We start from the raw sequence: 238,378 nt of genomic DNA on the forward strand, positions 1-238,378 counted from the left end.
TTTCTTTCTCGGGTTCTTCCAGGCTAGTAACACTACTGTCAGCCATCACAGGGCCCTTAGCTCTCCTGCTCCAGCTGATTATGGTTGGCCCCTGCATCATTAATGCCTTAACCAGGTACATAAATTCCCACGTAGGACTGATGGTAAGTAAGTCCCGATATGAACAGGTACCCACCACAGAGTCAAGGATTTGACTTAGGGTTTAACTCAACAGGGGAATGTGATGGCTAACTTTATGTTTAAAAGTTTAAAATCTCGGGCTGGAGAGATGGCGCAGAGGTTAAGAGCACTGGCTGCTCTTCCAGAGGTCCCGAGTTCAATTCCCAGCAACCACATGGTGCCTCACAACCATCTATAATGAGATCTGATGCTCTCTTCTGGTGTGCAGACATACATACAAACAGAACACTGTATACATACATAAATAAATAAATCTTAAAAAAAAAACCCTACAGTTTGTTTTTAAAAAAAAAAGTTTAAAATCTATGTGCTTAAGAGAACTAAAAAGCACCTGGGCATGGCATACACCTTTAATCTCAGCATTCCAGAGACAGGCTAGCCTGGTCTACAAAGTGAGTTCCAGGACAGCCAAGACTACACAGAGAAAGCTTGTCTCAAAAAACCAGAGAGAGAGAGATGGGAGAAGGGAGAGGGGAGAGAACAAGAACTTAAAGCAAAATTAGACTTCCAAATGTTAAGGGCTGTTAAGGGTTAATTTTTTAATTGTTTTATTTATTTATTTATTTATTTTTTACTGCTTGTGGTGGTTTGAAAGATGCAGGGTTTTCACAGAACCATGGAGGATATATATATATATCATGGGGGACCCTAGGATGACTGTGGCTTATAATAAGTTTTGGTTTTACTCACTGAGTAAGCCTCAATGAAACATTTCATTATTAAGATAAGAATTTATAGCCGGGTGGTGGCGGCGGCGGCGGCGGCCGGCGGCGGCGGCGGCGGCGGCGGCGGCGGCGGCGGCGGCGGCGGCGGCGGCGCACGCCTTTAATCCCAGCACTTGGGAGGCAGAGCCAGGCGGATCTCTGTTAGTTCGAGGCCAGCCTGGGCTACCAAGTGAGTTCCAGGAAAGACACAAAGCTACACAGAGAAACCCTGTCTCGATAACCAAAAAAAAAAAAAAAAAAATTAGAAAAAAAAAAGGGTTGGAGAGATGGGGCAGTGGTTAAGGGCACTGGCTACTCTTCCAAAAAGTCCTGTAGTTCAATTCCCAGCAACCACATGGTGGCTTACAGCCATCTGTAATGAGATCTGGTGCCCTCTTCTGGCCTGCAGACAGAACACTGTATACATAATAAATAAATAAATAAATAAATAAATAAATAAATAAATAAATAAATCTTAAAAAAAAGATAAGAATTTATACTGTATCAAGCTGATAATAGAAAAATAAATTAATTTAAAAAAATAAAATAAAAATAAAAGAAAATTTTGAACTATTAAAAAAAAAAGAAAGAAAGATGTAGGGTTTGGAGTTTGCCCAGTTGGTTTTCAGGCTTGCTTTGGTTCAGTGTTTCCTCGCTATGCTCCCTTCCCTGCATTCTGGAATGATAATGTATGTCCCACGCCATCATATTTTGGAAGTATGTGATCTGCTTTTTAATTTTGTTTTTTACAGGGGAAAACTGCCATGAGTCTCAGAAGAGACTTTGGACTTTGAAACAGTTGAGACTGTTATAGACTATGGGGACTTTCGAAGTTGGACTAAATACATTTTTTGCATTATGATATGGCTACCATAGCCTTTGGAGACCAGGAGTGGAATGTGGTGGTTTGGAAGAAAATGGCCCCCAAAGGGAGTGGCACTACTAGGAGGTGTGGCCTTAGGTGTGTCACTGTGGGGTGGGCTTTGAGGTCTCTGGCTCAGGTTCCCCTCAATGTCACAGTCAGTTCACTTCCTGTTGCCTGCAAGATGTTGGACTCTCAGCTGCTCCTGCATCACCACATCTGCCTGTATGATGCCAAGTTCCCCATCATGATGATAATGGAATGAACTTCTGAAACTGTAAGCGAGCCCCCTCAATTATATGTTTTCCTTCGTAAGAGTTCGTGGTCATGGTGTCTCTTTACAGCAGAACACTGACTAAGACGGGGCTGAGTCTGCTTTGGTCAACAAGCTTGTTTTGTACAAGAGGACTTTCTGCTTGGAGAACAAATTATAACTTTGTGTTCTTTGTCTTTATAAACCCCTGACTGAGGTGGCTGGGCTGCAATCGAGAATCCTGAATCCTGGATGTAGAATACCTGATGCCAATATCTGAGTAAAAGCCTCTTCTCTGTTAAAATTTATTAATGCTCAGACTGGGGAATCTCAGAATGACCCCAGGCCCACGACAACCAAGTCATCTCTGGGACCCATAGACCCCCCAAATCCAAGCAGCAGCCCAGGCATGATGGTGTACACTTTTAATTCCAGCACTTGGAATACAGAAGTAGGTGGGTGTTCCAGGCCACCCAGGCTACATAATGAGACCCTGTCTTTTGTTTTTCTCGAGACAGGGTTTATCTATGTAACAGCCCTGGCTGTCCTGGAACTCCCTCTGTAGGCCAGACTGGCCTCAAACTCACAGAGATCCACCTGCCTCTGCTTCCTGAGTGCTGGGATTAAAGGCATGTGCCACCATGACTGTCTTAAAAAAAAAATCCAAGCAGATGTCAACTCTGCCTATGATAGGCAACAGACAACAACCTTGTAGTTTAACATCATGTACACAAGTTATCTGAAATTATTACACTGCTATAAATGTATTTGGATTCTACTATAATGTTGATGTATTTGTATTTATATGTTGCGTTGTCTCGTGATACTAAAGAAAGGCTTTCCTATGGTAAAACAAGATTCTATCCTAAAGTAAAGGATTTTCCCAAAATAGAAAATCTGAAAGGTGAAGACAACAGGGATGTTAAAATGGTGTAAAATGGTTTGTAAAGTGGCTGGAGAGATGGCTCTGTGGCTAAGAGGGCATACTGCTTTTGCAGAAAACTGGTTTCCACCTCTAGCTAGACTCATATCTGGCAGCTCACAAACACCTGTAACTAATTCCAGGCACTAGCAAGTAACTCAGGCATCACACAGTACAAGCAGTCACACAGTAAGAAAAGAAAAGAAATCTTTTTAAAAGCAACTAGTTGGTTAGATTCCATCTAAATGCAACTTTATGTTTTCTCACTGGACTGAAGACATCACATCCTAGACAGCCACCGACTTAGTAGTACTGGGAAAAATTCTATTAAAAAGAATTATTCCTATTTATGGCATTTCTACTAAATTACATAGTCACCATAAAACTTATTTCAGTGACTATTTATATCTACTTATAAAGTTTGGTCTATTGTACTGTTTTCATTGTGCCTAGTCTCTACACCGACAGTCAAACAAACGGCACTAATTGTCAAAACTGAAGGCTGGAAGGCTGGAAGGCTGGAGAGATGGCTCAGCAGTTAAGAGAATTGGTTACTCTCTAGCATCCACTTGGCAGGTCACAAGTGTCTGTAACTCCAGTTCTAAAGGATCCAATTTCCTCTTCTGGACTCCCTGGGCACCAAGCACCCATGTGGTGCACAGGCATTCAGGCCAAACACCCATACATATAAAACTGTCCTTAACCAGACACTCCCATTAGTTCTAAAATTACTACTTACCTCTTAATTTTATTTCTTTGAGGCAGGGTCTCTCTACATAACTTTGGCAGTCCTGGAACCAGGCTGACCTTAAACTGACAGATCCACCTGCCTCTGCCTTCTGAGTGCTGGGATTAAAGGCATAAACCACCACACCTGGCCTACCTCTTGTATGGAGAGCCTCAATGGTCTCTCTCTATATAGGTATCAGTTTATTAAGGGGTTCTGTGGGGGAAAACAGACTCACTGATACAAAATGAAGCAACACGGTTCCCTCTCTGTCTTCCAGGGAAAGATAGGGAAAGCTCCAGACCAGGGCTCCAAACCGTGCACCAGGAAACTTTCCACATCCAAGAGAGAGCTCTTGACCCTCTTCCCCTTCCCTTTAAGAAGTGACCACCTCTATCAGGACAGATATCCCAAGGGCATGGGCGGAGTAAACTCCCACAACAACCTCTTAATTTTTATTTTTTTTAACATAAAAACAGGTTGTATTGTAATTTAAAAGTTCAGGGTTATTTGAAACTGGAAAATATTTTCTCTGTAGAAAATAGTATAAATGGGCTGGAAAGATGGCTCAGAGGTTAAGAGCACTGGCAGCTCTTCCAGAGGTCCTGAGTTCAATTCCCAGTAACCACATGGTGGCTCACACATTCTGTAATTTGATCTGGTGCCCTCTTCTGGTGTGTAGGCAGAATACTGTATATATAATAAATAAATAAATTTTCAAAAAAAGAGAAGATAGTATAAATGATAACATTTTCCAATTGCCAGAGTCTCACTGGGGGTAGGAACTTCCAGATCCAAGCTGGAATGGCTACCCACTACACTGTCATACTGATTTCCACAGTGGTTGTACAAGCTTGCACTCCCACCAACAGTGGAGGAGTGTTCCCTTTGCTCCACATCCTCTCCAACATTGACGGTCATTAGTGTTTTTGATTGTAGCCATTCTGACAGGTGTAAGGTGGTATCTGAGTCGTTTTGATTTGCATTTCTCTGATGATTAAGGATGTTGAGCATTTCTTTAAATGTCTTTCAGCTATTTGTGATTCTTCTTTTGAGAATTCTCTGTTTAGCTCTTTAGCCCATTTTTTAATTGGATTGTTCAGTATTTTGATGTCTAGTTTCTTGAGTTCTTTATATACTTTGAAGATCAGTCCTCTGTCAGATGTGGGGTTGGTAAAGATCTTTTCCCATTCTGTAGGATCTTTTTGTCTTATTGACCGTGTCTTTTGTCCTACAAAAGCTTCTCAGTTTCAAGAGGTCTCATTTATTAGTTGTTGCTTTTGGTGTCTGTGCTACTGCTGTTATATTAAGAGGTCACTGCCTCTATCAGGACAGATAGCCCAAGGGCATGGGTGGAGAGAATTCCCACTACAATCTCTTAATTTTTAAAAGACTTATTTTCTGTGCATTGGGTGATGGGAACTAAACCCAGGTCCTCTGCAAGAGCAGCAAGTGTTCTTGATTGCAGATCTATCTCTCCAATGCCCACAAGAGACTTTTGAACATGGTAACTAAAAATTCAGTTGGTTACAGAACCTTCCCACAGTGAGTGCTCAAGAAACAAAGAACAAAATGAACAAAAACTAAACGCAATATATTTTATTGATTGGAAAAAAGACAACTCATCAAAGACTCACTTCACTCTGGAAGAAAAGGACCCTACCCTGTATTTCTAACTACCTCCTATGCTACAAAGCTTGAGATTAACATTTTATCTATGCGTCTCTTACCTCCGACTTGTGTGAGATGCTTCTGACAACACGTCCACATGGCTTTAAGACTGAGTCATGCTCACCTTTGACCTCACTGATAAATGAGTACCCTAAGTAACTGAGTTTGAAACTCCAGACAAGCCAGGCATGGTCACCCACACCTTTAAAAACAGTACTGGGGAAGCGGAACAGGCCAAGCTCTGAGTTCAAGGCCAGCCTGGTCTACAGAGTGAGACCCTGTTTCAAAGGAAAAAAAACAAACAAAAAACCAAACCTAACTCCTCTGACAAGGTTTCTACAAACTCTCACTTTTTGTATTTCTTCAATGCATTTAAATTTATACATTTTAAAAATTGTCTAGGAGATCCTAGATGATAAAAAGGCAATCTTGGTTTTAGTAAAGCTGCTAATGTCCTCTCATTAATCATTGTTATGGCTGTTGCTCACTCAGACCTTTTCCTGAACCAAGTTTTCATGTTTAAAAGGCTCAAACTTTCTTTTTTCTTTAGAGACAGAGTTTCTCCTTGTAGCCCTGGCTGTCCTGGAACTTGCTATGTAGACCAGGCTGACCTTGAACTCACAGAGATTCTATTGTTTCTGCCTTCTGAGTGAGTGTTATTATTAAAAGCCTGTGCTACCACACCAGGCCAACTTTAATGTGTGTATGTGATGTGTCTGAGTGCAAGACACGTGTGCCACCGAATGCATGTGACAGAGAACTCAGGAGTGGATTCTTCCTACTGTGAGTTCCAGGGACTGAACTATAGTTGTCAGCAAGGATTTTTCCCCTCCAAGCATCTCACTGGTCCAAGATTTCAACTTTAAACAGGTGTCTTCCCAAGGCATGGTTAGTCAAAGGGGCTTCACTTAATTTGCAGGACCAGAGCTTAGTTTTCAGAACCCTTGTGAAAAGGGCTGGGTGGAGCGGCATGTGCTTGTCATTCCACAAGCGGAGGGGCCAGTTCCTGGAGTTCACTGGCCAACAAGCCTAGCTTACTTGGCAAATTCCAGGCCAGGGAGGGAGGGAGGGAGGAAAGGAGGGTGGGTAGTATCTGAGGAATGATGCCCTAAGCTGCCTTTGACTTTCCTATGTGCATGTGTACATGTACTAGCATTGAAAAAGGACTATGGTTTGGATACTTGAGGGAAGAGCTCCTCAGGCTTAGGGCCAGTGGATATAACGGTTCTAGTTCATGAACTATGTCTGTGGGAGGGACCTGGGGCCACCGAGGTGAAGGCAGGAGGGGTGCCAGGTGTTTAAGACCTGCGTGGAGGGGTGGAGGCAGCGCCTTGCCTGTCCTGGTCTCATCTCCCCACCTGTGTGGTACTAAGGGACCACAGAGCTGGTGCTCACAGGGTCCTCACAGGTAAAGCTTCTTCTTCTTCTCTTCCCATGCTGCCACAGCAAACACAGCGGTAATGAGCACCTTCTTCAGAATATTTGCGGTTTGGTCTTGACTAGGGTTTTAGTTCTATGTGTCAGGGTCTCACTAGGTATCCCAGGCTGGCCTCAAACTTTCTATAGTTTCCCAGCCTCAGTCTCTGGAGTGCTGGGATCATTGGCACACATCACGACACTTGGCTTGTTTTCCTTCTGGGGAGGCGGTGCTGAGGACAGCCGCTAGGCAAGCGCTGTCAGGGAGCCAGATACTCACCAAGGTAGCAGACACCTCTTTCAGGGCTTTGGAGGCTGATGTCTGGATGTCTGCACGGTTGTACAAGCTCTGAGGGACTGGGCGAGGATTTCCTTTATGGGAGGGCATAACTTAGGCTGTAAGAGAAGCTACACTTTGGGGCTGTTCCTTCCACAGGAGGTCCCTGAGAAGCTTCAGGCAGACTTGGGGCAGAGGGCTCTATGGCAGGACAGGGTGGACATCTGAGGGGTTCTCCATGAGTGGAAACTGGATAGAAGACAGGTGGCAGGATCTACAGCACCCTGGGGAGACTCGGCCAATGTGGTCCTCAGCACCTGCTTCTTCCCAGGCACCTGCTTCTTCCCAGGCCTGGGTGATGTGCTTTGTCACCCATTTCAGCCTTGGTGTCAACCAAGCATCATTTCTTGTGGACCCCAGAGAGGGTGCTAGAGGATGGAAAAGCGAAGCCAGGCTGACTCTTCACCAGATGGACCAGCAGCGCATCCCATGCAGTTTGGGACACCCAGATCAGATCCACACTTGGCTCATTACTCTGAAATGCTAAGACAAAGGTGGCTGCAGATGTACAAGGGAGCCTGAGCTGTGGCTTCTTTTTTATTTTTGAGACAGGGTTTCTCTGTGTAGCTTTGCGCCTTTCCTGGAACTCACTTGGTAGCCCAGGCTGGCCTCGAACTCACAGAGATCCGCCTGCCTCTGCCTCCCGGGTGCTGGGATTAAAGGCGTGCGCCACCACCGCCTGGCTGAGCTGTGGCTTCTTGCTGGCAGGGTGGAGGAGCCTGGTTCCCAAGGCCCAGGGCTAAGAACATCCCCTGGACCTCTACCTCATCCGTTGCCATCATACTCTGGCCCCAAGACCCACAGGCTACCTCTTCTTCCAGGGAGTCCTTTCCCCCCCACTGTCAGATGGGTAACGTTCCAGTGTCATACCCAGGTTTGTGGGAGTCACACAACAGATCCCAGGGACTCCCGATGAATCCCTGGTGATGGCAGTTCACCCTGTAGTCACAAACAGGTTCTCTCACACCCTGGCCTCCGCCAAAGGGCAGACAGGCATCCATCAGTGCTCCAGGGGTTATGTACAAAGAAGAAAGATCTCACCCACCATGACAGTTCCAGTTCTGACTGTCGCCACCACACGAAGGAAGAACTCTGAACACCTTACCCATCACAACCTCCAAGTTTTATTATCAACAGCTCACGTTCACGTTCCTATGAAGTCCAGCTTGTGAAGAGGGAGGTGGGAGATGCAGGGGCTGGCTGAGCCACTTGCTGAGATGGTCCTGCAGAACCCACAATGCCTGCGGGGCAAGCAGGGTTCTAAGGGATCCCAGGGTCCACACAGTGGGAGTGACAATGCACACAGGGTCCTCATGCATGCAGAACCACAGAGCACACATGGGATCCCCTAACACATTCAGAACTACAGGATCTCCAACTGTCTCCATTTTCTGTCCATGTGGGTTTTTCTTGTGCCTGATTCAGTTTCTAACAACCAGTGCTCCTGCAGGAGCATGTCTATCTACGAGGAACTGGAGCACAATTGTGCTCTGCATTCAGGAAAGGCAAGGCCAGTTGCTATAAAAGCTGCTTCTGCTGTTTGTTCAGGGGAGAGACCATGGCCAAACATGTCAAGTGAGAGGTACACCTCTGCTACTCAGTCAGACACACACGTGTGTGTCCCTGGTGGTGGTGGTGGGACTGAGCATGAGGTGCAGCCACATATGTTACGACACACCTAGGCCTGACTCAGACCTAGTGTTCAACTCTGTCATTCCCCACTGGCACGAAGACAGACCCTGAGCTGAGTATGAGGTCAAGTATGGGTAACACACAGATCAGATGGTCCTGGTTCATGCAGCGTGGCCATGGAAGGTTCCTGTCAATGCTGGCCCTTGAGACACAGTATCCTAGCAGTAGGGGCTAACTCTGTAGTGTGAACTCATGGGTGTTAGTCTCCCAGCGAGAGGTGTCATGGTCCAGCATGCTTCGTTCTGTGAAGGTCACATGGCCATCTGCATCCACAAGGATGATGGTGTTGGTTCTGAAAGAAAGCATCCTTTAGTCCCAGCTCCCCCTTTCAGAGTCACAGCTAGGACCAGACCTGAGGCACACAGGGCAGGCCCATCACACCTAGGGCCTGAGCTGGCTACTCAGCTTTGCCTTAAGTCAGTTAAATAACAGCCTCAACTTTGCTGAGGACATGAGGGGCTCATGAGGGGCATCTGGGCTCCCTGGCCAGCCTCATAATGGGTGAGTCCTGTTACCTCTGCTCTAAAACACCCCAGCTTGGCCTGACTGCTTTTTAACAGCAAGAACCAATTCACTTCATCCCTCACAGGGTCGTAGAGCTGACTACCCACCACCCCACTGGCAGTACCCCAGGTTCCCAGACACCTGGCCGTATTTGGCTCTCCAAGAGTTAGGCTCTCGGAACTACTTGGAACACATGACCTGTTTATCTAGAAAAATCCTTCTTGTGTCCTTCTTCCTCCACTGGCCCAGGCTAAGTCATCCAGCTCACTTTCTTCTTCCTTTTAGTCCCACCCTATGGTGGCTTCTCATGTGTGAGCTCCTGCCCTTCAAGTAGGGCGGGTACACATAGGAAAGACCAGCCCACAGCTGACACGCTAGCATGTAAAGCACAGGCTTTGGAGAATCAGTGCCAGGGCAGCCGTCAGCCAGTATCCGCCAGCAGGAACATTCCAAATGCCCCTCTGGCTCCTTTGAGCAGGTGCAGTAGGCAGGAGTCCCACCTAGGACACAATGACAGCTTCAGGAGGCCAGAGCTCTGACCCACCCGACCCCATGGGCACATAAACTATAGGGCCTGCTCAACCCGCGGCGAAGTCTGGAGAAGACAGATTCTGAAACGCACTCAATCGGGAGGTGCCGGCCACGGCCAGCTGTGCTGTGGGGGCCACCCAGTGGGAAGGGGATATGCCCAGCGGTCCAACCCTGATCACCTGGTGCCATAGGTGGAGCAGCGCACACACACAGCTGCATACTTGCTCAGAATTGGCTGTACATACTCCCGGCCCTGGTCCTCAATGGCTGGGTCTGGCAGCTGTCTAGAAGGACAGAGGGCCAGAGAAGCTGTTAGTCCCCTCACTGCCTGTGTGTAGCCCCTGTATTGAGCCCTGTTTGCCACGCTGGCAGCCTGAGGTTCCCGAGGAGACCTTGGCCTTAAAAGGCTTGTGTATAACTTTCCCACTTGGCTCCTTCCATGTTGTCAGCACCCCACTGTATCACTTGTGACTCCATCACTAAGCCAAGGCATCGAGACGGCACATGCACTCTACTGTCTCTCAGCAGTACCCTGTGGGCACCAGTCCATAGACAAGAGCCTCCTTAAACCCTGAGACTCACCAACCAGCACAATGTGCACCACGACTGTAGTTACCGCTAAGAACAGCCAGAGCCATAATTGGCCTACTCAAATGATTGAGGACCGTGTGGACACATGGCTGAGTGAAACCCAGCACCGCCCCACAAAAGGGCAGCTGATGCCGAGGCTGGAGACTGATGCTATGGTTCTGGGCAGAAAGTGGCCAAGCTTACAGGAGAATGGGAAGATGCATGGGTCTGTGAAAGAACAAATGCCAGGACTTTTGGCTGGGATGGCAAAGGCCCAAGTGCCCAGAGTCTAAGGGTGCTCCATGAAGAGGTCCATGGGCACAGAAGAGAGTGGGGGGGATCTGTTCCTTCCAGGGACAGATGTGTCTACGCCTAACGCTTAGCACCAAGGTGACTGGAGGCAGGACGTAGCAAACAATGTCAAGCTCTAGGCCTGCTCTGACTAGCTTCTGGCTTCTCTGGCTCTTCTCCCTAAGGTCTGCCGAGTAGCTAGAACCTTCTAGAATATCACACTAGCCCTCTTTGTGTAGAGGGAGACCAGACCTCAGAGAACACCAAGTCCACTAGAGCACGGGCCCTTAGCTTCACCGTCTCTCATTATCCAGGGCCCCACTGGAAACCCAGACTGCGTCCCAAGAGGAATAGGTTTGAGTCTTAAGGAAGCAGAGGATAACAGGTCAGGCAGGCTCTCCTGCAGCTGGGAAGCCACCCTGCTCATCTTCTTCGCAGGCCTTCTAGGTAGCCAATTCTGCCTTCCTTCCTGCCCTAGCGCTGTGTGGCTGCCCCAGGGGGACTTGCTCACTTACGCCTCCTCATTGTTGAGTACGTCTAGGAGACGGGAGACCAGGGCGTCCTTCGGGAGGGCCTCGCTCTGCTCCACCACTTCCATGAAGAGTTGTTTGCCAAAGCACAGCTTCCTCCAGGGCGTCTCCAGCAGGGCATTGCTTAGCCCATAGGTTCCTGCAGGAAGAAGGTCAGCCTCGCCAATGTGGAGGCCCCAGGTGGCTGGGGCAGATGGCTTACAGTCAAGCATCCTGACAAGCCACCAGTGGAAGCTGAATCTGACTGGGTCCTGCTGAGGCCCTGGAAGATCACTCTGGCTCTGCTGGAGCCGCCAAGGCCAAGCTGCCAGCTCTAGTGTCACTGATTCTTCTTTCTGAAGTAGCTTGAGACCATTCTATAATGGTGCTAGGTGACCAAGATTGGAGTTGGACCTGACCTCACATCCTATGCAAAAATAACTTAAGGCCAGCAGGATGGCTCAGTGGGTAAAGGCACCTGCCATCAAGCCTGACGACCTGAGTTCAAGCTCGGGATCTACGTGATGGAAGGAGAGAACTACAGCTGCTGACTTGTCCTCTGGCCTCCACATGTGAGCTGAGGAATGGCCATGCAGGCAGGTATACACACACACACACACACACACACACACACACACACACACACACACACACACCCCAAATAAATGTTTGAGGCAAATTTGTTTACATGAGACCCATGTCTCCAAAAAACCAAACCAAACCAAACCAAAAACAAAAACAAAAAACAAAAAAACAGAGCAGCTTTAGGATCAAGTGTGGTGGCATGTATCTATAATTCTAGAGCTCAGGAGGCTGAGGCAGGACCGTGGCAGGTTTGAGGCCAGCCTACATAGCAAGGTTCACGCCAGCCTTGGTTAGAGTAAGATTGTGTCCCAAAGCGAACATGCGCGTGTGCGCGCACACATATACACACACACAAAGTAAATACATTTTAAAAAGAAAAAGCTTCATGATCTTAGATTAAGCAATGATTTATTAGGTAAGACAATAAAAGCATAAGCTACAGCAAGATAATGACACTTCATGTAAATTTAAAGTTATGCATTTCAAAAAAAAGTGCCAAAGAAGTTCAATAAAACAGAAAATGGGAAAGGGTTTTTGTGAGTTAGATATCTGATGAGATTTGTAGATTATGTAGAAAGAACAAAAATTTTAAATGAATAGACCACCCAACATTCAGTCGGCGGCAGTGGGAAGACCAGGAGTTTAATGCCATCCTTGGACATACACTGGGCTGGAGTCTGGCTAGCCTGGGATCATGAGTCCCCACCCCTACCAAACCCCTACCCCCTCACTCCTGCCTAAAAAAGAAAAGAGGTGGCAGGTAATAATGTCAAAGCCAGAGAGCTTTGCCAGGTATGCCAGAGGCCTTGGGCTTGATTCACCAGCACCTCAGGTTGGGGAGGGGGAGACAGAGGGCTGGGGATATAGCTCAGTGGCTCAGAATGTGCTCAGCATGCGTAAGGGCCCGGGTTCCATCCCTAGAACTCTCTCCCCCTAAAGAGAGAGAACAACAAGTCTTGGTGAGTGTTCGGGAAAACAGGAACTTTTATAAACCGCTGGCAGAAATGTAAAATGTGCCAACGCTTTGGCAAACCACGTGGAAGTTCCTCAAAAGGCTCTAAGTGGAGAGAGATGTGCTGGGCCAGTGAGGTGGCTCAGGGCAAAGGCACTTGAAAACATCAGGATAAGTAAGTCAGATTAGAAGCCAGCTTCCTCCACCACATGGTGAAATGTCCAGAATGCATAAACCCCAAGAGACAGGAGGTAAGTAGGAGCGGTTACAGATGGGTCTGGGGTTTTTTGGTGGAAGATAAAAAAATTTTGGAATTACCTGGAGCTTCCTATGTAAACCAGGCTGGCTTTGAACTCATAGAGATCTGCCAGCCTCTGCCTCCTAAGTGCTGGTATTAAAGGTGTACATACCATGCCCAGCTCATCATTTGTTTTTTATTTTATTAATTTACTTGGTTTATTGAGATAGCATCTTACTATGTAACCCTTGCTGGCCTGAAATGCACTGTACAGACCAAGTTATTCTTGAACTCAGATCTGCCTGCCTCTGCCTCCCAAGTGCTGGGATTAAAGATGTGTGCCACCACCGCCCGGCTTCACATTTGATTGTAGATGGAGTCCAGACTGACCTCAAACTATGAGCCTTTTGCCTCAGCTTCCCGAGCACTGGGTTACAGATGTGCACCACTCACAGCTTACATGAAACACCTTTCTTCCACCTGTCATGGAGTCCTGGCTGGCTTTGAACTTATTCTGCATATCAGCTGGCCTTGAAATTATTATCTTTTTGCCTTTACCTCTCCAGTGCTGGGATTATAGGTTTTTGCCACCACAGCTGGCTGTGTGATAGACTTTACGTGCACAGCATGTGAGACTCATCTCAGTAAAGGTTTGGCTTTGGGGGACAGGGCCCCACTCTGTAGCCCAGGCTGGCTTGGCACTCACTGTGTAGTCATAGCTGGATTTGAACTCAGGGCAATTCTCCTGCTTAAAAGTGGAGGGCTGAGGGTTTACTAAGAGTGTGTTCAGTTCTCAACACTAGGAGAAGGGGACACAGATCAAGTAGGGCACTCAGGGATAAATCATGATGTAGATGGAAAGAATTTCTAACATAAAGACCCAGCAGGAAGTAAGCTGCAGTCGGGAGTTTTCAGCTCTGAGAACAGTAGGATTCATGCCCTTGCCCCCAGCTGCTCTCCCAGAGGCCTTTGGGCTGCTGGGCTGGTATGAGGCCGACTTCAGTGGATCTGCAGACCCCAAGAAGCTGAAATGAAGGGACTCTGAGGCAAACAGAGTGCAAGACCTGGCAGGAGATGAACTCACTTGACTCTGCCTGAACTCAGGACTTCAAGGCAGGCATCAACTGGTTCTTGGGAGTGCAAGTGGACCTGTCCTGGGCTTGCACAGGAAGGGGAGGACCACACCACCAAGGACAGGTAGGGCGTCACAGCTAGAGTGTCCCAGCTGGCCGAGAGCCCTGGGTGAGGAATGTGCAGGAGACCAGTGGGGTGACGAGAAGCCACGATCCAGGTTCAGCTCTAGGACCTCACCAGCCCACGGACGGCATCCTGGCCTGGACATGCCCCAGCAAATCAGGGGAGCTCTGGAGCATTTTGGCCCACCTGGGGCTCAAACAGCCCCAGAAAGTCATGAAAAGCTGAAGCCAGCCTTGGTGTGAACTAGTGGGTGTGTGAGTTCTGTTATGAAGCAGGCCAGGGCTACAGACTCCACCATTATCCCTGGAGCTAACAGCACAGGCAGGACAGGGCCACTCAGCTATCCTGGGGTGCTCCCCACTTCCCTTGGGCTCCCCCTGGATCACAACATTTTGGGCCGACCAATGGTCCTCAGTGGGAAGGGGTGACGTGTGTTCTGTAACCTCATTTGGAGACGCAGGCCAGCTGCCTAAGAAAGACTCCATGATTTGAGGGCGCGGAAACTGGGAGTGAAAAGTGTCACACAGAGGTGGGATACGGTACTGCTGAGGACACTGACTCTCTCCAGTGGCTAGTTGGAGGGACCAGAGTCAGTGTCCAAGGCCCACAGACCCAAGACGCTACCAACAAGGATTGTTCACAGGCGTGAGTGAAGGAGAAAGCAGCTGGCCCCAGCTGAGCTCGCCCTGGGCTGGGCTGTACCCATCTGTGCTCTTCCCCCCGGGTCCTGATCAGTCGTGGCACCAGACGTGGGACAAGATACAGACTTCCCTTTGTGTGTGTGTGTGTGTGTGTGTGTGTGTGTGTGTGTGTGTGTTGGGATAAAGGGAGGAGGGAAAGAGGGGGAGAGGGGGAGGGGGGAGAGAGAGAGAGACAGAGACAGAGACAGCTCAGAGTGGAGGCGGGCAACTGGTAGACAAGGTTTCCAAGAAATCGCAGCACTCAAGAAAGGGACAGCAGGCCCAGCTGCAGAAACCTCAGCCTGGGCATAGGTGTAGTGACAGAAGGGACCCAGGAGCTCTGGGGCAGGGGACACGGGCCAAGCATGGGCACTAGGTGTAGGAGGTATGCATATGAGAGGAGCTGAAGTGTGTGCTATGTACGTGTATCATCCAAGGGGCCTGGGGAAGATCCTGGGTGGTGACCCCTGTGAGCTGCTAGCTGAGCTATGGGGGCTGGGCAGGGGTCCAGAGCAGGTCAGCATCTCCCAGTGCAGGAAAAGCCCATGGGAGCATACATGCAGATGTGGGCAGGTGCAGGCCCCAGTCCAGTACAGACTACATAAGACACACAAAAAGCCAAAAGGTAAAGTACCAGGAGAGTAATGCAACCCAGCCTGGGCTCTGAAAAGCACATGGTGTCCCACACAGGAGCAGCCCCCCTGTCGGGACACCAAAGCAGGCTCACCTGGTGTCAAGACAACAGGCTCCGGCTCCCCCCGGTTTCCATAGTAGCAAACGACATCTCCTTTTGTTGTGCTGTGAACGGAAACCAAAAGCCAGAGAAAGTTAATGGGAGCCGCAAGCACCCACTCCCAGCAGTTGCCCGTGGTCCCACGGCCCCGCCTCTAGCCCTGCTAGTGACCGGCACAAGGACAATGGCCCACTTTCGCCCAGCTCGGGGCCCGGAAAACTGGGCCAGAGACACCTGTCCATTCTCACAGGCACACTCTGGGCTCATCACTGCAACCAGCAAGGAAGAAGCAGGACGTACAAGTCCCGCCTGCTTCTCTGAATGTTTCGTGGCACGGACATGGACATGGTGTGGTAACTGCACCCCACCCCCACCCCTTCGGGTGGGTCACAGCTGCCACCACACGGGTAAGTGCTTCTGACAGGTAGCTACTTTAGCATTTCACAACTATTCACAGGCTGTAACTGCTGGAGACGCCCTAGTTCCTCCACTCAGCTGGAACTCAGAAGTGACTGAAATACCTTCCAAATGGACAACCACAGACAGGGTGGCTTTGGTTACTGAGCCGATTCCTCTTGTTCCACATGGACATCAGGCATGACTTGCCCCCAGACCCAGCAGCCCCCAGGCCAGGTTCTCATCCCTTTCTATTCCTCCTCACTCTAGTCCTTGCAACATTTTAAGATGTTTAGCTAATAAATTTTGCTCATTTTGTTTGTGGGAAATTTTTTCTCTCTGATTTTTTTTTTTTTTTTTTGCATAAGGACCCATGGAAATGAGCACCCCTGTCAGGGTGTCCAAGTGTGTGTGGGGTGTCCAGGTGTCTATGACCAAGACAAATCTCTCTCCAATCTAGGCCTTGGTTTCTCTCTCTCTCTCTTTAAAATTCACTGTTAATAGCTTGGTACTGGAATAAAAACCAACATATAGACCAATGGAATCAAATTGAAGACCCTGATACTAATCCATGCACATATGAACACCTGATTTTTGACAAAGAAGCCAAAACTATACAATGGAAAAAAGAAAGTATCTTCAACAAATGGTGCTGGTATAACTGGATGTCAATATGTAAAAGATTACAAATAGATCCTTATCTGTCACCATGCACAAAACTCAAGTCCAAGTGGATCAAAGACTTCAACATAAATCCAATTACACTGAACTTGATAGAAGAGAAAGTAGGAAGCACTCTTGAATGCATTGGCACCGGAGACCATTTCCTAAATATAACACCAATAGCACAGACCCTGAGCACAATAATTAATAAATGGGACCTCTTAAAACTGAGAAGCTTTTGTAGGACAAAAGACATGGTCAATAAGACAAAAAGACATCCTACAGAACGGGAAAAGATCTTCACCAACCCCACATCTGATCTCTAAAGTATATAAAGAACTCAAGAAACTAGACATCAAAATACTGAACAATCCAATTAAAAAATGGGCTAAAGAGCTAAACAGAGAACTCTTAAAAGAAGAATCACAAATGGCTGAAAGACATTTAAAGAAATGCTCAACATTTCTTTAATCATCAGAGAAATGCAAATTGAAACGACTCAGATACCACCTTACACCTGTCAGAATGGCTACGATCAAAAACACCAATGACAGTCAATCTTGGAGAGGATGTGGAGCAAAGGGAACACTCCTCCACTGTTGGTGGGAATGTAAACTTGTACAACCACTGTGGATATCAGTATGGCGGTTTCTCAGAAAATTAGGAATCAAACTACCTCAAGACCCAGCCATACCACTCTTGGGCATATACCCAAGGAATGCTCAATCATACCACAAAGATACATGCTCAACTATGTTCATAGCAGCATTATTCGTAATAGCCAGAACCTGGAAACAACCTAGATGCCCGTCAACTGAAGAATGGATAAAGAAAATGTGGTACATATACACAATGAAGTACTACTCAGCAGAGAAAAACAATGACAGCATGAAATTTACAGGCAAACGGATGGAACTAGAAAAAATCATCCTGAGTGAGGTAACCCAAACCCAGAAGGACAAACATGGTACGTACTCACTCATAAGTGGATTCTAGATATAAAGCAAAGAACAATCAGACTGCAACCCACAGAACCAGGGAGGTTATAGCAGGGAGGACCCTAGGATGACTGTGGCTTATATTAAGTTTTGGTTTTACTCAATTACTGGGCAAGCCTCAATGAAACATTTCACTATGAGGATAAGAATGTATACTGTAGCAAGCTGATAATAGATAAAGAAGATTCACTGTTACTTTTAGTTGTATGTGTGTGGGCACCTGTGGAGGCCAGAGACACAGGGTCCAGGAGCTAGAGCTGCAGGAGCCATTTGACAGATGCTGGGAACTGAACTCCAGTCCTCTGCCAGCGCTGTGTGCACTCCTACCCCCCGAGACAGCTCTCCAGCCTCGGGTCTTGGCTGCTTGTTTTCAGACAAGGCCTCACTAGAGTCCTAGCTGGTCTTCAACTCTTTATGTAGAACAGCAGGCCTTGAACACCCCGAGACCTGCCTGTCTCTGGGTCCCAAGTGCTGGGGGTAAAGGTGTGCAGCACCACGTCCAGCTTAGACCTTGGCTCATCAGTACCCGACTGCTACCCTGACTTGTAGATCAGCCCCTGACTTGTGGGATTGCTCCTTAGCTGAACTCTGACCTTGAAGGGTCTACAGCAAGGAAGGCTACTCAGATCTCCAGAGGCCCAGCTGCAGAAGCCACTGTGTGTCTGGCTAGGGAACAGCGGAAGGTACTGTGCATTGGCCCAGAGAAGAGCAGAGCCACTATGTGTCGGCCCAGAGAAGAGCATGAGCGACTGTGTGTCAGCCCAGAGACGAGCATGAGCGACTGTGTGTCGGCCCAGAGAAGAGCGTGAGTGACTGTGTGTCGGCCCAGAGAAGAGCAGAGCCACTATGTGTCGGCCCAGAGAAGAGCATGAGCGACTGTGTGTCAGCCCAGAGACGAGCATGAGCGACCGTGTGTCGGCCCAGAGAACAGCATGAGCGACCGTGTGTCGGCCCAGAGAACAGCATGAGCGACTGTGTGTCGGCCCAGAGAAGAGCATGAGCGACTGTGTGTCGGCCCAGAGAAGAGCATGAGCGACCGTGTGTCGGCCCAGAGAACAGCATGAGCGACTGTGTATCAGCCCAGAGAAGAGCATGAGCGACTGTGTGTCGGCCCAGAGAACAGCATGAGCGACTGTGTGTCGGCCCAGAGAAGAGCATGAGCGACTGTGTGTCGGCCCAGAGAACAGCATGAGCGACTGTGTGTCGGCCCAGAGAACAGCGGCCTTGTTTCCACCCGTTTGACACAGCTACTGAGCAACCATTCCTGCCTGCACCAGAGCCATGGCTCTGGTCTCGTGGGGCTGGATCAGACACACGTGAACTATTACTGAAAAGGCACACACAGCTCCATGGAGACGAGAGCAAGCATAGGTTTACGGTCCCCAGGACCCCCAAAGTGAGAAAGGAGGATGGCAGCATGCCCTTCCAGCTCCCACTCCAGTCCTTCTTCGTGACCACTGCACCCCACTCAGCTTCCACATCGAGTCAGCCTATCCATGTAGTCCTGGAATGACACGGGACACACCACACACAATGGATGTTGAAGACATACATGCTGGGCCCAGGGCTCACCGATGGACCTGGCCCTGTGGGAGGAGGCAGCTCAGGACAGACATCTGGGTAGAGGATGACAGCAGCTTCCCTCAGGAGGAAACCCCCAGCTAATTGCATTCCCTGACATCAGGGATAAAAGGACGTAAGGATATTTAACTCACTGAAGGGCCAAGCCTATCAAATTTGTGTCCCGATAGCCACATCTCCAATATGAGAACCACCTGGGAGCTCCATCAAGACTGATGCCAGCTGTTATGAAGCATCCCCCCAGGAGGTGATGGCTGCCCAGTGGAGCCGCCCCAAGTGAGAGGCCACTGCCGGCTCCCAGCTGCAGTTCTGTCACTACGGGAGCCAGCAGCCTCACACTGACTCAAGAAGCCCTGACAGGCCGGCCCTCAGATGCTTGCCAAGCACCCCTCAGGTGAAGTCCCGGGAGAGGCCACCAAGTTGACTGGGGCCAGGAGCTGGACACAGAAGTGCTGAAGACCTGGCTGCCAAGGCAGACCCACCTCAGGTCAGCTGCTATGAGGTTAAAGCCATTGTACAGGTGGCCCTCCGTAGAGACTTTCTTCAGGTAGGACAGGCTGTCCATGTCACTGGTCAGAAAGTGAGTCACGAGTTCACCTGTAGGTGGGGCACACACATCAGTAGCTAAGGCAGTAGGCATGAGTCCCGTCCTGGGGAAGACGGAAGTGGGCCTGAGGGAGGACGTAAGAAGAGGGGTCAGCCGGGCGGTGGTGGTGCACGCCTTTAATCCCAGCACTCAGGAGGCAGAGGCAGGCGGATCTCTGTGAGTTCGAGGCCAGCCTGGGCTACACAGCCAGGTCCAGGACAGGCACCAAAACTACACAGAGAATAGAAAGATGAAACTCATAACTGGAGAGATGGCTCGGTGGTTAAGAACCTGAGTTCAATCCAGTACCCACAAGGCATCTTATAACCGTCTATAATGGGATCCAATGTCCTCTTCTGGCATGCAGGCATACATGCAGACAGAGCACTCATATATATAAAATACACAAATAAATAAATCTCTAAAAAATAAACGAAAGGTGAAACTCAACAGGCTGGGGACGATGACGCAGGGCAGGGAGTCATAAGCCTGGAGGATACTTCCTGGCATAATCACGTTGGCAATGCTTGCCATTTCTCTCCTCCAGTTCTTCTTCCCGTCACTGCTGTGTGAAGGGCATGTGAAGGGTCGGGCTCACTAGCAGAAGCCCTGGCAGGGTGCCTGCCTTCCTCACAGCACCAGAGAGATCTGCCCACCTCCATTGCCCTGCCAGGCTTGCCTTCCTAGGCCCCACCCAACCCCACAGATCCCATACCTCTACCACGGGCGTCCGGCTCTTGCCGGGGCTGCAGGTAGTTGGTGAGCGCCCCCAGCTTCCCACGTGTGCTGATGCCAAGCCATGTTCCTCCTGCCTTGCCTTCCTCCATGTCGAGCCCTAGAGCAGATGACAGCATTACCACCAGCCAAGTTCCCGTGACGAGTCCCCTTGGTCCTCTCTGCCCAGTTTATATGAGTGTGTATGTGGAATCTAAATGTGTTATTTGCACACCTGTGTGTCCTGGTACACGTACCTGTGCCCAAGCGGGGGCTACAGGAAGACAACAGATGTTTGCTCTACCACTTTCCACCTTAACCCTTATAACAGCATCTCTCACTAAGTCTGGAACTAGGCGGGGGGCCAGCAAGCCTCGGCGGTCCTGGTTCTGCCCTCTACAGCTCTGGGTTGTAGGCACACAGGCCATGCTGGTGGGTGCTAGGATTTGAACTTAGATCCTCCTGTGAGTACTTTTACCTGAGAAGGCATCTCCCTAACCCTAAAATGTCATTTGCTTGAACAAAAATCAATTATAACAGAAAAAGAAATATAAAATGTAAACGCAGGAAAGAAAACAAAACTCTGTGGTGGGGAGCAGAATCACACACACAGAAAAGCCCACACAACCCCAAGGCAGCCCACTAGAACCAGCACGTAAGTCGGCTGAGAACTAGAGAACGAACATTTACTTGTTCACTTATTTATTGCTTTGTTCCGAGTCAAGGTCTCATGTAGCTCAGGCTGGCCTTGAATTCACTATGTAGCTGAGGCTAGCCTTGAACATCTGATTCCTGCCTCAACCTGCGTGCTGAGATTACAGCATGTACGACCTGTGCCTGGTCCATGCAATGCACACTCGGCAACGCTACCAACCGAGCCTCCTGGCCTCCCTGGCCCTGCTTTGTTTTTGTTAAGTCAGATTCTCACAATACAGCCCAGAAGGCCTTGACTGGGACCTCAGGGTGACACTCCTGCCTCAGATCCAAAAGTTTTGGGATGCCTGGCTTAGAAAATGAAAATTACCATTTAAAATAGTATTGAAAACACTTAGAGCCCTGAATTGTTGGGCTCAAAAGATCAGGTGTGACTACTGTGCTCGGCTCAAAAGAACAGTAACAGAGACTGGCCCTGGCTCCCAGACACACACATCAGTGTGCCACAGAGGCCAGAGCAGAACCAACATGTTCGCACAACTGATTTCAGTAAACAATACTGTAATCACGAGGAGGACAGATCTCAGCCCTTACCTCACATCAGGCACAAAGATTGACTTCAGAGCTGGGGACAGTTATTAACATGCCTGCCTTGCAGGTACAAGGACCTGTTTGATTTCCCGAACCCCGTGAGATCCAGGATGAGGTGGTGTAAGCAGAGAGAGGTTTATCATGGGAGACTGTGATGGGCCAGCCTAGACTAATGAGTGAGCCTCACGCCAAGGAGACTTTGTTTGAAAGGAGGTGGCCTGTGTTCCTGACGTTGTCCTCTGGCCCCATGCACACATGTGCACACACACAGACATGAGCTCATACATACACACAATAAAAGCTAATTTGAGACAAGAGTCAGACTGCCAACTTAAAAATGCTACGGCGGGGCTGGTGAGGTGGCTCAGAGGTTAAGAGCAGTGGCTGCTCTTCCAGAGGTCCTGAGTTCAATTCCCAGCAACCACATGGTGGCTCACAACCATCCATAATGAGATCTAGTGCCCTCTTCTGGCCTGCAGGCAACATGCAGGAGGAATATTGTATATATAATAAATAGATAAATAGATAGATAGATAAATTAATAAATAAATCTTTAAAAAAATGCTATGGCTTGGGGGAGGAGCAGGCTGCCTTCTAAGACAAAGAAGAACAAGCCATAAAAACTACATTTGATAAAAACGAAGTCTTCTGCTTACCAAAAGATATTAAGGAAGTCAGTTGGCAGCCCATTTACCCAATGAAAGGCTCATATCCAGAATGCATAAAGAAACCTACAAATCAACCACTGGAAAACAAATGAGCTTTCACTGTGTGGCCGAGCAACAGAGAACAGACTTACTGTCCCACATAAAACCACCAAAACTAAAACCTATGAAAGCACGGATTTTAAGAAGGATCTGAGCAGGTGTGGTAGTGCCCACCTGTAATCCCTGCTGTGAGAAGGCAGAGGCAGCAAGCTTCAGGCCAGTCAGAAACACACAGCAAGACCCTGTCCCTCCCATCAAAAGCAAAACAAAACAAGAAACAGGCCAGGGATATGGCTCCGTGGTAGAACATTTGCCTGTCTAGCATGTATAGGACTCCAGGGTTGATCCCCAGCACCATGAAAGAACAAACAAAAAGCCAGATGGGCTGGCAAGAAGGATCAGTGGGTAAAGGCCAAGCCTGACGTCTGACCCCCATAATCCACGTGGCGGACTGTGAGAGCGTACACATGTACACATGTATACATGTACACACACACACACACACACACACACACACACACACACACACACACACACACACACACACACAGACAAAGATCTTGAGGACAGAGCTAAAGGTCCAGGGAGACTAAGGTGGCCAGAGTTCATGGAACAAAAGAGCAGAGGCCGGAGCTGTTCCCAGAGATTCACTGACTGTGTGTGACAGGACGAAAGAACCAAACAGAAGGGAACTGAACAGTGCTCACCGAGGGCAGCGAGTGCTGTCTGCTCCCAGAAGTCAGACCGGAAAACCCACTAACTCCTGGGATTCTGGGTTCAGGAGTCAAAAATACTTAGCTCAAATGGGGCTGGCTCCTCCCCCACCTAACAGGCCTTAAAGCAAAGATCAAACTGTTTCCTGACAATTGGCCTGCATTTAGAAAAAGCTTACTGATTTCTACAAACACCAAAAACACCCAGTACAAGCCTTTCTGTGGGGCAAGGGGTGCAGGTAGGAACATGAACACAGATACGAAAACACACATAGATACATACACACAATGGCAATGCTCCAAAGACCAAGCAATGTGGTTCCTTCTCACAGGCTGACCATTTCTTCCAGGACCCCACAGCATGTGAAGACACATGGGACGTACTGGGCGGTCAGTTCTAAAGGATGCCTGATTCTAGGGCTGGCTGAATCCCCAAAGCCACTCATGTCTACTTATGCATTCAGCATCTGCATGTGGAAGCAGCATCATTAAGGGCCTTAGTCGTGGGTGCCGCCTCGCCAAACTCGGGGAACACAGCACACAGCTGCTCACCAGGTGTGAAGAGACACTTACCACTGAGGATCTCACTGTTGTTCCCCCAGAAGTCTGCCAACTTGGATGGTCTGTGGTAGAATTCATCTCTGTTGGCTGCCAAGATGAGCCTGGGAGAGGAAATCAAGGGAAGCCATGTCCTGGGGATTGAAATGCACATGCTCCCCACGGAGCTGCACCTCCAGCCTCTCTGGTCTAACAGTAAATTTTCAGCAGCAGCAGCATGAATAAGAACCGCTCACCCCTTGCCATATATCCACAGGCGCTCTAGGCAGCTCCTGGGAAACTGTGGCAGAGCCCCTGCTCAGGAGACAGGCATGAGGAAGAGGTGTAGGCATGAGGCAGGACAGGAAGGAAACCAAGGAGATGTGAGATCGGAAAGGGCTGAAGTAGCTCACCAACTCAGAGTTGAGAACTCTAGTACAATTAACATTCACCGTTAGGACTGCCTACACAGGGCAGGTACATGAGCTGGCTTAGTGGTTCAGAGCACAGACTGCTCTTCCAGAGGACTGGAGTTTGATTCTCAGAACCCACACCAGGAAGTTCACAATCGCCTGTAACTCCAGCTCCAGGGGATCCCACATCTCTGTTATCTGGGAGCACCTGTACTTACGTGCACATATCCATAAAAAATATAAATAATTTAAAGTAAGAAATATAAATGTTTTTAAAAAGAGACATTAAAAAGAGACAATGTTCTTTTTATATAGATTTTTTTTCCCAAATAAGTGTTAAAATAGCAATGAGCCATGTAAGGCCTGATCATTTATGTCCTTGAGCATGGCCTTGTTACCTTTCCAGATATAAGTCTGAAGTTTGCTGAGAATCTCAAACAAGACTGAAATCTGTTCACAGTACAAGCATCTTCTGTTACCCATGTGACTTTATCTTATCAGCTACTCTCACCCAGCGCCCCTTAGCAGCCACTCTATCCTTGAAGTCCTTACAACCCTCTGAGTTGTGCCTTCAGGAGGTACAGAATCATACACACCTTTGAGACGTGCCTTCACAAGGCACAGTATCCTACACCTTTGCGATGGACCTTCAGAAGGCAACGGAATCATATACTGCAGACACTGAGGCATGTCTGGGGAAGCCCATACCTTTGCCCTGGTAGTAGTACCCAAGGGTCTCTACTAACCTCTGTGCCAAAATCTATGTTAAAAATCTCTTCTCAAGGGGTAAAGCCTGGGTGGCACTCACCAACCTAAGACAGAGCACCTGTGTGGCCTGGGCAGACGTCTCCATGATGGGTAAGGTGACCTGCTGACGTCCCACGAAACCCAAGTCAGAAGCTCATTTTTTAATAAAAGGGGAACCTGCAGGGCCCTGGCCTCCGTTTTGGGTAACTGTTGCCTTGCTTGCGGACCTTGACCTTGATATCCTCCCAATGCTAATTCCCTGCCAGGTTCCACCCTCCTGAATGCTTAAGGGAAGTTCCTTGTCTGTGTATCCTGAATAATGGGCGTTAACAGCTTAGATGCAAGATTGTAAAACATCAGTAGGGAACTTCTGCCCTCCGGGGTCCTCCCATTGTGCTGTAAGCCTGTATTTAAGACCTCCTACCCCATTCAAGAAATGACATTTGACATTTAAAATATATGTAAAATTGAATGAATACTGCGAATGTAATCTATGAATACCACAAATGTGATTAATATCATGAGTGTAACTTAAAAAATAAATAAATTAATTAATAAATTAATAAATTAGCCTGGGCTACCAAGTGAGTCCCAGGAAAGGCGCAAAGCTACACAGAGAAACCCTGTCTCGAAAAATCAAAAAAAAAAAAAAAAAATTAATAAATTAATTAATTAAAAAAATCTCAAGAAACTAGACATCAAAGCACTGAACAGTCCAATTAAAAAATGGGCTAAAGAGCTAAACAGAGAATTCACAAAACAAGAACTACAAATGGCTGAAAGACATTTAAAGAAATGCTCAACATCCTTAATCATCAGAGAAATGCAAATCAAAACTACTCTGAGATACCACCTTACACCTGTTAGAATGGCTAAGATCAAAAACACCAATGACAACCAATGTTGGAGAGGATGTGGAGCAAAGGGAACACTCCTCCACTATTGGTGGGAATGTAAACTTGTACAACCACTGTGGAAATCAGTATGGCGGTTTCTCAGAAAATTAGGAATCGAACTACCTCAAGACCCAGCCATCCCACTCTTGGGCATATACCCAAAGAATGCTGATACATACCATAAAGATACATGCTCAGCTATGTTCATAGCAGCACTATTTGTAATAGCCAGAACCTGGAAACAACCTAGATGCCCATCAACGGAAGAATGGATGAAAAAAATGTGGTACATATACACAATGGAGTACTACTCAGCAGAGAAAAACAATGAAAGCATGAAATTTGCAGGCAAATGGATGGAACTAGAAAAAATCATCCTGAGTGAGGTAACCCAAACCCAGAAAGACAGTTATGGTATGTACTCACTCATTGGTGGATTCTAGATATAAAATGAACAATCAGACCACAACCCATAGAACCATAGAGGCTATATATATAGCATGGAGGTCCCTAGGACGACTGCGGCATATAATAAATTTCAGTTTTACTCAATTATTGAAAAAAAAATAGCCAAATGAATGGAAACACATGAACTATGAACCAAAGGCTGAGGGGCTCCCAGCTGGATCAGGCCCTCTGAATAGGTGAGACAGTTGATTGGCTTGATCAGTTTGGGAGGCATCTAGGCAATGGGAACAAGTCCTGTGCTCATTCCATGAGTTGGCTGTTTGAAACCAGGAACTTATGCAGGGACACTTGGCTTAGTCTGGGAGGAAGGGACTGGACCTCCCTGGACTGAGTCTACCAAGTTGATCACAGTCCTCGGGGGAGGACTTGTCCTGGAGGAGGTGGGAATGGAGGGTGGGCTGGGGGTAAGGGGAGGGCGTGGGAGGGGGGAGAATAGGGGAACCCATGGCTGATATGTAGAACTGAATGGTATTGTAAAATAAAAAATATATATCACACACACACACACAAAAAAAAAAAATCTCTTCTCAATAAACTCTAACTCTGCTTCATGTTGACTCACCCTGAGATTTTTTTCTGTGAAGTCAAGCTAGACATGATGGTACACAACTTTAGTCCCAGCACTAGACAGGCGGAGGCAGATCTCTATGAGTTCTACGCCAGCCAGGGTTATACAATGAAACTTCCATTTACAAAAAAAAATCACAACCACACTTTACTACATTACCTGAGTGGACATCTCTCAGGCTGCTATAGAGGCAGCGTGGAGGCTTGCAGCTGTACCTCTGGGCTTTGCCTGATAGCCACTGACAGGTTTTCATGGCTCAGCTTGAGGAGACAGATCTATAGGTCTTGTGGGACAGTCTCATTCCATGACATACTCCAAGAGGGTCAGGCCAGTAAGGATTCCTCATGGATCACCAGGCACACACAGGGGCCAAGCCAGAGGACAGGCCATTTTCCTCCTTCCACCTATCTGCCCCGCCCACTGCAGACACTCAAGCCGACCTGGAAATGTGCGCTTCCATCAAAAGGAGCTTGAGGACACACTGGACATCAGCAGCTACATCTTGTTTTGGAAAAAGAGTGGAAATGGCCCTTGAGCCCTCTGGGTCTCCTGTGGAAGCCTCACCACTTCCAGACTGCCCTAGTCTGTTGCCCCTAATTCTCACTTACAGCACAGTCACCAAGGTAGGGAGAGGTAGTCACTATCCTTGAGATAGACTGTGGTGGTTTGAAGGAAAATGGCCTCCATAGGCTCACAGAAGTGGCACTATTAGGAGGTGTGGCCTTGTTGGAGGAAGCGTGTCACTGGGGGTGGGCTTTGAAGTTTCAGATGCTGAAGTCATGCCCAGTGGCTCTCTCTTCCTGCTGCCTACAGATTGGGATGTAGAATTCTCCACTAGTACACTATCTCTGCCTGCACGCCGCCATGCTTCCCACCAGGATGATGATGGACTAAACCTCTGAAATGTAAGCCGGCCCGGTTGAGTGCTTTCTTTTTGCCATGGTGTCTCTTCACAGCAACAGAACCCTAAGTAAGATGCAGATACCCACAGAACAATTCTCTGCACCGTCAACAGGCAAGTTCCAACGAGCCCGTGTCTCCCCAATCCGCTCTGCCCCTTCTGGGGTGGAGTTGTCTCCCACCTTGGCAGCAATGCCAGGGTGAGTCCACACAGTGGCTAAGAGGGAAGAAATCATAGCTCCTGAGGCACAGGCTTCAGTGATGACATGGGGACTGGCTGGGAGGCCCCATTCTTCCAGAGATAGGGTCAGCTTCCACCTGGTCCTGCCCTGACAATGAACTGGGGACAGTGGGGCCAGGAAGCCCCTGCTGTGGAGTATTCCTTTACACTGTGTGAATATATGCCACTGTGATTGGTTTAATAAAGAAGCTGACTGGCCAATAGCTGAACAGGATAAGGTTAGGTAGGAGAGCCAGACTAGGAGAATGCAGGGATGAAAAGGGGCTGGGTCTGGAGTTGCCAGCCAGACGTATAGGGAGCGGGACATGAATGTGCCATGCTAATAAAGGTACCACCGCATGGCAGAGCATAAGTAAGGCCTATGGGTTAACTTAAAGTGTAGATGCCAGTTAGTAGCAAGCCTGAGCTATTGGCAGAGCATTTATAAGTAACATTAAGTTTCCCTGTCAGTTATTCAGGAGCTGATGAATGGGACAGAAACTTCAGTCCACAAATGGTGTTCCAACGTGGCACAACTACATCCACATAAAACCTGAGAGAGCTTGGGAAAGAATTCTAAACACACAAAAACGGAGTCAAACACAGCTTCTTGGTAACTGCCTTTTCTCCAATGGACTCTGTTTGCTGGCGGTGACCAGAGGTGTGGTTCCTTTAAGAGAAGCTTCCTGGCTCAGGGCTAGCAGCAAAAACCGAGGGAGGCTCTTTTCAGAGGCCCTGCTACCAAACATTTAAATGGGATTTATGAGCAATGGGTGGTATGATACCAGCCACGCAGACCCCAAACTTCCCAGAGTTGAGGCAGTAAACATGGCTCCCAGAGCTGGCGGTAAACATACCTCTGTCATGAGACTAGACTCTCAGGGAACCGAGGAGGAGGAACCAGCCACCATCATGGACCACTCCATGATCTAAGTTACACAGCAGTTTAAATTTTGCTCATGCAGACAGAAAAGGCTACAGATGCTCAGTGAAGGACAGATTTAGAAAAAAAAAAAGTCTCTAAGTGGGTTATAGTTTGTTTAAAAATATACCTAGGCTTGGGAGAGAAAAGAGAAGGTATAGACATCATAAAAAAGAAACATATAGTTTTAAAATAATAAAGTCTTGCCAGGCAGTGGTAGCACACACCTTTAATCCCAGCACTCGGGAGGCAGAGGCAGGCAGATCTCTGTGAGTCTGAGGTCAGCCTGGTCTAGAGTTTCAGGACAGGCTCCAAAGCTACACAGAGAAAAAAAAAAACAAACAAATCAGGTTTGATCAAGGAAGACCCCCCTGAAATCCTGACTACAGACATAAAGAAACCTAGAACTACAAGATACATAATGTATATTTTACCTGCTTAAACACATAACCAAAAAAACCATCCTAGGCTGATTTATGTACAATGTACAGTCTATACTTGTGTTAATGCAGATACATATGTTACCTTTAGAAGTTTATGTATTTTCAGAGCAGGGGGACCAGACAGGGATGGTCCAGGTGATCTAGTATCCAGAGCAGCTTCTAGACTGCTGACTGAGTGATCCAGCCTCACAGAATACTACAGCCAAGACTTAACAATTATCCTAAATTTTCCCAAATTCCCTCAAAGATTACCAGTACCCCCAACCAACAGGAAGTAGTCTAGAGAACTATGCCCACATTCCTAAAAAATGGGTTATGGATGTTTATTATCATTTAAGGCAGGTTGGTTACAAGTTGTTATTGTGATAGTTAAAAAAAAAAAGCTAAACAAAAGAGTTAAATTCAAAGATCTCTTTCTAAAGGAAAAAAGGAGGATATGATATAAAAATGATAGGATAAAAAGGTAGATTATTGAATCAATTTCAAACTAAAAAAGCAACTACGACTCTTAAATAATTTACAATGATATGGATTTTTGTATGTTGAGGGCATTCTTGCTACACTGCGTATATGTTTCTATTTCTGTTTAAGATTCTTTCTCTCTCTCTCTCTCTTTCTTTCTTGTTTTTTGTGATAGGGTTTTCCTGTGTAGTTTTGGTGCCTGTCCTGGATCTCGCTCTATAGACCACTCTGGCCTTGAACTCACTTAGATCTGCCTGCTCTGCCTTCCAAGTGCTAGGATTAAAAGTGTGTGCCACCACAACCCAGCTGTTTGAGATATTTTTGTATATTGTTATAAATTTGAGGTTATTGTCCTTATACATCTGTTTCTATTTTTGCTTAAGGTATTACCTATACAGCTCGTACCTATACAATGTGAAGTTTTAGTCCTTAAAAGCTATTTAGGATAATAAAAGGCTAACAGTCACCCATACTATTAGACTTAAAGTCATGTTAGTTAGGTTTTCTAGATATACAGAGATATATTTCAGACAGATAGGCAATCTTTAAATACTTCAAAGACCTACAGAACATGGCATTTAAAATGTTTTGATAACTTAGACTCTTTTTTTTTAAAGATTTATTTATTTATCATGTATACAGTACTCTGCCTGCATGTGTCCCTGCAGGCCGGAAGAGGGCACCAGATCTCATTACAGGTGGTTGTGAGCTACCATGTGGTTGCTGGGAATTGAACTCAGGACCTCTGAGAGAGCAGTCGGTGCTCTTAACCACTGAGCCATCTCTCCAGTCCACATAACTTAGACTTTTTATGACAGTAAGACATGTCTGCTCCTGGCAGCACCAGTGTACTCCAGAAAACATGATGGGCATCGAAGAATCTCCATAAGGAGTTTGCTTTCTTTATGGCAAAAACTAGCATTGTGGGCAAACAAACTGCCCTTGCCTCAATTGCTGACAGTTACTGTCCAAACTGGACCAGCAGGATGTAAGAAAGGAGACTGCAGAACTTTGCCAAGACAGGGTAGGACAGTCCTTCAGAATTCCCTGCTTCACAGGAAAGTCTGTCAGATATGCTAGACCTGCAGAGTTGGATGCTCTAACGTTGCAGAGGAACCTAGGGTGACTGTCCAGGTGGCCTGATGTCCCTGTCATTAGGTAACATTTCACCCTTCTGGGGTCTTTGATAGTTATAATTATAGTTTTCCTTAATTATGATAAAAGGTAAATTAGATATAAAACTTTAGACTCACCAAAATAGGATAGGAAATGGAGTATTTTCTCTAATTTTGCCAAATACAAATGAACTGGATATGGTAACTGTAATTCTTACTTGATAACTGTTTTAGTTGTATATAATTTTACTATGTTAAAGTTAAAACCTTCCTTTTTTATTTAGACAAAAAGAGGGAATCCTGTGGAGTATTCCTTTACACTGTGTGAATATATGCCACTGTGATTGGTTTAATAAAGAAGCTGACTGGCCAGTAGCTGAACAGGATAAGGTTAAGTAGGAGAGCCAGACTAGGAGAATGCAGGGATGAAGAGGGGCGGGGTCTGGAGCTGCCAACCAGATGCACAGGGAGCAAGCAGGACCTGAAAGTGCCATGCTAATAAAGTTGGCAGATGGAACAGAAACTTCCACCTAATAGCTCCTACTGGTAGTCTGTGCTCTTAGTAAGCTCTATGCCCAGAACCCAGCAGGGACTGCTGACCCTAGGAACTGATTCTTACATAATTCAAATAAAGGCAATGTGAAACAAATAAATAAAAAGGAAAAGAAAAACAGAAAAGCTGACTAAGCAGAACCCTCTGTCTGAAGATGTCCAACTACTTATTTTTTAAAAATATTTTTTCTTGGGACTAGAGAGATGTCTCAGTGGTTAAGAGCACTGGCCGCTCCTCCAGAGGACCCTGGTTCAATTCCCAGCACCCACATGGCAGCTCAAAACTGTCTGTAATTCCAGTTCCAGGGGATCTGACACCCTCACATAGACATACACGCAGGCAAAAGACAAATGCACATAAAATAAGAAGAAATAAAGCAACAACAACAAAAGATTTTCAAAATTATATAGCCAGGTTGTAGTGGTGCACTCCTTTAACCCAGCACTCAGAAGGCAGAAGCAGGTTGCTCTCGAGTTCAAGGCCAGCCTGGGCTACACAGAGAAACCCTATCTCGAAAAACCAAAAGAAAAAAGTCTTTCTCCTTGAACCTTTTTCCTTTTATTATTCTTGTGGATGAGTGCTTTGCCTGCATGTGTGTCTATGCATTACCCACAGGCAGTCCATGGAGGCAGAGAAGGAACCGGATTCCCTGAAACTGGAGTTACAGGTGGCTGTGAGCTGCCATGTGGGTGCTGGGAATCAAACCTTAACTGCTGAGCCATCTCTCCAGTACCTCAATCGCCTATTTTTAAGCAAGAAATGTGTTGGCCTAATTACTGAAGAACACTAACTGCTGGGTTGTTTATCACAGGTTGAACTGCCGATGGTTGGTGGGGACTTTGTAATTCAGGGATGTGCTAGGGAGATGAGCACCCACATCAAGTCCTAGATGAGAGGAGAGACAACTTCCTCAGCTAACACTTGGAGGGACTGCAGTACCCACGAAGGTTCATCTGTGCTCTGAGCTCAAGTTCCTAGCACCCATGTGAAGGTTGGGTGTCTTTAACTCCAGCCGTGGAGCAAGCTGACAAGCTGGGCTACCCACATCGGCGAGCTCTGGATTCAACTGAGGCTCTGTCTCGATGCATAAGGAAGAGTGTCTGAAGACTTGCAACATGAACCTCCGGCCTCCACATGCATGTGCACGAACGCATGCACACATGTGCACATGCATACCTCCACACAGACGTGCACCCACATACATGCATGAACACCACATGCTCAAGAAAGACATTTTCAGTTAGAATGCGTCATTTTCAGCTTTGTGCATGGGAGTTAAACATTGACAATTCCCCAGTTAATGGAAGGGCATGCTTTTACTGCATTTCCATTTATAAAAAAATGCAAGTTTCTCCAGCTCATGACTCTTTGGGTGAGTGGACAGGGTACACTGACTTACTGTGGTTAATGGTCAATCTTGTCAAAGCTGTTAGGTTGTCTGTAAGAGTATTTCATGTAATCAGTTATAGATCTTGAGATACACACAATTACCAGCCAGAGTAATCGGCATTTATTGCTTCGCTTTTGACCTAGTCCTTCAGGAGGCATTTTGCTGGGTTGAAGTCAGGGCCTGCGTTCAACCCTTAGCTCCAATAATGGCTTGACTGCATTTTATTTCTGCAGTGTTGAGGACGGAAGACAACTCTCTACCACTGAGCTATCTATACATCAAACCCCAAGAATTTCAAGCATCTTTTCCAGTATTTTGTTTTTGTTTTTTGAGACAGGGTTTCTCTGTATAGTTTTGGTGCCTGCCCTGGATCTTGCTTTGTAGACCAGGCTGGCCTCGAACTCACAGAGATCTGCCTGGCTCTGCCTCCCAAGTGCTGGGATTAAGGGAGTGCACCACCACTGCCTGGCTCCAGTACTGTATTTTATGATTCTGACCTGGGAGATTTCTGACCTTTAGGGACGTTTAAACTGCTCTATGGGGACTTTTGTCTTTTGGGATCATGGCAGAAATGTAAAGCACTGCCCAGGCGTCCTCTCAGTGAACAAGCCAGAAGCTAGATGGCTGCAACGGAGGTGACGGCTGCAGCCTGTCACCATCACTGGACATCCCTGGAGCTACCAGAAGCGAACTTCATCCACCAAGCTGGGAAAATATGGTTCGTGTTCATTCACTTGCTCAGGGCTGATTTAGTGAGGTCTGTTAGGCCTCTTCACCTCCATGAGAAACACAGACCAGTGTGCTGTAAGCCGGCAGCGAAGCGTCTTCCTTGGAGATATGAGCATCCAAGTACAGGACAAAGTCCCCCGGGAAAGCTGACTGATCTCGGAGCACCGGCTTCCCCTCTGCCATAGTGGATCACGACAGGCCGGCAGCTCCGGCACCAGCAGTTCATTGTCTTGTAGCTCTGCGGGCTGGGAGTCCAGGATCACAGCATCGGCAGGGATGGTTCCCACCAGGGGCCTGTCTTCCACCTCTCTGTTCACACCGGCATTCTTCTGTCTGTCTTCTCATCTCTTCTCAGGACACCCAGAGTGCTGATTCAGGCCCACTCACGTGGCTTCATTTGACCTCAATCATTTCTTTGAAGGTCTGTCTCTAAAGAGAGTTGTATTCTGATGTACTGCCAGTTAGGATTTCTATTTTTCACTTTTTGGTTTTTTTCTAGACAGAGTCTCAGTCTATAGCTGTGAGAAATTGCTGTCCTGGAATTCAGAGGTCCACCTCTCTCTGGAGTGCTGGGATTAAAGGCCTGAACTGCTACACCTGCTTGGAGTTAGAATTTTAAACATAGGAACTATAATATGCTGTGGTTGTGGACAGCTGTCTAGTTACTTTTCTGTTGCTGTGATAGAACACCATGACCAAGGCAGCTTATAAACGAAAGTGTTTCATTTGGGGCTTACAGTTTCAGAGGGTCAGAGTCCACGATGGCCAAGCAAAGGCATGGTGGCAGGAACAGCGACAGCTCATACTTTTTTTTTATAATTATTTTATGTGCATTGGTGTTTTGCCTGCATGTGTGTTTACTTCTTTTAGACCTTAGGGATGTTTATACGGCTCTTTGGGGACTGTGTCTTTCATGAACATGGCAGAAATCTGAAGCACTGCCAGGGTGTCCTCTCAGTGAGGGTGTCAGATTTTGGAATTACAGACAGTTGTGAGCTGCCATGTGGGTGCTGAGAACTGAACCCAGGTCCTTTGAAAGAACAGCCAGTGCTCTTAACCACTGAACCATCTCTCCACCCACTCCCCCTCCCCCACCCTGCCCCCAGCTCATATCTTGATCCACAAACTAGAGACAGAGTGAGTCACTGGGAATGCTGGGAATGGCCCCAAGTCTTTTGAAACCCCAAATCTCATCCCCTAGTGACACTCCTCCTCCAACAGAGCCACACCTCCTAATCCTTCCCAAAGTGTTCCACCAACTGGGGACCAATTATTAGCCTATGGGAACCATTCTCATTCAAACCCAAGGAGACTTCTCCCACTTCAAAAGCCACCTGTGGCAGTCAATAGTAAGCCCTGGGGACCAAGTCTGGCTTGGTGATCAATCTTTTTTTTCTTTCAGAATTTCATGTTGTCCAGGTTGGCCTTGGACCTCCTGCTTGCATCCCCCAAGTGCTGTGATTAAAAGATGTGAACCACATCTGGTTTCCAACTGAATGAATAAAGGTTGGCCCCCAGGGTCTCAGACTAATTGGATGTGAAGGTGATTTCCAGTGAGGCCCCAGGTGGTGATTGGTAAGTCCCAGAGATTGCCCCCGGAGGCCAGGATTGCTGGAAGGATGAGGTGGGTGGAGCTGGCCACAGGCACAGGCTCTGAGTATTCCCTGCAGGAAGAGGAACAGCTAAACGCCAGCCCCCTAAAGCTGGACAGAGATTTCTGGCCCTATGGATCTGTTAACCTCTGAGCATGGTAGAGAGGAAGCCAGTGAACACATGGTGACCCAGGAAAGGGACGGTGGTGGTGTTGCCTCTTGCTGCCAGTCTGAGTTGTCCGGCCTGAGCCCACTGTGCCTGGGATTCCAGGGGTGTGCTGCACACTCGACTCTCACGGGTCTTTACTTCCTACTTGTACGTGATGTAAACTCGCCGATTTCTTATCCTTCTTTCTTCCCATTTTAATTTTACCTGCAGGTGGTCTTCAAGGAACAAAGTATCAAGTGGGCTCTGGCCAACCCCGGGATTCATGTGCCACTCAAGACTAAGGAACTGTTTGTTGGGCTGGGTCACCCCAGATGGAAACCCAACTTTGCTTTTGCTGGTGCAAGGGAGCTCCATGAACATAAGGGGGGACAGCAGAGGAGCAGGCTGAACCACTGCTCAGCTCAGTACGTGAAGGCTCAGATCCATACTTACTGACTACTTTCTTTTTCATTTTTTCAAGACAAGGTTTCTCTGAGTAGCCTTGGCTGTCCTGGAACTCACTCTGTAGACCAGGCTGGCTTCGAACTCACAGAGATCTGCTTGCCTCTGCCTCCCGAGTGCTGGGATTAAAGGAGTGTGCCACTGCCACCCAGCTTTTTAATTTTAAAGATTGTGTGTTTATGGTGTTCTGCCTACATATATCTGTGCATCACTGGAGTATCTGGTGTAAACCAGATACTGGTTTACACCAGATACTCCAGTGAGGCCAGAAGAGGGCACTGTGTTCCTTGGAATTCACGGTACAGACAGTTGTGAACTGCAAGTGGGTGGTGTCCTCTAGCAGAGCAGCAGGCCATCTCCCCAGCACCTCTACTGTGGATTAATGCGGGAGTGACACCCAGGGCTCTGCTCTGGGCACTGGAGCGGGGCTGTTTCTCCTGTTTGTTGTTGCAGATTCACAGTCTGCTCACTTCTCACCAGCCAGCCCCTAGGTGTACTTCCCATCACCTTCCCTGCGGGATTCCACCTGCAGACTGGACCCTGACTCCCTTAGATCTTCTGCCAGGGGCCACTAGAATTGCCGCCTTCAGCCTGATCCAACTATGCTGCCTGTTCTCTGCAGGAAGAGAAATGCTAACTCCCAGCATTCCTATCGCTGTCCTGAAATGAGGAAACTCAGTCACTGTGACAGGCACGGTGGTGCCTCTGCCATTCTGCATAGTGACTCAGCATGAGAACCTCACTGAAACCACTCAGGTCATTGCTATAATGCATCTTAAAAGTCTGAAAACACTCCAGGAAAATTCGTGAGAGAGGAGTTCTGAAGTCCATTTCTAGCTGTGGGTTAATTCTCTGCCATATTCTCTACATGGACAAATAAACGCTGACATGTCCTGGGGAATGAAGGGGCTCCCTGAGTTCACATGTAGGGAAGAGCAGGGCGGGCGGGCCCCCAGTTCACCCTTCCCTGCCCACTGTCTCCCAAGTCCTTGGCTGGTACTCCAGGTTCCTCACTTTTCAGATTGAGAGCCAAAAACCCACGGATGCTTCCCTCAATCTGCCGCTCTCCAGATCGCTCACCCAAACCAACTCACTGCCATCACCACCCGAATTCTGCAGCAGTGACCCTGATCACAACCCACAGGACTGCACCCCTTCACTCCGCCCTCCCAGCACCCCACGCTAAGCAGCCACTGTCCAGGACAGCCAGGCCAGGCCTGTGCAGGTTGCCTCCAGAGACCAGGCCCACACACCCAGCAGCCTGCCCTCGTCTCTTCCATACATGGCACCCCAGTGGTGAGGAGCAGCCATGTACCCCAGGCCCAGCAGCACGGCAGAGGCGGAAAAAGGGCATTCATTACCTGTATGCATTTTTGGAAACGGGACGAGGATCAAACTTAAAGAAGATGATGCACATGGGTGGCAAGGGAGGCTTTGCTCACACGGTCACAAGGTCTGTGGGAAAAGGAGAACAGTGAGCCATGAACAGCAGTGTCACGGGGCCTTTCAGATGCCTCAGTGGCCCAGAATACACTACCAGGAATGGGATGGACAAGTGAGAACCAGGTCCGGTAACTCCGCCACCACGACACTCCCTGACCCTGGGCACACCACACGGTGTGTGTGTGTGTGTGTGTGTGTGTGTGTGTGTGTGTGTGTGTGTGTGTGCTGGAAGGGACAACAGCAGCAACAGGAACCACACACAAAGCTAGGGTAAGGGACAGCAAATCCACTCCCCTAAAATGGCACTGAGGGAGACACTTCACTTCGGCCCACGGCACCCCAAGGCCGGCCCACTCACCTGAGGTGATCTGTGACACAGAGTCCTGCAGGCCTTTGTCCAGCACACACTCCTACCACCCCAAAGGACCTATTGTTCTACATACCCACATCAGTAGGCAGAAACCTGTGCTGGGCATGTGCACACACACCTGGGTGCTATGTGAGCATGGACCCCATGCCTCAGAGCCTCTGGGGCCCAGAAGGCATTTCCCCATACTTTCTAGTTCTGAGATTAGACCCAATCTAGATGCACCAACTCTGGAAAGAAGACTCAAAGAACCCTGAAATATATACAGGTGCAATGATTTGGTGTCATAGTTCCAGGACACAGCCAATGCATCAGCTGAAATCTGGGACAACCAAGAAACTGTTCCAGCACTGAGGTGGCCGAGCAGTGAGTAGAGGGGCAGTGTGCACAGATGTGAGGCCTAAGTGCAGGAATGTGTGTGTCACTCTGCAGACATGTACATTCTATGTCCACGCGCACCTGTGTATGGTATTTGTGCACAGCGTGACACTGTCTGTGTGAGCACATGTGTGTCCACAGGAGACCACCCCTTTCACAAAGGCACAGACGGAAGATGCCTTGGAGGTCAGGGTAGCTGGGAGGTCGGGTCAGGCTGTGTTCACACCCAGGTTTGGGAAGGGTCAGTGCCGTGGCCTTAGTACTAAGGTGCTAAGCATGGCGTGGCCACTTGAGTTTGGGTACCTCCCTAGGAGGCAGCACACACGTGAGGTGGGTCTGTGGGTCAGGTTCTTGATGGCGCTCTGTGCAGGAGACCAGCACGAGAAACCCAGGCCCGGCCCAGCCTCTATAGGCTAGGGCAGCTATGTCCCAGGTCTCCATGTAGCTACATAGGGCATCATCACTCTAGATGAGGGCCTTCCAAGCCTCTGTGGGCACATCAGGAAAAAGCATGGTCTGGAGACCTGGAGACAGTCTTACTTTTTAGAAATCCTAACAGCTACTACCGCCTTGGAAGAGGCCCCAGCGCCAGGGAAACCAGGGATATCCCTGGGACAGACACTGGAAATTCTAATTCTTGGGCCTATGAAATGGAATTTGTGCTGACTGTGCCTTGGTTGTCTCCACCACGTCAGGCCTGCCACGGTGGTAGAGCCAGCTCAGGCCACAGCCTGCCACGGCTGTTGCTTGCCTGAGTGCCCCGGGGAAGCAGGCAGGCTTCAGAAAGCCTGCCATGGACAATGCCACAATGTGTCCGCCCCCAGACTATCTGGCAAACTGGGGTGACGGCTTAGTGATGAAGAAAACTGGCTGTGGGGCTGGGGAGGTGGCTCAGTGGCTGAGGGCACTGACTGTCCTTCCAGTGTCTCAGTGGCTGAGGGCACCGACTGTCCCTCCAGTGTCTCAGTGGCTGAGAACACTGACTGTCCTTCCAGTGTCTCAGTGGCTGAGGGTACCGACTGTCCTTCCAGAGGACCTGGGCTCAGGCCTCAGCACCCACACGGCAGCTCACAACTTTGTGTAATTCCAGTTCCAGGGGGACCCAATACTCATGGCAAAACACCAATGCATATAAAATAAAAATAAATAATAATAATAATAATAATAATAATAATAATAATAATAATAAAGAAACAAAACTGGCTGTTCTTCCAGAGGACCCAGGTTCAATCCCCAGCACCCATGTGGTGCCTCACAACCATCTGTAACTCTAGTCTCAGAGCATCTATTCTGGCCTCTGTGGGTCCTAGGCACACACATGGAGCATACATGAACATGCAGGCAAAACATTCATACACATAATGTTTTTTTAATTAAAAGGGGGGGTCTCTGAGAAATTGTGTGTACCTAGCATTCCATGAAACAGAGACAGAGTCTCGCTCTGGGGCCAGGGACCCTGAAATTCGGTGACTTTGGCTATCAAGAAAGATTGACATGCATATCACAAACTGGCCATGCTGATTCTAGGAAAACAAAAGCAGTCAGGAAAACAGAAGTAGGGTAGAAAAAGTAACAAGAGAACAAACCAGGGTTCACAGAGTACAAAAAGAACTTTTGTAAAGTTCTCTGAGAAATGATGCTATAGAAACTATAGAGCCAGCAGATGTGTGTGTGTGTGTGTGTGTGTGTGTGTGTGTGTGTCACAGAGAAGTAGCAAATTCACAAGCAGACTGGACACAGCTAATGAGACGGTCCGGCAGTTAGCCAGAGGCAGTGCAAGGAACTGACATCACTCTGGGTCTCAGGAGGCTCATGTTCCTCCTGCCAGCTGCTGTGGATGGGGCTCCCGAACCAACAATACACGCAAAAGCCAGCTCCTGGGCCGCGCACCCGGCTCCTGGGCCGCGCACCCGGCTCCTGGGCCGCGCACCCGGCTCCTGGGCCGCGCACCCGGCTCCTGGGCCGCGCACCCGGCTCCTGGGCCGCGCACCCGGCTCCTGGGCCGCGCACCCGGCTCCTGGGCCGTGCACCCAGCTCCTGGCAGAGCCGCTGGCAGAAGCAGTCCTGGCCACTGTCACCAGACACAGCCAGAGAAGGGGGTTTCTCCAGTTCAGCCGCAGGACCTGCCCTCGTAGCTGGCCCAGGCGGGCGTAGACCAGCCTCCTGGGTGGGAGTGGTGAGGAGGGCCCCACGGTCCACAGGAAGGCCATCGATGTGTCTCCAGGCGGCCTGGAGTCGGAGGTGCTGGCAGAGCCCAGGGCTGCGGCCTCGATGAAGACGCAGTCATTGGGAGAGAAGGACCAGAGGAAAGCCAGCCCCTGGGAGGGGACCATCAGGAACTGCCTTTCTCTCCAATCCCTCACCCCCCACTCAAGCCAGGCCCGCGGCCCATCAGCCCCTCGGCCCTCTCTGGCCAGCAAACCACCCCGCACGCCTTTCCTACTACTGTACCTCTCCCACAGCAGACCCTTCTTTCCCCTGAGCCCAGGTATCTCCCCCAAGAAGCTGCTGGCAAGCAAGCCCCTGTGAGTGCCAGGTGTCTCCAACTTAGCACCGATGGCGTTCTGATGCTCTTTCTGGGCCTGGTGGGGTCCGCAGACATGCTGCTCTCTTAGGCCCCTTCTTGCTCCTGCTGACCTGCAGGGCTGAGAGCAAACCCCGAGTCCACCCCCTAGCCTCCTGATTACCACACTGTGTACAGGAAAGTGGGTATGTAAATGGTCAAAACCACCTCACAGGGTCAACACCCCTGAGCATGCCAGGCACTTCCCATGGTCCCTGGGGCCAGCAGAGCCCATGGGACCGCAGGAGACAACATGTATCTATCACAAGGGTCCTCAAAGGCCGTAAGGCTGTGCATGACGGCCGTGTCTCGGGGAGAGACGAGCCTGGTTTTCCTGGTGACACCTCTACGTCGCCTGGAGCCACCCTGGGCTCATTAGCTAATGAGTTCAGTGGAATTTCTGTCTTTGGCACCCAAAAAAGCCAGAGTGACCAGGGTCATAGAGGATTCTGCAATTGCCTGAGGTCAGATTAGCCCAGTCACCATCGAGAGAGGAGAAAAGGAAAGGAAACTCCGGGAAGATCTGGAGAAACAGCTCAGCAGCGGGGAGCACTGGCCGCTCTTCAAGGGCCCGGGTCATTTCCCTGCGTGCGCACGGTGGCTGCCAACCCTCTGTGACCTCAGTTCCGGGGAATCCGGGGCCTTTTCTGGGCTCCATGGCCACTGCACATATGTGGTACACAGACATACGTGAAGGAAAACACCCACACACATACAATAAAATGGAAAATAAGAACAAAACCTAAAAACCCCCTCTCTGGACACCTGTGGGAACGGGTAAGGAGAGCAGGAAGTCCTGCTGAGCGCAGGAAGCTGCAGTCCTGAGGACGTCTCTGAAAGGCCCGAACAAGTGCCAGGACAGAGCATGCTAACAAGGGCTAGCCCAGGAACTGGGACTCGTGCCACAGGTCCCTGAGGTTAAAGGGTATGGTGGAGTCCAGAGCCGGAACCTCACACCCACTAGTCACTGGGCAGAGGGCTCACACTGTGTCCTTGGCCTGCCTACAACATCTAGCACTCCACTTCCTGGGGTGACCTCCACCAACACAAGTACACAGCTCTGCCCAGGGCTCTCCTGGCAGCCACCGTGTGTGAGGCACAGCAGGCCTGGGTTACCCACACCCTGCACATACCAACTAGTCTGTTTGGAATGTCTTTGGGGAAAAGTGTCCTCACTGACATGAAGCCTGTGTCACTGTGGCTTGTGAGGGTGGCCTTGGGCCATGTGGTTATCAGCTGGATACAAAGTAAGGTCAGCCACATAGACTCACAACCCGCCAAACCCACAAATGAAATCCCTGTGAAACCCTGGGTACCCAAGTTAGCAGGCTGCTGGCAAATCCCGTGTGTGCTGTTCCGCACATCACTGCTGAGAGAACTGAGCAGGGGCACGCAGCTCCACTGAGAACTCGCAATAGGAGCCTCTGTCCCTATTACTGTGGATTTTAATCTGCACCCATGCCCTGTGATAAACTATGAACATGGATACAAGAGCCTTTTGAACTCTGTGTCCTCTCAAATCTCCTGGAGTGAAGGTGGTCTTGGGGTTTCTTCACCAACACCTAAACCGCAGACCTGCAAGAAGTCACCGCACAGTGGCTCAGGGAGGGGGAACCTGGTCTAAGGCCATGTGGTGGCCTCTCCGTCCTGAAGAAACACTCGCTTTCTCACTCCCTACCCCATCTGAGACCTGCTAGTCACTTCACTCCTCCTGAAAGGCCGGACCCTACGCCCATAATAGGCTCCGCTCCATGCAGGCAACTTCCACAGTCAGTCCACTGAGCCTAGTTGTACCTGCCTCTTTGCCCCACCAAGACATCACCCCCCAAGTGTCTACAGGGCCAGAAACTGTTGTTGCAGCCTGTGCTTGATCACGGGCTGTCTAACTGGTCAAATCCAGACTAAACACAGCCACCCTACACAGGAAGGAGAGATTAGATCAAAACAAGACAGAAACCCACTAGGGAAGACATTCAATTCTGTAGCTGCAAGTCTGGCATCCAGGACATGCAGTGTGATGTGGGCTCCGTGGGACTTGGCCAGCCCCGGCTCACAGCCTCCAGGTTCTGCCCTCAGCGGCATTTCACATTCCTGGTGCCCTGACACTCAAGGGTCTTTATCGCAACCTATTCTTCATCCTTTCAGCTTTACACACCAAGCACTCGAGAAATCTCCTCAGGAAATCCAACCCTGCCACACACTGCCTGGCCTAAGATTTTCCTTTAAAAAACGAACAACTCTAGGACAGCGGTTCTCAATCTGTGGGTCGCAACCCCTTTGGGTTGACTGACCCTTTCTTAGGGACTGCATATCAGATATTTATATTATGGTTGGGGGTCATCACAACATGAGGAACTGTATTAAAGGGCTGCAGCATTAGGAAAGTTGAGAACCTTTGGTCTAGGAGCAAGCCTCCATGTCCCTGCAATTCTTGCATCCTGTAAGCCTGTAAAACCATCACCATGTGGACATTGACAAGGTCTGCTACTAGCCTGAGAAACCTAGTCACCAGGTCCCCTGGGACCTTGGCTATCGTAGCTCCCAAATGCTTTCATCGAAAAGCCAACAAAGAGCTGGGTAGTGGTGGCGCAGGCCTTTAATCCCAGCACTCGGGAGGCAGAGTCAGGCGGATCTCTGTGAGTTCGAGGCCAGCCTTGGCTACCAAGTGAGCTCCAGGAAAGGTGCAAAGCTACGCAGAGAAACCCTGTCTTGAAAAACCAAAAGAAAAGCCAACAAGGGCTGGAAAGACGGCTCAGGGCACAAGGGTGTGCACAGCTCTTGTAGAGGATCTGGGCTCAGTTCCCAGGCCCCACATAATGTCTGTACCTCTAGGAGTCTGACTGTCCTCTATATAAGCATCAGGCAGTGCACACAGTGCACATAGTTCACACATGCAAGCAACACACTCGGGTACATAAAGTAACAGCAAGAACCCGGGCGGTGGTGGTGGTGGTGGTGGTGCACACTTTCAATCCCAGCGCTCGGGAGGCAGAGGCAGGCGAATCTCTGTGAGCTCTGGGACAGGCTCCAAAGCTAACATAGAGAAACCCCATCTGGGAAAAAACAAACAAACAAACAAACAGAAAGAACCCCCAAGAACCCCTGCCTTCCCTAAGCAGCCTGTTTCCAGCACAGCACCCTGGCAGCACGCAGCACTCTTCTCTCTCTCTCTCTCTCTCTCTCTCTCTCTCTCTGTGTGTGTGTGTGTGTGTGTGTGTGTGTGTGTGTGGCGCGCTCCAAAACAAACTCATTTTTGGTAGTGGTATAACAAATTTAAATTGAAAATAGACTCTCTGAAAATAGGGAATAAAAACAAAACAGGAAGGCCAGTAAACACTCAGAATTCAAGAGTATGTCCATTGTGCTGGCTAATGTTATGTCAATTTGACACAGACTAGAGTCATCTGAGAGGAGGGATCCCCAACCAGGAAATGCCTCCATAAGACTGGGCTGTAGGCAAGCCTATAGGGCGTTTTCTTAATGTGACCACTGTGGGTGGGGCCATCCCTGGGCTAGTGGTCCTAGGTTCTACAAGAAAGCAGGCTGAGCAAGCTATGGGCAGGACCCCTCCATAGCCTCAGCATCAGCTCCTGTCTCCAGGTTCTTGCCCTGTTGGAGTTCCTGTCCTGACTTCTTGCAAGCCAAATAAACCCTTTCCTTCCAGCTTGCTTTGTTTAGGTGTTTCATCACAATAGTAACCCTAACTAAGACACTCCTAGTCAGAGAAGAGTCACAACTCCCTGAATGCAAAACACTGCACACACACGCAGCATTTTAAAGTCCAACTAGCAACACCTTCCAAGAGCCTTCCACTGTACTTCACCTGAGAGGAAGGACAAGCTCCTTCCCTGAATGTCACGGGGAGAATACAGAACCTAAGAGGTCTGATCCCCACTGCTAGGTCTGGGGCTTTACTGTATACTGCCAAGCACAGGGTTTGACATCCACAGAGCAGCCACACAGATGCCTTAGTCCTGCCTGAACCATCAGTCCAGACACCTGGGCCAGAGGGAAGCCCATTTCCCCAATTCTAATACATCTGCCAAGTCTCCAGCAGGGAGACAGATCCTGATCTACTAGGGAACTTAAGCCTGACATCTCACTCTTTTCAAATGAGTTTTGAGTGTTCTACCCCAGAGCCTTTGATGGGGTGAGGTCCTGTCACCTCCCGAAATGCCCGCAAGGTACCTTTCCTGCCATAGTACTAAGTATGTGGCTTGTTTTTGTTGTCGATTTATTTATTTATTTATTTATTTATTTATTTATTTATTTATTTATTTATTTATTTTTGAGACAGAGTCTCTCTGTGTAGCCCTGGCTGTCCTGGAACTCACTATGTAGACCAGGCTGGCCTTCAACACAGACAGCTACCTGTCTCTGCCTCCCAAGATGCCATTAACAGCTCTGGCCACTCTAGCTTCACATACACTTTTAAATATATCCATGCTCCCCCCACCCCCCACCCCGCCCAACTACATGCTTTTTCCATATCTTTCATTCTTTTTGCTCCTAATTCTCATTACGAACCTGATTGAATTTCCTCCAACAAACTGATTAGTCCATTAGTTTTGAGTTTATTTAGCTTCATTCAACATTTCAGGACACTAACAGGATGTAGACAGATTATTTGCCAGTCTTTGCCACCTGCGTTTCCAGCAGCATCCTGCGCGTTCAGCTACACCAGAAGCGCCCAATGAATGAAACTTAAGACACTCTGGAGCTTCTCTAGCCTACATCTCCAAACTTGTAAATCCACCTTGCAGAACAGTTCCAAAGGCTTAAAAAAAAAACCACATGGTCAGGTTTAGTTGCAAAAACAACCCTACCTTTCCAGCCAGTTTTCCACATTAGTTTCACTGTGACAACATCTGAAAGAAACCACTTGAAGAGGAATGATGATTTTGGCTCATAGTTTCTGACCATCGTGGCAGGGAAGGCATGGTGTAGATGACCATGACTGAGCATGCAAGAGGCCTCGTGTCATGGGGGACCAAGGAGCAGACAGTAGTTTGGACCAGGGCTAGGTATAATCTTCAAAGACCCACCCTGTCCCTAATGACTGCTGTGGAATAAGCCTGCTGTACATTGTGAATATGTATTATTCTCATTGGTTAATAATTTAATAATTGATTGGCTGATAGCCAGGCAAAAAGTATAGGTGGGAAGATCAGACCAAGAATGATGGGAAGGAGCGTGGAGTCAGGGAGATGCCAGCCAGCCTCTGAGCAAGTAGGACGTGTACAAAATGAGGTAACAAGCGATGAGTCACGTAGCAAAACATAAATAGAAATGGGTTAATTTAGGTTATAAGAGCTGGTTAGTAATAAGCCTGAGCTATCATCCGAACATTTATAAGTAATATAAAAGCCTCTCTGTGTTTATTTGAAAGCAGGTGGTTGAGACACAAAAACTCTGCCTACATATGGCGTTCCAACATGGGGCTTAAATTTCCACATAAAACCTGACAAAGTTTTAAAAAGGATTCTAGACACACAAGAACAGAGTCAAGCATGGCTTTTCTCCGGTGGGCTCTGTTTGCTGGTGGTGAACAGAGGCACAGCTCCTTTAAGAGACAACTTCCTGGCTCGGTGCTAATGGCAAAAACAGGCAGCTCTTTAAAGAGGCACGACCACCAAACACATACATGGGGTTTGTGAGCAGCAAGTGGCACGCTACTCAGTGGCGGCATGAACCTAGAAACTTCCCAGAGTTGGGGTGGTAAACACAGCACCCAGAGCTGGCAGTAAATGTACCAGTAAATGAGACTAAGACACAGGGAAGTGAGGGGAGGAGCCAGAGCCAGCACGCCATGATCTAAGTTACACAGCAGGTTTTTTTGTTTTTTTTGCTCATGCAGACAGAAAAGGTTATAGATGTGCAGTAAGGACAGATTCAGACAAAAAGAGCCTCTAAACGGGTCACAGTGTGTTTAAAAACATGTGTAGGCTTGGGAGAGAGAAAACAAAAAGAATATGCACAGTCTTAGATTAAAAAATATAGTTTTAAAATAAAGTCCCTAAAAAAGAAATAGAGTAATGAAAAATATAAGCCATGTAAAAATGGAAAATATACAGAGTCTGGATAACTATATGTTACTCTGTTGTCTTTAAATTCTTTGACTACTAATAATGAACAGATGATAACTGCTAAGAAACATTTGATTATGAAACCTGCTAGATTAAACCAATGCATATATTTTAAAAATATTTTCACTTCAAATTTGAGTCAAAAAATACGTTACTTTGGGAAAGAGTTTTTGCTTTTATTTCCATAGGAAATAAGAGCCTCTGGATTAAGAAAAATTAAGTTTGGTCAAAGAAGACACCCCCCCCTCCGAAAAATCTCCGGTGGGAACAGATGCCCCGGATGATCCAACATTTCAGAGCACCTGTGTTGCAGTTTCCTCTGAGTTCTGCCCCCAGAACTTCAGGGCTATTGGCTGAGATAATCCAGCTTCATAGAATACTACAGTCAGGACTTGACCATAATCCTAAATTTTCTCAGGGTCCCCTAAAGATTACCAGTGCCCCAAGTCAACAGAAAGTAGTCTAGAGAACTATGTCCACATTTCTAAAAATAACTTGTGAATGTTTGTCTTTGTTTAGGGGGGTTGGTTACAAGTTATTGGTAATGGTCAAGAAAAAAGCTGAAAAAAGGAGATTAGATTCAGGGATCTCGTTCTAAAAAGAAAAGGGAGAATATAGAAATACGATAAAAAGGTATATTAATGAATCTTTTAAACAAATAAAAAACCCAGCTACTAGTCTCATTGATATGGATTTTGTACATTGATAAAAATTTGAGGTTATTTTTATTATGTTGTATGTGTGTTTCTACTCTTGTTTGGGATATTGTGCTCAAGTAGCTCATTTAAAAATATAATGTATAGCTTAAAAATACAGGTTAATAATTAGTCATCTATAATAATTACCCATATATATCAAACTTATGGTCATTTCAGTCAGGTTTTCTAGGTATACAGAGATACATTTCAGACAAATAGGTAATCTTCAAATACTTCAAAGACCTACAGAATATGGCATTAAAATGTTTTAATAACCTAAGGCTTTTCATGAAAGTGAGACACATCTGCTCCTGGCACCACCAATTACTTCAAAGAGGATGATGGGCAAAGAAACTTCCTATGGAGTTTGCTTTCTTTCTTTTTAAGAATGGGAACTTTTTATTATTTATTTATTATTCATTTATTTATTTATATGTATACAGTGTTCTTCCTGCATGTATCCCTGCAGGCCAGAAGAGGGCACCAGATCTCATTACAGATGGTTGTGAGCCACCATGTGGGTGCTGGGAATTGAACTCAGGTCCTCTGGAAGAGCAGCCAGTGCTCTTAACCTCTGAGCCATCTCTCCAGCCCGGGAGTTTGCTTTCTTTATGGCAAAAGCTAGCCATGTGGGCAAATAAACTGCCCTTGCCTCAATTGCTGACAGTGACTGTCCACACTGGACCAGCAGGATGCAAGAAACGCTATTGCCGAACTTTGCCAAGACAGGGTAGGACAGTGCTTCAGAATTCCCTTCTTCACAGGAAAGTCTGTCAGATATGTAGGACAGAGATGAGTGCCCCAATGTTACAGAGGAACTTTGGGTGACTGTCCAGGCGGCCAGATGTCCTTGTCATTAGGTAACATTGCATCCTTCTAGGGTCTTTGATAGAGTTGAAGACTAGACAGAGTTTTCCTTAGTTATGATAAAAGGTAAATTAGATACAAAACTTTGAAGTCACAAAGATAAATTCTCTAATTTTGTCAAATACAAATAAACTAGATACCGCCTGGCTCTGCCTCCCGAGTGCTGGGATTAAAGGTGTGTGCCACCACCGCCCGGCTGTAACTGTAATTCTTAATAACTGTTTTGTTATATATAGTTTTACTATGTTAAGGTTAAAACCTTTCTTTTTAATTAGACAAAAAGGAGGAAATGCTTTAGAATAATCCTTCTGTACATTGTGAATATGTATTACTCTCATTGGTTAATAAGACGCTGATTGGCTGATAGCCAGGCAAAAAGTACAGGTGGGGAGATCAAACTGAGAATGATGGGAAGGAGGGCAGAGTCAGGGGGATGCCAGCCAGCCTCTGAGCAAGCCGGACATGTAGAAAATGAGGTAACAAGCTGTGAGCCACATGGCAAAACACAGATTAATAGAAACGGGTTAATTTAGGTTGTAAGAGCTCGTTAGTAATAAGCCTGATCTATTGGCCAAGAATTTATAAGTAGTATAAGCCTCTGTATTTATTTGGGAGCAGGCGACTGGGATAGGAAAACTCTACCTACAAATGACCTACTTTGTTCTTTTGTTTTTAGTTGTTGTTTGAGACAGGGTCTCATCTCTGGCTGTCCTGGAACTCTACAGGTCAGGCTGGTCTCAAACTAACAAAGAACCACTGGCCTTGGCCTCCCATATGCTGAAATTAAAGGTGTGATCCACTGTGCCCACTTTCACCAACTTACCCCTTAAAGGTTCCACAGTTTCCCAAAACTGTGATGCCTGCTGGGGAACAAGGAAACATGAGCCTATAGGAGACAGGTTAGATTTGAACTATAAAAACTGAGTATTATAGGGGCTTGAGAGATGGTTAAGCAGTTAAGAGCACTGGCTGCTCTTCCAGGGGACCCAGGTTCAATTCCCAACACTCACATGATGGCTCACAAACATGTATAAACTGATGCTCTCTTCTGGTGTGCAGACATACATGCAGACCAAAACCGATATACATAAAATACATAAATAAACAGATCTTAAAACTGAGTATTACGAAGCATAAGTCAGTCCCGTACTTTATTGGCATTAGTTTCATTCTTGGAGTATGTACAGAAAATCAGAATGCCTTAGGCAGATACTGGAAGGAAAAGTGGTCAAAGATTCTCCAGTATGTGCAAAGCACACAACTGACACCCCCCACATCGCCCCTGCCTGCATGGGAATTCCTCCCAGACCAGAGTCCTGGTGTATGCTCTGAAGAGAGCCGCCCACTTTCTAGGACATGGGGTTGGGGTGAGGTGGGGGTTGGTCCACACACAATGAATGGATAAACATCATTACTATACAGATCTGTCCATGTCTGAAGACAGCCAAGGTCCATATACACAGACAACACAACAGAGGACGGTCTCAGTGTCCTGTGACAATCAGTGCTGCCAACCCCAAGAGTACCCCAGCTCTTTCTGACCTGTCCTTAGCTGTAGAGCCTCCCTACCTCCAGCTGTATCACCAGAGTCATAGCTGGCTCTGGCAAATAGGTACTGGGCCAGCCCTAACTAGAATGGGTGCTCTGGAGGGCACATGTGGCCACTGCTGGGTGAAGTTTAGGAATAACAGCACCTGGGACCTGGTGATGTCCCTGCCGACCGACCATGCCAGGAAGATGAGGGGGAGGGACGCTAGGACTGAACCTCAGTCACGGCACAGTCACCGCCAGGAAGGAGAACTTTCAGTGCGCCTACACACACTGGTGTTATTGAGCACACCGGGCCCTGCCAGAAGGATGTGCCCGATGTGAAGGGAAGAGTCCAGTCTCCTAAGGCTGCTGGTGGAAGTCTTCCCAGAACCATGGCTCAGATTACCTGGTCCTAACAGCTAGCCAATCCAAAACCAAAAGTGCCCTGCAATTGAGCTTTAGACAGGGTCTCTCCCTGTTACTATGTAGACCAGCCTGGCCTGGAACTCAGAGATCTGCCTGCCTCGGCCTGCCAAGTACTGGGATTAAATGCACGTGTCACCACACTCAGCTGAACTATTCTTGGTACACAGCTGATTGGAAAGGACAGTTTTCCGGCATTCCTGGTCCATTCGCTAATAATGCTTCCAAGAACTGTCCCAGCAGTCACTGTCCACTCCTCCCAGGACTCCGTTCTCCAGCTGAGGCTCCTTACTTTTCGATGGGTGTGGGTATCTACATGCCTGCCTCATGATCTACCATCCCCTTCCTTCAGCTTTGTGGAGATGCCTAGCAAGTCTTATATCACAGCAAACAAAATTTCTTTTTGTTGTTGTTGTTCTTTTTGCTTTTTGAGACAAGGTCTCATGTAGCCCAGGCAGTCCGGTCCCTCAGGACAAAGAACTGTCAGGTGTATGAGGTAACTGTCGAATGTCAGAGCATTCAGGCTTCTGTGGAAAAACCAAAGCCCACACCCAACACTAAGTCCTACCCAGTGTTGCCTCTGCTTTGGCAAGTGGGCTCGGTCCCCTGGTATGGAGCCTGCCTACCTCCCCTGAAAAATCTGAGTCACAAAACTCTTTTGTTCTCCACATTTTGAAGGGAAGATTCTTCCCTTTAAGACACCATTATGGCTGTCTATGGCCATGCTGTATCTCTAGTCTAGAATTGAGAGGTTGTGGTGGTTTGAAAGAAAATGGCCCCAAAGGGAGTGGCACTGTTAGGTGTGGCCTTATTGGAGTAGATGTGACCTTATGGTGGAAGTGTGTCACTGTGGAGGCAGGCTTTGAGGTCTCATACATGTTCAAGCCACACCCAGTGAAACAGACGACTTCCTGTTGCCTGCAAGATGTAGGACTCTCAACTACTTCTCCAGCACCACATCTGCCTGCATGCCGCCATGTCCCAACATGATAACGGACGGAACCTCTGAAACTGTAAACGAGCTACTCCAATTAAATGTTTCCCTTATAAGAGTTTCTGTGGTCATAGTGTCTCTTCACAGCAGTAGAAAACCCTAAGACAGGGGGTATCTCTCCTTCAGGTCCCCATCATGATACACATAGCAGCTATCCTTCCAGGAGAAGCTCTTCTTGGACCTGAGGGTCCACTCTCCCACTAACAAAACTCTTTCGAGGCCTGATCTCATTTCAGGTCCTTCCCATGAACCTGAATTTTAAGTTACAATAGCTTTGAACTCACTATAGATCCAAGGTTGACTTTGAACTCCTCTTCCTTTACCTCAAGTCCTGGAATCACAGGTATATGCCATACTTGGCTAAAATTTCCCATCTTTAGTTTGTATCTCCTATCGTTCTGAATAACTCCTTTCCTATCCCAACGTGAGATCCCCTTTTCTGGCTTTTCTATTGGCCTTGTCTGTCTGTCTGGATGGTGCAAGGCAGGGGCCACAACTGGGCTTCTCAAATGCACAGCCAATCCCTGGGTATCTTACTGAGCCATCCGGCCTGCCCCACTTCATCTGACTTCTGACGCCTTAGTCTGGCAGCATCCCAGGCTTCAATGGTGCTGCAGTTAGCCTTCACCCCAGTTTGGGCTCTCATGTCTGGAGAGGTGGTTTCTTTCCTGGCTATTCACAGACGCTATGGGTTGGATACATCCCAAACTCAGCCTTTCACTCCCATGGGGTGGTGGTGCTGCTGAGAGGTGATAAGACATCTACGAGTTTGGGTCTAGGGGGCTGGAGAGATGGCTCAATGGTTAAGAGCATTGGCTAATCTTCCAGAGGACCCAGGTTCCAGTTCCAGCACCCACATAACAGCTTAAGACAGTATGTAACTAGTTCCAGAGGATCCAATGCCCTCTTCTAGCCTCTGAGAGCACTACACACATGTGGTGGACATGCATACATGTAGGTAAACACCCATACACATATTAAATTAAAAGGGAAAAATAAGTTAGGCCTGGAGAGGGGCCCTTGTGGGGCTTTTGAAAAAGCAGGTTATTACGAGTCTTCTCACACACGTTCCTGTCACGGCCAAATGCCGGGTGATGCAGCATGTGGGGCCCCAGGGCTTATCAGAGTTTACATCACACCTTGGACTTTCAACACCCCAAACTATGAGCTTAAAAAAGATCTGGGGGCTGGAGAGATGTCTCAGCAGGTAAGAGCACTGGCTGCCCTTCCAAAGGACCCCAGTTCAATTCCCAGCACCCACACGGAAGCTCACAGCTGTCTCTAACTCCTGTTCCAGGGAACCCGACATCCTCACACAGACATATATGCAGGCAAACCACCAATGCACATAAAATAAAAATAAATAAATCATTTTAAAACTGTTTTCTTTAGAGTCAGCCTACTTTGTCTTTTCTGCTGTGGCAATGAAAACTAGAATAACCGAGCCTTTACATAGTGGCCATGACAATACACACATAGAGTTCTACCACTTAGGAGACAGACAGGAAGATCACAAGTTCAAGGCCAGTCTGGAGTACAGGGGACCTTATCCCAAAGAAAGTGATCTTCTGGAGCCGAGCTGGGCCATCCAAAGCTGCACTGTAACTGGCATGTCTGGAAGGAAGGAGGGTTCACTGAATAAACACTTGCACCCCCATTCTAACTACGCAAATGGCTAAAGCAAGGCACCCTAGGAACTGGAATTCTCCCAGGAATCTCCAGCTTGTCAGGAGACCTCACAGGAGAGACTAACCTGGCAGGACAGACTGGAGCTGAGACCTTGCTGGACTGCTTAGTGGCACTTCTTACCTTCCCCTTATCTGCACCCTCAGGTTAGGGACCCAGCGGATGGATGGAGGAGTTGGCCAGCCTTTACAGGCTGTCTATCACCCTCCCTAAACTGCTAAGGCATTGGCATGCAGCAGCCTTGAGGTAGGGCGAACACCAGAATTAGTTTCCTAATTATTCCTATTTAGCGCCTTCATCAATCTGCTAAATTCAGAGGTCCTTCTCTAAGACTACAGACACAGAGATGCCAACTCCATCATATTACAGCTTCCCCTGCCAGCATTGTTAAAGGATATGATCACCTGAAACCCATCTCAGAGCACCTGACTGGACAGGCCTTGGGGGTAAGAGTGAGGGACAGGTATGGTACACAATCTCTTTGTCCTTCCTGATGTGGTCACACTGAATAAATCTTTTCTGCTTGCCACTGTTACATTGGGTATTTAATTTTTTTAGGTTTGTTTATGTGTATAAGCGTTTTGTCTGTATGTGTGTCTGTGTACCTTGTGTGTGCCCAGGGGCAGTTGTGAGCTCTCATGTAGGTGCCAGGAACTGAACCTGGGTCCTCTGCAAGAGCACCAAGTGCTTTAACAGGTCAGCTGTCTCTCCAGTCCCTTTATTTGGGTCTTTTAATTGGTTTATTGAGGACAGTGATAGAACTTGGCTTGTTGGGACACAAGCTGTGATTCCAAGTCCAGTAATAGTGCTATCCCTGTTAGCCAGGCCAGATAGTCCGCCAGTACCAAAGCCTCTGAGGTAACACGGTGAGGAGGTCCACAGCATTCAGTAGTTTATGTGTGTGTGGTGCTGGGGATGGAACCTACAGCCTCCATCATGCCCTGGCTTGCTTACAAGTGCTCTAACACATTACACCCGAAGCCCTCAGAGCTGGAAGCCAGCTTATAGCCTTCCAGTGGTGCTGTCCCTGTCCTGGAGCAGCACACAATGGCCAACAGCAACAAGTCCCTGCTCCTAAGGCGGCGGCAGGGAGGCAGCAGCCAGGAGAGCAGGCATCACTCTGGGCCATGGGCTCAGAAGGCAGACAGGAACATCTTGTCTCAGAGACAGCCAGAGGACAGGAAGCAGAGGCCTGGGTGCCAGCAATGGTTTCTCCGTCTGACTGTGAATGGCTAGGCTCCCTGGTAGAAGCCATCAAGTGAGGTACGGAAAACCTGTGCACCTGCAGTTAACATGTTTCAAGACAAGGAAGAAAGCTTGTGCAGCCTGCCCATCCCATGCTGATGCAGGTGGAGAAGAAACAGAAAGAACAGACGCGTCATGGTCCAGAACACAGGGACGCAGGGCACAGCACAGGTGGACTGCCTGACGACAGCATCATTCGGCGGAGCAGTGTGCACCACACGCTTGGGGCCCAGGGGAGAAGGCAAGTGGGGCAGGGGGGCAGGAACCTGGAGATGCAGGAACACACACAGGAACAGGAGGCTCTTTTTTTTTTTCTGACTTTCCAACTGGAGGGCTAACATTTTGAGACAGTCTACCAGAGCTGTCTGAATCAAGGCTTTGGAGAGGTCACGTGATGTCTGCAGTCAGCTGACACACTTAACTAAAGGGAATGAAAATGCACTTTTAGGGCTGCCCAGTCTGCCAGTCGGGGAGGATGGTCAGTGGACAGGTCCCTTAGGCTTCCAGCCCACTCCAGCAGCCACATTGCTGCTGGGCGTGGTAGTCCTGGCGGTGAAGCTGTTCTTTTGGGCAGGTAGAGACAGAGAGACAGGCAGAAACTCCTGATGTGATGGGCTGTGATCTGGGCTCCAGGGAGCTGCCAGCAGAGGAGGTAAACACACATGGAACACTGTGTCACCGTTCCTGAGACCTTGGCTAAGAAATCGTGACGTCTGGAAATTCTCCCAGCAACCAATCCAAAACAGCACCATCTCGGCAGCCAGGGCTCCTTAAGCCAATGGCTGCTCATTCCAGCTATTACACAGCAGCTCACCATGACAATCTCTCTCCTGTGACACCTTCTCCTCAGCCCTCCCCAATGTTCCGAGGACATTAATTCAGCCCCACACCAGGGTGCCACTGTCTCTTCACAGTTCAAAGAAACAGCACAACCCAAACGTGCTGTGGGTATGAGAGAAAGCTGTGGATACAGGGCAGCCTTGCGCTTCAGCCAGTCTGCTCCCACCCCCACAACAGGGACAGGCCTGGCCTTAGTGGCTTCTAATGCCTCATGGTGTATTGAAAAATAAATAAATACAGTATTCTGTTTAGTTTAGTTTTTGAAACAGGAGCCCCGACATGTCTAAAACTCTCCACATAGACCAGGCTGGCCCTAAATTCTTAAGAGATCTGCCCACCTGTTTCCCAGGTACTGGATTAAAGGTGTGTACCACCACACCCAGAAAAAATATGGCATTCTTGCCTTTTTTTTTTTTTTTTCCCCAGGATAAGGGTTTCTCTGTGTAGGCTTGGCTGTTCTGGAACTTTGCTTTGTTAACCAGTCTGGCCTTGAACTCACAGAGATCCACCCGCCTCTGCCTCCCGAGTGCTGGGATTAAAGGTATGTGCCACCATTATGGTATTCTTTAAGAAAACAAAAAAGATTTATTTATTTCATGTATGTGTTTTGTTTACATGTATGTCTGTGTACCGTGTACATGCCTGGTGCCTGCAGAGGTCCAAGGAAAGAGGTCTCAGGTTTCCTGGAACTGCAGTTGTAATTTGCTGTCTGGGTGATAGGAAGAGAAGCCAGGGCCTCTGAAGGAACAAGTGCTCTTACCTGAGCCATCTCCACTCACAACTTCCCCAAAGAGAAGATAAAAGCAAGCACTTAAACAGTGTGCCTGTGGAACACAAATGTCAGCAGTGTGCCGAGGGGGCAGCTGCTGGGAGGTGGTGCTGGTCTTCTAAGTGTGTATTTATCATTTTTGCATTCTCAAAAGGGAACTGAGTACGACACACACACTTGTAATCCTAGCACTTGGGAGGCAGAGACAGGAGGTAACAAATCCAATGCCGATCTAGGCAACACAGCTAGAGCAGGTAAAAGCACTTGCACAGCCTGCTGACCCAAGTCCAGTCTCTAGAATACACAGCACAAGGAGAACCAACTCATAAAGGCTGTCCTCTGTGCACAAGCCTGAGCATCCCTCTCTCTCTCTCCCTCTCTCTCTCTCTCTCTCACACACACACACACACACAAGAAAATAACAAGAAAAAAGTTTCTCAGCACTCTGGAGGCTAAGAAATAAGACAGACATGAGTTCAAGGCCAGCCTGGGCTACAAAGCAAGTTCTAGGCTAGTCAAGACCATACTGCAAGACACTGCCCCAAAGAGCAATGAACAGTGAGAGTTCTGCCTACCTCTGCATCCCAGGGGCGAACTACCACGTCCAGCCTCATTTACAGGTATTTTATGTTAAAATAGCAATGACCCAGGCTCAAGGCATGAAAAAAAATGTATCTGACCTTGAGTATGGCCTTATCTCTTTACCCAGACACCATGAGAGAACTTCAAACAAAACTGTTTACAGTAAGATAGCCTCCCCTGAGGGCACACTTTCACCACATAACCTCGTCAGGTGCCATCAGAAACCATCCAAGTGACAAGACGGAACCTCAAACCTCACTCAATGAGTTGCTTTTGGGGGGGGAGGCGGGGAGGGGTTAGTTTTTCAAGACAGGGTTTCTCTGTGTAACAGTCCTGGCTGTCCTTAGAACTCCTTTTGTAGACCAGGTTGGCCTCACCTGCCTCGACCTCCCCAGTGCTGGGATTAAAGGAGTGGCCACCATGTTCACCGGCCGGCTAAATGACTTACTTTTGAGAAGCCCAACCTCTGGGGTATGTTTCACTTTTTCTGAGCACCTCTTTTGCTCCTAATCTTCATGCTTAAGCCTCTACTGAAATATTTTAACACAATCTCCAACTCTGCTTCATAAACTGGCTAGCCTGGATCCTGATGAGACATGAGTTCGGGGCCTTAGAACTAGAGGAAACCCTAGGCTGCCGAGGGTGACGGCTGGGAACTGTGTCTCTCTGACCTGTGGCCCCCCCCCCCCAATGCTGACACAAAAGTGCAATGGAAATGTGGGATTGGGAGCCATGGTGGGAGCACCCCACATCCCTGCACCAGGAATCCAGGAGGAGCAGAGGCTCTGCTTTATCCGGCAATAGCCACCCTCTCCAGAAGATCACATGACTGGGGGGTGGGGCGGGGGAGCACAGCCTGGAAGCCAAGCACCCTGGGCTGGAGCAGCCTTGTAAACACTTGACTCCTTAGCTAGAGTTTCCTTCACTATGGGCAGTGCTGGACCAATGAATATTGTCTTAAAAAGTTGTCTAAAGGATGCCTTTCACGGTGGCAGCCAGCTGTCCTTTATAGCTGCTGTCACATCTACCTCAGAGGTCGGCTCTGAGCCCAGTAGGGGCAAAACAGCAGTCAGCAGGTCCAGCCAGCAGCCAGTGCTGAGGAAGACGCACTTCACTGGGGGAGGGGCGGGAGGGCTGAGGATCAGGGACTTGTGGAAGGTCATAAGGTTCACTCTAAAGACGCGACCTAGCAGGCAGAGGGAAGCACGGGAGAGACACTGAGGGTAGACGGGTGGGGTCTCCACATCGGAACCTCCTTGCCCACACCTGGGCTGCTAAAGAGCCTAGAGTGGGGCCAGGCCTGGCCTGGATGCAGTCTACACGCAACGCTCTCCAGTTCCGGGCGTGGGTTTACCAGGCCAGCCCAGTACACAGACCAGGCACAGGAATGACCCAGCACTTGCTGCCTACTCTGACACATCGTGAGGCCCGAGGCCTCATAGCAGGCTTCAGGGCGAGAGGGGGCGGCGTGACTAGGCTCCAGAGCGGTCCCTGACGCTGGAGGCTGCAGCCCTCTACCCTGCAACAACCATGCATCTCCCTGTCCCACCAATCTGCTTCTTACACAGCGAGTCTGCTCCTGTCTGCCGTGACCCCCTCCCCGCACCTAGTCCTGACAGGCATAATCAGAAACATCCTTCAGTACCGTGGGGGCTGCTTTCAATGGTCAGAGAAGGTCTGGTCTGTCGGACTAGAGTCCCGAGCCAGGCTACTGAGTTTCCATTTTACGCCTTGGAAAGGCGAAACTGAGTTAGGACGAGAAGGTGCGGGCCGCCTCGCCCTCGACCAACCTGGTCCAGACCGCGTTCCAGGAGCCCGGCGCCCGACCGCGGGTTAGCCCCGCCAGGAGCGCAGCCCGGCCGCCCCAGCCTCCCGCCGCACACTCACCGCCTCCGCAGCCGCCGACTTCCGGGTGCCGCACCCGCGCACCTCTGCCACGAGCCCGGGCCCGCCCGGCCCGCCGCCAGAGCGCTCGCTATTGGGCGCAGCAGCGAAGGGCGGAGCGGCGCACCCAGAGCCGCCGCCTTGTTGGCTGTGCGTGCCGTCGCTCAGAGACTCGGCGCTCCGCCCCCGCAGCTGCGCCAAGACTGGAACTGCGCCAAAGCTGGAGCTGTGTCTGGGCGCTTCATGCTGCCACAGCAACCCCAGCCTGCGGGTTATCTCTGGGAGACGGGAGATAGCCCCTGAACCCCGACGGGTTCAGGCGCCGGAACCGCCGTCCGTAGGCTGTGTTCTGATCTTAGCCTCTAGATCTGCCCTGGATCTGTCCCTTCCCTTTGCCGCCTCCAATTCAGTCCAGACTGTCTGTGTGGCCTCTGACCCCTCATCTATCGCAGTCCTTGCATTAGAAACCACCCAACACAGAACTTGGACTTTTGCTCCACCTCGCCTTCCATAGTCTTTGAGCAGACATGGAGGCTGTCCTGAAGGTCCAGACCTCAAGGATAAGGAGTTGACTACGCTTGAACTATGCTCGGGCGTGGGGCCTTCAGAACAGGACAGAGGCATTCATTCACTGGGGCTTCCTGTGCCCGTTAGCATCAGGTTGTGTCAGGGGCCTGGGCATCAATAAGGTGGAGCAAACAAGTCCCTCCCCAAGGTGAATACTCGAGACAATGACAAGGATGAGAAGCACAATAAGGACAATGGTATTGTACCACAGGCTCTCAAACCAGCGTCTGGATGCCCAGCTCTCACTCAGTTAAGCTATTCAGTTGAAGTAAAATAAAGGGCTAGCAAGATGTGCGTACAGATGCTTGCTGTCCAACCTGGCCACCTGAGTTCCCTCCCTGGGACCCACAAGGTGGAAGGAGAGAACTGAGTCCTCGAAGTTGTCCTCTGACCTCCACATGTACATTGTGGTGCATACACACTAAATAAAATGTAATTTTAATTTTTTTAATGGCAAGTGGCAGTAGCTTGTATGGAAGATCTAGGTGCCACGGTCCCAAACTGCAATGCTGATATTTTGCAGATAACTGGAACTCAGAGAGGCAAAGGCAAAGCTGTAGCCAGACCCAGCCACGGAGGCTGCTCTGCCCATCTCACTGCCTCACCTGTATTCCTCCTCCCCAGAGCCAATGGAAAACACTGCAACCAACATAAGAGGACTCGGCACACCGTGACACATGGCCAGCAGGTGGCAGACCTAGCTAGGCACGTCCATTCCCGGTCCATTCCCCCTCCAGTTTAGCACAATCGCTCCATGCTCCCTCTAGCGACCTCCCACTGAGCAGCCAGACCACTCAGTCTACAGCATTCAGAGGTAGTACTGGAGGTGGGCATGTAGGACATAGGCTTGGGGATAAATGAGTATGGGCTGGGTTATGGGCCAGCAGACACACAATGGCTTGTCGCCAAAGCACCAAGCCTTGGAGTGGGACGCGGGTTGGACAAGCTTTCCCATCACTAACAGAGATGCAGGAACAGGTTGGATGGTGGTTCAAATCCCATCACAGGCAGCAGGTGGCTTGCCCCCCCCCCCATTCAAGTCTGGCTCATTGCCGTCCCACTTCCAACTGCACATCCGTCACCACGTTTGTAGCCACCCTTTCGGGTGCTGACTGGATGATAAGTTCTTCCTGACACATGCTCTCACTCTGTAACTTTCCCAGCGCTGTCCCTCCTAAGCTGACCAGCAGCTGGTTAGACAGGGTGAGGCGGTGGGGACACTGAACTATCGGCCCCTGTGGTCCTCTGCTCCACTTCTGACCCCTGCCTAGGAGGCAGGCTGCAAGATAGCACCCCGAGACCTACCTGAGCCGCTCTACCCACCCTGGTCTTTGCTGTGCATTAAGTAACCAGGCTCTAAAGCAGACAGGTCTCTGGAAGGGGGCATTCCTAGCTTGAGCTAATTTGGGAGGAATGTCTCCCTTTTGCCCTCTTCCAGCAGAGAAAAGACATGTTCAGCCTCTTTGTACCATCAGCAAGTATTCGGGAATAGTGATACAGAACTATGAGGTTTTCAAAAGAAGGGCTCCAGGATGCCTAGGGGCCCATGCCTTTGGAGAATGCCAGGGGACAGCTGGACTTACTAAATCCACTTCGGATGGAGGAGAGAGACTCCCCCACCACATAGCAACTTAGCCAGAATGGCAACTGCAGTGTTGCTCTACATGGAGAGCTGCCTTCTGGGAGGACTCTGTTTTCTTGGGGGTGCTCCCTCTGTCTTCCCAGAGCTGCAACACTATCTCAATGCTAGGATGCCAAATGGTGTTCATTTCAAGTGCCAATACCAATGGAGTAGTAGTAGCAAGGAGCTGTCAGTTTTTATTGCTAGAGAACTGGTGAACCCGGGTGGACCCAGAAGTGAGATCTTCCTCCAGGGATTTTACTTTCTCGTTCTTGCCAAGCAACCATTATTGGGTGAGCATTGCTGGACTCAGCATAAGTGGGTGAATTGTGACTGTCTGGGAAATCCCCCCCCACTGGCCTCCATTAGCACTATCTGTAGGGGCCTTGGAAATACAGACAGTCCAGAAGTTACTAATTTCTGGGTGCATCCAGGGCATGAAAGGCTTATAAGCAAGCACAGGCCAGATTCATCTCTGCACTCTCGTCTCCTGTCTACAGCATCCCTGGTGGTTCCCCTCCACTGCCTTATGTCACACAGAGATGTGGTTGGTGTTCTCTACCTGGCAGGGAAATGTGTTAATCTTTTCAGGCAGCGGATGACGCTCCTTGATGTTTCTCCAAGACTCAAAGCACGGCAGAGGAAATGCCGACACCAGGGTCGGGTGGGGAGAGATAAACACACAATTCCCCTTTCCCAGGAAAGAGCAGCTTCACGGGGAGTACCCAAGGGCTCTGGTTTGACAGAAGAAACAAACCCTAGTTTTACCAGTCTGTTTTTGCCCTCAAAATCACTGCAATCATCCCCACCCCTTGCCAGCCCCGCTAACCTTGTCTGTCCTTGCTGGGGCAATGACCCCATGACCTGGAAGTCTGACCACTGGGTTCACACCCTAGTCTCCTAAAACAAGCAAGAACCTCCCCGGACCTCAATTTTCCATTTGTAAAATGGGAGCAGCAGTCCAACTCTCCTTGTAGGAGAAATGCCATTCTATGCCAATAAAAAGAGATCGACGCTCCGTGTCCGGCAAACAGTAGGCACTGAAGGATACCTGCGAACTGGGGATGGTGATGGAGACAGCGCTGCTGGAATCCGGGAGTGACCGCCGGCCCTGGGAGCTGCTTGCTGCTCAGGGCCTGCTTATCCCGGAAAGTCCTCGGAAGGTGGCCGAGAGGGGGCAGCTCCGAGCCTTCTGTCTGCGCTGCAACCGCAGCATTCAAGGCAGGTGTCAGGGCCTCGGCCTGCTCCGCTAGGGGGCCGATCTTCCGCTAAGACTGACAACACCAGGAGCCCAACGGCAAGCTGCAATCTCTGCACATCCACCCAATCCGTGCGGGTTGCGGGGAGCGTCTCTCTACCAATGGGAAAATTCGCGGTTGGATGGGGCGGGGCGGAGGCCTCGTCGCCGGCCAGGTCCGCTTTGCGCACGGGTCGCGGGAGGGGTGGGAGGGCTAGCCGGCTCGGGGGAGGGGAGGGGGAGGGTTCTCCCCCCCGCACCCGCACGAGTTGTGGCCCCGGGAGCCGCGTCCGCTGCAGAGCGCTGGAGAGGCGGCTCCTCGCGCGCCGGGGGACCGGGGACGCCTGTCTTGGGGGCGGAGGCCGCGCTGCGGAGCCGCCCACGCCGCGCGCCAGGTGAGCTCGGCCGGGTGGGCGGGGTCCGGCTGTGGGCCTGGGGCCTGGGGCTGGACTCTCGCGTCTGGCCCAGGGCTGGGGTGTGTGCTAGGGGAGCGGGCTGGGTATCGAGTCTAGCTTGCGACGCGGACTCCGGTAGGGACGGGGTCCTGGGCTCGGACTCAAGGTCTGGGTGGGGTTCGGAAGCCAGTTCCCCTCTGCGCACCCGCGCCTCGCCCACGCCGGGTCTCCAGAAACCTGGGGGCGCTGGGGGCGGGTCCCTTTGTGCGTGACCTCAGGGCCCTGTCCGACTTGGACAAAGCTCCAGCTTCGTGCTACCCGGCTGAACACGACCCAGCTCCCGCAGCCTTGCCCTCCACGAGCCTCCGCAGCACCTGGCAGCCGGGACCAGGCAGCTATGGAAACTTTACAGGCACCCAGGGGCGGCGAGGCTGGGGAACTTCCTCGGTGAGCGCCGGGTCTTTGCGATGCCAATGGGATGTCCCCGCACCGCGCTGCTCCTAAGGCCTCACAAATGAGAGAAGAGGCGCTGCTGGGAACCCCTTGTCTGGTGTCTCTGCTTGGATCTCCTCCCTAGACACCCCTGCATTCCTCAGTGGGACGACGGTCCTAGACAATCTGCAAGCCTGGAGTTGCTCTGGGCAGGAGGCCTGGGTACCCTGGCTTTTGCTCTTTTAATTTTTTAGTAATTAAATGTTGCATACATGCAACACTTAACTATTTCAGTGTCAGGTATCAGAGTGTCTAGGGTACTAGGGGACTCTTGCTTCTTCCCTGTAGATTCAGACATTTAGAAATGATGGAAAAGAAAGAAATTGTCCCATTTGTATTAACTTTAGGTGCTTCCCTCTCTCATCCATATATCTTTACTTGCAAGTGTTCATTGCAGAGAGTCATTGGTCTGGTTCGAGGCTTCTGGTTTGTGCTACGCTATCGATGCTGGGTCCTTGCTGGGACTCCTCTTGGTCATCCTGCTTTTAGGCTAGACTTTTAACGTGGGCCCACCATCTGAGATGCAGCACACATACCCACTTTCATAAAGCCAGGGGATGAAGCCATGCCCAGGTTGTCTTTGGGAACAACTTTCCTGAGTACAGCTATCTGTGCACCCAGAGCCTCTAACTCCACAATGATCCCCCAGCCCCTCCTACCTCTCCTCTGGTCCAGGATCCAGGCTGTGTCTGGTCCATCCAGAGCAAGTGCTGCCTGCCCTGGGGAGGGTCTCAGAATCTGTGAACCTGGATGGTGATAGACACCAGGACTGTTGGAGTTCATCCCTGTGTTCTTCAGAAGCAGGTGGTCCAGATAGATATTGGCTGTCTGGAAAGGCAAGGACCTACAACTTTGTGTCATCTGAGGTACCTGCTTCATGCGGTCTACATCCACCCTTCATTTGGGGTCCATTAGGGCCCATCACATAAGTGGGCACAAAGTATTTGGCTCTGATGACAGGGGTGCTTCTGAGCACAGCCACGCCAGCGCCCACCTGGCCCCTCCAAGCTGTGCTAACCTCATGACTTCTGCACAGATGCTGGTGACCAAGGCTACCTTGCATGACTTAGGCCCAGTCCTTAGTCTTGCTATGTCCCAGCTGCCAAATCCCTCCTACCCTCAGTCTGTGCTCTCTGGCTCCCTACATTCATTCTAACACACGCACATGCACGCACGCACGCACATACACACACACACACACACACACACACACACACACACACACACACCCCTCCAGGTGGCCTCTTCCTAGTCCCAGGCACCCTTTGCATTTCTTAGCCTCCATAAGAGTAAGGCTGTAGCTTGTCCTTGCTTGTGCAGCACAGGAATTCAGACTGACTTACTTTCACCCCCAGGCTAGCCTGGGGCTCTTCCCCGGATGCCTCGCTGGAAAGCTAGAGCTCCACTTCTTCTGGCCTGACAGTCAGGATGTGGTGCTGGGGAGAAGTCAGAGGTCCTGGGACAAGGCTCCTTGGCATCTAGGAGTGCCTCTTGCTCTCTGAGGGCCACTTAAGGGCCACGTGGTGGTGGGACAGTGAAACCTGGGCCCAGAAGGACACTGGTAGATGGAAATGGTTTTGCAAGAGAGTCCGGACATGAGCTGTGCATCATTGTCCATGGCAGCAGTTGGTTTGTTCTTGTGAGGGGTCTGGAGAATGGTTTTGCTGTGGTGGGTATCTGTCACTGAACAGCATGATCTGCCTGTCCCTGCCTGGTGGCTGCAGGACTCTCTGTCTCTGTGCCCACACTGACCACTGGAAGGGCATGTTCTCTTACATTTTCAATCCTACCTTTGCTCACAGAGCCCAAAGACACCCGTGCAAGGCTGCATCCTGCTCAGACTGTACCACAATCAAGCTCTTAGGCAAGCCATCCCAATCCATGCTGGGCTTATGTGACCCTAAGTCACCTGCTCATCATGCTCAGTCTGGCCTGTCCCCTTGGTGGACTCAGCTTGTACCTGTGGGGACTCTCCACATAGTCGCCTTTGCTTGGCCTGTAACTTCCTGGCCTGGTTTTTAAGCTTGTGCCAGGCTTGTGCCCATCTAAAGCCCTGTGTTTGGGTCAGGGGCACTGTAACACAGCTGCAGACCTTCTCCCGAGTCTGAGCAAGTCTGGGGGCATAGGCAGGTGGTGGCAGTGTCTCTAGAGATTTAGATGGTTTGGCAGAGAAGCCCAGTGTTTGTGCCTGGGAGGCAGGTTATGACGGGGTAGGCTCAGACCATCCTCATTGGAGACATGGAACATGGCAAGTGCCCAGTGAGCCTGTAGACCAGTCCAGCAGGATGTTCAAAGGCTTTCAAGACGGGTATCCCCTATCACGAGTCCATCACTAGGTTCGTGTTTGTTTCTCTGCCCCGTCCAAGCTCTGTCACTTCCTGTCGGCCTCAGGCTGGCCGGCTGTAGTCACTCCATTCTGACCGAACCTGCTGCCCCCTGCCCCTGTGATGAGAGCACTCCTGGAAAGAGACCCGTTCCCCGGTTGACCACGACGACCCTCTCCACCCTTCCCCCACCATGTCTCCCGGAGTCCCGTGTGGCATGGGTCACTTTCTCATAGCCATGCCGTCCCCTGCTGGGTGAGGGGTCTGAGAAGCCCTGGGAGTAGGAAGACGTGAGTTCAGATCCTACCTGGCCAGGACCTGGCTTCCACATTTGTAAAACAGGGAATTATACCTACCCAAGACAGTCAGTGGGAGTCAGACGAGATGTTGTCTCTCCACTCATGTGGCCAAGGCTGTGGTGGTGTGGCCATTCCTGGGGAGAGACTTTCAAAGATCAGGGCTGATAACAGAGTCACATGGTTCTCTGTAAGACAAAATCTAGGTTAACATTTAAGTTAAAAGCAAAGTTGTCCCAGAAATGTCATGCTTAGAGCAAGGGCTCACTTCCCAGCCACAGGCTTTGCCTCTCTCTGCTGGGGGAAGGGGTAGTGGGCAGCTCTATCCAATGGCTCCGCCAGTATCAGCAGGCCCTCCTCCCTCAGCGTGGCCTGGCCCCCCTTGCCTCTGGTGTTGTGTGCAGACCCTCACCCACATATTCCATGATTCCACACTTGACGTTTAACCAGCTCCCCACTTCCTACTGGAAGCCTCTACTGAGTGGCCTGGCAGCCTCCGGCACCACAGCCAGGCCTGAGTATGGCCACCAGAGGGCCTCAGGGGCTGCCAGGGCGGCAAGCCAGGCTCCTGGTCCTCGCTGCCTCCCCATTCTGATGAGCAGCTCAAAGAGAACCCTCTCACTAGGGTCTTGCTGTTCTGTGTAGGGATTCTAGGTTGGATGGAATTCTTCCCCAGACATTTGATAGGCTCTTGTGAGACAGAGAGACCTCTGGGACCCAGTGGATGGAGTCCATGGAGGACGATTGGGCAGAGGCACAGAACAATCTGGAAACAGACCAGAGAGGGAAGAACTCTCGTTACTTACATCATAGTACCCCAGAGATGCCTCCTCCTTTGATCACCCCTCCCTGACTGTCTGAGCCATATAGGTTTTCATTTTTGTGACATAAACACTCTGGCAGTGTCCCTAAGTTGAGAGACACCAAGAGGGAATGTGTCCGTAGACTGTCTACTGAGACAGGACGTGGTGGTTCCTTTGGCCCATGGTGGAGTTGTGTGCTGAGAAAGTACCAGTGCTACCTCACGACACACTCCAGCCTCTACACCGTGAGCACGTCACACTCCAGGGCTAGGTACTGCAACTTGCCACCAGTGTCTTAGGAACTGGGAAGCTGCCTAAGGGAGCAGGTTGGAGCTGGCTTTGTGGAGCCTTGGGAGAGGCAGGTGTCATCCTACAAGGCCGAAGGGGGCGGGCGTGACCCTACAGAGAACAGCAAGACCTTAGTGAGAGAGTTCTCCTTGAGCTGCTCATCAGAATATTCTAGATGCAGCCTTCTGGGAGGAGAAAGAGGGCGCTACCTGTCCACCTCTGTGACCTGTCAGCCTCACCAGGAGGGAAGTTGACCTGATGCAAACTGCAGTCCCACTTGTATGTGGGTACAGGAAAGTGTGTACAATGCGTGGTTGAATCAGGAACACCACAGGGCAACTTTGGAATCAGGGATGCCAGTGTCCTGCTTGGGAGAGAGACTAGGCCAGTATGCCTGCATCCAGAAGGGACTGACTCCAGGGTAGTTTCACATAGTGTCCTCTGGTTTCTCTACAGGAACAGAGGTCACAGGATGGGTGTTAGGACATGCTGAGACCCCCTGAAATAGGTAAGTTGCCTGTGTTGCTCAGGATAGCAGTGTCCTGGTGGGGTTGGTGGGTGTGGTCAGTTGGGGAATGATCTGGGCCCAGGCAATGTGTACTCTTGTTTGCTTAGCTTCACCCTGGGTAGGCACAGTCTGAAGGCTGGACAGGACCAGATGTGGGGGCCTGCCATGCCAACTTGGATTTCCCATTGGCTCAGGTGTACATAGCAGCCACCAGATTGGTGTCTGTCTTGAGGATGAGTCCACAGTGGGACTGACCTACCAGGATGCTGGGTATTGTCAAGAAGGACATGAGCTGGGTCTGATCTCTGTCCCTCTGGGATTGGATACCAGCCATGGTGGCATCTGGTGTCACACAGCCTGGTGGGCCTAGAGCTCACCACAGGTGCTTCTGACTGCCCAGGGAAGAACGGAGCCTCCAGCGGGCCACTGCTGATAAGCCCCAGGTCCTGGCACTGAGGACTTCATCTGCACAGTGCATGCGTCGTGCAGTTCTGTGTGCCTCACCACTGCCACCGTAGGGCAGGAAGGCCGGTGTCAGAGCAAATGACACTGGTCACAGCCTTGCCGGGCAGACTCACTTAGCTAGGGTGCTTACTTGTTTCGGGCTCATCCGTGAATTATAGCTGCCAGCTTCAGTGGCACGGACGTGTGATGCCCAGGAGTGTGGCAGGAGGAAAGGCGTGGTTGTTTCTGTGTCCCCTGGTACCCTGTGACTAGAAGAGACACTTTGATGGCAGTGGACACTGTTGGGCAGGGTGGGTGGTCCTTACGAGGCGTGCCCCCGGCCACTCCCGTTCATCCAGCACAGCCGTCCTTTCCTTCACAGAGTTCTGCTCAGCCGACACCAGTGCCCAGAGCCGAAGCCTGGCCCTGTGGTGTTGTGCCGAGGAGAAGGCGGTAGCCACAGACCCAGGAGCACCAGGCCTTGGGGTGCCTGAGGGTCCTCCATGAAGGGATGCCAGGCACACGGCATGGATAGGCTAGTCTGACTTGTCCTAACCTGTGACCAGTGACCTCGTGCGTGGGAAGCTGTTGCTAGACTGACCGTGTCTGTTGATGTGTGAGAGGACCACTGTCTGGCCGGGCGTGTCCGTGTGCAGTCACTGGGCTACTCAGTGGCTTCTGAGATAAAGCGGCTCAGGCTGTGGCCAGGGCTGACTGGGCCAGAGTGTCCAGGCCTTGGGCCAAGGCGCTTCTTGTAGAACAGGTGACAGTGTCTGGGACAGCAGTGGGGAGAAGGACTGCACTGCACCCCACTTACTCTTTTTCCCTCTCGACGCTGGGGATCCAGCCTAGGATCCTGTGTGGCCCAGGCAAACCCAGACCCTCGTGTCATGGGCCACGCTAACCATTAGGGAGGCCAGCTGGCTGGACCTCAGATGATGCTGAAGCAGCAAAGGCTCATGTCTGGGGCCGCTCGGCGCTCACACCCACTCGTGCCGTGGCACTCGCCTGTCTTCTTTCTCTGCCTCTAGCTCTTCCCCGTCTTCTTTTGCCCCTCCCTCTGCCTCATTCTCTCCTTTCTCTGTCTGTGTTCTGCTGTTTTGATTGATTGTTCATGCCTGCTCTGGGTGTGTTCTGCTGTTTTGATTGATTGTTCATGCCTGCTCTGGGATCAGGCAGGATGGTTGGCATCGCTCCTGCCTTCTCTGCTTTGGTCTGGGCCCATTTCGTAGATTGGCAAGCAATACCCTGGCCCTGGCTTATGGCTCCCTGTTTTGTTACGCCTTAAAGTGTGTCTCTGCATACAGCCAGGAAGGACATGGGGAGGGGCCCGCGGGGCTAAGGTAAAATGGGGCTATGTGTCCCCCCTGCTCACCTTCAGTCACTTAGCACCTGTTCACTGAGCACCATGCCAGGCATTTGAGGAGTTCCCAGCTCTCTTAGAAAATGAACAGGAACAAGAGTGGGGCTGTGAGGTGGGCGTAGTGGGGCTCCCCCAGGACGGGGAGCCGAAACACACACTGTGAGGGAGCGGCACACCTGGATGCAAGGCCTGGGTAACAATGTATCCTTCACACACTAAACCAGCTTTGCCCCTGCTCAGGAATCTGCACCAGCCTGGTCGGCCCCACACCAGGGTTCTCCCAAGGGGTTATATGGCTTTTCCAGCCCTTAGTTCAGTCTTTTTTTTTTTTTTTAAAGATTTATTTATTTATTTGTACAGTGTTCTCCCTACATGTATTCCTGCATGCCATGCCAGAAGAGGGCGCCAGATCTCCTTACAGACGGCTGTGAGCCACCATGTGGGTTCTGGGAATTGAACTCAGGACCTCTGCAAGAGCAACCAGTGCTCCTAACCTCTGAGCCATCTCTCTAGCCTAGTTCAAGTCTTTAAACATTAGTGATACCAAGTCTCTGCTCATCTCTCTGCCTCCTGCACATTTTTTTCTCAGCTTTTACATTTTTGTTTGTGGCAGCTTTTGATGTTCAAAATTTTTCATACTTATAGCAAAACAGTGAATGTTTTCCGTTGTCCTCCCTGACAGGTAGCTTAGATAGATGGCGTCTCTTCCATTAGATGCTGCTGCTTTAGGCTCTTACACAAGATTTAATCCGTCTCGAATTTATTTCGACATAAATGCAAAGTGGATGTTTAACGATTTTTCCTGCTGTATCTGAACTGTTTCTTTCCTAGTGTCTTCTGTCGGTGGAAGGGAAAAGTTACACTCACTGGGCAGAAGAGCCAGGATTAGGAAGGCTGCTTCCCAGGGTGAGGCTCCTCCCTGTGCTCGGGAGGCGCTGGCCCCTGCTGCCTTCTCCAGTTCACAGAACTCAGCTGCCTGATTTGTAGTAGTGGGAGACGTGTTCACCCTCAACAGGTGTGTTACGTGTGGAGGGCGGTTGCTGTGTCTCCAAGTTCTCAGATTGGCTGTCCCTGGTGATAGATACATCCGGTGCTCAGTGCTCTCACCGAAAGACCAAGTATCAGGGGTGCAAAGATGGCTCAGCGGGAAGAGTGCTTGCTACTCAAGTGTGAGGACCTGAGTTCAAATCCTCAGCATGGTTATAAAAAGCCAGGCATGGTCACATGGTTGACCCTGTAACCCCTGGAGGACAGAGACAGGAGCATCCCTGGGTGTTGTTAATCACCAGCCCAGCTCCAGGTGGTGAGAGACCTATCTGAAAAGATAAGGTAGAGAGCAATAGAGCGGCACTCCATGTCCTCAAGCCTCTGTTCGCATATAGGTGCACATAGGTGTGCGTGTGTGTGTGTGTGTGTGTGTGTGTGTGTGTGTGTGTGTGTACACATGCACATATATTGTTTTTGTTTTTTGAGACACAGTCTCACTGTGTAGCCTTAGCTGGCCTCAAATTTTTATATGCTATGTATGCCAGGCTGGCCTCAAATTCATAGAGACCCACCTGTTTCTGCCTCCTGAGTGCTAGGATTAAAGGTGTGCACTGGCTTGCTTGTATATTTTTATAGATACCGACTTATCCTCCGTATGCTCCCTTCCCTGGCATCTCTGTGGGAATCCTGGAGCTGGTACCACTTGAGCAAGCTGTGAGACTCGTGGCACATTTGGAGACTGTTGACTGAACACAAGACCTGGTCCCTGTTGCGGTGGGGCCTATTCCAGAAGCTCCTTACAGGTGCCTGGCCCTAAAATGCCATGTGCTGGTGGTGACTGGTGACATTGCTAGAGCTTCAGGGTCTGTGCCACCCTGCAGTGAGGTGTGCGCCATCCTGATGTCAGCTTGTGGGGATCTGCACAGGGAGGTTCCTTGCCCAGACAGCGTTGTTCTGCTGTGGGTGATCACTGTCCTCCTCCTCAGGGGTGATGGGCTCTGGAGTCCTGGTCATCCCAGGTTAGAGGCACTTCTAGGCTGGGCACTCGAATAACTCTAGTTTGAGTCTCAGCCCTAGGGGTGAGTGTGCTCAGCTGGCCTCACAAGAACCTTGTCCTCATGACTGGAGAACCTAGCACAAGCTGGCCGTCTGCCTTTGCCAGCTGTGATGCTATTCTTGGTTGTCAGCTTGACTACATCTGGAATTAACTAAACCCCCCAAAATTGCTGGGCATACCCTATGAGGGATTTTTTTGCTTAATTTGATCATTTGAAGTGGGAAGATCCACTTTTCTTTTTAAGTTGGTTTCAGTCTATCTTCTATTTTCTTTTTTTTTTTCCCCCAATTCACCTATTTATTTTACATCCCGGCCTCAGCCTCCCCTCTCCAGTCTCTCTCCCCCATTCTCCCCGCCTCATTCCCCCATCCCTTCCTCTTCCATCTCTATCCATGAAGGGGCAGGTCTCCTATGATTATCAATAAAACATGGCATATCAAGTTGCAGTAAGACTAAGCACCTCCCCATGTATTAAGGCTGGGCCAGGCGACCCAGTATGAGGAGTAGGGTTCCAAAAACCAGTAAAAGAGATAGACAGCCCCTGTACCCGCTGTTAGGAGTCCTGTAAGAGGACCAGGCTACACAACTGTAACATATGCAGAGTGCCTAGGTCAGTCTCAGGCAGGCTCCCTGGTTGTCGGTTCAGTGTCTGAGAGCCCCTATGAGCCCAGGTTAGTTGATTGTGTGAATCTTCTCGTGGTGTCCTTGACCCCTCTGGCTCCTACACGCCTTCCTCCCCCTCATCCTCCCCCCTCCTCTTCCGGATTCCCGAACTCCGCCTAATGCTTGGCTGTGAGTCTGCATGTGTCTCCATCAGTTGCTGGATGATGCCTCTGATGGTGGGGCCAGGCACCAATCTGGTCACAGTTCAGGGTGCTTATCCACTGTTGCTAGGAGTCTAAGCTGGGGTCCACCCCATAGACACCTGGGAGATTCCCCTGCACCAGGATTCTGCCTGACCCTGAAATGCCCTCCCCATCAGTCTCCCTCAACACTCTCCTCCTCAGTGACCCCCAACTTGATAACTCATGTTCCCATCCCCACCCGCCCTCAGTCTACTCACAAAATCTGGGAAGATCCACTTCTAATCTGGATCTTTGAGGTTGGAAGATCCATCTTTTTGGTTTTTGGTTTTTTGTGGCTGGAGGTTTTGTTTTTTTTTTTAAGACAGGGTTTTTCTGTAGTTTTGGTGCCTGTCCTGGATCTCACTCTGTAGACCAGGCTGGCCTCGAACTCACAGAGCCTGGGTCTGCTTCTGCAGTATTGGATTAAAGGCGTGTGCCAACACCGCCCAGCGGAAGATACATCTTTAATCCAGATCTATAGAGATGGGAAGATCCACCTCTAATGTGGGCCACACCTTCTGCTGGAAACCTGTAGGACATAGAAGAGGGAAGTGCTCTGTTTTTGCCTGCTTCCTCCCACCCTTGCTAGTAAGTCCATTCCTTTGCTGGCATTAGAACCTTCTTCTTTGGGATCCAGCATATACTGAAGACCAGATGAGACATCCAGCCTCGTGGATTGAACAATTATGGGTTCTTGGATCTTCTGTTCATAGTCAGCCATTGTTGGGTTAGCTCTAAGCCATTCTAATAAATCACACACACTGGTGTGTGTGTGTGTGTGTGTGTGTGTGTGTGTGTGTATCCCATATATAATAAATAAATAGGCGGAGGAGGAAAGTGATTCATTCTCTAAGTTCTGTTACTCTAGAGAACTCTGACTGATACACCAGGTATGATAGTTAGCTTGTTAGCTTATAGCAGTTCTCAACCTGTGGGTCTCAACCCCTTTGGGGGTCACATATCAGATATCTTGCATATCAGATATTTGCATTATGATTCATAACAGTTGCAGAATTACAGTTGTGAAGTAGCAACGAAATAATTTTATGGTTGGGGTCAGCACAGCATGAGGACCTGTACTGAAGGGTCGGCAGCGTTGGGAAGGCTGAGAAACTGCTGCTTTAATTGTTGACGTAACACAACCCGGGATCCCCTGGGACGAGATTGTTAGTGAAGCAAGCATTGTCTACATTTGGTGGGGCTGTGGGATGTCTGTGGAGGGTTGTCTGAATTGATGTGGGAGGACCCAGTTCACCCGGGGGGCCCCATTCTGGCGGCTGGGTGTTCTGAACTGTGAGTAGAGAGCTCCAGCTGGTGAAGCCGGCAAAGGATCACACATTCAGTTCTCTGCTCTCAGTTGTGGATGGACTGTGACAGCTTATCAAGTCCTGCTGCCTTGACCTCCCCACAGTGATGGCCTGTAGCCCGGAATTGTGAGCTAAGAGAAACCCTTTCTTGCCCACATTGCCCATTTTGTGTATGGCCTGTATGTAGACCAGGCAGGCTGGCCTCAAACTCACAGGTCTGCCTGCCTCTGCCTCCCAGATGCTGGGACACCAAGCCAGACCTACATCGCTCTTGCTCTGGGTATTTTATCACAGCAACAGACATGAAACCAGGAGACTTCACCATCCCCTGCTCAGAATGACTCACAGTGGCATGGCATGTGCTTACCATCCAGTCTGTCAAGGCTGGCGGTGCCTTGGCTACAGATGAAGGTTCTGTGCTTGGGCCTCAGCCTCACCAGCTGCCTGGGATAGCTGGTTGGGTACCTCTCCCTACCCTGCATTTATCTAGGCCCAGCCTCAATGTTGTCTGCCTCTGTGTGTTTCCTGCCCCTCACGCCTTTGGGTGTTCACTCCAGCTGCAGCCCTGCCTCCTGGGCGCAGCTGGATGACAGGGCCTTAGATGCCCCCCGGGGCCTGGGTGTCCCTGTCCTAGCCTGACCCTTGGCTGGGGAATCTAGGAGTTACCATCTCAGCTCCCCTGCCCCAATAGGATGTCCCCCAAGTCCTAGGAGCCCAAGTCCTAGGCTGTTCTAGCCATGCTCTGGAGGAGATGCCTGGGTCAGGGCACCGAGGATGAAGGATGTGGGCAGAGTTGGGGTGTTCTGTGGTACCTCTGCATGTTTGCGAGTGGCCTGCTAAGTTTCTTTTCTAATATGCCAAGCTCAGCTTTTTAAAATACTTCCCTCACTGGTGTTCTTCTTAGGTGGTGCATGTACCCTTGCTAAGCTCTGCCAGATAACGAGGCTGCAGAGGTGGCTCCAGCTGAGTCTTCCCTGGGGCCTTTGATTTGTGCCCTAGAGGGAGGTGCTGGGCGCCTCCAGGGCCCCCATTCTCTAGGCCATGAGGAGTCTGGGATGGCACAGGGTGGAGCCCAGCAAGGCCTGCCATTCAGAGAACCACCTCCTCATCAGGCCTGGAGTCGAGGCTACAACCTCATGAGGACACAAATGGTACCCGCCTCCCAAGTCTGGCAGGCCGGGCTGCGCTCTGTGTACCCGCTGGGCCATGAGACAACAGACAAGAGATGCCAGCATCTCCCTTCATGCTCTTAATTTTAAAAAATAGGTCCGTGTCTGCTTGTTTATAGAAAATGTAGAAAAGAAACTATGCTTGTCCCTCCACAGCTAGCACCGTGGTCCTCCACCTTGTGAGTCCCACAGACTGGCACTCGGTCCTCCACCTTGTGAGTCCCACAGACTGGCACACTGTCCTCCACCTTGTGAGTCCTGTCCTCCACCTTGTGAGTCCCACAGACTGGCACTCGGTCCTCCACCTTGTGAGTCCCACAGACTGGCACTCGGTCCTCCACCTTGTGAGTCCCACAGACTGGCACGCTGTCCTCCACCTTGTGAGTCCTGTCCTCCACCTTGTGAGTCCCACAGACTGGCACTCGGTCCTCCACCTTGTGAGTCCCACAGATTGGCACGCGGTCCTCCATCTTGTGAGCTTTCACATCTTGTTTTGTTGCTGTGCTGAGGGTGGGGCCCGGAACCCTGCTCCTTCCGTTTACTTACCCTCTGAGTTTGCTGTGGATTGTGGTCTACTCTTCCATGTCCTTCATTGATGTCTCCCGTTGCCCACCTCCAGGGGGCGTGGCTCCTCTCCATGCAGCCTTGCACTTTCCCTGGATGCTTGGAAACGTTCCCTTTTTCCTGTGGTGTGAACTGCAGCTCTCTGCCAGATCAGGGCTCCTGTGGAAAATGCCTCAAGCACCCAGAGCCACTTTTCTGTTTTAGAACAACTTGGACCTGACCTTGAGCTCCTAGGAGAGCAGGATGTATGTGTATGCTTGCTACAGACTTAATAGTGAGAAAGATCAACACATCCTTGAGGCCTGGAAGACCAGCCCATGACCCTTGACCTCACAAGTCTAGTTCTGTTCTCTCAGAGCTCCCCACCTCTTGGTGTTAGTTTCCAGAACCATCCATCCTCTGGGAAAGGGTCTCCATTACTACCCGCAGCTTCTGTGGGCTGCTGTCAGGCCTGGGAAGCCCCCCGACTGGGTCTGGCTCACCACTGCTTTAGCAAACATTTGCCTCTCGTCCCTTACCCACCACAAGAGTCCCATTACCCTCATGATAAAAGCTCTCCTCCACCCCCCAGTCCACTAGCAGCCTCTCCCATCCACACCCTTCTCAGCTCTGCAGCCCGTGAGACAGCCCGGCCCTCCTAAGTACTTTACACGTGTGGGTCTCTGGCCCCCTGTAGTCCCGAGGCTATCTGCCCCAGGGCCGTTCCTGGGCACACCCAGCCTTCTCCAGCTGTGTGACCTCGCTTCCTCGTGTGGATGGACCGTAGCTCAGCTCTGCTTTATAATCCAGCAGAGGCCAGTGTGCTCTTGTCTCCTCCCCCAGCTTAACCTTTTCAGATGAGGTGGCAAGGGAAAGGAATGTTTAGGATTTTAAACATCTTCCTGACCCAAGCAGAGGTCGCGGAGACACGTAGGGAGCTTCACGTAGCCTCACAGGTGGAGTTTCTAGGTCTTTCTTCAATTCTGTCCTCTCTGGAGCACACCTATTAGACAGGTCTTAGTTCTGGAATGTGAAAGATAGGCACTTATAGGCATGTACTTTTTTTGTTGGTGGCGTTTTGGACAGGATCTTTCTATGTAGCCCTGGCTGGCCTAGAATTTGCTATGTAGACCATGCTGGCCTCAAACTTATTCTCTGAGTACTGGGATTAAAGTCATGCTCTACCAAGTCTGTTCTTAAAGTGTGATGTAGGAGGTTCCCCACACTGTTTCTTTGTTATCTATAGATCGATCGATCAATCTACCTACCTACCTATCATCTGTGTGTGTGTGTGTGTGTGTGTGTCTGTCTGTCTGTCTGTCTGTCTGTCAGGGTTTCTCTGTGTAGCCTTGGCTTCCCTGGAACTCACTTTAGACCAGGCTGGCCTCTACCTTAGAGATCCACCTGTCTCTGAGTGCTCAAATTAAAGGTGTGCACCACCACTGCCTGGTAGATTTATTTATTTTTTATTTTGTGGGTATGGATAGTTTGCCTGCATATGTCTGTGTGCCGTGTGCATTCAGTGTCCACGGAGGCCAGAAGAGGGCATTGGATGCCCTAGGACTGGAGTTCCAGATGTTTATGAACCATCTTGTGGTGAGGAATTGAACCCGGGTCCTCTGGATGAGCAGCCAGTGCTTTTAACCTCTGAGCCATCTCTCCAGCCCTCCCCACTGTTTTGAAATAGCGAACACTGTTTTTAAATTTTTATTTTTGATATCGTCATTTGAGAGAGAGAAAAAGAGAGAGTATGTGTGTGTGCGCGCGCGCGTGTGTGTTTGGATGTGAGAGGCTGTCAGTTTCCACAGTGCAGAGTGTGGAGGTCAGAGAACAGCCTGAGGTGCCAGTCTTTGTCAGCCTTTAGCGGAAGTCTGTTGTGCACTCCAGGATCCGCTTGTTTCTGTCTCCTGTCTCCCCATCGGAGCACTGAGATTACAAACCCACATGACTCGGGCTGGCTTCACCTCATCCACCGGGTTATCTCCTAAACCCAGTTTTGTGATTTCTAACATTATACGAGGGGAGTCTTTTTAAATTATGGTAAAACATTCTTAACCCTCAGTTATACATTTCAACGGTGTTAAGTATATTTGCATTGTTCTGCAGTCAGCTCCGGACTTGTGTTTGCACACCCGGAGCTCTGAGCACTGATGTCCTGCTTCCTCCCTCCCAGCCCCGACCCTCCCTCCCTGCCCTCTTCACTACTCTGGTTGCTCACAGAAGTGGAATTGTTTAGGATTTGTCCTTTGTACCTGTTAGTTCAGTCATCTCGCTGTCTTCAGGATTCATCTGTAGGACTGCAGAGATGGCTCGGAGATTGAGAGTATGTACTGTTCTTGCAGAGGACCCAAGTTCAGTTCCCAGCACCCACGTCTGGTGGCTTACTGCTACGCTAACTCCAGCTCCAGGGGATCTGATGCCTTTCCTGGACTTTGTAAATACCTGCACTCAAATGTGCACATATCCACAAACAACACACGTGTTAAAAAGAAATAAATTAAAAAGAAAATTCATGTGTAGGCAGGCTTGGTGGTTCATCCTTGCAATCCCTGCGTTCAGGAGGCTGAGGCAAGAGGTTGCTGCAAGTCCCAGGCTAGCCTGGGCTACAGAGTAAGACCCTTCTCATTAACAGGAACATGATTCCTATGTATGAGAGTTTCCTTCCTCTTGTTTTATTTTGTAGACAGGTTCTAGATCCGTGGCACATATGCCTGTAGACAGGTTCTAGATCCGTGGCACATATGCCCAACCCTCCTGGAAGCTGAGATTGCAAGCCTGAGCCACCATGCCTGCCTTCCTTCTTTTATAAGGCCAAATGATACTCCGTAGTATTTACGTTTATTCCTCCACCAGTGTATGTTTGAATTGCTTCCTTCCCTTGGCGTTACAAATAATACTTCTGTAAATGTCAGTGAGTATCCAGATGTGTCTTCAAAAGCTGCTTTTAGCCGGGCGGTGGTGGCGTACGCTTGTAATCCCAGCTCTCAGGAGACAGAGACAGGTGGATCTCCATGAGTTCGAGGCCAGCCTGGTCTACAGATTGAGTTCCAGGCTGGCCACGGTGGATACATAGAGAAACCCTGTCTCGAGAAACTTAAAAAAAAAAAAAAAAAGACAAAAGCTGCTTTCAGCCGGGCAGTGGTGACACACACCTTTAATCCCAGCACTTGGGAGGCAGAGCCAGGCAGATCTCTGAGTCCGAGGCCAGCCTGGTCTACAGAGTGAGTTCCAGGACAGGCGCAAAGCTACACAGAGAAACCCTGTCTCGAAAAAACAAAACAAACAAACAAAAAAGCAAGTTGGTTACTCTCCTGTCTCTGTGATGAGACACCATAACCCGTACCTTACAGGAGGAAGAGTTTATTTGTGCTTGCGTTTTGAGGGAGCATCTGTGATGACCAGGAGGCTCAGCAGCAGGAGCAGGAAGCTGAGACTCAATCTCCAACCACATCCAGGAAGCAGAGAGCGACCTGGAAGTGGTGTGAGTCTGGCGTCTCAAAGCCCACCCAGTGATGCACTGCCCCCAACAAGGCCCCAGTACTTCTTATGATGCAGTACCACCAACTGCGTGTGAATTGCTGGAGGCTATGATTCTTTGTTTGTTTGTTTGTTTGTTTTTGGTTTTTTGGTTTTTCAAGGCAGGGTTTCTCTGTGTAGCTTTGGAGCCTGTCCTGGAACTCATTCTGTAGACCAGGCTGGCCCCGAACTCACAGAGATCTGCCTGCCTCTGCCTCCCCAGTGCTGGGATTAAAGGCGTGCGCCACCACTGCCCAGAATATTTTTTTAAGCCTTTTTTATTGGAAGTTTTATACCCACAGTGGCTGCAGCACTAACAGTGCACAGGGTTCTAATTTGTCCATATCTTGACAATACTTTTTTTTTTAATTAAAATGTTTTTTATTCTCCTGTGCCCTTTTGGAAGTAGCTGTACTTAGGGGTGTAAACTGATAGGACGTTGTGGTTTTTCATTTGTATCTCCCTAATGATTGGGAATGTTCAGCATTTTCCATGTGTTTGTTGATCATTTGCTTATCTTCTTTGAAGGTGTACTTACACATTTACATATCCAACTCTTATGCTAATTTTTAAAAATTGGATTATTTGTTTATTAATATTATTTTGAAGTTTCTGCTCAAGAATTTTTGTTACTGTCATATTCTGTATTATCCAAATATCACATATATCATTGACCTTGTCTTTTGACAGATTCTCTCCTTGTTTCTTCAGTTGTTTTTAAGAGATTTTACTTTAAAATTTTTTTAAGATTGATTTATTTTATGTGTATGAGTGTTTTGCCTGCGTGTGTGTCTGTATACCATGCTGTGTCTGGTGCCTGCAGAGACCAAAGAGGATGTTAGAGCTCCTGAGACTAGAGTTCCAGGAGGATGTGAGCCGCCATGTGAGTGCTGAGAACTGAATCTTCTGGATGAGCAGCCAGGGTTGTTAGCCACTGAGCCATCTCTCCAGCATCAAAATTTATTGTTATTTGTTTATTGTTTCTCCTGAGACAGGGTCTCAGTTTGTAGCTGAGGTGGTATTGTGTTCACCAAACTATTGTGCACCCTAATAAACTTATCTGGGGTCAGAGACAGAACATCCACAATATTAAACATAGAGGATAGGCAGTGGTAGCACATGCTTTTAATCCTAGCATTCCAGAGGCAGAAATCCCTCTGGATCTCTGTGAGTTCAAGGCCACATTGGAAACAGCCAGGCATGGTGACACACACCTTTAATCCCAGAAAGCGAGACTTTAATCCCAGGGAGTGAGGCAGAAAGCAGAAAGATATGTAAGGCATGAGGACCAGAAACTAGCAGCATTTGGCTGGTTAAGCATTCAGGCTTCTAGCAGCACAGTTCAGCTGAGATTCATTCTGGATGAGGACTCAGAGGCATCCAGTCTGAGGAAACAGAATCAGCTGAGGAACTGGCGAGGTGAGGTGGCTGTGGCCTATTCTGTCTCTCTGATTTTCCAGCATTCACCCCAATACCTGGCTCAGATTTGATTTAATAATAAGAACTTTTAAGATTCATGCTACATGTAGCCCTGGCTAGCCTCGAACCCCCAGAGGTCCAGCTTCCTCAGTCTTCTGAGTGCTGGGATTGAAAGTGCATCACCGTATCAATGTAAGACTTATTTCCCAGCTACCCAGCCATCTTTCCACCCACAGTTTCTTGGTTGGCTTTTTTGTTGATTTTTGAGGCAGGGTTCGTGTAACCCAGACTGGCCTTGCATGTGGAGTGTGACTGAGGCTGGCCTTGAACTCCTGATTAATTCCCCTTCCACAGCCTCACAAATGCTGCAATTACAGGCATGTGTCATCACGCCTGGCTTAGACAGATGTTTTTAATTGTTTGTTTGGTTGATTGGTTTGTTGCTAGGGATTGAAGCCAGGGCCTTGCATATGCAAAACAAATGTTCTACCCTTGCTTTTACCTGCAGCCCAGTGTTTCAATTCTGAACTCATCATTTTATTATTTTGTTGCCAGTTACTTTGGTATCTTATTTAGAAATGCCAAACCCCAAGTCATGAAGGTTTAAAGTGTCGGGTGTTACTTTTATTTAAGTTTCTGATTCGTTTTGAGGTACTGGACATATATGGTGAGAGATAAGGCTCCAACTTCGTTTCCATATGAGATCTGGTTTCTCCAGCTCTACTTTTGAGGAGACTGTCTTCTCACTGAGTGCTCTTGTTACCCTTGTTGAAAGTCCGTGACTGCATCCATGAGATCTGCTTCCCATGCTCTGTGTTTTGTGCCGTTGAACAGTGTGTGTGTGTCTGTTTTTATGGTTTTGATTCTGTCTTTTTTGCTTGTTTGTTTTTGAAGAAAGGGTTTCTCTGTGTAGCCCTGGCTGTCCTGGAACTCTCTCCGTAGAATAGACTGGCCTTGAACTCACAGAGATCCGCCTGCCCCTTCTTCCTGAATGCTGGGGTTAAAGGTGTGCACCACCGTGCCAAACTTGTAAAAATGTTTTGAAGTTGGCTGAGGGGACTGTAGCTCCATGGCAGAGTGCTTGCCTTGCTTGCATGAGGCCATAGGTTCAATTCCCAGCACTGCCAAAAAAAAAAAAAAAAAAAAAAAAGTTTGAAGTCATAAGTATGAGCCTTCCTGCTGTGGTCCTTTCCAGGACCGTTTGGAGACTTCGGGTTCCTCTGTGGTCCCAGTGAATCTTTTGATACATGTCATTAGATTTTGAGTTGAAATACATTAAATCCTTAGCTGTAGTGTCATCCTAAATACCAGTAAAGTCTTAGAGCTGGCAAGGTGGCCAAGTGGGTAAAGGCTTGCCACCACCAAGCCTGATGACCTGAGATCACCCTGTGGGCCCACATGGTGGCAGGAAAGAATCAGCTCCCCCAAGTTGCCCTCCGACCTCTACACATAGGCCATTTGTGTTTATATCTTTGTAGTTTTCAGTGTACAAATCTTACATTTATTGCTGGTGGTGGTGGTGGTGGTGGTGGTGGTGGTGGTGGTGGTGGTGGTGGTGGTGGTGGTGGTGGTGGTGGTTTTGAGACAGGGTCTCCTTCCCCAGGCTGCTCTGGAACTTGAGGATGACCCTGAACTCCTGATCCTCCTGCCTCCACTTGGAGGGTTGGAATTACAAGCATGTCCCACCATGCCTGATTTGTTTGTTTGTTTTTCCGATACAGGGTTTCTCTGTGTAGTTTTTTTTTCTCTTTTTGGTGCCTGTCCTGGATCTTGCTCTGTAGACCAGTCTGGCCTCGATCTCACAGAGATCCACCTGCCTCTGCCTCCTGAGTGCTGGGACCAAAGATGTGTGCCACCACTGCCTGGCCCACCATGCCTGATTTATGTGGGAATTGAACTCAGGAATATTTGCCTGCTAGGTAAGCATTCTGTTGAACTACATCCCTGGTATCAATCTATTTGTTGTTGTTGTTTTTTTTAATTATTATTTTTAGTGTTATTGTGAATGGCAGATTTTATATGCATTGTGCTAGGGATCAAATCCAGGGTTTTATACATGCTAGTCAAGCATTCTGCTGCTAAATATCATTCCCAGCCCTCAGTGTTTTTGAGATAAGTTTTCACTTTGTTACTCAGGCTAACCTTAAACTCACCACGTAGCCCAGGCTGGATTCACACTTGTCATAATCTCCTTTGGGATTATAGGATGTGTTACCACCTGGTTATAAATGGAATGGATTTTTATCTTTTCTTTTTGGATTCTTTGTTATTAGTGTACAAAAATGCAACTGACTTTTCTATGTTGATTTGTATCTTACGACTTTGCTGATTTCGCTTTAAGTGCTAATGTGTTTCCATGTGTATAAAGTCTTTAGGGATGCTTTTTATTCCCACTATGTAGGTAGTCCTGGCTGTCCTGGAACTCATGTGTGGACCAGGCTGGCCTCAAACTCACAGAGACCTGCTTTCTTCTGCCTCCCAGGTTCTGGGATTAAAGCTGTGTGCCCATTTCTTGCCTAATTGCTTTTGGCTAGGACCTCTGTGTCTTAGTTAGGGTTTCTATTGCTGTGAAGAGACACCAAGACCACAGCAATCCTGTAAAGGAAAACATTTAATTGGGGTGGCGTATAGTTCAGAGGTTTAGTCCATTATCATCATGGCGGGACATGGCAGCACATGGCGGCATGCAGGCAGACATGGAGCTAGAGAAGGAGCTGAGAGTTCTACATCTTGATCGGTAGGCAGTAGGAAGTGACCTGTGTCACTGGGAGTGGCTTGAACACAGGAGACCTCAAAGCTCACCCCCACAGTGACACACTTCCTCCAACAAGGCCACACCTCCTAATGGTGCCGCTCCCTATGAGGGCCATTTTCTTTCAAACCACCACACTCTACTACTGTGCCCCCTTAATTAATTTCCCTTGATTAGTGTATTAATGTGGTATATTGATTTTTGTTATATTAGTATGAAGGATTGAACATACTTTCGTATGTTGAACCATCCTTGAATTCTAGGAGCAAATGCCACATGGTCAGAGATTAAAATCCTTGTTATGTATTGCTGAATGGAGAGTGTTTTGCTTCAGTATTTACTGGTTATGTGGACCTGTGATTTTCTTTTCTTTTAGTGTCTTTGTCTGAATTTACTATTAGAATAGTGCTACCTTATGGAACAATGGGTTTTAGCAGTATGCGCTCCTTTTCATTTTTTGAGAAGAGTTGGAGGGAATTAGTGATAGTTTCTGAGTGTTTAAATGTTAGGTAGAGTTAACCAGTGAAGCTGTCCAGCTCTGGAGTTCCTCTTACTAGGCTTTTGACCACTGGTTGACTGCTTTTTGGTTCCAGGCCTATAGTATTTCTGTATAACAAGACTGTTACCCCAGCCTTGCAGCCTGTGGTTTACTCTAGTTCAGAATATTAAATGGAAAATTCTAGAAAGAATTTGTCTCATGTCATAGCCATTGTGTGACTTATAATCACAAAAAAGGTGAATACAGATACAAGATACCAAGAGATAGATGCTGTTACTTGTTTGTCCGCATTATTTACCAAGTGTGAGAAAACACAAGGTACAATGGAGCCCACTTGGCAGGTGATTGGAGAGAGAGAGAGGTGTACATTACCTCAGGCAAGAGGGAGAGAGAGCAGGGAGTCGGTAGAGCTTGCTTTTATAGGGCATCTCGCGCATGCATGTATGGGCTTACATAGCTACACCATGCGTGCGCATGGATTGCATGATTATGCTGTGTGCAGATTATGTGACCACGCTGTGCATGGAATACATAGGACTTAAGGCCCTGGAATGTCTAAGCATTTTGCCTGAGTGCAGCGCACGCTCAGTCATGTGACTCCAGAAGTGCCTAGCAATAACAGCAGATGCACCACAGTCACATAATTTTTATCATGCTGTCTGGTTGATGTGTTTTATCAGTGATTATTACGCCCATGTTGCACATACTTTTTAAGTGTAACTTTATGATCGGTAGGCATGTATAGGAAAAAGCATAGTGTACATCTTACTACTTCTTGCAGGAATTTTGGAGCTAGCTTTGAACATCTTGAGAGGTAAGATGTCTGTGTAGAAACAGTTGGGAGCTTCTGATGGAGTCCCTGGCTGAACCTGAGCCACTGGGGAGTACGGTGAAATCACCAGGGTCATAAAAAGCTGAAAGGAAGCCGCTCAGGTCCAGCGGAACCACCAGGCAGTGGTTACCTCCTCCCCTTCCCCACAGGAAACTGAAACAGCGGTTGGAGCAGAGGGCTCACAGATGCCGTTCTTTATCCCAGCCCTCCACACATGCAGAGACCAGCTAAGGCAGGAGAACCCCAGGGACCCACCTAACTGCTCACTTAGCGTGAGTCAGCCAGAGACTGACTCGGAGTCCTCAGAGAGAGCCAGCGCAGTGGGTGAGGGCGCTTGACACCGAGCCTGATGACAGGAGCTTGGATCCGTGGTGGAAGGAGAGAACTGACTCCTACAGGTTGTCCTCTGACCCCCAAATGTGCCGTAGCAGACTCCATTCCCATCCACAAATAATGTAGCATAAAAAAAAAATTAAAGCCCTTATCAAAAGGGAGACAGCAAAGGGATCCTCATCCTAGAGGAACTCCCAGTGGGGAATAGGCTTTCAGCAGCTGGAGAAGTGATATGAGAGGTCAGGTTGAACCCAGAAGTCAGACAAGTCAGTTTTCAAGGCCTAAGCCTCCTGCTCGCTCCCTCGGCATCTGTTCCTTCTGTACCCACACCTGGGTCTGTTTACCAGGTGTGGTGGTTTGAACAGGTATGGCCCCCATAGACTCGTGTTTGAATGCTTGGCCCCTAGGGAGTGGCACTGTTAGGAGATGTGGCCTTTTAGAGGAAGTGTGTTGCTGTGGGGGTGGACTCTGAGGTCTTGCATGCTCAAGATGTGCCCAGTCTGATACACAGTCACTTCTGCTCCCTGAAGATGAAGATGTAGAACACTCAGCTCCTTCTCCAGCGTCATGTCTGCCTGCACACCACCATGACAATAATGGACTAAACCTATGAACTGTAAGCTAGCCCCAGTTAAATGTTTTCCTTCATAAGAGTTTCAGTGGTCAGGTAGGGGTGGCTTGTTGTTGGAGGGCTTCTTTCCAGGTTCCACCAAGCCCCGCAGTCCCACAATCCACATATAAAATAATCACTCAGACGCTTATATTACTTATAAACTGTATGGCCGTGGCAGGCTTCTTGCTAACTGTTCTTTTATCTTAAATTAACCCATTTTTATAAATCTATACCTTGCCACGTCGCTTGTGGCTTACCGGCATCTTTACATGCTGCTTGTCCTGGTGGTGGCTGCAGTGTCTCTCCCTCCTTTTTCCTGTTTCCCCAATTCTCCTCTCTCCTTGTCCCGCCTATACTTCCTGCCTGGTCACTGGCCATCGGTGTTTTATTTATATAGAGTGATATCCACAGCAGTGGCTCACACCTTTAATCCCAGCACTTGGGGGACAGAGGTAGGCAAATCTCTGAGTTCAAGGCTAGCCTGGTCTACAGAGTGAGTTCCAGGACAGCCAGGGCCACAAGTGAAACCTTGTCTTGAAAAACAAACAAACAAAAAGAGTTGCTGTGGTCATGCTGTCTCTTCACAGCAGTAGAAACCCTAACTAAGACACCAGGCTAGCTCAGCGTTACTCTGTTACTGTGCTGTGTTGTTTTATCTTTTATTTCCTACTCTTTTTTTTTCTTCTCCCAAAAGCATTGTCTGGCCTGGTCTGTGCAATCTCCATGACTCACCTCCTGAAGTGAGACTGTTCTGCATTATCTGATAGTAAATCTTTAAAAATCTCTTCTTAAGGTTTATTTTTATTTATGCGTGTGCTCACATAGAGGTGAGGAAAGAGCATAGGAGCCCCGAACGCTGGAATCATAGGCAGTGGTGGAACCCCCAGGTCCTCTGCAGGAGCAGCAGCTACCCTGAGCGCTGAGCCATCTCTTCAGCCCAAAAGCCTGTTTTCCTCTCTCTCTTTTCGGCCTCTACTGGAAGTCCTCATCCCCGTTTGCAGCTCCCCCCCTTTACTTTCTGTCACCCCAACACCAGTCCCTGGTCTGCTACCAGGGACCCTTACTCCCCACGGTGATTGTTCCGTCTGTTTTGTAGTTGACCCCTTTTCTGTCCGATAGCTGGTCTACCCCTGCATAGAGTCCTGTTGTTCAGAGAATACGTTACTCTCAGGAGAAGACTGGAGACAGCCTGGCCCTCAGCTGCAGTCCAACGAGAGAAATGGCCCTACAACCTTATCTATCTGGAACATTGCAAAACTGAAAGATTAAAGGTGACCTGAACAATAACAACAGAAATCAACTGTCAGTCTGTCTCCTAATGTTCAAGTTCCAACACAGTATAAATAACATGAAAAGCCAAGGCAGTGTCTCCTCAGAAATGACCAACCCTACATTCCACAGGAATGGCCCCCAGTGAGAGTGACTTAAATGAAATTCCAGACAAAGAATGATTATAAATATGTTCAGAGAGCTGGGCATAGTGACTCACACCTTTAATCCCAGCACCCGGGAGGCAGAGGCAGGCAGATCTCTGTCAGTTTGAGGACAGCCAGGGTTATATAGTGAGACACTGTCTCAAAACCAACTAACCAACAAAAATATGTTCAAAGAATGAGTGTGGACACAAACCCGAGTGAATTCCAAGAGAACACAGATAAGTGATTGAAATAAGGAAGACACACAGGATATGGAAATGGAATTCAGTCAAGCGATAGAAGAAATACTGAAGGAAAACCAAACTGAGATGATTGGATTGAAAAATCAACCAAATCAAACCCTCAGTGAAAGCCTCACCTATTGAGTGGTCCACAGGGAGGACAGAACAGCACGTCTTGGGACATGGGGAATTGGAACCTTCAGTGAAGGACAAAGATAACAAAAAACATACGAATAGAACATTTGAGATCTTTGAGACACCATGAGCAGACCTAATCTACAAATTAGGGAGAGATGAACTCCATGCCAAAGGCATAGAAAATATTTTCAATACATTGAAAGCAGCCAGTGTCCCAAATCTAGGAAAAGAGGCTCATCCAGGAAAAAGAAGTATAGAGCCCCAGACAGACAGGAAGGAAATCCCCCCTATTGTTAAAACACTAATCATACACAATACAGAAAATGTATCAAAAGCTTGAAACACAAAGGCAGACCATCAGAATAATAGCAGATTTCTCAGTAAACCCTTCAACCCCAGAAAAGCCTTTGTGATCCAATTCAAGTTTTGAAAGACCACATCTGGCACCTGACACTACTGTACCCAGCACAACTATCTGGCACCTGACACTGCTGTACCCAGCACAACTATCTGGCACCTGACACTACTGTACCCAGCACAACTATCTCTGCCACCTTACACTACTGTACCCAGCACAACTATCTGGCACCTGACACTGCTGTACCCAGCACAGCTATCTGCCACCTGACACTACTGTACCCAGCACAACTATCTCTGCCACCTGACACTGCTGTACCCAGCACAACTATCTCTGCCACCTGACACTGCTGTACCCAACACAACTATCTCTGCCACCTGACACTGCTGTACCCAGCACAACTATCTCTGCCACCTTACACTACTGTACCCAGCACAGCTATCTCTGCCACCTTACACTACTGTACCCAGCACAACTATCTGGCACCTGACACTGCTGTACCCAGCACAACTCTCTGCCACCTGACACTGCTGTACCCAGTACAACTATCTGCCACCTGACACTGCTGTACCCAGCACAGCTCTCTGCCACCTGACACTGCTGTACCCAGCACAACTATCTCTGCCACCTGACACTACTGTACCCAGCACAACTATCTGCCACCTGACACTGCTGTACCCAGCACAGCTATCTGCCACTTGACACTGCTGTACCCAGTACAACTATCTCTGCCACCTTACACTACTGTACCCAGCACAGCTATCTGGCACCTGACACTGCTGTACCCAGCACAACTATCTACCATAGCTGAGTGAGAGAGAAAAACACTCCAAGGTTTTTTAAGTTGGCTAACGGAATTTATGATCTTGTGATGTGAAGCCAGGTCTGCAGAGGAGACTGGAAGGAATTAGGACTGAAGAGAATGACTAAACACACCCAAGAGCTACAGGGAAGAAATGATGCTAGCACAATAGTTAAACTAAGGTGGATTAGAAAAATGCCGAACACTGAAACATGACAGGATTTAGTACAAACTTAATGGTTCTGAATATTAATGATCTCAACTTCCCAATCAAGTCATATTATCAGATTAGAATAAAAACAAGAGCCATGTCTTTGCTTCCTCCAACCATATATAACAACACCTCATCCTACATACTATATAGTGGTTCGAATGAGAAATGTCCACAATCTGTAAGCCACATTAATAAATCCCGTGTGTGTGTGTGTGTGTGTGTGTGTGTGTGTGTGTGTGTGTGTGTGTGTGTATGCTTTTGTTTTTCGAGACAGGGTTTCTCTGTGTGTAGTCCTGGTTGTCCTGGAATTTGCTTTGTAGACCAGGCTGGCCTCAGAGTCACAGAGACCCTCATCCCTCTGCTTCCCAAGTGCTAGGATTAAAGGTATGTGCCACCATGCCTGGCTGCTTTCTAGTTCTCTTAAGCACAGAGATTTTAAACTTTTAAATATAGAGTTCACCATCAACAAAGGACTAGCCATCACCTTCCCCCCTTGAGTTAAACTCTGAGTGAAATACTTGGGTATAACTTCTTTCTGCCTGCCTCTGCCTTCGGAGTGCTAGGATTAAAGGTGTAGTCACTACTGCCTGGCTCAAATGTATATTTCTATCAATTCTGTTTCTCTATGGAACCCTGACTAATATAAAAATATCAAGTAAAAATAGTCTAAACAATATCCAATAAAAATAGCTTGAACGGAGTTCTCAAAAGAATATGAATGGCCAATAGGTTTTTTTTTTAATGTTCAGTATCAAGGAAATGCAAATTAAAACCTCTTGTCTATTGTCAAGAAAACAAATGACAAGTACTGAGGATGTAAGGAAAAGGGAGCCCTCGTCCACTGTTGGTGTGAGTGTGAACCAGTGCAGACATGATGGAAATCCGTGTGGCGTTTCTCATACATATCAGCTGTACCCACTCCTAGACACCTACCCAAAGGAGTCTGTGTCCACCACAGAGATCTTTGCTCATCCATGTTTATTGCTGCTCTATTCATAATATCAGGGAACTGGAATCAGAATAGATAATGAAAATGTGGTACATACACACATGGAATTTTATTCAGATGCAAAAAGAAACTATGAAATTTGCAGGAAAATGAATAGAACTGGAAAACATATTAAATGAGGTCTTCTAGACTCAGAAAAAATGATGCCTGCATGAAAACCTACTCAAGGTGCTTTGAATTTCAGAGATGCAGGGACAGTTAGGCATATACAAATCCATAAGTATAATATCTCACATAAATAGGAGTGTTTACAGAGCCCAGGAAACTAGAAATGGGCCCATGACACAGGAAACAGGCTGTGGGAGTGATGGCAGGGCACATGTGACATGAATATGGAAGAGGGTCTATTGGGCACAGAACGGCTTAAGCGGAGCCTGCTACAGAGGTGGGGGAGGGGCCTCCAAAACTAAGAATGTATGAAGCAGCCAAGAGGAAGTCTGATTCTTGGTAAACTAATTAATAAATAAAATATTTGAATGAAGGTGCCCTGCATGGGTGGATAAAGTTACTCTCAGAAACTCTAGCTGTTAGATGAAAATCTTAGCTACCTCCTTACACATTGTCGGCCAAGGAAGCCCCTGAGGCACCTGCCACAACAGCTGGATGGTAGATAGTACTGATGAAATAGCACACACTCTGACTGCAGGACATGGAGAAGTGCGGATGAAGATCGGGACCAAGATGGCCAGCCCTCCCCAGTGGCCAGCCCTCGTAGAGCCAGAAGCGTCTCTGCGGACTATTTTGGGGAGAATTGTCATCAGCAGTCCTTGCTGTGATGCTAATCTTGGTCATCAACTTGGCCACAACTGGAATCTACTAAAACCCAAGCAGCTAGTTTGAGGTGGGAAGACCCACCCTAAACTTGGACCCCACCTTCTGGGGACAGCCCACAGAAAGGGCCAGGAAGAAGGAAGCTTTGGTTTTTTGCCTGTTCGCCTAGAAGCATTCCTTTGCTGATATCAGAACATACTCCTTCAGGATCCCAACAGAGACTGAAGACCAGCAGCCCTCTGGGAGTCCTCCAGGACTCTAGCACCAGATTGAGACATCTGAGACGTCCAGTCTTAGGGACTGAACAACTACAGGGTTCTGGGCCTTTGGAGGGACAGCCGCTGCTGGACTACTTTGACCAACAGCTTGTGAGCCACTATAGTAAACGCCATAGATTATTTTCATCCTATCAGTTCTGTTCTTTTCGAGAACCCTAGTAGAGCTGTGGACCCTGAGTGCAACGCTACTGACTGTCCAGACATGGTGTTCCCCCTAGTGCAGCAGTGGCAATCTATTCTGAGGGTAGCCAACCACTTTCTTATTGTTGTTGAGGCCTATTCATGAGGAAATTCATGTCTGGGACTGTGAACCTGGTCAAAAGCCCATGGCTGGGAAGGTCGTTCGTTCATAGGCTCTAGTGTGCAAACCACAGCTGTTTTGCTAAGTGGACATGATTCACCCATCAGATTCCCTTCTAAAGGACTCTTTATGCCCATAGATTAGTGTTGCTGTCAGCTTTGGTCAGAGAAGCTTGTTTTTGCAGGAGACAGTGGTAACTGCAGAGACTCGTAAGTGCTGGGCCATAAGTGGGACATCTACACCTGACTCCTCCAAGGCTTAGGGAGCACCATAGGAGAAGAGATGGGAACACTGTAGTAACTGCAGGGAGGAGGGGGGTGGTGGAGAATGCTCATTCCTGCTCGCTCTTGGGCAGGACAAGGCCATTAGCTCTTGAAGACTGATCAGCTGGGGCTGGAGAGATGGCTTAGTGGTTAAGAGCACTGGCTGCTCTTCTAGAGGTCCTGAGTTCAATTCCCAGCAACCACATGGTGGCTCACAGCCATCTGTAATGAGATCTGGCGCCCTCTTCTGGCCTTCAGGGATACATGCAGACAGAACACTATATACATAATAAATAAATAAATCTTTAAAAAAAAATCAGCTGTAATTATCCATACACAATTTGCACAGGACTAGTGGCCCTGCCAGCACCCTCTCATGGAGAGGGGACCATCATCCCTTCTTCAGGATTTATAGGATAAGTAGGAGGGACTAACTGGGAAAAGGGAGGGGGACCAGGAAGTCAGGAGAAGATGAGAGGGTAGCCAGGGTAAATATGACCAAAACACACAATATACACACAGGAAAATGTCCTTGACACTGATTATGTGTGTTTAATAAAACAGGTTTAAAAATAAAAGACAAAAGGAGTGTAGTTTCCTTGAGTATAGTTTTTACTAGAAAGGCAAGAAAAATGCTTATTTTCCAGTTCTCTTAATTGTCAGTTTTCAGAATAAATTGATGCCTTAGAAATGTACAGTGAAAAAAATATACAGTGGTTGCTGGCTGTGGTGGTACAGGACTTTAATCCCAGCACTCAGGAGGCAGAGGCAGGTGGATCTCTCTGAGTTCAAAGCCAGCCTGGTCTACAGAGGGAGTTCCAGGACAGCCAGGGCTACACAGAGAAACCCTGTCTCAAAATAAATAAATAAATAAAAAATAAAATAAAATAAAATAACCTGCCCCCAAGAAATACACAGTTATCCAGTGTGTTTTGTTTTGCTTATTTCCTGATGTTTTTATATTTTTAATATTACTCTAAGTTGATGGTTTTTTATTAACTCAAAATGACTTACTGAATTATTGTCATCATTTTTAGCTACTCAGTCTTTGAGATATGGTAATTAAAAGTCATCAATCCAAAACCAAACACAGCAGCAAAAAGATGTTGAGGTACCAGGCAGGCAAATGGCTGGTACCTCTGATCTCAGCTTCTCAGAAGACTGAGGTAGAGCGATCATCTGTCTAGGCTCCTTGAGCCCCACACTGGGCTTTGGGCCTTGCCCTGAGGCTTGAGATCTGTTCCCTTCGGTAAACGAGGACTGCTTTGCTTAGGATTCTCTTTCATGATTCAGTCTTGACAGATGGTCTGTTCCTAGGAGTTTGTTCATTTTGCATAGATTATCCAATTTGTTGGTCATAATTTCTAACCAGGCTTTCTTACTGTCTTTTTATTTTATTTTTATTTTTTGAGACAAGATCTCTTTATGTAGTCCTGGTTGTCTTGGAACTCACTCTGTAGACCAGGCTGGCCTTAATTCACAGAGATCCACCTGCCTCTGCCTCCTGCTGAGATTAAAGATGTGTGCTACCTCCCTGGCTCTCTTCAAATAAAGGAAGAATCATGTCAAAACAAACATTTTGATTGCTGTGTTGTTGAGCTGCTTGGCTTGGCCAGATCTTGTTTCATGTTTCTTGGAGTCACACCCAGTCTGTTGGCAGCCCTCAGTCCACAGATTCTGTTCCCGTGATAGTAGCACTGCTCCCAGGAGCAGTCGGATGACGCTGCTGCTATCTTCATGTCTCACAAACTTCTGGGGGATTACCCAGGACTTGTTCGTACAACAAATATGGGTTCCCTCTGGTTATCCTGAACTTACAGGCCTGACGTTTATTTTCCCTTTTAGTTCTTTGTGTCTTTAATTATGTGTATGTGTGTACACATGTGAGTTCAGGTGCCCACAGAGCTCAGTGGTGTCAGATCCCCTGGAGCCGGGAGTACAGGTAGTTGTGAGCCGCCGGATCTGGGTTCTGGGAGTCAGCCTCGGTCTCCAGTCCTTGATTTGGTTCTTAAACACTCCTGTAGAGTCCAGGGCTCTGGGTGACATGTGTTTGCTCTGAAAAGCCTGGCGGAATGGAGGAGAGCATGAGGCTGGAACTAGAAAGCCTCACCTGCTGCTTCCTGAAGGACTTCAGAGCTGGTTTAATGTTTCTGAAGACCTCAGGTATTAGCCAGACACACGGTCCACACCTGCACTCCCAGTTACTCAGGAACTAAGACAGGGGAATCACTTAAGACCAGGAGTTCAAGACCAGCTTGGGCAACATGGTAAGACCCTGACTCTAAACAAACAAAACAAAAGCACCCTCCAAGTGAGAAACAAATAGTTTTGTGCGTTTTAAAAGCCATTTTCCTAACCATAAAAACATCAAGGATTTAAGAAGTGGCTGCCAGGCTGTTAGTATTTGTTGATGAGCAGTGACCAACTTCTCTAGGGCTTAGCACAGTCTGGTGGAAAAGTGATCCAGGCCCACCAAGCCCGGCAGGTCCGCATAGCACGTCAGGAAACCAGAAGAAAGGTGACCTTGATAAAACTTCTAAAATGCCGAGAGACATGTCCATTACTGAAGCTTCTACTGTGGTTGAATCTGGCTTGTTTCCGCCAGACCTCAGCTGAAATTTAATTTTACTTTATAAGATAATAAAGACTGGAGCCGGATGGAGGCTTGAGGGGGTGATTAGGGCTCTGCCCTCGTGAATAGATTAACCTGTTTGTTTAGTTGTTGATAGCTATCTAAGAGTGAATCTGCTATGCCGGCCGGTTGCCCAGGTCTCTTGTTCTCCGTGTTTCTAGCATGTGATGCCCTGGACCGCTTGCAACCCTACCAACAAGGCCACGCTTGGGTGCAGCCTCCTGACCGTAGACCAGAATCATCAGCCCAAATCAACCTCTTTCCTCACTAACCCCCTCAGTGTGTGGTATTGTTACTAACGGTAGAAACAGATGAAGACAGCCTCCTTCTGGACAGAAAACTCGTCCCAACCCGGGTTCCCACCGAGCCCACCTGGGCACAGTTTCTGCTCTGGTCTCTGTGGTTGAAACTCTTCTGTCCTTGTGCTCGCCTGACTCTGGTCGTGTTTGTCATTTTCGGCTTTTGCAGCTTGAGTTGGCTCTCCACCCCACGAGGCACGGTCTCCGTCACTGCTTTTCCTCTGCAGTCGACTCCCTCTGCTGTGGTTTTGTGAATGTCACTTACGATGGTTCCTTTTCTTTGTTTGCCTGTTCCCAATTCATCATACACTATCTTTAACCTTTCGGGGGGTCGTGGCTATAGTTCCTCACCTCTGTGCTAGTAAATGCACTCACGTGACTCAGCTGCAGGCAGCTTTCCCAGGCCTCTCACAGCAGAAGTGTGGTTGCCGCAGGCCTGTGGTTGGCCTTGAGAAGATCCCCTACCTGGCTGGGGGTGTAGCTCAGTGCAGAGTACCTGACTTAGGCAGAGCCCTGGGTTATCAGTGCTGCACGGTGCTGTATGCCTGTAAGCCCTGCATTGGCAGGCGGTTACGTACTGAGCCCAGGATACGTAGATCCTGTCTCCAATGCTGTCATCAGGAGCAGGGAAGCTGATGACTTAGTGTAGCTTGAGTTTTCCTGCCTTGCCCACAGTCAAGACAAACCTCTGTCACCCGCCAGTCCCACAGCCGCTCAGACCCAACCAAGTAAACACAGAGACTTATTTTGCTTACAAACTGCATGGCCGTGGCAGGCTTCCTGCTAACTGTCCTTATCTTGCTAACTGTGCTTTTATCTTAAATTGGTCCATTTCCATACATCTATACCTTGCCATGTGGCTGGTGGCTTACTGGCGTCTTCACATGCTGCTGGTCATGGCGGCGGCTGCAGTGTCTCTGGTCATGGCGGCGGCTGCAGCCTCTCTGGGATTAAAGGCTGGCTTTCTGGGATTAAAGGCGTGTGCCACCACCGCCACACTTTTGCTATGGCTGTAATAGCTCTGACCCCCGGACAACTTTATTTATTAACATACAATCAAAATCACATTTCAGTATAATTAGATTACCACCACAACTTAGGGATCCTTTTAGGAGGTTAATGTTCAGGGAAGTGGGATACATAGGAGGATCCTTTCTCAAAAAACATCTCCACCCCCTCCAAAGGGATCTCCGAAACATCAGCATTTCCCACTCCTGATGACAGCACTTGGACAAAAGCAAGTCCAGTTCCCAGAGGCTCTGATGCGTGTGAGGTTGGGAAGCCAGACAGAGCACTGAAGGGCCAGCTCGGCACTGGGTGAGGGCGGAGAAAGCCCCTCGCCCATTTCCACTGTGTTGTTTACAAAGGAAGGCGGGAGTCTTCTCACTTGCTTGAAGTTGGTGGTGCCTGGCCTGTTAGTGTGGGTCCTCCAGTTGAGCTGGCTTCACCAGGGAAGATGGGTCAGGTGCTGGCCAGGCAGCCAGGTTGTGGGAAGTAAAGGCCCAGGGAGCAGCCAGAGCTGTCCAGAAGCCACGTGGTAGCCTGAGGTGAGGACAGAGCCGAGACACACAGACCTTTGGAGCCTAGAGCCTCTCGGCTTCAGATATGGTGGGTTAATGCATGGCTGGGTGAAGAATGGGTTTATTTTCTCTGCTGATTAAAGAATTAAAAGGCAGGAAAAGTTTGAAAGTCAAGCAGAGCCGAAGTTTGTTCAAAGAGGATGTTTTTCTTAGAGTCAAACAAGACAAAACAAGGCTGCAGGGCAGGAAAGCTGGAACCTCAGCGAAGAGGAGGGGGAGGAGAGGGCCTGTGCCAGTTGAACAGGCACAGCCGTCAGCATGTGGCAGACGAGCAGCCACCTGTGGGGAGGGAGCTTTCGAGAAAGACGAGGAATCCCACAGTACAAAACCAAACCTGCACACTTAGGTCCTGGCCCGCTCTGAAGAGACAGAGGCAGAGGAAGAAAGACAGGCACACCTTTCCAGTCAGGATGCAGAGAGCAGAGGACCCAGTGGGACCTGTGACAGCTCGGAGGGAATGCTGGGGGCAGGGATTCTACGGGAAAAGTATAGTCTATTAAAGGATGATAATTCCACCTTGGTGTGGCTTACCTACCTTTGGAGGGGTGGGCCCTTGGCCGAGTATTGACTGTGTGGACTGGAGAAACCCTTTTATGTTTTATTGTATTTTATTTTTATTTTTTGGTTTTTCGAGACAGGGTTTCTCTGTGTAGCTTTGGTGCCTGTCCTGGATCTCACTCTGTAGACCAGGCTGGCCTCGAACTCACAGAGATCCACCTGCCTCTGCCTCCCGAGTGCTGGGATTACAGGCGTGCGCCACCACTGCCCGGCTTATGTTTTATTTTTATCTTTAAAGTTAGTCTTTTATTTATTTATCTATCTGTTTATTTATTTTATGTGTATGAGTGCTCTCTCTGCATGTATGACTTTTTGCCAAAAGAGGGCATCAGATCCCACTATAGACGGTTGTGAGCTTCCACATGGGTACTGGGAATTGAACTCAGGACCTCTGGAAGAGCAGCCAGTGCTCTTAACAGCTGAACCATCAAAAACAGACCCCTCTTTTATGTTCTAGAAGCTTGTAATGTCACATCTCCAGCTGGGTTAGAGATTTCATCCTCTTGGCCGGAATGAACTAGTTTTCCCTCAGTGAGGCTCTCGTGCTGTTGTGTCAGGTCAAGGGTCGTGCGCCACTTGATTCTGGCCTGCTTAGCAGGAGGGTCGTGTCAGGGACAGTCCTCCCTCGAGGATCACCTGCATGCAGACAGGTCACTGTTACCAAGGAATTGCAGCTCTGCCCTCCTCCCGGGGGGGGGGGGGTCTTTTCCCTTCCTAAAGCCACGGTGGTGGTGGCAGGCAACAGGGAGAATATTGCCGGTTTCTTGTCCCAGAGGTCGGGGGGCGGGGGGACTGTGCAGAATGGTGCTGGTATTCGCGCCAACGCGTTTCATGGCTGAAGCCACCGATGGCTCTTCTGTTTCCAGCATGCTTGCCTCACATAGAAGTCCTTGGATCAGGGGCCTTCAGCATCCCAGCCTGACACAGTCCCATGCCCGCCGGAGGGCAGGCCTGAGCCCCCCGAGCTGGCCGTGATTTCAGCTTCCACTTGCCTCCTCCCACCTTCCATCCATCCAGAACCAGGTGGCCACAGTTCTACCACAGCTGTGCCATCCTGACAGCCCAGCCGCAGAGGGCCTCCTGCCCCCCGTCATGTTTCTCAGCATCGCCCAGATTGGACCATCACTTAGGCACTACCCACAGGATAGGAAAGGCCAGGGCACGGCAGAGGGGACAGTCTCCTTGCTGGAGTATGGATTCCTTGGGGAAGGAATGAGTGGGGAATGTCACTACATTTTTCTAAGCAGCTGTCTTGAGCGGATGTGGACGAGTCTGCAGAATCCCCATCTTCCCTGGTAGGGGAGCCCCTGAATGTTCTGCGGGAGCCGTGTGTGCTGACTGAGGGGATTTGCAGGTCCCTGCACCGCATCCTCACGTCCACAGTGTCAGCAGATAGCTTGAATGCCAACGGGGAAGCGGGCTGGGGAGGGCAGCATGGGCCCACGTCAGAGCTCCATGTGCTGCTTGCTCATTCACAGACCCTGCTGAGTTGGGAATGGTCTCTTGGCCGGTCTCCCTCGAGTGGGCACACTCACACACAAAAGGGTGGGTCCCCCACCCCCACTGGAGCCCATGCTCTCCCATACTGCCACCAGGACTTGTCCCCCACTCAGGGCTTAGTTAGTAAAGCTGTTGTGGGTCAGACTGAGGTCACTTGGTGAGGGCCTCTGGGCAGAGGCCCAGCATGCCAGGGCACTCACTGCCAAGTGCCTGGTCAGCAGCAGTCAGGGTGGGCAGGACCCCCTCAGGCCAGGATGGCTGGGAGGGATCCATGTCTGGGCTGCCTCTGGCTGAGGCCTGCTGTAGGGTGGCCTGGCCATCTCTTGGCCTCCCGGACTGTGATATTGGAGCACATAAAGAGCCACTGCACTCGGGAGGGTCTGTACAGGGTGCCTGTCACCATGTGTGGGACTTACACTGTCCCTTGGAATGAGCCGGTCCACACACAGTGAGACCCTCCTGACCAGGCCGACCCTGGGGCTGTAGGCACAGCAAAGCTGTTCCAGGCTACAGTTCTTTCTAGAACAAGCAGGGACGTTGAGATTCTCGGGCAGGGGGAACGGATGTCCGAGAAATGAAAGTGACAGAGAGCTGGAGCAAGACCTGGATGCCATCGCCAAGGCCCCTCAGCAGACTCGGTATTGAACCTCTCCTGCCAGCCCAGAAGCTGTACGATCCCAACTGCCTCTCTGCGGAGGACTTCCAGCATCCCAGTTTCCATGGGCTCCTCAGCCCAGCGCTGTCCCGTGGCCATGTTCAGGTGTTTCCTGTCCCATGAGTCTCTTTCCCACCACCCAGCAATGTCTCCTTTGTCCCAGGGAGACAGGAGACAGTAAGACTCTGAAGCTGGGAGGACAGCCACTGCTTGTCCTGGGGGTCTCTCTGACAACCCTTAACTAACTTTCCTTACCAACTTTCCCTGACCTAGGGGCTGTTCTGTGGGTAGTCAGAGCCCGGCACAAACCACTAGACTTCCCCATCCCATCTCCTTAGCTTTGTATCCTGGGAGGCTGGACTGGGGGCCACCTTTGTCCCTCAGAGGCTCTCTGACTACAGCAGGGGGGCGCACCTCAAAGGGGCTTTGTGTTGCCACAAAGAAGCTCTGTCCCTCTGAAGAAGCCTGAGTGTTGCCATGGTAATGGAGGGGCCTGGCAGAAAGGGTCCCACCATCCGAGGAGGCAGGGCGGGGGAGGGCATTGCAGGCCAACACCACAGTCTGCAGGGCTAGCAGCCAGCAGTCAGAGATGCTGCACCTGCCCAGCTGAGGCCCTTACCTTGCAGGACACTGTCCTTGACAGGGCCCCTGGGGGACTATAAGTACTGGCGGGGACAAGAGGGGGCCTCCCAAACCTGCTGAGCTCAGTCCCCTCTTCAGTGTACCTCGATCCTCATGTCCACCCCAAAATGCAGTGGACAAGCTTGGTTCCGTGCCTGGGACCTCAGCGCCTGCTTCCTGTCTCCCGAAGACGGGAAGTCACTGGCAGTTGCAGTCTGGGTGACTTTCGGAGGAGAGGATGGAAGCTGTAGGCTGGCACCTCCACTGCCTGACCCCACTCAGTGGGGTGACCTTGGTGGCTTTGTAAATGGATGGGATCTACTGAGCATCCCCATATCTTGGAGGAGATAAGGGAAATGCCCTGGCGGGACTTTAGCCCGACGACACCTCCAGCTAAAATGGGCAGTGGCTCCATTCCCGTAGGGATGCATTGGACATCTGTGAGAGGACACATGCTGGGGACCCCAGCGACTGTGGGCCTGAGGCACAGGCCCCTCAGAGCCTGCGAAGGTAGCCCCATGGGTTGCAGCTGGTGTCTGCTTCAGACGCAGATGGGGTAGCAGGGCCTGCCCCATTGGGGGACATCTGTCTCCCATACCCCTAGGTTCTTATGGAGAGATGAGTCTCAGGGAACACGGAGGCCTGAAGGAAACCAGACGGAGAAGAGGTGTTGGCCCCCAAGGAGATCTTGATCCCAGGATCTAGCAGTAGCTCCCTGTGGCTCGGGCCTCCTACAGGGCACAGCTTCCAGAATACTGAAATGCCCACCGGCCTGGCATCTTGCACTGACTGACAGTCCCCAGAGTCTCCCAGTCACGGACCTCAGGCTCCTCAAACCTCAAGTTACCTGGTCCTTGGCCACAGTAGCACCCTGTCCGTGATCAGAGCCCCAGACTCTCAGGTCGGCCCCGACATAACCCCTAATCTCCCCAGATCTTTCCACTCAGAGGCCCTCTGTTTCGGGGCCTACCAGCAGTCCTTGACCCTTGCTTGACAAGCCCTGGGTCCAGGGTGCCCATTAGTGTAAGGTAAAAATCCGCTGAGGACTCCCTTCCCCGTGAGGTCCATTCCCCAAAGCAGTGCTGTTGAGGCACTGTGGGCACACCCTAGGAGACAGAAGTCCCTGAAGAGTCTGGCTCCCCACCCCCACCGGACTCTGCCAGAACGGTCTGCCTCTTTGTGGGAAATCTAATTTCCAGGCTGTATCTGATTAGGTTTTCCAGGCTGCCTGAAAATCCAGCTGCTTCCCTGGGCAGCAGGCTCGTTCCTCCCCCTCCCCTCCATCCCCTCCTCTCCCTCTCTCCCCCTCCCCCCTCCCCCAGCAGGCTTGGCTTTTCCAGGGCCTGGTTGAAAACATAGCTTCCTCTTCCCCTTTCTTAGACTTGATTATACCCATAACCCTGCTTCTCCAACGTGTGTACCTGGAGCCCTGGGTCAACCCTAGTACCAGGACACCCCAGCTACAACTGTGACCCCAGGATGTGGGTCCTTCTAGTCTTTCTGTGCTTACAGGTGCACACAACCATTCCCATGCCTCTTGCTTGAGGTCTTCAGCCAGTCACCTGTGTATGCCATTTTACCCAGTTTCAGCTGGTTTTTTTTTTTTCCCCTGATTTATATAAGAGCACCTTATGAGCAGCTAGGTAGTGGTGGTGCACACCTTTAGTCTCAGCACTTGGGAGGCAGAGGCATGTGGATCTCTGAGTTCCAGGCCAGCCTGGTCTAGAGAGCAAGTTTCAGAACAGCCAGAGCTACACAGAGAAACTTCATCTCCAAAAAAATAAAACAAAATAAGCCAATAAAAATAGAGTACCTTAGCCGGGCGGTGGTGGCGCATGCCTTTAATCCCAGCACTCGGGAGGCAGAGCCAGGCAGATCTCTGTGAGTTCAAGGCCAGCCTGGGCTACCAAGTGAGCTCCAGGAAAGGCGCAAAGCTACACAGAGAAACCCTGTCTCAAAAAACAAAAAAACAAACAAACAAAAAAAAAAATAGAGTACCTTATGAGTTAAGGATATTACTTTACTGTTGAGTGTTAAATACTTAATCCCAACAGGACAGCTGTCTTTGAAGTTCTGTATGTCTGCCCTCCTCTGTCCCCCACCGCCTCATTTTTTAAAAATAATTCCTCTTATGTGCATTGGTGTTTTGTCTGCATGTATGTCTGTGTGAGGGCGTCAGATCTTGGAGTTACAGACAGTTGTGAGCTGCTATGTGGGGGCTGGGAATTGAACCCAGGTCCTCTGAAAGAGCAGTCAGTGCTCTTAACCGCTGAGCCACCTCCCCAGCCCTCTTCTTGAGCTCCTAAGCCAGCAGTCACAGTTCTCCGCGTGTGGGTGATGACTCTCGAGGGGTCGAATGACCTGTCACTCCATTCACAGGGTCCCATATCAGATATCCTGCACATCAGATATTTACAGTTCCTGACAGCAGCTAAACTACAGTTTTAAAGTAGCAGTGCAATAATTGTATGGTTGGGGTCACCACAACATGAGGACCTGCATTAAAGGGTTGTAGCATTGGGAGGGTTGAGAACCATCTTAGGCTCCCATGATCCTCCTGCCTCAGTCTCTCGAGTAGCTGGGAATGTAGGAGCGTGCACTCCATGCAGCTTCTTCCTTCCACTGTCTTCTGGAAACGATCGAGGCTCCGAGGGCGGGGGAGAAGGGAGGAGAAGGGAGGGCCGGCGGTCCCCCGCCCCCCCCCCCAGCCTCTGCCGTGCTGGAGGCGCTGTGTAGCCAAGCCGCTGCTGTCACGGCACCTAAAATGCCTACTGTGTGTGTGTCTCAGTGTGTCGCTTACTGTTTGAAAATGTGACCGCACTGTGTAGTGTTTTTGTTGTTTTAGTATACAGAAATGTTTCGTCCTCACAAAGTCCTGCCAGTGCATCCTTACGCTGCTGCGAAGAGGCTGAGAACAGCGCCTTCCTCGCCCAGCACCCCAGACCCTCCCGCCAGAGACTCTGTGCTCCAGACCTTGGTGCATAGTTTGTGAACCTCATGCTCCAGACCTCCTCTGACTTGTCCCAGCCTGGGCACAGTGCCTGTCCTTTTGAGCTTGGCTAGAAGCCGTTCCCAAAATTCTGGGTATCACTTGACCTCAGTGAGCATGACAAGATAAAGATGGAGTCCTCCCAAGGCTTATTATGTATATAGGACACATGTCTTCTGTGCTGTCAGAGCTGGGGGCAGGAGACCAAAGCTGCTCCCATGATGGCCTCGCAGGCAGAGAGGATGGGCTTTGGCATGTCTGCATCAGCTCCTGCCAGCCCACTTCCTGGTGCCCCGTCCTTTTCCTGCATTGGATGTGCAGAGTGCGGAGTATGGGTTGGGAGGAGGTTTGGCTGTTCCCAGTGTCTTCCTGGGCTCTGATAGGTGGCTGGGAAAAAGCCTGTAGCCGGGCCCCCTCCCGCCCCCTACTGACCCTTAGGAAATTCCTTTAATTCCTCGACCCTAGTTGGACTCAGCCCTGTAATTTGCTTTTCCGGGCCAGGCCTTTGGCTGTGTTCTTTCCGAGGAGGAATGTCTGGGTCAGCAGGAAGACAGCGGCTGCTGCTGTGGGTTCCAGGGAAAAGAGTCAATGTCCACCCCGTCCCTGACGGTGCCCGCTGCCCCCCATAGAGTGGTGACAGCTCCATTTGCTGCAGAGGACACAGCCACTAGGCATCCTTTCTCTGTGATGGTGAGACTGCATTCTTACGCCCGTCATTTACGCTCCCATCTTTCCATTCTCCCTCACTCCCATCTCACTGTGTCGTTCTGGCTGGTCTAGAACTTTCTACTTAGATCAGGCCAGTCCCAAACTAACAGATCTGCCTGCCTCTGTTTCCAGAGCGCTAGGACCATGTGCTTGCCCAGCTGTCTGTTTTCATTCATCCTTCCCTCAGCTCTCTGGCCTCCAGCCATTCCTTCGATCTGCCCTGTCTCCCACACATCCCTACCCATTCACCCATTTTCCTGCCCATCAGACTATCCGCCCTCCAGCTGACCTCTCGTGGGCTCATACAGCCTGCTGCTGGCACCTAACTGTTTTCTCACTCATTCATTACCTTACCCCTTCCAGCCAGCCTCCTGTTCTCCCATTCTTCCTCCAGTGACTCAGTAATCTATCCACTCCCTCATCATACATACATCTTCCAGTCTACCATCCATAATCATCTAACTCATTCTCCTACAGTCACAGCATCCACCCACCCACTAGCTCATGAGTCCATAGCCCACCATCTCCACTGCCCACCCCTTCATTTACCTGTTTGTCTGTCCCTCTCCACCCATTCACCTGCCTACCTCTCTGCCACCCGTCTGTCCATCCCATCTCCTCTGCCTTCCTGTCTGTGATTTACTGTTTCTCTAGTCTCCATCTCTGCCTGTTGCCTGGATCAGCTTGCTCCTGCCTAAGGTCTCTGCGCTGTGCCTCTCCCTGCCCGTGTGGTTATGAGAGCACAGGTAAGGGGACCCTGAACCCGGCGCTGGTCACTGACTGCCTTCTGTGTCTGTGGCTCCAAGGCTAGGCTGTCACTCTTTTTTTTGATTTTGCTGTTGTTTTTAAAAATCTCTCTCTCTCTCTCCCTCTCCCTCTCTGTGTGTGTGCGCGCGTGTGCATGTGCACGCATTATGTAAGTGCAGGCACCCACATACCACAGTGCACATGTGGAGGTCACAGGACAAACTTTGCTGTCAGTTCTCGCTGTCCATCTTGTTTGTGACCAGGGCTCTAGCTAGCCTTGGAACTTCCCATGATTCTCCTGGAAGGAGCATGCTAGGATTACAGACACTTGTGCCACTGTGTCTGGTTTTTACATGGATTCTCGGGACCAGAACTTAGATCTTCAGTTAAGTGAAATGAACACTTTACCCCCGCCCCCCAGCCATCTTCCTAGCCCTGTGTTTTGTCTGTTAACTTGTTTTGTTTTTGTTTTGAGACAGGGTTTACTATACAGTGCTAGTGGTCGGGTTAGCCTCTGCCTCTCAAGACTGAGATTGCCCATGTGTGCCACCATGCCTGGCAGTCACTGTTCCTTCACAGTTGAGTTTTCCAAGTTTAACCTCAGTCCTGACTTCACAACTCCCTCTTCTAAGTTCTTGGGTCCTCTGGCCTTGTTCTGGTGTTCGGTCACACCGAGAGTCCCCTTTATTCTGTCTCGCGCACATTAACAAGAACCGTGCGGCTGGTTGTTGGGGCCTGTTGGGGTGTCGTGTGGTGCAGAGGTGCTGGTTGTCCCAGGTGAGCAGAGGCTGGCAGTGAAGGCCAAGGCCCCTGGCCTCACACCTCCTGACTGTCCTGAGGTGATTCTGGGCTCCGGCAGATGCCTGCCCAGTGCCCACCCCCTAGCTAAGATCTGCAGCCCTGTGCCCCAAGCCCTAGCTAGGAGAAGCATCTTTGAGGTCTCTATGGTCAATTTTTTTTTTTAAATCATGCATTTTTGCTTCCCATGACAGCATATATTTATTGTTTTTGTTTGTTTTCTGAGTTTCACTATGAAGCTCTAGCTGTCCTAGAACTCACTTGGTAGCCCAGGCTGGCCTCAAACTCACAGAGATCCGCCTGCCTCTGCCTCCCAGTGCTGGGATTAAAGGTGTGCGCCACTACATCCAGCTTTATAATTATTGTTTTAATATAAAAATAGCATTTTGAGGGGCTGGAGAGATGGCTCAGGGGTTAAGAGCACTGGCTGCTCTTCCAGAGGTCCTGAGTTCAATTCCCAGCAACCATATGGTGGCTCACAACCATCTATAATGAGATCTGGTGACCTCTTCTGGCGTGCAAAGTTACATGGTGCTAGAATGTTGTATACATAATAAATAAGTAAAATATTTTTTAAAAAAATAGCATTTTGAGTTACTATCCAAAAAAAAAAAAAAAAAAGCTGCTCTGGGCTGGGCATGGTGGTGTACATCTTTAATCTCAGCACTCAAAGCAGAAGCAGACAGATTCCTGGGAGTTCAGTCTGATCTACAGAGTGAGTGAGTTCCAGGCTGGCTAGAGGTATAAAGTAACTTTCAAGAAATCCAAAACAAACAAAATAAAACCCTGTCCTTTGGGGTTCTGAGCCTCGGTCACTCACGTCTCACGTGTCTTCATTTGTCTCATATCTGGGCCTCCTCTAATCAGCCTAGATGGGTACCCGCAGCCCGTGGGGTCCGTACCACATCCCAGAGCAGGCAGGGCACACATAGGCTGGAAGATGGCAAGGGCTCCACACTCATCTCTCCGCTCTGCTGTGGGAATTGCCAAAACTCCACCTCTCCCCAGCCCAGCTAGTGTTTGGGGGTGTTCCTTGGGAAACACTAGTGATTTTACTCCGGGTTGTCTGAATTGGACAATGGAAGAGCCAGCGTGGGTTTGGCCGTTTTCTCATCCTAGCCTCAGAGTTCTGGACCCCAGCCAGCCGCATCTACCCACCCTTCAGAGCAAATCTTTTTGCCCCAGAGCTGTGGCATGTTTAAGGTGCCTTGGGGCTGGGAAGCTGCCTCTAGGCTGCAGCACAGGCTTGCTTGTGTCAGATGCGGGTTGGAGGGCACAGGGGTGAAATCATAGGGAAGGCAGGGATCACTGTCTTTACACAAGATGGAAGGAAGTAACTCTGGTCCACAAGATCAACAGCCCCATCTACATTGTGGTTCTAAAGCTCAGCTTAGGTGGACTGATGCTTCAGGCCACATAGTTCAAGTGGTCAGGCTCCATTACCCACCTCAGTCCTCCCTAGGGTCAGCTTCCCTCCAGGATGGGCCCTCTTCAGGGCTTGCTCATCATGCTCCTGTCAGCACCTGGGCCCTGCTGTGTGGCGGCAGGCTGAGAGCCCCCGCTGTGACGGACGATGCCCTTGGTTCCTGCATGCCATGGTGTCCAGAGCCCAATCTGTACCTCTCTTCCTGTTTCTTTGCCTAGTGGTCACCACCTCTGCCAACAGAAGTTTGGCTAATTTTATAGGCTATGGTTGACTGAGGACAGTTCCTCTGCCCACACCAGTGTTTCTGCAGGGTCACATTGGCAGTTTTACTTGTGTGACAGGTGCAGAGGAAATGAACAGCTGTGGGGGCCAACACTCACTTCTTGCCTTCACTGGGCCTCATTTCCCCAGCTGTCTTGCTAGGGGGACTGTGCTTTTTTACCTCTGAGATACATGTATCACCAGCAGGCTGCTGCAGAACTGGTCTTCCGTGGATGCCACCCAGTACATGCATGACATTCCCATGCAGGGGCCTTCCTTCTCTTAGCTCAGACACTATTGGTTCAGGGGTGAGTGGTCCAGGGGTTTCGCTTTAGGGGGCCAGTGTGGAGCCAGCGGGGAGCAGATCCCAAGCAGCTCTGGGCTCCAGGCCACACACCGAGGGCGGCGTATGGTTGTACCCCTCCTGCAGCCAAGAGCCAGGATCTGGGCTTTGCATACTTGGCCTACTTTTTGTTGAAAAACAAACACACTGGTCAGCCAGAGAGTGAGTGGCAAGGAAAAATGCTGGCTTATGACCGCACACATCAGGCCCCTCTCCCTCCAATCCCCCGGGGCTCCGGGGCTCCAGGAACAGCGCAGGGCTGGTGTGAGGGCAGGCCTGAGCCTCCCTGAGGCTTGTGAACTCCCTTCCTCTGGATAAGGCCTCTCTCTCTCACAGTCCAGTTTTAAGCAAGGGGAGTCCAAACTTAATATAGCTCTGCTAGAGCCTCAACCAGGTTTTATTCGGCCATGAGAAGCAGAGACAACCCTGTCCTGGGTGGAGTGGCTGGGAGCGGAGGCTGGACTCCTGGTCCACAGTCAGTGTTTCTAGGAGCTGCAAGGTAGTGGTTCTCTGCCCGCTTCCTTGGTGTCCTGTGCTTGGAGCGGAATAGCCCCTCACATCCGGCCCGCTGGCTGCTCTGACCTGGCATACTGACTGTGTGGCTGCTGATGACCCTCAGCCTCTGTGGGTCCCTGTGAGACAGGACTGAGGTGGTTCCATGAGATTGGAATTAGCTCTCAGAATCAGGGGCAGCCAGAAGCCTGGAGCTATTGAGTGCTTATCACACCCGCTCTCCTCAAACCTATCAGGCTCTGAGACACCCATGGTCCATGGCTCAGCTGAGCTTGGCAGGAAACCGAAGAGCCTGGGTCAGAGGCCCAGCCTCCCGGGGAGGGAGTTGCCTGCTTCCGGCCAGCTTCAGATTAATGGCTTTTAATTTAGAATTTAATCAATGCAGCTTCCCTCCAGAGAGCTGGATGCTCTGGTCTGGGAGAGTGTCCTGTGATCTGTGAGTAGGGTGGCAGGGGGCCCAGGATGGCCTCACCAGGTCAGTGCTCCGCCCCACCCTGAGCTTGTTCTGCTTTGCCTGCAGGCGGCTGGCACCCTGGTTATGGAGGACTGCAACGTGCACTCGGCGGCCAGCATTCTGGCCTCGGTGAAGGAACAGGAGGCCCGTTTCGAGCGGCTGACGCGGGCGCTGGAGCAAGAGCGGCGCCACGTTGCCCTGCAGCTGGAGCGTGCCCAGCAGCCTGGCATGAGCAGTGGTGGTATGGTGGGCAGTGGGCAGGCCCTGCCAATGGCCTGGCAACAGCTGGTTCTGCAGGTAATAGTCTGGGGGAAGGTGAAGACAGCCAAGTGAGGAAGCAGTTGAGGTCTTGGTGGATCACAGCTAGCATGCAGTGACTTGTAGGTCTGCTGGGCCCTGGGGGGAGGAAAGGGAGGAAAGAGCAGGACATGCCTGACCCTCAGAATCGGAGCCCTCCCTTGAGTGAGCCCTCAGGGCCTAGGTAGCTGGATTGGATCTGTTTTGTCCAACCCAGCAGGATCTCACCATCTGCCTACAGCTCAGTGACCTAGCATCAGTTTCTCCCCAGGCCATTGCCCTTACACAGCATTCAGGCCCCAGGTAGGGAGCTCTGTTCCATAGCCAGGACCTGAGAATGCTAAAGTGGGGTGCACAGCCAGGCACCAGAGTTTCTTGGCCTTTCCCCACACCCTCATGATGCAGGGAGGTCCCAGAATGAGTAAATGCAGAGGTTTGGAGTCTGCTATGATTATCAAGGTTTCCATTATGGCTGAGGCTCAGCCAGCTTCCAGCAGGAAGAGGAGGCCACTCCTCACCACCCAGAACAGACGCTCGGCCCTGTGCTGTCCTCTGAGCTCCTCAGTCTCCCTTGTCCAATTCCTGCACTCTTAACCATGGCTGCCCTCCCATGCATTCCTCCTCTCTAGTCCTCCTGGGCTTTCATCCTAGGGGACTATGCCTAGCATGCACTTGCTGGAGACTGGAGGAACTCTGGCCCATTTTAGCCAGAAAGGGAAGGAGGCACTGGGCATGTGAGACTCACAGACAAGCTGCCTGTGTTAGGTTTGGGGGACAGGTTGGGACTGGCCCCTGAGTCTGTCCTTGTCCGATGGTTCACAGGTAAGAGTTCCCACGTCCATTTACATCTACTCACCTAAAATGTAGAACAGTCAGAACCAGATTTCCAGATCTCCAGGAGACCCCAAGCCTGTTGGGAGCCATTTTCCTCCTCCCCACTCCCCTCCATTTTTTTCTCTTTGAGACAAAGGTAGCCCTGGCTGGCTTTAAACTTACAAGAGATCTGTCTGGCTCGGCCCTGTGACTTCTGGGATTAAAGGTATGCTCCACTACATCTGGCTGAAGAGCCCTTTTTTCAACTACATGGTGCTAAGTGGTTCCTGAAGGCAGAACAGTGAATTAGCACTGGGGGAGTGGACCTGGATGAGTGGACCACACCCATGAGGAGCTGAGTCAAACTCCAGACTCTCGGTCTCAAATGGTGAGGCTGTGATACAGTGCGTGCCTAGTTTACAGGAGACCCTACCATATAAAACCATATCCAGCCGAATAGTTCTCTACCCCTAACCTTCCCTACCATATATAACCATATCCAGCCGAATAGTGAGCTCTGTACCCCAGACCTTCCCTAATCTTCTAAGGCACTAGAACAGCTCGGCTGGGCCACATGAGGTCAGTGGCAGTCACTGACCCTGAGGCTGTTCCTCAGGCACCAGGGAACTCAGTGCAGCCCTCCCGGGACAGAACAGGCTCTGTTTTCCATCTCATTGACAAGCAGTATGGGAGGACAGACCCAGGGCACCCTCAGGGTCAGCACCCCGCCAGGAAGCTGTTCCCACAGTCTGGAGCTGCCGACTTCAGGCTGTGTCTTCTCCTTACCCACTACCCCATCCCACTCTTGGCTCTCTTGGCTCTAGCCAGATCAGACTGCGGACATGAAGAGGCTTGGGCTGGCCGGGCCATTGCCTCAGTGTTGAATCTTTGTGTAGGAATCTCGATGGGAGGTGACCCAGGACCTACCTGTGAGGCACAGGTCAGCATAGGTGGCTGAGAACTTGGGGTGATGGATGGGGCCTGCAGCCTGGGAGCTATAGTCGAGGGCCGCAGCCTTGCCCCTTGGGCTGTTCCACGGCCCTCCCTGCCTGCCTTGCATCACCTGGAGCAGAGCGGGGTGGGGTAGGTGGGTGGGCACTGTGACCTGGCTGCTAGGCTACTGCACTTGCCTCGGGCTTAGCCGAAATGCGTTTGTGCCTGGGACACTAGCAGCTAGAAAAATGCACAGAAGACAGAAACAGCTTCACCGTAAGACCCGGCCTGCATTCCCTCCTAAGTGTTCTAGTCACTGGTCCGGGTGACTGTGGGTGGAGGATGGAGGTCAGAGCATGCTGGACTGAGTGGGGAAACCGAGGCCAGCGGACACCTCGCCTGCATGAGCATGTTTGAACATCTCACAGTGCAGCCACGTCAGGGAGGCAAGGCGGGGCCTCGGGGCAGGTTTCACTTTTCAGGTTGGGCTGAAGAGCAGGCGGGCAGGAGGCGGGGAATCCAACCTGGGCTCCTTCCCTGGAGTACCCTCCGAGCCTCCCTGGGCAGGCCCCAGGTCTGCTCTCATGGTCCTGCTCATTGTCTCCGCTCTCCTCCCTGTGCTGTCTTCCTCCGGCAGTCAGACTCCCCAGGTGTGCTGCTGGAAGGCTCAGGGTGGAGCAGCCACGTCTTGCTGGCTCTGATTCCCACAGCCCGCTTGTCATTTCCCAGGAGACGCAAGGCTTGGGAGACAGGGTTTGAAGCCAGCTCAGTTTCCAGGGCTTCTGACAAGAGCCACAGTCCAGAGATTTTTCTAGCCCAGAGCAATTCCAGACTTGGCTTTTGGCCCCACTGTTTGATACATTGTATTACCTTCAGAGGGTGAGAAGACACTGTGTTTTCATGGGGCGCTCCAGACACAAACCGGGTGCCGGGTGCCGGTAGGGTCATGCACTAAAGTCCCCACTAAGTTCTGCAGTGACCTTGACTTGGAGACCCATTCGGAGTGAGGGTCTGAGGATTTGCAGTTTGACCATACCAAAACTATGTCTCAAGGCAGGTGACTCACGGTTCGGAGAAGTAGCTTGGCCCAGGTCGGTAACCTTGCCCCTGATCTGCTCTGTGGTACCTCAGTTTACACAACTGTAGGGGTGGATGGGCGTTCACATTCGGAGACCTCAGCAGGAAGACTTTGCCAAAGTCTCTCGGGGTGGGGGTGGGGGTGGGGTACTGACCCTAGGGCGCGATGCTGGGAGCCAAGACCTAGGGGCTGGCGACCGGTCAGGCCTAGCTGCAGAGTCCCGCCCAGGCCTGTTGTGGGCGGAGCCTCGCCCGCCCCGCCCGGGTGCGCCCCGCCCGATTGGCTGCCAGCCGTGGCCGCTGCCAGGTCCGCCTTCACCGGAGCGAGTCAGTAGACCTGGAGCGGCCCGGGGGCCCGCGGAGCGCGGTCCGGCTGCCGCCCCCGCCGGCTTGCAGCCCCGAGCCTCGGTCCGATGCCGGCCGAACTCAGACAGGTTGGAAAGAACTCGGTCCCCGCGGGGGGCGGGGGCAGTGTCCTGAGGCCCCTAGCCTACCCGGGAAGACCCGCTTTTGTTTAGGCGAGCCGCGAGCGCTCGGCAGCTATTGTCTGCTCCCGAGCCGGCATTGCTGACCCCGGGGCCGGGAGCGGTGGCGGGAGTGAGCCTGCTGCCTGCGCGGAGGGGGCGTGTGCGAGCACCGTGTGCGAGCACCGTGCGCGGCTGTACGGCAGGGGCCGGAGCCCCGCGTGGGGGCGCAAGCCGGGAGACCCTGCGCTCGGATCGAGCATGACTCCCAGAAGGGTGCACCCCTTCGGCCGTGGGACAGGTGGCGGGGGTCGAGGGGGCGGGACGCAGGGCCTTCCCAGCGGCCCCTCCCCGGACAGAGTGAGGCCTGCCTGCCAGCCCAAGGAAGCTGGCCTAGGCCTCTTGCTCCCTGGGGGCTCTCTCGCCTCCCCTCCACCCGCCTTCCGCGCGCCTCTGACTACACTCTGGGGACCAGTGGAGCAGCTTCTGGAGGTTTAATGGAAACCCTCTCTGCCGCGGCATTGCACGTGAGGGGAGGGGAGGGGAGGAGCAGAGGCTGGTACTGCCCACGTGTGGTGGCGGGAGGGGTCTGCCGGCAACCAGCCTATGTGCCTTCCAATACTGGTGAGGGGCAAGGATGCAACCTGTGCTGTGTTCAGAGAGTGGGGTTGGTTAATAGGCAGGGAAATTGCGGCCGCTTGGAGCAGGGACTGCCTAAAAGACACTTGGTGGTGGAAGGGAACTCTCTCACACACCTGATAGGGTCCGCAGGTTCTGACCACTGACTGCCCAGGCGGTCGTGAGTTTAGAGCCAGTGTGTCTGGGGTCCCAGCTTAAGGAAAGCTGGGAATGGTGACACTTGGCCCTCTCCCTCGCTTGTTCAGCCCACATGCCCCTTGGCCTTTTAGCCACTGCCTCGGGCCACGTCCCTGACAGGCTCGCTGTTCCTGTGGGCTGTGGAAGGGTTGTGCAGAATGCTGTGGGCATAAAAAGAGATGGTGTTTTTGTGGTGACCAAGGGCCTGTCTGGTAGGAGATGCCAGCCTGACTTGTCCTACACTCTGCCTAAGAGGGCCATGCTGGAGTTCAGAACGCAAGCCATCCATCCACTGGTGGCCATCTTGTGCCCTCCAGGGCCCTGGGCGGTGTGGGCTCCGGGTATGCATCTCACTTTATTCTGTGGTTGATGTATGTCAACAGGTAACGCACAGGGTGTTGCACAAGGCTTATGGTCTGTTCTGCAAGATGTGGACTATAGATGCTCATCCATACAGTGCATGAGCTGCTACGTCCCATTGCGTCTTGGTTTCCTCTCCTTGGTCCTGGCGTTGGGCGTGTGGGTGGGATGGGTTCCTGTGGCCTTCCCTTCTGTGCATGAGGAAACAGCTCTCACAGGTTTGTTCAGCGCTGTGCCCTGTGGGGCTCCTCCGGAGCATGGTGGCCGGGTAGGTCCTCCACAGGCAGGGAGAGAGCTCTAGCAGACCCCAGGCCTGCCCAGAATCAGCTGTTAGGCTACAGGGTAGAAGTATGGAGAACGAATAGGCCGTTGGGTTGGTATGACACACGGAGACGCTCCACCAGCCTTCACTGTTGAATGTCGATCTTGCTGCTTGTCAGCACACCATTACACAGACCCGCCACAAAGAAATTACAGAAGCTGAGTCCCAGGGTGGCCTTGAGCATCTTACTGCCAAAGGCCTCAGTTTCCCCATCTGTACTACCACTGAAAACCCAACAGTCAGTTGGTGATAGGGTGTCAGTGACTCCTTCCCTGTGCATTGGAAGCACATGTAAGGGCTAGTACCAATAAAGGTACAGACAGGTGGGTGGTGGTGGGGTGCATTTGAGAACGGGCATGTACATAAATCTGCACTTGTACCTGTGTTCCTGACTGGGAACTTATGCATGTATGTACACATGCTCCTGTTTGAGGGGTTAGAGATGTGTGCTTGTGTGAGTCCAGATCCCTGCCTGTGTGTGTGCCCAGGCATGTGTAGCTGGCCTGATTTTTCCCAGGAACATGGCTGACTTGACACTCTTGGCTGCCTGGGTGAGGTCATTAACTGTTTTTAGCTTCCTGAGGTCATTTGCTAACAGAGACTCTTGGAAGCTCAGGATCCCTCAGCCCATATGTTAGTGGGAGACTGCTACTGTGGGCTGCCACCCTTGGCTGGATCCTGTGTGTCATATCCTCAGCACAGCCCAGGGTCTGTGATTCACAGTGTCCTCTATCCTTCCTCACTTTACTACCTAGATAGAGAGTCGGGCAGTCTTCTTCTTTGAATGTTTAATATATGTAGATGCATGCAAATCTACACAGGGGCCCTGTCCCCTGGCAGAATGTCCCAAGCAACTTGTCCCTCAGCCTTGCTCCTCCCCCTCCTCCATATCTAGGAATGCAGCCCCTAGCCTCCCCCTCCCCCCAAAAAAACAAACAAAAACCCTCTTGACTAGCTCCCCAGGGTCCAGCAGTGAGGGCTATGGCTTGACACTCAGTCACCAAATAGAGATGGGACAGCCCAGGCCTCAGCACAGAGCTGTCCCAACTACCCAGTGTCCTTGGAGAAGTGCCCATGTCACCCAGTCTGGCATCTTTCCAGTTGTCCCCGCATTGGGCCTCGTCTGTTTCTCTTTCCCAGGGAACAGGGTCTCCTCTTCCTGGCCAGGCCCCAGCAGACATTCCATCTCATCCCTAGGCTAGGAAAGTAACTGCCGAGGCAATGTCCCAAAGAGGTGAGGCAAAGCTAAAGCCTTCCTCGTTAGATAGGTTCCTGAAATCCCTCTGCTGGGACTGCATAAGTTCTGGGCTGCCCTGCTCCTGAGGGAGGGAGCAGTGTGCTCTGTGCCTCCACTCGCCTGTGTTCCCAGAGCCCAGGAGACATCCTGTCATGCTAGTGATACACTTACACTCATACACTGTCTCAGTCAGGGACCAGGTGCTCCCCTAGGACAGGAGCCGGCCAGGCAAGGGCATTGTGGCTCCTGAGCTGGGGGAGATGCAGTGTGAACCACTAACCCTCCCCAGGTGAGGCACAGCCTTCTGCTGACCCAGCCATGGTTATGAAGGAGTGTGTCTCCTCTAACCCGCCCATGGTAGCTTGAGTTCCAACCCCTGTCCAGGCCAGATGCCAACCCTGAGATGTTGACAGGGTGAGGCCCTGGGCCCAGGGCAGACGGTGGCTCTCAGATCCATGTGCCACTCTGCACAGCAGGAACTGGCCTGTCTCTTTGGAGTTGGTTTCCACACTGGCTAGTCTGACTAATATGCAAGTGGGCCTCAGTCCATAACGGTCTTACCTAGAATTCCCACATCACGCCTCTGTGCAGGGTGACAAGGTGGCTATAGTTAAGAATCCATGTATCTAGTGTCTGATATGATGCCTGGTCTCCATGTCCCAAGAGCATCTGGGCCGGAAGGAGCAAGGATACTGTAGCACTGTGGGTGGGTGTTGTGCTCTGGGAGGTGGGTGTCTCGGAACTGTGAGGACTGCTGGCTGATCTTGGCACAGGATTGTGTGAACCGTGCTGAGACTGTGTCTCCAAGACTTGGCTATTCAGAGTTTGTAGAGGAGGATGGGGAGGAAGGCCTACTTGAGGAGGCAAGTGACATCAGGAGAACATCTTACAGGACCTTCTTGGTCCTTTTTGGGCCTAGAGAAGCCTGTGTAGAGCCAGCCTGGCTTTGTCAGAGCACTGTCCAGGTCTCTAGAGCCACCAAGCCCATAAACGACTTCCTTGTCCGTCAGGTCACCAAGAAAGTCAAGGCTATGGCCACAAGGATAATAGGCTAGGTGCCTTTGGTCCAGATGGACTCCCCTTGGACCGCATCCCTAGGTTGAGGAACTGATAACCCCTGGTGCATGGTCAGCGGAAGTCCAAGGCAGAGCCTGTTGTGCATGGAACCTTGACCGCTGACACCCTTCTCCTTCTAGGAGCAGAGCCCGGGTAGCCAGGCATCGCTGGCCACGATGCCGGAGGCACCTGAGGTGCTGGAGGAGACGGTGACAGTGGAGGAAGACCCTGGCACGCCCACCTCCCACGTGTCCATTGTCACATCAGAAGATGGTACAACCCGGCGCACTGAGACTAAGGTATGTCCAGACCCAGGCAAGAAAAGGGCAGCTTGGACAACCACAGGCGTCCCTCTGTGGCACGGGCATGTGAGCTGGCCCCTAAGGACCACTATTTGTTTGGATGGAGAACCCTAGCGCCGTCCAGGTCTCTAGAGCCACGAAAGCCCATGTGCCACTTTCTTGTCCGTCAGGTCACCAAGACAGTGAAGACTGTGACCACAAGGACAGTACGCCAGGTGCCTTTGGGCCCGGACGGACTCCCCTTGCTGGACGGTGGCCCCCCGCTTGGCTCTTTTGCTGATGGGCCCCTGGACCGGCATTTCCTTCTGCGTGGTGGTGGCCCAGCAGCCACGCTCTCCCGAGCCTACCTCAGCAGTGGAGGTGGCTTTCCCGATGGCCCCGAGCCCCGCGATATCCCAAGCTATGGCAGCCTGTCCCGAGGGCTCGGGGTCCGGCCCCCACGTACCGGCCTCCTGGGCCCGGGGCCTGGGGATGGCTGCTTTACACTGCCTGGCCGCCGAGAAGCCTTCCCCATGGGCTCAGAGCCTGGCCCGCCAAGTGGCCGCTCCCTGCCCGAGCACTTCCAAGCTGAGCCGTACGGCCTTGAGGATGATACACGGAGCCTGGCTGCCGATGACGAGGGCGGCCCTGACCTGGAGCCTGACTATGGCACGGCGGCGCGGAGGAGACATGAGTATGGGCGGGGTCTCCGGGCCAGGTGAGCGCCGGCTGCTTGTGACTGCCTCTTCCGGGAATTCCCACTTCCGCTTCCCAGCTACAGAGTATCCCACGGGCGGCCAGGCCGCATTTCAGTGTGAACTGGCTTCCTCTCTCCCCAAGGATGGCAGCAGGAGCAGGCCTGGGGTGATAAACATTAAGCTGGTGCCAAAGCCTAACGCTGGCTCTGTTCCAATCACCTGCTGGCCAAGAAGGCCCAGGCGTCAGAGGCTTACATCTGATGACATCACATCAGAAGATGGTGTGACTCCGCTTAAGGCCTCGGATGTTTCTCACCCTAAGTCTCTACCATGCACACTAGCTGCAACCCAGAGGCCCTGGTCCTTCCTGGCACGGCCGCTGATCCTGCCCTCTATGCCTTCCCCATTTATGTGTGTAGCCTGAAACCATGACCACAGCCTGAGTCTAGAGTTTGCTGTGTGACTCTGGGCAAGTGACCTGACCTTCCTGGCCTCAGAACCTCCCCTGGGAAGTGGGCTTGAGAGTTCATAGGACAACTGAGAGTCAGACGTGTCTCGTTAGATGGTCTGATTGGAGTGGCCACTCACAGGGAGGATATTCTACCATTCATAGGCTGGTATTGTCAGCTAACGTGACAGAAAGGAGGTGGGATTCCCGCCCTGTCACTGACAGAAGCCACATCGAACCACATTAAGCTACGGCTAAGTAACAGTGTTAATGAGTGGACCTCCTGACGTGGGAAGGAGGCAAGCCCATTTAATGGCTGCATTTGGCCGTAACCGTGACCTTGCACTGGCTGGACTGGGGTGGAACTCTTGGTGTCCACACTGTGTTGGGGGCTGAGAGACAGGATGCTGAACAGGGTGGGGGTGGGGCTGCAGGCCGCTGGGAAGGTGTTGACAGGATCTCTTCACCCTCACAGGGCCTTTGAGGACACGGCAGACGATGCGGGTGAGCTGGTAGATGAGCGGCCTTCATTCCCAGCAGCGACGGCCCCTCTGGCCCAGCCTGAGAGGGGCAGCCTGGGCAGCTTGGACCGCGCGGTGCGGCGCTCGCCTTCGGTGGACAGCGCCCGCAAGGAGCCACGCTGGCGGGACCCTGAGCTGCCCGAGGTGCTGGCAATGCTGCGGCACCCTGTGGACCCCGTGAAAGCCAATGCGGCGGCCTACCTGCAGCACCTCTGCTTTGAGAACGAGGGCATCAAGCGGCGGGTGCGGCAGCTGCGCGGGCTGCCCCTGCTCGTGGCGTTATTAGACCACCCTCGGGCCGAGGTGCGGCGCCGGGCCTGCGGGGCGCTGCGCAACCTCTCCTATGGCCGCGATGCTGACAACAAGGCCGCCATCCGGGACTGTGGGGGTGTGCCAGCCCTGGTGCGCCTGCTGCGAGCCGCCCGTGACAATGAGGTCCGTGAGCTGGTCACTGGTGAGTGGGCCTTGGCCATGGCTGACAGGAGCGTGGCTCAGCCCGTAGGTGGAGGCAGCAGGAGTCTAGCAGGCCCAGGTGCTGGCATGGGTCCCAGGAGTAGAGCTTGTGCCTTGGAGAGCCTGGAGTGGGGGTGGGTCACAGGGCTGACTCTCCATGGCCCTGTGGCCTCATGAGCATCTGCCGTCCATCCACCCCCTCCTGCAGCGGGGAGCGGGTGGGATAAACTGTTACTGGCTGTGCCTCTCTTAGAAGTTGCCCCTTCCCTGCTAACTGGAAGCCACCACTAGGTGCTGCCAGGACGTCTTGCCCGGGCTCGGTGGGGCCCTAGAACCTCTTAGAGCTTTCACTGCTCCTGACTTCTTATGTGAGCCGGGTGTCGCTCGTGGGAATGCTTGCCACGTGTGCAAAGGCCCTAGGTGCCATCCTGAGATCACCAGCCAACCCAAAAAACCCCCAACAAAACTACGCTAGCTTCATGTGCCTGCCGGGGTATTGACTATGGCACATTACAGGCACCCTCTGGAACCTGTCATCCTACGAGCCCTTGAAGATGGTCATCATTGACCACGGCTTACAGACGCTGACCCATGAGGTCATCGTGCCCCACTCAGGCTGGGAGCGAGAGCCTAACGAAGACTCGAAGCCCCGGGACGCCGAGTGGACAACCGTCTTCAAGAACACATCAGGCTGCCTGAGGTGTGGGCAGCGGTGGGGCATAGGCCAGATCTGCAGGGTGGCAGGAGCTTGTCCAATCTTAGGAGATTCTGAGCCACATCCTAAGTCCCTGCGATTTCCAGTGGTGCTGTCCTCACACCCACAGATGGAGCCCTGTGGCCCTGAGGTCCTGCTACAGGGTCCTGATGCTGGGCACTGCTGTTGAAACGATAGGGCAGAATTGCCTGCATATCATGGGTTCTGGCCTCTTGGGGCCCAGCTCTATCCTATTCCAGTTCAGCTGGAAGCCAGAGAACCTGCTTCCTCCCCCACAGATACAAAGCTAAAGCCCAGTGCCTGGGACAGTCAGGCCACCCTGTCCACCTTCCCTGTGATCCAGCAGGACCCATGGTGCAGATGAAAGCCACTGAGGCCTAGGGGGCTGGGGAGTTCAGAGAGGCAAGAACGGGGGTCACTGGTGGTCCTGCTCCCTTCCACCCAGGAATGTGAGCTCGGATGGTGCAGAGGCCCGGCGGCGACTCCGGGAGTGCGAAGGGCTGGTGGACGCGCTCCTACATGCCCTGCAGTCAGCTGTGGGCAGGAAGGACACAGACAATAAGGTGGGTGGGACAGATGGGAACTAGGTTCTCGGAGCCCGAGGGTCACAGGAACAGGATCCAAGGTTGGGAGCCCCCTAGAATGGCATCGGTGGGAGCAGGTAGTAACTACCCAGAGCAGGGGACGTGGCCCCTCCACGCAGTTCCCCCAGCTTAGGCTGACCGTGCTGGTGGTGTTCGCTGGCCATAGCATCTTCACACGTAGGGCCTGGGAAGATCAGCAGCCCCCTTTTTCGGTGTTCGCGCCCAACCAGGCCACCTCTTCCCACAGTCAGTAGAGAACTGCGTGTGCATCATGCGGAACCTGTCCTACCACGTGCACAAGGAGGTTCCAGGGGCAGACAGATACCAGGAGGCCGAGCCTGGGATCCAGGGCAGCGCCACAGCCTCCCAGCGTCGGAGAAAGGACGATGCCAGCTGCTTTGGTGGCAAGAAGGCCAAAGGTGTGTGGGTGAGGCTGGGATATGTCTCTTTCCCCCTGCTCCCAGGGCTCAGGGCTTTCCATGTCCACGGCAGGTGTTCTGGAGGCTAGAAGACAGGTAGTTAGCCCCGTGGGCATGCACCAAGTTGGGAAAGGCGCAGACCCAAGGCCCAGCCTTAATCCCTTTCTGTGGGCCAGGCTGTGGTTTCCACCTTTGTCTCTACTCTGGGGCAGGATTCTGAGGGCCCACAAACGCCACGACCTGGCTATTCACAGAGCACCCTGTAACCACACCCCTTCCCCCGGCACCTGCAGGGTACAGGTTTCAGGTCCCTGCATCCTCCAGCAGAGGCAGTGGTACAGGTGCGCTGCCTTCACCCGCCCCTGACCACAGACCTTCCCTGTGCCTTGTGGGTACTGAGCCCCCAGAGTCTCTGGGGTGAGGCTGCACAGCCTGCTTGCTTGGCCTGGTGTGGGTGGGAGTCTGAGTCCTGGGAGGGGGGTGGTGCTGCTGCTGCTGAGGCTCATCTCCTCTTTCCTGTGCTTCCGCCGCCGCCCAGAGGAGTGGTTCCACCAAGGTGAGTCCCGTGTGTTCTGCTGTCCAGGTCTGGCAAGTGCAGTGGGCAGCAGAGTGACATTCACGTTCCCTAAGCTCAGGCAGTTATTTCCATGACAACTGTAGGGCAGCTGGGATGCCTTCCAGCCTCCAGGCCCTGCCCCACCCCCAGCCCCTTGGAAGGGCAGCCATCTCCATGACAACAGCATAGACATGGCAGAGACTGGAATGCCGGCCCTGGGCGGGTGGGGAGGCCCAGGGGCTGCTGCTTACAAAGTCAGAACAAGTTACCAGGCCCGCGCTGGGACAGAGCAAACAGTGGCAGGGCCCAGGGAGTGGCCAGCACCAGGGGACCATCTGGCCCTCTGATGCAGTGGGTGATGCGTGGCACAGAGGTACTATACGGGTAAGCAGGGCAGGGGCACCAGGCCCTCTGCAATGGCTTGCTGCCCGCTAGAGTTCCCTCAGCTGAAGGAGAAGGGGCTGAGAGTTTAAACTGGCTTCTGTAGGGGCTCAGCCTAGATATGGCCATCCTTCTGTACAGTAAGGGTTGGCCCATGGCCGGCCCCCAGCTGGGGCCAGTTTTCCTCTTAGATGAACTTTCTGGCCCAGCACTGTGGTCCAGTGTGTCACTGGTTCTGATGAGAGGTGAGGTCTCGGTACTCAGGACATGGTTAGGCTGTTCCTAGGCTCCAACAACGCTACCAAGTCCTGGGCCAACCTGCTTCCTTACTCTGAGGACAGTGTATCTCTTCCAGGGTGTTCTTAGTGCCCAGTTCCCGTTGGGCTCAGCAGGAGAGGGCTGTGCCTAACCTGGCACACACTTGTCCCTCATGGACTCGACCTCTCAATGCCTGCCACCCTTGTGTTCCAGGGAAGAAGGACGGAGAGGTGGACCGGAACTTTGACACACTGGACCTTCCCAAACGAACTGAGGCTGCCAAAGGTGAATGGATGGAGAGGCAGAGCCGGAGAGCCTAGGGCTTGTGCTGGCCAGGGGTCAAGGCTTTGTGCCATTGAGCAGGCCTGGAAGGGGCTGGAGGGTCAGATATGCAAACAATTAACTCTCGGAGTTCAGTTTCCTAGAGGATGGTTGGCGCTTGGCACTCTTGGGGGGGGGGGGTCAGCGTGCACAGGTGTTCCAGGTAAACTCCTTCACAGTCACTCAGCAAGCGAGAGGTGGATTGGAGGGATCCTGACAGCGACTGGGCTGTGTTACTTCGAGAGGGCATGACCCAGGGTCCGGCTGTGCCCAAGGGCTTCTGTAGACCAGGGTGGGTCACCCCCGCTCTGTTGTGTCTGCTGGGTTTCCAGTGGGCACTGACCTGACACTCTGCCTGGGAACTAACCCTAGTGAGAGGAGAGACTGCCTGGTGGAGCCCAGAAGAACCCAGACGCCCCTAACCGGGCTGTGGGTGGGTCCAGGCACAGTAGCCAGCCTGTGCAGATGCCTTGAGAGGATAATGGGTCTGGAGAACCTGAGGACCAAGAGACCCAGCAGGCTGAAGGGGAGAGGGATGAGATGTGGGGTGTGGGAGTCATGTCCTGAGCTAGGCAGAAGCCCCTGGCTAACACAGGCAGGCTTGAAGGCTCCTTAGAGCTTCTCCTTGAGGTCTGCTGGACGCCACCCTTGCTGCCAGGCTGGGCCTCAGTTGCTGGGGAGCCCGGGATGCAGGGCCTGTTGTTAGAGGTGGGGCCCAGCTATTCCATCTGTTACTGGTGAAGGTGGTCCCTGTTGTCAGGGAGGGTAGGTGAGCCTTGTGTTCAGGGCTGCTGCCCTGATCATATCCAGGGAAGGTGAGTTCTGTTCTAAAGAAGTCCAGTGTCCATCTCCCTGTACCATACCTCCTGGCTGTGCAGACTGCCAGATTACTTCTTTGCCAGCAGAGTTAAGGAAGGAATGGCCTGGTCCGCCTGCTCTGTCTCCTGGCTGGCTGTCAGTTTGCCCATCTCTGAATGGGGACACTAATTGATACTAAGCATGACTTGACGGTTCAGCTCACCCGAGCTCAGAACGATGACTAAGAAGGGGCTGGAGGAGGGGGAGTTTAACCATGACTCTGGGCTGCCATTCCCCTATGTCTAGGCTTTGAGCTGCTGTACCAGCCCGAGGTGGTACGTCTCTACCTCTCACTCCTTACGGAGAGCCGGAACTTCAACACCCTGGAAGCCGCAGCTGGTGCCCTGCAAAACCTCAGTGCCGGCAACTGGACGGTGAGGGGTTAGGTCGGCAGGGAGGGCAAGACCTGGACGGGAATTCCAGGCACTCCCCTGTTCTGCCCCGGGCCCTTGCCTCCATCTGGGCCAGTGGGAGACGAGGGACACACACATCCTCAGGGTCCGGCAGCTCCGAGCACTGTGCCCTGGCCAGCGTGGGTGGTGTGGTGCGGCTGGGGTAGGTGTTGTGTGAGGCACCTCCCCTCTGAGCAGTCACCTCCTGTGCCACCCTCGCAGTGGGCCACCTACATCCGGGCCACAGTGCGCAAGGAGCGTGGGCTGCCGGTGCTGGTGGAGCTGCTCCAGTCTGAGACCGACAAGGTGGTGCGTGCCGTCGCCATCGCGCTTCGCAACCTCTCACTGGACCAGCGCAACAAAGACCTCATTGGTGAGGACGCTGAGGGTCTGACCCAGGACTTGTGAAGCGGGGCAGGTGTGGGGGAGGACAGGAGTTCAGGGGACTAGACTCTACCCATGTGCTTGGGCTGCTCCTTGGTTGAGCTGTGGGAGCTTAGGCCTTCCTGCCTTGGTCCTTGAGGCTCAGCCTTCTGCTATGGAGGTTGTGGCAGTCCTGTTAATACCCTTTGTCTGAACCCTGCTCCTTCCCCCAGGGTAGGGCAGAGACGTGTCCTAACATCATCTGACCCCGCCATCTGACCCCCCTCTTAGGGAGCTATGCCATGACGGAGCTAGTGCGGAATGTGCGCAACGCACAGGCACCTGCGCACCCTGGTGCCCACCTGGAGGAGGACACGGTGGTAGCTGTGCTCAACACCATCCACGAGATTGTGTCCGACAGCCTGGACAATGCTCGCTCGCTCCTGCAGGCCCGGGGTGTGCCTGCACTGGTGGCACTCGTGGCCTCCAGGTGGGTGAGGGCAGGGTGGGTTTGGGAGGGATGGAGGGGGACTAGGAGAGGAGGACCACTGACGCCAGCCCTGGCTGCTGCCGCTGCAGCCAATCAGTGCGGGAGGCCAAGGCAGCATCGCACGTGCTACAGACTGTGTGGAGCTACAAGGAGCTTCGAGGAGCCCTGCAGAGGGACGGCTGGACCAAGGCCCGCTTCCAGGTAGAGCTGCCCTGCCTTCTCTCGCGTTGCCAGGTCTGTCCCCAAGCAGGAGTGGCACTGGCCTTGCCTCTTCCTTGTGTTTTGTGCCTCCTTAGTCCGCTAGCACCGCCAAAGGACCCAAAGGAGCGCCCAGTCCCGGGGGCTTCGATGACAGCACACTGCCACTCGTCGACAAGAACCTTGGTGAGCACAGGGGGGAGAGGGACCGGGCTTACCCTGAGGCGCTAGGAAGGTGGGTGGGGTCAGGGAGGGGACTTGGCTGTTGAGATGGCTCAGTGCTGGAGACTTTTCATGCGGTCAGCCTCCTGGGAACTCGTCTTCTGTGGGTGCTGCCAGTAGGCAGAAGACGGAAAGCAGTGCTAAGCACTGGAGGGTCAGTGAGGACTGTCCTGTGGCGGGCGAGCTTGTCTGCCCTGCCTCCCCATCCTGCCTCCTGCTCACAGACAGACACTGCTCATGCCTTGCAGATGGGGAGAAGTCAGCCACCAGAGATGTGATCCCCATGGACACACTTGGTCCAGGTGAGCACGTGAGCACACAGGGAAGAGAAGCAGGAGGGACAGCAGCCTGGGATGGGCTGGATCCGGGCTGGGAAGGTAACGAGCTGGGGTGGAGGCCTCGTGGCTGGTTGGCACTGAGACCTGAAGTCGCCTCTCCAGGGCTTTCTCTGTCTGGGCTGCAGGAAGGTCACCTGTCCCTGAGGTGCCCTCCCCACAGCTCTCCGTGCCCTGATCTCTTCCACCCTGCAGATGGGTATGCCACAGTTGACCGGAGGGAACGGAGGACACTGGGCAGTGACTCCACAGGGGACACCTCTGAGAAGGAGCTGTTGAAAGTGAGTGGCAGTGAGCAAGTACCCAGGGAGGCTTCATGTTTCGGCCTTGTCAAGAGAACAGCCATGTCGTGCTAAGTTTGATCAGGGCTCTGGGACATGGGGTGGCACGCGCTTGCAGGGCCCATACATCAGTGAGACTGGTACTGAGGGGTTCAGTGCACACCCCTGTCTGCTACAAAGGAGCCCAGCCACGGCCTGTATAGGACCAAGTCTGAGCAAATGGATCTCTACCCTTCCCTTACACGTGGCGGGGTGGGGGGTGGGGGGGTGAAGGGGAGCGGGTAGGGTATCTTCTGTGGTCCCGGGAAAGGGAAGCACCTGCCACCTACTCTGTGCCAGTATCCTGGCTTCATGTACCAGCCTCTGGGTACATCCATGTGGCACCCATATCTAGTGTGAGCCACACCAACTCCAGAGCCACCCTGTTCGTTCTGCCCGGGGGGGGGGGGGGGGGGGGGGGCCCACATCCACCCCACCCCTTCCCTGTCCACAGCGACCAGCCTAGGCTGCCCGGTGTTGCAGTTAACCTGCTTTTTTTTCTGCTTCTAACTCCTGTCTGCCCTGCTCGCCACGCACTGCAGCCCGACCCTGGCAGGAAGGCCCCTCCGCCTGGGCCCAGCAGGCCCGCGGTCAGGCTGGTGGACGCCGTGGGGGATGCTAAGCCTCAGCCTGTTGACTCCTGGGTCTAGCTTGCATGCCTGGTATGTTCCTTCATTTGGTGGGTTTTCCCCCCTGGACCGGGGCTTCTTGTTTGTCCCTGCTTGCTGCATGTCTGAGCTCCCTGTGTGACCCCGGGGAGGAACCCGGAAGACCCATGCTGAACAGGAGGGTCCTCCCAGGGTTCACAGCCCTGTTCCATCCCCCGGAGATCAGGGTCCGGAGGAGACAGGCCCTCTATTTCCTCAAATACCCCCATGATGGGCCTGTGAGGACCAGCAGGACAGGGCTGGCCCTGTTGTCTAGGCTGTTGGCGTGGCCCCTTCCACACACAGCCACTGCTTCTGTGTGGCCCCTGTGTGCAGACTCCCAGGTCACCCTGCTCCATTGTGCTGGCTCTGCTGCCTGCAGGGTTCCTGGCTAAAGCGTCTGTCTTTGTCTTCTTTTGCAGGGCCCTGGCCCAGCTGTTGGTTCTTAGGGATCACATCACCATAGCTGGAAGGCTGTCCTGAGCAGACCCAGGCCTGGAGCCGGGGCCCCACCCTTATGTGGCGGGTTGGCCAGGCCTCTTGTCCCAAGCCAGGGCCTGACTGTATGGATCTCCCTCTGTCTTACCCTCCCCTCTCCTCCACTCTCCTGATCTAACTCTCCAGGCCTGAGTTAGCTGTTTACTGACAAGGTGCTGTGTAGTGGGAGAGAAGGGGTGGGGTGTCCCCATGCAGTGCCACAGAGGAGCAAATACGAGCCTGGAGTGGAGGTCCTGGGGCAGGCAATAGGACAGGTAGGGACCTCGGGAAAGAACGTGGGCTCCCAAGGGTGGCTGGAGTGCTACCCCGCATGCAGGCTGACCACAGTGAGGGCTGGCTGCTCCAAGAGTCCAGGCAGGGAAGTTTAGGAGGCAGATAGTTGGGGTCAGGCTGTGCTTGCCCCAGCCCCCGTCATGGTTCCTGGGACACCCTCCCTCTGCAGTGTACTCTCCCCAGCTGCCTGTGCTGGGGCCGCCCCGGCTGCTCCTGCATCTGCCTAGAACCTCAAGTAACCTCGGGCCTGACTGCCACAGCAGCGGGGGACCTGCTCCTCAGTGCCTGCTGTTTGTGACTTAGAGATGAAGAGACTGACAACAAGCATTCAAAGTGAAACCAAAATAAGACTCTATCAGCAAACATCGAAATTTTTGTAAGAAAACTTAAAGATTAAAAGAGCAGCAAAGGAACGGCCTGCCTGTCTTCTGAGTCAGCTCACCAGAGCAATGCCCGCCTGCCAGCCAGGCTACAGAGGAAGAGGGTTAACAGCCACTGCTGCCACCTGGTGGACATTTCCTCAAGTCCCCCGGCAGGGGTGTGGGGTGGGGGGAGGCTCTGCCCCTGGCCCTCAGCCCTGCCCACTCCTGTCCTCCTTGGCTCCTGTTGGCACCCTCAGCCCAGGAAGGGCGGCTAGCTGGTTGATGTAGGTCCAGGCGGGATCAGCGGAGGTGGTGCTGATCTTTTCTAATCTGGAAACAGGCCCCTTCTGAGGCTTGGAGGAGGAAGAGGATGGGTGCTTCCTCAGCAGCTGGGTGCCTGGGCAGACGTGCCCTGTGGTCTGAGCACACTTCCTCTTGTGTAAGTCAGGAAGGAGGGCTGGAGAGATTGTCTCCTGAGTGCCACACGGATGGAGAGCAGCAGGGGACAGCGTGGCCCCACAGCTACCGGTCCTCAGGGTCAGGGTCAGGGTTCCCAGTCATAGCGTGCAAGGGCGGACTGTCACGTTGTACAGCAGGGAAGAGAGCAGTATGGTGGTTGAGACAATAATTGAGTGCATCTCTTGTATCCAAATAGTTAGAGCTTTAATTTCTTTCATGATAAAAGATCATATCATAACTAGAAAATGGGATATAACTTGGGAAGACAGTCTGTAGCTCTGGCTGTCCTGAACTCACTGTGTAGACCAGGCTGGCCTTGAGATAGGAGCTCTGCCTACCTTTCCTCCTGGGTCTGGAATTAAATTGTGCTCCACCTCACCTGGAAAGCTTATGACTCACTCTAAGGATGAAGTGTGAGTGGCTGGTGACAGTCGCAGGCGCTGTGGCCATCTGGATATTCCCAGGTTCCTGACTTCTGGGGGCCCTAATTGGTGATGGCAGTACCCAGGGACCTGGCACTGACCCTGTGAGAATCTCTTAGGTGACACCGTTGGTGACACCAGCAGGATGACCCCTGCTCTGACTTTTCATTCCCTTTGGTTTTCTGGTGTGTAGGATTGAACTCAAGGCCTCTTGCATGTGGGGCAGGCACTGTGACCATTGCACCTCCAGCTCAGGTCAGCCTTTGCTCACAGCTGCTTCCCGGGTCTGCTGCAGTGGTTTTGGATGGTGAGTGAGCTCACTAGCTGTAGAGTGTGCCAGTGTTGACAACCTGGAGCCACAGCACTTGAGGACAGGCTCCAGAAGCACAGTGGGGTCAGCATGAGTGTGTGTCATCAGGCAGAAGGAAGCTGGAAGGGGATCTCAGGGTAGGCTGAGTGGTCACGACTTCATGGGCTGCTTGGACCCTTGTAGAGGGCCTTCTCCAGGCCGTCTACTGTCTCCCGGTACTCCAGGTATGAGCTGTAGTGTGTGCACTCGAACTTGGTGCTCCCCCGCACATATTCCAGGAAGTCAGGGGCTCCCGGGACGATGACATTGTCAGCTAGAAGAACTGTCCCCTTGCGCAACAGGCCACATTCCTGCAGGGGACAGACAGGGAGGGTCATGAATGCTTGGCAAACCCACTGCAGTCTAGGGGTAGCTGTCCCCCCGTGGAGTCTCTTCCTGCTACCATCCATCCTCCCCAGTATCCAACCTGGCCCTAGAGGGGCGTGTGGGCACCACAGGTTTGTAGGATGAGAAGAGATGGGGGGACCAGAGGGCCAGTTTTCCTTAAACACTCTATGCCAAAAATATGGGTCGTCACCAACAACCTGACCTTGAGGATCTGTTCTGGACTTTCCACCTGGGCCAGGGAAGGAAGACACTAGGTGCCTGGGCTCTGAGTAGGAGGAGGGAGCTGTTTCTGGGCCCTCAAAGCAATGGCTCTAGAACCTGTGATTGTGAGAGACCTCCCCTGTAGGGTACTTGTCTATCCACTCCGGCAAGTATGTCTGCTGACAGAGTGACAGCATATAAATAACAAAGTACCTGACAAGGAGTGGACCTTGGGGGGGGGGGGGTGCAGAGGGGCCGGAAGCAGCAAACGGGACACCTGGATGTCTTATTTGAAGGTTGCCCAGGAAGCTTAGGGTTTGTTTTTTACATAATCATGACACAAAAGTTAAAGCAATCCTGTCTGATGTGGCCCATATCTATAATCTCAGCATTCAGGAGGCTGAGGCAAGAGGATTGAAAGTTCCAGGGTAGCCTGGGCTACATAAGCCATTTGTCTTCAAACACATACACACAAAGCAACCCAAAAATGGGAAGTAAATCCAGTAAATAGCCAGGGCTGAAGTGTACCTCAGTGGGACCTTGGCCTAAGGTTCTGTTCCCAGCACCACACACATAAAATCAAAACATCCCCACCATCCTAATGCAGGGGAGTCTGTGCCCTTGCAGAACAGAGCTGTACTCCTAACCACAGTCCAGGGCTCCAGCTCCTCCCAGAGAACATGTGGGCTGTGAGAGCTGAGGGACCCTCAGGCAGTCAGTAAATTCAGGGATAGTCTCATGCGCTACAGTGTGAATGAGCTTCCCTCTGAACCATAGTGAAAGCAGAAGACAATGTCAAGTCAGCACTGGATGGAAAGACCTTGGTGAAGAAGTGCTGTGGAGGAAGGCATCTACCCAGTCCAGAAAGGGGCCCTGCAGTTCAGGAGGGGAAGAAAGGGATGAGCAGGGAGTTCCCGGCTCAGCCAGGGACCTGGAAACATCGAGAGTCCCATGGTGACTGTCAATAAGACTAATGACGTCAAGACATAAAACTTCCTGATTTCATCGCTACAGGAAGATGGGCACTTTTGGAGGGGCTGGCAACCTGCTGCCCTTCAGGAAACAAGCCCTATCCTGAGGCAAAGGCAGCACCTGTCCTGTCTGTATTTGGGTACCATGAGCCTCCTGTAAGACATCTCAGGTGAATGTGCACCCGTGTGTGAGTAACTGTGATTCTAGGCTAAGGAGACAGGGGAGTGCAGAATTCTGTAGGTAAGATGCTGTGGACAGGGTCTCACTATGTATCCTAGGCTGGCCTCAAACACGATCCTCCTCCAAGTGCTAAGTTGAAACGCTCGCACTAAGCCTCGTGGTGAGGTTAGTTTATGATCACCATTCTTAAAGGTTTGTCCTCTGGGTTCAGTTCTCTACAAACATACATCAAAGAAGAAAATCCAGTGCAGCCATTCCCAATACCCCTGTCTTCAGGAGCTGACTGCCAGGCTGAGCTACAGTGCTGGGATCCGGTAGTTTCTTAGTTACTGAACAGCAGTGGTTGCTGTTTTCCTAAAAGCAGGCCCCGAGATTGTCACACACACAGAGCTGCAGAGACCCACTCCCTGCACTGAGCCTGACTGCTCTGCTGTCTGTACTCGTGTACAGTGTCTGCCAGGGGTGGGCCTGTCTAAGCCAGCTGCCCATGGTTGGCCTGCCCTGCTGGTCTCCGTTCCATCCCCTACCGCCGGCCCTCTTGCTAGAAACATTCTCTGGTACAACTTCCTGGCCCTGCTATATGCCTGACTCCCACCACAGTGCTCAGCACCTCTACAACAGTTTGAAGGACCTCTGAGGTACCCTCCCTGTGCACCATCCATGCCTCCACAAGGTCAGCCAAAATCCTTCTGGATGCCAGGACCCACCCTCCCCATCACCTGCCCAAATCTCATTCATGCCTGATCTTTCCTCTGTGCCCTTACATTCCCCAGAACTATCTGACCCACACCCAAGCCACAATGGCCTGTCCTGCCCATGGGCTCCTTGGCCGACCCCTCACATTCCAGACCTCACTGTACATGACAGGGTGTACAACTCTTGAGACAACTGTGGCTGGGCCAGAGCACAGGGACAGCTCCATGCTGGCTGTGGAAGACGGTGAGGAAGCCCAGTGAAGGCCAAGGAGCCCCTCTCGCTTTTCTGGCCACAGAACAAGGTCATGTCTCCTCAAGCTCGTCACTTGGGAGTGGGGTGGCTCCCCTGTCTTCACTGGGGGCCTCTGCCAGGTGCAGCTGGCAGAGCAGCAGTTTTGAGGCCTGCGGGGGCTAGGGAGATGCACTTGTATAGCTGAAGCTTCAGGAAGACCCAGGCCATGCTTGCCGTTCCTGTGGCTAGCCCAGTGGACCCCCAGCCAGACCCATGCTGAGGCCAGTTCTGCTCCCTTGGGGACTCAGAGCTATGTCCTTCATCCCAGGTGTTCTAGTCTCTGGTGCTCATCTCACTCCCTAGCAGACCCCTGCTTGCAGGGCAGGGGATCCCTGGCCTGGCACTCCTACCCAGAAGCCCTCCCGTCATTTCCACCTGCCACAGGGCCTCTGCAGCCCACCAGATTCCCAGCCTGACCCCAGGCCCTGCTATGCCCTTGGGCCACCACAGTAGGGGTCCTCAGAGGCCGAGGCGCAGGTACCCCAGCAGTGACAGCACAGAAGCCATCCTGCCAGGCAGGGCCCGCTCAGCTCACCTCCAGGAGATGTGTATCTGGCAGGTAGCGGTCTTTCCAGTGGTCAAGAAAGACCATGTCTAAGGTGTCCACATCATACTTGGTCTTCAGCTGCGGGATGAGGTCCTGGGATGCCCCAATGAGGATGGTGACCTGGAACAGTATTCTGTCAGTGCTGTGCCCACAGGGATATGCAGGAGCCTGTCTGGACCCCACATGGATATATACATCATTTCCTTCGGGGCTCCAGAGAGGAGTCTACTGTTAGTCTCTCCTGGGGCAGTCTGGAGTTGCTGGCTCTGTAGGATAGGTCAGGGAGACTGTGCCCTAACCTGCTGGGGTGTCTTCCTGTGACATGGCAGGTGCTCAGTGACGGAACCAATCCCCTCTCCCTCCCCACTGCCCGCTCAGCCCTCCCAGCCACACTGGTTGCAGGGCCATACTTGGTCCTGCAAGCCTGCCAGGCTCAGCATCTGCCTGGTGATGGCAGCATAGTCGGGGTTCATCTCCATGGTGAGGAGCCGGCCTCCAGGTGGCAGCAGGCGGGCTATCCGTGTGGCCGAGTAGCCACAGTAAGCTCCCAGCTCCAGCACCAGCAAGGGCTTGTACTCCTGAATCACTGCATCCAATATTTCGCCTAGAGGGTGGTGAGGAAGATATGAATACGAGCAGGAGGGGAACCCCAGCCCTGGTCGGGGTCTCAGCCCTCCCTAGGCCAGTACCTTTCCCACTTGTCTCAAGCTCCTGATTGCTGCTTAGAAAGGTCCTTAGCCTCCTGATAGCCCAGAGGACCTCACTATACATCCCCTGGAGAGTCCTCAGGATTTTGCACACCACACCACCACCCCACCCCACCACCCCACCACCCCACCCGGATCCCACTCTCCCAACCACCTACCTGGTTCCTTCATGTGTAAATGTTACTGTCTCTAAGCAGGTCAGGCAGGGGCATGAATCATGATTCCCTCTCCCCTTTAACAGGCTCCCCTGCAGGCTGGACCACCACGCCCAGTTCTGGGTTTCCATTTCTAGGCCACCGCCTGCAATTGGGCCACGTACCTTTCACTGCACCCACATGCATGGCCCTCTCCTCTGAGCAGTAGGTGTCAAAGGCATCCATGACGCTCTGGGGGTCTCCAGGCTTGGCATGCTGCTGCACATAGTTAAGGATGCGCTGCTCCTTTGTGTCACCCATGAGCAGGTTGTGGACTGGCTGCTGCACGAAATCAAAGCAGAAGATGGTTACCAAGGCTCAGCCCAGGCTTCCCAGGAACAGGAGGAAGGCCAACAACAGGAGACCCAGTGAGATGACAGCGAACAGCATCTGCAGGACCAGAGCAGGGAAGACAGGTTTATGTGCTGTGTGCCCTTCCTGCCGCACCCACCACGTGCTCAGCTTAGTACACTCATTGGTCCCTTGTGCTAAAGGAGGGCCAAGGTCCAGAGATTATGCCCACATGACTCACTGGGTCAGAGCCAGGGGAGACTCGCACCTTGCTCACCAGCCAGCTGCTGGCCAGAGCCGACAAATGTGGTTTCCTGGAGCCGTGTGGAGGCCAGTGAGGCACAGATCCCAACCCTGGCTGCGTTCTCAGGGAAGGAGCTGACATCTCACACTGAACTGGCATTCTGACTGTTTCAAGCTGAAAGAGGAACTGTGTGTGCAGGATGGGTCACATGCCCTGTCTCTTCCTACATGCAGCAGAACGTGAAGATTTCTTGGGAGTGGGTCCGCTGTTACCAAGACAGAACAACAGCCTTCATCAGCAGAAACTGTTCATGGGGATGGGGACCCAAGTAAATGATCTCACTGGAGTGACACTCATTTTCCAGCTGGATTCACAGCCCCTTAGATGACCAAGTGAGATCCCTAGAATCACACAGAGATCTGTGTCCTGTTTCTCCCCACAGAATTATCACTTTGCCTCATAAAGCAGGGAAACCTTGGTCCTTGTTCTTGATTTCCTTTGGGTTGTGGATAGAACCTTGTGTGCTCCAGGCAGGCACTCAACTACTAAGCTGCATTATCAGCCTGATTTCTTGAGCCAGGCTATGTAGCCCAGGCTGGTCTTGAACTCATAATCCTCTTGAGGGCTGGGATTACAGGTATGTGGTACCATGTCCAATGTTTTGGTCATTTCTCTGGTCCACATCTCCTTGAGGAAATCTCCAGGGCTGTGCAACATTAATCCAATGCATGTGTTCTCCTCCTGCTGCTCAGCCTTGTGTTGACTGATTGACTTGCTGGAGACCCAGAAAGGAACTGAGGGAGATACTGGGATCGACTGAAGTAGGGAACACCTCCAGATCCAGATCCTCTGAGATCATGGAAAAGGGCTGGTGAGCTCAGTGGTACAGTGCTTATGTAGCACACGAATGGCCCCGAGTTCTGCTCCCAGTACAAGGTGAGTGTGAGTGAATACGATCACACACACTCACCTTCTAGCAAGCAAGAGCTGGGGAGAGGAGCCCAGGATCTAATCGACAAAGCTCGACAGATTCCACACTGACACTGAGCAGAGTTCACTATTCACGGCACGAGCTCGTGATTTATACCACAAACTCTAAACAGAAAGACACAGGAAGGACCCAGAGACACTTCCACCAAACACTCTGTGGCCATTTACAGTTCCTTCCAGAGCAGGCACTGACCTCAGCTGGGAAGGCTTGTGGAAGTCTTAAAGGAGGCAGGCCCAAGCCTAGGTGTGATGGCTGCTTCAGGACAGTCTCAGGAGAGAGCAGAAGTGACCCAAAGCTGAGGGACCATGGGCACTGACCCACTGACATGACCCAAAGCTGAGGGACCATGGGCACTGACCACTGACATGACCCAACTGAGGGACCATGGGCACTGACCACTGACATGACCCAAAGCTGAGGGATCATGGACACTGACCCTTTGACATGACCCAAAGCTGAGGGATCATGGGCACTGACCACTGACATGACCCAAAGCTGAGGGATCATGGGCACTGACCACTGACATGACACTGGCTTCCTTTCACTGCTTTCTAGTGGCTTAGATTTCCTAACCCATGCTTGGGTGTCATAGTTTATGCTGTCCATTATCCTTACTAGAAGGAGCTTGTGAGTGGTGAGACAATGAGCTATTTTGTTCTATCTGTCTGTCTGTCTGTCTATCTGTCGATCTGTCTAGCTCTGTAGTGTGTAACATAACATGTATAACGATTTAAAAACTGGTGGCACAGGGAAAGGCTGGGATGCAGTTCAGCTGGCAGAGCACTTGCCTGGAGTTCATAAAACCCTGGTTCCAGGCCACACCAGCGTAGCATGGTGGCACAACATTCAGGAGGTGAAGACAGAGGTCAGAAGTTCAAGATCATCCATGTGAGTTAAAGGACAGCCTGGAAAACATAAGATCCAGTCTCAAAAGGGGTGGGGTAACAAGGAAGACCCAGAAAACCTTGTAGGAAAGTGTCTTAACAACATCAGTTATGGTTACTGAGGAAATTCATATCAAAGCCAGGCTGGAAAGAGTACTTCACTGTCACTGAAATGGCTTTTTTCTGGGTGGGACACCGGGGATCGGGCACAAGGCTTTACTGGGCTACACTGCCAGCCACTTACCTTGAGACAAGTTGCCATTAAATTGCCCAGGCTGACCTTGAATGTACTCTCTAGCCCAGGCAAGCCTTAAAATATACTTCCTGACTCAAACCCAAGTAGCAGGAGCCTGCAACACCAGGCTTGTATTTTTTCTGTATTTTAAAGTAAGATAATAAAGTTGGCTAAAATATGAAAACATTGGAACCCTTGCACACTGCTGAGATGAAAACTGGTGGAAAAAGTGTACTGATTGCTCCAGAGCCATCCCAAGAATCACCACGTGACAATGCTGTGCAGCCTGAGCTGAGAGCAGGGCTGTGTCTGCTCTTGTTACCAGCACGTGACTCACAGAAGCCCAAAGTGGAAGCAACCCCAAGCTTCTCTCAGCTGAAGAACGTCAGTTGTCCAGACACAGAATAGCAAATACCACAGGAGTCCACTCCCAGGCGGGAAGCAGATCAGCCACTGGGGCTGAGGAAGGGGGGAATGTTCAGTGGGTTCAGAGTTACAGAAAGTCGAGAAAGTTTTGGTAACAGTTTCGGTAACAGTTTCGCAGTTGTGAATGCCCTTTGTGCCAGACAGATGGCCAAGTCTGATGTTTGTATCTTAAACTTATTTACAAAATTGCCAGGGGGTACACTGAAAAGGGATGTTAATCATCTGCTTAAAGGCTGTTTATGCTGAACCCTGAGCTCTGTACAGCTCATTCAGTGTGTGTTTAACACACTTCTCCAGCTTGTCCGAAAAAAACAAGTTCCTGGATGTGAGAAACTTGATCTTGATGCTTGATAAAAAACCCGGCGCACCCATGCCCACATTAAGGTCTGGGTTAGATTCTTCACTGTAGTCAACTACTGACTTTGGGTTAGTACAAGGAGAAGGAAGCTGAGCCAGTTATTCTTCAGATGAGCTTTATTAAGAGAACGCCTCAAGCCGGGTGGTGGCGCACGCCTTTATTCCCAACACTCGGGAGGCAGAGGCAGGTAGATCTCTGTGAGTTCAAGGCCAGCCTGGTCTACAGAGTGAGATCCAGGGCTACACAGAGAGCCTGGAAATGGGGCTGGGAGTAAATCCCGGGCATTCTGACAACATTGGGAGCGACAGCATTGAATGGAAGAGAGGAAGGCATGATGTACAGCCTGGGGTGTGAACCAGGCCTGGACTGAACCATGAACTTCCCTTACAGCTGTGGGGGGATGGGCTGCCAGGCCCCAGCAGGGCTCCTGAAGTTCTTGGCTAAGAGGGAGAAGGTCTGGAAGGAGAGAAAAAGACAGGAAAGGACAGGGAGGAGACAGGGAAGACCGAGCTTGGCAGTGCACACAGGAGGTGGAGGGTCAGGAGAGAGTTCCAGGCCTGGTCTACACAATGCATTCCAGGCCATCCAGTGCTGCACAGTGACACCTGACTCAAAAGCCCCAGGGCCACATGAGATTGTGTTTTAGAACAGGTGGAGACCAATTACCTCCATGATAGCCTCCAGGCAACATTCCCATCCCTAGTGCTTCCGGGTGCCTCCAGCTGCCATCTTTTTTTAAGATTTATTTATTTATTATTATGTATACAGTGCTCTGTTTGCATGTATCCCTCCAGGCCCAAAGCGGGAGCCAGATCTCATTTGAGGTGGTTGTGAGCCACCATATGGGTGCTGGGAATTGAACTCAGGACCTCTGGAAGAACAGCCAGTGTAGATGTAACCAACCGTCTTATTAAATAAGAAACACAGAAACAATGTAAAAGAGAAAGCCAAGAGGTCAGAGCTCAGAGCTAAAATCTCACCCTTCTGCCTGCGGTGTCCCAGCTTCTGGAAAGAGAGCTATTCCTTTGTGTGTCAGTTGTTTCCCTAGTCATTCTGCCTTCTCATTGGTTGTAAACCCGAACACGTGACTGCCTCGTCACTGTCTGAATGTACAGCCCCCTAGGTCTTAAAGGCATATGTCTCTAATGCTGGCTGTATCCCTGAACACACAGAGATCTATGGGATTAAAGGCGTGTGCCACCACCGCCACACTCTGTCTATGGCTCTAATAGCTCTGACCCCTGGGCAACTTTATTTATTAACATACAATCAAAATCACATTTCATTACAATTAGAATACCACCACAAGTCAGTGTTCTTAACCTCTGAGCCATCTTAACCCTCCAGCTGCCATCTTAAGAAGGAACAGCAGTAATGGAGTTTGGACTCTAAGGTTGCAAATACCACCTGAGCTTTCTCTGTGTGGAAGTCTCTAGGCAGGCTGCTGCTGCATCCCTCTGCATCCGGACACAGGCTTTCCGAAGGGTCCCCTGCATTCCACAGGGTGCACTCTGCCTCAGATCAGATCTGTTTCCTCCAAGATCAGGATGCTCTTTGAGCAGCAGGGAGGCCAGAGAGCGACTTGTGGGTAATCATGGAGCAGGAATCCCAGGCCTGGCCTTAGGACAGGTCCTGGGGCCTGGCACACCTCTCACTGCCAAGCAGTTCTCTCCTCTGTAAACTGAGGCGAGATGCCCCCAGATCCTGCAGGACTGAAGAAGGCAAGGCAGGACAGGTTACATAGCACCTGGTACCTGCTGGCCGGCCACAGACATGCCCAGGAAGCACAGAGCATCCATCCAAGACGTGGGTAGTCTGGCCTAATGAGCCAGCCCCTGGGACAGCAATAAGCCCAGCTTAGATGCCTCCAGCACTGAGCAAGCATGGGCCCCACACCCACACCAACTCATGCACATAACACACACACACACACACACACACACACACACACACACACACACACAATCCTCAAATGAATAAGGCTGAGATGTAGCTCATGTCTAACGTCTGAGGCTCTGGATTCAGTCTTTAGTATGCCATAAAACTGGGTATAATGAACCCACATATACCCAGTTCCCAACACTCGAGGGGGAAGGCAAGGGAATCCAAAGGTCATCCTCAGCTATGTAGCACATTCCAGACTTGCCTGGGCTCCATGAGAACCTGTCTCAAAGCCTCCTCAGTGCCCAGGGCAGGGCTCTGCTTTCTTCTCATAGCTTCTGCTTTCTTCTCGGCTTTCTTCTCAAAGCCAGCCCCTCGTGTGATCCAAGGCCTCTGTTCTGCACAGCGCTTTCACGGTGCAGCTGATCCTGCCCCACCACAGGATGCTTGAGAGACCCAGTATGAGGGGCCTCCAGAGAGGATGGTGAAGGCCAGAGAGGGCTTGGCAGGCCAGTGGGGGTGATGTTCTCTATCTGGGAAGCTGCAGTTCCAGGCAGCTCATGGGCTGGTGACCAAGGAGGACCCCAGCAGCTGTCCTGTTGGCCAGGCCTGGTTCCCCACCACCTAATCCACTGCCTTGTCCCAATTCCAAAAGAATGAGTTCTCACCCCACAAGTTTTCTCTTCCTGGTTCCCTCTTCTAATTCACTGCTCAGCTAATGGTTACATAACCACCACAGAGCTGGAGTCCAGGGATCATCCAGTAAGAAACTGTAACAGTTAAAAGGTATTCACGCCCCCAGACCCAAAAGTGTCTGGCTCTGCAAAAAGAGACTTTAAAATAACATTCTATCACTGTTAAATGCTCTCAACAACCTGTGTCTCCTGGATACTAAACCAATAAAGGAAACAGGTGCCTTAAAATAATCTGCCTCTGATAAAGCTTATCTCAGGTTAAAAAAATTAAAAACATGCTCCAATCTCTCTGTCTCTCTCATTAATGCTAACCAGTACAAGCAGAGATCCAAACACTACAATGGTCATCAGCCCAAGACTTTAATTTTCTCATGGCTGATTCATAATATGTTCAAAATTTTTGTAAGCTCCAGAAACCAGCTTGAATCCATCTGGACAGGTCGATCTACTTCAGATAAGTGCAACCCAAAAACCTGGTCCTGGGACTCCTCTTCCCTCACCCTGGGACCTCCCTGAAGGTAATTTTTTTTTTCTTCTAAGCTTTTCTCTGTCTCACCTGTCCATCAGAAAAGCAGCCAGAGTGCCAAGCCAATGATGAATGGCTCTGAGGTAGCAGATGACAGCCCACCATGCCAGGACCCGTCTACCTCAGAAGCCCCCTTCCCTACCCACCAAGAGTCAACTGACGCCCACCAAGTCAGCTGGAAGCAGTTTTGGGGGAGAAACAGCACCTCTATTCCTGTTCACCTGCTTTTTTATAATAAGCAAAAAGTCTAGAATGTTAGGATTCTGCCCTTACTCCAGCTGCATGACCACACATGCGCAGTTCAGGAGTTAAGCAAAGGGTCTTGCAGTTTATGTCACCAGTGTGTGCTGGTGATCACGTACTCAAGGTGTGGTCACACGATCTGTGCCTTTAAGAGCCATGACTCAGACCACACCCACTCTCTCACTCTGTTCTGCTCTGTCTCTTCCACACAATCTTTCCCGATCCTCGCACCTGCTTTTTCCCCAGGCCTGGTTCTTCTCCCCCACCTCTCTTTATCCTAATAAAGCTCTAAAACTAATACTGGGTTCTGTCGTGACTATGACTTTTCCACTCGGTAACCAGCGCCACCACCATCACCGCATATCATTCATTTCAGCTGGCCCTGGTCAAAAATCAATATATGACAATAAAACCACAGGAACAAGGGCTGGAGAGCAGTTGGTCGCAGTGCTTTTAATCCCAGCACTTGGGAGGAGAAGTACACCGATCTGTACATGAATTCCTTTTCTTTTTTTTTTTTTCTCCAGTTTTTTGAGACAGGGTTTCTCTGTGTAGCTCTGGCTATCCTGGAACTCACTCTGTAGCCCAGGCTGGCCTTGAACTCACAGAGATACACCTGACTCTGCCTCCCTAGTGCTGGGATTAAAGGTGTGCGCTACCACCACCTGGTTATGTAGATGCATTTCTAAATGGTCTTAGTAAATAAGAAAAAAAAAAAAAGAGTCAATATAGGGGTGAAAGCCAGTTCCTTCCTGTCTACCCACACCTTTATTGCCTCGCTGTTCTGCCCTTTCATTGGCTATCTCAGCCCAGCTACCTCATTCCCTCTTCCTATACAGCTCTGTCACTTTCTGTCTGTCTGCACAGACCTCTAGGCCTCTATGGTTGGTACTGGGATTAAAGACGTGTGTCACCACACTTGTGTCTGTTCCCCAGTGTGGCCTTGAACACACAAGGCCCTGCCTGCTAAGTGAAAGAATTAAGGGCGTGCTGCCTGACTTCTTGTTTACTTAAAATGGCTGGCCTTTCCCCCCTGATCTCTAGGCAAGCTTTATTTATTAATATACACATAGTATATCGCCACATTTCAGCACAAATAAAATATCACCATACTGATCTTTGTGAGTTCAAGACCAGTCTGATCTCCATAGTGACCAAAAACCTCCAAAAATAAAAAATTAAAAATGAAAAAAGAATTAAGGACATGGAACTGAGTAAAAAGGAAGGAAGACTTAGGCTTGAGTGCTGTCATACAGCACATTGCTACTCCATAAAAGTTTCTATTATTTGGCTGGGCGGTGGTGGCGCACGCCTTTAATCCCAGCACTCGGGTGGCAGAGGCAGGCGGATCTCTGTGAGTTCGAGGCCAGCCTGGTCTCCAAAGCGAGTTCCAGGAAAGGCGCAAAGCTACACAGAGAAACCCTGTCTCGAAAAAGTTTCTATTATTCATCAGGTGGTTATAAAAAGAAGCTGGTGGGCTGGAGAGATGGCTCAGTGGTTAAGACTACTGGCTGCTCTTCCAGAGGTCCTGAGTTCAATTCCCAGCAACCACATGTGGCTCACAACTATCTATAATAAGAGCTGGTGCCCTCTTCTGGCTTGCAGGGATACCCGCAGGCAGAATACTGTATACGTAATAAATAAATAAATAAATCTTGAAAGAAGAAGAAGGAGAAGCAGCAGCAGCAGCAGCTGGTTTCTCTTGAGCTATCCATGACTCCTAACTATTCAGTCAATTATACTTTGTTAAACTAAATCGAAACATTTATCTCTTCTTCATTGTCTGATCCCTCCAAATATCAAACTTGTCAAGTGCTTCCTTTCATGGTAAACATCCTTGCACAGATTTAATGGGATCTGTGTTCTCCCAAGCACGACACAAGTGCGAACTTCAGGAGAGGGTGGCAGACAGGAGTATCCCTTTGGAGAATGATTACCCAGATGCAGGGAGCGCCAGAGGGCTTTAAGGAACTAAGTCTGAATCTCTTGAGCCAATGTTTACAAAGCCCTCTTGAAAAACCTCGATGGCCGAGAGGTCACAACTTAGCAAGCTCCAAGTTAGCAAGGTACATGAAGAGATTGTCTCAAAACAAAACAACTCCATGTTGTAGTTTAAAACAAACAATTATGCACCAAACCATGGGATATGGTGGTGCACAGCTTTGATCCCAGCTCCCTGGGTACAGGTAAATCTCTGAGTTCAAGGCTAGTTTACAGAGTGAGTTCCAGGACAGCCAGGACTACACAGAGAAACCCTGTCTGTCAAAAAAACAAAGTAACAAGCAAGTAAATATATAAAAAGAAAAACTTTCTGATTATATTAGAATTGGCCTGCTTATTCATACCAGTACAGTAAGAATAGTAATTGGTCTCAGAGGTCCACAAAGAATTTTAAACTTTTCAAAAGCCTCTGAAGGCTCAAAAGTGTCCTAGAATCTTCCATCAGACCTCAATGCAGTATCCATAAATTTGGGTGTACCTTGTTCTTATTGAGGTCAAAGTATCCTGAGGTTGCTGTGCCTGCCTTGAACTCACAAAGACTTGATTGCTTCTGCTTTCTTAGTGCTGGAATTAAAAGTATGCGTAGCTACAAACCTTTTTTATTTTTATTTATGTGTCTGTGTGTGTGTGCCCAAAGAGAAGAGGGCTTGGATCTCCTGGAGCTGGAGTTACAGGTAGTCATGAGTCACCTGATCTGGGTGCTAGAAAACAAACTCAGGTCCTCTAGAAGAGCAGCATTTGCTCTTCACCCCGATCCATCCCTCAGAACCCAGAGTTTTTGTTTTGGTTTTTGAGACAGAGTTTCTCTGTGTAGCCCTGACTGTCCTAGAACTTGCTCTATGGACCAGGCTGACCTCAAACTCAGAAGTCTGCCAGTCTCTGCCTCCTGAGTGCTGAGGTTAAACATGTGCACCATCACCACAGGCTTAGAATTCTTTTTTAAACAGTAATCATAGGCTGTGGTGTAGCTCAGTGGTACAGAGGGTTAGCATACACCAAAGTCCTGGGTGCAATCCCAGCACTGTGCAGAAGTCAAAATGCTGCTTTACCTTTGATCAAAAGGGAGGTGATTTGTGCAGCTTCTCAGATTCTCAGTTCCCTTTCTGCTCCCATCTTCTCCTGGGGCTTGGACTTGCTCCATAGCCAGGACTGGCCTGAGTTCCTGAGCCTCCTGCCTCTACCTCCCAAATGCAGTAATTCAAGCATGACTGCTATACATCTTCATGCCCAGATTCAGATTCTGAGGATTTATGACCTACCTCTGCATCGGGTTTCATCCTATTTTCTTACATGCTGTATTGATTTTTTTGGGTGTTGGTGGAGTCCATGTAGCCCAGAGTAGCATCAAACTTGCTATGGAGATGAGGATGACATCCAATTTCTGATCCTCCTGCTTTACATTTTGGGTGCTGGAAATAGAGACATATCTCACCATGCCCAGTTTCATTAAGTGTTTGAGAGAATCCAGGGTCTCATATGCATGCCAGGCAAGCACTCTACCCTTCTCAAGTCAGGAAACTTTAGGGGAAAAGGAAAAGAAGCCCCTTATCCCAGGATCAAGTTTATGTTTTCCTGTGGGCTGAGGGTCAAGAAACTTCAATACAACTGATAAACCCAAAACTTCCTACAGAAACAATACTGTTTCCCTAAAGGCATTGCAAATGACTTTAAAACAATTGGGTCAGGAAGACCAATCAGTTCCGAATCCCAAAACCACTTAAAGTCAAACATGGAAATACATGTCTATAATCCCAGTGCTGTGAGACAAGAGAGAGAGAGAGAGAGAGAGAGAGAGAGAGAGAGAGAGAGAGAGAGAGATGGCACCTCAGCTTTGGGCTAGCTAATATAGCACAGGCAATGGTAAACAAGAGAAGATACCGCCTCAACCAAAGAGGAAGGCGGGAAAAGAGCCACGGTTGTCCTGACTTCCACATGTTCATCATGGCATGTACTTCCCCATACTACTCAACACAAACACACATACCCACACGGAGTCAGGCATGGTGGCTCCCAAATGTCGTCCCAACACATGAAAGGCTAATGCAGGGTCCTGGTGCAAGTTTTAGGCCAGCTTAAAAAGGAGGAACCAGCAACAGGAGCAAACTGTGCTTATTAGAGCCAGAATGTTTGCGACTTGGAGCTTCACTGTGGCAGTGCCCTGTCATCCCCTAATTAAAAACGTCCCTCACGAGAACATCTCGCAGCTTCATCTGCGAAAAGGAAACTGTGCCCTCTTGTTTTCAAACACAGGGTCCCATTCTGTAACACAAGTTGGCATAGAAATCACTGTGTAGCACAGACAGGCATCAAAATCATGATGGCCCTCCTGAGTGCTGGGATCCCAGGTGTGTGCCATCTCACTCTCTTAATCCTTCAAACTCGGAGCAAATACATCCACATGTGACATCTGGCTTCAATGGCTAAAACTCTGTTCTCAATTTTTCTCCTTCCTAATTTCTTGTCACTTGGAACAAAAGCCCGACAGTGTGGGTCCTTGTCGGGACCCATTCTTGATGTAGCGACCCTGATAGAAACTTTAGAGCCTTTAACACACCAAATACCCTATACACAACCTTCTGCCTGGAGCCAGGTGCCATGGGCCACGTGGGAAGTCCTCTACTGTGTCCATACACTGTCCCTGGAAATGATCATGCCTGAAACCTTGTGGTCAATCACTTCATTTCAAACACTCACAGGATACCTAGAAACCCTACAGACTGCTGCTCAACTACCCCTGTCAGAGATACCTGGCCACTGGCATCTAGAACGTGATCAACACATGTCCACTGGACTCAAAGTCAATTTGTAGCAAACATTAACTTTTATTGGTTTTCTCAAAACTCGCCCTCATAAAACCCCTGCTCCTTCCAGCTAGAGAGTATCTTTGTCCTAGTACACTTAGTCCTTGTGAGATGAAAGGTCATGGAACAGAAATGGACTTCTGTTTAGTAGGATGTCTCTCCTCCCTGGAAAAGTGTCCTCTCCTTGATCGAGAAGGCTGAGCCACGTTTGGCTAAACTCCTTTTAAAGACTTAACCATGAACCGTCTGAGAGCTCAAGGCTGCATCCCTAGATCTAATTTCCCCTAGCCTCAGTTTCTGTGGGGGAATGGGAATGAAGTTCCTTAAGTCCCATCCGGCAGGAAAACCATGAGGGGCTTGCATGGACCGCCCTTCCCTTCCCTTCCCGATTTTGGTAATTGCTCCTCACTGACTTCTGCACTCCCTGTTCCCCTCTGGATCCACTGGTGCCACCTCTGCCCAAATGGGGATGACCCGGCTAGGCTCCCCTGGCAGCGTTCCTAGGTAAAATCTGCCCCTCCATTAGAGGGGTGCTGTGTCTCTGTGACACGCTGTCCTCTTGGGCCCTACCCCACCACAACTCCTAAAAGAGGCTACAATTACCCGTGCCAGCTCCCACCGTACTCCTAAGGCTTGGAGGGCCAACAAGGACCCCAAAGTCCCAGGCTGGAAGACTTCCTCTTTCTCTCACATTGTCCCAAAGCCTGCCCCAGGCTCCCCAGCTTCAATGGGTAGCCCATTCTCTTGCATAGAGAGACCCAGGGTTAATCTCAGGCCTCTTGGAGAACTCCTGTTGAGGAGATTGCTTAACAGCTTCCAACTCCACTGACCACCCGTGGGCCTGGTACCTCGGACCGTCTGGTCCTGATCCAAGAACTAAGTGAGACCCTCTCATGATGGGCCAGGCCTGGATGTGCTGCATCCTGTCCAGGTTAAGCCCAACTCCAGGGACAGGCCCCCAGGCTTATCTCCCACCCCAGCACTGATCTTTAAGCTCCCCGCAGGAGTGTGAAGACCTGCTGGCTTCAGCGCCCCCAGCCAGGAACAGACCCCTTCCCAGTGTCCACGTTCCCCAGCCGCGGCCCACGTTCCCCAGGTGAGATCCAGTACCCAGGTCTGGAGACCCTCGCCCGAGGTCAGCGCCCTTCAGCCCAGTCCCGTTGCACGGGTGCAGAATCCGATCCCGGGTCTGAGCTGAGCGCGGTGCAGGCCTCCGGCCGCCTCAGCACTCACCTCGCCCAGGCCGCGCACAGGTCTGGCCGGGAGGCGCGAAGGGCTCAGGCAGCGCGAAGGGCAGCCCCGGCCGCCTGAGGTCCCCGCACCATGGCGGCGATGGTGGCGGCGCTGCGCCGGCCGGTCGCCCACTTCCGGTCGCGGACACGGGCCTGGACACGCGGGGTCCGGGGCGCGGCGAACGCAGCGGGAGGTAGGGTGGGGTCGTGGGCGGTGCACGGGAGAGGTGTCTGCGTGTGTCCACGTGGGGTCGCGGTGGCGGGGCTGTGCTGGACGTGTGCGCGTGGGCGCCACGCAGGACGGGAATCCGAGGACCGCTGCGCTGGGCAGGAGGGGACCTGCACTCGGCGGTCGCTCCCTTCTCAGATGGCTCCAGTGCTGCAGGGGCCTTGCCTGTGGCCCTGTGGGGATGTCAGGGGCCCTGGGGTCACGTGGTGCCCCACCGGACCACCGCTCCCTAGTTGCAGGTCCTGGGTTTTGTTGCTGTGATTTTTTTGGTTTTGCCCCTAACCCACCCGCGCGGAGCCCAAGCTGACCTCAGACTGCCCAGGTAGTTGCCACTGACTTTTTGGCCTTCTGGTTTCCTCCCAAGTTTCTGTCATTGATTTGTTGTTTTCTGTTTTGTTGGTGTTGGGATTTTGAGTCATGGTCATGCGCCCACGCTGGCCTTGAACTGCTCTTTGCGCCTCAGCTCCAAATGTTGGGATCACAGGTCCGCACCCCCATGTTCCACCGAGCAAGGACTTCTTACTTGTACACAAGGGAATAAATGAGAAGATGCTGGAGGGCCGTGGGACGAAGACCCAGTCCTTGTTAGGGTCTGTGTGTATCCTTGCAGAGGAGAGGAAACTTGTTTGCTTGGCACCAGGGAGAGTTATTGCTGATATCAGGATAGTAATCAACTTCAAACGGCCCCGGTGGAAGCTGGGTACCCCTCAACATGGTTCCTGCTATCCTGGACAGGCAGGGTTCTTCCAGAGCGCGCGCGCGCGCGCACACACACACACACACACACACACACACACACACACACGCAGACAAACACTCAGACACATGAAAATAAGTAAAATCTAAAGGAAAAACCCATTTTAAATCTGTCGATGAGCTTCATGAGCTCCCATGCCCGGAACCCCCTCTGGTGTGGGATTTGTTTTCAGGTGAGCAGGAGGCCCCCTGTCTGGAGGATTCTAGATCAGAGCCAGCCTGGGGTGAGGATCCTATAGGGTCCAGGGAAGATCCCGTTCGACTTATGACTCCAGAGTCCACTCTTTTTGAGTCCCCTCCAGCCTTGCAGTCTGTCCTTCTGGAGCAGGAACACGCCCATGTTTTCCAGCTAGGGGTGGGGGTGTGAGGCATCACCCAAACAAGACTGTTGGCATCCTCTGAACAGCTATACAGGACCCCCACCACACAGGTGATCTCTGGGTGGCCAGCCCGTCCAAGGGAGCTCTCTTGCTTTATCAGAGCCGTGTGCCCTTTATTTGGACCTTGTCATTTCCATTGGAGCCCTGCTTTCTGCTCACCTGTCCAGAACACTGTGGGTCAGGAGGCAGAGATGAAGCAGAGACATGTTCTAGACATGAGGCTGTGGGCAGGAGGAGTGGCCTGGCCGCAGTCAGTGAAGGCCAGCATGTGAGGGTTCCCTCCGCGAGCCATCACCTAGGGGAGGTGTCTGCTGACATCTGTTGTCCAGGTTTTGCTCTGTAGAATGGCATCCCCCACCCCCAGCAGGCTGCATCCCTCAACCCAGCAGGCTGCATGCCCCACCCCTAGCAGGCTGCATCCCCCAACCCCAGCAGGCTGCATCCCTCAACCCAGCAGGCTGCATGTCCCACACCCAGTAGGCTGCATCCCCCACCCCCAGCAGGCTGCATCCCTCACCCCCAGCAGGCTGCATCCTCCTAACCCCCAGCAGGCTGCATGCCCCACCCCCAGCAGGCTGCATCCCCCATCCCCAGCAGGCTGCATGCCCCACCCCCAGTAGGCTGCTGTATCTTCCCAGTCTGAACCTTGTAAACTCTCCCTGCTGGCTTCTTCCAAGTGTTTATCAGAGGGAGGCGCCTGGGTGTGCACAGTGGGAACGCAGGTGGTGTGGGTGCCCACATATGCTCCTGGCACACACATGCTTCTGGCACACACGTGCCCCTGACACACACATGGAGGTCAGAGGACAACTCTGAGACTCTTGGCTATATGGACCCTTGGCTTCTCTGCGGGAGGGTAGTCATGGCTGCTATGATGAAGAACCGCCTCCACCACTGAAAAGCCTGTCGACCGAATGACAATGTGTTCTGTGTGGCTCAGGACTCTGGGTGAAGTCTTAGGTTCTGAGACTCCTTTGGGCAGTTAGGGAGATTCTCTGCAAAGATGGTCACATTCCCTGACAGCCAGCCTCACCACACACTGGTTTCTGACTTGTGTAGACAGTGTGGTCACCCTGACTGCCCCAGGTAGGGTCCCCCATCCTGATAAGCTTTGTACCACCTAGAACTGTATGGAGCCACTGGCCCTTCAGAGAGCAAGGTCAGCTCTGGCTCCGGCACCCTCTTACCTTCTGTTCTTCCTCAGCAGGGCAGCAGAGCTTCGATCTCTTGGTGATTGGTGGGGGATCCGGTGGCCTAGCTTGTGCCAAGGAAGGTATGTATTTTGTATTTTGTGTCCCTTCTGCTGTGTTGGGGCCTTGAAGCTTTTGGGTCTCCTAGGAGAAGGAGCAGTGTGGAGACAGGGCACATATCCAGATGCAGATGCCGTGGAACAGACGTCTCCTCGATCTGGAATCCACAGATCCTGAGTCTGGGTTCTGAGTGGCACAGTCCCATCCCCATTTGTTTGTCTTAAATTTATTTTTATTATTTTTAAATTACATGTGTATGCCCCTGCATAGGGGTGTGTGATGGTGAGTGCAGGTTCTCACAGAGTCCAGAAGAGGGCACCAGATCCCCTGGAGCTGGAGTTACAGGTAGTAGTGAGCCATCTTACTTGGGTGTTGGGAACTGAACTCAGATCCTCTACAGGAGCATCTCTTAAAGACTGAGCCATCTCTGCAGGTCCACATTTTTGTTCTTGTTTCTGAGGTGGAGTCCCACTTTAATGAGAATTGATAGACAATAAACCAGTACATATTTAAAGTGGATGACTTGAGGCTGGGCCTGGTCATGAACATCTGTGATTCTAGCTATTCAGGAGGCTGAAGCAGGAGGATCACTTGAGTCTCAGAGTTTGAGATCAGCCTGGTAACAGTGAGACCCTGTTTCAAAGTAAATAAATCAATACAACTCAAGTGAGCAGTCTGACAGGTGGGTGTGTCTGTGAAACCTGAACTGTGGTGAGGATGGTGACTGTCCCTGACACCCCTCACCACCTCTGAGTGGGCTGCATAACTACAGCCTTGTACTGACTGGGGTTCTGGATGCTAGCAGTCTGACCAAGTGTCAGCAGGACCGGCTCCTGTGGCTTCTCTGCTTGTCTGACTTCAAGTGTACTCCCCTGGTTCTGTGCCCTAATCTCTCCTTACAGAACCCCAGTCAGTAGGACAAGGGACCAACCACCCTGTGACCTACTTTAACTTTTTCTCCAAATATAGTCATAGTCCTTGGTACTGAAGGTTAAGTCTCTGGCATGGATTTGAGTGTGTGGGGGTTCACACAGTTCCGGCTATTACAATGTCCAGCTCCCAGAGAGCATGGTAATTCCTGCCTTCCGTCTCCTGCCCCCCAGGCAACCACTGCCTGCTTTTTCCCACTGTAGGGTGCTTGCCATCTGGAAAAGTGTGCAGGAGTGAAAGTCGCTCTGTACTTTACTGCCCTGGCTCCTTTCCCTCAGCGGCACTATTTTTTTTAATATTTATTTTTACTGTTTTTAATTGTGAGTGTCTGTGTGTGGGTATATATACACATGTGCAGGAGCCGTCAGTGGCCAGAGATGCCCGATTTCTCTGGGACTGGAGTTGAAAGCTTGTGAACTACCCAATATGAGCGCTGGGAATTGAACTTGAGTCCTTTGGAGGAACAATATGTGCCTTTAACCACTGAGCCATCTCTCCAGCCCCCAGCATCGTTAGTTTGAGTCTTGACCACTCAGACAGTGTATGTAGTTTGTTCTTACTGCATTGGGACAACACATGATAGACCATACTCGTCTGTTCACCTGCGTGTGGACATGTGTTCTTCTTTTTTCAATGTGCATGACTGCTTTGCCTGTGCATAGATGTGTGCATTGTGTGCCTGGTGTCTGTGTCCACAGAGGCCAGAAGAGGGCGTTGGATCCCCTGGACCAGGAGTTACAGATGTTCCTGAGCTGTCCTGTGGGTGCTGGAACCGAACCCTGTTTCTCTGTAAGACCAACAAGTTCTCTCAGCTGCTGAGCCGTCTCTGGGATCCCGGGTGTGTGTGTGTCTTTATCTCCAAACATAGTCATATTCCGTGCTACTGAGGGCCGCGACTGAATTTTACCAGGGAGGATACAGTTCAGCCCATTACTATTCCCAGCTTCCTTTCCCCTTGCTTTGTTTTGTGTGAGACAGGTTCCATTTGGCCCTGGATGGCCTGGAACTTGCTGTATACCCGAGTCTGGCCTTTAACTCCCGATCCTTTGCCTCAGCTTCCCAAGAGCACTTGCTGCTGTTGCAGAGGACCCGGGTTTGGTGCCTGCCCCTGTGCTAGGCAGCACACAACTACCCGTAACTCCAGCCCACCCGCAGGACCTCATTTCTTCTGGCCTCCATGGGCACCTGCATGCATGTGGTGTACATGCATGCGCGCACACATACACAAAATAAATCAATTTAAAATATTGGTGGGGGGGAGTAGAAGGATCGATTAGAGGGGGATCTGTGAGTGGTATGTAAAATGAATAAAAATTTTTTAAATAAAAAATGTTTTTTTTTGCCCGGTGTGGTGGTGTATTCCTGTAGTCCCAGCACTCTTGAAGCAGAGGCCGTTGGATCTCTGTGAATATCAGCCTAGTCTACATAGCAAGTTTCAGGGTAGCCAGAGCTGCATAATAGAAAGACCTTGTCTCAGAAAACCAAATAAATAAGTAAAAATAAAAATCTTCAAGCCAGGCCATGAAGATGCTAAGGACTTGAGAGTCAGAGGTAGACAAGTGTGGGGATGACAGGTGTCCCTGGAGGTCAGCCTCTAAGCTCCAGGCCAGTGTAAGGATGCCCAGGCCCAAGGACCAATGGACTGGGCAGTAAGGCACTGAGCCACCCAGACAGAAGAATTCAACAAGGAACCCTCAGGACATGGCTCACACATATACAGGCCGTATAACAAACTGTGCACTAAGGTGAATCGAAAGAGAATCCTTAGGAGTACCTGTATTTTCCACACTAACACAGAGCATAATTTATATATAATTAAAAAATATATACAAACTAAAAGAAAAAAAAAACCTGAGCTTGCAGAGGGTCGGACATTTCCTTCAGCCTCCACTGTGTTGGATGTTTTAGACAAAGTCCCTGCCATGGCCCATCACTGAGGGAAGTGGGGCAGGATTCTCGGCAGGAACCTGGAGGCAGGAGCTAGTGCAGAGGCCATGGAGGAGTGCTGCTCACTGGCTGGCTCCCTCTGGCTTGCTCAGCTACATTTCTCACAAACGAGAGCACCGAGCTAAGAGTGGTGCTGCCCCGTGGGCTGGACCCCTCCACAACAGCCTCCTGCCTGTCTGCTGGAGGCGTCTTCTCAACTGAGACGTCCTGTCCTCTTCCCAGATGACTCTGGCTTCTGTAAAGCTGACAAAAACTACCCAGCATAATTGACCCCTCGTCAGTGTGACATACAACCATAAACCATAAACTTTCCTGTTAGCTCCATGAGCTCATGTTAATATCACAATATAAAATTAATACAATTTTAAAAGCCCCACAGACTTTAAAAATGTCAATACTTGGGGCTGGAGAGATGGCTCAGAGGTTGGGAGCACTGACTATTCTTCCAGAGGTCCTGAGTTCAAATCCCAGCACCCACATGGTGGCTCGAAACCATCTGTAATGAGATCTGGCACCCTCTTCTGTATCTGTAATAAATAAATAAATCTTTAAAAAGAAAAAAAGCTCAAAGTCTCTTAACTGTGGGGTCCTGTGTGACCCTAGGAAGACCCATGCTGAACAGGAGGGTCCTCCCAGGGCTCACAGCCCTGTTGCAGCCCCCGGAGATCAGGGTCCTGAGGAGACAGGCCCTCTATTTCCTCAAGTACCCCCATGATGGGCCCTGTGAGGACCAGCAGGACAGGGCTGGCCCTGTTGTCTAGGCTGTTGGCGTGGCCCCCCTTCCACACACAGCCACTGCTTCTGTGTGGCCCCGGCAGGCAGCTGCCCTGTGTGCAGACTCCCAAGTCCCCCTGCTCCATTCTGCTGGCTCTGCTGCCTGCCGGGTTCCTGGCTAAAGCGTCTGTCTTTGTCTTCTTTTGCAGGGCCCTGGCCCAGCTGTTGGTTCTTAGGGATCACATCACCATAGCTGGAAGGCTGTCCTGAGCAGACCCAGGCCTGGAGCCGGGGCCCCACCCTAATGTGGCGGGTTGGCCAGGCCTCTTGTCCCAAGCCAGGGCCTGACTTTATGGATCTCCCTCTGACTTACCCTCCCCTCTCCCCCACTCTCCTGATCTAACTCTCCAGGCCTGAGTTAGCTGTTTACTGACAAGGTGCTGTGTAGTGGGAGAGAAGGGGTGGGGTGTCCCCATGCAGTGCCACAGAGGAGCAAATACGAGCCTGGAGTGGAGATCCTGGGGCAGGCAATAGGACAGGTGGGGACCTTGGGAAAGAACTCGGGCTCCCAAGGGTGGCTGGAATGCTACCCCGCATGCAGGCTGACCACAGCGAGGGCTGGCTGCTCCAAGAGTCCAGGCAGGGAAGTTTAGGAGGCAGATAGGTTGGGGTCAGGCTGTGCTTGCCCCAGCCCCCGTCATGGGTTCCTGGGACACCCTCCCTCTGCAGTGTACTCTTCCCGAGCTGCCTGTGCTGGGGCCGCCCCGGCTGCTCCTGCATCTGCCTAGAACCTCAAGTAACCTCGGGCCTGACTGCCACAGCAGCGGGGGAACAGCTCCTCAGTGCCTGCTGTTTGTGACTTAGAGATGAAGAGACTGACAACAAGCATTTAAAGTGAAACCAATACTATCTTACAAGGACTCCAATTTGCAGTAAGGCTCATTAAGGAAGGGAATCTCTCAGTTGCCTTTAGCCTACTGGCTATGGGTGGGTTAGGACTTCTGTTGGTCTTTTCTGTGTCGAACACACAGATTGCAAGCCCAGTGCCACTTTGAGATCTTTGGCAGCAGTTAACTCGGCAGCTCACACACGATTGAGCCTGTATGATAATGAGTATTCAGAGATGGGTAATGCCTGGGGGTGCTCACCAATCTAAGACAGAGTGCCTGTGTGGCCTGGGCAAGCGTCTCCATGACAGGTAAGGTGACCTGCTGATGTCCCATGCAACCCAAGTCAGAATCTCATTTATTAGTAAAAGGGGGACCTGTAGGGCTCTGGCCCCCATTTTGGGTAACTGTTGCCTTGCCTGCTGACCTTGACCTTGATATCCTCCCTATGCTAATTCCCTGCCAGGTTTCACCCTCCTGAATGCTTAAGGGAAGTTCCTTGTCTGTGTATCCTGCATATTGGGCATTAACAGCTTAGATGCTAGATGGTAAAACATCCACCCTCTGGTATTCTCCCATTGTGCTGTAAGCCTGTATTTAAGGCCTCCAACCTCCTCCAATAAAGGGCATTTGGATTCTGCTGAGGCAAATGACCCCCGCAATAAAAAAAAAAAGTAGGGGTGGTGGTGGTGCTGGAGCACACCTTTTATCCCAGCACTCAGAAGGCAGAAACAGGTGGATCTCTGTGAGTTAGAGACCAGCTTGGTCTACACAGAGAAAACATGTCCTGAAAACCAATAAATAAAAAAAAGAAAGAAAGAAACCAAAATAAGACTGTATCAGCAAACATCGAAATTTTTGTAAGAAAATTTAAAGATTAAAAGAGCAGCAAAGGAATTGCCCGCCTGTCTTCTGAGTCAGCTCACCAGAGCAGTGCCCGCCCGCCCGCCCAGCTACAGAGGAAGAGGGTTAACAGCCACTGCTGCCACCTGGTGGACATTTCCTCAAGTCCCCTGGCAGGGGTGTGGGGTGGGGGGAGGCTCTGCCCCTGGCCCTCAGCCCTGCCCACTCTGTCCTCCTTGGCTCCTGTTGGCACCCTCAGCCCAGGAAGGGCGGCTGGCTGGTTGATGTAGGTCCAGGCGGGATCAGCGGAGGTGACGCTGATCTTTTCTAGTCTGGAAACAGGCCCCTTCTGAGGCTTGGAGAGGGAGGTGGATGGGTGCTTCCTCAGCAGCTGGGTGCCTGGGCAGACGTGCCCTGTGGTATGAGCACACTTCCTTTTCTGAAAGTCAGGAAGGAGGGCTGGAGAGATTGTCTCCTGAGTGCCAAACAGGGGTGGAGAGCAGCAGGGGACAGCGTGGCCCCATAGCTACCGGTCCTCGGGGTCAGAGTCAGAGTTCCCAGTCATGATGCAAGGGCAGACTGTCATGTTGTACAGCAGGGAAGAGAGCAGTATGGTGGTTGAGACAATAATTGAGTGCATCTCTTGTATCCAAATATTTAGAGCTTTAATTTCTTTCATGATAAAAGATCATGGCATAACTAGAAAACGGGATATAACTCGGGTTTTTTGTTTTTTTTTTTTTTTTTTTTTTGGTGTTTTGAGACAGGGTTTCTCTGTGTTGCTTTGGAGCCTGTCCTGGAACTCACTCTGTAGCCCAGATTGGTCTCGAACTCACAGAGATCCACCTGCCTCTGCCTCCAGAGTGCTGGGATTAGGGCGTGTACCACCATGGCCCAGCATTGTTTTTTTTTTTAAAGACAGAGTCTGTAGCCCTGGCTGTCCTGAACTCACTGTGTAGACCAGGTTGGCCTTGAGATAGGAGCTCTACCTGTCTTTCCTCCTGGGTCTGGAATTAAATTGTGCGCCACCTCACCTGGAAAGCTTATGACTTACTCTAAGGATGAAGTGTGAGTGGCTGGAGACAGTCGCAGGTGCTGTGGCCATCTGGTAACAGCCAAGCGGCATCTGAATATTCCCAGGTTCCTGACTTCTGGGGGGACCTAATTGGTGATGGCAGTGCCCGGGACATGGCACTGACCCTGTGAGAATCTCTTAGGTGACACTGTTGGTGACACCAGCAGGATGACACCTGCTCTGACTTGTTTATTCCCTTTGGTTTTCTGGTGTGTAGGATTGAACTCACGTGCATGCGGGGCAGGCACTGTGACCATTGCACCTCCAGCTCAGTTCAGCCTTTTCTCACAGCTGCTTCCCGGGTCTGCTGCAGTGGTTTTGGATGGTGAGTGAGCTCACTAGCTGTAGAGTGTGCCAGTGTTGACAACCTGGAGCCATAGCACTTGAGGACAGGCTCCAGAAGCACAGTGGGGTCAGCATGAGTGTGTGTCATCAGGCAGAAGGAAGCTGGAAGGGGATCTCAGGGTAGGCTGAGTGGTCACGACTTCATGGGCTGCTTGGACCCTTGTAGAGGGCCTTCTCCAGGCCGTCTACTGTCTCCCGGTACTCCAGGTACGAGCTGTAGTGTGTGCACTCGAACTTGGTGCTCCCCCGCACATATTCCAGGAAGTCAGGGGCTCCCGGGACGATGACATTGTCAGCTAGAAGAACTGTCCCCTTGCGCAACAGGCCACATTCCTGCAGGGGACAGACAGGGAGGGTCATGAATGCTTGGAAAACCCATTGCAATATAGGGGTAGCTGTCCCCCCGTGGAGTCTCTTCCAGCTACCATCCATTCTCCCCAGTATCCAACCTGGCCCTAGAGGGGCATGTGGGCATGCAGGTTTGTAGGATGAGAAGAGATGGGGGACCAGAGGGCCAGTTTTCCTCAAATACTCTATGCCAAAAATATGGGTCTTCACCAACAACCTGACCTTGAGGATCTGTTCTGGACTTTCCACCTGGGCCAGGGAAGGAAGACACTAGGTGCCTGGGCTCTGAGTAGGAGGAGGGAGCTGTTTCTGGGCCCTCAAAGCAATGGCTCTTGAATCTGTGATTGTGAGAGACCTCCCCTGTAGGGTACTTGTCTCTCCACTCGGGCAAGTATGTCTGCTGACAGTATGACAGCATATAAATAACAAAGTACCTGACAAGGAGTGGACCTTGTGGGGGGGGGCGGGGGGGGGGGGGAAGCAGCAAACGGGACACCTGGATGTCTTATTTGAAGGTTGCCCAGGAAGCTTAGGGTTTGTTTTTTACATAATCATGACACAAAAGTTAAAGCAATCCTGTCTGATGTGGCCCATATCTACAACCTCAGCATTCAGGAGGCTGAGGCAAGAGGATTGAAAGTTCCAGGGTAGCCTGGGCTACATAAGACATTTGTCTTCAAACACATACACACAAAGCAACCCAAAACTGGGAAGTAAATAAATCCAGTAAATAGCCAGGGCTGAAGTGTATCTCAGTGGGACCACAGCCTAAGGTTCTGTTCCCAGCACCACACACATAAAACCAAAACATCCCCACCATCCTAATGCAGGGGAGTCTGTGCCCTTGCAGAACAGAGCTGTACTCCTAACCACAGTCCAGGGCTCCAGCTGCTCCCAGAGATTGGGGTGGTAATCTTCGAACATGTGGGCTGTGAGAGCTGAGGGACCCTCAGGCAGTCAGTAAATTCAGGGATAGTCCCATGCGCTACAGTGTGAATGAGCTTCCCTCTGACCCATAGTGAAAGCAGAAGACGATGTCAAGTCAGCACTGGGTGGAAAGACCTTGGTGAAGAAGTGCTGTGGAGGAGGCATCTACCCAGTCCAGAAAGGGGCCTGCAGTTCAGGAGGGGGAGAAAAAGATGAGCAGGGAGTTCCCGGCTCAGCCAGGGACCTGGAAACATCGAGAGTCACATGGTGACTGTCAATAAGACTAATGACGTCAAGACATAAAACTTCCTGATTTCATCGCTACAGGAAGATGGGCACTTTTGGAGGGGCTGGCAACCTGCTGCCCTTCAGGAAACAAGCCCTATCCTGAGGCAAAGGCAGCACCTGTCCTGTCTGTATTTGGGTACCATGAACCTCCTGTAAGACATCTCAGGTGAATGTGCACCCGTGTGTGAGTAACTGTGATTCTAGGCTAAGGAGACAGGGGAGTGCAGAATTTGTGGGTAAGATGCTGTGGACAGGGTCTCACTATGTATCCTAGGCTGGCCTCAAACACGATCCTCCTCCTTCAAGTGCTAAGATTAAACGCATGCACCACTAAGCCTCGTGGTGAGGTTAGTTTATGATCACCATTCTTAAAGGTTTGTCCTCTGGGTTCCGTTCTCTACAAACATACATCGAAGAAGAAAAACCAGTGCAGCCATTCCCAATGCCCCCTGTCTTCAGGAGCTGATTGCCAGGCTGAGCTACAGTGCTGGGATCCGGTAGTTTCTGAGTTACTGAACAGCAGTGGTTGCTGTTTTCCTAAAAGCAGGCCCTGCGATTGTCACACACAGAGCTGCAGAGACCCACTCCCTGCACTGAGCCTCCCCGCTCTGCTGTCTGTACTCGTGTTCAGTGTCTGCCAGGGGTGGGCCTGTCCAAGCCAGCTGCCCATGGTTGGCCTGCCCTGCTGGTCTCCGTTCCATCCCCTAACCGCCGGCCCTCTTGCTAGAAACATTCTCTGGTACAACTTCCTGGCCCTGCTATATGCCTGTCTCCCACCACAGTGCTCAGCACCTCTACAACAGTTTGAAGGACCTCTGAGGTACCCCCCCTGTGCACCATCCATGCCTCCACAAGGTCAGCAAATATCCTTCTGGATGCCAGGACTCACCCTCCCCCATCACTTGCTCAAAACTCATTCATGCCTGACCTTTCCTCTGTACCCTTACATTCCCCAGAACTATCTGACCCACACCCAAGCCACAATGGCCTGTCCTGCCCATGGGCTCCTTGGCTGACCCCTCACATTCCAGACCTCACTGTACACGACAGGGTGTACAATTCTTGAGACAACTGTGGCTGGGCCAGAGCACAGGGACAGCTCCATGCTGGCTGTGGAAGACTGTGAGGAAGCCCAGTGAAGGCCAACGAGCCCCTGTCGCTTTTCTGCTGCAGAACAAGGTCATGTCTCCTCAAGCTCGTCACTTGGGAGTGGGGTGCCTCTTCACTGGAGGCCTCTGCCAGGTGCAGCTGGCAGAGCAGCAGGGCTGAGGCCTGGGAGGGCTAGGGAGATGCACTTGTATAGCCGAAGCTTCAGGAAGACCCAGACCATGCTTGCCGTTCCTGTGGCTAGCCCAGTGGACCCCCAGTCAGACCCAAGCTGAGGCCAGTTTGCTCCCTTGGGGACTAGTGTCCTTCAGGCCCAGGTGTCTCTGGTGCACTTCTCACTCCCTAGCAGACCCCTGCTTGCAGGGCATGGGATCCCTGGCCTGGCACTCCTACCCAGAAGCCCTCCCTTCATTTCCACCTGCCACAGGGCCTCTGCAGCCCACCAGATTCCCAGCCTGACCCCGGGCCCTGCTATGCCCTTGGGCCACCCACAGTAGGGGTCTTCAGTGGCCGAGGCGCAGGTACCCCAGCAGTGACAGCACAGAAGCCATCCTGCCAGGCAGGGCCCGCTCAGCTCACCTCCAGGAGACGTGTGTCTGGCAGGTAGCGGTCTTTCCAGTGATCAAGAAAGACCATGTCTAAGGTGTCCACATCATACTTGGTCTTCAGCTGCGGGATGAGGTCCTGGGATGCCCCAATGAGGATGGTGACCTGGAACAGTATTCTGTCAGTGCTGTGCCCACAGGGATATGCAGGAGCCTGCCTGGACCCACATGTATACACATCATTTCCTTCGGGGCTCCAGAGAGGAGTCTACTGTGTAGTCTCTCCTGGGGCAGTCTGGAGTTGCTGGCTCTGTAGGATAGGTCAGGGAGACTGTGCCCTAACCTGCTGGGGTTTCTTCCTGTGACATGGCAGGTGCTCAGTGACGGAACCAATCCCCTCTCCCTCCCCACTGCCCGCTCAGCCCTCCCAGCCACACTGGTTGCAGGGCCATACTTGGTCCTGCAAGCCTGCCAGGCTCAGCATCTGCCTGGTGATGGCAGCATAGTCGGGGTTCATCTCCATGGTGAGGAGCCGGCCTCCAGGTGGCAGCAGGCGGGCTATCCGCGTAGCTGAGTAGCCACAGTAAGCTCCCAGCTCCAGCACCAGCAAGGGCTTGTACTCCCGAATCACTGCATCCAATATTTCGCCTAGAGGGTGGTGAGGAAGATATGAATACAAGCAGGAGGGGGACCCCACCCCCAGGTCTGGGTCTCACCCCTCCCTAGACCAGTACCTTTCCCACTCGTCTCAAGCTCCTGATTGCTGCTGAGAAAGGCCCTTAGCCTCCTGATAGCCCAGAGGACCTCACTATACATCCCCTTGGAGAGTCCTCAGGATTTTGCACACTACCCCCACCCCACCACCCCACCCCACCACCCCACCCCGATCCCACTCTCCCAACCACCTACGTGGTTCCTTCATGTGTAAATGTTATTGTCTCTAAGGGGGTCAGGCAGGGGCATGACCCATGATTCCCTCTCCCCTTTAACAGGCTCCCCTGCAGGCTGGACCACCACGTCCAGTTCTGGGTTTCCATTTCTAAGCCCCGCCTGCAGCCTGGGCCACATACCTTTCGAGGCACCCACATTCATGGCCCACTCCTTCTCTGAGCAGTAGGTGTCAATGGCATCCAGGATGCTCTGGGGGTCTCCAGGCTTGGCATGCTGCTGCACATGACGAAGGATGCGCTGCTCCTTTGTGTCACCCATGAGCAGGTTGCGGACTGGCTGTTGCACGAATTCAATCCAGATGATCGGTAACAGACCCCATCCTAGGCGTCGCAGGAACAGGAAGAGGGCCAACAACAGGAGACCCAGTGAGATGACAGCGAACAGCATCTGCAGGACCAGAGCAGGGAAGACAGGTTTTTGTGCTGTGTGCCCTTCCTGCCGCACCCACCACGTGCTCAGCTTAGTACACCCATTGGTCCCTTGTGCTAAAGGAGGGCCAAGGTCCAGAGCATATGCCCACATGACTCACTGGGTCAAAGCCGTGTGGAGGCCAGTGAGGCACGGATCCCAACCCTGGCTGCGTTCTCAGGGAAGGAGCTGACATCTCACACTGAACTGGCATTCTGACTGTTTCAAGCTGAAAGAGGAACTGTGTGCAGGATGGGTCACATGCCCTGTCTCTTCCTACATGCAGCAGAATGTGAAGATTTCTTGGGAGGGGGTCCGCTGTTACCAAGACAGAACAACAGCCTTCATCAGCAGAAACTGTTCATGGGGATGGGGACCCAAGTAAATGATCTCACTGGAGTGACACTCATTTTCCAGCTGGATTCACAGCCCTTTAGATGACCAAGTGATATCCCTAGAATCACACAGAGATCTGGGTCCTGTTTCTCCCCACAGAATTAACACTTTGCCTCATAAAGCAGGGAAACCTTGGTCCTTGTCCTTGATTTCCTTTGGGTTGTGGATGGAACCTTGTGTGCTCCAGGCAGGCACTCAACTACTAAGCTGCATTATCAGCCCGATTTCTTGAGCCAGGCTATGTAGCCCAGGCTGGTCTTGAACTCATAATCCTCTTGAGGCCTGGGATTACAGGTGTGTGGTACCATGTCCAATGTTTTGGTCATTTCTCTGGTCCACATCTCCTTGTGGAAATCTCCAGGGCTGTGCAACATTAATCCAATGCATGTGTTCTCCTCCTGCTGCTCAGTCTTGTGTTGACTGATTGGCTTGCTGGAGACCCAGAAAGGAACTAAGGGAGATACTGGGATGGGCTGAAGTAGGGAACTGTGGTGGTTATCTAATTGTACTGAAATATTATTTTGATTGTATGTTAATAAATAAAGTTGTCTGGGGGTCAGAGCTATTAGAGCCATAGCAAGAGTGTGGCGGTGGTGGCACACGCCTTTAATCCCATAAGATCTCTGTGTGTTCAGGGATACAGTCAGCATTGGAGACATATGCCTTTAAGATCTAGGGGGCTGTACATTCAGACAGTGACGAGGCAGTCATGTCTTTGGGTTTACAACCAATGAGAAGGCAGAACAACATACTATAAAAAAACGAACCGACAGGAAGTGGGTCTCTTTTCGGGAAGCTGGGACACCGCAGGCGGAAGGGTGAGATTTTAGCTCTGAGCTCTGACCTCTCGGCTTTCTCTTTTACATTGTTTCTGTGTTTCTTATTTAATAAGACGGTTGGTTACATCTACAGGGAACACCTCCAGATCCAGATCCTCTGAGATCATGGAAAAGGGCTGGTGAGCTCAGTGGTACAGTGCTCATGTAGCACACGAATGGCCCCGAGTTCTGCTCCCAGTACAAGGTGAGTGTGAGTGAATACGATCACACACTCACCTTCTAGCAAGCAAGAGCTGGGGAGAGGAGCCCAGGATCTAATCGACAAAGCTCGACAGATTCCACGCTGACACTGAGCAGAGTTCACTATTCACAGCACAAGCTCGTGATTTATACCACAAACCCTAAACAGAAAGACACAGGAAGGACCCAGAGACACTTCCACCAAACACTCTGTGCCATTTATAGTTCCTTCCAGAGCGGGCACTGACCTCAGCTGGGAAGGCTTGTGGAAGTCTTAAAGGAGGCAGGCCCAAGCCTAGGTGTGATGGCTGCTTCAGGACAGTCTCAGGAGAGAGCAGAAGTGACCCAAAGCTGACGGATCACGGGCACTGATCCACTGACATGACCCAAAGCTGAGGGACCATGGGCACTGACCACTGACATGACACAAAGCTGAGGGATCATGGGCACTGACCCATTGACATGACCCAAAGCTGAGGGATCATGGGCACTGACCCATTGACATGACACAAAGCTGAGGGATCATGGGCACTGACCACTGACATGACACAAAGCTGAGGGATCATGGGCACTGACCACTGACATGACCCAAAGCTGAAGGATCATAGGCACTGACCCACTGACATGACCCAAAGCTGAGGGATCATGGGCACTGACACACTGACATGACCCAAAGCTGAGGGATCATGGGCACTGACCCACTGACATGACCCAAAGCTGAGGGATCATGGGCACTGACCCATTGACATGACCCAAAGCTGAGGGATCATGGGCACTGACCACTAACATGACACAAAGCTGAGGGATCATGGGCACTGACCCACTGACATGACACAAAGCTGAGGGATCATGGGCACTGACCCACTGACATGACACAAAGCTGAGGGATCATGGGCACGGACCTTCTGATATGACCCAAAGCTGAGGGATCATGGGCACTGACCCATTGACATGACACAAAGCTGAGGGATCATGGGAACTGACCCACTGACATGACACAAAGCTGAGGGATCATGGGCACTGACCCATTGACATGACCCAAAGCTGAGGGATCATGGGCACTGACCCATTGACATGACCCAAAGCTTAGGGACCATGGGCACTGACCACTGACATGACACAAAGCTGAGAGATCATGGGCACTGACCACTGACATGACACAAAGCTGAGGGACCATGGGCACTGACCCACTGACATGACACTGGCTTCCTTTCACTCCTTTCTAGTGGCTTAGATTTCCTAACACATGCTTGGGTGTCATAGTTTATACTGTCCATTATCCTTACTAGAAGTAGCTTGTGAGTGGTGAGACAATGAGCTATTCTGTTCGATCTGTCTGTCTGTCTGTCTGTCTGTCTGTCTGTCTGTCGATCTGTCTAGCTCTGTAGTGTGTAACATAACATGTATAAAGATTTAAAAACTGGCGGCGCAGGGAAAGGCTGGGATGCAGTTCAGCTGGCAGAGCGCTTGCCTGGAGTTCATAAAACCTTGGTTCCAGTGTCACACCAGCGTAGCATGGTGGCACAACATTGAGGAGGTGAAGACAGAGGTCAGAAGTTCAAGATCATCCATGTGAGTAAAAGACAGCCCGGAAAACATAAGATCCCGTCTCAGAAGGGGTGGGGGTGGAGTAACAAGGAAGACCCAGAAAACCTTGTAGGAAAGTGTCTTAACAACATCAGTTATGGTTACTGAGGAAATTCGTATCAAAGCCAGGCTGGAAAGAGTACTTCACTGTCACTGAAATGGCTTTTTTTCTGGGTGGGACACCGGGGATGGGGCACAAGGCTTTACTGGGCTACACTGCCAGCCACTTACCTTGAGACAAGTTGTCATTAAATTGCCCAGGCTGACCTTGAACGTACTCTGTAGCCCAGGAAAGCCTTGAAATATACTTCCTGCCTCAAACCCAAGTAGCAGGAGCCTGCAACCCCAGGCCTGATTTTTTTTTCTATTTTAAAGTAAGATAATAAAGTTGGCTAAAATATGAAAACATTGGAACCCTTGCACACTGCTGAGATGAAAACTGGTGGAAAAAGTGTGATGATTCCTCCAGAGCCATCCCAAGAATCACCACGAGACAATGCTGTGCAGCCCGAGCTGAGAGCAGGGCTGTGTCTGCTCTTGTTACCAGCGAGTGACTCACAGAAGCCCAAAGTGGAAGCAACCCCAAGCTTCTCTCAGCTGAAGAACTTCAGTTGTCCAGAAACAGAATAGCAAACACCACAGGAGTCCACTCCCAGGCAGGAAGCAGATCAGCCACTGAGGCAGAGGAGGAGGAGGAGGAGGAGGAGGAGGAGGAGGGAGAATTGTTCAATGGGTTCAGAGTTACAGAAAGATGAGAACGTTCTGGTAACAGTTACGAAGTGTTGTGAATGCCCTTCGTGTCCGACAAATGGCCAATTCTGATGTTTTTAACCCAAACTTATTTACAAAATTGCCAGGTGTTTGACTAGAAAGGGATGTTAATCATCTGCCTAAAGGCTGTTTATGCTGAACCCTGAGCTGTGTACAGCTCATTCACAGTGTGTGTTTAACACCTGTCACCAGCATGTCCGATACACTCATGTTCCTGGATGTGAGAAGCTTGATCTAGATGCTTGATAAAGCCCGGGGCACACATGCACACATTAAGGTCTGGGTAAGATTCTTCACTGTAGTCAACTATTGACTTTGGGTTAGTACAAGGAGAAGGAAGCTGAGCCAGTTATTCTTCAGATGAGCTTTATTAAGAGGACGCCTCATGCGGGGGTGGGGGGGTGGGGGTGGGGTGGTGGTGGTGGTGGTGGTGGTGGTGGTGGTGGTGGTGGCGGCGGCGGCGGCGGCGGCGGCGCATGCCTTTATTCCCAACACTCGGGAGGCAGAGGCAGGGAGATCTCTGTGAGTTCAAGGCCAGCCTGGTCTACCGAGTGAGATCCAGGGCTACACAGAGAGCCTGGAAATGGGGCTGGGAGTAAATCCCGGGCATTATGACAACATTGGGAGCGACAGCATTAAATGGAAGAGAGGAAGGCATGATGTACAGCCTGGGGTGTGAACCAGGCCTGGACTGAACCATGAACTTCCCTTACAGCTGAGGGGGGAAGGGCTGCCAGGCCCCAGCAGGGCTCCTGAAGTTCTTGGCTAAGAGGGAGAAGGTCTGGAAGGAGAGAAAAAGACAGGAAAGGACCGGGAGGAGACAGGGAAGACCGAGCGTGGCAGTGCACACAGGAGGTGGAGGGTCAGGAGAGAGTTCCAGTCCTGGTCTACACAATGCATTCCAGGCCATCCAGTGCTGCACAGGGACACCTGTCTCAAAAGCCCCAGGGCCACATGAGATTGTGTTTTAGAACAGGTGGAGGCCAATTACCTCCATGATAGCCTCCAGGCACCACTCCCATCCCTAGTGCATCCGGGTGCCTCCAGCTGCCATCTTTTTTTAAGATTTATTTATTTATTATTATATATACAGTGCTCTGTTTGCACGTATCCCTCTAGGCCCAAAGAGGGAGCCAGATCTCATTTGAGGCGGTTGTGAGCCACCATATGGGTGCTGGGAATTGAACTCAGGACCTCTGGAAGAACAGCCAGTGTTCTTAACCTCTGAGCCAGCTCTCCAGCTGCTATCTTAAGACGGACCAGCAGTAATGGAGTTTGGACTCTAAGGTAGCAAATACCACCTGAGCTTTCTCTGTGTGGAAGTCTCTAGCCAGGCTGCTGCTGCATCCCTCTGCATCTGGACACAGGCTTTCCGAAGGGTCCCCTGCATTCCACAGGGTGCACTCTGCCTCAGATCAGATCTGTTTCCTCCAAGATCAGGATGCTCTTTGACTGAGCAGCAGGGAGGCCAGAGGGCAACTTGTGGGTAATCATGGAGCAGGAATCCCAAGCCTGGCCTTAGGACAGGTCCTGGGGCCTGGCACAACTCTCACTGCCAAGCAGTTCTCTCCTCTGTAAACTGAGGCGAGATTCCCCCAGATCCTGCAGGACTGAAGAAGGCAAGGCAGAACAGGTTACATAGCACCTGGTACCTGCTGGCCGGCCACAGACATGCCCAGGAAGCACAGAGCATCCATCCAAGACATGGGTAGTCTGGCCTAATGAGCCAGCCCCTGGGACAGCAATAAGCCCAGCTTAGATGCCTCCAGGACTGAGCAGGCATGGGCCCCTGCATACCTCAGATGGCAACTCCTCCCTTCCAGCGCTGCAGATGGACCCTCAAGAGCATGCACACAGGCATCCTACCAGTCAGGGCCCTGCAGTCCCCATTATTTAAAGAGAAAGCCAGACACGTGGCTCATGTCAGCAACCCAACAGTTAGGAGACCAAGGCAGGAAGCTTACCAGTTTAAAGCTAACGAGCTCTACAGTGAGCCCCAAGTAGCTGTGGCTACACAGTGAGCTCCTGGGGGTGCATCCGGGAGTTACACCAGCCTACTGCATCAGTGAGCTCGGGATGAGTAAGAGAACCTGTCTCAAAAATAAAGTGGGGTCTAGGGATGACTCGGCAGTTAAGAGCACTGGCTGCTCTTCTACACGACCAAGGTTCTCAGCACCCACACGTTGGCTGACACCTGTAATTAGAAATCCAGGGCATCCAATGTCTTCTTCAAGGCTCTCTGAGCACTATACCTACCTACATACAAACATGCTACACAGACATGCAGGTGGGCGGGCCAAACACTCACACACATTAAATATTAAAAAATAGAAAGACAGCTGAAGTTGACCTCTGACCTTGACATGCATGTGCATATAGACCCACACCCACACCAACTCATGCACATAACACACACACACACACACACACACACACACACACACACACACACACATACACACACACACCCCTCAAATGAATAAGGCTGAGATGTAGCTCATGTCTAACGTCTGAGGCTCTGGATTCAGTCTTTAGTATGCCATAAAACTGGGTATAATGACACCCACATATACCCAGTTCCCAACTCTCGAGGGTGAAGGCAAGAGAATCCAAAGGTCATCCTCAGCTATGTAGCACATTCCAGACCTGCCTGGGCTCCAAGAGAACCTGTCTCAAAGCCTCCTCAGTGCCCAGGGCAGGGCTCTGCCCTCCTCGGCTTTCTTCTCAAAGCCAGCCCCTCGTGTGATCCAAGGCCTCTGTTCTGCACAGGCGCTTTCACGGTGCGGCTGATCCTGCCCCACCACAGGATGCTTGAGAGACCCAGTATGAGGGGCAGGGCTGCTTTCCCTCTCCCAGGAAGCAGGCCTCCAGAGAGGATGGTGAAGGCCAGAGAGGCCTTGGCAGGCCAGCTGGGGTGATGTTCTCTATCTGGGAAGCTGCAGTTTCAGGCTGGTGACCAAGGAGGACCCCAGCAGCTGTCCTGTTGGCCAGGCCTGGTTCCCCACCACCTAGTCCACTGCATGTGACCTGACACTGACCTTTCCACCTCACTCACTACCGAGTGTATGGCCACACACTCCCTCCTACCCCAGGCCCTGGGCCCCAACTCACCAGCATCTCAATGAAGATTTTCTCCCTACATCGACTTTAGCCAGGTCCTTTGTGGTTTTTTTTGTTTTTTTGTTTTTTTTTCCTGACCCAGACCTCCACCTTGGCTGAACAGACTAGAAAGAAACCTGAACCTAGTTCCTAGGTGGCTCGAAGAGACACCCTTAGGATGACCTTAGCTCCGTCATTGCTTCCCGGAGAAAACCCCAAGTTTCCAAACAAGTACTCTGGGTGCCACAGACAGAGCAGAATGTTTTGATTTTTGCTTCTCAGATTCTCAGTTCCCATTCTGCTCCCGTCTTCTCCTGGGGCTTGGACTTGCTCCATAGCCAGGACTGGCCTGAGTTCCTGAGCCTCCTGCCTCTACCTCCCAAATGCAGTAATTCAAGCATGACTGCTATACATCCTCATGCCCAGATTCAGATTCTGAGGATTTATGACCTACCTCTGCATCGGGTTTTATCCCATTTTCTTACATGCTGTATTGATTACTTTCTTTGGGTGGTGGTGGGGTTCATGTAGCCCAGAGTAGCATCAAACTTGCTATGGAGATGAGGATGACATCAAATTTCTGATCCTCCTGCTTTACATTTTGGGTGCTAGAAATAGAGACATATCTCACCATGCCCAGTTTCATTAAGTGTTTGAGAGAATCCAGGGTCTCATATGCATGCCAGGCAAGCACTCTACCCTTCTCAAGTCAGGAAAACTTAGGGGAAAAGGAAAAGAAGCCCCTTATCCTAGGATCAAGTTTATGTTTTCCTGTGGGCTGAGGGTCAAGAAACTTCAATACAACTGATAAACCCAAAACTTCCTACAGAAATAATACTGTTTCCCTAAAGGCATTGCAAATGACGTTAAAACAATTGGGTCAGGAAGACCAATCAGTTCCGAATCCCAAAACCACTTAAAGTCAAACATGGAAATACATGTCTATAATCCCAGTGCTGTGAGACGAGAGAGAGAGAGAGAGAGAGAGAAAGAGAGAGAGAGAGAGAGAGAGAGAGAGAGAGAGAGAGAGAGAGAGAGGGATAGAGAGAGAGATGTCACCTCAGCTTTGGGCTAGCTAATATAGCACAGGCAATGGTAAACAAGAGAAGATAACGCCTCAACCAATGAGGAAGGCGGGAAAAGAGCCATGGTTGTCCTGACTTCCACATGTTCATCATGGCATGTACTTGCTGATTCTCCCCAACACAAACACACATACCCACACGGAGTCAGGCATGGTGGCTCCCAAATGTCGTCCCAACACAGGAGAGGCCGATGCAGGGTCCTGGTGCAAGTTTTAGGCCAGCTTAAAAAAGAGGAACCAGCAACAGGAGCAAACTGTGCTTATTAGAGCCAGAATGTTTGCGACTTGGAGCTTCACTGTGGCAGTGCCCTGTCATCCCCTAATTAAAAACGTCCCTCACGAGACCATCTCGCAGCTTCATCTGCGAAAAGGAAACTGTGCCCTCTTGTTTTCAAAGACAGGGTCCCATTCTGTAACCCAAGTTGGCTTAGAAATCACTGTGTAGCACAGACAGGCATCAAATTCATGATGGCCCTCCTGAGTGCTGGGATCCCAGGTGTGTGCCACCTCACTCTCTTAATCCTTCAAACTGGGAGCAAATACATCCACATGTGACATCTGGCTTCAATGCCTCACTAAAATTCTGTTCTCAATTTTTCTCCTTCCTAATTTCTCATAACTTGGAACAAAAGCCCGACAGTGTGGGTCCTTGTCGGGACCCATTCTTGATGTAGCGACCCCGATAGAAACTTTAGAGCCTTTAACACACCAAATACCCTATACATAACCTTCTGCCTGGAGCCACATGCCATGGGCCACGTGGGAAGTCCTCTACTGTGTCCATACACTGTCCCTGGAAATGATCATGCCTGAAACCTTGTGGTCAATCACTTCATTTCAAACACTCACAGGATACCTGGAAACCCTACAGAATGCTGCTCAACTACCCCCGTCAGAGATACCTGGCCACTGGCATCTAGAACGTGATCAACACATGTCCACTGGACTCAAAAGTCAATTTGTAGCAAACACTAACCATTATTTGATCAACACATGTCCACTGGACTCAAAAGTCAATTTGTATCAAATACTAACCATTATTGGTTTTCTCAAGAACCGTCCTCATAAATCCCCTGCTCCTTCCAGCTGGAGAATATCTTTGTCCTAGTACACTTAGTCCTTGTGAGATGAAAGGTCATGGGACAGAAATGGACTTCTGTTTAGTAGGATGTCTCTCCTCCCTGGAAAAGTGTCCTCTCCTTGATCGAGAAGGCTGAGCCACGTTTGGCTAAACTCCTTTTAAAGACTTAACCATGAACTGTCTGAGAGCTCAAGGCTGCATCCCTAGATCTAATTTCCCCTAGCCTCAGTTTCTGTGGGAGAATGGGGATTAAGTTCCTTAAGCCCCAGCCGGCAGGAAAACCATGAGGGGCTTGCATGGACCGCCCTTCCCTTCCCTTCCCTTCCCTTCCTGATTTTGGTAATTGCTCCTCACTGACTTCTGCACTCCATGTTCCCCTCTGGAACCACATCCACTGGGGCCACCTCTGCCCAAATGGGGATGACCCGGCTAGGCTCCCCTGGCAGCGTTCCTAGGTAAAATCTGCCCCTCCATTAGAGGGGTGCTGTGTCTCTGTGACACGCTGTCCTCTTGGGCCCTACCCCACCACAACTCCTAAAAGAGGCTACAATTACCCGTGCCAGCTCCCACCATACTCCTAAGGCGTGGAGGGCCAACAAGGACCCCAGAGTCCCAGGCTGGAAGACTTCCTCTTTCTCTCACATTGTCCCAAAGCCTGCCCCAGGCTCCCCAGCTTCAATGGGTACCCCATTCTCTTGCATATAGACCCAGGGTTAATCTCAGGCCTCTTGGAGAACTCCTGTTGAGGAGATTGCTTAACAGCTTCCAACTCCACTGACCACCCGTGGGCCTGGTACCTAGGACCGTCTGTCTGGTCCCGATCCAAGAACTAAGTGAGACCCTCTCACGATGGACCAGGCCTGGATGTGCTGCATCCTGTCCAGGTTAAGCCCAACTCCAGGGACAGGCCTCCAGGCTTATCTCCCACCCCAGCACTGATCTTTAAGCTCCCCGCAGGAGTGTGAAGACCTGCTGGCTTCAGCGCCCCCAGCCAGGAACAGACCCCTTCCCAGTGTCCACGTTCCCCAGCCGCGGCCCACGTTCCCCAGGTGAGATCCAGTACCCAGGTCTGGAGACCCTCGCCCGAGGTCAGCACCCTTCAGCCCAGTCCCGTTGCACGGGTGCAGAATCCGATGCCGGGTCTGAGCTGAGCGCGGTGCAGGCCTCCGGCCGCCGCAGCACTCACCTCGCCCAGGCCGCGCACAGGTCTGGCCGGGAGGCGCGAAAGGCTCAGGCAGCGCGAAGGGCAGCCCCGGCCGCCTGAGGTCCCCGCACCATGGCGGCGATGGTGGCGGCGCTGCGCGGGCCGGTCGCCCACTTCCGGTCGCGGACACGGGCCTGGACACGCGGGGCCCGGGGCGCGGCGAACGCAGCGGGAGGTAGGGTGGGGTCGTGGGCGGTGCACGGGAGAGGTGTCTGCGTGTGTCCACGTGGGGTCGCGGTGGCGGGGCTGTGCTGGACGTGTGCGCGTGGGCGCCACGCAGGACGGGAATCCGAGGACCGCTGCGCTGGGCAGGAGGGGACCTGCTTTCGGCGGTCGCTCCCTTCTCAGATGGCTCCAGTGCTGCAGGTGCCTTGCCTGAGGCCCTGTCCCCAGGATTAATTGTGGCCCTGTGGGGATGTCAGGGGCCCTGGGGTCACGTGGTGCCCCACCGGACCACCGCTCCCTAGTTGCAGGTCCTGGGTTTTGTTGCTGTGATTTTTTGGTTTTGCCCCTAACCCACCCGCGCGGAGCCCAAGCTGACCTCAGACTGCCCAGTTAGTTGCCACTGACTTTTTGGCCTTCTGGTTTCCCCCCAAGTTTCTGTCATTGATTTGTTGTTTTCTGTTTTGTTGGTTTTGGGATTTTGAGTCATGGTCATGCGCCCACGCTGACCTTGAACTGCTCTTTGCGCCTCAGCTCCAAATGTTGGGATCACAGGTCCGCACCCCCATGTTCCACCTAGCAAGGACTTTTTACTTGTACACAAGGGAATAAATGAGAAGATGCTGGAGGGCCGTGGGACGAAGACCCAGTCCTTGTCAGGGTCTGTGTGTATCCTTGGAGAGGAGAAGAAACAACTTGTTTGCTTGGCACCAGGGAGAGTTATTGCTGAAATCAGGATAGTAATCAACTTCAAACAGCCCCGGTGGAAGCTGCGTACCCCTCAACATACTTCACGCTATCCTGGACAGGCAGGGTTCTTCCAGAGCGCGCGCGTGCGCGCGTGTACACACACACGCACACGCACGCACGCACGCACGCACGTACGCACGCAGACAAACACTCAGACACATGAAAATAAGTAAAATGTAAAGGGAAAACCCATTTTAAATCTGTAGATGAGCTTCATGAGCTCCCATGCCGGGAACCCCCTCTGGTGTGGGATTTGTTTCCAGGTGAGCAGGAGGCCCCCTGTCTGGAGGATTCTGGATCACAGCTGGGCTGGGGTGAGGATCCTATAGGGTCCAGGGAAGATGCCATTCGACTTATGACTCCAGAGTCCACTCTCTTTGAGTCCCCTCCAGCCTTGCGGTCTGTCCTTCTGGAGCAGGACACACCCATGTTTTCCAGCTAGGGGTGGGGGTGTGGGGCATCACCCAAACAAGACTGTTGGCATCCTCTGAACAGCTATACAGGACCCCCACCACACAGGTGATTTCTGGGTGCTAGCCCGTCCAAGGGAGCCCTCTTGCTTTATCAGAGCCGTGTGCCATTTATTTGGACCTTGTCATGTCCATTGGAGCCCTGCTTTCTGCTCACCTGTCCAAACACTGTGGGTCAGGAGGCAGAGATGAAGCAGAGACATGTTCTAGACATGAGGCTGTGGGCAGGAGGAGTGGCCTGGCCGCAGTGAGTGAAGGCCAGCATGTGAGGGTTCCCTCCAGGAGCCATCACCTAGGGGAGGTGTCTGCTGACATCTGTTGTCCAGGTTTTGCTCTGTAGAATGGCATCCCCCACCCCCAGCAGGCTGCATCCCCCACCCCCAGCAGGCTGCATCCCCCACCCCCAGCAGGCTGCATCCCCCCACCCCAGCAGGCTGCATCCCCCCACCCCTAGCAGGCTGCATCCCCCCACCCCTAGCAGGCTGCATCCCCCAACCCCAGCAGGCTGCATCCCTCAACCCAGCAGGCTGCATGCCCCACCCCAGCAGGCTGCATCCCTCACCCCCAACAGGCTGCATCCCCCACCCTCAGCAGGCTGCATCCCCCACCCCAGCAGGCTGCATCCCCCACCCCAGCAGGCTGCATCCCTCACCCCCAACAGGCTGCATCCCCCACCCCCAGCAGGCTGCATCCCCCACCCCCAGCAGGCTGCATCCCCCACCCCAGCAGGCTGCATGCCCCACCCCTAGCAGGCTGCATCCCCCACCCCAGCAGGCTGCATGCCCCACCCCTAGCAGGCTGCATCCCCCACCCCAGCAGGCTGCATACCCCTAACCCCCAGCAGGCTGCATCCCCCTAACCCCCAACAGGCTGCATGCCCCACCCCAGCAGGCTGCATGCCCCACCCCAGCATGCTGCGTGCCCCACCCCAGCAGGCTGCATCCCTCACCCCCAACAGGCTGCATCCCCCACCCCCAGCAGGCTGCATCCCACACACACAGCAGGCTGCATGCCCCACCCTCAGCAGGCTGCATGCCCCACCCCAGCAGGCTGCAACCCCCACCCCCAGCAGGCTGCATGCCCCATCCCCAGCAGGCTGCATCCCTCACCCCCAGCAGGCTGCATCCTCCTAACCCCCAGCAGGCTGCATCCCCCACCCCCAGCAGGCTGCATCCCCACCCCCAGCAGGCTGCATGCCCCACCCCCTGCAAGCTGCATCCCCCTAGCCCCCAGCAGGCTGCACCCCCCACCCCACCAGGCTGCACCCCCCACCCCCACCAGGCTGCATGCCCCACCCCCAGCAGGCTGCTGTATCCTTCCCAGTCTGACCCTTGTAAACTCTCCCTGCTGGCTTCTTCCAAGTGTTTATCAGAGGGAGGCGCCTGGGTGTGCACAGTGGGAACGCAGGTGGCCCATGATAAGCCAGCCCTACCACTTGCTTGATAGCTAACAGGAGAGGGCACAGTGTAGGGCCTCAGGAAAGAGAGGCCCAGTAGGAGCCCCGCTCTGGCAACAGGAAGGACAGGTGTCGCAATGGAAGGTAGGAGCCTTTTCCAGGGATCTAGGATCCCCCACCTCTGTCACCCAAAAGCGAGAGACAGGCTCTCCCTGTCAGGCTGCTCCTCTCCAGGGCTGAGGGGCAACTTGCCTAAGGCACTTAATTCTTTTCTTCTCTAGGATCACATCAAAGCCATCAAATAATTTGTAACCGTCCAGACCTTTTCAGAACTTGAGCCTGGGGTAGATTCAGTTGTGGGGCCACCTCTCACCTTCAGCCGTGTGCTCCTGTAGTGGGGTGCTCACCAGTGACCTTGAGGGGTACGGGAGCCCCAGGGTTTTCTCTGCAGCCTTGTCTACTTAGGGTGGGTAAAAAGACAGGTATGGCCATTAAAAGCTAGTCCTTTTACATTTGATTGATGTATTTACTTAGTGTGTTCATGGGTGTGGGTGCTCACATATGCTCCTGGCACACACATGCCCCGGCACACACATGCTCGTGGCACACACGTGCCCCTGGCACACACATGGAGGTCAGAGGACAACTCTGAGACTCTTGGCTGTATGGGCCCTCGGCTTCTGTGCGGGAGGGGCTACAGAGGTAGTCATGGCTGCTATGATGAAGAACCGCCTCCACCACTAAAAAGCTTGTAGACTGAATGACAATGTTTGTGTTCTGTCTGGCTCAGGACTCTGAATGAAGTCTTAGGTTCTGAGACTCCTTTGGGCAGTTAGGGAGATTCTCTGCAAAGATGGTCACATTCCCTGACAGCCAGCCTCACCACACACTGGTTTCTGATTTGTGTAGACAGTGTGGTCACCCTGACTGCCCCAGGTAGGGTCCCCCATCCTGATAAGCTTTGTACCACCTAGAACTGTATGGAGCCGCTGGCCCTTCAGAGAGCAAGGTCAGCTCTGGCTCTGGCACCCTCTTACCTTCTGTTCTTCCTCAGCAGGGCAGCAGAGCTTCGATCTCTTGGTGATTGGTGGGGGATCCGGGGGCCTAGCTTGTGCCAAGGAAGGTATGTATTTTGTATTTTGTGTCCCTTCTGCTGTGTTGGGGCCTTGAAGCTTTTGGGTCTCCTAGGAGAAGGAACAGTGTGGGGACAGGGCACATGTCCAGATGCAGATGCCGTGGAACAGACGTCTCCTCAATCTGGAATCCACAGATCCTGAGTCTGGGTTCTGAGAGTGGCACAGTCCCATCCCCATTTGTTTGTCTTAAATTTATTTTTATTATATTTAAATTATATGTGTATGCCTCTGCATAGGGGTGTGTGATTGTGAGTGCAGGTTCTCACAGAGTCCAGAAGAGGGCACCAGATCCCCTGGAGCTGGAGTTACAGGCCTGTAACTTACAGGACTAAAGGAGGCATGCAGAGAGTCTCTTAAGAGTCAGAGTCTCTTAAAAGATGCCAGGAGACACTGGTGAGGGTGCAGCGTCAGTTGTAGTGAATACCTTAGGACACTGGAGATGCTAGGACCATGGGCTGACCACCAAGGACAGCAACAGGTGTGGGGTGGAGCTGACTGAAGCCTACCAGAAGACTTTTGTGTGTGGTACAGGACCTGGAGAGGCGGAGCCTGTGTGTGCTTGGAGGGTGGAGCCTGAGAGGCAGAGCTGCTTAAGGCCTCTGGAGTACAGAGATCACCAGTGAGCCCCAGACCTTGAATAAATACTTACAGAATTTGATTTACACTGCTGGATGTTGGTTTTGCTTTGATTTAATTGTAACGGTGCCCAGGTTCTTCCTTTTGTAATAATTTTTAAAATTTATTTTATAGGAGCCCACAGTTGAGAGACTTTGAGATTTTAAAGAGATATTGGACTTTTAAAGAGACCTTGGACTTTTAAAGTATTGACATTTTTAAAGTCTGTGGGGCTTTGAAAATTGTATTAATTTTTTTTTTTTTCTTTTTTTTTTTTTGGTTTTTTCGAGACAGGGTTTCTCTGTGTAGCTTTGCGCCTTTCCTGGAGCTCACTTGGTAGCCCAGGCTGGCCTCGAACTCACAAAGATCCGCCTGGCTCTGCCTCCCGAGTGCTGGGATTAAAGGCGTGCGCCACCACGCCCGGCTGAAAATTGTATTAATTTTATATTGTGATATTAACATGAGCTCTTGGAGCTAACAGGAAGTTTATGGTTTATGGTTGTGTGTCAGACTGACAAGGGGTCAATTATGCTGGTTAGTTTTTGTCAGCTTTACAGAAGCCAGAGTCATCTGGGAAGAGGAAGTCTCAGTTGAGAAGACGCCTCCAGCAGACAGGCAGGAGGCTGTTGTGGAAGGGTCCAGCCCACGGGGCAGCACCACTCTTAGCTCGGTGCTCTCGTTTGTGAGAAATGTAGCTGAGCAAGCCAGAGGGAGCCAGCCAGTGAGCAGCACTCCTCCATGGCCTCTGCACTAGCTCCTGCCTCCAGGTTCCTGCCGAGAATCCTGCCCCACTTCCCTCAGTGATGGGCCGTGGCATGGAAGTACAGGCCAAACAAACCCCTTCCTCCCCAAGCGGCTTTGGTTAGAATGTTCTAACCTGGCGTTAGGAAACAAACTAAACTCACACACTAAAAACTGTAAGGTGAGCAAGGAGGTGCCCACCTGGGACCCTGCCCTTCAGAGGCACAGGCAGAAGGATTCCGAATCTGAGGCCAGCCTGGGCTACACCATGGGACGCACTCTCAAAAAATTCTTCATTTTTTTCTTCTTTCTTTCTTTTTTCCTTCCTTCCTTCCTGTTTTCCTTCTCTCCTTCCTTCCTTTCTTTCTTTCAAGCCGGAATGCAAAAGCAAGGTTTAATTCAGGATATCCAAAAGCAATATAAGGCTAGGCAGGGACTTCGTCTAAAACATCCAACACAGTGGAGGCTGGAGGAAGTGCCCACCTGTCTGCAAGCTCAGGGTTTTTTGTTTGTTCGTTTTTTAGTTTGTATATATTTTTTAATTATACATAAATTATGCTCTGTGTTAGTGTGGAAAATACAGGTACTCTTAAGGATTCCCTTTCGATTCACCTTAGTGCACAGTTTGTTATACGGCCTGTATATGTGTGAGCCATGTCCTGAGGGTTCCTTGTGGAATTCTTCTGTCTGGGTGGCTCAGTGCCTTACTGCCCAGTCCATTGGTCCTTGGGCCTGGGCATCCTTACACTAGCATGGAGCTTAGAGGCTGACCTCCAGGGACACCTGTCATCCCACCCTTGTCTACCTCTGACTCTCAAATCCTAAGCATCTTCATGGCCTGGCTTGAAGATTTTTATTTTTACTTATTTATTTGGTTTTCTGAGACAAGGTCTTTCTATTATGCAGCTCTGGCTACCCTGAACCTTGCTATGTAGACTAGGCTGATCTCTATACACAGAGATCCAACGGCCTCTGCTTCAAGAGTGCTGGGACTACAGGAATACACCACCACACCGGGCAAAAAAAACGTTTTTTTATTTAAAAAATTTTTTATTCATTTTACATACCAATCACAGATCCCCCTCTAATCGATCCTCCTACTCCCCCCCCCAGCAATATTTTAAATTGATTTATTTTGTGTATGTGTGTGCGCGCGTATGCATGTACACCACATGCATGCAGGTGCCCATGGAGGCCAGAAGAAATGAGGTCCTGCGGGTGGGCTGGAGTTACGGGCAGTTGTGTGCTGCCTAGCACAGGGGCGGGCACCAAACCCGGGTCCTCTGCAACAGCAGCAAGTGTTCTTGGGAAGCTGAGGCAAAGGATCGGGAGTTAAAGGCCAGACTCAGCTATACAGCAAGTTCCAGGCCATCCAGGGCCAAATGGAACCTGTCTCACACAAACAAAACAAAGGGAAAGGAAGCTGGGAATAGTACTGGGCTGAACTCTATCCTCCCTGGTAAAATTCAGTCGCGGCCCTCAGTAGCAAGGAATATGACCATGTTTGGAGATAAAGACACACACCCCCCCGGGATCCCAGAGACGGCTCAGCAGCTGAGAGCACTTGTTGCTCTTACAGAGAAACAGGGTTCGGTTCCAGCACCCACAGGATAGCTCAGGAACATCTGTAGCTCCTGGTCCAGGGGATCCAAAGCCCTCTTCTGGCCTCTTGGACACAGACACCAGGCACACAATGCACACATCTATGCACAGGCTAGCTCAGTCGGTAGAGCATGGGACTCTTAATCTCAGGGTCGTGGGTTCGTGCCCCACGTTGGGCGCCAGATATTGGGGAATAATATAAGGGCCACTCCACGTAGTTAAAAGGAAGATTTATTTAGTGGATGACTTACAAATGAAAGAATGGATAGGTCGCGGGGGTCTGGGGAAGGCGTCTAGCAATCCAGCGGTGTTCTCTGGAGCTCTGCACAATCAATCTCCACCATCCAGGGTCCAGGCGCAGAGAGAGCGCGCCCCGAGCGAGCGCTTTCCCATCCAGCTCTCAGGTTTCCAGCACCTCCCCTCGCCCCGCCTCGTAGGCGTGACAGTTGCCAGAGTCTCAATGGGGGTTGGAGCTTCCAGATCCAAGCTGGAATGACTACCCACTACATTGTCCGCTCATTTAAAGTGAGTTCTTCAGGGTTTGGTATACTCACAGGGTTTCATAGCCACAGCCACAGTTTTAGAATGTTTTCATCTCCCCTGGGTACTTCATCCTCACTTGTAGTCGCCCTCCCTGAGCCTTGTCACCGCTGTCTGCTTCCCGTCTCAGCGGACTCTTAACACTTCATATCGATGGGGTCATCCTTGATCTTTTATTTCTTTCCCTGACTGTGGTGTCATCTATGTTCATTCATGACGTAGTGTGTCTCAGGACGTCCCTCTTCATGGCTGAGTAACGTCATACATTCCCACCCGCTCCAGTTCCCCGGCTCACCTCTGGCTGACATGTGTTCCTTGTGTGTTGTGGCCGTTCTGTAGATGGCTAGTGAGGCTGATGTCATGTGCTGTCCGTGGGGACTGTGCTCACACTGAACTTCCAAGCCTACAGTAGGTGGGAGCAGGAGTCTGGAAGGGGACATCCATCCTAGCAATGCCTCAGTGGGGGTGTGAAGGCTGGAGTCTGCAGAGAGGCTGGAGGCTCCTGTCTGCAGGCAGCAAGCCGGGAGGGTACCGGGAAGGGCCGGTGATGGACAAGGAGAAGGAACAGCACACGCACTTGGCCTCCATGCCCAGGGGTCGGCCTGGACCCCCGCCTCCTCCTGGACCTCAGGGGCTCCTGGGAAGCTCCATGCTGGTTTCTGGCTGTGCTCACCTGTGGATGTCTTTGTCATTTCAGCTGCTCAGCTGGGAAGGAAGGTGGCAGTGGCTGACTATGTGGAACCCTCCCCCCGAGGTAGGCAGCCTGGACAGAGCCCTCCGTCCTAGAGAAAGGGGTACATAGTAGGGACACAGCTCACCTTCCGCTTACACTGACTCACTTCCTGCTGCCCGGTCTCCCTAGGGGTCCTGATCAACACACAGACATTTCTATAACATTGTTATTGAGAAAATGACTGCTGGAGTGATGGGTTGGTGCTCAAGAGCCCTGGCTGCTCTTCCAGAGGACTGAAGTTCGATTCCCTGCACCCACCTGGTGCCTCACAACTGGCTCGAGCTCCAGTCCCAGGGGATCTGACACCCTCTTCTGGTGTCTGTGAGCACTGCACCCATGTGGTTCACACACATGTGCATAAAACACCCATATTCACAAAAATGATAAATAAAATTGTTCAAAAATTTTTTTAAAAAATGACTCTGAATATGGACAGAGGGAACAAATCCACATGGGAAGGTTCCCCTGGGCCAAGTTCAAGTCACAAAATAGCAACCCCCTAAAGGCATTCTGAGCCTGTAGAGTAAAGGCCTCTTGCATTCCCCTATGTGGGAAGTCAAATCCACTCCTGCCAGGGCCTGGGTGATCTGGTGACAGAATACTTCCCTGGGGTGTGCAGAGACTTGGGTTTTGTCCCCTGCAACACACATACATGTACACACACGCACTCATGTGTACACACACACACACACACACACACACACACATGCGTATGCACACATGCTTTTTCTGACATTCCAGGTACCAAGTGGGGCCTTGGTGGCACCTGTGTCAATGTGGGTTGCATACCCAAAAAGCTGATGCATCAGGCCGCACTGCTGGGGGACATGATCAAAGATGCTGACCACTGTGGCTGGGAGGTGGCCCAGCCCATCCAGCACAACTGGTGAGGAGGCCTTGCTGTGGGGTCCCCTCGAGAGGGAGATCTGCTGTCTGCCGCTTATCCCAGGGAGCAGCTCTAGGTCGGGCTCGGTGGCGGTGGTGGGCGTGGTGGGCGTGGTGGGCGTGGTGGGCGTGGTGGGCGTGGTGGGCGTGGTGGGCGTGGTGGGCGTGGTGGGCGTGGTGGGCGTGGTGGGCGTGGTGGGCGAGGGCAGCTGACACAGTGAGCACTCTCCAGGCCCTTCTGGTCGTCACTGGAGGAAGAACACACTAATTCCCTGGGTAGAGAGAGCCCAGGATTCTACAGTCCCGAAGCCTGGTCCGAGACAGGCAGCCTGGGGGCGAGTGTCAGGCTTCAGCCCTGGAACACCTCTGCAGACCGGGTTGGCGCACACCTGGCGCCCAGGAATCAGAAGGCTGAGACAGGGGGATCTTAAGTTTGAGGCCAGCCTGAGCTACTTAGCGAAACCCTGCCCCCTCCAAACATACAGGAAGTAAAATGACCACAGCTCTGTCTCCTGATGTTCTGGAGTCTTCTCTCGATACCGCTGCAGATTTCATGGGTATGTGTGTGTGTGTCAACAGGAGGAAGATGGCGGAAGCTGTGCAAAACCATGTGAAGTCCTTGAACTGGGGTCACCGAGTCCAACTTCAGGACAGGTACTGAAACTCCCAGGACTCAGTGGCCCTGGCAGGGCCACCCTCCTGGCTATGCAGTCGTTTTGTGCCTGTGAAGGTGTTCACGTGTGGCACAGTCCCTGGCAGTGAGAACAGGACCGTTCTTGTGCTGCGGCGGCGGCGGCGGCGGCGGCGGCGGCGGGGCGGAGACTGGTCAGTGCTGTGGGAAGTGAGGAAACAGCAGCATGAGGGGCCGTGCTGGCTGGAGCTGGGCAGAGGGTGACCCCGCAGCAGAGCCCTCGGCCTGGGCCTGCGATGGGACTGGACTGACGGGCAGTGAGAGCTGGCCTGACAGGATGCATCTCTTAGGCAGGCCACTGTGGCCCTCCACAGTTTGGAGGGAGAGCCTGGTGAGCCCTGTCGGGCAGCAGAGGGTCATGGGGGCAGGAGGGTGTTTCCACTTCTCTGTGTCTGTGTGCACGTGTGTGTTGTGCATGTGTGTCTGTGTGTGTGAGTGTGTGTGTGTGTGTGTGTGTGTGTGTGTGTGTGTGTGTGAGGGCTTGTGTATGAGTGTGTGTGTCTCTGTGTGTGTATGTCTCTCTGTGTATGTGTCTCTGTGTGTGTGTGAGTGTGCATGTGTGTGTGCTGTGTGAGTGTGTATCTGTGTGAGTGCGTGTGCGTGTGTGTGTCTGTGTGAGTTGTGCGTGTGTGTCTGTGTGTGAGTGCTTGTGTATGAGTGTGTGTGTGTCTCTGTGTGTGTATGTCTCTCTGTGTATGTGTCTCTGTCTGTGTGTGTGTGTGTGAGTGTGCATGTGTGTGTGCTGTGTGAGTGTGTATCTCTGTGTGTGTGTGTGTGTGTGTGTGTGTGTGTGTGTGTGTGTGCCTGTATGTATATCTGTGCACCGCTTGTGTGCTTGTTGCTTACTGAGGTCAGAAGAGGGTGTTGGGTCCCCGGGAACTGGAGTTACAGATAAGTTACAGATGGTGCTGGGCCTCAAACCCCACTCTCTGGAAGAGCAGCCCGTGCCTCTAACCACTGAGCCATCTTTCCAGTGCTGCGTGGTTGTCATGTGTCTGTGAGAGGCCAGGGAGAGGCACATGGACACTGACAGTTACTGCTACCATGGAGCCTTTCAAATGGGAAGATGGGTCGCTCTACCCACCACACACCTGGCCACACCATGCCACAGCCTCACTGTGCCTGCCCTCCTGGCCTCTTGGGTGACACACACATGGTGGACACTTCATGGGTTGGGGCTCTCAGGATGGTGCCAATCATGGCTCTGTCCCTGTCTTGACATGTGTGGTTGCCGTGTGTCAGGGAAGCCAGAGTGACAGGCGGGGTGCTCCTGCTTTCCAGTGTAGTTTCCCACTCACACTTGCCAGGGGGGGGCGGGGCAGGCTACAGGCAGCTGGCCCTGGTCCTGGTCCGGAGCTTGTGTCTCAAAATCTTTACATGTGTTTGTTTCTCGTGTGCATGATGCCTAGCTTCAGAGTCTGCCTCCTAGCAGCCTGCAGGGCACTGTCTGGCTAACCAGCCCTGGAGGCTGAGTCTGAGGAGGATGTTGAAAGAGCCTTCATTTTAGAGACAGATGTGGTGGTGCACACCTGTAATCCTGGGTTTACAGACACCGTGGAGGTGGAGGCAGGAATATCAGGAGTTCAAAGTCATCCTTGGCTACATAGTGCATATGCTGGCTGGTTTTATGTCAACTTGACACAAGCTAGACTCATCTGAGAGGAGGAAACCTCAGTTGAGAAAATGTCTCCATAAGATGGAGCTGTAGGCAAGCCTGAAGGACATTTTCTTCATTACTGATTGATGGGGGAGGGCCCAGCCCTTTGTGAATGGTGCCATCCCTGAGCTAGTAACCCTGGTTATAAAAGGAAGCAGACTGAAGGGCAGGCATGGTGGCCCACACCTTTAGTCCCAGCACTCAGGAGGCAGAGGCAGGCGGATCTCTGAGTTCAGGGCCAGCCTGGTCTACATGGGGATTTGCAGGACAGTCAGAGCCACACAGAGAAACCCTGTCTCAAACAAAACAAAACAAAACAAAACAAAACAAAACAAAACAAAACAAAAAAAGCAAAAAGAGAGGAGAAGCTGAGCAGGGTGGTAGTCAGAACCACCTGTTCGTGGTTAGAGGCTCAGCCCTGCTCCAGGACCCCGCCTGACTTCCTCAGTGAGGGATGGTGATGTGAAGCAGAACAAACCCTTTCCTTCACCAGGGGCGTTGGGTCGTGTGTTTCCACAGCAGCAGAAACCCAACTAAGACTGGGCTTGATGCTACAGGAGAATACATGAGACCTTGTCTCAAAAATTGAAATAAAAAATAAAACCTTGTTTTTGTATTTCAGGAAAGTCAAGTACTTTAACATCAAAGCCAGCTTTGTGAACGAACACACAGTTTGCGGTATTGATAAAGGTGGGAAGGAAGTAAGTGTCCACTGGTGCCTCTCATGGCTCCTCTGGTGCCTGATCCCAGCGCGGTGTGGTCTGGGTGGTGTTCTGGTGTTAACAGCTGCCTTTGAGGTCACACCTCTTTAGAGCTGGTACACGGGTCACAGCCGGGTGCAGTGGGCAAGCCTGAGATCCCAGCACTAGGGGGCAGAAACAGAATCTTGAGTCCCAGACCAGCCCTGGGCTCTGTAGTGGGACCATGTCTCCCTACACACACACACACACACACACACACACACACACACACACACACACACACACACACACACACATTCCTGAATACATAGACACATTCACATACACATACGCACACATTTCTGCATACACAGACACACACATGCACAAACATGTACACACACAGACACGTGCACACACACAGTCCAAACAGCTGGGGACATAGCTCAGGGACAAAAAGGCTTACCTACCGTGAGTCTTCAGCTACACAGTTCCTTCGTTAAGCAGCTCAGCATAGCTGACTGTCTGCAGCCTGGGGTAATGACAGAGATGGCAGCTGCTCCCCTCCTGCAGTGTTTGTGGGCTCTGAGGGGGCATGGTATTTGCAAAGACCTTGTACACTATAAAGTGCTTGGAGCTGGAACACCTTCCTGCCCCTCCTGTCCTGTGGACGTTGTGAGATGCAGAGATACGGGCACAGCATCCACACCGCACAGCAGAGGACCCAGGGACCACTGCCCAGCCACCCGCAGGCATCTTAGCCTTTGGCGGCCGACGGCACTGTTTGACCCACGGTTTTCTGTTTGTCCTCAGACCCTGCTCTCAGCTGACCACATAGTCATCGCTACAGGAGGGCGGCCGAGGTACCCCACACAAGTGAGTGCCTTGCTGTGTCCCTTGCCTGGGCCCTCGACCCCATTCCTCTGCCATTTTCCTTGCCCGTTTCCAGGCCTCCCAGAATCCACTGTGCTGAAACGGGTCTTCAGGCCCCTCACGTGGCAGTGCCTCAGGATCACTCACTGCTAGCTCCTGTGTCCCTCCCTCCCTCCCTCCCTCCCTCCCTCCCTCCCTCCCTCCCTCCCTCCCTCCCTCCCTCGGTGTTTAGCTGTGTGGTCCAGGCTGGTTCCGAACAGCAGGGCTCCAGTGACCCCCACCTCAGCCTAGCCAGTTGCTTCTCTTTAACATCAAAATGCCGGGGCCTCCAGGACCTCAGTCTTGTTCTTCACTTTCCTCTTCCCCCACTCTTTGAAAGTCTGAAGTACAGTTCTCTTGTGAGGCACGATAGGTCTCACTACGTTCCGAGTTGTCCTCTCCTGCACCCTCCATCTCTAGCGCCTTTCCAAAGTTCCGGGCTGATCCTTTACTACACAGGTCCCCTGGTCTCCAGATGCCAGGCGCCCCCCAGAGGTGATAGGATAGCTGTGCTTTTTTTTTTTTTTTTTTTTTTTGGGTTTTCGAGACAGGGTTTCTCTGTGTAGCTTTGCGCCTCTCCTGGAGCTCACTTGGTAGCCCAGGCTGGCCTCGAACTCACAGAGATCCGCCTGGCTATGCCTCCCGAGTGCTGGGATTAAAGGCGTGCGCCACCAACGCCCGGCGCTTTTTTTTTTTTTTAACATTAATTGTATTGATTTATTACATTCATGATATTATGTCCTGATACTACTGTCCATTTGTGGGGCTTTTCTATCACACAAAACAGAGATTCTCTACTTAGGAAATCGTTGCTCTATATTCCTTTCTTCTCCATCTTGACATATCATCTAATCTTTCTGTCTCTATGAATTTGTATATTCTATATATTTCATGTAATACAATTCTATAGTATTTGTCCTTTTTTTGAATGTAAAAACATTTTATATGCAACTGCAGGAGAAATAATACACAGATAGCGTGAACATAAAAACAGGTTATAATTCAAAAGTCCAGGGTTATTTGAAGCAGGAAAATATTTTCTCTGTAGAAAATAGTAAAAATGATAACATTTCCCAATAAGCTTTTTTAAGCCAAATAATAGCTGAATTATATATATATATATATATATATATATATATATATATATATATATATTCACACACACATATATATATATTGATTAGATTAGATTCTGGGATACAGAAGAAACCTATCATCATCTGTTCAGAGAGCTATGTTTTACTTAAGTTGTGTAAGTGAGATTCCTATTCATCTTCCCCTTCACTGTTTGATTTATGGCAGATATTTTTCTATAGGCTAATCCATAATCTAACAAGTTTTTAGCCTCCCCTCCTGAAAGTATGGCCAGCATTTTCTTTCATCAGCTTGATATGGTACAAATTCTTATCCTAATAGTGAAATGTTTCACTAAAGCTTGCCCAGTGATTGGGCAAAACCAAAACTTATTATAAGCCACAGTCATCCTAGGGTCCTCCCTGGTAGGTAGCCTCCCTGGATCTGTGGGTTGCAGTCTGAATGTCCTTTGCTTTATATCTAGTATCCACTTATGAGTGAGTACATACCATGTTTGTCCTTCTGAGTCTGGGTTACCTCACTCAGGATGATATTTTCTAGTTCCATCCATTTGCCTGCAAATTTCATGCTGTCATTGTTTTTCTCTGCTGAGTAGTACTTCATTGTGTATATGTACCACATTTTCTTAATCCATTCTTCAGTTGACAGGCATCTAGGTTGTTTCCAGGTCCTGGCTATTATGAATAATGCTGCTATGAACATAGTTGAGCATGTATCTTTGAGTATGATTGAGCATTCCTTGGGTTTATGCCCAAGAATGGTATGGCTGGGTCTTGAGGTCGATCGATTCCCAATTTTCTGAGAAACCTCCACACTGATTTCCACAGTACAAGTTTGCACTCCCACCAACAGTGGAGGAGGGTTTCCCTTGCTCTGCATCCTCTCCAACATAGACTGTCATTAGTATTTTTGGTCGTAGCCATTCTGACAGGTGTAAGGTGGTATCTCAGTCGTTTTGATTTGTATTTCTCTGATGACTAATGATGTTGAGCATTTCCTTAAATGTTTTTCAGCCATTTTCTTGTATAATATCAAAGGACCAGCCTTAATATTATACATCCCAGGGACTCAGGAGAGAAAACTATGAGCAGCGAGGACTATTTTCGGGAAAATAGAATCTCAGCACACTGAACTCTTTAGTCCAGTCATGTTAATTCCTCTGGGATAACATCCTATTTACACAGCTTTGGTTCTGTTCCACATTGTTCCACACTGTTAGCACTTCTTAGGGAAAAATCAATGGGAAAACTATGAAGGCACACATGATTTTCATAACAGAATACAGCTGATATATAACAAGCCAAATAACACCAAAAGCTCCTTGGAATTTAGCTTCCTCTGAAGGAATTCCTTGATCCCTCCAGGTAGTGGCTTTGCCATAACCAGCTGAGTTCTTATAATACTTTCCTGTGACCTGTAGCACCATTTGAGATTCTTCTTTTGAGAATTCTCTGTTTAGTTCTGTAGCCCATTTTTTAATTGGATTGTTTAGTATTTTGATGTCTAGTTTCTTGAGTTCTTTATATACTTTGGAGATCAGTCCTCTGTCAGGTGTGGGGTTGGTGAAGATCTTTTCCCATTCTGTAGACTGTCTTTTTGTCTTATTGACCGTGTCTTTTGCCCTACAAAAGCTTCTCAGTTTCAAGAGGTCCCATTTATTAATTGTTGCTCTCAGTGTCTGTGCTACTGGTGTTATATTTAGGAAGTGATCTCCTGTGCCAATGTGTTCAAGACTGCTTCCTAATTTCTCTTCTATCATGTTCAGAGTAACTGGTTTTATGTTGAGGTCTTTGATCCACTTGGACTTGAGTTTTGTGCATGGTGACAGATATGGATCTATTTATAATCTTTTGCATGTTGACATCCAGTTATGCCAGCACCATTTGTTGAAGATACTTTCTTTTTTCCATCGTATAGTTTTTCTTCTTTGTCAAAAATCAGGTGTTCATATATGTGTATGTATTAATGCCAGGGTCTTCAATTCGATTCCATTGGTCCGTATGTCAGTTTTTATGCCAGTACCAAGCTGTTTTTATTACTATAGCTCTATAGTAGAGCTTGAAGTCAGGGATTGTGATGCCTCCAGAGGTTGCTTTATTATACAGGATTCTTTTAGCTATCCTGGGTTTTTTGTTTTTCCATATGAAGTTGAGTATTATTCTTTCCAGGTCTGTGAGGAATTGTGTTGGGATTTTGATGGGGATTGCATTGAATCTGTAGGTTGCTTTTGGTAAGATTGCCATTTTTACTGTTAGTCTTGCCTATCCATGAGCATGGGAGATCCTTCCATTTTCTGAGATCTTCAGTTTCTTTCTTCAGAGACTTAGAGTTCTTGTCACACAGGTCCCGCACTTTGCTTAGTTAGGATTACCCCGAGGTGTTTTATGTCATGGTAGCTGTGCTTTTGGACAGCTCACTTCGCCAGCGTATATGCTCAGTGTTTACTCAGGGATGTGTCAGCTTCCCCTTTTTAAGGCTGAATAATACTTCATTTTATGCAGATCCAGCTTTTGTTTATCCACCTGTCCATTAGTGAATATCTCAGTTGCTTCCTCTTTTTAGCTATTATGAACCATGATGTGCTATGAGCATCCTTGTAAAAGGTTTCTTATGGAGTTTGTTTTCACTTCTCTTGGGTATTTATTAAGAACAGAAGTTAGAGCTGGGTGGCAGTGGTGCACGCCTTTTATCCCCTCACTCCAGAGGCAGAGGAAGGCAGTTCTGTGAGTTCAAGGCCAGCCTGGTCTACAAAGTGAGTTCCAGGACAGCTAAGGCACTGGTACACAGAGAAACCCTGTGTCAAAAATCCAAAAACAAAGCAAAACCAAAACAATGGAAGTTAGATCACACGATCATTTGACTCAGCCTTTTGAGAGCCGACTAGCTTGTTTTCCAGAGGCCACACTGCATTTGCTCCCTGCAGCTGTATCTGGAAGGCAGTTTCTGATCCCCTCACATAGTTCAGGACTTCTGGTGAAAGCAGAATATTTGTAGTAACTTATGTGGTAACCACTACCAGGATTTTGTCAATGCTGGGGTGACTCCTCAGAGCCAGTTTTCTGAAGTGTTTCCTTTTTGTCATGCGTGGCCACTGGAGTCTACTTAATTAGCTTAGTGTCAGCTAAGGACTACAGAGGTTTCCTTTAAAACTGGGAACTGTGGCTGGGCGGTGGTGGCGCACGCCTTTAATCCCAGCACTCGGGAGGCAAAGGCGGATCTCTGTGAGTTCGAGGCCAGCCTGGGCTACCAAATGAGTTCCAGGAAAGGCGCAAAGCTGCAGAGAGAAACCCTGTCTCGAAAAACTAAAAAACAAAAAACAAAAAACAACAACAAAAAAAAAAAAAAAAAAAAACTGGGAACTGTGAAATCTCTGCATGGCTGTGGGATCCTTCAGTCTATACTGCAGTCTGCATGCCTGTGGAATTCTTCAGTCTACACTGCAGTCTGCATGCCTGTGGGGTCCTTGTCTACACTGTGGTCTGCATGCCTGTGGGATCCTTGTCTACACTGTGGTCTGCATGCCTGTGGGGTCCTTGTCTACACTGCAGTCTGCATGCCTGTGGGGTCCTTGTCTACACTGTGGTCTGCATGCCTGTGGGATCCTTGTCTACACTGCAGTCTGCATGCCTGTGGGATTCTTGTCTACACTGCAGTCTGCATGCCTGTGGGGTCCTTCAGTCTACACTGCAGTCTGCATGCCTGTGGGGTCCTTGTCTACACTGCAGTCTGCATGCCTGTGGGGTCCTTCAGTCTATACTGCAGTCTGCATGCCTGTGGGGTCCTTCAGTCTATACTGCAGTCTGCATGCCTGTGGGGTCCTTCAGTCTATACTGCAGTCTGCATGCCTGTGAGATCCTTGTCTACACTGCAGTCTGCATGCCTGTAGGGTCCTTGTCTACACTGCAGTCTGCATGCCTGTGGGGTCCTTCAGTCTATACTGCAGTCTGCATGCCTGTGGGATCCTTGTCTACACTGCAGTCTGCATGCCTGTGGGATCCTTGTCTACACTGCGGTCTGCATGCCTGTGGGATCCTTGTCTATACTGCAGTCTGCATGCCTGTGGGGTCCTTGTCTACACTGCAGTCTGCATGCCTGTGGGGTCCTTCAGTCTATACTGCGGTCTGCATGCCTGTGTCTTGGATCTGTATCAATGTGACTAGGATGGAGCCACTGCTCCTGCCTTCCTGATGAAGGTGCATGCTTGGGGAAGTGTGCATGGAGTCACCTCCCATCCCCCACAGAGACAACCTGAAGACATGGATATAAGACAAGGAAGCTCCCCTCATGGGATTGAGTTGTTTCTGTGGAATGGGGGTGGCTTTTTCATAAGCCCTGGGGACGTGCCAAGGGCAGTCTTGTCACGTGAATCTTCTCTTCCTCCCTAGATCAAAGGAGCCCTGGAATATGGAATCACAAGTGATGATATCTTCTGGCTGAAGGAATCCCCTGGGAAAACGTAAGGCCTGGGGTGTGCTGTGCTGGGGTGCCTGCTTTCGGCTCCTCCTGGAGCCGTGGGATCGTTATCTAAAAGAAGGGAAGACCCCTTTGCAGGGTTGCTGCTGGTGCCCATGTCCCGTGACCATCTTGATGGGGACAGCGTGAGTGTTACAGAGAGCCAGTCAGTCATACGGGGCAGTGGTGGTCAGCAGCATCCCCTGAGCCCATGGTGCGGCAGAGGCCGTGGTGTGGCAGGTCCCCGCCGGATCCCTCTTGGTCACCTTCCCTGTCTGCTTTGCGCATTGATCATGCTCCAAGCTATGGCCAGGTGTGAAGGTGAGAGCAGTGTGTGCAAGCACATGTGCAAATGCACCAGCCGCCCCAAGCTGATCCATCCTCCATACTGATGCAGTGCAGGCTTCCTGCTTCTGGGACCAGGCTGACCACAAGAGGGCGACAGAGGCTTGGACGATAACTGTTCCTTGCCAAGCTTGTGCCTTCTCTAGCAAATACTAATGGAAAAAAGTACCCCAGTGGTGGGCAGGCACGCGAGTGTGTGTGCATGTGAGTGTGTGTGCACGTGTACACATATGTATGCATATTAATATGTGCATATATGCAGGCGTATATGGTGCGCATGTTGGAGCATAGGTATGAGGAGGTGACATGTATGTGTGCCCTGGACTTACTTTAGGGAGTGCAAATCCTACCCCAAATCTGGTGCTTGGCACTGAACCTAGGGCTGCCTTTGAAGCTGTCACCCAGCTCCAAACTTGTTTTAGTCGTTGTTTGGGGACACGGTCTCTGTGTGGCCCTGGCTGTCCTGGAACTCTGTAGCCCAGGCTGGCCTCGAGCTCAGAGATCCGCCTGCCTTTGCCTCTCGAGTGCTGGGATTAAAGGGGTGTGTCACCACCGCCTGGCTGTCAAGATCCTTTCAATTAACAAGTAAATAAAAGCTTATTTGTTATTACATGTAGGTGTGTTTGTGGTGTGGGCGTGTGTTTGTGTGTGTTTGTGGTGTGTGTTTATGTAGGGGTGCGTGCACATGCATGCCACAGTGCACATGTGGAAGTCAGAGGGTAGTGTGGGATTCGGTTGTCTCCTTCCTCCTTGGTGTGGGTTCTTCAGATTAAACACAGGTCTCGAGGTTTGCAGAGCAAACCCTCTCCCCCACGGAGCCGCTTCATCAGGCCCGCACTGTTGGTTTAGTCGTTCAGCGTGTGGTTGCACAGATGCCAGAATGCACGTGCAGGTCAGAGGACAGCTTGCAGGAGGTGATCTTCTTCTGCCTGTGCGTTCCAGAGGTCAAGGTCAGGCTGTTAGCACTCTGCCTGATGAGTCGTCTCCCTGGCCCAGCTTCTTTCCTTTGAGACAGGGGCTCATGGTCTTAGTCTGGCTTTGAACTCATAATGTAGGCAATGATCCTCCAGTCTGTACAAACTGGCTTCTGGAGTTACAGGCATGCTTCATCATGCTGGCTGCTTCTTCCTTAAACAAACAAACAGAAAAAAAAAAAAAAACCAACTTTTTGGTGCTCCCTTTATTTTTTATTTGTGTGCGTGTGCGTGTGCGTGTGCGTGTGCGTGTGCGTGTGTGTGTGTGTGTGTATGTGTGTGTGTATGCACAGGTCATCTGGCTCTCAGCTTCGTCTTTACTCACGAAGCCACCTGTCTGACCCTTCCTCCTCCCTTACAGCTGAGCATCTGCACCAGCATCTCACATCTTGTCGATCTGCTCCTCCATGACGGGCAGTGTGAACTGCACACTGCACTGCTGTGAAGGTGGCCCACAGACGTCTGTCTGCGTCCCGCTTTCCACTGGGTTGAGCATACACGCGGCAGTGGAATTGTGGCTTGTTGTGCTTATCAGACTACCTTCAGTAGCTCAACACTGTGCTCCCACTAGTGATGTGTTCCCAGTGGTGACGGTGCTCCCAGTGGTGGTGTTCTCACTAGTGATGGTGTTCCCAGTGGTGGTGTTCTCACTAGTGATGGTGTTCCCAGTGGTGGTGTTCTCACTAGTGATGGTGTTCCCAGTGGTGGTGTTCTCACTAGTGATGGTGTTCCCAGTGGTGGTGTTCTCACTAGTGATGGTGTTCCCAGTGGTGGTGTTCTCACTAGTGACGGTGTTCTCACTAGTGATGGTGTTCCCATTGGTGGTGTTCTCACTAGTGATGGTGTTCCCATTGGTGGTGTTCTCACTAGTGATGGTGTTCCCAGTGGTGGTGTTCTCACTAGTGATGGTGTTCCCAGTGGTGGTGTTCTCACTAGTGATGGTGTTCCCAGTGGTGGTGTTCTGACTAGTGATGGTGTTCCCAGTGGTGGTGTTCTGACTAGTGATGGTGTTCCCAGTGGTGGTGTTCTCACTAGTGATGGTGTTCTCACTAGTGATGGTGTTCCCAGTGGTGGTGTTCTCACTTGTGATGGTATTCCCAGTGGTGATACTCCCAGTGGTGATGTTCTCACTAGTGATGATGTTCCCAGTGGTGATACTCCCAGTGGTGATGTTATCAGCAATGGTATTCCGACTGGTGGTGTTCACACTGGTGGTGTTCCCAGTAGTGATATTCTCACTGGTGATGGTGTTCCCAGTGGTGAAGTTCCTACTAGTGATGGTGTTCCTGGTAGTGATGTTCTCACTAGTGATGGTGTTCCCAGTGGTGGTGTTCACACTGGTGGTGTTCACACTGGTGGTATTCACTCTGGTGGTGTTCACACTGGTGGTGTTCACACTGGTGGTACACCAGGGTCCAGTGTGGCTGACCTGCACGTTGGACCAACAGTGATCTTAGGCAGTTTACACACCTGTAAGGAAGTCTTTCCTAGAAGCAGAGCATCTGGGTCCCAGGCCAGCACCCTTTGTGACAGGCTAGCTGCCCCTGCCCCTTATGTCTGCTGCCTGCTTCCCTCATCCCCATAACACGGGCATTGTCTGCGTCCCTGTGAGTCACAGAATTCCATGTGTGACAACTGTTGCTGTCTGAAGTCCCTCCCTCACACTGAGGCCAAGTTCATACTGGCTCATGATGACTCCTGCTGGATTACCAAACTGTGATTTGCCCTTTGTCTTTTTAATTATTATTATTATTTTTAAAGATTTATTCATTATGTATAGTATGTGTTCTGTCTGCAGGCCAGAAGAGGGCACCAGATCTCATTACAGATGGTTGTGAGCCACCATGTGGTGCTGGGAATTGAACTCAGGACCTCAGGAAGAACAAGCAGTGCTCTTAACCTCTGAGCCATCTCTCCAGCCCCCTAATTATTATTATTTTAAAAATTAGAGGCTGGGGAGATGGTTCAGCAGTTGGAGCACTGGCTGCTCTTCCAATGGACCTGGGTTCAGTTCCAGCACCCACATGGCAGCTCACACTGTCTCTAACTCCAGTTCTAGGGCTTCTGACACCTTCATACAGACATACATGCAGGCCAAACCAATGAACACGAAGTAAAAGTAAATTATAATAAATATTTATTTTATGTACACGAGTGTTTATGTATGTATGTATGTATGTATGCATGTATGTATGTATGTATAGCACATACATGCCTGGTCCATGGAAGTTAGAAGAGGACATCAGATCCCCTGGAACTGGAGTTATGGGTGACTATAAGCCACGCTGTGGGAGCTAGGGGTCCAACCTGAGTCCTCTGCAGGAGCAGCAAGTGCTTTAAGCCACGGAGCATCCCTGCGGCCCTGCCTTTTGTCTCCTGCCTTTTGGAATATTTATGCATTTAGTTAGGTTTCTGAGACAGTTGTCAGCTTGTGATCCAGCTGGTCTGGAACTCATTATGCAGCCCAGGGTGACCTCAAACTTGTGATTCTCCTGCCTCAGCTTGCCAAGTGTGTAGCGCATTACCCCATTTCTCAAATTTTTATTCTTGTTTTCTTTATCTTTTGCAGTGCTGGAGCTCAAATGTAGGCCCTTATACATCCTAGCTGCTCCACCACTGATCGGCACTCCCACCCAAGGTTTTAATTTTTATGTCAGAACAATTACCATTTTCTTTTATGCCATAATTATTTCTAGGTGTGGGGGATCTGGACATCCTGGATCTGCACCCAGAACACTGCCCTGCTGAGTTCCAGCCCCTGTCTGCTCCTCGAGCTTTGACTGTCTGCTAGGCTGAACACACTCTGATTCCATGGGTCATCTTTTCATGTATAGCAGCCTCTTCTGAAGCTCAGTGTCCATGTGTGGGTTACCCTTGTGGACCTTCGCCTTGTATCAGGCTGCCACCCCCCCACCATCTCTTCCTTATCTTCCTGTAGCTAGAGTTTTCCTGCCTTGCCCACAGTCAGGACAAATCTTTGTCACCCGCCAGTCCCACAGCTGCACAGACCCAACCAAGTAAACACAGAGACTTATATTGCTTACAAACTGTATGGCCGTGGCAGGCTTCTTGCTAACTGTTCTTATAGCTTAAATTAATCCATTTCCACAAATCTATACCCTGCTTACCGGCTTACCATCATCTTCACATTCTGCTTGTCATGGTGGCGGCTGGCAGTAACTCCTTCTGCCTTCCTGTTCTTTCTTTTCTCCTCTCTGTTAGTCCCGCCTATACTTCCTGCCTAGCCACGGGCCAATCAGTGTTTTATTTATTGACCAATCAGAGCAACTTGACATACAGACCATCCCACAGCACAGCCAAGTGCAGACCATCTCAGACACCTGCACTCAGGCCCGTGGTCCTAATCATCCTCTATGCGGACCTGCTGGGTAAAGCCACGAGGAACCCGAGAACAGGCTCGCACAGGACATACAGAACATCCCACAGCATCTTCCAGCTGGTTCAAATATCAGAGATGGCCCTGTGTTGTATACCATAAAGATTCTTTGTAACGTATAGATGTACAAGTGGTTTCTTTCCCTTTTAGATGTGACCTAAATCTCTCTTCGCTCTTAATGGCTTTTAGATTAATTACATGTTCAGAAGGGCCTGCCCAACCCCAGCTTGGTTTTTAGTCTGGTTTGGTTTTTCGTCACCTCTGCCTGGATGTTCTTTTATGTCTTGGACCTGGTTGTGTTTGCTGTGAAGCTGGGCTGCTGTGGTGCCTGTGGCTGACCATATCCTGTGGAGCTGGGCTGCTGCGGGGCCTGTGGCTGACCGTGGCCTGTGGAGCTGGGCTGCTGCGGGGCCTGTGGCTGACCGTGGCCTGTGGAGCTGGGCTGCTGTGGGGCCTGTGGCTGACCGTGTCCTGTGGAGCTGGGCTGCTGCGGGGCCTGTGGCTGACCGTGGCCTGTGGAGCTGGGCTGCTGCGGGGCCTGTGGCTGACCGTGTCCTGTGGAGCTGGGCTGCTGTGGGGCCTGTGGCTGACCGTGGCCTGTGGAGCTGGGCTGCTGTGGGGCCTGTGGCTGACCGTGTCCTGTGGAGCTGGGCTGCTGCGGGGCCTGTGGCTGACCGTGGCCTGTGGAGCTGGGCTGCTGTGGGGCCTGTGGCTGACCGTGTCCTGTGGAGCTGGGCTGCTGTGGTGCCTGTGGCTGACCGTGGCCTGTGGAGCTGGGCTGCTGTGGGGCCTGTGGCTGACCGTGGCCTGTGAAGCTGGGCTGCTGCGGGGCCTGTGGCTGACCGTGGCCTGTGGAGCTGGGCTGCTGCGGGGCCTGTGGCTGACCGTGGCCTGTGGAGCTGGGCTGCTGCGGGGCCTGTGGCTGACCGTGGCCTGTGGATCTGGGCTGCTGCGGGGCCTGTGGCTGACCGTGGCCTGTGGAGCTGGGCTGCTGCGGGGCCTGTGGCTGACCGTGTCCTGTGGAGCTGGGCTGCTGTGGGGCCTGTGGCTGACTGCGGCCTGTGGAACTGGGCTGCTGTGGGGCCTGTGACCATGGCCTGTGGAACTGGGCTGCTGTGGGGCCTGTGGCTGACCATGGCCTGTGGAACTGGGCTGCTGTGGGGCCTGTGACCATGGCCTGTGGAGCTGGGCTGCTGTGGGGCCTGTGACCATGGCCTGTGGAGCTGGGCTGCTGTGGGGCCTGTGGCTGACCGTGGCCTGTGGAGCTGGGCTGCTGTGGGGCCTGTGGCTGACCGTGGCCTGTGGAGCTGGGCTGCTGTGGGGCCTGTGGCTGACCGTGGCCTGTGGAGCTGGGCTGCTGTGGGGCCTGTGGCTGACCGTGGCCTGTGGAGCTGGGCTGCTGTGGTGCCTGTGGCTGACCGTGGCCTTTGGAGCTGGGCTGCTGTGGGGCCTGTGGCTGACCGTGGCCCCTTACCTGTCTGCAAGCAGTGCTGCTGCTGGGCATCGACACTAAGCTGGCTTCACTCCCTCTCTGTTTCCTTCACCCTGACTTCTTTGGGTGGCTCTCACTCTCCTGTCTTCCCATAATGCTCTTTGTGCTGGACCCAGCATGAACAGCACTGGAGCTGCAGAGGCCCTGGAAGCCAGCCTACCCATCTCTAGTCTAGTCTGAGGCCCCCTTTCTGGGCTCTGGCCATTGTTCTGGCCTGTCTCTAAAGGTCAGCTTGCTTTTTCTGAGTTCTGGTCAGGCCCATTTCTGGGAAGCTGACCTAATGCTATACATGTAATGCAGCCCAGCAAGAAACCACCCCCCAGCTCCAACCCTGGTAGCCCAGAAGTGGGACCTCTCCGCTGTGACTGTGTGCTGGGGGCAGCTGGCTCAGCTGAAAAGATATGGCCCTCAGATAGTTTAGTCAGGAACAAAACTGCAGTATTTATTTTCTTCAGAAAAAAAACATTTAGAGTTTTTTTTTTTTTTTTTTTTTTAAGCTCCTTCGTGTAGATGGAATCTAGGTATGTTATTGTTTAAGGAAAAAAGTGTTTGTGGTGCATCAGTCACCCGTTTAGTTCTGAACATGATTTATGTGAGGAAATGGTTTTTTTTAAAAAAAAATTAAGCTGGAGATATATCCCTGCACGATGCTTCTGTGAAAATGCGGCTTTGTCCGGGCTGTTAATGCAAGTTGTAACAGTGTGGCGGGGAGGCAGTGTTTACATGTTACATTCCTCCCTGCAGTCAAAATAAGCCTGCAGGGTCTACAGTAGCATTTCTGTATTTTATCAGCTTGGGCTGGGGCAGAGGGGGAGGCCCTGCTCACACTTGGAGGGGCTGTTTCTGCTAGATTTATTTGCCTTATAAATATTCCCTGTGTTTATTTTAACTCGCCTTTAAAATGGAGCTGAAATTAATATGGATCCCAGGGCTGTCCCGCTGGCCCCAGGGTGCCTCCCAGAGCCGGGTGACGCTCTGACACGGCTCATCCAGGAGGCCAGGTCAGCAGCCGAGGGCGCATGGCACCTCTGTGCCTGGGCCTGCAGTGGACACTGTGGCTGGCCGACAGCTGCTGAGGAAAGACCACATGGTCTTAGCCCAGAACCTTGGTGGGACCAGCAGACTTCCAGAGCTCTCCTTCCTTCTGTCTACCTGGGCCTGGGCCCAGCCAGGATTTATTTTCTAGTGCCTATATGTGGGGCGTGGTGACCAACGCCGCTAGTTACCCATGAGGTGGGATGAGCTCAGCATGGCAGTGATGGCTGTCTGGGCTGCCAGGATTACCTCCACTGCCTTTGCCCCTGGGCATCAGGTGAGGGCCCTGTTCCTCCTCAGGTGACATCTCAGTCTCAGAGACCCCAGGGCTGGCCAGATGGCAGAGATGGGGCGCTTATGTCTGAGCCCTATCCATAGGAGACGCGGTTAAGTGACAGCCTTCACCCAGCAGCCGGGTGCTGGCCAGGCAGGGTCACAGCTGTGAGCTGTAGTAGAGGGAGCACCTGGCTGGAACCCAGGCTGTTCGCAACTTCATAGAAAGAACCCCGAGCTTGCAGAGGTGGTCCCAGACTCCTTGTCCGATCACACACACCAGTGTGTGCCGGGCCTGGTGGTCTCTCCACTGGATGGAGAAGGGAGGAGGCGGGTAGCGAGGCCACAACACAGGGAAGAGTAGGTGGTGAGGTAATGGCTACTGTGGACAGGCACCCACTGCCGGCGAGGACGGTGCGAGTGTGGAGGGTAGCTGATCCCCTGTGGAAAAACTGTCCCGCTGACCTAGCAAGGCCCTACAGTGGGAGGATGTGGAGGTGAGAAAGTGAGCCCTGCTTTAGGGCTACAGGACTTGACATTGGGGTTCACTTACAGATTGCGGGGCCTGAACCAGGTGTGTGGGGACAAGGGGGTGGCAAGAGCTGGCTCTGCCTCTAGCCCTGCAGCTCAGACTGTCTCCTGCATGCCCAGACCTCCAGAGAGCCTCTGTGCCCCAGACGCCCAAGCCTGACCCCCAGCTGACCTGGCCCAGCACTCCTGACCCCTCTTTTCTGTATCTCTAGATACCCAAACCGTGAGACAGGGTCCCACAGCCACCCCACCACCCCCACCCCCACCCCCGCAGGCTGATCAGCGGCTGCTGTTGCCAGGCTCAGCCTCTGGTCGCTGAGCTGGCACACTCAGGACCATGAGGAGGCCACCGTGAGCGAGCCGTGGCTCTGCAGCCCCTCACGCTGGGCCTGAGCCCCGGGAGCTGAGCTGCTGTTCCCAGGTGACAGTCACAGCCTGCTTTGTCCCTGCTGTCCCTTCACACTGCTTCTGGTCCCCAAAAGGCTTACGGAGCTTAGGGGCCAACCTCTACCTCTGCTGTTGGACCCACTCAACCTGCTGGCTACACACCACACTAGCCCTAGAAACGGTGGTGGCTGAGGCCAGCCCGTGACTGTCCACTCCCTGTGCCCTGCCAACCTGAGGCTTTCTATCTCTGGGCACTATGAAGCAGAGTGTTTTGCATTATGAGACAGGGTCTCCAATGCAGGCTAGGCTGGAGCCTACTGTAGCCCAAGCCGGCCTCACCTTCATGACAACCTCACCTCACTTTCCTGAGTGCTGTGACTACAGGTGTGGGTCAGCATGCCGGACTAGAGAAGTCTTATAATGGGCCAATTTAATGCCGCCGTCCCAGTTGGTCTGGAGGTAGCTTTGGTCTGACCCTCATAAGTTGGGAAGCTGCCCAAGGTACTGTGGCCATTTTTCTCCCATGCTAAGCACACACTTTCTAACATAGGACTTAGAAAGGTACATTTTATCTTAGAATAGCCACTTAGAGCCATGGCTTCCTAATATTCTCATTTTCGGCCCAGTTTCTGTCTATTTCATGTGATACTCTGGTGAGGCAGAAGCGAGAGCAGCTGTCAGCCTGGGACTTGATTCTCAGCTTTTCTGCTTGCTTGCCTGTGTGGGGCCAGGACCTTGGGTAGCTCCCACCTCTCAGGGCTTGGCCCAAGGGCAGACCCCAGAGGCTTGGGTGGTGCTGGCAGGTCCAGGCACATCTGGAGCCAGCTCCACCAGGATGGAGGATTTGTGGTGTCTCCTCTCTGGAGCTGCTTTCCTGAGTGTCTGGGCTCACGGCTTTGACTGGCACTTCCTGGACTGGTAGTACTACCAAGGGGCCAGGTGCTCCTGTGAGACTGTCACTTGTGTGGGTGTGCCTCCTGGAGAGAGGATTAGGGTCCTGCCGGCTGAGAGGCAGACTGAACACCCTGTAAGCCTAGCTTCACAGGTCTGTGTTAATGCCCTTGTTTCTGCTTCCTCCTGGCTTTCAGTTCTGACAAGCAAGCTACCCTGTGATTAGACTAATCTCCCAGTAGTCATGCATCCATGGAGAGTGTTGGCACACTAAAAGGTGCAGAGATCACCCCCCCACACACACACACACAGATCACCCCCCCACACACACACACAGATCACACCCCCACACACAGATCACCCCCCCACACACACACATCACCCACACACACACACACAGATCACCCCCACACACACACAGATCACCCCCCACACACACACACACAGATCACCCCCACACACACACACAGATCACCCCCCCCACACACACAGATCACCCCCCACACACACACACACAGATCACCCCCACACACACACACACATCACCCCCCCCAACACAGAGATCACCCCCCCACACACACACACAGATCACCCCCACACACACACACATCACCCCACACACACACACAGAGATCACCCCCCCCACACACACAGAGATCACCCACACACACACAGATCACCCCCCCACACACACACACAGAGATCACCCCCCCACACACACACAGAGATCACCCACACACACAGATCACACACACACACAGACATGCTCACACACACATGCACACTCACACACATGCACACACACACACACACACACACACACACACACACACACACACACACACACACGCACGGATTGGGTTCAAGGCTACCAGGTATAGGATGGTGATTTCTGGTTGAGCAGACAGAGACCTGGCCTCAGGGTCTTTAAATACAGGGTTAACTCTCAGGCTCAGACCTCACTCCAGACTGCCAGCTCTACACTGGTCGCTGTGCCTTTGTAGCTGGTTCTGGGTGAGTATGGCCAGTAGAAACCAGTCTACAGCCTCCAGCCTCTGGGAACTGACTCCCAGTGAGTCTGGAAGCTTCATGGTTTGTCTCTGCTTTTGTTCCAGTCTCCTCCTCTTCCTCCCCCTCCTATCCCCTCCTCCTCCTACCCCTTCTCCTCCTCCTCTTTCTTCTCCTCTTCCCCCTCCTCCTCCTCTTTCTTCTCCTCTTCCCCCTCCTCCTCCTCTTTCTTCTCTTCCCCTTCCTCCTCCTTTCCTCTTCCTCCTCCTCCTTTTCTTCTTTTTTCAAGGGTCCAAGCTGGCTTCAAACTCTGTGTAGCTCAAGTTGGCCTCTCCCTCATGATCTTCCTACCTCCACTTCAAAAGTGCTGGGATTACAGGCATGCATGGCCATTCCTAGAACTTCAGTCCTCTGACTTCTTTTGTTCATCTTTCAAGGAATAAATGTTCCCATTAATTGGTCAATTAGAAGGAGAGGTGGAGTAAACCAATGCTAACTATCATCCTGGCTCGTAAAATAAATGGCCCAAGGTCACTGTCCATTCAAGCAAGATGTGAGCTTTTGTAGACTTCAGTGCACACACTCAAGACTCCCCCACCCTCAGGAATGTGCCTGCCTGTGGGTGTCTGTCTTCCCCGTGTGTGCTCTGGAGTTGGCAATTTGGAGTTGGTGGCCTGAGGGCTGGGGGCACCTGAGCAATGGTTCCCCACCTTCTGTTGTGGGGCCACCTCAGAAGGAGGTCCACAGTGCTCATGGGGCTCTGCTGGAGCAGATGGTGATCCCTGGCTGCCCGCCCACCGTCTCCTAAACCCAGCCTGCTTTGTGGAAGGCTGGGAGGCACACGTGGACTACAGAAACAGAAGAATCAGGTTCTGGAGACTGCTTGCTCCATGTTCAGCAATGTGGTAGGAGGGCCTAGGAATGGGGGTCGGGGGCTAAGCTGGCCTGGGGGGAGTCTGAAGGGAGCTTGAGATAAGTAGAGAGGCCCGGCATCAACAGAAGGCTCTGCTGGTGCTGCCCTACTGGGCTGCGGCTCCACAGCTTGTTGGGAGGCGGGGCCTGGGAACTGCATGCTGGTCAGGGAGCTGAGAGCAAATGCTGCTTGTTGGGTGCTCACAGACTGCATCCGTCCTCCAGGTGAGGCAGCGTGACCAAAGCAGCCTAGTTCTGTTTGCTTCTAAAGAAACTTCTGGCTCCATATCTTGGATGGCTCAGACCTCTCACTGTATACATCAAATCCAAAAAGTGTTGTGTTTCATACTTCGGAAAGAGCCTCTCCTGTGTGGGCGTTTGCAGGCAGACAGAGGCACACTTGCATCCTGTGTATGTTTCTTGGGCATTGTCAGTTCACTGGGGCCTGGAAAGCGCCTCTGTTCTGCTGGCCTGCATGGGATCCCAGGATCTCCTGTCCATATTCATCACGTGCTGAGTGGGGTTGTGTGGCCAGCTGGGGCCACCTTGTACTCAGCCAGTCAGTGTGGTTCGGTCCCAGCTCCTGTGCAAAAGCCGCATGCCAGATGGTTCCCGCAGGGCACCTGCACAAGTATTCCGAGGGATCCGCCGCTTTTTGAAATGGAATTATATCATTAGTACTTGCCAGGATTAGTACTGACATCAGGCTTATCCATCCTTACATCACCTGCTCTTGTTCAAAGACTGAAGGGGTGATCTGACGAGCCCACCCACATGCAGCCGCCCTGGCTGGCAATCCTTGTTTCCTCAGCCCTTTTGCATGAGTGTGCACATATGTGCCTGTGTGTTTATGCCTGGGTATGCATATGAGAGGATGTGGACAGGTGTGTGTGACCACTTGTCTATGCTAGTGTGTTTATGGTGTGTATGTGCATGCAAAGGACTTTTCATGTTTGCATGTCCCTGTATGTGTAGGTACTTGTGAATGCATGTATATGTATGTGGAATGTGGAGCTGACCACAAGAGAAGAGTCACAGTGTCTTATCCTGGCTCAGGTGCGTGTGTGCAGTGTGTGCCTGTGTGCACGTGCGTGTGCGTGTGCGTGTGCGTGTGTGTGTGTGTGTGTGAGAGAGAGAGAGAGAGAGAGAGAGGGAGGGAGGGAGGGAGGGAGGGAGGGAGGGAGGGAGGGGGAGAGGGAGAGGGAGAGGGAGAGGGAGAGAGAGGGAGAGAAGGGGTAGATATCTTGGTCCTGGGCCCACATGTGGTGGGGTTGACAGACAGGCCTGGGCTCTGTTCGCAGAAGCTGCTTGCCATACACCTCCTCCCCAGTCTGGTCCTCTCGTGTCCTGCCAGGTCGTCCTTGCTTCTATCCTGGCTCAAGAGGTTCTGAGGAGTAAAGAAAGCCTTGTGCTTCTGAGGGACATCTCTCAGTGTGGCCACCAGCGCCTGGTGCTGCCTATGCTTTCACAGGCCAGGTGTCCCTTGTCACTGACCACGCACCCTTCACCACCAGGCAGTTTGCTGGTTCAATGGCACTGTTTGCTGTCTTGTATTTCATAGCTGGAGCTTTTAGGAAGCGGGTTCTGTGCCTTGGCAGCACCTGCTTGAACGGTCAGCCTCAACTGTCATTGGCTCATGAGTAGCTGGCAGGAAGGCTGCAGGGCCCATCTTTGTCGCAGCCTTGGAACAACAGCATGTGACCCTGCGGTACTTAGTGTGTTCTTCACTGGTCTCTTCTGCAGGTTGGTGGTTGGAGCCAGCTGTATCCTTTGCCGTCCTTAGCGATGATGCTTGGCCCTTACCATCCTCCCTCCCGGGAGACGCTTTGTTTTCCTATGTGGGGACTCAACTGGACCTGTTAGGGTTGGGGGTCTGGGCCCAGGGAACTGCTTGCGGCTGACCTTTGAAGGCTACCACTTCCTGAGCCTCACACTGAGTCAGCTGGGGCAGCTGCAGAGGGCAGCAAGGCAGTCACGATGGCTGTGACAAGCATCTCCCTTGAGAGCAGCCCTGATCCGACCTCATCCCTGCAGGAGAAGCGGTCAGATCAGGAAGGGTCGAGAGGGGAGCTCTGGGGGGCTTAGGGTCAGGACAGGATGTAGAGGGGAAGACGAAAGCCCCAAGGCTGGGCGTAGGAGCACAGGCCACGGACAGTGCTCTGTGGCTCTACCCCAAGGCTCTTCTCTCTTAGGTCTGGCCAGCAGTCTCCACTGAATCCCCACTCTCTCTCCTGGAGGCTGAGACTAAACAGCAGAGCCAGATGGAAGGCCATGGAGGCATAAACCAATCCGACTTGTGGGTGCTCTTGGGGGAGCTTGAAGCTGGGGCTGTCAACTCTGCACTTGAGACCTGGGGCCCGGAGCTCTCTGAAGCTTTTAGCAGAGGCCCCTTCTGGTGCTGAGCAGGGACAGGGGTCCTGGGCTGGTGGAGCAGGGTCCAGGCTCTATTCCCCCTCTGCTCCCTAACTCACAATCAGTTAGTGTTCCTTAGCCTGCTGCTGAAGACGTGGCCCTAGAGTGTGCTGGCTTCCTCACGGGGATTGGACTGGATACCACAGTCATGATGCGCAGCATCCCTCTCCGAGGCTTTGACCAGGTAGTGTCCAGGAGCCCCTTCTCCCACCTGGGCTCTGCTCCTCCCATGAAGCCACATTTTTTTTTTTTTTTTTTTTTGGCTACCGTACCCAGCCCCAAGCAAGTGCAGGTGTGGCCTAGGGGAGATGCCTGAATCTTTAGAAACAGTTCCTTAAAAGCCACGTGTCCTGGCACTTAAGAGGCTGAGGCAGGAGGATCATCTGAGTCCAAGAGTGGAGGCCAGCCTGAGTGGTATTTCAAGCCCTATCCCTCCAAAATAAGTCACCCATTAAAATCCAAAATCGAGATGCCAAATATTTTATGTCCTCTACCAAAGATAATCAGTCCTCGCTCATGTTAAACTTTGGTTACAGAAGCCGGGGCAAAGTCAGCTGAACGTGGGGTGAACTGGGTCCAGTCTCATGACCCCTGCTTCCATCATCCTACCCCACAAACACCTTCCCATGCAGCTGTGTGTGGCTACACCCTAAAGCTGGGCCACCACAGCCGAGGGTGCGCATGCCAAGCCCCTCGACAGGGACACAGCATCGGGGGCTGTCGGTGTCCTGCTGCCAGGGCAGATGTTGGCAGCAGCCAGGTGCAGACATAGAGGAGGCCAGAGGTAAAGGGGCATGCAGGACGAGCGCTGGACTCTCAGGCTAGGTGGTAGCAGACTGCTGGGCACTGAGCAGGCCCCATAGTTCCCCTTAGAGACTTGCGTGTCTGCGTCCATCAGGCATCTGGTGGCATGTAGACTACTGTTAAGCAGCTAAGGAGTCAGTTCCTTTGTCGGGGACAAATTGAGATATGCTCCCTGACATAAAGGGCTCCTCGTACAAGTGGTCCAGCATGAAGCACCTCACCTAGGCAGATGTCCCAGGATTTAAATGGTGATTGTTGATGCCCCGGCAGCAGTGTCTCGTCTCTGTGTTGGCTTGCAGAGTTGCCTCTGAACTGGGCTCTGCTGCGACTCGGCCTGGGGGTGCATGGGGCCCTGTGGGCAGGGAGCTGACTACAACACCTCCTCCACCTCAGCCTGGGCCTGCACCACTTTCCTGCGGTCAGCTCCCCCAGCTTCCTGATGGCAGTGAGGGCATGTAGGTGACCCCCAGTGGGGACTGGGTGGGGAGTGGAAGGCCAGTTAGATGAACTGGGGCAGAGATCCCTTGACCGAGAGAAGAGGCTGAAGTGGTCTCAGAATCTGGGGATTGGGAGCCACTAGGTAGCTTGGCCTCCCCACCTGGCCTCCAGAATCATAGAACAAGGGGACCCAGAGTTGGGTGGTGGGTACCCCATCTTCTTCTCTGGGCAGAACCCCATTGTGGCCCTACCAGGCATTCAAGAGCAAGGTGAGGGCCGGGGCTCTCTTAGTGCCTAGTGCCAGCAGTGACCCGTCCTAAGGTGTCTTCTTGTGCTTTGCAGCAAATGTCATCCTTGGTCACAGACCACATGGAATCTCACGGCACCCGGTTCCTGAAAGGCTGTGTCCCCTCCCTCATCAAAAAACTCCCAACTGGCCAACTGCAGGTCACCTGGAAGGACCATGCCTCTGGCAGAGAACACACGGGCACCTTTGATACTGTCCTGTGGGCCATAGGTAAGGATGCGGCGAGCCACACATACGCTGTCTGTAGCTCAAGGAAACCAGCAGAACCGAATTCCCTTGGGACAGGAGTCTTCACCTTCTTCCCCTGCACCTCCTGTGTCCCCACTCTGCTGGCTCCCAAGCAGGTTGGCACTGCCTGGCACACCTCGTAGGCCACCGTGAAAGCCTGTGGGCACAGTGCCTACTCCTGGCTGTCCCAAACACACTGTTCCTCTGTTTCTTTTCCCATTGCCATGTGCTGCTCTGGAAATGCAAACCAAAGAAGAGATCTGGTGCTGTCACCAGGCATCGCCATTCAGGAAAGGTGTGTGAGGCCTTCCACACCCTCCATAGATGGTTTTTAAGTGTGTGAGGCCTTCCACACCCTCCATAGATGGTTTTTAAGTGTGTGAGGCCTTCCACACCCTCCATAGATGGTTTTTAAGGCTTCAGTGTAAATCCTAGAGATTTCCTATAGGGCTTAAATCTTGATAGATCTATCTTGAGTGAATTAGATGTTTGCTGTATAACATAATTTCAAGCTAGGTTATTTTTTTGTTTGTTTGTTTGCTCACTCTGAGGCAGTGTCTCAGATAGCCCAGGGTAACCTCAAGCTACATATGTAGCCAAGGATGAGCTTGAACTTATCTTCCTGCCCCTATGACCCAAGTACTAGGATTATAGGCATACACCGTCATCTCTGATTGAAGCCAGTTGTTTTCTCATAGAAATGATACGTGGGGGGAATGATCCACAGAGGGCTGCAGAGTCCGTCAGTCGGTCAGTGCTTGCTGCATGAGTCGGCTCCCCAGCACCCACAGTAAAAAGCTGGGTTTGGTGGAGCCCACTTTGTAATTCCAGAGCTGGGGAGGAAGAAGCAGGTGGACCCCGGGGCTTGCTGGATAGGCAGCCTCGCCTGTTGAGTGAGCGCCAACCATGTCTCCATAAGACAAGGAGGACAGCCCCTGGGGATGACACCTGAGGTTAGCATCTGGCCTTCACACATGTACACACATACACGTGCATACCTGCATATATATGTGTTTTCACAGGAACACACAGTGACATGTCTTTAAGTTTTAAAAATGGTAGTCATACATATAACATAAACGTTCTATTTGAACTATTCGGTGTTCAGCTCTGTGGCGTTCAGGGCATTCACACCGCTGTGAGCCACCACCACCATCTGTTTGCAGAGCATCACCCCACCCCAGAGCCACTTTTTACTGCAGGTTGGCTTCTTCCTGCCCTCCTGCCCGGCACCCACCACTGCGCTTTCTACCGTAACTTGATGACTCCAGAAACTCATGAGTGGACTCAGACTGCATTTATCTTTTTGTTCCTGGCCCGAGTCACTTATAATGTCCTCAAGGTTTATCCATGTGCTAGCATGTGTCATCCTTTCCTTCCTCTTGAAGGCTGAACCATTTTGTTTACCCATCCATCTGTTGATGGACATGCAGGCTGCCTTCACCGTTGGTGGCTGTCAGTACTAGTTCAGTGAACACAAATGTCCAGAAGCCAGCTGTGTGGATACAGGCCAGAGGATGTGTTCATTAACAGAGGCTTGCCTAGTGTGTCCCAGGCCCAGGTCCCGTCCTGGCGGTGTGTGTTGCTGTCACTACATAGCCTTGCTCTCATCCTTCTGCTTTCTGTGGATGGTAGGCCCAGTTTTTCATGGGGATGAAGGCCCAGCAGGTGAGGCTGTACATACCTAGCTGTTGCTGACTCTGCTAGGGAGAAGGAGGGTGTAGCCAGGGGAATACTTACAGGGCCTGGGTCTATGTGATGAGGGTTGTGGAGGCTCAGCCGGAGGCCAATGGTGAGAACAGAGATCCAAGAGTTACTCCTGTCACAAGCCTGCTGGGAGACCAGCACACAGGCCATGGTGAATGGGGGCCTCATGGACACCATGGGTCCTTATTGGTGAGGGCAATATATGCATACCACGTCCCCACGTGAACATCCCTGCCCACCTCAGTGTGAGTACCTCTGGTTTGGGCTTCTAGTTTTCCTGGCTTCTTTATGAACTTATACATTGACACAGGGAATACCTGGATCAATAGAAACTTATCTTAGGGCTTTGTCCCAGATTATCTGGGTCTCTGGAGTCTGCCTGATATGAGCCAGGTAGGGCTCAGAAACCAGATCACCCTCTGAAACCTCCTTTTGCTCCATCTCAATGAGAGAGGTGGTCTCCAGGTGTGGCAGAGGGGTTGTCCAAGGCAAAATAGGCCCCAGAATGGGCTTTCTAAGGAACAGGGCTGCATCACAGAGCAATATTTACTTCTGGAGATGAACTTCTTTCTGAGTTCTTCGATAGAAATAAAAAATGAGGTTGAATCCAGAGGAGATGGACCCATGGTTCAGATCACACGGAAGAGGGTGTGAATGTGGATCTGAGTGCCCCAGCACGAACACAGCGTCACCCTAGCCAAAGCTGACCAGTCGCCAACGAGTACGCTCTTGGTCTCATCCTAAAAATTAATCTTTAAATGAGCACAAAAGAGTGGGTGACATCCCAGAGCCCAGAGTGCCCGGGGTATCCTAAGTGGGGGGACGGCTCTTTTCTCGCCCTCCCATTCTCTGCGCCTCACCTTGGGCACGGGGCCCTGCCCTGACTTTGCTGGTTTTGCTTGTTTGATTTGTGTTTTGAGACAGGGCCTCACTACACAATCCAGGCTGATTTGATCTCACAACGTAGTCCAACTGGGCAGTCTTCCTGCTTTAGTCTCCCGAGCCCCAGGCCACCAGAGCGTCACCGTGCCCACCCTTGTCACTCGGCCATGCGGCCTGATGCCTTTGCAGAGCCTGGGTCCCCTGGCTTCCAGGGTCCTCCTCGGGCAGAGCCTCTGTCCTCCCGTGCTGGGAGCCTGTCCTACTTTTTATTGTTTTCGAAAAGAGTATCCCCCAGACACGCTGCGGGAGTGATTGATGCCGGGCTGGAAGCTTTTCCAAGTCCTTGGCCTCTGACCCTGCTTCCCCAGGGCTGTGGCAGCGGCGGCAGTGGTTTCTGGCACGCCTTCTGGGTGGTGGGGCTGGCGCACGGGCATGTGCCGACTTCACCACCCCCATCTGAGCCGGGTTTTGTAAACATTCAGGAGCCACTTCCCACTTGAACAACTGGGGCTGTTTTCTGCAGCTCGCACTGATAAGCCTTTAACGAAGCATTATTCCTGCTTGCTATAAGGTGATGCACCCCAGAGGTGAAAATAAAACACGCCGCAGAGCTGGTACCTCAGACGTCTCTGTGGATCGTGCTTCCCATCCAAGCAGCTGGTAATGTGTCCAACAAGTCGGACTTTGAGGGACATTTAATAAAGGGATGGATGCTCTTCCAGGCCCCCATGACACCCATGGCCAGGAGAGGCCCCAGCACACTATACCTGACCAGGCCAGTGTTCTGTAGTCGGTGAGAATGTGAGGCTGCAGCCATGGCAAAGTGGTGCTGCACCCTGGAAGCCAAGAGGGGCAGGCAGCCTTTTTCTCCACACAGCCTTGATCTCCAGTGGTGGATTAAACATATTAGCAGTTAAAGCAGTTAATTGCTGTGCAGGGGCCCTCATTGTTTGTCTCTGAATCACCCGCCCACACCAGGTGTCTCAGATAATAGACTGGGAACCTCAGCGAGGAGGATTTCCTGTCTGCAGATGTGCCGATTACAGCGCTGAGTGAAGACAGTCAGCCTGCAGTCCAGGCAGGCGGGATCTGCTCTGCCTAGCCAGGAGTTAACCAGTTGTGGCCTGAATTGGTGCTGTCTGGGGAGCTGGCCCAGGACAGCCCAACAGATGCCTTCTCTGAGGTCTGGCTGTACTTGAGCTGAGCTGAGATTTGGTTTTAAGGAAGACATGTGGAGCCTCTGGATAACAGCCTGGGGAAACTGAGTAGAGATTGACCTTTGCCCCTTGGCTGCCACAGCTCATCCAGGCAGTTCTCTGTTCCTGCCCAGAAAGGATGATGACAAGGCTGTGGCACATTCATTCCTGGGTCACAGGACTCCTTCCCAGTATGTGGAACAGGGGCCTTGCTGCAATTACATAGTCCCTATTATCTTAAGAGACGACAGTGTGTCTGTCTGAGGAACCTGCCTAGAGAGGTAGAGTGACGGGTGAGACCTGGGGGAGGAATTCTCCTGATGCTCACCCCAGACCACCAAGCCATTTCTTCCTGTCCAGGCTTCATCTCGGAGAACCTAGTGTGTTGTTTTCGTTGTCATCGTCATCTGCCTGAGTGAAGGCAGGTCTGAGCCTCTGAGATGGCGTGCGAGCAGCCAGGCAGTCCTGGCTATCAGGCATTGGAACCAGACTTCCCAGCTTCCTTCCGTCTGGCCCCATGTGGAGGCTGCACTGGTCATCCACCTGACAACCAGGGAGGCAGGGCCCAGGAAAGCTGTGTGGGGACACCAGTGTTTGGGACTCAGCCTCAGCCCAGGATGAGCTGTATTGTGGCTCTCCATCCACACCCAGGACTACCATTTGTATATATGCAAATGACATGTCCCCGTGACCGACAGTCACGCAGCAGGGGGAGGGGTAGAACAAACAGAATCGAACTCCACAGGGTGGACATTTATCACTAGGGATGTTCTGAGCTCAGCAAAGAGGAGGGGCAGCCTTGGGCTGCCTGGAGGTTTTGAGAGGTGGCTTGGTCCCCGGGACTGAGTGCTAAGCTAAGACTCTGAAGAGGAGCAGAATGTGGACACAGCCGAGCCTGGAGTCTCGCTGTGGGTCTCACAGGTGTTCCTGGGCCCCTCACAGCTGTAGATGGCCTAAGGTGTGTTGAGTCAGGGCCATGATAGAAAAGGAGAAGGATGGAGGGGGAGGGAGGAAGGGGTTGGGGTTCAGCAGTAGACATATTCAACATGCTGGGGGTCCCGGGTTCAATCCTCAGCACTAAGTGAATGATTAAAGAAGGGAGCGGGCCTGGTGGCGCTCACCTGTAAACCCTGCGCTCTGAGACAGAAGGATTGCCACGATTCCAAGGGGAACATGGGCTAGATAAGGAGTTTGGAGCCAGCCTGGGCTACAGAGTAAGACCCTACTCCCCCATACTCCTCCCCCAAAAAAGAGTCGAAGGAAAGGCTAGGGATGTAACTCCGTTGGGTTGAGTCCTCAGCTTCCTGTAGACTGGGTAGCAGCAGGCACATACCTGTAATGCCAGCACTGGGGAGGCAGGCAGGCGGGAGGATCAGTTTAAGATCATCCTCAGCTGCAGAGGAGCCGGAGACTAGCATGGTTTACATGAAAACCTGCCTACAAAAAGAACATGTGAACAGATAAGAAGGTGAAAAGCAATTTAAGAGCAAAACAGCCTCAATGGGACAGGCGAGCGGTCGGCCAGGCTCAGTGCCTTGGAGCAGCACTGGGGGCTTCATGGGACCGTCGCCCAGGCTCTCCATACAGGCCTCTGCAAGGCCACAGTGTGCACTTCTCTGTCCAACTCTGTGCCACCTGGTGTGGCCATATTAGTTTGGGTCACAGCCCTCCACTCGCCCTCCCTGTTCCTGCTGGCACTTAAATCTCACCTCATTTCACGGATTGCCCTTCCCTGGTGGGAACATGTGCTGTAGGCAGGCATGAAATTGGAGGGCATGCTCGTTTAACTAGCGGGGATCAGAGAGGCGCAGGGTGCTGCTTGTGGCCTTGCGTCTGCTCGGCCCTGTATCCAGCAGATAGGTGGGAATGACTGATGGCGGCATTATCTTTCAGGAGGGACAACAGCAGGCTTCTGGAGGGGTGTGTGTGTGTGGGTGTGGTGGGGGGTGCTGTGGAAGTGACAGCCAGAGGGTCTCAGCACACATACTCTGGGCCTATGTCTGCATTTACTCAGAGGAGAGGAAGAGCATGCACTTGAACTTGCGTCTGAATGCCTTCATTGTAGAAGAAATGATAGAGCACCATGTACCAGTCACACGTGAAGCTCTTATAAGGCAAGAAAGGCAACAGGCAAAGTCAGGGATTGGCAGTTTGCAAAAGAAATGCCATTAATAAAAGGAGGCAGAAAACAGTCGTATTAGTCATCAGAGAAGTGCAAATTAAAACAACAGGAGAGGTGCTGTGCCAAGGCCAGAGTGTAAACAAACAAACAAAGCATCTACTTGCTGCAAGCTGGCAGCCTTGTCCTCCAGTCCAGCTTCCCTTCCTCTGAGGGTCAGCAGTGAGACACCAACAGACTCACGGCATGGGATGCTCCGGGTCTCCTTCCTGCTGGAGTCCAGGCACTAGAGCTCCGGGAGCCCCCAAATGTCTTCCTGTTCAGGAGCATGTTGCCACCATCACACTTGCCCTAGAGCTGAGGCTGGGGAATGAAACCACAAAAACTGACTGAGCTAACTGGCTCTGGCGCAGCAGGTTCTGGAGAGGTACTGAGCACAGTACGCACTGACGAACGTGGCTGCCCTCCAGCATGGCCTGAGCACAGTGTTTGCTGGGGACACTGCTCAGCACGTTGGCTGGCTGGCTTCTCACTTTGTGAAGGTGTCACTGGGTCTAGAGGGCCTAGAGCCACCTGCTTAGGCGGATGAGCCCTGGGTGCCAGCTGGCATCTGTTTTCCACTTTCCATGGGTTTGAGGCCTGAGCTCAGGAGGTGCCTCCATCTCTGATGGGCCCTCAGTGCCAGGAGGGAGATGGGACCCGGCTCTGATCCCAAGCGAGAGAGCAGAGCCTGAGGGAGCTGTGACGCTGTGTCTGTTCCCTGTGGTCTGTGCCCTGGCTGCAGCGATTGCCTCAGTTTCAGGGAATGGTCCCACAATGTAGGATGCCTGGGGAGAGGCAGGCTCTCTGGCCTCTGGGCCGTACTGATAACCGTTTTCTAGGCCTCAGTGTAGCCATGGCTGCCTGTCTTGGCCCTTCCCCCGCTTCTTCCACCATCCCTTCCAGAAGCAGTAACAACCCCTTTGCCACACTGTCTGCTCCTCTATCCCGTGTGTTCCCCACACCGCAGACTTGGCTCACACGTCCCTGCACTTCCCAAGTGTATATATACAACGTGTCCTAGGAAATCTTGGCTTTGCAATAGACCGTGACGGGTACTCGGTTCCTCCCTACCTTCTCTCCTGGTGCTGCTTTCAGATGTATGCACTGTGTATCTGAACCAGCCTTCCTGGAAGATTATCCCAGTGCTGAAAAACCTCCTCTGGCACAGTGGCTCCAAGGCTGCTGGAGTGCTGTGGCAATGTGTATGGAAGTAAACCTGTTTGGAGGCACAGCCTGCTGTGCCACAGTTGCCTGTGGTACTAGGTGTGGGGAGTGCTGTATGCAGTTGTAGCCTAGGAACAAAAGGCTACACGTGTGGACCACACAGGTTACCTGTGAGGTAGGCTGGACCCTCTAGATTTGTGTAAGAACACTCTATCTTCACACAGTGTCAAACTACTCAGTGACACATTTATCAGAATGTAGCTCTGTTAAGCATCTTTTTACTGTATCTTTATATCATAAGGACCTTGGTACAGACTTCCTTGGTATCTGCAAGATCAGTAGTTGCCATAGTTACCACAAGGAGCACGAAGAGATGCTCTTGGCCTCACAGGACCAGGTAGGAGATCAGGAGGATCAGGAGGATCAGGATACATGTAGGAGAGATCATGACGTAGTGTGTCCGTCGTAGAGCAGCTTACCAGTGTGTCCCCTGGCCACTCCAGTCCCAGCACAATTGCCAGGAGACAGTGAATGCAGCAAGCTGGGGTCAGCAGCCAGAGAAGACACCCAAGGATTGAGCCCGGGCCCCTAACCTACAGAGCCTTTGCCTCATCTCATGGGCTCCAGCCCTACCCATAGGGCCTAGCTCCTTCCTCTGATGTGGCCTCCCACTGCCTGAGTCAAGGCTGATCCCCGTGGTGCCTGCCTGCCCACTCCCGGTTCCTGTGGCTGAGTAGTGCCAAGAGGCTGGAGCCAGGCCCAAGCCAACTATAGCAGCCAGGCTTAGCTGAGTCTCAGTGTTTTGACTTCCCCATCCAGCGTAACAGCTGGAGACTTAAGGCTTCATCTGCCAGATGTTTAGGTGGGCGCCACCCACTTCCTGGAGATTGCACACTGAAGTCTAGCTTGTCCCAGATACCAAGAACTGTGGGAACTATGCCTTTGATGCCAAATCACCTCTGTCACTGGGGAATTGTCTGGAGCTCCTGAGCGGCATTCAGGGGCCACCGTCATTGGGATTCAAGGCAAAGGAGACCTCCCCTGACAGCTGAGCTACGGCAGCAGCGCTCACATGCTATCCTCCCTGAAGGCCCAGAACTGTATGGAACGTGAGGGGACAGACACACTGACACCAAGAGAGACAAGCCTGTCCCATCCCGGCTTGGGCCTCCACCCGAAAGCTGGGGCTGAGGATGAGCACGGTGCTGTCAAACAGTCTTTAAGCCCGTCTCCTCTCAGCTCTGAGCAGTCCGCTGGACAGCTACAGGGGGTGCCAAAGAGAGCAAGCAGAAGACTGTGGTCTGAGACCTGGCTACCAGCCAGCTTGTTCAGTGCCATTGCTAGCTGCCTGGTGAGGTGGGTCTCAGGCCTGTTTTGAGGGTCTGGACAGGACATAATCTGCTTGCTCTCACTGTTGGCTCCAGTCAGCATGCTCCTTATGCAGCACCCACTGCAGGCTGTCCTGGTAAATTCTGGAGACAGAGGGAGGGCCTTGTCTGTCCATGCAGATAGTCTATTGGTGAGAGGTGACACTTGGAGCCTGTCTGAAGGAGGCATCCAGGGTGGGCAGAGAGGGGCAAGTACTTCACAGGAGTCCCAGACATTTGGGGAAGTGGAAGTGTGCCCACCCAGTAAAGAACCGTGTGAGGAAGTGCCAGCCAGTTAGCTCATATGGGGCCCACATGAACCGAGACACCCCACAATTTACACAGATAGGACAGAGCCACCTCCCTGTGGTCACCCAGGCCAGTGGCATCCTCCCTTGCAGACATGCCGCCTTTCTGCACCACACAACCTGTGGGACCCTGTCTTTGCTCACGCTCAGCTGCGTCCTTGCAGCTCTGTGGGGCCCGGTTCCCTGGTGGGCAGTGTTAGAGAGCCGAGGCTAAAACCAGGCCCGCTCCAGGGCTCTGGCTGAAGTCCTTTTTTTGCGGTCAAGAACTACATATTTTAGAAAAGAAACCATGACTTTCCAGTATAAATTTGACATTCCAGGATGTTAATACTTCTCCTTGAATGGCACATAGATATCTTTGTATCTTCACGTTAAGATAGAATCCACACCATGTAAACACGAGCTTCTCTGTCTCTTCAGAAGCACTGGCCTGTGCATCTGGATTTCCACAGCTCTGGATTCACTGAGGGTAGATATGATTTTGTTAGTGCTGGCAATGAAACCTTGTGCACGTGAGGCAGGGTTCGGCCGATGTTTGTCTGTTGCTGTTTTTGAGACAGGGGCTCATGTCACCCAGGATGGCTGCAAACATACTGCATAGCCAAGGATGACCTTGACCTTCTGGTCTGCTTCTACACCCCCATATAACCCCGGTGCTGGGATTATAGGCATGTGTAAATAAACACTTGATTTATGGTGCTGAAATTGAACCCAGGACTTCATACATGCTAGACAGGCACTCTTCCAACTGAGCAAAATACCCAGCCCAAAAAATCTTGTTGTTGCACTGTTCAGAGCGCATAGACGCCATGTTTTCTTGGTCCCCTAGTGACAGCACAGCAGCTCCTCGCCTGGCATTGCATTAGGTCCCAGAGTCCTCTAGAGAGGGGCCAGGGCACAGCAGGTGGGGCAGGCTGTGTGTGGACTCCACTGTGTTCTGTATGACCACAGCTCCGGGTGTGGATTCCTGGCTTGGGAAGGGGGCCCTGGAACTGTCCCCTAAGGAGGCTGAGAGGACTGTAGTGATCCTGTCATCTGCTCTCTTACAGCCTCTTGGTTCATTTGTTTAAATTTGTGGTTTCTAGAACTTTTTTCCTGTGTTAATGTCTGTTTTGAATATATATATATATACTATGTATAAGCATCAAAAAAAGTGTCAAAGGCTGTGTTTAGACAAGCATTTTCACTTCGGTCCCACTGTCTTCTTCTCCTTGTTCCTGTGTTTGTTTTGCCTGAGACAGGGTCTGCAATGTAGCCCTGGCTGGCCTGGAACCCATTCTGCATCCTCGACCAGCCTGGAGCTTTCAGTGATCCTCCTGTCTCGCCTGCTGAGTACTGTGGTGGAAGGTGTGTGTGTGTGTGTGTGTGTGTGTGTGTGTGTGTGTGTGCGCGCGCGCGCGCGCGCGCGCACGCGCGCGCGCACACGCGTGTACATGCACCCTGTCTTTACAGGGGGGACGCATGCACTCTCTGTACTGGAGACTTGTGCCTGTTCCATCTCTAAGGCCCCCTCTGTTATCATCAGGAGTTTCTCTTGTCATGAGCATCAGGGCTGCTTGTGCTGAAATCCAAACACAGTTCAAGGGCCTATGGCCAGGGCAACAACGTGGTCTCCCTGTGAAACCTCTGCTTGTCTTGTCTGGGTCCCACGCTGGTCCCCTGTGTAGCTGGGAACACTGAAATCCACAGGAAAAAGACAGGTCTTTCTGCACAGAGGGACTGGTGACCCGGCAGCTGTCTTGGGGAGAAGCAGTACTGATGACTCCCCAGAGAAGAAGGGAGGAGCCAGGGAGGCCTGTCTACATTTAAGAAGCCCTGGAAGGGAGCAAGCAAGTGAAGGTGGTCAGGGCCTGGCACTGCGGATGTCTATTGTACCATTCCCCTCCAAGGAGGGCTTGTTTCTCCTGATCCTGAAACCAGAGCCATACTGGTTCAGGGGAGGGGTGTGTGTGGAAGATTCTCGAGTCTGGCACCCACGAACTGTCAAGCTACAGTTGTGTCAGAAGGCATCTGATCCTTACCCATGTTTCAGAAAGCAGCACATGAGAGGGATACCATCTTCAGTGGATGGTACCCACAGACAACAAGTGTACTGAATGGCACAAGGTTAGTAGTTGTCGTAGTTACCAAAGGACATTGGTGAACATTCCGTCTTTGAGCCAGAGGCTGTTACAGTCCCCTCAGTTCCCGCCCCTGCGCAGTCAAGCTTTTCAGTTTCTAAGTGGCCACTCTGAGAATTGTTTTTGTTTATTCATTTGTTTTGTTGTTATTGTTATTCTTCTTGTCTTTTAGGGACAGCCTTGTCTAGACAGCTTTATACTCCTGTGCTCAAGACATCTTGCCTTAGCCTCTCAAAGTAGGCTAGCCATAGAACCCAGCTCTGAGAAATGTTTGTTAGATGATTTATTGGTTGACTGATCTATGTATTGTACAGGAACTCAAACCAGAACCTCTATTTGGTCTACTGCTGAGCTATATCCTCAATCTTGTTTTGGGAACAGGGTTTCTCTGTAGTCCTGGCTGTCCTGGAACTCACTATGTAGACCAGGCTGGCCTCAAACTCACAGAGATCTACCTTCCTCTGCCTCTCCAGTTCTGGGATCAAAGGCGTGCGCCACCATTGCCTAGCCAGCCCTGGGGTTTTTGTTGTTTTGTTTTGTTTTAGGTAGAGTGTTTATGTAGCCCAGGCTGGCCTTGGACTTGTTATCCTCCTGCCTCAGCCTTTCAAGAGCTGGGATTTCATGTGTGTGTCACTACATCTGGCGGATTTTTTTTTTTTTTTTTTTTTTTTTTTGAGACAGGGTTTTTCTGTGTAGCTTTGGAGCCTGTCCTGGAACTCACTCTGTAGGCCAGGCTGGCCTCGAACTCACAGAGATCTGCCTACTTCTGCCTCCAGAGTGCTGGGATTAAAGGTGTATGCCACCACTGCCTGGCCTGTTTGAAATATTTTAAATAAAAGGAACCCACATCAAAATTGCTAACCTAAATCTTTCAACTTTCTCTATTTTTCCTTAAGGGCGAATTCCAGAAACTAAAAATCTGAATCTGCAGAAGGCTGGTGTGAATGTCAACCCTGAGAATCAGAAGATTGTTGTGGATGCCCAGGAGGCCACCTCTGTCCCCCACATCTTTGCCATTGGAGATGTTGCTGAGGTATGCTCTGCATCTGTCTGACCAACCACAGCCACCGGAAACTCCTACTTATGTGCTCCCCTATTTCGGCTGGGTCTTGAGGTGAACATGGTGTAGGCTCTGCTGTCCACAGAAAAGAGACATCTCTCTCTCTCTCGCTAATCCCAGAGCACCAATCACAGGATCCAACTCTAGGGACTGGTCAGGTGCGTCCTGGGAAGGATTGAGCACTAGCCTCTGCCCCTTCTAATGCTTTCCCTCTCTGAGAGCATCAGGGTGGGACAGTTTAAGACTACGATCTAGAGAGATGGGTGAATGGTTACGAGTTCTGGCTGCTCTTCCAGGGGACCTGGATCCATCCCCAGCACCCACATGGCAGTTCGTAACCGTCTGTACCTTCAGCTCCATGGCATCTGACACTCTCTTCTGGCCTCCTGGATACCAAGCACACATATGAAGCACACAGACATACATGCCTGCAAAATACCCACACACAAAATAATTTTAAAATCATAAAAAAGAGAATAAAATCCTAGCTCTACACAGAGTTAGCTGTTGCTGGGCATGACCTTGGCGAGGTCTTACAGCCACAGAAGGACCAGCCCCGGTTCAGGTCATCAGGCCCTGTCCTTGCCACAGTCCCCCGTCTGAGCCTGAAGCTGTATCAGCCCCTCACTGACTAGGCTGTCACTGATCTTTCTGGGGTGGGGGCTCAGTGGGGAAGGTATCAAGGCTCCGAACCCCGTCCTTGCTGGCTGTGGACACTTCCCTGCTTCCTTGTCTTCCATGGAGACCATGGCCCACAGCTCCTCCCTGGTAAGGCCCTGGCTTGGGAAAGCTACCATTCTTCTCCTTCACAGGCCCCTAGAAAAGACCCCCTTCATCAGTCCTGGGTCTCTGCATCCTGAGAGCCTCAGGAGTAGCATGTACTGAACCATTCTGACACATCCCAAGGAAGGTGTCCAGGAGGCCCCCGCTCAGTCGTGCTGGTAGCTGCTCACAGAGTCCCCGGCCCTCTTGTCTGTGCTGAGACCTGCCATATCTTCCAGGAGTATGTTTCTGTCCTGGGGCTGCTGTAGCAAGTGGTTTATGCCACCACAAATTCAGGAGCATAGAGCACCCACTCTTGGAGGCTGGAATTCCTCAGTACCTTCTAGGAGGTTACTTCCTGCCTCCTCTGTGCTGGACCTGGGTGGTCCTTGATCCCAGCTCTGTCCATCATCACTGAGCATCTCTCCAGGTACTTATCCCTCCTTTGTCTTACAGATTGTCCTTTGTCAGACTTGGGTCATTTGTTACACAAACCCATTTCCAAATAAACTCAAGTTCTAAGCAGGTATGGTTTTCTTTTGAAGGGGGGCACTGTTCAACCCCGCCCCCCCCCCAGTGTGTTACCACTCACATTCCCAAGAGCACTCAGGACACTGCAGGAACATGCCCCATGGAGGAACATCGGTAGGAAGGAGATGGAAGCTGGTGAACCCCTTCAGTGTCGGGATGCTCAGTGTCATTGCTGTAGAGACAGCGGGATGGGTAACTGAAGGCTCTGGTTGGGAGCAGTGCGGCCTAGGCAAGGGCACCTGGCACCTCTACCTTCAGGAGTGTGAAGATGGCTACCCTACCTGGCTCCCTTTGGAACTCACTTTGGGAGATGGAGAGAGGAGCCTGGGGGACTGGAGCCAGTGTTTGCTTCTGGTAGATCCGAGCCTGCTGGGTCAGCATGGTTCCTGAGTCTTTGGTGTGCCAGACGGGTCCCCTACCACTGTGAAAATGCTCAGATGAGCCAAATGGCCTGTACAAGGTACCGTCAGGCCCTGTGCCTGAAATTCAGGACCGTGTCTTTCCCAGAGGTGCCAGACGCCCACCTCTGCCAGGTGCGAGGCCTTGCAGAGGACGACATGAAAAGCTCCGTGCGACCTGCTCGCCAACATTTCCCCGTCTTGGTCATTTCAGCGCGCGAGCGCACACACACATACACACAGGGGCGTGCTGGGAGACGGGGTGTGCACACACACACATACACACACACACACACACACACACACACACATACACACACACATACACACACACACACACACATACACACACACACATACACACACACACACACACATACACACACACACACACACACACACACACACACACACACACACACACACGTTTGTTTTTTATGCCTGCATGTATATCTGTACACCACATGTGTGCCTGGTACACATGGAAGCCAGGAGAGGCTCCGTATCCAGGCATCATATCCCTGGAACTGGAGTTAGAGGCAGTTGTGAGCTGTCATGTGGATGCTGAAACCCAGGTCCTCTGGAAGAGCAGCCACTGCTCTTCACCACTGAGCATCTCCTCAGCCCTCACGCCACTTTCAGGCCACAGAGTGTGTGTGGTGGCTTGTCTGTGGTTGGTTTGGAGCTCGAGGTCTCTGACTGTGGCCTCAACTTTGTCTTGTGAGCACTGCCCCCCCCTCCGCCCCCCAGACGGCGCCTGTGTCCGCCGACAGCAGCAGCTGAGTCTCTGCACCCAGGCCCGGGCTGTGCCCCCACTGCACGGGGCGCACAGAGGCCTCCTTTATTTTAGAAATTGAAGGCGATGCAGGTAATAGTCTTGCAGTCAGGTCAGGCCAGCGGCTGCAGGGATGTTTAATGTGGTGTGTTGTGCTGTGTGGGGATGCTTCCTGGGTTACTCAGGCCTGATGGAATGCACGGGCTGGAAGCGGAGTTTATCTCTGTAGATCTTTACTCATTTCTGGAATGCCAAACAGCATCTGCATTTCCTGCTACAGAGGTGATTGGCAGTGGGGGCCTGGGCTGCTGCAAGCAGGAACACCCGAGGCTAGGTGCACCCAGAGACAGAGGGGTCTTCTGTGGAATGACACTGATTTGGGATTTGTCCTGGACTATGACATGCATGTCAAGCTGTGTGTCAGGAGCACGTGACATGCTTGGGGCCATATGAAATAGACCCTGAGTCACTGGGAACTACGGCAGGAGCTCTGTCATGAAACTAATACTCTGAGATCATCCGTGTGACGGCTTCAGAGAAAAGCCTGTGCCAGTGAGGGTAGTGGGCGCTGCCTGGCAGCCCGTCCCCCCTCTAGAGAGAGGGAGGATAGTGCGGCCGTGCCCTGCAGTGGGACAGAGGGAGACAGTGGGCAAGCAGACCCATAGCAGCCCGAGGGTTGCCAGTGTGGGATGTTCAGCCTCGCATGCTGGGGACGTCCAGATCTTCACAGCCTGTAGGTAGCAGTGTCCACCCCCTCACCGCTCATGGCCACATCCTCAGAGCTCGCGGCACGGGGCTGGGGGTCTTCAGCAGGGAGCCACCCACTCGGAGGGCATCTGTACAGGCTGCTGGGAACACAGTGGTGCTGTGCTCTTCCCTCAGGGGCGGCCTGAGCTGACACCCACTGCCATCAAGGCGGGAAAGCTGCTGGCCCAGAGGCTCTTCGGGAAATCTTCAACCTTAATGGATTACAGCAACGTGAGTTCCTTTAAAGGACCAAGTCCAACCCGGGGAGGCTTGACTGCTTCTCCTGGCTGAGAGGTTCATGTGCACCTGTGTGTGCCTGCGTGTGCATGTTGTGTGTATGCACAAATGTATACATGCATGCATATACACAGGTGTGTCCATGTGAGTGTGTGGATGTGAGTGCATTTGCACATGTGAGCAGGAAGACACAGTCCGTGGGGCCATATGAACAGATCCCTAGTCATTGAGAACTGGCCAGGATCTCTTGAGCTCTGTCATGGGACCAGCACATGGAAGTGACGGGTTCAGAGAAAAGCCTGTGCCGCTGAGGACAGTGGGCCCTGCCTGGCAGCCCGGCCCTCCTCTAGAGAAAGGGATCTATGTGGTTTGACTCCTGGTCCAGCCCAGGAACAGAGTGGCCACCTGCTGTGCTCGTGTGGGGCTGGGTCCCTGGCCTCAGATTACTACTCAGGTGTCACTCAGGGGATGCAGTTTCAATTTGGGGGGCCCAAGAGATAGATCTGACTCCAGACCTACTTTCCAGGTTCCCACGACTGTCTTCACACCACTGGAGTATGGCTGTGTGGGGTTGTCTGAGGAGGAAGCTGTGGCTCTCCATGGCCAGGAGCATGTAGAGGTAGGGGACTACCTGATGGCCACTCTCCACAGAGCCTCTCCAGGACTGGAGGTCTGGTAAACAGGGGCTACTTCCTGGGGGCTGCTCTAAGCAAGGCATAGTGTGGGGCCTCCACAGGACAGGAGTATTGGGCAGCTCCAGAAACAAGGGGAGTCAGAAGCCTTTGGTAGCTTCAGTGTGTGGCCAAGCTGTGCTTCTCTCCTCTCATTCAGTGTCCACCTGCGGTCCTGGATGGAGTCATTAGGGCAGGAAGATGCCTTCCGCTGAGGCCCTGTGGTCTGGCAGCCTCCAGCCCTGCCCTTAGCTTACTGTGTGTGCTAGAAGCATTATTGAGCTTCCTAGCATTCCCACCACAGCCTCAGCATGCAGAGAGCTTGTAACCGAAGGTCTCAGGTCCTGGTGCTGCTCTGCAGAGTTCTCCTTCCCTCTCAGGGGGAGGAGTCTCACTTAACTGCAGTGGCTTCTCCCGGTGTCCTCTGACCTGCTGTCTACCCCATCCTACCCACCTGCACCTCCACCTTTCTGGGACTCTTCTGAGGTTCCCAATGGGCAAGACATTTTACTCCCAGCCCAAATTCTGTCCTCTCCTCAAGTTCTTCTAGTGCCCACAGGCTGACTGGAGCCTTCATCCTAAGCAGGGTTTTCATTGGGCCAGGGCGCTTTGGGGAGTCTGCGGTGGCAGGCAGGCTGTGGGCCCTGGGGTGCTTTCAGAGTAGGCCGAGGTAGCAGGAAGCTTTGAAAGCTGCCAGGTAGTGGAAGCTGGAGGGCTTCGGTGGAGGTCTTCCTGCAGCAGCAGCAGCAGCTTGCAGGCTGAGCGGCCCGGGTCACCAGGCTGTGGTGTCTGCCCGCCCCATGTACCCAGGCCCTCCATCATGGGGACAGGCTGACAGGCCTGGCCTCCAGCACTTTATTTGCTGTTTTTGTTAGATTCATCATAAGTGCACTGGGACATGTGCTCGTAGCATTGTATAATGCTTTATGTTTCGTGATGTTGAATAGCCAAACATTCTTGTTTGTTTTTTTTCAGTTCTGTCTTGCTTAGAACAATATTCTCTGAAGCCCTATTAATTAATAATGGCTGTGTAGCACATGTGGGGCCCTGATCATTTTTTATATGCCTGTAGCCCTGAACACACTGTCAAGCCCTTCATGGGTGCTGAAAGCCCTTGTTCCACACTCCAGGGAGGCTGGGGCCTGCCCTGCCCCTCCACAACCCTGCACCACCCCCTCCTCTTAGCTGAAGTTTAGGCCAGGTCGGCACCAGGGTGTCTCAGGGAGGCCAGGCAGCCGTCTGAGAGCCATTCTGCTCACACGGTAGGATGGGCACTCCTACACCAGTGATTTGCCTGAGGTCTTCCTGTCCAGTCTTTTTGGTCTTGGGGAGGCCTGGATCTACTTCTTGGGGATGCCCCAGTGCCGTGGCTCACACCGTGGTCTCTGTGTTGTATCGTGGCTGGTAGCACCTCAGCAGCCTGTGCCTGCTCTCCGGCTGTGTTTCAGTGCGGAGTCTCAGATGTGGGGAGGAGAGGCCCTGTCTGCAGATGGCATGGCTGTGGACGCAGGCTGCCTGAACAGAGGACACACTCTACAACCAGCTGAGGTGTTGACACATCTCATGTCATACCCTTGGGCCACATAAGTGTCTCTGGGTCCCTGAGAATCCTGTCTTCCACTACTTTTTTGTTTGTTTGTTTGATCCAAGACTGTAGGACTGTCTTGGGCACAGCCACTGATTCAGGTGCTGGTGTCTTGTCGCCCAGGTTTACCATGCATATTATAAGCCACTGGAGTTCACAGTGACGGGTCGGGATGCATCACACTGCTACATAAAGGTGAGTGTGCTAAGGGGCAGGGCCAGGGCACTGGGACAGAAAAAGCTAGTGACCACGGCGAGTGTCTGGTGTCCACAGGGTCCCCATGGGACAAAGTCCCCGCAAAAGCAACTTAAGGAAGGGTTTGTTTTGTCTCACAGTGGAAGGAAAGGCTTGGTGGCAAGGGCTCGAAGCAGCCAGTCACATGTGTCTGCAGTCAAGAAGCAGAGAGATGGCCGCTGGTGCTCAGCTCGCAATCTTGCTTTTTATTCACTCTGGACCCCGGCCCATGGGATGGTGCTGCCCACAGCTGTGATGGGTCTAGGCCACCACAATTAACCCAATGTGGAAACTTCCTCGTGGAGTTTGTCAGATTGACAGTCAATACCAGCTACCACAAATGGAAACCTGAGGGGGGCTGTGGAGGGAGGGCATAGCGACTCCCTGTGGCTGGGTGGGCCCCTGGGACTAAGTGACAGTCAAAATCACTGTGGCTTTCAGATGGTGTGCTTGAGGGAGGCCCCACAGCTGGTGCTGGGCCTGCACTTCCTTGGCCCCCACGCTGGAGAAGTCACTCAAGGATTTGCTCTGGGGATCAAGTAAGTCGTGTAGAATCCTGGCCATTTTGTGCTGTAGCCCCTTCCCTCTGCACAGTTGACGGCAGTTGTTTTCCCTGTAGTGAAGCCGCGGGGTCCGCATTTCTCGGGGAGGGGTTTGTACAGGTCTGCAGCAGGCATCCTTCAGCCTGCCTCAGGCACAGTGGACACAGCAGGAGAGAGACTCTAGTCAAAGTCCTAGGCAGGGATGATGCACCGCTGGGGTGGGCCAGCGTGAGTGCGCTTGAGCCCTCACCCCAGCCTCCACTGGGCACTTCTGTTCTGTCTCCTGTGAACTGTCTGGTGGTGTTGGTGTCTGCCTTTCCCCTGCCCACAGGCTCCTCTGCAGCCCTGGCTGCCCTATGACTGGCCCCAGACTCAGATCCGCCTCCTAAGTGCTTGCACTGTCACCACCGCCACCACCACCACCACCACCACCACCACCACCACCACCACCACCACCACCACCACCACCACCACCACCACCAGGCCAAACTGTTTATTTGTATCCTGTGGTTTTTCTTTCTAGTTGTTTGTGCTCCAATTGTCAAGCTACAAGAGCTCTTTGCATATTAAGGAAATCAGTATTATAAAGAGAGGTTGCCACCATTTAAAAGACTTTCAGAAAGTCTTCCAAGACTGAATTGCCTAGGCAGTGAATCTGCAATTCAGAACAGTGAATGGGAATGCACTGTGGGGCAGCCCTATCCCAATAATCCCAGGGCCCTCCCTGGCGAAGCTGATGTGGATGCCATTCTTACCACCATCCACACCATGTATCCATGGTGGACACGGCCTACATGGTCTCTCAGGATGCTCAGGGGAGGCTGCTCATGGATCCTACCTCGTGGCTACTTTGGAGTAAACTCCCAGGGACAGCCCTGCTGCAGATCTTCCAAAGCCACAGATATATATTCCAAAGCCATGGGCTCACCTGGGACCTGCAGCTCATGCTTGGGAGAACCTTATCACCAGCCATTACCCCAACACATTTGCAAGCCAGGCAGGCCATAGGATAGGTGTGGCCCCATCTGGGGATCTGGCCCAGACCCTGTCTCAGGCGCACATCCCTTCAGCATGTTGGTCCTATTTCTTTGGTGGGATCCCTACCTGCTCTCCCTTGTCCCTAGATCCCGCCCGCTGGGGACACAGTGTCCACACACCCTCCTCCTGTCCACCTTTCCCTATGCCCTCTCGCTCTGTGTCCTCCAGGGTTCTGTCCCCTGTACCATGAATACATGTACATGCCACATGCATGCACACATGGATACACACAAAACAAAACAAAAACTCACGGAGTCGTAGCCCAGGCCTCAGCCACACGGCTGCACTGAACGGCTCTTTCCTAGTCGCCCCAGCCCTGGAGCCTGACCTTTGGCAGCGAGGCAGGGCATCCGGGTGGAGGCCAGGTCTCAGAGGCCAAGTGAGGCTGACAGCGGAGGCTGTTCCAGAGGACTGGTGGCTAGGCCGATCACCTCCCTTCAGGAACTTACTCTGCCTTTTGTTTGGATGCCATGTGTCCATGTGCAGATTTCTGGGCAGGAGAGCTGGGTGGGTGGGTGCAGGCTGCAGTCAAAAGTGACTGGGGTGGGTGATTTCTGCCACACCTTGACGGTGACAGAGCAGGCCTGGAGAGAGGGGCAATCAGGAAAGGGACAGGACAGAGCAAGCCAGGGCAGGGTCAGGTAGGAGGGCCTGAGGTGGGTGTTTGCTGGGGGCAGAGGGCATACAGTCTTAGTGCTGACTCCATAAGGAAATCACTGCCCTCTAAGGCCTTCCCGAGGTCAGAGTGGTGTGGACAGACCTCCCCATACTGACCGCTTACCATCTACTCCTGATGTGTGCAGATGTGGGGCGTCATACGCACAGGTGATGCAGACAGTAGGGATCCACCCCACCTGCTCTGAGGAGGTGGTGAAGCTGCACATCTCCAAGCGCTCGGGCCTGGACCCCACTGTGACTGGGTGCTGAGGCTAAGTCTCCATCCCTGCCAAGCTGAGGGCACACGCTAAGCCATGTGCCCAGCACAAGGCTCCTCAGACACCTGGATCCAGGTGAGTAGGCTTGAGAAGAGCATTTGTGGGAGCTTTGATGGGCATGATGCCAGGTACATGCAGGGGTCCCCCGCAGGCCGTGGTTCCCGCAGGCCGTGGTCCCCACAGGCTGTGGTCCCCCGACGGCCCCCGCAGGCCGTGGTCCCCCGCAGGCCGTGGTCCCCGCAGGCCGTGGCCCCCGCAGGCCGTGGTCCCCCGCTGGCCGTGGCCCCCGCAGGCCGTGGTCCCCCGCTGGCCGCGGCCCCTGCAGGTTGGGTTCTCACAGCATCTCCTAGGCAGTGTCAAGTGCTGCTCCACGTGCCATGTGTCCCTGCACTGAGCACGAGTGCCGCTCATTTCCCTCTTGCCCAGAAGGTGGAGATGCTGCCTTGTACACGGCTGACTGACCGCCGCTCATGTGGCTCTGCTATAGCTATAGCCGAGCGGGCAGCTAGAAGTCACAGTGCCTTACCAGTCATGGCAGTCCTCTTCTGAGGAGGAAGAACTTGGCAAAGGCCTGCGCCTGCCATGTCCCCTCTGTCTGACGGCGCCCTCCAGAAGCCCCAGTCCTGAAGCCTGCATGCTCCAGCCATCCTGGGGTGTCTGTCTCGGCTGTCACCCCTTCTTGGTCTGGGCCCTTGGTGACTGTTCTCCTCACTGAAGCTGAAGGGGAGGCTCTAGGAGTTCTGTCTCTCAAGATGCCCTCTGTCTGCTCTGAGAGTCCCAGCAGGAGCTCTCAGACGTCCAGTGGGTGGTGAGTCTGGCCAGGGCCTTGTCTGGGCATTCTGGCACCAGCTCTACCACAGCGTCTCAGTGCAGGCCTGCATCTGACAGAGAGGGCCCTCTAAGGAAGCTCTTACCTGAATATTATACCTCCTGGGGGTTTTGTTAAGAGCCCAGTATACATTTTGATCAAAATATTTTTGCAGCAACTGCAGTGTTCTCTCTGATATACCAGTCTGGGCAGGGGTGGGGTGGGGGGGCTCTCTTCAAGGGCTTATTTCCAACCCATCTCTCAATAATCTCTTGTGGTTTGGGGTGACATGGCTAGGCCAATATGAAGCTGGCCTGTGCTGACCCCACCTGTTACTGGCAGGACTGGAAGGTTTTGCTACCACCTCAGAGACCCCAGAAGATGTGGATGGAGCGCTGTGTGTCTGCATAAATGGCTGTGTGTCCTGCAGGGATGACCCCACACCTACATCCTCTGGCCAGCCTCCTCATACTCCAGCGTCAGATGATGACGGCCTGCGCAGAAACCCCCACGTGGGCTGCCCGGGTTTGAGACCCCTGGCATTTCTGGAGCGCCAATAAAGAGGGTGTTTTCCTAAAGCATGTCTGCTTGTGGTGTCCCCAGGATTGCCCAGCGTCACATAATAGTAGCTTCCAATCAGGATCTGCTGCACCAGAACCGTAACACACAGAGCCACAGTGTCTTAGTCCTAGAGCTGCCAGCAGCCATTGGGAGGAACAACCCTAACCTGACCCTACTGGTTGCTGGCAGGACACAGTACCTCCCCACCATCCTCAGCACCCACCTTCTCCCTTCACTTACCAGCTCGGGCCTGAAGACATCTTTCTGGAGATCCCTCCTGGACCTTTTGCCAAGATCACCCCTAAGGTCTCTGTGTGCATCTTGAGGCAAGGGCGGCCTAGCTCCGGTGGTCATCAAGGGTCAGGAACAGGAGGAGAGGTTTGCCAGGGTCACTTGATGTTCTCTGTCTCTGAACTGAAAACCACTCACCTCCCTACTTTCCACTGTGGCCCTCCAGGTCAGCTTGTGAACTGCTTTTGACTAATCCTCCACATTGAAGCTTGATGGGCCAAGGAGCGCCTGTCAATCACTGCAGGGAGAAACAGCCCTTACAGGGAGGGGCAGGGCGCTGCATTATGCTGAGGCTTTAGCAGAGGCTAATCTCGTGTCTTCCTTAAGAAAACATCACTTAGCCTGGCCCCGGGAGCCTTGGATGGGACCCTGCTTGTCAGCCAACAAAGGAATGTGTTTGCACCTTAATGGGCCTACCGAGCCTGGCTCAGAGTGGAAGCGTGCAGGGTGCTCTCAGACGCCCAATTAAGACGCCAAGTGCAGGGCCAGATCAGCCATGTCCTATTGAATGCCCCACTGGTGGCACGCCCCAGCCTGCCAGGATCCTGGGGCGTGGTTGGGGGCGGGGCACTCCTCCAGCTTGAGGTTTTGTCTGCCTCCCAGGAAGAGAGGTCAGCTAATACCTGCTGCTTCAGGCCAGCAGGGGTGGGAAGCCTCTGGGAGCCGGCCAGGTGCATCTCATGGGACCATCCTCTGGGGGCAGTCCCTGCCAAGGGGGCAAGCAAGCATCTGAAAGTGGCCTTGGTGCTGGGTGCTGACTGAATGGAGGCAACCTGTGACTGGCCCTGTGCACCCACTGGCCTGTAGCTTCCTGCCTGCCCAGCCAGCCGTTGCCATCCGTACATTCATGTCCCCAAGGCCCCTTTAGCACAGTTACTAGTCTGTGCACACTGCCCCATTGGGGCCCTCCTATCCTGTTCTGGCTCCACAGTGCTGAGTGAGGCTCTGGGCCCACGTCTCACCAGACAGTGGGCTGCCTTTGTGGTCTCCTGAACCCGTCCCTGGGCCTCATAGCTAAGCCACTGTGTGCAGCTGCACTGACCAGCCCCAAAGGTAGGGCCTACTTTTATACCTTCTTCCCAGAGCAGAATTTACATCAGGGTACTTGCCCCTGGAATCTTTGTCTCAGCCTGTGCCAGCCTCTAGGAGGGTGCAGACATCCACAAATCCATGTTCTTTTTTTTTTTTTTTTTTTTTTGGTTTTTCGAGACAGGGTTTCTCTGTGTAGCTTTGCGCCTTTCCTGGAACTCACTTGGTAGCCCAGGCTGGCCTCGAACTCACAGAGATCCGCCTGCCTCTGCCTCCCGAGTGCTGGAATTAAAGGCGTGCACCACCACCGCCCGGCACCACAAATCCATGTTCTCTGTGGCTTCAGGTCCTAGCTCCCTCTGCACTCCTGGAAGATGATGAGCGGGAGTCTGATCAACTCACAAGCAGTGAGTGTTGCAGAGAAAGCACTACCACAGGGATGAGCTACCACTCAAGCTACCTTTGGGGCTGGTCAGTGCAGCCCCACACAGTGGCCTAGCTATGGGGCCCAGGGGCAGGTTCAGGAGACCACAAAGGCAGCCCACTGCTCCGGTGAGACCCAGAGCCTCACTCAGTCATCTGTGGAGCCAGAACAGGACCAGGAGGTCCCCACTAGGGCGGCGTGCACAGACCAGGGACTACTTTGCACTACTCACGGAGGGCTGTTGTGCCCTGTGCTAAAGGCAGGGTCAATGCCAAGGAGCAGAACCCACAGATGAGCTGCATCAGCAGTGGCATCTGTCTTGAGTGTCTGCCCCACCTAGCCGCAGGATCACTGCAGGGCCAGTTCCCTCTCTGGACCAGAAAATGCAACAAGGGCTAGAATGCCCCAGGGCCAGGTGCTCCCCAACCCAGGGCCAGGTGCTCCCCTGGGCCGCCTCTTCTCTGCCTTTGCATGTTTTTATGATGCAATGAAAATATGTTTTTAATTCCTCAGATTGTTCCATGTAACCTGCAATTACCCCCGGCAATGCTTTACACACCTCTGCTTGCGGCTTTGGATTGCGCAAGGACATGGGAAGGAAGGGAGTTGGTAGGAGCTCCCTCCCTGCCTGACTGTCCTGGGAAGAAGAATGGAGTTCCCATCTCCTAGCACCTCGCCCTCTCCCACATCATCCCCACTTCCTGCTGTCCTGAGACCCCTGTGCAGCAGGCACACAGAGAAAGAAGGGTGACAGGTGCTTTTGAGGGCCAGACTGAGGGCCAGACAGCAGTGGAGGACAGAGTCCAGCAAAGCTCTGAGAGGATATAAAAGGAGCCATCAGTTCTTAGAGTGGTAGAGCGGCTGAGGCTGCATATGACCAAGCCTTCTGGGGACCTCGGCTCAGCTGGAGGCAGGGGCATGGGTCCCTACTGTGCTTTGCTGGCAGTGGAGACTGTATCCATGTCCTGGCTGGGCAGCTTGCCAGCAAGTGGACGTGCCTGTGAGAAACAGCAGTGTCTGCCTGAGGCCTCAGGCAGGAGCTTATACCCGAGACCCACATTTTTGTTCTTTGCTACCTTGGCATATGCAGTGGTGCCCACACAGAACCCGGGAGGTGCCACCATGTGGCAAGCCTAAACCCCACCTAGCACTCACATACTGCATGCTGCCCGGAGCTATGGGCAAGCCAGGCCCTAAGAATGCCTCCAGACAGCTGCCCAGCATGTCTGTCAGATAGGCTGTGTCCTTGAAGAGACCCAGGACTAATAGACCATGTCGCTATTCAGGCTCAAGGTGTCTGGTCCCCCTGATCAGGAGGTTCTACCACATGAGACGTGGTTGTGGCTGCACTGGACTGTCTGTTCCTGCTCCCCTCTGGATGCTACTTCCCTGCACCTAGTAACCTTGGGTGGCAGACTCCGGGGAAGGCCCCCTCTATACAATGCCTGACCAGATGCACTGGCCTCTCCTGGCCTGGCCTGGCCTCTCCTCCCTCCTCCCTGGTAGTCCACTCTTAGTTCTACATGGGATGCATGGGGGGAATGGTGTGTGCAGGTCACACCTAGACATGGGCAGGCATTCCCATAGCTTGAGGCCAGCAGGCAGGCACTGGATACTTGGGAGTGGACCACACAGACCTAGCTCCCTTCGGAAGCATCTGTGAATTGATTCTCCATCCAAATGATCTGAGACAGGCCTAGCTCCTGGGGGCCAACCCCAGCCCAGAAGGTGTACTCTTCTGGCCCCAAACTTGCAGGCTGTGGACTTAGTCCTGAGTGCAGGAGCCGCAGCTGAACACTAACCTGGGTAGGGACTAGAACAAGGGCTTCCAGACTGTTTCCTGGACATCTGTGGAACTCAAGCAGCAGCCCCTGTCTTGGTCAGTGTTCTAGTGTTATGAAGAGACACCATGACCATGGCAATTCGTAGAAAAGAAAGCATTTAATTGGGGCTTGCTTGCAGTTTTAGAGGTTTAGTCCATTTTTTTTGTTGTTGTTGGTTTTCATTTTTTTGTTGTTGTTGTTTATGGCAAAGAGCATGGCGAGACGCATGGCAGCATGCAGGCAGACATGGTGCTGGAGAAGTAGCTGAAAGTTCTACATCCGGATCCACAGGCAGCAGGAAGAGAGACACTGGGCCTGCCTTGGGCCCTTGAAACCTCAAAGCCCACCCCCAGTGACACATTTCCTCCAATAAGGCCACACCTCCTAATTCCTCCTAAGTAATGCCACTCCCTGATGACTAAGCATTCAAACACAGGGGCCTATGGGGGTCATTCTCTTTCAACCACCAGATCCCCCAAGCCTGCCCTAATGGGTCCTCAGCACCAAAGATGTCTGAGGAACCTGAGCTAAACGCAAGCCGCTACCATTTAAGCCTGCCTCATCCCGTCTCCTCTCCCTGTCCCCACAAAGTGCCTTTTCCAGTGGAAGCCCAGAGCCACCAGAATCCACGGGACTGTGTCCTGATCCAGGCTCAGGCTGCACTGCTGTGGGCTGCTCCTCGTGTGCTTCCTGAACTAGGCAAAGGCACAAACAAGGAAACAGAGTCACACACTGTGCCTTGCACAGGAAGGCGCGGCCAGGCCCAAGCCCTGCTCGTCCCTCACAGCCAGGTGAGGGTCTTGTTGGTCTGGCTCCTTCCAGGTGAGATGGGAGAGTCCCCAGAATTGTGCAAACACCTCTATCCTGACAGCCACGCCATTGGTTGCTCAGCAACCCTCCCAGACAGGGCAGAGAAAAAAAGGAGCTTCCCAGAGAGGCTGGTGTGGGCTGGCCCAACCATGACCCAAGATATTCAGGATGTGAAATAACTGGGCAGAAGGTTCTTCAACACAGGGTGCCAAGAGGTCTCTCGAGAACTGGGAGTCAGCACTAAGACACAGGCTGGCGGATAGAGGGTCTGAGCCACGAGGCATCAGGCTCTCATCTGGCTATACATTGGGCCTTATGTGCAGCCTGCCTTCAAAGCCCAGCATGCATGACTGGGGTCATGGCTCCTGTTTCCAGGACCCATAGCAACAGGGTGAAGTTTTGCCAATTGTTAATTGTTTTAAAATATTTTTCAGGTGTGTTACTTTTGTTAATGTTGCATTTGTTTAACTCTGTGAAGCTGTGTTCCTTTGCCTGTCTAAAACACTTGACTAATGGTCTAATAAAGAGCTGAACAGCCAATAGTGAGGCAGGAAAGAGAAATAGGTGGGGCTGACAGGCAGAGAGGATAAATAGAAGGAAAAATCTGGGAGGAGAAAAAGAAGCAGCCAAAGAAGAAGGAGGACTCCAGGGGTCAGTCATCCAGCCACCCATGTACACAGCAAGCCACAGAGTAAGAGTAAGATTTACAGAAGTGAGAATAAGAAAAGCCCAGAGGCAAAAGATAGACAGGGCTAGTTTAAGGAAGGCTGGCTAGCAACAGGCCAAGCTAAGGCCGGACATTTATAATTAAGAATAAGCCTCCATATGTGATTTTTTGGGGAGCTGGGTGGCAGGCCCCCCAAAAACAGACAATGGCTGAAGACAGTGACAGGCATGGGTTTCCATTGGTGCCACACATAGGTCCTTAGTAAGGAAACTGCAGTCACACTTACCTGTGTATCCAGGAGCCGAAGGTGGTCCCTGGACCTCTCTCTCCATGCAGTGTCATGGTCACATGACTGCCATTGCTCGCCTGGTATGGCCCCCGGTCCACCCAAGGTTCAAGACTGATGCTGTCCACTCTGGATGGGGAGCTGTCTTGAGAGGAGGAACAGAAGGCCCATTTGATGGTGACCTTGTGGCTTTGATGGTGAGCCAGCCAGGGCCATGGCTGCTCACCCATGGGCAGCTGCTGACCCTCACTCTCCTGCAGAACCAACTACCCTGAGCATCCCTGCGGCTGGGACCTGGCTTCTGCTACGTCCCCTTGCTGTCCCCGAACCCCGTACGCTCTCCAAGAGCTCTCATGTTTCTGGTCCTGCCACCAGAGGGTTGGGGGAGCCCTGCATGTTCTGGTCCACAGCCAAGCACCTGTGGCTACAGGGGTAGCGAGGAGACCTTCACATCTCCCAGGGGCCTAGCAAAGCAACGTAGACCTGAGCCTGCCTAATCTCAGCCCTGCTGCGGTTTATGATACTCAGGTTACCCTAATCCTGAAACCCAAGCTGGGGTCCAAGGAGCCGTCCTAGTGCCTTCTGAGGAGCACATGAGGCCTTCCCAGTAGGCAGTAAGAGGACTCCCATCACAGGCCTTCTGTACCAGGGATTGAGCAGAGTGCTGGGCACTCAGAGGCTGGAAATCCAATCCAGATAGACCCAAGGAGTCACCGAATACACCAGACTCAGCTGCCTGACTGGGCAGGGCGAGGCCTCATCTCAGGGAGCAAAAGCAGCAGGGATGGGCGAGGAGACCCAGCCCAATCCCCTCTAGGATTTCATGGGACAGCGAGTGGGCCCTGGGGTTCCATAAAATTAAATGTGTTCTCTCCCAATAAAATTGGATATTTGGGGCTTAAAACTGATGATCAAATAACACCAAATGCTTGGGAATAAAGTGGGACCATAAACAAGATATAGTGTGACCTTGTTACGCAGCAACTGGAGGTTGATAGCCAGACGGGCACAGCTCCCTGCCCCAGCTGTGCCCACTGAGAGCTGTGCCCACTGACCCCAGGGCTTTGCACTGAGTGAGGGCCTGATGCGCACCCCGGCATGGGGCAGGGGCACCCCGCGTGGGGCAGGGGCATCCCCGCGTGGGACAGGGGCACCCCGCGTGGGGCAGGGGCATCCCTGCGTGGGGCAGGGGCATCCCGCGTGGGGCAGGGGCATCCCTGCATGGGGCAGGGGCACCCCGCGTGGGGCAGGGGCACCCCATTGTCTCCTTTGCTCTACTTTTGTTATAAAGGCACACTGGCCAGGCATGATGAGAGCACCTGTGTCTCCGGCATCCTGACGTGACTCCCCTGGGAGCAGGTACAATTAGCTCAAACCCAGAAGCATCAAGCTGTGCAATAGAGTGTCAGCGTAAAACCTGTTTCTGCATATGGTTTTTCTGCTTGTAGTTTTTAACGGGGGCCCTGCTTGATGAGTGAGGAAAGCAGTTCCCAGACCCCCCAGGAGTCTCTGCGAGCCGAGATGGCAAAGCCAGGACTTAGGCATGTCTGCCCTACGGCCCGCCCCTCGGAGGCCTGGTACCAGGTCCCAGCCTGAGGGAGAGGGTGGCTGGGAGGCTTCAATGGCTCATTGTTCTGCCTGTGGTGGCTGGAATTGGGCCGACCCATTATAATAATAAAGTTCTAGCACTCAGCCAGTGGCTGGGTTTCCATAGCTTGGGGAGTATTTAATTTTCAAAGTAAGTCTCTGCGAGGGAAGCCTCGTGTAAATGGAGTTTGTTATTCCCCGTCAGCCCATTCTTTGCAAGGCCAGGTCTCCTATCCCATGCCTTCATTCTCTCAGAAGCTGCTGTACCTGTCAGCTCCCCAGTGCCAGGCATACCAGGAGACCCAGACACAATGTGAGTGAGTCTTGCCGCCACCAGCTCAGACAGGCTCTCACTCCACCCTACCCACTTGGCTGAAGGCTGCGAGGAGATCCAGATGCCTGATGCCACAGGGACTGAACTGTTCCTCTGCCATGAACATTCTCCTCGGCACACAGCTGGCCTGTCTAGATATTCTTTTTTGCTTCTGAAAAAGTCTCAATTAGCCTAGCCAGTCTGGAACTTTCTATGTTCAAGTCTCAGATTTACAGAGGCCTGTTTGCCTGGAGGGCTGAGCCTCCACAGCTGGCCTTTGCCTGCTCTTTCTGCCTGTTCTATGCGGTTGCCGTAGACCAGAAATGTGACCTTGGCTGGCTTTTCCCTCCTCTGACTGGGTAGTATTAGGTACAGGGTCTCCCTCCTGGGTGTTTTTCCAGGTACCTGGCAAAGGAAGGCACCTGGTCAGGACTCCTACAGAATGTTCATACTGTTATCTGAAAGGGTGTTTTTCTCTCTTATCCAAAGAGGCCTTCTTTTTTAAAATGTTTATTTCATTTTATTTTATGTACACTGATATTTTGACATGGGTGTCAGGTCGCCTGGAACTTGAGTTACAGACTGCCATGTAGGTGCTGGGAATTGAACCCAGATCCTCTGGATGAGCAGTCAGTGCTCTTAACCATCTCTCCAGCCCAAGGCCTTCTTTTTCTTATGTTTAGGGGGAAAAAATGAAAAAACCGATATGGTTGCTGGGAATCTAATTCAGGTCCTTAATCATTGAGCCATCTCTCCAACCCCTGGAATGAAATTTTAAAACAGCTGTAACTGGACATGGAGATGCATGCCTGTAATCTCAGTCTCTTGAGTTGAAGGCATGAGGATCAAGAGTTCCAGACCCTCCTTGGCTATACAACAAATTTGAGGACAGCCTGGGTTACACGAGATCTTGTCTCTAAAATTTAAAAAAAAAAAAAAAAAAGGCAAAAATTCTTCAGGCTAAATCAAAGGGAAATGATGTGAGACTTGGAACCAGCATGCTGGTGTTTCTGGGGTGTAGCCTAACAACTGTTAGAGCTCTGAGGCTTACAGCTTTGAACATCTGTTCAAGTGCAGGTTTGGCAGCACGTGCCCACTGTCCCAGCTACTCAGGAGGCTGAGGTGGAAGGACCCCTTGAAGCCACAGTTTGGGATCAGTTTGGGCAGCTATGGTGGTCTGAATAAGAATATATTCGTATATTTGGATGCTTAGTCATCAGGGGAGTGACATCCATACTTGAGAAAGATCAGGAGATGTGGCCTTGTTGGCGTAGGTGTGGCCTTGTTGGCGTAGGTGTGGCCTTGTTGGAGTAGGTGTGGCCTTGTTGGAGGAGGTGTGGCCTTGTTGGAGGAGGTGTGGCCTTGTTGGAGGAGGTGTGGCCTTGTTGGAGGAAGTGTGTCACTAGGGTTGGGCTTTGAGGTTTCAGAAGCTCAAGCCAGGCCCAGTGCCTCTCTCTTCCTGCTGCCTGCGGATCTCTCAGCTACTTACCCAGTACTATATCTGCCTGCGTGCCGACATGCTTCCACCATGATGACAATAGACTAAACTTCTAAAACTGTAAGCCAGCCCCAATCAACTGCTTTCTCTTCTAAGGGTTGCTGAGGTCGTGGCGTCTCTTCACAGCAATACAACACTTCCTAAAACAGCAGCGCAGCCAGACCCCATCTCAGGACAAGATAGGCGAAGGGACACACAGGAGGGTATATATCATCATAAACACTAATTGAGAAGAGAGGTCCACACTCCGTTACCCAAGCACTTCCAGAAGACGGCAGAAATTCAGACTACTCACAGGAGTGAAAATAAAAATGGACACCAATAGTACAGGAAGCAGGGCTGTGTGCAGCTCAGTTGGCAGAATGCTTGCCTCACATCCACAAAACCCTGTAATACAGGGCATGATGGCACACCGCTGTTAACCTCAGCCTCCCAGAGCTAGAGACAGGAGGATCAAGAGCTCATCCTTTGCCACTCAGAAGTTGAAGGCCAGCCTGGGCTATATGAGACACTGTCTTAGAAAAACAACAAAAACCCAAAGTATTTTTTAAGTGTGGTGCTGATGAGATGGTGTAGCAAGTCCAGGAGCTTGTCGCCAAGTCTGCGGACCTGAGCTCAGTCCCTGGGACCTACATGGTGGAAGAAGAGAACCAACTCCCGGAAGTTGTCCTCTGACTCCCGCACATGCATTGTGGTGCATGCACACACACACACACACACACACACACACACACACACACACACAATTAATAAATGTCATTTTAAAATGCTAAAGTCTGAAGAAAATCAATAAAGTGTTGGATATTTGAAAGATTTTTCAACTTCAGTTGTGAAAGAGAAAACACTATCATAAAAAATATTGAATGAAAAAAAAAGAAGGAAAGGAAAGGCCATGGCTGCTCCTAGATGTGGTGGAGGAGAAAGTTTATTATAGACAAAAGGGAGAGCTTAGCCAGAGGCAGGTATGTCTGGGAGGGTCCAGGATGGACACGCCCCTGAGCCATGGGAAGAGGGGAAGAGGGGGAGAGGGGAACCAGGAGCAGCTGCCAGGAGGCCAAAGGTACAAAGGCCCGGTGACCGAAATGTCTGAATTACACAGGGAAGAACCTCTAGAGGAAAGGGCAGCCCAGCCCCAGGTAACTGCTTTCTGTTAATATTCTGTTAATTAACTTCCCAGTGCAGGGTAGAGGGCTGCGTATGCCAGCAGGCAGGGACTGAGGGAAGCTGGGGGAACCTGGTGGCCAGGTCTGCTCTGCTCTGTTACACAGGCCCCTCAGCCATTTGTCCCAAGGTTTGAGACTTCACAGGCGGGTACTGGGGGGCTAGTAGACGGCAGTGGAAGCACTCACCTAGCATGTGTGACCCCTCAGCTCATCTCCAGTGACACACATGCACACATGCACACTCATGGTGATGAGGTAATAATATGAACAGATTTACTTCAACAAACTTGACAATTTAGATGAAGTGGACAGGATTCATAACTTACATAAGTAGAAAATATAAGGAGCCCTATATGTATAAAGATGAAATTATTTGTATTAGTTTTATAGCATGTATACTAGTGAGCTACATTATAAAACAATGAGGTTTGTTTTTTAAGTTTTTTTTTTTTTTTTAAAGATTTATTTGTTATGTATACAGTGTTCTGCCTGAATGTTTGCCTGCAGGCCAGAAGAGGGCACCAGACCTCATTACAGATGGTTGTGAGCTACCATGTGGTTGCTGGGAATTGAACTCAGGACCTCTGGAAGAGCAGTCAATGCTCTTAACCTCTGAGCCATCTCTCCAGACCCTGTTCTTAAGGTTTTATTTTTATTTTTATTTTACAGGTATGAGTGTTTGCCTGCTGTTGTGTATGTGTGTCATGTGTGCCTGGTGCCCTCAGACAACAGAAGAGGGTGGGAATCTCTGGAACTGAAGTTAGGGATGGTCGTGAACCCCATGTGGGTTCTGGGACCCAGACCCAGTTCCACAATTACATTCCTTAAAAAATGTTTTATTTAATTTGCTTAATTTTTTGAGACAGGGTCTCATTGTGTACCTCTGGCTGGCCTGGAACTCACATCCATCTGCTTTTCTCTGCCTCCCAAGTGCTGGGACCAGGGGCGTGGACTTCCATGCCCAGCTCCATAACTAAATTCTTGAATCTAGATATGGTGGTCTGGAGTCTTTTAACACTCAGACTGAGGCAGAAGGATTGAGTTCAAAGCCAGCCCAGGCTACACAGTGAGACACACACACACAGGCACACACACACACACACACACACACACACACACACACACACACACCTGTGTATGCAAGCACATGAGAGAGAGACAGACAGACAGACAGAGATACAGACAGAGAGACAGAGCGATAGAGAGAGGCAGATGGAGAATATGTCATAAAGAAAACTCCCAGCCCAGGTAATTTAACCAAATTTTGTCAAAAAGTTGAGGGAAAATGTCAGTCACAGTAATTATTTCAGAAAATACAGGAGAAAGAAACGCTCTCCAACTTTTGATCTGATATTATCTTAATAGGAAAGCCAGACACACCCCACCCTAGTGGTTCACATCAATCATCCTAGCGCACTGGAGGCTGAGAAGGGAGTGTTGTGAGGTCGAGGCTAGCCTCGGCTGTAGAGTTGAGACTTCCTGTCCCAAACAACAACAGAAGGATGGGAGAGACGGCTCAGTGGTTAAGGAGAACCTCACCGGCACCTGCACACACACAGAAAAATATAAAAATAAACCCTTTTTTCAAAAATAGGGAAAACGTATGTAAATAAAAAGATAAAGAGATGCTGAGTGGTAAGAGCACTTGCTCTTGCAGAGGACCCAGGTTCCTTTCTCACCACCCATGTGGTGGCTCACGGCCATCTGAACCCCAGCACAGGGGATCCAATCTGAGGCCCTCTCTGACCTGGGAGTACACCAGCCATACACAGCGCACATACATACAAACAGGCAAAACACTCACACAAAATAGGTAAGGCTAAAACAATTTTAAATTAATTCATTTATGCAAATGTGAGTACCTGTGTGAATGTGTGTGCACCATGTGAATGCAGGAGCCCCTTGAGGCCAGAACAGGGCATCAGACTCTGGAAAGGATGTTATTGCAGTTAAATTAAAAAAATATAGACAATAGCATTACAAACAGAGAAAGTTACAAACCAATACCTGTTTCAGATGTGTATGCTAAATTCCGTTTAAAATATGAACATATTGAAGTTAGCAACACATACAAGGAATTTATTGTGACCAAATGGAATTTATCAAAGGAATGCAAGATGGTTTCTTTTGAACATTCTATCTATATACTTTATATGATTTAGTACGTTAACCAAAGGTAAATAAAATATCATAATTACATCACTAGAGGAAGTGCATTTGGCTAAGTTTATCGAACATTGTTTTGAAAACCACTCTCAGAAAAAAAATTCTGGGGCTGCAGAGATGGCTCAGCAGTTAAGAGATGGACTGCTCTTCTGAGGACCCACACAGTGACTCACAGAGGTCTGTAACTCGAGTTCCAGAGAATCCCATGCCCTCTCCTGGCCTCTGAGAGCACTAGGCGCACATGTGGTACACAGACATGCATGCAAGGCAAAACATCTTGCATATGAAACAAAACTCCTTCAAACCAGCAAAAGCGTGGGGCGAGTGAAGAAGGAACAGGTCAAAGGTGTCCACTGCTACTACCTTCTTGTGTCACTGAAGTTTCTGAGCACTTCATGGGCAATAATAATAACAACAATAATGTATGTGTGTGATATGCACAGTATAGGATAACTGTGGTGGTTTGAAAGAAAATGGCCCCCAAAGGAGTGGTGCTATTAGGAGATGTGGTGTAATCAGACATTTCTCTCTCGCCTGCCTGTTCCCAATTACCTGGCAGCTGCTTCCCAAATAATTGACTTGGAGGCTTAATATTACTTATAAATGCTGGGCCAATAGCTCAGGCTTGTTACTAGCCAACTCTTACATTTAAATTAACCCGTATTTCTACTTATGCTTTGCCACGTGGCTGTACCTTTATTAGCATGGTATGTTCATCTCTTGTTCCCTCTGCATCTGACTGGTGATCCTGACTCCACCTTGTCTTTCCCAGAATTCTCCTAGTCTGGCAGCCCTGCCTATACTTCCTGCCTGGCTACTGGCCAATAAGCATTTTATTAACAATTTGAGCAATGCACATTCACAGTGTACAAAGATTGTTCCACAGCAGTGTGGCCTTGTTGGAGTAGATGTGGCCTTGTTGGAAGAAGTGTGTTATGGTGGAGGCAGGCTTTGAGGTCTCATATATGTTCGAGCTACACCCAGTGTCTTAGTTCACTTCCTGTTGTGTGCCAATCAAGATGTAGGACTCTCAGCTCCATCACCATGTCTGTCTGCATGCCACCATGTCCAATCATAATGATAATGGACTGAATCACTGAAACTGTAAGCCAGTCCCCATTAAATGTTTTCCTTTATGAGAGTTGCTATGGTCATGGTGTCTCTTCACAGCAACTGAAACCCTAACTAAGACAATGATATACAGGTGCCCTACATACAGCCTTCTGAATCAACACATTCAACCAGCTGTGACAGGAAGTATTTCGTGAGGGGTGAGAGAGTTCAGGGGGTAAATGTGCTTCTTGCCTGATCCCTGGGACACAGACAGTGGAAGGAGGGGATTTCCCCCAGAAGTTGTCCTCTGACCTTCACACACACACACACACACACACACACACACACACACACACACTAATAATAACAATAATAATAATAATAATAAACATTTAAAATAATGTTTGGATACACTCTTGCTATAAAGATCAGGATCCTTCTGCCCCACCATCCTGAGTTGAGATTACAAGCACTGATATTATGTTCAGTTCTGCTGAAAAGGATTAAAGAAGACTTAAAAAAAGAAAGGAAAAGACAAACTATGCTCACAGATTGGAAAACTTCGTATTTTGTGCTGGGTCTCATTCATAATGGGCATGTGAGCTCCTGCTGAACCACCTGTCGGCAGGTGGTGGAGGAACTGGAACCTTGGATACCACTACTGGCGACCGGCTTGGAACACTGGAGTTCATCACAAACCAAAACAGAATCACTGTGAGACTTGGCAGTTCTGCTCTTTTTTATAGCTGTATAGCTATATAGATGTACAGCTAAAGAATTAAAATCAGGGCTGGAGAGACGGCTCAGTGGTTTAGAGCACCGGCTGCTCTCCTAGAGGAACTAACCCACACGGCAGCTCACAGCAATCTGTAAATCCAGTTCCAGGGGATCCAACACCCTCTTCTGTCCTCTGAGGATGCCAGGCATGCACATGACGCAGACATAAATGAACATAAAACATTCATAACACATACATTTTAAAACATTAAAACCAGGGACTCAAACAGATCTTTTACAGTGTGTCCTGGATAGTTTTATGTCAATTTGACACAAGCTAGAGTTATCTGAAAAGAGGGAACCAAAAAAAGAGGGCTGAAAGGCATATTCTTAATTATTTATCAATGGGGGAGGGCCCAGCCCATAGTGGGTGGTGCCGTCCCTGGGCTGGTGGTCCCCACTTCTATTAGAGAGCAGGCTGAGCAAGCCAGTAAGCAGCACCCTCCATGGCCTCTGCATCAGCTCCTGCCTTCAGGATCCTGCCGTTTGAGTTCCTGTCCAGACTTCCTTCGATGATGTATAGTGTGTGGAAGTGTAAGCCAATTAAACCCTTTCCTCCCCACCTTGCTTTTTGGTCATGGTGTTTCATCCCAGCAATAGAAACCCTGACTAGGACACAATGATTCCACAGCACTGTTACCCACAATGGCCAAAGGTGTAGACAATTCAGTGTCATGAGGGATGAAAGGTAAACAGAACGTGGACACTCAAAGGAAGGACCAGTCACTTCTTTTTATTTTTGGATGTTTTTGAGATAGAGTCTGACTATGTAGACCAGGCTGGCCTGGAACTCATTCTGTAGACCAGGGTGGCCTGGAACTCACAGAGATCCACCTGCCTCTGCCTCCTGAGTTCTGGGATTAAAGGCTGGCTCTTAAAAAAAAGTTTTTATTTATTTTTATATGTAAGAGTGCTTTTGCCTGCATGCTTATATGTGAGCCATGCATGTGCCTGGTTCTGAAGAAACTAGAAAAGGTCATCAGATACCCTGGAGCTGGAGTTATGGATGGTTGTGAGCCACAATGTGGGTGCTGGTAAACAAATGGAGGCCCTATACAAGAGCAGTCAGTGCTCTTAACATCTGAGCCCCACCCCCCATTCCCTCAGTCAACATGTGAAAGGAAGGCGATGCAGACATGTGCTATGGCATAGATGAACCTTGAAAACATACTAAATGAAACAATTCACAAATGAACAAATGTTGTGTGAGCACCAGGTATGTGGGGTACACAGTCAAATTCAGACTCAAAACGGTGGTGCTCAGGGTTCGGAGATGAGGACTCAGTGTTTAATGGATAGTTTCTAGTTCGATGAGATGGCTCTGGGAATGGTGGTGATGTCTGCACACCCTTGTGAATGTATTTATTAATATGACTACTGCATTGTATGCTTTACAATGGTTACTACAATACATCTTGTCATGCACATTTGAGGTAATGCCCTAAAATAAAACTAAAAGGCAATTTGAAAAAAGGCCTTTCTTTGTAGGAGGGGCTTGGTTGTGTGGTCTTTTTCTCAAGCCTGCTGCTCACTCTCTGCTGTTTAGTCATGAGCTGGTTCCAGCTGCTTGGGGCCTGAGGGTGATTGGAATTCACAGGAACAACCCCTCCCTTAAGGGAGGAAGTTTAAATTATCAGGTCAATTAGGAAAGATACAACTGAAAAAAAAATCCAAGTTTCATTCACACTTCAAGGAGGTGTTTCCTGGTTGGGTGCCACTTTTATTATTTTTGGCCCAGGCTACTGAAAACCCCACAGACCCTTGGAAAGTACAATGTGATCTTTGATTCCCGTTTCAAGGATCAAAGCGAGTGAGTTTGGGTGTAAATGCAGATAACATTTCAGAGATCTTTCATGAAAGGAGTCACCGGAGCAGGGCAGACAGGGAGCTGGTGTGTTATACACTTGCTTGATTTCAGGAGTATTACCGTGTAGCAAAGCCCTCTGTTCCTGGTCCAAGGACTGGTCCTTGGACCATCTAAACATATGTCTGGGTTGTGGGATGAAACGACGAGGACACGGAGGAGCTAGAGGGACAAATCCTCATATGCATGAGGGGCACATAGGCTCATCTCCTGGTCTTTCTACAATGCCCCAGTGCTGGGCAGCACGCTGGGCTAGGCACTGCCCTGTCCAACAGGCGCTGGCAGCCAGCCATCATCGTCCTCTCGGGGTCCAGACACACACACACGCGCACACGCGAGACGAAGAAAGCCACAGGCCTTGCCTGCAGCTGTTAGCTATGATTCCAAGCGGAGGGGTGTGCTGCCGGCTTGC

The 238,378-nt window shown here is 51.5% G+C and overlaps 5 protein-coding genes across 42 annotated transcripts; 2 read left to right on the forward strand and 3 right to left on the reverse strand.

Annotated features, from left to right (window-relative positions):
- Positions 1–8,173: 8,173 nt before the first annotated feature.
- On the reverse strand, positions 8,174–61,522 carry Tango2 (transport and golgi organization 2 homolog). 7 transcript variants are annotated; one of them, XM_042259027.2, is made up of 11 exons: positions 57,984–58,089; positions 37,084–37,177; positions 32,801–32,839; positions 29,056–29,145; positions 23,731–23,819; positions 20,494–20,613; positions 19,675–19,789; positions 15,549–15,619; positions 11,176–11,329; positions 9,979–10,083; positions 8,174–9,056 (listed from the first exon to the last, which is right to left on the reverse strand). In XM_042259027.2, the coding sequence occupies exons 6-11, from the start codon at positions 20,603–20,605 to the stop codon at positions 8,936–8,938; spliced, it is 678 nt and encodes a 225-aa protein (XP_042114961.1). In that variant the 5' UTR covers positions 20,606–20,613; positions 23,731–23,819; positions 29,056–29,145; positions 32,801–32,839; positions 37,084–37,177; positions 57,984–58,089; the 3' UTR covers positions 8,174–8,935. The 7 variants fall into 7 exon arrangements, with proteins under 7 accessions (XP_042114961.1, XP_076404594.1, XP_076404596.1 ...); XM_076548479.1 differs by lacking the exon at positions 32,801–32,839; XM_076548481.1 differs by lacking the exon at positions 32,801–32,839 and having other exon boundaries at positions 57,839–58,087.
- A 214-nt stretch (positions 61,523–61,736) lies between these two features.
- Positions 61,737–124,181, forward strand: Arvcf (ARVCF delta catenin family member). Of its 10 annotated transcripts, XM_076548482.1 has the most exons (21): positions 61,738–61,897; positions 66,557–66,608; positions 101,414–101,602; positions 106,229–106,459; positions 113,678–113,836; positions 114,010–114,536; positions 115,440–115,939; positions 116,455–116,638; positions 117,099–117,216; positions 117,485–117,656; positions 118,195–118,212; positions 119,065–119,136; positions 120,277–120,404; positions 120,645–120,795; positions 121,077–121,275; positions 121,365–121,476; positions 121,572–121,659; positions 121,944–121,997; positions 122,226–122,311; positions 122,893–123,012; positions 123,420–124,181. In XM_076548482.1, the coding sequence occupies exons 3-20, from the start codon at positions 101,501–101,503 to the stop codon at positions 122,998–123,000; spliced, it is 3,009 nt and encodes a 1,002-aa protein (XP_076404597.1). In that variant the 5' UTR covers positions 61,738–61,897; positions 66,557–66,608; positions 101,414–101,500; the 3' UTR covers positions 123,001–123,012; positions 123,420–124,181. The 10 variants fall into 10 exon arrangements, with proteins under 10 accessions (XP_042114957.1, XP_076404597.1, XP_015843404.1 ...); XM_042259023.2 differs by lacking the exon at positions 122,893–123,012 and having other exon boundaries at positions 61,737–61,897; XM_015987918.3 differs by lacking the exon at positions 101,414–101,602.
- Positions 124,182–124,771: 590 nt separating this feature from the next.
- On the reverse strand, positions 124,772–142,445 carry Comt (catechol-O-methyltransferase). Of its 14 annotated transcripts, none has more exons than XM_076548500.1 (7): positions 142,306–142,445; positions 139,531–139,680; positions 131,811–131,927; positions 129,622–129,775; positions 129,006–129,199; positions 128,584–128,715; positions 124,772–125,671 (listed from the first exon to the last, which is right to left on the reverse strand). In XM_076548500.1, exons 3-7 carry the CDS (start codon positions 131,853–131,855, stop codon positions 125,480–125,482), a joined length of 717 nt encoding a protein of 238 aa, XP_076404615.1. In that variant the 5' UTR covers positions 131,856–131,927; positions 139,531–139,680; positions 142,306–142,445; the 3' UTR covers positions 124,772–125,479. The 14 variants fall into 14 exon arrangements, with proteins under 14 accessions (XP_076404615.1, XP_076404612.1, XP_076404613.1 ...); XM_076548497.1 differs by having other exon boundaries at positions 129,622–129,778; XM_076548498.1 differs by lacking the exon at positions 142,306–142,445 and adding an exon at positions 142,183–142,199 and having other exon boundaries at positions 129,622–129,778.
- Positions 142,390–222,232, forward strand: Txnrd2 (thioredoxin reductase 2). 7 transcript variants are annotated; one of them, XM_076548489.1, is made up of 19 exons: positions 166,581–166,650; positions 170,311–170,376; positions 173,696–173,872; positions 174,585–174,641; positions 175,362–175,506; positions 176,085–176,159; positions 178,476–178,554; positions 179,347–179,409; positions 184,926–184,996; positions 197,981–198,000; positions 198,742–198,833; positions 200,234–200,408; positions 212,228–212,364; positions 215,740–215,835; positions 216,368–216,460; positions 218,221–218,292; positions 218,773–218,870; positions 220,715–220,921; positions 221,997–222,232. In XM_076548489.1, the coding sequence occupies exons 5-18, from the start codon at positions 175,421–175,423 to the stop codon at positions 220,836–220,838; spliced, it is 1,281 nt and encodes a 426-aa protein (XP_076404604.1). In that variant the 5' UTR covers positions 166,581–166,650; positions 170,311–170,376; positions 173,696–173,872; positions 174,585–174,641; positions 175,362–175,420; the 3' UTR covers positions 220,839–220,921; positions 221,997–222,232. The 7 variants fall into 7 exon arrangements, with proteins under 7 accessions (XP_015843410.1, XP_015843411.1, XP_076404603.1 ...); XM_015987924.3 differs by lacking the exons at positions 166,581–166,650; positions 170,311–170,376; positions 173,696–173,872 and adding exons at positions 142,390–142,498; positions 144,874–144,942; XM_015987925.3 differs by lacking the exons at positions 166,581–166,650; positions 170,311–170,376; positions 173,696–173,872 and adding exons at positions 142,396–142,498; positions 144,877–144,942.
- On the reverse strand, positions 150,884–166,591 carry LOC143266790 (catechol O-methyltransferase-like). 4 transcript variants are annotated; one of them, XM_076548492.1, is made up of 5 exons: positions 166,458–166,591; positions 155,946–156,213; positions 155,330–155,523; positions 154,910–155,041; positions 150,884–151,993 (listed from the first exon to the last, which is right to left on the reverse strand). In XM_076548492.1, the coding sequence occupies exons 2-5, from the start codon at positions 156,211–156,213 to the stop codon at positions 151,802–151,804; spliced, it is 786 nt and encodes a 261-aa protein (XP_076404607.1). In that variant the 5' UTR covers positions 166,458–166,591; the 3' UTR covers positions 150,884–151,801. The 4 variants fall into 4 exon arrangements, with proteins under 4 accessions (XP_076404607.1, XP_076404608.1, XP_076404606.1 ...); XM_076548493.1 differs by lacking the exon at positions 166,458–166,591 and adding an exon at positions 166,335–166,452; XM_076548491.1 differs by lacking the exon at positions 166,458–166,591 and adding an exon at positions 164,326–164,761.
- Positions 222,233–238,378: the final 16,146 nt, after the last annotated feature.

Source organism: Peromyscus maniculatus, chromosome 12 (genome assembly GCF_049852395.1).
Source record: "Peromyscus maniculatus bairdii isolate BWxNUB_F1_BW_parent chromosome 12, HU_Pman_BW_mat_3.1, whole genome shotgun sequence".
In the NCBI taxonomy this organism is placed as follows: Eukaryota; Metazoa; Chordata; class Mammalia; order Rodentia; family Cricetidae; genus Peromyscus; species Peromyscus maniculatus.

Bases quoted from the DNA above. Each gene is read 5' to 3' on its own strand.
- Tango2 (XM_006994469.4), bottom strand. From the start codon at position 37,139: ATGTGCATCATCTTCTTTAAGTTTGATCCTCGTCCCGTTTCCAAAAAT. The intron at 23,820-37,083 runs GTAATGAATGCC...TTCCTCTCCCAG, and splicing joins GTTTCCAAAAATGCATACAG to GCTCATCTTGGCAGCCAACA. The intron at 15,620-19,674 runs GTGGGTCTGCCT...TTCCGTTCACAG, and splicing joins CTCATAGCAGCTGACCTGAG to CACAACAAAAGGAGATGTCG.
- Arvcf (XM_076548482.1), top strand. From the start codon at position 101,501: ATGTCCACCCCGTCCCTGACGGTGCCCGCTGCCCCCCATAGAGTGGTG. The intron at 113,837-114,009 runs GTATGTCCAGAC...CTTGTCCGTCAG, and splicing joins CCCGGCGCACTGAGACTAAG to GTCACCAAGACAGTGAAGAC. The intron at 121,276-121,364 runs GTGGGTGAGGGC...CTGCCGCTGCAG, and splicing joins GTGGCACTCGTGGCCTCCAG to CCAATCAGTGCGGGAGGCCA.
- Comt (XM_076548494.1), bottom strand. From the start codon at position 130,190: ATGCCAGTTCAGTGTGAGATGTCAGCTCCTTCCCTGAGAACGCAGCCA. The intron at 129,779-130,028 runs GTGAGTCATGTG...GATTTCGTGCAG, and splicing joins TCTCCCCTGGCTCTGACCCA to CAGCCAGTCCACAACCTGCT. The intron at 129,200-129,621 runs GTACGTGGCCCA...ACCACCCTCTAG, and splicing joins GCATGTGGGTGCAGTGAAAG to GCGAAATATTGGATGCAGTG.
- Txnrd2 (XM_015987924.3), top strand. From the start codon at position 142,396: ATGGCGGCGATGGTGGCGGCGCTGCGCCGGCCGGTCGCCCACTTCCGG. The intron at 216,461-218,220 runs GTAGGGGACTAC...CTTGTCGCCCAG, and splicing joins ATGGCCAGGAGCATGTAGAG to GTTTACCATGCATATTATAA. The intron at 218,293-218,772 runs GTGAGTGTGCTA...TGTGGCTTTCAG, and splicing joins CATCACACTGCTACATAAAG to ATGGTGTGCTTGAGGGAGGC.
- LOC143266790 (XM_076548490.1), bottom strand. From the start codon at position 156,448: ATGCCAGTTCAGTGTGAGATGTCAGCTCCTTCCCTGAGAACGCAGCCA. The intron at 155,524-155,945 runs GTATGTGGCCCA...ACCACCCTCTAG, and splicing joins GAATGTGGGTGCCTCGAAAG to GCGAAATATTGGATGCAGTG. The intron at 155,042-155,329 runs GTATGGCCCTGC...ATACTGTTCCAG, and splicing joins TGGCAGGCTTGCAGGACCAA to GTCACCATCCTCATTGGGGC.